At 43.4% G+C, this 288358-nt stretch overlaps 1 protein-coding gene and 2 long non-coding RNA genes across 3 annotated transcripts; all 3 read left to right on the forward strand.

The window, feature by feature from the left end:
• The first annotated feature begins 56 nt into the window (after positions 1-56).
• LOC140687907 (uncharacterized) lies at positions 57-125288 on the forward strand. Its single transcript, XM_072945832.1, has 14 exons — positions 57-327; positions 2029-2088; positions 2187-2344; positions 2623-2743; positions 7839-7948; positions 9294-9417; positions 33621-33794; positions 34247-34386; positions 38820-39038; positions 63418-63538; positions 99200-99771; positions 122515-122655; positions 123207-123350; positions 125134-125288. Exons 6-11 carry the CDS (start codon positions 9341-9343, stop codon positions 99522-99524), a joined length of 1056 nt encoding a protein of 351 aa, XP_072801933.1. The 5' UTR covers positions 57-327; positions 2029-2088; positions 2187-2344; positions 2623-2743; positions 7839-7948; positions 9294-9340; the 3' UTR covers positions 99525-99771; positions 122515-122655; positions 123207-123350; positions 125134-125288.
• Positions 69330-82318, forward strand: LOC140687910 (uncharacterized). The gene is made up of 4 exons (XR_012062539.1): positions 69330-69589; positions 69690-69889; positions 70193-70319; positions 82237-82318. It is a non-coding gene; the product is annotated as an uncharacterized lncRNA (long non-coding RNA).
• A 28898-nt stretch (positions 125289-154186) lies between the features above and the next one.
• LOC140687912 (uncharacterized) lies at positions 154187-177056 on the forward strand. Its single transcript, XR_012062541.1, has 3 exons — positions 154187-154458; positions 169933-170020; positions 176989-177056. It is a non-coding gene; the product is annotated as an uncharacterized lncRNA (long non-coding RNA).
• The last annotated feature ends 111302 nt before the right edge of the window (positions 177057-288358 follow it).

Consider the following 288358-nt stretch of genomic DNA (forward strand, 5'->3'; position numbering starts at 1 on the left):
TCAGTTTCTGCAGAGGAGCCCGCTGGGATTGTGATCGAGACCACGTTGAATATACGGATCGCTCTGGGGAGCACTGCCATTCCAAGAGCACTTTCTTTTGATAGGGGAATGTGTGTGGAGTGTCTGTCCTGGTATTTAGGTCTTCTTTAACTTTTTTTTCAACAATGCTTTGAGTTTACAGAGTATTATTTTACTTTAATTATCTTTGCCTTTATATTGAGGACAAGTGTGCAAGGTACCGGGATCAGAAGTGTATTTGAGCCCCACAACTTGCTGCCACCATGGACGCTGCGCTCTTGCTTCACCCGCTGTACAATCTTGCACAGAGTACGACCTCAGTAACTCTCTCTTGAATGAATGATTATATGATTGTTGGATGATGCTTGAGAGTCCTTGTGATGATTTTTTTCCCCAGCCTTTCCCCAGTTCTTAACTATGCCCTTTCTCTTCCTAAACTCCAGCCTGGGTTTCAGCCTGCCTGTGGCATTGATTTTCCTTGTCTGTGGACTCTTCCTTTCACTGGTTCCCGATAATGTTACATGTGGGCTGTGGAAACTTGCTAGATGTCAAGAAAGAGCTAATCCATTGTAGGCCAGTATTTTTAGAGTTTGTTATTGTTTTATTGATTGAAATTAAATGAGGCTGCCCCCTGAGCCCTCCCGTGAGCACTTTTGACCTTCCTACAGCTGATACTGCTCTAGTTGCTTCATGTGCCCTTTCCCCAGCCTTGATTTTGTAATTGAATAAGTCACCATCACTGGAGCCCTCTCTTTAAAAGATAAAGAGAACATTTGCTCCTTTTCCCTGTTTGGGGACTTCGATGAGATGAGATCCCAGATAAAGAATGGAGCCCCACCTCTTTCTGACCCCCGCTGTTTCCGTTCCTTTCTTCAGGGGAAAAGAGTACAATTCAACAGTATAAAGATTGATTGTGAGCTAATGAGATAGACAAGACAACCGATCATTTATTAAATAACCTTTCGTGATAGAAACAAATGTATTATACACACAAACAGCACATAAAGCACTGTAGTACCATGGTTACAATCGTGGGTCCGAGTTCGTGTCCTGCTCTGGAGAGACCAGTCCTGTGAGATGGAGAACTGGTAAGTCGGCTTAGCCTCTCCAGAACTGGTTTTCTGTCCTGCAGAGACGGGGCTCGCTAGGCGTCCCCCCCGTAGAGGTGCTGTGGGGTGTAAATGACGCGCGTGGGCAGCCTGAGCACAGCTGCTCATTCCTCGTAAGTGCAGGGTAGCATAGCTTTTGCGGTGATGGCTTTATGACCGCCCCATGTAGACTGTCAGTGCTCTGAAGGGATGCCTTGTGGTTTGGAGATGGGATTCTCACTTCTGTAAATACCCAAGTATAATGTTATTGGGTCCTGCTGATTTCAGTCTATTCTTTAGAAAGTACATATTGTAGATATATTTTTCAAGCATGCGTGCTTTTTTTCTTTTACTATTTAAAGTTCTACCCTCTCATCTCTTGGTGTTACTTTTCATGGAATCCAGGAAACAGTCCTAAGCTACCTGCCTCTTCACACTTTTCCGTGGTGGTTTCCTTCCCTGATTAGAAGAGGGTTTTGCATAGGAAATTTTATTTGTTCCCCTTTTCTTGGAGTCTCTCTCTCTGTCTGCCCATCTCTCACCTCTCAATCTGTCCATTCCTCAACCCACTGCTTCTTCTGACATGTTCCAAAACGCATTTCAGGTAGCTTACAGAAGAACAGATACCAAATAAACAGGTGAGAAAATGGGGCCCAGTTCAGACAGTGAGGCTAGGAGGCGAGCCTGTGTGAGGGTTGCAGGCGTGAGACACATGCCTCTGCCATGTGACTTATAAGATCGACAGCAGCAGTGTGCTTCAAGCTCCCAGCAGACACAGGGAAGCAGGATTTGAGGGAGATGCTTACTGGCTGTGAAATAAATAAGTGACTTAGGAGAAGCCCAGCCTTTCCAGCTACTAAGGCTTAGGAGAATATTTTGAGTGTCTTCCAAAATCAGAGTATGGCATCTTTTCTTTTTTCAGAGTTCTATGTATAGTTGGTTACATTCTATACCTGGAAATTTCTCCAAAACTGCTTCCCACGTGAGTCCCATGGCTCGGGGATTGGGTGGTTCTGCTCATTGATGGGGGTTGGCCAGAAACAGAAAATGAGAGCCTCAAAGGGGCCTGGGATTTGTCAGTTATGTTTTGTCAGTGCTGTAGGGTTCAAGAAATGCTTTCACCGTTTCTCTCCATCTGAGGCGGCAGCGTAATCTCTTACCAGCATCAGGAGCTCAGGGCCACGGGATGGTGGGGGCTGACTGCACTGCCGTCAAGACAGCTGAGCTAGTCACTGCAGGTGTGGTTCTTTTACATACTGCATTTCATGTTCTTTACTAGAATGTTTCAACAGGGAGTTAATTAACTGAGTTAATTAACATTTAATAAATATGATCTTTGTTGAAAAGACAGTTATAGGCAGAATATAAGCTGTGAAGTCTTTAAAAACGGTTTCATTACTGAAATTTCATTTGGGGAGATACACGGTTTATCTTATATATGGCTCTCTTTTAAAGTAACAAAGAAACAAGACAGAAAAGGCAGAGGATGATTTCTGTTCTTCCTCTCGGCTTGCAGGTGCCCTCACCCCCAGTAGCATCAATCAAGACACCAGCACTGACACTGGCCGTGCTCAGAACTGCCTCAGCCCTGAAGACACTGCTGACAAATAGAAGGGGGCCACGCCCTGTTACAGCAGGTGCTCTCACTTTGTGGGTCCTTATGTAACTGCGTGGTGTTAATCAGGATCGCCCGTCCTACATTGTGTGATGCTGCTGCTTTGTCTCCTAGTTACTTGTTTCTCTAAGTATTCTTGTATTATTCTCCAATGCATAGTACTACACACCTACAAATGCTTTTTTCAGATGAAAAAGAATGTGCATTTAAAATAATAACTCTGAAAAAGGGGGCAAAAGAGGCTATCCTTGTCCCGCTATTCAAAGATAATAATTAACACGTTAACGTATATTTTCATCAGTGTGGATCACCTCTGTCATAAAAAACCAGAGAGCACTCTGTGACTGTTTACTGTGTGGACACCTCCATTTTCCATTCGGCTTTTTATATGTTTTTCTACAATATTCTATCTCCTCTGGCATGATTTTTGATGACCAGTATAGTATTCTGTCTTGTGGAGGCATTGTCCATTTTACTTCGGACTTAAATAAACTTTTAAATTCCAAGTATACTTAACTGAAATACTGAAAAGAGAACTGTGGTGGTAGAGGAAGGCCCTACCTCCCTTCCCCTTATTTCCGAAGAGTAAAAACTGTTGAAACTTTGATATATATGTTTCATGAACTTTATGCCTATGACATACATATATACACACATATGAGAATTCCATGTATACGTGTGTGTATATATGCTTTATTTAAAAATGAGACCATACTATATGTTTTTCTGCAGCTCGCTTTAATCACTCAGGTGTATATCATAGACGTCCTCCCACTCCAGACTCACACGGCCCTTTCAGATAGAGTGGAGGGGTCTCCTGATTTGCGGGTGTGGTCTCTTTCCCACGCACACCTTTGGTGAGAGAATGCTGTGGACAAGGCCCTGGACCACGGTGAAACGCCGGCTCCCTCATTGCTCGCAGCTCGTCGTGATTTACCACATCATTGTCTTGATGGTGGACAGTTAAGTTTTCTCCATTTTCCACTGTCAGAAAGGATATTTGACTGGCATCCTTCTTGTACAGACATTCCTGTGATCTTTTATGAGTATTCCTTTAGTTAAGGCTTCTGGAAATTTAGTCCCTGGATGTGACATTTACATTCATCACAGACTCCATTCAAGTAACTCTAGAAATTCCTTCCATAGGGGAATGAAAAGATGCACAATTACTTATGTAACCAATTCTCTATTGCTGGATATGATTTCACTTCAGTTTTTCTTCCCACCATTGTAAACAGTGCTGTGTAAATGCCCTGATGGGTACATCTTTTTGGACTAAATTTGTTTTTTCCTAAAGGAAACGATTCGTAGAAGTGGTGTTGAGTCAGTGTGTACGTACGTTTTTCAGAGTTTACATATCCATTAACATGTCATCCTCTGAAAATGTCGCTCATGGTTTCTTCTCCCACAGATGGACACTAGATAGAATATCTTTTAAAAATATTTGCCAATATGATGAGCAAAAGTGCTTTTTCATTGTTTTAGTTTGCATTTGATGACCAGTGAGGTATTGAGCATTTTTCACTCATTAGCCATTTGACTTTTTTAAAATGAATGATTCCTTTTATCCTTTGCACACATTTAAGTGGGGGAGCTTCTTGTTGCTTTGTGACAGCTCTTTGTATGTTATGAACATTAACTTCTTGTCTTCAACAACATGTATCACAGAGCTTTTTCTTGTCATTTCTTGCCTTTCATTTTGTTTAGGAGGATTTTAATTTTGGTAGTGTCTCAAAATATTCTTATGATAATAAATGTATTCCTTATGTGTTTTATCTTTGAAATTATTCTTAAAAATAATTTCTTATACTGGAATAAATCTCCTCTGTAGGTTTTTTTAATCTCTAAGATGGAGATGATAATAGTACTTGTTAATGTAAGGGTAAGTTGAGTTAATAAGAGCAAAGTGTTGTATTTGCTGTTATTAGTACTTTTTTATATTTACATCACTGTCTGTAAATTATCTTGTGGTCCTTATGAGAGGAATAGTATTTATTCTTTCTAGGTGATTGTCTGATTGTCTCAGGACAATTACTGAAGTCATACTTTTCTCTTTGATTTGAAATCCCACCTTTACAAAATACTTATGTACACTAGAGTCTCTTTTTGAGCTCATGGTTCCCTTCTGTCAATCTGCCTTTCTTACTCCAGCACCATAACTTACATATTGTAAAAATTTATTTAATAATTGGCAGTCTGAATTTTTTTTCATTCTTTTCTTCCATCCCAAATTTTCTTGTCTAGTATTATGATTTTATTATTCCTGAAGAATTCCAAAATATTTTGTTCAAGTTAAAAAAAAATCAGATTGGAGTTGTCATGGGAGTTTTCAATAAGTTTTGAATTATTCTGATGAGAACTTACATCTTTACAAAACTGCTTTCCTCCATGCAATTTGTTGATGTCTCTACATTCTCACCTCTTACTTTACCCCTCAGTACAGCCCTGAAGTTTCTCCATTTAGAACATGGGCATTATTTTTTAACTTATTCCAGATTATTGTTTATGTTTTTGTCAATTTTGTAAGTGAAAATTTTTTGCTATTATATTTTTAAACGCTTAAAACTGAAATTTAGAAAGGAAGATTCGGTTTGTAAATACTCACTTTGTAATTTGTCATTTAAAATTGTAAGTATTAAGTAGTTGTTCCAGAATCCTTTCTTTTTTGTTTTTAAAAATTTGTGTCAAAGATTCTCAAAATGTTCATAGCTAAGTAGTATAGGTGGGGAGACAGATGGAGAGAGGTAGTGTGGCTCATGTACAAACTGTGAGCAGTTTCATGGCTGCCTTTAGGCTGGAGAAACCACAGAAGAGCCCAGGTTAGACAAGGAATGGCTTTGTATGCACTTGAAAGCCAGCTTTCCTGCCTGTATGGTGAAGCCTGGTGGGTGTGGCAGGTAGATGATCAAGGTCTGATCAAGGTCATTTGCTGCACAGAGCGCTGTGTCTGTGAGAAATGGTGACCATTGCCATGGCAAATGCTTGGTGCCAGGAACAATGCAGGGGAGCTGGGGAGCCTGTGTTAAGGATTTTCCAGTCCTGGGAGTGGGAAGATCAGACTCTGCATTCAGATCTGAGTTTGAATTAATCCTCTTTAGTTTACTGGACCTCTGACTTTTGTCAAGTTATGCATCCTGTTTGAACTCCTGCTTTGTTGTCTCTCAAAACAGAAGAATTACAGCCTGCTGCTAGAGTGTTTGATCAGGGTAAATGATTTGTGTCTATAAGATGCCACGTACAGTCACAAGCTCAGTGAGCAATGAGCTGTCCCCTCTTCTCCTGCAACTCAGTGCTCGATAAGTCATCAGCAGAAAGCGACTCCCTAATTTGTATGTGGTGCAAGGAAGAACAAAACTAACGTCTTGCCTTTCCCTGGCAGTATTCTTACTTCTTTGCTTCATGTACCTCTTTCCTCCTTCACTCTCCCCTTTCACCTCCTCCACCAAGAGCCCGAGACTCTCTCAGAACACTAGATTCAAATTATTTAAATGTTGGCTCATTCCCATGAAATGACAGTGACTTAAAAAAACTGTACACATCCCAGAATTCATTGTATTTGATTTACACACACACACACGTGCACACACACACACACATCAGGCTACCTCCCATTTGCTGAGGGAGAAGGGCCACTTTTTCTGAGTTTTCATTTACTCAGCGTGAGAGCAGTCTCTTAAGCAGAATTTCACCTGGCTTCGTGCATGGTTTTTTAAATTGGATTTCTGCTTTTTGTCCATAAAAATATTCTCCTATTAGAAGACAGGAAGTGGAGACATAGATATTCTGCTGAGATATTGGTGTTATCATATTTGAGTTTTAATGGACATAAGGCGGCATAGAGTCATACATTATTATGGATGAGAATCCATGATGATGTAACTTGGACAAGAATCTGGGTCTCCTGCCATCGTGTCCACGCGGGTGAAGAGGCAACTGGGTGGGGGATGGCAGGGAACCTTCTTGCTTGAGTTCCAGGTTCTTGTTAGTTTTCATTGCTCAGCTGCCTTTAGTTTATGTCCATGAGGCCTCTCATGGGAAGGTCACTATATCCTGAGAGACTGAGTTACTAATCAGCAGAAAGCTCTGGACCCACTCATATTTTCCAGAGTTTTTCTGCTGACCTGCTGACACTTTATATAAATGAGACCTAACAAACTGCTGGATATAAAATCCTTATTGTTATCATTTGCCCTCGAGTTCCATAGGAATGGGGTGCTGTCTCAGGCTGTCTAAGGCTAGATCTGAACAAAGATAGGGTGATAGGCTCTGCTGCTGGACCCTCCCCAGTCGAATGGGATTTCCACCTTAGTTTTTAGAATCAGGCAGATGAGTTCAAATCTTGTCTTTACCAGTTATTAGCTTTGTGACCTTGGGGAAATAACTACTTTTTTGGTTCCAATTTTCTTTATCTGTAAATAAGTTCAGTATTTATTTTAGGGTTTTTGTTTTAGAATTGAATGTGCTAATTCCCTAATTTATTCCTAAAATACTGATCACATGGTTCTATGCTGGTGCCTTAGTAGTTGATTGCTAAGGGACTCAACAGTGAGAATGGGGGTGGGGCCCCCTGGATCATACAGCTTATATTCCAGGATATGCTTGTAAAAGACAAGATTGCAGTGGATTTTTAGTAAATGTCCATTCCTTTCCTAATCCCCATTGATTGTGTATATATCTTTATACTATTATATGAACGATTATTTTTGCAGTTTAAATCTCTTTGTAGTATTTAAAGAATGTAGCTATAACAAAAATACGTGAAATAAAATGACTTGACTTTTATTTTCCTTTCAATAAGCAAAACAAAATAAAATAGAAAAGAAAAGAAAAAGTATTGAAGGAGTAGAAATAATTTTATTTCCGTGGAATCAACTCCCTATGTTAGGTTTTTCCATTGTGTTGTTCAACATCATATAAAATTGACAGGTTGTGACTTCAGTGTTGATAGCTAGGTGAGTATAGTTTCTTTTTGTGGTTGTCTTTGATGAATTATTTGCACTAGATCATAAATGATGTGCATGTTACATATTGGAAACGAGGAAACATTGGAGACATACTACCTCCAATGCAGTCATTTTGTTACCGAGTCCAAACTCGTTCTGCTCGCCGCATGACAGGCCAATAAACCGGGAGATGAGGTGTTGGAGCAAGGAATAGTGACTTCACTTGCAATGCTGGCAGACCCAGAAGACGGCAGACTGATGTCCTGGAGAACTATCTTCCCCAAGTAAGAATTCAGTCTCCTTTTATACTAAAAAGGGGGGGGGGGTTGTGGTTGGTTGTTGCATACTTCTTGCTTTATGAATTGTTTGTCCTTTGAATCCGCTGTTCTTGCAGCTGTCCATGTGGATCAAATTATGGTACCCCTGTAAAACCTCCAAAAAAACAAAGGCTATTCTCTATTATGCAACTTGCCATCTCTACAGAAGTGCAGATGAGCTAACATTTTTAAAGATCAGGGCCAGGAGAATAGGCTTTCCTGCAGATTTCAGGCTAAAGGCAACTTTCTTTTTCAAATGGTGCAGAGCTACCAAGTCTGAGCCTAGGAAACAGGGCACAGGTTTAAACTCAAAGGAACAGATTTAACATAGGGTAAAAACTGTTACATTTTATTACAATTCCGTTTCCAGCTTCATAGATAATATTAGTAAGAAATATGAGCAATTTTGTATTTTTGCTTCTTAATAACCGATAAGTGTACCAACTATATTTTGTGAGCAGGGATGCTGTGCAGGCATTGGGGTGACAGCAAACTCTTGTAGGGGGTGGCCGACCCTGCAACATCTCTGATGCCCCGTGAGTGTTGGTGAGGGTCCCCGTAGCCAGGGGGCTCTCTTCAGGAACCAGCATATGGGCATTGACCTCTGGAGACCTCTTTTTCGGCTGCAGGAATTTTTTTCAGATATTGAGATTGAAAAATCACTCCAGCTGGGAATAATTAGGGAAAAAAAAGAAAAGGAAAAGGGTTTGGAGTAGAGTAGAAGAGTAGGACTTAAGATCACGGAGCCTGAGTGCTTGGCAGTGGGGCCTCGGGAGAGAGGGGAGCAGAGGTGGGGAGGGGCCTGGCTCCGGAACCAGCTCCTGTAATTGTCCCTGCACGCAAGCCACATAGCTTTAAATTGGCCTGGGCCACCTCTCTGGGCTGGATATCACCCTGGGCAGAACCGTGGTATCTGTAAAGTAAAATGACTTCACAACAATTGCACAGAGCTGCAGGTGTAAGAGAGCCTAAGCCTGTCTCAGAGTGCAGGGGACAAGCGGAAAGGAATGGCAAAATTTCCACTGACAATTGAAATTTTGTTAAATAGCCTGCTACAGTTGTTTGCATCACTTGAATGAATGCAGGCATATTTCTGTGGGCATTTATAGGTTCACTGAACCCCACCAGCCCCTCTTGCCCCCATCGGAGATGGGCTTTCTCAAGCACAGTGCCCCTCCTGCTTGGGTGGAAAACGCTGCTGGTCCTTGCCTGGGGCCGGGCTGCTGCAGGGCACTGAATCCCCGAGGCACGGCCTGTGAGACACGACAGGAACATCTCTGCTCTTGACTGGGTGCCTCCGTTTCCCCTGCAGTGTAAAAATGCCGGTGACTGAGTTAGAAGCATGCTTCCAAGCTGTCCATGTCCTTGGCATCCAGAAGCGGAGCCTGGAAGCTTTCGAATTTATCCAGAATGCGGTTTACATTCACCTTCAGCAGGTGAGTGTATGTCCTTACACAAGTGGAGGAATTACTGCAGTTTTCCTGGAACTTTCTCACTACAAGTCCATTTGATTTTTCTGTGCTAGGATTCAGTATGGCCTGCTAAAAACTCTGGAGTGAGATCTTGAAACCCTGATGAAGAGCATTATTTATTTCATTTCTCTATATGATACTCTTTTACTTTTAAAATTCAGAATTTTTGGTTGTTTCAAAAATTTTTTGGGGGGGTTGGAGAATCATGTTTACTCTTACCATCTTTGCAACCTGTTGCTTTGTGCCTCTCACCTGTCTTCTGTCACTTGTGAGGCGGTTCCATTTGTGACCCTGTCCGGGTTGTTCATGTTATAAAACATAAAGCCTGTAAAAGTACAGTCCCTTTTCCTCCGAAGACATTCCACAAATACTCCTTTAACCTGGGTGTGGTTTTAAGAAGACAGAATCTTTAGAACATGTCCTTGCAGGTTGCTAGTGCAAAATCCCAAAATCAATAGTCTAGCTCAACATCTAAAATCTTTCTAATTTACCTTGGAATTGTATGGATAAGTGAAGCAGTTTGCTAAGAACTCAGACCAGGTTTGGAATACAGGCTGGTGTAGCTCAGCAGGTCCTCCCAAGCTGATGCTCTGCCAGAGGGCGGGGCCGAGGGGAGAGGGCGGGTCCTGCCCTCCCTGAGGAGACAATTTCATGGCAAAGACTTTCACCTGGTGAAGAACTTGGAGTTTCTTCTAAGAAGAGTGGGTCTTAAAAGAGTCCAAAAAGCGCGGGAGTGGCACAGTCCCATTTGTCTCAAGTAGGGGAGAGCGGCTGTGGGGCCACTTAGGAGACTCGTGAGTCCAGGTGGGCAGTGTTGGTGGCTTCCACTTGAGCGGTGGGACGGTCAGTGTTTAAAAGCGAACATATTGAAGGCATGTTTAGATGGTAAAAAGGAAAGGATGAAGGCTGGCTGTGAATGCAGGATGGAGTAAGGCCCAGGTTTCTGGGTGGATTAATGAGGTAAATGATGGTCCTTCTGTGCTCTGAGGAGGGAAAGCTGCAGAGGGAGTTCTGGGGGAAAACTGATGAGTTCAGCTGTGGGTAAAGTGAAAGGTTGTTAGATGTGTGGTCTGGGAGCTCAGGTGAGAGCCACTAGTGAGTAGGGGGAGGTGAGAGGGACTTTCAAATAATTTTGTATTGTGAACATACAAATAAGTATGAGTAATGACACATTTAACACCTCTATATTCTGGATTTAAAGCCCAGTAACATTTTGCTATACTGACTGCAGAGGTTCTTAATATTTTTTAATAGAAATAAGTAGAAACAAAATAGTGGAGTTAGTGAGCATCTTAGAGTAGATGTGTGTCCTTGTATGTATTTTTATACCTCATCTGTTTATAACCATAATCTACAAAAAGTTATCTTGCTTAGCATAAGAGTTAAACACAGGGACGTGACACACATTGTTGGGGGTTGAAGCTGATCTTCTCGGGCAAATTATGGACCCTCTCTTTGCCTTAGTTGCATCGTCTGTGACTGCCCCAGGGCCCCTCATCACAGCTGATTTCCTAGAGTAGATGTTGGGAGGGAGGCTGCTGAAGGGAGTAAGAGGTGGCAACTGCTAGGGATATTGAAGAGAGACAAAAACAGATTAAAGCCGATAAACTGAGTACAAATACCCTCTAAATAGAAGGAATCCCGCAGTGTTTTGAGCCGCTTATAAGGGAAAGAAAATCACGTGGATCCAAAGCTCTTGAGCATATGAGTATTGTGGGTGGGAGGGTGTCATTATAAAAGTGTTGAGAAAAGGCCTCTTTGTTTTCCTTGACATTACCAGTAAGGATGGGGAGCAGAAGCGAAACCCTCTGCTTCAAAGTTGAAGGTGCAGTTTTGTGCGAAACTGACCAAAGTTTGGAAACCAGTCATCAGCGATGCTGGCAAATGAAGAGGCTTCTGGATTGGGTGGGGCACTTGCTGTGACTTCCAGGTGACCTGCTGGCTGGGGGCTGTGTGGCGGGCAGTAGTTTTGCAGGGTAGCCCGGGCATAATCCCTAGCTCTGATGCTGCTGGTCTGATAAACAGACCTGGGCGCACACTGTCCTAATGGGGCAGCTCGGGATGTGGCCCTGCCGTGCTGAGAGCGAGAAGAGGGCTCCCCTGAGGAGGTGTCCCTGCGGAGAGTGGAAACGTACTCCTGCAGGGGAGGAAGAGCCTCTGAGCAGCGGGCCGGATGCACAGGCAAGACCAGCATGAGCACTGATGTTTCCGGGAGCCGGAAGTCATACAGTGGCCCAAACGGCCTTGTTCCTGAGAGACTGGAGGGAATAGATGCTGAAAAGGTAGGCTAGGGTCAGACCCTGTGGTGGGTTATGAGTGACAGGAGAGGATTGTTCAGGCAGGCATGAGACAACTCTGTGGGCGTCCCAGCTGGGATGTCACGCCGAAGGGAAGAGCAGAGTTATAGACTTTGCCACTTATTAGCTGTGTGACTTTGAGCAATATCACCCCACCTCTCTCTCTATATATCTTCATCTGTAAAGTGACACAGTGACAAGGTCGTGTCATCAGAAGTATTAGCTTAGCTCTGATCCTCTTTGTCGACTCCTGTCAGTGCTTCCCTGCAAGGTTCTGCAACGGCTGCTTTTACCCTGAGACGGGAGGGCATAGAGGGACACTGTAATACCCGAGGGCAGGAAGGGGTTGCTTTAAAAGCAGACATGTAACAGCCTGCAGCTGCAGACCTGCAGGCAGTTTGGTTGACGGTCCTTGAGAGGACTTTGGAGGCCTTAGCGTCGTCTTAAGTCTTGTTTCCCCTTGGGGACCGGATTTGCCTTTGGGGATTGATGTTGAAGATTTGAGCTTCTGCAAAGCTGTTTTCAGAGATGTGTATATACGTAAAATATCATATAAAATAAAATGATTTATTTAACGTGTGCGAATTTGTAGCTGTTAGGAACAGCTCTGTTGGCCTGGTCTCCACGGAGGACACCAAGGGTCAGCAGAGCATGCAGGAGGGCAGGCAGCCTGCAGTGCTTCTGCGGGGTGTTCTCCCCATTAGGGCGCTCTGCTGAGTTGAGTCTTCTACGAGTTTTGTTGCCAGAGGAGCAGACAGCAAATTAATGAGTTCTAGAGGGATTGTATAATGACAGGAAGAAATAGGAACCCGGAGATTTTCCGGACTAAAACACGCTTTGGTTCCTGATTCAGTGTGTTCCATTACAGAATTGATGAGTTGTGTCTATTCTGGAACGTCGTTGAAATAAACGTTCAGCCTATATGTTAAGGGCTTTGTTTTATTTGGCTGGAGGACTCGAGCCGGGATGACAGCCTCTCAGATCACTCTGAGGGACTGCTCCCAAGAGGTAGGGGAGGAGCTAGGATATATAGAAGCTTACAACAAAGACCAGGTAATTGGAACAATAAAATATTGCTTGTTATCTAAAGAAAACCAGATATCTCAAGTTCAAGTATTTACTGCTTTTCTATGTATGGTGAGAAGCAAACATTTGGGTCATTGAATTCATTCCTTTGGCAAGCCCCTGGCTATCTAGGGCCAGTATCCTGTCCTTTCTTACTCTGAGTCTGCTCAGAGGGCACCAATGTGAGTGGCTGAGAGGCCGGGCTGTAGGCATGTACTCGCTGGGGGTTGGCAGCAGCCGCTGATGACTCGGATTCAGCATTCTTTGTTTACTGTCATGGTTGCAGTATTTTCATGCACATTGTAGTATTTTCATTCACAGTGCTCCCACTTGGTCCTAAATTTGACCAATATTTTGAGAGAAATTTCATGACCAATTTTGTCCCACGGTGCTAGGATGGCTCATTCCTAGTTCAGGTGAAGAATCTTCTAAGTTGCCATTCAAGGTGTAAGTTTTTTTTTTGTCAGGCCCTGTTGATACTAAAAGTTCTCTGGATCACCTGTCTTACTAGTCTATTATGATACAGAAAGTGTTTACCCATCTTTGCTCATTCCCATACCTAGAATCACACTATTATATTTATTTTATTCAGGGTTATAAATTTTATCTGTTTCTTCAAGATGTTTAGCCATCATCAATCTTGTGGGCCTAGTTACACATTGGGAAATGTAACAGACAACAATTTTATAAAATAGACAGGATATAAGTAATACAGCTAGTAACGTTAATAAAGTCACGAGTAAGAATTTAATAGTCGAGAAGTTGTATTTTTGGGTTAAAATTTTGCTTGTGTTTCTGAGTTTGATCCTATGAGAAAGTTCATATTTATGGTCAGGGTCAGAGCAGGTATTAATTGGCCAGTTGAAATCTCCCACCTTGTAAGATCAACAGTGGCCTAAACAGAACTATAAATTCTTTTTAGAATAACGTTTCTGAGGGCTATCTAATTAGAGCCTTGGAGTAGGGAAACCCACCAAGGTAACACAGAAGTACTAGACATAGGTAATTTATCATAAACTTGACAAGTGGAGTAGATCATAATCAAAGGTTGGAGAAATTATCAAAGTAATTGGTATACAGTCCTGGTCCGGTGTCTTGGGTCAGCTGTCTGGCTCAGATGTCGTCTTCTTCTCATCCTGGTCTGGTAGCTTTTTCTCCATTTGGGCATTGTTTTAAGGTGAGCAGCACTCGATAGGCCAGTGCACTGCAGGGGATGTTTCAGATAGGAAATGAATCCGAGACTCCGTTTCCTTCAGCTTTGGTGTGTATGGTCTGGTAAAGAGTACCTGAAAAAGGGTCCTTCCATTCAGGTTGGAGACAGTTCTTTAAGTCATGCCTGTTGCAGTATGTATAATCCCCTGGCTGCAGGTCATGGGGCATCGGAATTTTACCCAAGGATAGATTTCTGAGCTTCAGAAACAAACCTAGAGTATCCTTTTCATAATTCAATTAAACCGTACAGTAATGTGACATAACAGCAAGGAATGATCTGGGAAGTGTCTTAGTAAATATGGACCTCAATTAACAAAACTAGAATTTAATATCCACTAAAATATAATTTATTTTCTCTCTTAAGTTACCCTCAGTTTTCTCAAATATAGCCAAATCAAGATTAATTTTTTACAAGTTAAGTCTGATTATTTGATCATATAGGCTTTTTTAAATTGGCTGTGTTGGAAGTTTTAATACGGAGTCTCAGGGTAGAATGTTAAGGTTTGCTAAGGCCAAGAAAGACACGTCAAGGCTTTTCATGGGTTTCTGCCTTACAGATTTAGGTAAATTCTTTTCTCTTTAAAATCCTTAAAATATCTTTATACTCCTATATCTGTTAGGAGATGATCTCCCTAATTTGTTTGATAGAGCCACTGGGGACCTAAGTGTTTTTAGTCTCTTGAGGGATCAGATAGAGAGAAAAGATAAGTGTTCCAAGTGTGATTACATAGGTATAATTTATCAAATTGCTGTGAACCATAACTAGCTTAAGGAGAAGAGATTCTTTACGTCTGGGAAACAGGTTAAAAGCCAGTAGTATTTCAAACAATATCAAAAATTATAACCATATTCAGCAGGTTAATCAGTCCCATGTAACTAATTCTTTTAATGAGAGTTTTCATTAGAACTTTAAAATGTCTTACCCAGTTTAGTTCAGTGCTATAGTGTGAAATTTATTAGGAATCAGTAAATCTCCTTGAAGAGAAAGCATTTTGCAAAACCATCAGAAGAAAACAATTAACTGTCTATAAATGACAAAAGATTTAAAAGCATGGTTAAACACCGTTACACTATAATCAATAAAGAAATCTGTTCACTATACCCATAATTATCACTGGTAACATTTCAGATATACCAGAATTTTAGGGAGTCCATATAATTTCTACAATATCTATATTAATAATATTGTCTCATTCAATATAACCTTAGAAGTTTTATGATTCATTTGACAATTCCATGTTATTTAAAATGCCAAATGAAACTTTATAGTTAAAAATCTCTCTTTGGGATGTTTCAGGGGCCTTCTGTAGCATCCCAAACTTAACTGGAGATTAAAAGAATTTTAATTAATTAAATTAATTTTTATTTAATTAATTAGAATTTTATATTTGGGGAGCTTTTTGAAAGATTTCAGAACACTTGATCAGATAAACATATAGATCACTGTAAAGTAGTACTAATACATTAACAAGAAAATATGTCAAAAGTAAAGGCAGAACAGATCAGCTAAGTGGTATAAGAAGTTTTACAATCTGTTACTGAAGGAGGATTAACATTTTAAGAAAATTTTTTCCTCTTAACAGAGAGAAAAACAATTCTAATCTTGTACCAGCTTACTTCTAAGATTCATTTACGTTGCCCAATTTGTTTCTAAACTTAGCCAATTCTGACCATGTACAAAACTCTTCCCTCAGGGTTCCTTTTCCACAAGCCTTCCACAGCTTTCTATACTTATATTAGTGTGTCCCTTATTTTTCTTCTATTCAGAAGTAACCAGGTTCAGGAGAAAGTCACTATTTTTCATTAACAAAATATAATTCCATTCTTATATCTTCCTTTACGCATTTATATTACTTTCCTAGGATACTGAGATCATTCCCTTACTAATAGAGACTATTTCAGTGTGGCACCAACCATTTATTAATATTTCTATATACCTTTAGTTTCACTGTAAGAGGAAGTTAAATGTTAAGTAATTCGTATTTCAATGTTATTTTATCTGAAAATGGCATAGCAATTTAATAAAATCTTGTCATTTAACTTAATTTAGCACAACACTAGAATTTAAAGATACCAAACACTTAGAGATTATATTAAGCATACATTTTAAAAATATATTTTAAATATTTACCCAAAGCTCTCATCTCATTTGCATTTAATTTACTTAAAATTTTACCACAGCACATTACTTTTATTTTTTTTTTGACAAATCTGCAACAGATATAACAGGATCTTATTTGACTTTCATTAAACCTAGGTACAGTAAAGGTATTATACATAATATTGATGACTTTAAAGATGTCTATATTAATTAGAACATACTTAAACTAAACAATATCAAATATTATCTTAATATTGAATATTTTCCATTTCACATGACGCTGAAAGTCAATTTGTTCAGTTGTTATTTTAAAAATACTTAATGTTTAAGCTCTTATATTTTTACGTCAATTAAGCAGAGCTCTATGACTTTGAATTTTTTTTCTTTAGCAGTAGAAATATCTCACTTCTATAATGTGTACACAGGCTTATAATCAGAAAAAAGCTAGAGATCTCATAGCTTCACTTTAAAACTTACTTATAAGATAGGTATAATAATAGTTGGAGTAAGCTGAATTTGCTTGCTCAAATCATTAAGGCTTACTATTTATGAAACAGACAGTTAAAATTTCTTCACAATGTCTGAGGGACCCTTCAGAGTTCTGAGTTCTAATATGCCAAAAATTTCTTGGCCTTAAGGTTTATTTCGTTGAGCTAATTAGACTCAGTCCTAGGTCACTGTTTGTTGTATTTATATTTCTGATGTGCAAGACAAAGACACTGTCTTCCAGGTCCCCAGAGAACTGCTCTCTCACCCAGGCCGTATTTTATCTCCTTAAATGGCATTTTTGTATCAGTGAGAAGAGCTGTAAACAAAGAATTCCATGTTTTAAAACTTTAAGGCTTACTTAAATATGTCTTCCAAAACTTGCATAAGGCATTTAGTAAGATCTCTTTTCCTTGTGTTATAAGTTAAACCCAGGGTAAACCTGTATTTTTTTATTAGCCACTCAAATTAGTTTTTAGTTTTACATTATATTGGACGGCTTATGTAACTATATTGGTTTATTTTAATTTGTTCAATTAATATTTTCAGAGGGACAGATATGTGCCTAGCCTTATAATACCAAGAAGGGGAAGTGTTTTTCCTCTTAAACATATGTATCCCACAACACAAGCAAAAGTTTTGTATAAAGACCATTTAAATATACCAATTTCACAAACTTTTATCTCAATTTTATTAAATCTTATACCTTTAATTTTTATATTTATTAAGTTTAATCAATAATTCTTATTTCTAGAAGAAGTGCCAGAAACCTTTTTTTGTGTGTGTGTGCATTGTATATAATTTTATAGAAGTCTCTAGGATGCCCAAGATTCAGCCAAAGAGCTTAGGCACTTCTCAGTTTTTAATTTCATTAATTGGTCTGTTATCCCAATAATTGATCAAGTATTTCAGTCTATATATACATATATTTCAAACTGTGGTAAGTAAAATGGGCTTGTTTGAACTTTAATCTTGGGGGGGAGTAGGTGAACTCTTTGGCCCTTTTTTTTTTAACTTTACGTTGTGTAGTATCAAAACCCTGTATGTAAATCCAAAAATGTCCATTTTATTTATTTGATTCAAAATAACCATATAAAAATATTTATCCTTTTGGGATAAGCCACTTATTTTTTTTTCGACATTTTTACAATCATTTTTCCAGTTATTCAACCTAATTAACATTAATTATTCTAAGTTTTTATTAGCATATCTAGAAACATTTATCAGAAAGGAAAACACAAACGTAGCTTTTCAAACCAGTTTTATTTTTTTAACTAAGTTCTTAGGTTAACCATTAGATATATTTTTCTACATTTAAACTTGATTTTAATAGAAACCATAAAACAACTGTTTATAATGAGATCTCTTTAAACTTTCACCAATTAAAAAGTTTTTCCAAATTAAAAAATCCATCATATGGCCGTCAATTTATATACAAATATAATATATATATAGTGATTTTAAACCAATAAGATGAAGAGGCCCTTCCACATGAGAGTCGGGGTGTTGCCTAAATAAAATTCAAAGGTTTACTCTCCAAAAGCTAAAAGCCTTTGTGGTCCAGGCTGATGCAGCAAAGTTTAAGATGGCAAAATATCTGAAAATTGGTACAATCAAAGAATTGCTTAGAATCCCAATTTATTTGCGTGGCCACCATATGTACACAATACTTGAAACTTTTGTATGGTGGAGTCCAAGGTTTCCTTTAAAAAATAAACTAAACATACATATACATACATACACACACTTAAAACACCCAGAGAAAGATAAAACATTTACATTTCAAGGACACAGGAAGAGAAATCCAAGTTACCCCTAAAGGGGATTTTGTTTTTATAAGTTCAGAATTCCAAAAAATGTTTTTATCAGGCCTGGTTAGTTATTTTCAGAGTGAGTTTTTTTTTTTTTCTTATTCCCAATTAATGTTGTAAATTTTGTATGTACATAAACCTGGCTGGGGTAATAGTTGGAGACTGGCAATCTGTCATTTCTTTTTCTTTTCTTTTCTGTTCTTTATTTTTTTTTTGAAAGTTCTATTCCCCATTGTAAGGTCGGGTTCTCAGAATAAATTTGCTAGTAAGATTTCCCACAGGGACAACTCTGTGTCATGAAGTCTTTGTGTCTACCACACCTGGAAGATTATCTGTCACCCGAGAAAGCTGTTACCAGCCAGGAGGATGGTCCGAATTTTGGAGTTGAAAGTTTCCTCATAAGAGTTTTACTTTTATCCTGAAAAATTCAATGGAGGTAACCAAATTGAGGAAAATATTAGACCAGACTCTTACCTAACCACTCAGTCCTGAACCCAGTGTCTTTCAACTTGGACTCACTCAGGATGTCTCCACTGGGTGAGTATTTTCCTCATATGTTTCCACCAGCCCCACTTTGGACATATCCTCAAGGTGGATATTTCCTGTTATCTTTCAACCAGGCCCCACCCAATATGTCTCCACTGGGTGGGTAATTCACCTCAGTTTCTTTCAACTGGAGGGCCACGTACCTGGATACACCGCCAGATAAAACTTAGGATCATCAACCAATATGTGAGATCCGAGAACCAAGAGAGACTCACCCAAATTCATCTGGACTCCCCGAGGAGGTGGATGGGCACAAAGGGCCACTGCTGGTACCAAGGCTCCGGTTACTTGGAGAGTTCAGGTGGAGAGAAATCTGCTGTGGTGCTTCATGGTGTCCAAAACTGTTGACTGAAATACATGTGCAGCCTAAAAGTTAAGAGTTATGTTTCATTTGGCGGGAGGACTCGAGCCGGGATGACAGCCTGTCAGAACTCTCTGAGGGACTGCTCCCAAGAGGTTGAGGCAGAGCTAGGATATATAGGAGCTTTACAACAAAGACCAGGTTGTTGGAACAATAAAAGATTGCTTGTTATCTAAAGAAAGCCAGGTATCTCAAGTTCAAGAATTTAGTACTTTTGTATGTGTGAGAGGAAGCAAATATTTGGACTCACTGAATTCATTTTTTAGACAAGCACCTAGCTATCTCGGGCCAGTAGCCTGTCCTTTCTTATTCTGAGTCTGCTCAGATGACACCATTGTGAGTTGCTGTAGCAGCTGGGCTGCAGGCCTGTCCTAGCTGGGGGGTGGCGGCAGCCTTTAATGACTTGGTTTCAGTATTCTTTGTTTATTGTCATGGTTGCAGTATTCTCATTCACATTGTAGTATTTTCGTTCACAGACTGATTATGGATAATCTGCAAACTTGGAAAGCAACCGAGATGGAATTACTGCAGGTACCTTCTGCTTTAATAAGCCGTGTACAAACATAAACAGGGAGGAAGCATACACTTGGATTTGGAGGTGTAGGAAAGGGATCCTGCACATTGCAGGAGAACGCAATGCAGAATTCCTTAAGTCCACCTTTCTTTACTGTAGTGGTTTCTGAGAACAGTTTATGGTAATTAACCAACATTGACAAACTACACAAATTGCATTTAAGAGCTGGCCGGCTGAAACTTGTGTATTGGAGAGGTGGAATTCAAAGGCAAGTGGTCAGGTGGATTGGAGAGAGATGGAGCCAAGGCCTGGGCCCAGATTCCGGTTTAAATTGCCATTTCTTCACCATAGGGCCTTGGAATAGAATTCAAAATCTCTTAACCTGTTGGTGAATCTGTGAAATGGGCATAATATTCGTTTCACCCTGGGATTGTTGTAAGATCTAAAGAGTATTATAGCACACATGAAGCACTTAACCCACTGGCACTTAGCAGTGTTCACTGTGTGGGGCCGCCCCGCTTAGCATGTGTCAGAGCCGTAAAGGCAGCATTTGTCTGTTGAGGATGCACTTGCAGCCCCTTGGCTAGGTTATGAATTTGGTGATTTCCTATAATCCTTGTAATTCTATGTGCCATGGACTGTTATTTTCATGGACAGATGAGGAATCTCATGGTAAAAAGACTGTATAATTTGCCCAAAATCAGACCATAATTTTGGGTGCAGAGGCCTCGGTTCAGCATGGGCCCCTGGGCCTTCTGCCCTCTCTGTTCAGCACCAGAGCCAGATATGGAGTCGGCTGTTTCCCTGCCCAGAATATCCGGCAGGCCGCAAGACACATCTGGCCCTGTGCTGCTTGAGCAACAACTCCGAAGGAGAGACAGTTACAAAAGGGATAAACATAAAAACAGATGACAGCAAATTGTGATCAGCTCTGAGAAGGAAAGGAACATGTCTCGCCGTGCAGAGCTGGGAGCTTTCCCGTCTGGGCTGCTCTGGGGGTGTTCATCTCAGCTAAACAAGTTCTGCTGCTGCACCAAGGCAGGAAGGCAGGGCGCGTGTGGCCAGGTAGACAGGGCCTCGTTGATCTTACTCATTCCCCATTAAGCGACAGTTGTCTCGGGCACTTAACTAATAAACAGATGTTGGCCATAATCATCACGCACTTTGCTTGGTAGTTTTATTGGCCCCAGCATTGAGATGAGGTCATTGAAGCTGGGGAGTTTGCTACATGCCCGTGATTACCTTGCAAATACCCCGACTGTTCTTTCAATCTAGACTGGTGTGGCTGTCATGTCCCAGCCCTGTGAATGGCATCGTGTAGCTTCTCCCAAGTGGCCCAAATGACTGACATTGATATGCTTAATTCGTTGGAAATAGTATGTGACAATAATAGAAAAAGGTAGTAAGAAATTGTTTGGAAAACTGGAAAAAACCTTTTCTTCCCCAGCTGGGGGAGCGTAACCTGTATCACTCACCCTACTCACTGCCTGTCACCTCCTCCCCGCCGACTCCGTGTTCATAAGCCACACTGAGTCTTGGGAGAACATTTTGCCTCATGACACTTTTGACTAGGACCTGCAACTTCTTTGTCCCTGGTTAACTCTCTCTTCAAAGCCATTCAACTTTTTTGCAGGCTCCTCCACTCAGATGTAAGAATAGCCTCTTTAAACTTCTTGATGCAGCTCCTTAATGAAGATCTTGTGATGGAAACCTAGCCAAAACTGGGATGTATGCATATAGTGACTGCAAACTCAGCACTTTGTTAGTTCAGAATCAGAGGGGTGAGTGACTCAGGAAATGCTTTTTTAAGGTAACAAGGGGAAAGTGAAAGGACGCTTGCTGTGTGAGAAAGAAACATCTCAATCACAGCCAGTAAGGCACCTGTGTTCAGGATGGGGTGTGGCGAGTGCAGAGTTCTCACAAAGAAAATAGTGGTGTGATGGGAGCGAGGACAGTTGGGTACTTTATTGGGGAGGAAAAAAAGTGGGCTGAACATTTCCTTGTTGAACAAGAGGATTGTGACATGATGTGCTTGTATTTTGGAGAGAAGGGTTTTGTGGGGACAAGCCTAGGAGTACGCTGTATGTCTGGGGAGTCAGCACAACAGAGAAACACAGAGAACCGGGCAGACCCCAAGACCCATGCTGGGGGAGAGACTGCCCACCAATTGGAGCCCTGGAGGCTGCTTCTGTCCCTTAGCTGGGGCCTCAGACCTCCCTTCACAGCCCAGTCCTGTTGATACAAGAATAAAAAACGTTGGGCATGAGAAGGGCTGTGTCCCAGGCTTTCATTGAGCCCCTGGGATGTGCCCCACCAGATTTTGTTCCTTAACTTCATGCAGTAAAGAATTCAAGAGCAAGCCAGTGTTGAGTAAAGGTAGATTTATTCAGAGATACATTGATAGGCAAGAGAAACTTCACGAGGTGTGGGGGTTTGATGCTCATATTAGAAGTAGGTACACACTCCACACATTGTGGGCCTTCCCCAAAGAGGGAGAGAGAGTGGTGACCGCGAGGTGGCGCTGTGTTGCTTGTTTTCTTGGGCTTGGTGGTTTCATATGCTAATAAGTAGAAGGACCAGCCTTAGGGCAAGCGGCTAGGATTCCCAGGGAGTTGGCCATTTCCCACCCTTTGACCTTTTGTGGCTAGCATTGGGACTGCCATGTTGCCTGGGGCATGTTATTCACCAAGTTACTATTACAATGGATGTTTATTGAAGCTCAAGATCTGCTAGAAGTTAAATCTCTTCATCCTGAGCCTCAAGGCCTATTGGGGGTTGAATCCTTTAACATTTTGATGTTAATTGCTGTGGCCTTCCTTGAATGGCTGTGCTCTTCCCCCTTCCATCCTGTCTCACTGTGATGACACAGAGACAGCAAAGGTCGGGCCCTACCTGTGCTCCTGCATTTAAAGGTGGGAGGTGTGAGGTGGGCTTATGATGACCCTGAATGGTAAGAAAAATGTTTCAGATTTTCCTACGTGAGACATGGGGACCTGACAGCAACCTCCGCAGATTTATCTCACGGGCATTATCGCTTGTGTTGTTATAGAAACAACAGGCAAGCCAAGAAACAAGTATAACTCACAAGGTTGTAGTACTGAGATTTATTACACTGGCACGCTCAGAGGGGCTTCATTTCCAAAGCTCTGAGCACCTCCAAGACGTGCACATGAGGTTTTATAGGGTTAATTACAAGTATGGGGCTATTAGCCAATAAGGCTCAAACAACAAAAAGCAAGGAATCAGTACACTGAAGCTTATCAATTTGGAACAGATCCCGTTACTGACAATTGTTGTCCTTGGATTTACGTGTTAGCTTATTAGCCCATTAAACTGACACTAAACTTCAGGTTTACCAGGGAGCTCAGCAAAACTTAGATCAGTAAACCGACACTTATCACACTTAGATTTGTGACTTAGCTTGTTAGCCCAGCTGGGGTTTTCCTTCACAGTGTCACTTATATTTTTTATTTTTCTTTTAATCTTTTTTTAAGTATTTAACCCAAATTTAATATCAGGGTTGTTTGGGAAAGAAAATTCTTTTTATCTTTTCTTTGGGGTTCTTTTGTGGGGGAGGTAATTAGATGTATTTATCTGTTAGTGGAGGCCCTGGGGCTTGAACCCAGGACCCCGTGCACGCTAAGCACATGCTCTACCACCCGCCAATTCATCATTTTCTTTTTGCTTTAGCTGCCAAGAATCTTACAGCTGAATTTGTAGTCGGCCTTTAACACTTGCCCTGACTTCATGGAATCCATTTTTATGAGTTTATCTCCCCCTAGTTTCATTTAAGTATTGAATCTCCATTTTCTCTTCACTCTCAGTTTTGCCTTTTTGTTGTTATGGTTGTTAAGCTGTGTTTAACAGAATTGTTTAAATTCTCTTTTAGCAAGAGGCTGAATGTAAATAAATATGTAAGCAAACAGCACAATTAAATGCTTTTATACATTCTGAGCTGTTTAGTAGTAACTTAAAAACCGAATTGAATATTAAAGTGATAGCATTTTAAAAATATTTTTTAATTTTTCATAAAAATATAGCTGATTTAAAATATGATATTAGTTTCAGGTGTACAATAGATGCTCCATTTATAGTTACTGTAAAACATTGTCTGTATTCCCTGTGTTGTAAGATACATCCCTCTAGCGTGTTTACATTACATGTTGCAGTTTGTATAAGAAAGTTGGGTAACGCAGAGTCTGGAACGTGGCTGTGTATGACTCAGGTTCATGCTCACCCTGCCTGTCAGAGCTCAGGCCTTCACTCCTTTCTGCAGGGGAGCGAGTGGAGGCAGCTCTCATCAGCGCTGTCACCACCCTCTGAGTGGCAGTGACAGCAGTGACTGTGTGTGGACGTGCAAATTGTTTTTCCAAGAGCTTTATATGCGTTTCTGCATTTAATAATTAAAGCCCTCCTGTGAGGAAGCGTTTTTAATGCATAATACATTTTATTTTGATATTGATAGATTTCAAACCTCTGGAAAATTTACAGTAGTACAATAAACGCTTAGATACTGTTCACCTTATAGGGCACTATTTGGCTTTCTGTGTCTGGCTTATTTTAGCATAAAATTTCAAGGTTCATCCATATTGTAGCCTGAATCAGTACTTTATTCTTTTTGTTTGATAATATCCTTTTCCATTTTTTTTGGTTTTAGTCTATTTAAAAATATTTTCATTGAAGTCTAGTCAGTTTATAATGTTGTGTCAGTTTCTTGTCTACAGCACAAGACTTCAGTTAAAAAGGGACATACCTGCATTCATTTTCATACTGTTTTTAAACATAAGTTACTATAAGATATTAAATATATTCTCCTGTGCTATACAGTATCAACTTGCTGTTTATTCTTTACATACTCAGTAACTGCAAATCTTGAACTCCCAATTTATTCCTTCCCACACCCTCCCCCCTCTGGTAACCACAGTTTGTTTTCTGTGACTCTGTGTCTGTTTCTGTTCTGTAGATAAGTTTATTTTTTTGTTTCTTTCTTTTTTTTTTTTAGATTCCACATGTCAGCAATCTCATGTGGTATTTTCCTTTCTCTTTCTGGCTTACTTCACTTAGAATGACATTCTCCATGTCCATTGATGTTGCTGCAAATGGCATTATTTTATTATTATTTTATGGCTGAATAGTAGTCTATTGGACAAATATGCTACAACCTCTTTATCCAGCCATCTGTCAGTGGACATTTCGGTTGTTTCCATGTCTTGCTATTGTAAATAGTGCTGCTGTGAACATTGGGGTGTAGGTGTCTTTTTTAATTAGGGTTCCTTCTGGATATATGCCCAGGAGTGGGATTGCTGTGTCATCTGGGAGGTCAAGGTTTTGTCTTTTGATGAACCTCTATACATTTTTCCACAATGGCTCCACCAAACTGCATTCCCACCACAGTGTAGGAGGGTTCCCAATTCTCCGCAGCCTCTCCAGTATTTATTGTCTGTGAACTTCTCAATGATGGCTATTCTGACTGGTGAGAGGTGATATTTGATTGCAGTTTTGATTTGCATTTCTCTGAGAATGATATTGAACATTTTTTCATGTGCCTACTGGCCATTTGTGCGTCTTCATTGGAGAAATGTTTCTTTAGGACTTCTGCCATTTTTTGAATTGAATTGTTTGTTTTTCTTTCTTATTAAGTGTAAAAGCTGTTTACATATTCTGGGAATTAAGCCCCTAGCAGTTTCATTTATTGCAAATATTTTCTCCCATTCCATAGGTTGGTTGTCTTTTTGTTTTGCTTACTGTTTCCTTAGCTGTGCAAAAGTTTGTAAGTTTAATTAGATCCCTCTTGTATATTTTTGGTTGTTTTTCTATTGCTTGAGTAGACTGCTCTAGGAAAACATTGCTGAGATGTATGTCACATGTTTTGCCTATGGTTGCTTCTAAGAGGTTTATAGTGCCTTGTCTATATGTTTAATTCTTTAACACATTTTGAATTCATTTTTGTGTATGCTGTGAGGGAGTAGTCTAACTTCATTGATTTACATGCAGCTGTGCAGTTTTCCCTGCACCATTTGCTGAAGAGGCTGTCTTTACTCCATTGTATGTTCTCACCTCCTTTGTCAAAGTTTCAATGACCAAATGTTTGTGGGCCTATTCTTGGTAAATTTGTTTATCCGTTCATTGATGGATGGATATTGTTAGTAACTTTTGGCTACTCTGAATGATACTGCTATGAATATTGATGTGAAATTTTTATGAGAATATGTTTTCATTCTGTTGGCTGTACAGTTGGCCCTCCATATCTGTAGTTTCCACTACATGGATCCAGATGGCTGATTGTAAAGGGACTCGAACGTCCTTGGATTATGGTATCCAGGGTGTGGGGTTCCTGAAACCAACCCCCCAAGGGTATTGAGGGATGACTCTACATATAGGAGTGGAATTGCTGAGCCATATAACTCTAAGCTTTTGAGGAAATACCAGGCTTCTCCAAAGAAGTTGCACAATTGTCCCTTTCCCCTGGCCGCATATGAGGTTTCTCTGCCTCCTGAACGACATTTGTTATTGTCCGTGATTTGGTAATAACCATCCTAGTGGGTGTAAAATGAGATCTCATTTTGATTTTGATTTGTCTAGTGATGTTGAGCATCTTTTCATATGCTTATTGGCCATTTGTATATGTGTCTAAATTCGTGGTAAATTTAAAAATTGGGTCTGTTTTATTGTATTGTTCAGTTGTAAGAATTCGTTATATATCCTGGATGCTACTCTCTTATTAGATACATGTTTTGCAAAATTGTTCTTCTATTCTGCACATTGTCTTTCACTATATTTTTTTAAAAATTAAAACAATTTCTTTACAGGGGAGGTAGTTAGATGTAATGATTTATTTTATTTTTCTTGCTAAGCAAGCACTCTCTGACTTGAGATACCCATTTCCCCTGTCATTTCACTTTCTTGATGATGTCCTTTGTAAGAAAAGGGTTTTAATTTTGATGAAGTCCAGTTTATCTGCTTTTTTCTTCTATCACTTGTGCTCTTGGTATTGTATCCAGGAAACCAAAGCCTATCCTAGGACCACAAAGATTTATACTGTGTCTTCTTTTAGAAAGTTTATAGGTTTAATTTTTACATTTCTGTCTGTGATCTACTTTGTTTTAATTTTTATTTGTTATATAAAATATGGGTGTTCAGATTCCAGATTGATTCTTTTGCCTGCAGACACCCAGCTGTCCCTGCACAATTTGTTGAATAGACTATTCTTTCAATGGGGTGTTTTTGGCCCCCTAGTGGAAAACTGTCTGTAAATGTAAGTTTTTCCCCCTGGGTTTTTATTGTGTCTCATAGATTTATTTATCCAAACTTATGCCAGCATCATACTGACTTATTACTATAGCATTTTAGTACCTTTTAAAGTGAGTCCTCCAACTTTACTCTTCTTTTGCAAGGTTGTTTTGGCTATCCTGGGCCCCTTGCACGTCCATATTAATTTTGGGATCAGTTTTTCAATTTTTGCAAAGAAGTCAGCTGGAATTTTGATAGGGATTCCACTGTATATGTGGATCATTTTGAGGAGTCTTAATATTTTTAATAATACTGTCTATCATTCCATGGAAATGGGATGTCTTCCATATATGTAGATCTTTTAAAATTTATTTTGGTGATACTTCAAAAAGTTCAATGTACAAATCTTGTAAATTTTTGTTAAATGTATCTCTCATTTTATTTTTAATGCTGCTGTAATTGGAAATGCTGAGTTTCTTATGGGTGGGACTATATATCAATCTTCTTATTTCTAGAATTCCTTAACAGCAATTACCCTAGTTATATATTTGCTACTTAAATCTATCCACAACAATTCCCCACCCCGTGTTATAAGAAACCAAGACCCAAGTTAAGCTACCTGAACACCTATGTGGAAATGTGAAATGAGACCCTTGGGTGGGGCTTTGTGCAGATGATACTGGAGCTTATTCAGGATGGCTTCATCGTAATTTCTTTTAAACAACCCTTTCGGTGTATTTAGTCAGATACATTAAGAACATGCCCTTTTGATGTGCGGAGTAGCCAAGACTATGATTTTCAAATAATTTCTAATGAGAGTGTTGTTCTTGAAACCTAATTTGCATCAATCTTTGAAGATTTATGTTTCAGGGGCTTTGACTAAAGAACACCTGTCTTTAATCAATAACGACAACTAAATGCTCAAGCAACATGTAAGAGCTTGAGCAAACTGCCCCCACCCCATAGTGCTGGGTGGCTGCAGCTGCAACTGGAGTCAGCGCTTACCTATCCCAGTACGCTTGTGCTGATCTGCTCAAAGTGGTTCGTCCAACAGTTTGTCAGTAGTCTGTTGGACAAAGTCATTAAAAATTGATTGAAGGTTGCTGGAATGCAATATAATCTTATTAATATTAATTAAGCACATATTGAGTGCTTATTGTATGATGGAATTGTCCCTCAGCCTCACATGAATATTATTTCTCATAAAACCTCACATATTTCCTTGTTAATCTCACTTTACAGATAAGGAGACAGACAATTAGGTCTTCTCTCTTTTGGGGGAGCTCATTATCAATGATGGGAAGTTATAAGGAAAAAGATATTGATTCATCATGAGAAAACATTTTTCTGAGGGTCAGCAAAGAAGAAGATGAACACTGAAGAAGGTGATCATTGTTCAAGTGAGACAAGCCCTGGGTTGTGCGGAGTCAGCATCCCTGTCCTAGAGAAGGCACGTGTAGAGCTGCGTGGTGGGTGAGGCGGTGCAGCCGCGCAGGGAACGCGGATGCTGGGCCGTTGGGCTGTGCTCAGGCCCGGTGGGGCTTTCTCCTAAGGGCAGTGGACCATCATTGACAGATTTTATGTTGGAGAGTGGGGTGCTCTCGTAGTTCACTTTTGTCTTGTAGAATGCTTGGAAACATTTAGAAGGCTTGGCAGGAGGTGATGTGATGAGTCAGAGTAGGGTGGCTGCGAGGTGTAGCAGTGTTCAATTTTCAAGTTGTTTTCAGGCCCAGTCTTGTGGCTCAGTAGCCGTGTCAGTTTGAATGACGCACTCAAGGAAGTGAAACAATTTATCTAATCAATTGAAGCAGTGATGTACCCAATTCCCAGGACTGTTGTGGAGATCCAGTGAGATAACGTTTGCAGTGTGCAGCATGGTCCCAGCACAGAGTCAGTGCTGAGTGAGTGACAGTGAGTATCTGGTAGGTCAGGTGTGGGTGGTGGGACTCGGTGTCTGAGGATATCTGGGCCCTGAAGGAGGGGTCCATTCACATCTGTGAGTGATGGGTCTGAGTTGGGAGAGGCACGGAGAACTTAGCCCCGGACCAGAGGCCCTGGGCAGGACGGCTATTGGAGGAGCACCGTGAAGTCAGCTCTTTGCAGGTGGAGTTGGAGGTGCCCTTGTGACATCTAAGTGCAGTGTCACGAGCTGAAAGAGGAAGTCTGGGCCCAGGCTGTGCATTTTCCCATAATGTCAACTCCTGAGGACACCGAAGTATTGATCACTGAACGGAAGTCATACTTTACAGGACAAATGAATAGTAGTATCACCTCTGTCATCAAAGCTCACGTCTATTTATTCATCACTCAGTTTGCTAATTGGGTACTTACAGAGCTCACTTCACCGTCCTCCCGTGGGCTCAGGCTCCACAGAAAAGAGCTGGTGTGTCTTCCTCTTTTCCAGAAGAAGACACATTTAGCTTGTAGCCTTCTGTACCTCGCCAGACTTAGGATATTAGTTTGTTGGTTTAATTGTATTTTCTGTTGGCCATGTCCTGACAGGAGAGAAATTTTACCTCATGGTCATGTTTCAATTAGCTGTTACTGAGAATTGCTGATCTGATACATAGTGTATGTATTATATTAACTTTGTAGAGTAGTTATCATTTTTCTGTCTTTGCCCTTTAATTTTGATTGCCCCTTCAGTGTTCTATCCTTTTTGGGGCCTTATTTTTTTTTAATTAAAAAATGTCTGTTAACAGTTAAGAAAACAAAAACAAAGAAAAAATGCACATGGGAGCTAAATTTAGAAAATGTCTAGTGTGTTTTCTATCTCGGCAATGGAGGGTTCTAGAAACTCGTGAAAACTTTCATTACACAAGTTCCTTAAAATGCTGATTAAGAAATATAACCTTCCTTCCTCATCTTTCAAGCTGCACAACTAATTGTCAAGAAAGTGAGGGGAAATTCTCAGAAGCCAAGACAAATGAGAAAGCAGGGTTTCTGGGAGATATGCGAGCCTTAGAATCCCTGGGGTGCTGGTTTGATCCTGAACTGATTTTCAGTTGCCTTGACAGGAGGGCAGGATGTGAGCCCCAGGCCTCTGACACTAGGAGTTGGATGGGGGATCATATTATGGGCCAAGCCCATCCTGAGGATCTTGGTTTACTAAAGGGTGAAATAGGAAAAAAAAAATTCCTCAAGGCAAGAAAATAAGGAAAGTCAATTTTGTTGGAAGAGGGGAAAAATAACAAATCCAAAGTAAGGATATAGTTTAAAGTTGTTCTGGCATTAGAGTTACCACAAACACCTGGCAGAAAAGCACAGCTACTCCTTGATTGATAAGTTGTGTTTTGAATGAATCAGTGAACAGCCATTCTGAAAAAGGCCTCCAGAGTCTTGTGGATCAAGATACTGGACAGCAAACACCTCCCTTCCAAGGTCTCATTCAAATAACCAGAAAGGTTTTAAAGGAAAGAAGCCATGATCATAGTTCTATTTATTAACATTTCTATATGCTACGAATTCAGAGGTGACTATGTAGTTGTCTCCTCTATTATGGACCTTACTTTCTCTTTGGGGAGACAAAATGACATAGTTGGTAATCTTGGTGGAGGGAGGTGTTAGTCTGTTGCAATTAGCCAGGAGAGGAGATTAAGAAAACAGTGAAGGGTGGGTGAAATTTTTAGCTGAGGACAGTCTTGTTCACTTGGCTTTTAATTGCAGGCTCAATGAGCTGTCACTGGAGGGAATAGATCTTACAGAGGATGGACTTAGCTCAGGCCTCATTGGAATGGACAAATGAACCTGGAGAAAGACAGTCAAATCTGTGCAGACATTAAAGTTCACTTGAACGTGCTGCATCCCTGAGCCAAAGATAGGACAAATATGCAGCAATTCTTGAGGACAGAAGAGTGGTTTTTAAGGTTCTCCAAGAATGAATCCCATGGAACCGAGATGGCCAGTTGTCAAACTGAGACTTTGTTCTTTGGACGGTGTACCCAGCAAGGGTATTGATTGGCCTTTTATATGTTTCCATTTGTCTTTAATACATGTCTGTTGATGAGGACATGGGCACAAATGTTTGACACCTTGTCGAGGCGATTTTGGATACCTGCCTAGAAGCACGGGCACAGTTGCGGCTGCTTCATACATCTTGCAGCCCGTCCCTTTCCCCGGCTCCGTGATCACGGCAGAGTGGTTCCTTGTTGACCTGTCCGTTTCCTCTGTGACATCATAACCCATGAAAAGACCGGAGCATATTAACTTGGCTTTGTTAAACTCAAAGAAACAGATCAAATATGGAGTCACATTTGTTCTTTCCTATTTCAGTAGTACCATGGAGATGGCAGTTTGGGCAGCTTTTTGTAGTGTCCTGGAGGCTTTCTCTCTCAGCTTCTGGGCGCCTCTATTGAAAACCCTTCATTGCTGTCTGGCCTGCTGGTAATGCACACTGCCTGTTTTGCCCTGAAGATGTGTTCTGTTTATAAACTCATCTCTACTCCTTGGAAAACAACTCAAGAAAAACTCAGTTGGTTTTCCACCAGCCATGGGCAGGGGTGAGGTATACCATGTTATTATTTCATAAAATAATAGTAATAATAGTAATAGTAATAGTACTAGAAATAATAATAGTATAATAATAATAATAATAATAATTATTATTATTATTATAATAAAAGAAGTCTTAAAACAGGACTGAGCACATTGGAGAGAGTCAATAAATGCTTTCTGGCTTAAATCAAAAGTGATGACTTAGTGATTCCATGGCTGCTGTATTTGCTAAGGTAGTTACTCCTTTGCTCCATTACACATTATTTTAACTGAAAAAGAAATGCAAGCAAATGGTTAAAAAAAAACTCAAACAGAGCACAAAAATACACAAGTGAAAGTAGTTTTCCCTCATCCTCTGTTCTTTCAGCCCTGTCTGGAGATGCCACTGTTTACTATCTTTTGGGTGCTTTTCCAGATATGCTTTGCACATTCCCACCTATGTATGTAAATTCCTTTAAAATTTTAGTTATTTTTAACTTATAGAGGTTTAAATCCTCAAGTGGCTTCTGCCCGGGTAATAGAACAGAACAAATCTGACTCCATATTAGATTTGTTCCTTTGAATTTAACCCTATGCTCTGTCTCCTAGGCTTCATCTTGCTTGTAAAAAATTGTTGCCTAGAGCCTGAAATACACAGGAGAGCTTATTCTGAAGCTCTGACCTTTAAGGATATTTAACACTTTTTCATTCATTAAAAGATAGCAAATTGCAGAATAGAAAATAACGTTTGTTTTGTTGGAGATTTACAGGGATCTGACCCACGCAGATAGCTGTAAGAACAAAGGATTCTAACAAGAAGGAATTCCTACACTAAGAAGTTTGCAACAACCAAGCACGTAGGAACGGAGCCTGAATTGTGACTTGGGGAGATGGTTTTCCAGAACATTAGTTTGCCAACTAGGTCTACAGAAACTTGCTATTCCAAGCCTCAACATCTGGTTTCCAAACTTATTGGCCTGTCCTGCACTGAGGAGAAGGAATTTGGACTTGGTAACACTCCTATCTACCTAGAAAGCTGGGCACTGGAGCTGAGTGTTATGGAAACAGGCCAGCCAAGAAACAAGCACCAATCGGAGTGCTGAAGTACTCAGAATTATTATGCCGGCGGGCTCAGAGGGGTTTCTCCTCCGAAGTTCTGAGCACCTCCAAGACGTGCACATGAGGTTTTAAATACTTCAATACAAGTAAGGGGATATTAGCCAATAAGACTTAAAGAACCAAAAGCAAGGAATCAGTACACTGGAGCTTATCAATTTGTAATAGATCACGTTACTGACACTTGTTGAGCTTGGAATTACGAGTTAGGTTGTTAGCCCAATAAACTGACACTAAACTTCAGATTTACGAGATAGCCCAGCAGAACTTTGATCAGTAAACCGACATTTATCACACTTAGATTTGTGACTTAGCTTGTTAGCCCAGCTGGACTTTTCCTTCACATGAGGACAGCTCTCCCACCCCCAGGAAACCACTGTGAGCCCTTGATGTTTCCACTAGGGTGGGGTATGGTTTACCCAGGAGGGATGGGGACTATGCACCAACACTCAGGCAGTCTGCTCTGTCTGGGGCTCTGATCTTGTACCACACCACTCCCCCCAGCCCAACACCTGGGACAGTGGAGCTAAGGCAGTGATCCTTCCTGCCTGTTTCCCAGCGTGTAAAAGGGGAATATGTGCTCTTCCCAAGGTAGTTCTGAGCGACAACACCTGCGGGTGCTTGGTTCTCAGAGCAACAGAAAACCCAGCTCCGCATGGGGGCAACGGGTGTGATCCCCGTAGTGTTTCTGCAGAAGCATCTGATGGAGGGCTGGATCAGGGAGGTAAAACATGAGCTGCGGGACTTGAACGGTTACAGAAGGGTACAGAGGTAGGTCTGCCATCTCAGGGTGCCCTAGAGGTAAAGCTTTTTCTCTCCAACTCCGCTACGACACTCCCCTATCCAGACCCATCCCTTCTCTGCTCTTCCTGTCCATCTGTATCCCTCCACTTTTCCCCTCTTCTCCACCCGCTCCCATCTTCTCCCTCCCTCGCTGTCCCACCTTCTCTCGCAGAATCCAGAGAGGATCCATGTCCCTCCTGCGCATGCGCTGTCGGTGCCTGGTGGTCCGCTGGTTCGAAGCTCCATGTCCGAGCCGGGGATTGGCCCCAAATGCTTCTCAACTCTGTCGCCAGTTAGGCCTTTGGTTCCTGCCTGGGGCCGGGGCTTCTGGCTGTGGAAGTGCAAGGTGGGGGGCTCCCGGGAAAGGGTTCAGGCGGCTTCGGGAGGGTGATCCGCCTTTCACAGCCCCCAAGGGCGCCAGTCAGCCCGTGTTCAGCTGAATTTCTCTGGCCAGACCCTTCTGACAGCACCACCTGCCCCGGCGCCCTGGCCACAGCTGTCCAGGTCCAGGTGTGCGCCTGCCACCTCTCACGCAGCCGGGATCCCCTCAGTCCACGGCTGGCGTCCCCTTCCCCTCTCCCGCCCGCGAGTCCTCTCCTCCCGGGCTTCCTCTCCTCGGCCGCCTGCCCGTCCCCACCAATGGGCGGGCTGTTTCCCGGGCGGGCGTGGTCTGCGGACCTGGACGGGAGCGGGCGGCTTATGCTGGTGCTGGGGCTGCCCTCCGAGCGGGGCTGCAGCCCGCACCCCCCTTTCCCTCCCCCCTAGGGCTGCCCTCCTTTCCCTTTCACCCTCCCTCAGGACCAGCTCAGTGGCGTGTGTGCTGCTCCCCGGGCTGAGAGCCTCTGGCTGTAGCGCCCAGCTTCACCTGGTGGAGTCGGGAAAAGGGAGCATCAGTGCTGAGCAAGCTTCTGTCTCCTCCCTCAGTGTTTCTGCCGCAGGTAAGTACCTTGAACACTTTCAGGTGTTATGATGGCGGTGCTTGTTGATGTCACGTGTTTTTATAGTGAGAGGGATTAACAGTGGTGAAAGCAGGGCTTGGTTCTGTTAAAAATGAGCTGAAGGCATGAAGCTGTGATATCCTCCTTCCTTCCCTCTCCAAGGGTGAAACATGTGACCGTCGATTTTAAAAAGACAGTTACAGTCCCTAACTAGCCCAGCCCAGCTAGTGTGTGTTAACAGGAACAGCATCACCAGAGGCCTTGGAGACCCAGGGATATTGCAGTCCTAAAGAACTCCTGGCACAGTTTGGTTTGTATTGGTTTTTTGTTTTTCTTAAATTGTGGGACAGACTAGTGGTATAAAAAGAAAAATATTTGTCAAGAAATATTTTTTCATATAACAGCGTTATTGTGATATAGTTCACACACCATGAATTCCATCCATTTAAATGGTACAATTCAGCAGCTTTTAGCATATTCACAGTTGTGCAACCATTATTATTCCAGAACGTTTTTATCACTTCAGAAAGAGCAGTGGAAATTAATGACCTATCCACCCCTCCAAAGTGGTGGTTCTAAAGAAATTTCTTGGCTAATCTTGACCATAAATTCACTTGTTACATTCCAAGAAAAATCTGGTAGGAATTCTAATCAGAATTGCAATGAATCTGTCTATCAAAACAGGAAGAATTAACGTCTTTATGGCACAAACTTCTTCTACCCATGAATATATTTCGGACCCTATATTTTCCTCTGTCCAGAGCCTGGCCCATGGGAAGTCCTCACTACTTGTTGGGCTTGTGAATGATGAGATTCTATACATCGTTAGTTGCAGCTGTAGCCTTTCACAGAAGAGAAAAGAAACCTCAGTGAAACAAGTGACTCTCTGATGGTCAGAAAGAGTGACAGCCATTGCTGGAGTGATCCAGTGGACTTGGTGTTTGCAACCAGAATTCTCCACCACCTACAGCTAAGGGGATTAGAGTGTTCTTTTATTTTTTCTTAATGGCGTTGCTTTTATTTTTACTTATTTTTTAAATTATTTTTTATTTAAGTGTAGTCAATTTACAATGTTAGTTTCAGGTGTACAGCAGAGATTCAGTTATAAACATATGCATATGTATATATATGTTTTAGATTGTTTTTAGTATAACTCATTACAAGAAATTGAATATAGTTCCCTGTGTTATATAGCAGGTCCTTGTCATTTATTTTATATTTACTAATTTGTATCTGTTAATCCCTCCTTTCCTGCCTGCTAAATACAGTTTGCTTTCTATGTCCATGAGTCCATTTATAGGAGCACCATTTTTCCTAGTAATATATGCTCTTTGGCTGCTTTCAGTTTCAGTAATTCCATCTTATCTGTGGGCGCTTTTCTTCTGGTGGCCTTTATGTGGTTTGCACACGTGGTAATAGAGATCTTTATTTGGGAGAACTCCAGGTCTCGTGTAGTCCCTGGTACAGAGTGCCCACTGAATTGATGATTGAACTGGGAAAAAAGCACAGTAAATGCTGGAATTTCTACTATGGTTGAGAATTCCAGGTTTCAATAACCTGTTTAGACAACCTTAATATTGGCTGCACCCATTCTGGGTAATTTGGTGGAAATTCATGGTATGGTGGTGTAGAGACGGGGCCTTATATTCTTCTTCTCTTTCTATTTTCTAACACTCATTCTCCTGGGCCTTCCAGATCCTCCCCCAGAAGTGCCCAGGGCTGGCTTGGTGCTGCACTGAGGCAATATTTGTTAATAACGCCCTTTCCTCTTCTCCTCTGAGCCTCCGTTTCTTTCTGTGCACAATGAGCGCTTAGACTAGATAAATACTTTTCAGTTTCTTTTAAAGCCATGTTTCCTTTGAGAAACAGAAAATGCAAATATCTCCTCTCAACCCAACCCTTTAGATTTTGGTATGTCCTCCAAGGAGTGACATAGCTCTTTGTGAAAAATTGATGTGATTTTGATTGCAGGTGACACAGAAAAGTCTCTTCAGAGATTTATTGCAGGGAGAGGGCAGGAAAGGGGCAGTATGTCACACTTTCTAGTGTGAGCAACGGAGCAGGGACTTGGATTTAAATACGGTGTCTGACGTGGCCTCTCTCTAATCTTGTAGAATGTGATAAACTTCTCTACCTCAGTTTCTTGATGTGTCAAGTTGGGGTGATAATATTTTAAGGCTTCTGTGAAACATTATACAAATAAGACATTTGTGTCTCGGTAGAAACAAGATCTGCTAGGGATTCAGGGATTTGTTTAAAAAAAATTCTTGTCCATAGCACTCTGTCTGTGTGTATTTAGACGTTCCTGGAGGGTGAGGGTGAGTCTAAAGTCCATTGTGTGACAGGTGGCCCATATTTCTCCGTGTCCCAGTTTACCCCCTACTCCCCAGTCCTCTTCCTCAGTCCAGGATGAAGTTCCCTAGTAGATTTACACAGAGTTCTTGTGGAAATGGCTTTTCATTTTATTGTTTCACCAAGAAGGGCTGCCATCATGATCTCTGTGGTCAGGTTTTGAAGGGCTGCCATCATGATATCTGGTAAGAATTCTATGCAATTTGGAGTTCCAATTTAATGAAAAGAAAAAAATTACAAATAGAAAATTAGAACAAGGGTGGTGACAGGGGCTCTTTTAAGTGGACACCATTAGCTTTGTTAGCTTCAGGTGCTGTGGCCTGTTGCCACGAGGACCCATCCTCTTGCTCTGAAGTTGGAGGGACTAGTGGGCTCAGTGGGAATGTTAACTGAGTGTATCTCATGAGCTGGGCATTGTCCTATTTGTACTGTGTGTTCCTTATTTGAGACAGTGAGCTCACCTAACCTCGATAACCTCTTTAAAATATTAGACTTTTAATTTTGAGATGTAATGTAGATTCCCATGTGGTAGTAAGAGATTATATGGAGAGGGCCTATGGACTCTTTGCCCAGTTTTCTTAATGGTTCCATCTTGCAGTGTTGGGGTACAATTCATTACTGACTCACTAACAATTTGAGGTTTGTTATTGCCCTTATTTCTATTCACGATTAAACTGGGGCTTCGAGAAGCACACAGGCCTGTCCAGGTCACCCACATTGTTAATGCAGAGTCGGGTGAACGTGGGCTTGGGATTTCCAGGCAGTACCATTATGATGGTTTGTGGCAGGGAGCAGCATTCACTTTGCTTGTTTATTCATTCGTTCAACAAACATTTATTGAGAAAACTCTGTGGGTCAGATGCTTTCATAGAGTTATCTGATTCTTCAGCAGTACTGAGAATCAGGTAATGTTTATATATTTTAATCTGAGAAAATTAGCTCTGAGAGGTTATAACCCCCCCAAAGGAAGTATAACTCATAAAGGAGGGATAGAACATGTGTACAGTCACCTCCTTTTATGCAGGTGGTACCCTATGCATTTTAAATTTTCAAACATCCGTAATCCAGATATATTCTTGTAAGGCAAGGCTTTTTTTTTTAATTGAAGTATAGTCAAGTTTACAATGTTGTGTCAATTGCAAGGTGTTTTTTGACTTTTGAATTAAAAAATACTTTTTCAGTTGGGTAATTAGGTGTATTTACTTGTTTCATTTTTAAAATGAGGTACTGGGGTTTGAACCCAGGACCTCGTACATGCTAAGCATATGCTCTACCAATGAACAGTACCCTCTACCCCAAGGCAAGTTTTCTTATCCATTATTATGAAGCTTAGGGGTTCAAATAAATTGAATAGGAATCCAGATCTTTTGATCCTACTGTGGTCCTTTTCTTTATATTCTGCTGAAGGGGGTTGGGGAAGCATTTCCTTTGTTCATTTCTTTATTCAGCATTTTTGAGCAGTGACTTTGCATCAGGGCCTTGCTAGGTGCTTGGAAATAGAAAATAAGAAATGACCTTTCTCTGCAGAGGCAGGAAGCCTAGACCAAAAGCTGGGTAATGTGATCGAGCTACAGTAGCCATATGCAGACTCTGAGGACAAACTGTACCCTTGGATTTGCTTTGGTTTCCTTTGTCTTCTGGCTGGTACACACCAGGTCACCGCAACCCAGATGGGCCTGTAGCACACAGCAGAGAATGTACCTCGATCTCCTCTCCCCTCTCGGCAGGGCCTGCAACATGAGCATCCCTGACTACGTGCAGTGTGCTGAGGACCACCAGACTCGTCCCGTTGTGGTCCAATCCATAGAGATCATCTCAGAGGAGAATTTCTTTTGCATCTATCAGCTACTCACCTCGGTGAGCCATATCAGCCCTTGTGGCTCCCAGTGGACACTCTGTATCCACTACAGGCACCGCTATGTGCCCGAGAATCGGTGGAGCGTCTTCCAGAAACACCCCAAGGTCGTGGGCCTTGTCACCATTACCGAATGTCTCTCTGCCAAGGCCTTCGAGAAGCTCCACATGCAGAGGAGCTGTATGGCACATCGCTTAATGACTCTCAGCTATTTGTCTTTGTGCAGCATGGGGAGGTAGCCGAGCAGAGGCGCACCGACGTTGCCTTCAATCTAAGAGTACTGCAGGGTGGTGGAGAAGAGGATCGAGGACTTCACTGAGTCACTCTTCATCTTGCTCAAGTCCAAGTGGCTGGATGGTGGCCCCAAGAATTCTGGGGACAAGATCCCCCTCCCCTGCATCCCGTTTGAGAAGGAGGACTTCATGGGACTGGACACAGACAGCAGGTAAGTTTACCTGGAAGCCAGTCCACCTTGGCTGTGTGCTGGATTGCTTCCCTACATCCAGAAAGGGATCAGCAAGGAAGAAGTCAATCTTGTAGCCAAGGGGGGAGGGAGGTGCAGCCCGCCGGTTTCCAGACATTTCAAAGTGAATCCGCCTTTATTTCAGAGAGATCCTTTTAGGGTTAGTGTGGACACTTACTCCCGCTTTACAGCCAGGACCATGGTGGGACCCCTGGAGTTGCTGTCCAATAAAGTAGCCAAAGCCACTGATGCTAGGAGCACTGGGGAGGAGGCTGGACTCAGCTGAGATGTGCTGTAGGTCAAATGCACATCAGACGCTGAGGCTTCTCTAGTAAAAGTACATAAACTATCTCTTTACTTCCTATATTGATTACATGTCAAAATAATAGTATTTTACATACAGTAGATTAAGTAAGATCTGTTCTTAAAATCACATTCTAGTATTTGTTTTTTGTTTGTTGGTTTGTTTCTTTGTTTCAAATTTTAAACGTGGCAACTGGGAAACTTTCTTTACATGGCTCTCATTTCATTTCTGTTGGGCAGCCTGTCCTGGGACAGTCTCATCCCTTTGCTTATAGATGAGATGCTGAGCCCCGAGAGGCAGAACGAGGCGCTGGTTGAGCTGCGGCTAGAGCCGCTGTCACCTGCCTCCCAGGCCCAGCACCTTTTCAGCTCAGGCCGTCTCTTCCTGCCCGACAGCCACCATGCCAAGTTAGGACATCAGAAACACCGCCAGGAACTTCCTAATGAACTCCTTATGCAGGGAAAGGCGTATCACGGTGTATGGGACAGAGCAGGGAAATGTTCATTCCCACTTTGTCCCTGTGATTAAGTCAATGGCCCCACTTTGCCTCGGAAGTACAGATGAGCTCTTCTGGGCTGCCTACCCCCCACCTTCTGCTCTGTTTCCCCATATATCTATCGTGTTGTCCCTCGGGCTGAAGAGGGTGAGATGCCTTTGCCGAGACGTGGTCCCCCTTTGCTGGGGTGAGTGAGGGAAGCTGTGTCCCCCCGGCCTACGGCCTCGGTCCTTGAGTCTGGAGAGGGCTCATGGTGGTCCCAAAGGTGGCGGTCAGAAGACCTGGCATGTGCTACCGGGCCCGCTTTGGAGGTGGTGCTCTGTGATTCTTGAACTTACCTAAGATCAGATCCTACTTTCTGGTTGTTGGTAAGTTGGAGGAGAAGATTCTAGAGAATTAATAAAAAGAATGTCTAGACCAGCCCTGTGAGTGAGAAGCACAGGGGACACTAGTCCCACCTGCGAGAGCCCACCTAGCAGGCTCTGGATGAAATTTCTGTTCCTCCCCGGAAATACCTCTATGGCTTAAGGAAGAGGAGAGGCATGTCGTGGCCATGATCTGTACTTGTCCTCACAGGGCCCTGTGATCTACATGCCCGCACTCCCCATCTGCTTCTTGGAGATGAGTTGACATGTTTAGGAGCCTGGGCACTGCTGAGGGCATAGCTCCCAGCACCGTGCTACACAGAGTCTGGCTCTGTTCACCTCACCTGTCAACTCCTGCTGAGGCCCCAGACATTAGTCAAGGTAGGTGCATCAGCGAAACCTAAGCAGGGACCACCTTCTCCCCCTGGACAGAGTGGTGAGTGAGCAGTGGAAGCCTAGAGCCCTGCCCCAGCCCCCACGCCAGTGCCACTTCTTTTGTCATAGGAGGCACTGGTGACATTTTTGCTCAACAAATGCTTGTCTCTGAGTCTGCAGACCCACCAGAGAATGCCAGCTTGTTTTTGCCTTTTGAAGTCTGCCCTTGGGACTTGGCGGAGTAGCCGGATGTGTACTTAGCCCACAGTGGTTCAGCGCATTAAACCTGCCTCCTTGTGGGTCTGTCTATTGTGGTACCATAAGGGCTCAGCCAGCATCTGAACGTCATTGAGATAACGCGGCCAGTGAGCTAGGGTCAAGCACATTCTCCTCCAGTCACTTTTACTCCATTGTTTCTTTTACTATTCCACAGCCATTAATTTTTTAAACAATGCTTTGGTGCAGGAGCAGAGCCTCATTCTCTCCTGCTACTCTTGGTGGAAGTGAGTAAAACGGTCCAGACTGAAATGCAACAACAATTTGTAGCTCAAAAGCTGCCTAGACGCTTGTAGGTCGAATTTTGGTTAGGGGAGCTGAACACGTTGTGGTCCCCCGGCAGCGCCGCTCCCCTCAGGCCCCTGCTTTCCCTTGAGCAGGAGGTGAGGTTGGGCCTCACCATCCCCGTGTCCCTGGCCTCACACACTCACATAAATTCTTGTACATGCAGTCAAAATCATTTTTGTTCTTGTGTGATTCTAATTTTCTCTTGTTCCTCTTTTCCTTTTTCTTTACTCCTTTTTCACTTGTACTGCCCAGTGAGCATGTTGTTGCATCTGAAAATGTGGGCTGTGCACACCCTGCATTGGAAATAGCCAGATTGCCCTCCGTACAGTCTCCATCACTTTAAAAAGCAACAACTTAACAGCTGTTTTGATCCATCTATTATCTTAGTCATTTTTTATTTTCTAATTTTTTGGAATATTTGCTTTGTTAGCCCATCACCCACTGGTGTTTGATACCTGTTGAAATCCTTGCTTTTGAGGAACATGTTTGGTCCTCCTTTTATTTGGTGACAAATGTGCCCTTATTAAATTTGTTTGATTGTTTTGAAGAAGTAAGATGCGAATTGAATTTGTCGGCTGCTCAGGGATTCTTTTCATGGAGTATTTAAACTTGTAAGGTCAAACTCTGCAGCATTTTGCTCGATTCCTGCTTTTACACAAACGTGCTCGGCACGCGGTTCCTGGCTGTCGCTGTGTGACGTGTGTGACGGCGCTTCCTGGCCGGCGGTCACTGGTGAGGAAGTGGCCGCCATGGAGGTGACAGCTGCAGGGGACGCTGTTGGAGGAAGCGGTCACCGTTTGGTTCTTTAATTTTTTTTTTGCATTCAACTTCCCCGTGCCATTTACTTTACTTTGCCTTCATAAAGGGGCAGAATTGGGTCTAAAATCCATGACACTATTTGTTCCCTTTACGAGGCTGGTTTTTCTGGGTATCAGGACAACATGACCTTCTCCTAAGTAGCTGGCTCACCTGGATCTGTTGGACACAGGGACAGCTAAAAGGGCCATAGCTTCCTCTCTGCTCCAGCCAGTGGGCATTCAGAGCTGGGTCTGTGGTTTGCCTCAGAAGCCGTGCAGACCTCCCTGCCCCGGCCTTTACTTTTAACCCATGTTGGCAGTAAAGAGTTGAATCCGTTTCTGTTGCAGCTGACATCCACCACTGACAGCCGTGTCGTTAGTTTGTGGTAGTCAGTCTCCAACACCCCAGACAACCATGAAGGAAGATGATTTGGCCGACCTAGGACCCTGGATTCTCACCCTCACCATGGTTCATCTCACCCGGTGGAAGGGTTTGGCCACCACCATCATGCTGACCATGAGGCCTTGTTTCTCCTTTCATGCTCTGGTCCAAATGTGGACACTTCATTTTTCACTGAATTTGTCTCGCTTGAGACAGGCCAGAATATCTGAATGAGTCCATCACATTCTGGGTGGGGAACAGAACAGAAGCAAGTGTCGCAAGTAGATGGAGTCTAGGCTGTCCGGGTTGGCAAATGCAGGCTGGGATCTGTGATGGCTGGGCTGTACACTGGACACAGGCCTTTCCCGTGGCTCCTGAGAGCCCATGAGTTGGAGTGATAACAGCCTTGCGTGGGTTCCCCCATCCTCATCTGCTCATTGGCAAGTGTGTCTGCTAATTAGGAGCTCCCCCAGACCTCGGGCCCTTCAAAGCTCAGACCATGGGAGAACCTTGAGTCCCTTCTCCTGGACATCCTGTGTGAGAATCCACTGCCTTCTGAGGTGAACAGCGGCAGGAGATGCCTCCCCCTCCAGGGAGCACCCTACGGAGGACTGTTAGTGCACCATGCTGTGAGCTTGTGTGTTTCCGGCCATGGTCCCTACAGAACTACAGTTGAGATGGGCTTATTGATGGAAATAACAGGACTGATTCCAGGGCAGGGCCTGGGGGAGGGAACAGTGGAAATTGAATGTGACCTCAGACACCTCGGTGGGTGCTGGGGCTGTTACTAAAATGGGGAGTCTGGGAGATACCTGCCAGGAATGGAATTCTAGAGTAAATGGTGGACATGAGGCATTTTTAAGATGCCATTTGTCATCCAAATTAGGACTTCAAAGAGGCACTCGGGTCGATGAGCCTGGGGCTCATGTGAAGGAGCCGGACTAGAGATACACGTTGGGAGTCGTCATTCTTAGCTGGTGTTCACAGCCTTGCATGTGAATTAGATCATCTCAAGAGCTGCAGACTGAGGCTGAGGGGGGGCAGGGCTGTGTCTTGGTTGGAGGAAAGCCCAGACCATACAGCTTTGGTGTGTCAGTAAGTGGCGTTTCCCATTTTCAAAGCAATGCCAGTTATCCTTAAGGGGCCAGGGGCTGGGCAGGGCCAGCCAGGAAGAAATCTGAAGGGAGGGTCGTGGCCATGTGTGCGTCTTGGGAAGGTGCAGAGTCTGCAGGGTACGGGAGGGTAGACTCCTCAGATGCTAGAGTTGCAGTGAGGAATGGGGAGAAGTTAGTCACAATCACCTGTGAGGGAGGGAGGGAGGTCTAGGGAGCCCCACCTTACCGGACTCGCTTTCCCATGAACAGAAGGCAGTCAGACAGAGGATCTGAGGTGAGAAGGGATGGGCACTGGGAGGGGAGCCAACCTGGAGAATGGTGCTTGCAAAATTCTGGAATAGTCTCCCTGAAAAATAGAGTTAAAAATACCCAGACTCTTAAGAACATTGTTAGTGACTTGGGAGGAGGCAGTTGTTTTTCTGGCCTCCTAAGGGTAAGGCATGTATCCAGGGATACACAGAAGATACGGGCAGTCTGTTCCGGGGGCTTGATCGTTACCGGGGGAACAGTGCAAGTTTAAAGGGGGAAAAGGGCAGCGGAGGGAAACTAGCCAGGCCCTGTGTCAGGTACCAGTCGGCCGCCCTACTTGCGTGTTGCATTCACATCCATGCCTCCCAGGTGGGCGCTGACAGCCCCCTTTTGGGGATTGGGAAGCCTTCTCAGAGGGGTTAAAATTGGTCCATTTAGCGACTAGTAAATGCTGTAGCAGGATTCAAGCAGGGCCTTGTCAGAATTCAAGGGCATGTTCTCTCTACTGTTTCCAGTACTTCCCTTTTATACCTGGAATGGTGAAGTGGGTCAGATTTGGAGCCTTTCAGAAAAAGTATGATTTAAGCGCCTCTGGACTGTTTCACAAAGCTCAGCATTCTTTGATGGTTCTGAAGCACGCAGTGATTTTCGCCCCAGAGAGGTAACGTCTAACTCCTTTGATGATGACGTGGTTGCAAATGGTGTACAGGTGCAAAACCAGACTTTGCAGCTTCTGAAGGGAAACTCTCCATTTCTCCCTTGGTCGGCTTTCTTCCTCGGGATGTAACTGTGCTGCAGCATAGGCCTGAGCTTTCCATATGGAGTGAGAGTTTAATATCTGATGTTAGCATAAAACGGTCAGATGAAGAAAATCGACGTTGACAATTTATTTTTGGGTTTCATTAGTCAAAATATACTATCAGTTAATGGCCCATATAGCAAATGAAATTGAGTACAGGACATTGCATTTCTTACTTTCTATTTATAGTTCTCTTACCGAATAAGGTTGCCTGCTTTGGAACATCAGCTCCACCACTCACGGCACCTATCAGTGTGTTGGTGTGATTGCATTTACAGAGTGAATGTAATCTGGACTTCCTAAGCCCCAAACACTTCAGTGCAGAATCACGGGCTGTAGACGTCTGTTAGTCACGCAAATACTTCTAAAATTATATGATTCCAGAAAAGAAAGAAGAGAGAGAGAGAGATTGCCTTTATCAAATTTCCTTTCAGTTCTAACTGAAAACTGTTTTTGAGCAGCTCTGGTTTCCTTTGGATAAGAATATATACATTTCTTTGCATGTAACCTGGGTTTTGGGCTAGAACACCAAGTTCTTGCTGTCCACAAGCCACAAAAATAGTAGCCAAATTGCACACGTGTGAAATAGTTTATACTTTTTTCTGAGAAAGTATCCTTGAATTTGGGACTTGGGCTGTGATTTCTGCTTTTTGCTTCCCGCACCTGTCTTGTAATCTCTCACACCTTCCCACGTGGTTCCCAAGTGTTCGTGGTCTCAAAGGAGCAGGCAAACACCCAGTTGGTCACCATGTACTGCTGCTATAGATAGAGCCCAGTCAAGACCTAAAGGACATTATCAGAGAGGACTTCCTGGAAGAAATGGGCTGTACATTCAGTTGTGAGGACAGAGTAAGAGTCAGCCAAGAGAAGGAGTCAAGAATGTGGCTCAGGTCGCAGGTGCAGCCCGGGCAGAGGCCTGGAGGCTTTTGGCGTGGGGACCCGGGGAGAGTGCCCTGTGCGGTCCAGGGTGGAGGGAGCCCCTGCTGGGGAGGACACTGGAGAGAGTCCGGGGTGTAGGGCTTTGGAAGAAGTTGAGTTTTACTAGAACTGACACAGTAGGCAGTGAAGGGTGTCAACAGATGTGACCCTCAGGAAAGGTACTTCTGGTTTTGCTTCTGATATACTACAGACAAAAGGGTCGGGACGGGCGAGAGCAGGTATGTCTGTCCCTTTGAGATCCAACCCGTCATTCATTTATTCATAACACGTGCACTTCAGTGAGTCTAGGGGAGAGAGAGTGTAGCCACATAAATAAGCAAAATGTATTTGCTTCTTGAGAGCTTAGCATTGTCAGAAGTTGACTTAGCCTAGAATGTTCTAGGAAGAGAGGAACAAATTGTGGAGGTTGGAGGGAGGGAAGGCTTCCTTGGGAAACAGTCAAAATGAACCTGGAGGCAAGTGGGAAGTAGGAGCAGGTCAGGGGGCTCCTGAGGTCACTGGGGACCTATGTACTGAGATGAGGCTGGGCAAGCAGGGTCTGGGGTGGGGCTAGAACTCTACCAGGGAGCCTCTGAACTGTTTGAAGTGGGGTTGATGTAATCAAATTTGTGCTTTGGGAAGGCTGTCGTGGCTTTGTGTGTGTGTGTAGCGGGAAAGAGGTGGAGGATGCCACCAAATGGGGGATCATTTGAAGACAATTCACAGGCTGGGATATGGGCTTCAGGGCTACTTGGGGACGGCAGGGGCAGTGTGGATGCCGGCTTTCCTTATGGGGGACTTGTTAGCGGGGCTGCCCTAGAGGCACCTTGTTGCTGGAAGAAAACTGATGGAGGCTGCCAGGTGGACATTCCTCTTCTCTCCTTCCCTGCCTAGTGTGATGATCTTAGCTCAGCCAACATTTGGAACAAAAGAGCTAATCTCCAGGGTTGCCCAGGCCTTTGTAGAGCTCCTTCGAGTGAGATCTGATAGGATTTAGGTTTGTGTTCAGATCTGGATGTTCACTTAGTTAGAAACGTCCTGTCATTTCGATTTCCATAGGGGTTTTTATTCCTGATAAAGATTGCTTTCTTGGTGAGAGGAAAATTATTACAGCTGTTGTCTTTTTCAAAAAAAAATCATATGTTTTAAGAGCTTTAATATTCAAAAGAATAGGAATATATAAAATATTTAAGGAAGTCTTTGGTGTGGTTTCTTTGCTTTCTGAGCTAATGTGGAGTTAGAGCCTTTGCATTACTTAATAGCACATCCTTGTCAGTATTTAAAGAGCTGTTAGTGAGCGCCCCAGGCCCCACCTCTCAAAGAATCGTTAAAGTTTGCTCTGAAATAGTGAGGTCATAAAGGTCTTGTTTTCAGAAATCAAAAGGTTTTAAATACGCACCATAGCTCCATTTATAAAATAATAATAAGTTCAAAATTAAGAAAATGGAGGATAATTGATTTTTTTAAAGCCTAAACATAAACTTTCTTGTGCTAATGTTGCAACTGGAAATTTTGAAAAGAAAAATCCTACTGCAGTATCATCTATGTGGTATATATATATAAGTTTCACGTTTGAAAAGTAACTGCGCAGTGGTTTTCAAAGTCAGGAGCATTCCAGCTCAGATACTGGCAGTGATGGTTGCTGGTTTTCAATGGAAGAGCCTAAATTTGCCTTCTTAGCTTTTTTTTTTTTTTGTACTGAGAAGGTTGAGTAGTGCTTTGCCAGGATGATTTTCGGGCAATTTGAGGGCAGATGTCGTGTTCCAGCAGTGAGATATTTCCATGCATTTTATTTTCTGGACATCACCAGGGCACATGTGGGGTTTGTGCCTGCAGGCTGGAATGCTGCAGGACTCCCTAATCCATCACCATTATGTCCTGGTGCTGCTCCGGTCAGTGAATGATTTTCTGTGACTTGGAGGTAATGTGGTCTGATGGTGATGATCAGACGTGCAGTTAAATGCTATTAATTGAAATAAGAGTAAGCTAGAAACATTGCTCTAACAATACAGGATGAGGGAGGAGGATTGCCTGAGCTGCTTGCAGTCGGGTGTCTTCTCAGGTGACTCCCTCACCGTGATTCCTGCCAATATCCGCCCCAGCCCTGCACGGTAGTCCTGCCGAAGCAAGCAAGCACTTTGCTCAGAAACGCACTGAATTTCCTTGTGCCTCTGTTTGTTGGCTTTTTTTTGAAAGCACATTTTGCCCTTTGCTTAAATGCCATCCATGCTAGTCATCCCTTACACTCATTCTTCTGGACCTCGTCCATACATAGCTGCTGAATGGATGAACAGAATGTAGTATCTCCATGTAGTGGAACATTATTCACACGTAAGAGTGAATAAAAAAGAAAAAAAAAAGAGGAAAATGAAAAAGGCCACCTGTTTTGGGAAGTCCACCCTGACTGTTCAACCCACACTTTTCCCTTTGAAACCCAATCACTTATGCTCCATTCTACTCTTTTTGATAGTACTTACCACCTTCTAATAATCTTTAACGTTTCCAAAAAAAAAATAAATAAAGAGATGCTGATGCCACTTCAAAATATACAAGCCTTGCTAACAGCATGTTAATTGAAAGGAAGCAGACACAAACGGCCACATATTGTTGATTTCAGTGATCTGAAATGCCCAGAAAAGGCACATGCAGAGGCAGAGAGCAGGTGATGGTTGGAAGGGGCTGGGTGGAGGGGGATTACGGGGTGAATGCTAGTGATAGGGGGATTCTTTTGGGCTGATGAAGTGTTCTGGAAATAGAAGGTGTTGAGGGCTGCACAACCGTGAGTGTGCAGAAGACTGCTGAGCGCTGTGTCTGGGAGTGCCTGTTGTTGGGTCATCTTTATTTTGTTCACATCCTGCAATGTGAAGGGCCATCTTCTGCTGTGGTCATTCTACTCCTGTGAGTGGTGAGGGTCAGAGACTTTGTAGAGTCCTGTTTCTTTTCTCCCTCTGGCTGAGTGTAGGCAAAAAAATTTAAGCCTGAGAAATTGCTCCATCTGCAGAAATGTCTTTCAGTTTTGCCTGGTGTAAAAATCTTGAGAGCTTTTAACCGTTGAGGCTAGTCTGTGGGGGTAAATAGCCTATGAAGCCTGGGTGAGCCCGGGAAGAGCCGCGCTTCCCTCCCAGACACGGGTGGGGATTTCACCCCCTTTCAGGCAGTGAAGGGCCCAGACCCGTGGGCAGACTTGACAATCGTGAATATTTACGTGTATCCGCTGCTTCATCTTGGATATTAATTTCAAGCTGAGTCAGTTTGTGGCGGCAGCCTCATCCTACAACAGGAATTTATAGTATCTGCTCTTTGAGGTGAAGACCTGACAGACTTGATTATTTAACAGTCTGCTTTGAATTGATATCTCAGATTCCTTTGTCAAAAGCAAAACAGCAGAAATACAGACGTCCTTTAATTCCAATGTGGCCTGGAACGGGTTTAGTGTCTGTGCCTCAGTGGCCTTATCTGCGGGTGGGGAAGATGATAACAGTGCTTCCCTCAGAGGAGCTGGTGAGGGGAGAGTGAGAAGCACAAATGGAGGACTTACACGAGATGCTCATAAATGACCGAATTTAGTGCTCTCCGCCTGGTGAGGCCTTAGGGGCAGAGATGTCAGAACAGAGCAGTCCTAGCCGGAGCTCGATACGTGATGGTAGCTGTTATGATCAGTATCACCACTGTGGGTTATCAGGTAGTTTTAAGACTTGGTAATATGATTTCATGAATAATGTTAAAAGACTAGACATCTCAGATCCAGTTTACATAGTCCTCAAGATTTCTTCTGAGAATTGGATGGTTTCTTCCCCATCTTAAATCTGAGATGAGTCTCTAAAAATTTCCGTATTCCTCCATCCTTTTGCTTTAATTCTCTATTTCTTAAAAAACAAAGTTTTTAGATGGAGTTACTGGGGACTGAACTGAGGGCCTCATGCATGCTAAGTACATACTCTCCCAAATGAGGTATAATCTCTTCCCTGATTTTTTTAAAATTTACATCTTAATTTTCAGAGGTTAGAGGACTCTAATTATTTTTCTGGAGACTTGTCCATGAACCTGTAAATCTACAATTAATGGACAAAATTTGGTTTATTAAAAAAAATCTATAGAATATTCTGCAGTCCATCCAAAAGGAAATGCTCATGGACTTAGAATGTTTCTCCTTTAAGGTGATTTCTCCTGTTTGGTCGAGCTTAATTTGTTAACAGCCATCCTCATCACCATAATGACCAAACTCGCTGTGAGTGGACTCCTAACTGAGGCTAAAATGCTTTGCTCATGTTTTACTTCATAGCAAGTGTTTGATTGTAGGTATCAGTGTCTCCTTTTTTGTAGCTGAGGGATTGAGAGATGGGTCAGCTTGCCCCAAATCACACGCAGCTGGCGGTGGCTAGCTCGATGCTGGAATCCAGGCTGCACAGGATGAATTCTCAATTGCTCCTCTAATCAGCTTCCCGTTGAGTGTTTTCCCGAACTCCTGTGAGCCCATAAATGACCGATTTTAGCTATCTCAGCCTGATGAGGTCTTCAAAGGAGAGACACCAGTGAGAATGAGAGGCAGAGTGGCATAAATTAAAATTGTACATTTTCACAAATGTTTTATTCTCAGGTAATGACTTTAAAGGTAATATTTTTTTAATTTAGTGCTTTGTGAGAACTAAAAACAAAACATTTAAAATAATTATTGTGCAAGAGAGAAGTGGTCTTTGAAAGTCCAACTGTTGCTAATGATGTTACTTGTTTTTTCTAGTGGTGCTTATTTACTGAAAAATTTCCAAACACTGAATTTGTTTTATGTAGTCTTAGTATGAAAGAAAACTTTGTCAGTGAGTATTGTAAGTAAAATCCTTACTCTTTTCTTTCCTGATGATGAATATCTTAGTTGTTTACATGGCTTAAGTATATTTCGTCATTTGTGAAATTTGAGTAATATGGTTTACCTTGTCTGACTGTGAGAGCTGGACGCCTTGTATACAAAGCACCGTAGAGGTGCTTAATAAAAATGTGCTGTCACAGTGACTGATAGTTTAGAAGTATCAACTCTGAATACTAAAAAGGGTAGCTTATTTCTGATGCATATTCAATATGTATATATATGATATACATTAATATGGCTTAAAGTAACTAGGATTTTTTTTTTAAGTGCAGTATGAAGCTTTAATGAAATCTGTGTCATTCTAGTGAGACAGGGACTACTTAAATTGCCTTAAGCAGACGACCTTGAAGATTATTTACACAGAATGTGTATTGTTACAGCTCAGAATTCATGTTGCCGTGTAACCATCCATCAGACATTTAATTTCTCGGGATTCTGACCAGAACCATTAAGTTTAGAAAAATCCACATTGATTATTATCAGGGAATAAGCTCCTCTCTTTTGTGACTAAAGAAAATTTTGATTTTTTTCTGCACTCTTTTCAGGTTTTAAAATTTCAAAATTTTGATTTGACATGTCACTTTTTTAATAGAGAGAATAAAGCTCATGCTGTTTTAATATGTAAATAAATGTTTTTGTATTTCAATACCCTTCTATGATTTCCTGGCTCTTTGAGAAGTATTTTGCAAGATACTTAGATTACCTACTGTTGGAAAAATACAGACGTGACTTTTATGAATATAGGCGTAGTACAGTTCTGTTGGTTTTTACTACAGTGCAAGACATGAGACCTAGGAGAGCTTTGCTGCTGATTGCCAGGAGGACAGATCTCAGGTCTCAGTCTCCCCTGGTGTAAAATGAAGTGGCTGGACTGGATTCTTTCCTCTTCTAAGATGAGCTTCCATGAGCCTATGTCTTTTGTTTATATTTAGGAGTATTAGCAATATCAGATTAAATACTGAATACCCCTCCATCCCCCCGAAGCAAAGTGCAGTATATGCTACATAAGCTTCTAGTTATCTGATTCTCGTTTCTCATCTTACAGTCAATTTTTGTGTTGCATGTTTCCCGGCAACCTGGAAGGTCTTTTTAGCCATAGGTGGCGCTGTTGCAACTTTTTACAGTCTTAATTTTTCTGTTTGTAAAATAAGGCTTAAACAATGTGATTTTATTTTGATTCCTTTGCTTAATGCTTCAGAATAGCACAACGTCCATTATGTCTTTCTACCTGGAAAATTTTTTCTGCTTATATCATAGTTTTATTCTTTTATCTCGCTGTGAACATTTCAGACTTGCTGTGCAAACAATGGCAAAATCGGGCTTTTCTTCTAGTGTTAGAAACCAGTGAGACGGGATATTTTAAAACAGCTAGAAGCTGCCTCTGGAGCACCATAAAGCTGAAACGTGTGTTGAGTTCCCTGAGTATTGACCCCGCCGCTGTGTGTTAATTGGTGGGAGTTGATTTGGTACATATATGATGGGGTGTAGTTTCTTGACTTGGGTTTGCCTGCACGTTCTGACACTGAACCATGTGATCCTGAGTCAGCTCGTTCTGAGTTTTCCCCTCGTCTGTGAGAAGGGGACACTCATATCTGCTTTGTAGAATTGTGAGAATTAGTAATTATGTAACGTGTTTACCACAGTGGGTATGTCAAGAGAGCTCATAAACTTTAGCTGCTGTTTTGTGTGCAGCCATCATTTTATAGTCTTTGGTAATTACAAAGAAACAAGAAAATAAGAAAAGCTGATTTTATGATGAAAGATATTTGAGGAGGTTCCATAATTCCTACACCCATAATTTAGCATCAGCAGAGTCAGAACTGTTACACAGTCGCCCTGGACCAACGTTAAGCCACAGAAATTTTTGTTACTTCATATATGTTGGGGCCTAAGGGGAACCAATACTTATACACATGTTGTCTCCAGCAGCCAACTGAGAGATGACACAAAAGAGTAGGCAGGTGATAAATGTCTTCTTTGTTACTGATGAAGCCACGTTCTCCATGAACTTCAGGGCTGTGGATAAATGAGTGTCATGATACTGTGTCCCAGAAGTAGAGACTCACCCTGTCCCAGGTATCTCTGGGCCACAGCAAGCCTTCCCTTGAGAGAATGTGCCCCATCATGCACAGGGCTGTTCTGCAATGCAGCTGAGCATCCAGGGTGCTTCCCTAGAGTAGTCAACACTGGAGGGAAAGGAAGGGTTTCACATGCCCTGCTTGTCTCCCTGGAATCACAACTCAATCTGTTAATGTGAGGAGGGCTAGCTGTGGGCCAGGCGTCAGGGCTGTGAAGGGAGTAGCACTCTGCATGGCCCAGAGGAGTGGGGAGGAGGTATCCCTTCCATCAGTTTAAACAGGTGGTGGGATGGAACAGAAGGGTGCATCCCATGAGTTTATAAAAGGAGAAATAAGAATATCCTTTGGGTATTAGTCTAGCCAGGAAACACAGAAGATGATTAGGAAGGAGACTTGTAAACCACTGTAATATTAATTTGACATTTGTTGAGCACCCAAAATGTGCTACATTCTTTTCTGAGCGTTTTACAGAAATGAATCCTTCAATCTTCTCAACAAGCGAGTAAGGAAGGTTTGATTGTTATCCCAGTTTTACAGTGTGGAAATTGAGGCACACAGAGGGTAAGTTGACCAAGGTCACAGAACTAGTAAGTGGCAGAGCAAGTATTTTAACCCTGGCTGTATGGTATTGTGGCTCCCAGAATGGGCTTTGGGTGTTTAGATGTATCTGCATCCCTCGATTTCTGTACGTCTGTGCATCAATTAGCCCAGAAAGGACAGGGAAAGGAGAGTTACACAGGTGCTCACAGTCGTGTCTCTGCAACTGTCCACGAAGAGTGCACCGTGATTAGAATTAATTGTTTTCCAGGCAGCAGATCTGTTGGTATAACAGAAATTTAGTCCATTGAATTCATCTAGAAATCCTTCCTGCTCTGCTTCTGTCCACACTTGCCATGTGACTGCCTGCCCGTGTTTGGGCCGTGGAGGAGAACATATACTCATGGTTGAACTCTGATATTGCAGTCTGGTTCATAGCTGGTTCTGTTACATTAATAAGTTAAATTTCTGGTTTTCTTGCATCAGTGTCTCATGAGTTTGGTTAATGTGAAACCAGTCCATGGGAGCCCAGGGGTTATGATGGTATAAATTTTTAGCACGTTGTGGCACTTCTAGCCATGCAGACATGACTGGGGGATGTACGCCTTTCTCACTGATTTCTCCCAACAGCAGGGTCCTCTCACGGATGTGAGGCTGGGAGCTGTCTGAGTAGCTCAGTCAGAGGCCAAGTCCACCAATCAGAAAATGATGAAGTACCTGGAAGTGGGTTTAATAAAAGTAAAGGGCTTCCAGGTAGTCCGATGGGCTGTTCAAGAAATTTGGTGAAAAGCTGTCCACTGTCTGTGGTTTAGCTGCTTCTTTGCTGTTGAAAAGTCTGGAGTAGATGAAGGGATTTTAAAAAGCAGAAAGGAGTGATTTCAGGTGGTACGTCCACACTGGTGAGAAGTGATGGATGACCGCCAGTGTGAGGCACAGACAGAGTCTTACAAACTTCATAAACCAGCTTCAAATGCTCTGCCATCTGAGTGCGCTTCATATGGGGTCCAGTTCATCACTGGTCACGCTGTGAGAGCAAGTAACTGACGATGGCAAAAAGGACACGGAGGCATCAAAAAGGTCTCACTCATGTTCCCTGTTTAAAGAATGTGGCACAGTGTATTATATTTGAGCTGGTTTTTCACTGAACAGTTTTTAGTGTTTTCTGGGACTCCCCAGTGCCCCAAGGTTCCATGCAGCTGGGTGTCCCCTCATTGCAGCTCCGTCAGCGCTTGCCCTGGGCTGATGTGGTGTCACGGGAAGCAGGACGGTCAGCGTCCCCGGCTCCTCTGAGCTCCGTCTCCTCATCTGCAGAGCCTGGTTTCTCATCCGTGTCTACTTAGTAGGGTTGCTGAGAATCACACGTGATGGTTATCAGGTGTGATTTCTGGTTGTCTCTGCGATTGGCAAATAGCCAACAATTGACAGAAACTCTTGTTTTTTTTTTTATTGTAATTGTGTCTCCTAGATTGCAGTGGTTTTTAGTCTGCATTTTTTTTATAACTTTACTCATTTTTAAATATGCCCTTATTTTATTTATTTTTTTTTGAGGTACTGGGGACTGAAGCCAGGACATTGTGCATGCTATGCAGGTGCTCTACAACTGAGTAATACCCACCCTCCTTTTCTGCACTTAAAAATAAATATTGCAATACACAAAATAGCTCTTAAACTCCATGATGGGACCTGGTCTCTGTATAGGCAAATGAACACGTATACTATTTCAATAAGAATAAATGCTGTTGAGACATACGTTTCTGAATCTGTTAATGTGCTTAAAAACGATCATAGCTAGTGATAAACACGAGACTTAGATCCAGGACTTTTTAGGGTATGTTTTGCCATCATGGGAAATTACATTCTACCGAGAAGGCTAATTGGGTCTCTTTGATATTTGGATGGTTTAGCAGGTGATCAAGGCTTTCCAAAGCTGACAGTTTTGTATTTTAAACTAACTACAAAGTTATCTTCTAGAAGATGGAAATCCTAAGTTTGTGAATTTCCCAGTAATCCAGGGGGTATGTGTCTGTGTCTGTGTCTGTGTGAACGTTTGTGTGTGTGATTTCAGGAATGTAGAAATAAGTTCCATATAGACTTCTGATATCTTTCTCTTCCAGTTCAAGGTTTAAGCATATACTTACACAAATAAATTGATTTTCTTTTGTCATTTGGCATATTGGCGGGAATAAGAGGTTCTCATACTTGTTTCAGAAGGGTTGGGAAGCATGAGCTTAGAAAACAGGAGGAGAAAGAGGCAGGGAGACACTTCACACTTTGTGCAGTATATGAGAAACTGTAGCTTTTCTTTTCTCTTTTCTTCTAAAGCAAACTGGCTCTGAATTGTAACACACTATTACTCAGAATTGCTTTTCTAATCAGATACAAGTGCCTCAGATTTTTCAAGGCAACATGATTGATGAAATGTGTTTTAGCATTTATCTTTAAAAGTAGTTTTATTTCTCAAGTAAAAGACTATAGCCTGTTTCTTCCAGCGTCTCAAGAAATTCTCATTGATCTATGTACATGTTCTATGTGCTTATTTTCTTTTTTTTTTTTAAGTGCTTGTTTCATTGTGGTGTGAATGAATGTTTAAAATTTCTGGATTTTGATCTTTAGAAAATGCTGATTTATCATAACTGTTAAAAACCTGATTGTTCTTTGGCCCTTGTTTGGTGGGGCACCCTATTGATTACTCTTGTCTGTTAAAGAGAGAAATTCTTCCTCTAGCCTGCAGATCATTAAGTGTATGGTTTGCAGTATGCCTTTAAATTTCATTGAATGCATTGAACATGATTGTCCAGTGAATTTTGAGTTGACTCATAGTAATGACTTTGCTTTGATTCTGTGGCTTTTGCTCCTCTCCACAAGAGCTTGAATTCTCTGTTGCATTTTGTATACGTGTTCTTCACAGTGGAAGAAATTTTGCATTTTTTACAGAGGTGGTTTTTCCTAACACCTCTGAATGCCTTCTGTAATTGATACAACAAAAATCTGTTATTTCAATGCTTAATTATTTCATACACTAGTTTTTGGCTTAATCAGAAACAATGACAGAGTGATAATAAAAAATAGGAAGACTTTCCTTCCTTTGAAGAATAGAAATCAGGTGGTCAGGCTCACCCATGCTTTGGGCCTGACACACTTAATCTCATGTCATTGTGTATCATGATTCTGAGATGGAGTTGCTTCAGGTTTATTGATTTTTGTTTTAACATTTGTGTTGAATTCTTTCTCCAGGCTTATGTATCCTGTTGGGTTTGTTGAAACTGTAGAAGGGAAACAAAAGCTTTTTTTGGTTTCCGGAGTCCTGAGTTGCTGATGATAAAGAGTTGAGGTTGGGCTGAGGAACAGAGTGACACTCCCTCTGCTCCCAGCTGAAATTGATGAACAATGAAATCAATTAAGTGTATCGGTATTTGACCAATAGAAGTTAGCGAGCCCAAACTGGCTAGTTATGCCCAAAGAAAGTACTGAATTCACCTGCAGAATTAGGTGCTTTACCAAGAAGAAGCAGCTTAGAGCAATCAGAAAAATCAGTCCTATGATGAGATATAAAGTAAATATAATATCTTTTATTTCTGAAACTTTTCTACGTTAAGTTGTGTAGAGCTAAAATTAAGTTTCAAGCACCAGGAGTTAACAGTGTGGGTGGTTCTGTATGATCATTATTCAGGAATGTGCCTAGACTCTGCTAGAGTGGCTGAAGCTGGCAGGAAAAGACCTAGAGCCAGGATTTGTCACCTTAGGGTGTCCTCCATAATGGTTCCATGTGGGAGCCCATGATTGGGTTAACAAATTGTAACAGACCCCAGCCGCCTGTCAAATTTAAGAAGAAAATGTATGCTTAGTAACTGCTTTGCAAGCAAGTGCCTGTGCATCCTCACTCCTGTCTCCTTGCCTTAAAAAGCAGAGATAATGCTTTGCTTGCGTAGATGATGTTTTAGATAGCACTCTGCTCATCGCAAAGCAATGACCCAGGCCCACAGCTATAAAGGCTGGGCTTGTGTGCAGTTAGATACTCTATTATCCCCCAAGCAAGGACCTAGCTGGTCTGGTGGTCTGCTTTGTAATTCACATGTCTAAAGAATGTATCTTATTCCCCTCACCCATGACTTACCTAAAGATACACTAAGCCTTTGTACTCATGGTGGATTCTACAATCTCTGTCTCATCCTTCTTTCCCCAAGTTCCTGCTTACTATCACACAACTGTTAATGACGTTTTCCTTTGATTATACACAATAAATATGGGAGCATTTGAGAGGCTCGTGGAGTTGGGTCCCTACGCCCTCTCTCTTTCGTGACTTTTTCCACAGAGTCTTGAGTATTCATTCCCTGTACGTAAGACTTCTGCCAGCCAGAACCCACAGTTCCAGGTGAGAAGGATGCAGGCTTTATCTCTCCTACCCGAGGGAGAGAGAGTAGAAAATTGAGATCTGCTCTTCCGTGGTCCCTTCCTGCCCCAGGTCTGCTCCAGTTCACCTGCAGCCTTCTGGCCTCTGCTCACACTGCCTCTGTCCCAGGACTGACAGCAGCCTTTTCTTCCCTGGTAAACATTTCCTGTGCCTTTTAGAAGTTGGTCTCTTCTCTGCAATACAACCCTGGCAGATGTGATGGTGGTAAACGTGCTGGTGGGCAGTCACTTGGGGACTGCCAGGAGCCATGCTGATTCTCCTGAGTCTCTCATTCGGGGTTACAGAACTGTCGAGCAGCAGAGGAAGCCCTTTAACGTGAGGCCAGCTCAGCATTGCATCACTTTCATTTTATTTTTGAATTTTCAGTGGAGAAATTATTTGTAGCAAACTGTTCCAGATTTTTGGCTGCCTGCTTTCCTCACCACCATTTCCTTGTTGGCTCTGGTGCTTGTTGTAAGAACCAGGTTTCTTCTCTGGTTATTTCTAGCAGCTGGGCTTGCCGAATCCTTGATCTGCATTTGAAGCAGAATGCTTCTTCGTGATGTCAAGCTGATTTTCCTATTTCTGAATATTTCGTGTACACTCAGCAACTCTTTCAAGTGAAATGCTCTTGTCCAATTCTGTTAACCCATATTTGCCGATCTCCTGCTTTCATGCTGAGGGCAGTTTCTTCTTCCTGTAATAAAAGTTAGCAATTTGCATTTACTATTTGAAGGTTCTGGCCCTAGGTGCTTTTGTCCTTAACAGTTTTAATACAATTCACCCAGTAAAATGTGCAGCGGCTTTTACTCAAAGCCCAGAATTGTGCATCGCAGTCAATCTTAGAATATTTTCATCCCCCAACAGGAAGCCCTGTATGCACAAGCAGTCATTCCCATCTTCCTCATCCTCCCCCAGCCCCAGGCAGCCATTGTTCTCTCTCTATGGATTTGCCTGTGCTGGACATTTCATGTAAAACAAGTTATTTCATGTAAATGGAACTGTCTATTGTGACTGACTTCTTTCACACTGAGTAACTTTTTCAATGTTTTTCCAGGTTGTGGCCTGGGTCAGTACTCTATGCTTTGCTATTGCTGAATTATATTCTACTGTATATCTGGGCCCTACTGTTTACCCATTCATCAGGTGATAGTCGTTTGTGTTGTTTCTGCTTTTTGTTTGTGAAGAGTAATGGCGCCGTGAATACTCCTGTAGGAATTTTTATGTGGACATTTGTTTTCAGTTCTCTTACTTGTGTGACCAGAGAGCAGAAATGCTGGGTCATTCATAAACCAAATGTTCAACTCTCTGAGGACCTGCCAGGCTGTTTTCTAAAGTGGCCACACTGTGTTACATCCTCACCAGCAAGGGCTGCGCGCTCCGCTTCCTCTGTGTCTTCATTAGTGCTTGTTACACATTTTTTTTATTATAACCTATTGTAGTAAGTGTGAAGTGGTTTCTCCTAGTGGTTTTGACTTGATTTCTTTTACAGCTAATGATATTGAACATCGTTTGATTGTGCTTATTGGCCATTTGTATATTTTCTTTGAAAAATACATTTTCAGATACTTTATACACATTTTAATTGAGTTCTCTTTTTCTTGTTGAGTTGTAGGAGTTTTTTCTTTTATTTGAAGATACAAATACTTAATCAGATAAATAATTTGAAAAAATTTTCTCCTCTCTGTTGTTTTTTCACCTTCTGGATGGTGTCCTTTGAAGCAAATTTTTAACATTTGATGAACTCCAATTTATCACTGTTTTCTTTGTTCCTTGAGCTTTTGGGGTAATATTTAAAATCTGAGGTATTTTATTTAAACTTTTATATAAAAAATAACTTAATTCTTAAGACCGTTCTAGGAGATGGGTGCGGTTGTTGTCCCCAGTCTATGGATAGGAGACTGAGGTGCAGAAAATTTCACTGAAATATCAGTGTCACAGCTACCCAGTGCTGTGGGATTTCAGACCCTCATGTTTGTCCCCAGCATTTGTGATCTTCACCACCATGCTCCACTACTGCCTGGAATCATTAATGAAAAAGTTTTCCTTTTTTGATTTCTTGATTGTTTGTTTTCTCATTGGGGAACTCACCTCTTCATTTTCCTTGCAGAGATCTGTGTAGGTTTATTTTAGATCTCATGTACTTATTTATTACACAGGCTCCAGTGATGATTGTGCCTAGTTGTTCTAATCAATTCATACTCAAGTCTTTCCTGCTCATGACACTAAAAAGAGAGTCATGATTTACATAATGCTCAAAGAAAAATGTACTTGAGTGATTTTATTTTTCTAACCAATCAAACAAATCAAATAAAAACCCGGTGTTGGAACAGATTATAAGCCCTGCAGAATAGGGTCACTGTCTTCCTTGTGTTTCATTTGATTTGTCACAGTGTCTGGATAGTGCCTTGCTGTCCAGCAGTTTTGTGAGTATACGGTGCTCGTGAATCATTGTAAGGAAAGAATTTTGACAACAGACTGTGTTGTTCATTTCACAAGGGAAAAGATCATATAGAAATACTGCTCAGATCTATTTTAAAATTAAGCTTGGTGTTTTGAGAAGGGTTCAAGAAACCATACAAAAATCTTTTTCACTAATTTTAAATCTATCTTAGACACATTATGCATACATAGCAGAGTAACTTATCAACTAGTTTTGACAAGAGGAGTGTATTATTGATTATCTATTTTAGTTGAAATATTCTACCTGGGATAAAGTAATCAGTGCCCATAAATGAACAAATATGTTTGTATTTCTATGCAACATGGGAGCAGACTTCATATGTTTCTATATAATATATATGACTGTGTGTTTTAATCTGTCTGTCAGTGTATTTATAGTTTTTCAGCAATGTTGTAACTTTAGAATTCTTCTATGGAAATCACCCCCAATTCTAGTGCAGTTTGTACTGTGTATCCTGTCTTATGCATGGGATTCCACTGTCCCCTCTGTGAGGAATTTCCTCTCCTATTGAGTTAGTAGCAGAGTTAAAGGAACTGTGATTTCTAGGCCTTTGCTCTCCATGTGTTTGCAGTTGGCTGTCAATCAAGATTTTCTCTTTCTTGAGTTTTCATTGTTCAATTAGAATTTTGGAAATAACAATTAATATGTTGCAACACTCTCCCTAGAAACTTGATGTGTTTGTGCTTTTCAGTTTCCAATTTACAAAAAATGTAAATGCACTCCTGTTTTTAAATAGTCCTTTTTCACTAGATATTTGTTAACTTCTTTATAGTCAAAATATTTTTTTCCCAATGAATGAATCGGTTTGCATGTTTTAAAAGATACTTTACTTTTTAAATTTCTTATTCTAACAGGTATATTCGTTGTACAGAATTTAGAAAATAAGGATAAACACAATTATAACTTAAAAATGGCCTCTAATCTCACCTGGAGATACAGTTGTAAGGTTTGAAATTGAGAATTACAAGTCCTCTCAAACTCTTCTTCTATTTCAAGTACGGTTTGGTTACTGAGATCTTCGAATTCTCATATGAATTGTAGCAGCAGATAGTCAGTTTCTGCAGAGGAACCCACTGGGATTGTGATCGAGTCCACGTTGAATATATGGATCGCTCTGGGGAGCACTGCCATCCCAAGAATGCTGTCATTTGATTCAGGAATGTGCGTGGTGTGTCTGTCCAGGTATTTAGGTATTCTTTAATTTTTTTCAGCATTGCATAGAGTTTACATTGGATTATTTTACTATATATTTTGCCTTTATACTGAGGACAAGTGTGCAAGGTACCGGGATCAGAAGTGTATTGGAGCTCCGCAACTTGCTGCCACCATGGACGCTGTGCTCTTGCTTCGCCCACTGTACAATGTTGCACAAAATAGGACCTAAGTAACTCTCCCTTGAAAGAATGATTATATGATTGCTGGATGATGCTTGAGAGTCCTTGTGATGATGTCTTTTTCCCAGAATTTCGCCTCTTCTTAACTATGCCCTTTCCCTTCCTTTCCTCCAGCCTGTGTTTCAGCCTGCCTGTGGCATTGATTTTCCTTGTCTGTGGACTCTTCCTTTCACTAGTTCGTGATAATGTTACATGTGAGATGTGGAAACTTGCTAGATGTCAAGAAAGAGCAAATCCATTGCATGCTAGATTTTTTAGAGTGTGTTATTGTATTATCGATTGAAATGAAATCAGGCTGACCCATTGAGCCATCCCCTGAGCTCTTTTCGCCTTCCTACAAGTGATACTGCTCTCCTTGCTGCATGTGTCCTTCCCCCAGACTTGGTTTTGGAGTTGAGTAAGTCACCATCACTGGAGCCCTCTCTTTAAATGATGACGAGAACATTTGCTCTATCTCCTTGTTTGGGGACTTCGATGAGATGAGGCAACAGATAAAGAATGGAGCCCCACCTCATTCTGATCCCCGCTCTTTCCGTTCCTTTCTCCATGGGAAGAGTACAATTCAAAAATATAAAGATTGTGAGCTAATGAGATAGACAAGACAACCGATCATTTATTAAATACCCTTTCATGCCAGAAACAAATGTATTATACACACAAAAAGCACATAAAATACGGTAGTACTGTGGTTACAAACGTGGGTCCGAGTTCGAGTCCTGGTCTGGAGTGACAAGTCCTGTGAGATGGAGAATTGATAGGTCAGCTTAGCCTCTCTTGGACTTGTTTTCTGTCCTGCAGAGATGGGGCTCACTAGGCGTCCCTCCCCCGTAGAGGTGCTGAGGGGTGTAAAAGACACGTGTAGGCAGACCGAGCACAGCGGCTCTTTCCTCGTAAGTGCAGGATAGCATCGCTTTTGCGGTGATGGCTTTATGACCGCACCGTGTAGACTCTCAGTGCTCCAAAGGGATGCCTTGCAGATTGGAGATGGGATTCTCACTTCTGTAAATACCCAAGGATTGTGTTATTGGGCCTTGCTGATTTGACTCTATTCTTTAGAAAGTACATAATGTAGATATATTTTTCAAACATGCATGAATTTTTTCTTTTATTATTTATAGTTCTACCCTCTCATCTCTTGGTGTGACTTTTCATGGAATCCAGGAAACAGTCCTAAGCAACCTGCCTCTTCACACTTCTCCGTGGTGGTTTCCTTCCCTGACTAGAAGAGGGTTTTGCATAGGTAATTTTGATTGCTCCCCTTCTCTTGGAGACTCTCTGTTTTTCTGCCCATCTCTCACCTGTCCATCTGTCCATTTCTCTACCCACTCATTCTTCTGACTTGTTTCAATAAGCATTTCAGGCAGCTTACAGAAGAACAGATACCAAATAAACAGGTGAGAAAATGGGGCCAAGTTCATACAGTGAGGCTACGAGTTGAGCCTGTGTGAGAGTTGCAAGCGTGAGACACACGCCTCTGCCTTGTGACTTATAAGATAGACAACATCAATGTGCCTGAAGCTCCCAGCAGACACAGGGAAACAGGGTTTGTGGGAGATGCTCATTGGCTGTGAAATAAATAAGTGGCTTAGTAGAAGCCCAGCCTTTCCAAGTATTAAGGCTTAGGAGAATATTTTAGTGTCTTCCAAAATCAGATTATTGCATCTTTTCTTTTTCAGAGTTTTATGTATATTTGGTTTACATTCTATACCTGGAAATTTCTCCAAAACTTCTGCCCACGTGAGTCCCATGACTCGGGAATGGGGTGGTTCTGCTCATTGACGGGTGTTGGCCAGAAACGGAAAATGACAGCCTCAAAGGAGCCTGGGATTTATCAGTTATGCTTTGTCAGTGCTGTAGATTTCAGAAAATGCTTTCACCTTTTCTTTCCATCTGAGGCAGCAGCGCGCTCTCTTACCAGCATCAGGAGCTCAGGGCCACGGGATGGTGGGGGCTGACTGCACTGCCGTCAAGACAGCTGAGCTAGTCACTGCAGGTGTGGTTCTTTTACATACTGCAGTTCATGCTCTTTACTAGAATGTTTCAACAGGGAGTTAATTAACTGAGTTAATTAACATTTTATAAATATGATGCTTTGTTGAAAAGACAGTCATAGGCAGAATATAAGTTGTGATCACTTTAAAAATGGTTTCATTACTGAAATTTCAGTAGGAAAGATCCAGTTTATCTTATTTCCGCCTCTCTTAAAAAGTAACAAAGAAACAAGACAGAAAAAGCAGAGGATGATTTCTGTTCTTCCTCTCGGCTTGCAGGTGCCCTCACCTCCAGTGGCATCCATCCAGACACCAGCACTGACACTGGCCGTGCTCAGAACTGCCTCAGCCCTGAAGACACATCTGACAAATGGAAGGGGGCCGCGCCCTGTTACAGCAGGTGCTCTCACTTTGTGGGTCCTTATGTAACTGCGTGGTGTTATTCAGGATCGCCCTTTCTACACTTTGTGACGCTGCTGCGGTGTCTCCTAGTTATTTGTTTCTGTAAGTACTCGTGTAATTTTCCAATGTGTGGTACTAGACATCTAAAAATGCATTTTTCAGATGAAAAATAGTGTGTATTTAATATAAATGTCTGAAAAAAGGGTCAAAAGGATCTATCCTGGTGCCAGTACTCAGAGATAATAATTAACACATTAACATCTATTTTCTGTTCTTTTCATCAGTGTGTATTACCTCTGTCATGAAAACCAGCGAGCAATGTGTGCCTGTATACTGTGTGGAGACCTCCATTTTCCATTCGGCTTATTACACATTTTTCTACAATATTCTATCTCCCCTGGCATGATTTTTAATGACTAGTATAGCATTCTGTCTTGTGGAGTCCTCGTCCATTTTACTTTGGACTTAAATAAACTTTTAAATTCCAAGTATACTTAACTGAAATTCTGAAAAGAGATCTGTTGTGGTACCGAAAGTCCCCTACTTCCCTTCCCCTTTTTTCCTGAGAGTAAAAACTGCTGACAATGTGGAGTATATATTTCATGACCTTTATGCCTATGTCATATAAATAAACACATACATACACGTATATGAGAAATCTATGTCTATGTGTGTGTATATATGCTTTATTGAAAAATAAGGCCATACTATATGTTTTCTGCAGCTCAGTTTATTCACTTAGGTATATATCTCAGACGTCCTCTCCCTCTAGACTCACCCGGTCCTTTCAGATAGAGTAGAGGGTTTTCCTGATATGCAGGTTTGGTCTCTTGTGTAAGGACACCTTTCGTGGGAGCGTACTGTGGACAAGGCCTTGGACCACGCCGAAACACCGGAACTTTAGTGCCCAGAGCTCACCGTGATTTACCGCATCATTGTCTTGATGGTGGACACTTAAGTTTTCTCCATTTTCCACTGTCAGAAAGGGTGTTTGACTGGCATACTTCTTATACAAACATTCCTGTGATCTTGTATGAGTATTATTTTCATTAAGTTTTCTGGAAATTTAGTCCTTGGATGTGACAACTACATAAATCACAGGCTCCTTTCAAGTGAATCTAGAAATTCCTTCTCCTGTGGGGCATGAAAAGATGTAGAATAACTTATGTAACCAATTCTCTATCGCTGGATATGATTTCACTTCAGCTTTTCTTCTCACCATTGTAAACAGTGCTGTGTAAGTGCTCTGATAAGTACATCTTTTTGAACTGAATTTTTCTAAATGAAACGATTCCAAAATGTGGAGTTCAGCCTGTGTGTACACACGTTTTTCAGAGTTTACATATCCATTGACATGTCATCCTCCAAAAGATCTCTCACAGTTTGTTCTCTCAAAGATGGACACTAGCTAGAATATCTTTTAAAAATATGTGCCAATATGATGAGCAAAAGTACTTTTTCATTGTTTTAATTTGCACTTGATGACCAGTGAGGTATTGAGCATTTTTCACTCATTAGCCATCTGACTTTTAAAAAGTGAATGATCTCTTTTGTCCTTTGCACACATTTAAGTGAGGCAGCTTCTTGTTGCTTTGTGACAGCTCTATGTATATTATGAACATTAACCCCTTGTCTTCATCAACATGTATCAGAGAGCTTTCCCTTGTCATTTTTTGCCTTTCATTTTGTTCAGTAGGTTCATTTTTGTTGTGGCCCAAAATAATCTTAAGATTGTAAATGTCTTCTTTTTGGGTTTTATTCCTGATATTATTCTTAGAAATACTTTCTTATAATGGTATAAATTTCTTCTGTAGGTTTTTTTAATCTCTAAGTTGGAGATGATGATGGTACTTGTTATAGTGAAGAGAAGTTGAATTAATATGAGCAAAGAATTATATTCGCTGTTATTAGTACTTTCTAATATTCACATCACATTCTGTAATTTTTCTTGCGGTCATTATGACTGGAATAGAATTTGTTTTTTCCAGGGGATTCTCTGATTGTCCTAAGACAATTATTGAATTCCTTCTTTGCTTTTTAACTTGAAATCCCACCTGTAAAGAATACTTATGTACACTAGAGTCTCTTTTTGAGCTCATGGTTTATTTTTATCAATCTTACTTTCTTACACTAGCACTATATCTTACATATTGTAAACATTTATTTAATATCTGACAGTGCGATTTTTTGATTCTCTTTTCGATCCCAAATTTTCTTGGTTAGTATTATGACTTTATTATTCCTGAAGAATTCTAATATAATTTTTCAAGTTAAAAAAAAAAAGAAGTGCTGTCGTGGGATTTTTTAGTACTTTTGAATTATCTATAGGAAAACGTACATTTTTACAAAACTGCTTTCCTCCATACAAAATGTTGATGTCTCTACTTTCACACCTCTTACTTTACCCCACAGTACAGTCCTGTACTTCCTCCATGTACAACATGGGCATTGTTTTTGAGTTTATTCCAGATTATTGTTGATGTTTTTGTTAATTATTTAAGTCAGAATTTTTTGCTATTGTATATTTTAACTGTTAAAACTGACACCTAGGAAGGCAGAATCGGTTTGTAAATACTCACTTTGTAACTTCTCATTTAAAATTGTAAGTATTAAGTACTTGTTACAGAATCCTTTCTTTTCTGTTTTTAAAAATTTGTTTCCAAGATTCTCAAAATGGTCATAGCAAAGTAGTATAGGTGGGGACAGAGATGGAGAGAGGTAGTGTGGCTCATGTACAAACTGTGAGCACTTTCATGGCTGTGTTTATGCTGGAAAAGCCGCTGAAGAGTCCAGGATAAAACAGGGGTGGCTTTGTATGCAGTTGAAAGCCAGCTTTCTTGCCTGGTGAAGCCTGGTGGGCGTGACAGGTAGATGATCAAGGTCGAATGGAGGTTATTGGCTGCACAGAGTGCTGTGTCTGAGAATTGGAGAATATCGCCATGGGAAATGCTTGGTGCCAGGAACAAAGCAGAGGAGCTGGGGACCCTGTGTGTTAAGGAATTTCCAGCCCTCGGAGTGGGAAGATCAGACTCTGCATTCAGATCTGAGTTTGAATTCATCCTCTTTAGTTTACTTGTCCTCTGACTTTTGTCAAGCTATATACCCTCTTTCACTTCCTGTTTTCTTATCTCTCAAAATAGGAGAATTACAGCCTGCTGCTAGATTGTTTGATCAGGTTAAATAATTAGTGTCTATAAGATGCCACGTACAGTCACAAGCTCAGTGAGAAATGGGCTGTCACCTGTTCTTCTGCAACTCAGTGTTTGACAAGACATGTGGGAAAGCCAGTCCCTAATTTGTGTGTGATGCAAGTAGGAACAAAATTAATGTCTTGCTTTTCCCTAGCAGTATACTTACAGCTTTGCTTCATTTACTTCTTTCCTCCTTTCCTTTCCCCTTTCCCATCCTCCACCAAAAGATCCTGAGACTCTCTCAGAATAGTAGATTCAAATTACTTTAAAGGTTGGCTCATCCTCATGAAATGATAGTAACATAAAAAAAATCTGTGCACATCCCAGAATACATTGTATTTGATTTACACACACACGTGTGCACACATACACACACACACAGTCAGGCTACCTTCCACTTGCAGAGGGATTAGGACCACTTTTTCTGAGTTTTCACTCACTGAGCTTGAGAACAATGTCTCTTACACAGACTTTCACCAGGCTTCGTGCATGGTGTTTTTAATTGAATTTCGGCTTTGTGGCCATAGATATAGTCTCCTAATAGAAGAGAAAAAGTGGAGACATAGATATTCCGCTGAGATATTGGTGTCATCATATTTTAGTTGGAAATGACTTAAGACAGCATAGAGTAGTAATATTATATGGGTGAGAATCCATGATGTTGTAACTTGGACAAGAACATGGACCTTCTGCCGTCTTGTCCACAAAGGTGAAGAGGCAACTGGGCAGGGGATGGTAAGGATCCTTCTTGCTTGAGTTCCATGTTCTTGCTAGTTTTCATTGCTCAGTTGCCTTTAGTTTATGTCCATGAGGCCTCTCATGGGAAGGTCACTCTGTCCTGATAGATTGAGTTTCTTATCAGCAAAAAGCTCTGGACCCACTCATATTTCCCAGAGTTTTCTGCTGACCTGCTGACACTTTATATAATTGAGACCTAAGAAACTACTGAATATAAAATCCTTATTGTTATTGTTTGCCCTCGAGTTCCATAGGAAGGGGTGCTGTCTCAGGCTGTCTAAAGCCAGATCTGAACAAAGATAGGGTGACAGGCTGTGCTGCTGGTCCTCCACAGTTGAAGGGGATTTCCAACTTAGCTTTATATTCAAGGCAGATGAGTTCAAATCTTGCCTTTACCAGTTATTATCTTTGTGAATTTGGGGAGAAACTGTACTTTTTTGTGTCCAAATTTGTTTATCTGTAAGTAAGTTCAGTATTTATTTTAAGGTTTCTGTTTTAGAATTGAATGAGCTAATACTCTCATTTATACCTAAAATAGTGTTCTCATGGTTCTATGCTGGTGCCTTGGTAGTTGATTACTAAGGGACTCCGCAGTGAGATTGGGGGTGGGGGACCCTGGATAATAGAGCTTATATTCCAGGATATGCTTGTAAAAGACTGGATGTGCAGTGGATTTTTAGTAAATATCTACTCCTTTCCTAATCTGCATTGATTGTGTATATATCTTTATACTAATATATGAACAATTTTTATTGCAATTTAAATATCTTTGTAGTATTTACAATATCTAGTTATAAAAATACGTGAAATAAAAAGATTTGAATTTATTTTCTTTTCAATAAGCAAAACAAAATAAAATAGAAAAGAAAAAAGTTTTGAAGGAGTAGAAATAATTTTATTTCTGTGGAATCAATTCCTTGTAATAGGTTTTTTGTTCATGTTGTTAAAAAGCATATAAAATTGATAGGTTGTGAAATATTGGAAATGAGGAAACAGTGGAGACATACTACCTCTAAGGCAGTCAATTTGTTACCAAGTCCAAACTCGTTCTGCTTGCTGCATGACAGGCCAATTAATCGGGAGATGAGATGTTGGAGTAAGGAAAAGAGACTTTATTTGTAAAGCTGGCAGACCCAGAAAATGGCATATTGTTATCCAGTAGAACTCTCTTCCCCAGGGCAGAATTCAGTCTCCTTTTATACTAAAAAGTGGCGGGGATGTGGCTGGTTGTTGCAAACTTCTTGCTGTATGAATTGTTTGTCCTTGAAATCCTTTGTTCCTGCAGCTGTCCATGTGGGTCAAATTATGGTGCCCCTATAAAACCTCCAAAAAAAAGAAAGGTTATTCACTATTTTACAACTTGCCATCTATACATAAGTGTAGAAGAGCAAATATCCTTAAAGATCAGAGCCCGGAGAATAGACCCTCCTGGATATTTCAGGCTAAAGGCAACTTTCTTTTACAAAAGGTGCAGAGATAGCAAGTCTGAGCCTAGAAAACAAGGTACAGAATTAAAGCCAAATGAACACATCTAACATGGAGTGAAATTTGTTCTTTCTATTACAATTTCTTTTTCTCCCTCATAAATAATTTTAGTAAGAAACATGAGCAATTTTTTTATTTTTGCTTCTTAATAAAGGACTACAACTACAATTTAGTGAGCAGGGATGCTGTGCGTGCCTTGGTGTCACAGTAAACTCTTGTTGGTGGTGGTCGACCCTGCAACATGCCTGATGCCCCATGAGTGTTGGTGAGGGTCCCCCTAACCAGGGGCTCTATTCAGGAACCACCATATGCGCGTTGACCTCTGGCACCTCTTTTTCAGCTGCAGGAAATTTTTTCAGATTCTATGATAGAAAAATCACTCCAGCTAGGGATAATCAGGGAATAAAGGAAGAGGAAAAGGGCTTGAAGTAGAGTAGAAGAGAAAGACAGAAGCTCAGGGAGCCTGGGGGCTTGGCAGCGCTGACTCGGGAGAGAGAGGAGCAGAGGTGTGGATGGGACCGGCTACGGAACCAGCTCCTGCAGCTTTCCCTGCACCCAAGCCACACAGCTTTTAATAGGGCCCAGGACTCTCTCCTGGCTGGATGTCACCCTGGGCAGAACCTTGAGAATCGAAGGTAAGGGGTGGGCAGCACTCACCTAGGGGGTCACTGAGGACTTTGGTCAAGTCCACATTGACTTTTCCAGTCATGTGCCTTCACCTGTTCTTTATCTCAGGATCTGAGAAGCAGGAGCAAGGAACTCAGGGAGAGATCCAGGAAGATATCTGACTGTGTTAAGAGACGACAGTCACAGTGACACTGGGAGCGAAGACACTTGCAGCAAAGTAAAATAACTTCACAACTATTGCATCAGAGCTGCATGTGTGAGAGAGCCTAAGCCTGTCTCAGAGTGCAGGGGACAAGCGGAATGGAATGGTAAAATTAACACTGACAATTGAAATTTTGTTAAATAGCCTGCTACTTTTAATTTTATCACTTCAATGTATGCAGGTGTATTTCTATGAGCATTTATAGGTTCACACAACACCACCAGCCCCTCTTGCCCCCATGGGGGATGGGATTTCTCAAGCACAGTGCCCCTCCTGCTTGCTTGGGCCACGCTGCGGGTCCTCACCTGGGGCCAGACTTCTACAGTACACTGAGTCCCCGAGGCACGGCCTGGGATACATGACAGGAACAACTGTGCTCTTGGCTGAGGGCCTCCATTTCCCCCTGCAGTGTAAGAATGCCGGTGACTCAGTTAGAAGCATGCATCCAAGCCGTCCTTCCGTGTCATCACCATCTAGAAGCGGTGCCTGAATCTTCTGAATTTCTGCAGAATGTGGTTTACAATCACCTTGAACAAGTGAGTGTGTGTCCTCTTTCAAGTGGAGGAGTTACTGCCGTTTTCCTGGAACTTACTCACCACTAGTCCATCTGATTTTTCTGTGCTAGGATTCAGTATGGCCTGCTAATAACTCTGCAGTCAGATCTAGAAACCCTGATGAAGAGGATTATTTATTTTCTTTCTTTATATGATAGTATTTTACTTTCAAATTTCTGAGTTTTCAGTTCTTGGAGGAATTTTTTCGGGGGTTGGAGAAACAACTTTGCTCTTACCATCTTTGTGACCTGTTGCTATATGCGTCTCACCTGTCTTCTGTCACATGTGAGGCGGTACTATTTTTGACCCTGTCCGGGTTGTTCCTATTTTAAAACATAAAATCTGTAAAAGTACAGTCCCTTTTACTCCGAAGACATTCCACAAATACTCCTTTAATCTGGGTATGGTTTTAAGAAGACACAATAATTAGAAAATATACTTGCAGGTTGCCAGTGCAAAATCCCCAAATTAATAGTCGAGCTCAACATCTAAAATCTTTCTAATCTACCATGGATTTGTACGGATAAGTGAAGTAGTTTGCTAAGAACTCAATCCTCCCAAGCTGATGCTCTGCCAGATGGTGGAGCCGAGGGACGAGGGTGTGTCCTGCCCTTCCTGAGCTGACAGTTTCATGGCAAAGACCTTCACCAGGTGAAGAAATTGAAGTTTCTTCTAAGAACAGTGGGTCTGAAATGAGTCCAAAAGCGTGGGAGAGACACAATCACATTTGTCTCAAGTAGGGGAGAGTGGCTGTGGGGCCACTTGGGAGACTCATGAGTCCAGGTGGGCAGTGTTGTTGGCTTCCACTTGAGCGGTGGGACGGTCAGTGGGTAAAAGCGAACAGATTGAAGGCATGTTTAGATGGTAAAGAGGAAAGGATCAATGATTTCTGTGAAGGTAGGATGGAGTAAGGCCCAGGTTTCTGGGTGGATTAATGAGTTAAATAATGGTCCTGCTGTGTTCTGAGGAGGGAAAGCAGCAGAGGAAGTTCTGGGGGAAAACTGATGAGTTCAGCTGTGGGTAAAGTGAAAGGCTGTTAGATGTGTGGTCTGGGAGCTCTGGTGAGAGCCAGTAGTGAGTAGGGGGCGGGGAGAGAGACTTTCAAATCATTTTGTCTTGTGAAAATACATACAAGAATGAGTAATGACACAACCCCTGTATATTCTGGATTTAAAACCCAGTAGCATTTTGCTATATTGACTGCAGGGGTTCTTAATTTTTTAATAGAAATAAAATAAATAGAAACAAAATAGTGGAGTTAATGAATATCTTAGAGTTGATGTGTGTCCTTGTATGTATTTTCATACCTCATCTGTTTATAAACATAATCTACAAAAAGTTAACTTGCTTAGCATTAGAGTTAAACAGAGGGACGTGACACACTCTGTTGGTGGTTCAAGGTGATTTCTTGGGCAAACTATGTAGCCTCTCTGTGCCTTAGTTGCATCTTCTGTGACTGCCCCCGTGCCCCTCATCACAGCTGATTTCCTAGACTAGATGTTCGGAGGGAGGCTGCTGAAGGGAGTAAGAGGTGGCAACTGCTAGGGTCACTGAAGAGAGAGACAAAAACAGATTAAAGCCAAGAAACTGAGTGCTAATACCCTCAAAGGAGAAAGAATCCCTTAGTTTTTTGAGCCACATAGCCTAAGAGAAAGAAAATCATGTGGATCCAAAGCTCTTGAGCATATGAGTATTGTGGGTGGGAGGGTGTCATCAGAAAAGGGTTGAGAAAAGGCCTTTTGGTTTCCCTTTACGTTTCCAGTAAGGATGAGGTGCAGAAGAAAAACCACCCGTTTCACTGTAGAAGGTGCTGTTTTGTGCGAAACTGACCGAAGGTTGGAAACCATTCATCAGTGGTGCTGGCAAAAGAAGAGACTTCTGGATTGGGTGGGGCACTTGCTGTGACTTCCAGGTGACCTGCTGGCTGGGGGCTGTGAGGCGGGCAGTAGGTTTGCAGTGTGACCTGGGTATAATCCCTGGCAGTGAGGCTGCTGATCTGACTAGCAGAGCTGGGCAGACACCGTCCTAACGGGGCTGCTCGGGATGAGGCCTGGGACACCTGCCATGCTGAGGGCGAGAGGAGAGCTCCCCTGAGGTTGTGTCCCTGTGAAGATTAGAAACGTCCTCCTGCAGGGGAGGAAGAGCCTCTGAGCAGCGGGCCGGATGCACAGGCAAGACCAGCCTGAGCACAGAGATTTCAGGAAGCCGGAATTCATACAGGCCCGAACAGCCTTGTTCCTGAGAAACTGGAGGGAAAAGATGCTGCAAATGCAGGCTAAGTTCAGACACTATTGTGTGTCATGAGTGATAGGAAAAGACTGTTCAGGTAGCCACGAGAGAACCCTGTGGTTGTCCCAGTTGGGCGTCACACAGGAGGGAGGAGCAGAGTTATATACTTTGCCACTTATTAGCTGTGTGACTTTGAGCAATATCACCCCACTTCTCTCTATATATATCTACATCTGTAAAGAGACACAGTGACAAGCTCGTGTCATCAGAATGCTTTGTTTAGCTCTGATCCCCTTTGTCCAGTCCTGTCAGTGCTGCCCTGCAAGGTTCTGCAGCGGCTGCTCTTGCCCTGTGATGGGAGGGCATAAAAGGGCATTGTAGCACCCGAGGGCAGAAAGGGGTTGCTTTAAAAGCAGACATGTAGCCTCCTGCACCTGCAGACCTGCAGGCAGTTTGGTTCATGGTCGTGGAGAGGACTTTGGAGGCCTTAGCATCGTCTTAAGACTTGTTTTCCCTTGGGGACCTGATTTGCCTTTGCAGATTAATGTTGAAGATTTGGGCTTCTGGCAAAGCTGTTTTCAGAGATGTGTATATATGTAAAATATCATATAAAATAAAATGATTTATTTAACGTGTGCGACTTTGCAGCTGTTGGGAAGAGCTGTGTTGGCCTGGTCTCCACGGAGGACACCAAGGGTCAGCAGAGCGTGCGGGAGGGAAGGCAGCCTGCAGTGCTTCTGCGGGGGGTTTTCCCCAGCATGGTGCTCTGCTGAGTTGACTCTTCTCTGAGTTTGGTTGCCAGAGGAGCAGACAGTAAAGTAATGAGTTCTGGAGGGATTGTATAATGACAGGAAGAAATAGGAACCTGGAGATTTTCTGGACTAAAACACGCTTTTGGTTCCTGATTCAGTGTGTTCCATTACAGAATTGATGAGTTGTGTCTATTCTGGGACTTCATTGAAATAAACGTTCAGCCTAAATGTTAAGGGATTTGGTTTATTTGGCTGGAGGACTCGAGCCGGGATGACAGCCTCTCAGAACACTCTGAGGGACTGCTCCCAAGAGGTAGGGGAGGAGCTAGGATAAATAGAATCTTTACAACAAAGATCAGGTAATTGGAACAATAAAATATTGCTTGTTATCTAAAGAAAACCAGATATCTCAAGTTCAAGTATTTAGTGGTTTTCTATGTATGGTGGGAAGCAAACATTTCGGTCATTGAATTCATTCCTTTGGCAAGCCCCTGGCTATCTAGGGCCAGTATCCTGTCCTTTCTTACTCTGAGTCTGCTCAGAGGGCACCACTGTGAGTGGCTGAGAGGCCGGGCTGTAGGCATGTACTCGCTGGGGGTTGGCAGCAGCCGCTGATGACTCGGATTCAGCATTCTTTGTTTACTGTCATGGTTGCAGTATTTTCATGCACATTGTAGTATTTTCATTCACAGTGTTCCCCCTTGGTCCTAAATTCGACCAATATTTTGAGAGACATTTCATGACCAATTTTGTCCCACGTTGCTAGGATGGCTCATTCCTAGTTCAGGTGAAGAATCTTCTGAGTTGCCATTCAAGGTGTTAGTTTTTTTTATCAGGCCCTGTTCATACTAAAAGTTCTCTGGATCACCTGTCTTACTACTCTATTATGATCTAGGAAGTGTTTAACCTTCTTTGCTCATTCCCATACCTAGAATCACACTATTATATTTATTTTATTCAGGGTTATAAATTTTATCTGTTTCTTCAAGATGTTTAGCCATCATGAATCTTGTGGGCCTAGTTACACATTGGGAAATGTAACAGACAACAATTTTATAAAATAGACAGGATATAAGTAATACAGCTAGTAACGTTAATAAAGTCACGAGTAAGAATTTAATAGTCGAGAAGTTGTATTTTTGGGTTAAAATTTTGCTTGTGTTTCTGAGTTTGATCCTATGAGAAAGTTCATATTTATGGTCAGGGTCAGAGCAGGTATTAATTGGCCAGTTGAAATCTCCCACCTTGTAAGATCAACAGTGGCCTAAACAGAACTATGATTTCTTTTTAGAATAATGTTTCTGAGGGCTACCTAGTTAGAGCCTTGTATTAGGGAAACCCACCAAGGTAACACAGAAGTACTAGACATAGTTAATTTATCATAAACTTAACAATTGGAGTAGTTCATAATCAAAGGTTGGAGAAATTATCAAAGTAAATGGTATACAGTCCTGGTCCGGTGTCTTGGGTCAGCAGTCTAGCTCAGATGTCGTCTTCTTCTCATCCTGGTATGGAAGCTTTTTCTCCATTTGGGCATTGTTTTAAGGTGAGCAGCGCTCTATAGGCCAGTGCACTGCAGGGGCTGTTTCAGATAGGAAATGAATCCGAGACTCCGTTTCCTTCAGCTTTGGTGTGTATGGTCTAGTTAAGAGTATCTGAAAAAGGGTCTTTCCATTCAGGTTGGGGACAGTTCTTTAAGTCATGCCTGTTGCAGTATGTATAATCCCCTGGCTGCAGGTCATGGGGCATTGGAATTTTACCCAAGGATAGATTACTGAGCTTCAGAATCAAACCTAGAGTATTCTTTTCATAATTCAATTAAACTGTACAGCAGTGTGACATAACAGCAAGGAATGATCTGGGAAGTGTCTTAGTAAATATGGACCTCAATTAACAAAACTAGAATTTAATATCGACTAAAATATAATTTTTTTCTCTCTAAAGTTACCCTCAGTTTTCTCAAATATAGCCAAATCAAGATTAATTTCTTTACAAATTAAATCTGATTATTTGATCATATAGGCTTTTTAAATTGACTGTGTTGGAAGTTTTAATACGGAGTCTCAGGGTAGAATGTTAATAAGGTTTTCTAAGGCCAAGAAAGCCACGTCAAGGCTTTTCATGGATTTTTGCCTTACAGATTTAGGTAAATTCTTTTCTCTTTAAAATCCTTAAAATACCTTTATACTCCTATATCTCTTAGGAGATGATCTCCCTAATTTGTCTGATAGAGCCACTGGGGACCTAAGTATTTTTAGTCTTTTGAGGGATCAGATAGAGAGAAAAGATAACTGTTCCAAGTCTGTATACATAGTTATAATTTATCAAATTGCTGTGAACCATAACTAGCTTAAGGAGAAGAGATTCTTTATGTCTGGGAAACAGGTTAAAAGGCAGTAGTATTTCAAACAATATCAAAAATTATAACCATATTCAGCTGGTTAATCAGTCCCATGTAACTAATTCTTTTAATGAGAGTTTTCATTAGAACTTTAAAATTTCTTACCCAGTTTAGTTCAGTGCTGTAGTTTGAAATTTATTAGAAATCAGTAAATCTCCTTGAAGAGAAAGCATTTTGCAAAACCATCAGAAGAAAACAATTAACTGTCTATAAATGACAAAAGATTTAAAAGCATGGTTAAACACCGTTACACTATAATCAATAAAGAAACCTGTTCACTATACCCATAATTATCACTGGTAACATTTCAGATAAACCAGAATTTTAGGGAGTCCATATAATTTCTACAATACCTATATTAATAATATTTCTCATTCAATATAACCTTAGAAGTTTTATGATTCATTTGACAATTCCATGTTATTTAAAATGCCAAATGAAACTTTATAGTTAAAAATCTCTCTTTGGGATGTTTCAGGGGCCTTCTGTAGCATCCCAAACTTAACTGGAGATTAAAAGAATTTTAATTAATTAAATTAATTTTTATTTAATTAATTAGAATTTTATATTTGGGGAGCTTTTTGAAAGATTTCAGAACACTTGATCAGATAAATATATAGATCACTGTAATGTAGTACTAATTCATTAACAAGAAAATATGTCAAATGTAAAGGCAGAACAGATCAGCTAAGTGGTATAAGAAGTTTTACAATCTGTTACTGAAGGTGGATTAATATTTTAAAAAAATTTTTTCCTCTTAACAGAGAGAAAACCAAATCTAATCTTGTTCCAGCTAACTTCTAAGATTCATTTACGTTGCCCAATTTGATTCTAAACTTAGCCAATTCTGACCACGTACAAAACTTTCCTCAGGGTTCCTTTTCCACAAGCCTTCCACAGCTTTCTATACTTATATTAGTGTGTCCCTTATTTTGTCTTCCATTCAGAGGTAACCAGCTTCAGGAGAAAGTCACTATTTTTCATTAACAAAGTATTATTCCATTCTTACATCTTCCTTTACGCATTTATATTACTTTCCTAGGATACTGAGATCATTCCCTTACTAATAGAGACTATTTCTGTGTGACACAAACCATTTATTAATATTTCTAAACACCTTTAGTTTCACTGTAAGAGAAAGTTAAATGTTAAGTAATTCATATTTCAATCATTTTATCTGAAAATGGCATAGATATTTAATAAAATCTTGTCATTTAACTTAATTTAGCACAACTCTAGAATTTAAAGATATCAAACATTTAGAGATTATTTTAAGCATACATTTTAAAAATATATTTTAAATATTTACCCAAAGCTCTCATCTCATTTGCATTTAATTTACTTAAAATTTTACCACAGCACATTATTGTTATTTTTTTTTTTGACAAATCTGCAACAGATATAACAGGATCTTGTTTGACTTTCATTAAACCTAGGTACAGTAAAGGTATTATAGTTAAGATGGATGATTTTAAAGATGTCTATATTTATTAGAACATACTTAAACTAAACAATATCAAATATTACCTTAATATTGAATATTTTCCAATTCACATGACACTGAAAGTCAATTTGTTAAGTTTTTATTTTAAAAATACTTAATTTTTAAGCTCTTATATTTTTACATCAATTAAGCAGAGCTCTTTGACTTCGAAATTTTTTTTTTTTAGCAGTAGAAATATCTCACTTCTATAATCTGTATGCAGGCTTATAAACAGACAAAAGCTAGAGATCTCATAGCTTCACTTTAAAACTTACTTATATTTATAATAATAGTTGGAGTAAGCTGAATTTGCTTTCTCAAATCACTAAGGCTTACTATTTATGAAACAGATAATTAAGATTTCCTCACAAAGTCTGAAGGACCCGTCAGAGTTCTGAGTTCTAAAATGCCAAAAATTTCATGGCCTCAAGTTTTATTTTGTTGAGCTAATTAGGCTCAGTCCTAGGTCACTGTTTGTTGTATTTATATTTCTGATCTGCAAGACAAAGACACTCTCTTCCAGGTCCCCAGATAACTGCTCTGTCACCCAGACCCAATTTTATCTCCTTAATTGGCATTTTTGTATCAGTGAGAAGAGCTGTAAACAAAGAATTCCATGTTTTAAAACTAAGGTTTTCTTTATTTTGTCTTCCAAAGCTTGCATAAGACATTTATTAAGGTCTCTTTTCCTTGAGTTATAAGTTAAACCCAGGGTAAACCTATTTTTTTTTTTTAGCTACTCAAATTACTTTTTAGATTTACGTTATATTGGACGTCTCACGTAACTATATTGGTTTCCTTTAATTTGTTCAATTAATATTTTCAGAGGGACAGACATGTGCCCAGCCTTATAATACCAAGAAGGGGAAGCGTTTTTCCACTGAAACATATCTATCCCACAACATAAGCAAAAGGTTTATATAAAGACCATCTAAATATACCAATTTCACAAACTTTTATCTCAATTTTATTAAATCTTATACCTTTAATTTTTATATTTATTAAGTTTAATCAATAATTCTTATTTCTAGAAGGAGTGACAGAAACCTTTTTTTTGTGGGTGTACATTGTATATAATTTTATAGAAGTCTCTAGGATGCCCAAGTTTCAGCCAAAGAGCTTAGGCCCTTCTCGATTTTTAATTTCATTAATTGGTCTGTTGTCCCAATCCTTGATCAAGTATTTCAGTCTACATATAAATATATTTTAAACTGTGGTAAATAAAACGGACTTGTTTGAACTTTAATGTTGGGGGGGAGTAGGTGAACTCTTTGGCCCTTTTTTTTTAACTTTACGTAGTGTAGTATCAAAACCCTGTATGTAAATCCAAAAATGTCCATTTTATTTATCTCATTCAAAATAACCATATAAAAATATTTATCCTTTTGGGATAAGCCACTTATCTGTTTTTTTGACATTTTTACAATCCTTTTTCCAGTTATTCAACCTAATTAACATTAATTATACTAAGTTTTTATTAGCATCTCTAGAAACATTTATCAGAAAGGAAAAACAAAAATGTAGCTTTTCAAACCAGTTATATTTTTATATCTGAGTTCTTAGGTTAACCATTAGATGTATTTTTCTGCATTTAAACTTTATTTTAATAGGTACCAATAAAACAGCCGTTTATAATGAGATCTCTTTAAACTTTCACCAATTAAAAAGTTTTTCCAAATTAAAAAATCCATCATATGGCCGTCAATTTATATACAAATATAATATATATATAGTGATTTTAAACCAATAAGATGAAGAGGCCCTTCCACATGAGAGTCGGGGTGTTGCCTAAATAAAATTCAAAGGTTTACTCTCCAAAAGCTTAAAGCCTTCGTGGTCCAGGCTGATGCAACAAAGTTTAAGATGGCAAAATATCTGAAAATTGGTACAATCAAAGAATTGCTTAGAATCCCAATTTATTTGCGTGGCCACCGTATGTACACAATACTTGAACCTTTTGTATGGCAGAGTCCAAGGTTTCCTTTAAAAACTAAACTAAACGTATATATACTTACATGCACACACTTAAAACATCCAGAGAAAGATAAAACGTTTACATTTCAAGGACACAGGAAGAGAAATCCAAGTTCCCACTAAAGGGGATTTTGTTTTTATAAGTTCAGAATGCCAAAAAATGTTTTTATCAGGCCTGGTTATTTCCAGAGTGAGTTTTTTTTTTTTCTTATTCCCAATTAATGTTGTAAGTTTTGTATGTACATAAATCTGGCTGGGGTTTTACTTGGAGACTGGCAATCTGTCATTTCTTTTTCTTTTCTTTTCTGTTCTTTATTTTTTTTTTTGAAAGTTCTATTCCCCATTGTAAGGTCGGGTTCTCAGAATAAATTTGCTAGTAAGATTTCCCACAGGGACAACTCTGTGGCATGAAGTCTTTGTGTCTACCACTCCTGGAAGATTCCCTGTCACCCGAGAATGCTGTTACCAGCCAGGAGGATGGTCCAAAATTTGGAGTTGAAAGTTTCCTCATAAGAGTTTTACTTTTATCCTGAAAAATTCAATGGAGGTAACCAAATTGAGGAAAACATTAGACCAGCCTCTTACCTAACCACTCAGTCCTGAACCCAGTGTCTTTCAACTTGGACCCACTCGGGATGTCTCCACTGGGTGGGTAATTCACCTCAGTTTCTTTCAACTGGAGGGCCACGTACCTGGATACACCGCCAGATAAAACTTAGGATCATCAACCAATATGTGAGATCTGAGAACCAGGAGAGACTCAGCCAAATTCATCTGGACCCCCCGAGGAGGCGGATGAGCACAAAGGGCCACTGCTGGTACCAAGGCTCCGGTTACTTGGAGAGTTCAGGTGGAGAGAAATCTGCTGTGGTGCTTCATGGTGTCCAAAACTGTTGACTGAAATAAACGTGCAGCCTAAAAGTTAAGAGTTATGTTTTATTTGGCGGGAGGACTCGAGCCAGGATGACCGTCTCTCAGAACTCTCTGAGGGACTGCTCCCAAGAGGTTGAGGAAGAGCTAGGATATATAGGAGCTTTACAACAAAGACCAGGTTGTTGGAACAATAAAAGATTACTTGTTATCTAAAGAAAGCCAGGTATCTCAAGTTCAAGAATTTAGTGATTTTGTATGAATGGGAGGAAGCAAATATTAGGACTCACTGAATTCATTTTTTAGACAAGCACCTAGCTATCTCGGGCCAGTAGCCCGTCCTTTCTTATTCTGAGTCTGCTCAGAGGGCACCATTGTGAGTTGCTGCAGTGGCTGGGCTGCAGGCCTGTCCTCGCCGGGGAGTGGCAGAAGCCTTTAATGACTTGGTATCAGTATTCTTTGTTTACTGACATGGTTGCAGTATTCTCATTCACATTGTAGTATTTTCATTCACAGACCGAATATGGATAATCTGCAAACTTGGAAAGCAACCGAGATGGAATTACTGCAGATACCTTCTGCTTTAATAAGCCGTGTGCAAACATAAACATGGAGGAAGCATACACTTGGATTTGGAGGTGTAGGAAAGGGATCCTGCACATTGCAGGAGAACGCAATGCAGAATTCCTTAAGTCCAACTTTCTTTACTGTAGTGGTTTCTGAGAACAGTTTATGGTAATTAAACAACATTGACAAACGGTGGCACACATTACTTTTAAGAGATGGCCGGCTGCAAACTTTTATATTGGACAGGTGGAATTCATAGGCAAGTGGTCAGGTGGATGGGAGAGAGATGGAGCCAAGGCCTGGGCCCAGATTCCGGTTTAAATTGCCATTTCTTCACCATAGGGCCTTGGAATAGAATGCATACTCTCAACCTGTTGGTGAATCTGTGAAATGGGCATGATAATATTCATTTCTTCCTGGGATTGTTGTAAGATCTAAAGAGTATTATAGCACACATGAAGCATTTAACACCCTGGCACTTAGCAGTGTTCACTGTGTGGGGCCGCCCCGCTTAGCGTGCGTCAGAGCCGTAAAGGCAGCATTTGTCTGTTGAGGATGCACTTGTAGCCCCTTGGCTAGGTTGTGAATTTGTTGATTTCCTTTAATACTTGTAACTCTGTGTGACATGGGCAGTTATTTTCATGGACAGATGAGGAATCTCAGGGTAAAGAAGACTGTGTAATTTGCCCAAAGTCAGACCATAATTTTGGGTGCAGGTGTCTCAGTTCAGCATGGGCCCCTGGGCCTTCTGCTCTCTCCGTTCAGCACCAGAGCCAGATATGGAGTTGGCTGTTTCCCTGCCCAGAATATCCGGCAGGACCCAAGACACACCTGGCCCTGTGCTGCTTGAGCAAAAACTCCGGAGGAGAGGGAGTTACAAAAGGGATAAACATAAAAACATACGACAGCAAACTGTGATCAGCTCTGAGAAGGAAAGGAACACGTCTCGCCGTGCAGAGCTGGGAGCTTTCCCGTCTGGGCTGCTCTGGGGGTGTTCATCTCAGCTAAACAAGTTCTGCTGTTGCAGCAAGGCAGGAAGGCAGGGCGCGTGTGGGCAGGTAGACAGGGCCTCATTGATCGTACTCATTCCCCATTAAGCGGCAGCTTTCACGGGCACTTACCTAGTAAACATTTTCCATAATCTTCATGCAATTTGCTTGGTAGTTTTATTGACCCCAGCTTTGAGATGAGGTCATTGAAGCTGGGGAGTTTGCTGCATGCCCGTGATTACCTTGCAAATACCCCCACTGGTCTTTCAACCTAGACTGGTGTGGCTGTCATGCCCCATCCCTGTGAATGGCATCGTGTAGCTTCTCCCAAGTGGCCCAAATGACTGACATTGATATGCTTAATTCGTAGGAAATGGTATGTGGCAATAAGAGAATAAGGTAGTAAGAAATTGTTTGGAAAACAAGAAAAAAACCTATTCTTCCCCAGCTGGGGGAGCGTAACCTGTATCACCCACCCTAATCACTGCCTGTCACCTCCTCCCAGAGGATTCTGTGTTCAGAAGCCACTCTGAGCCTTGGGAGAACATTTTTCCTCATGACACTTTTGACTAGGACCTGCGACATCTCTGTCCCTGGTTAACACTCTCTTCAAAGCCGTTTAAATTTTTCGCAGGTTCCTCCACTCTGATGTAAGAATAGCCTGTATAACTTCTTGATGCAGCTCCTTAATGAAGATCTTGTGATAGAAACCTAGCCAAAACTGGGATGTATGCACATAGTGACTGCAACTTCAGCACATTGTGAGTTCATAATCAGAGGGGTGGGTGACTCAGGAAAGGCTTTTTTAAGGTAACAAGGGGAAAGTGAAAGGACGTTTGCTGTGTGAGAAAGAAACATCTCGGTAACAGCCAGCAAGACACCTGTGTTCATGATGGGGTGTGGCGAGTGCAGAGTTCTCACAAAGAAAGAAGTGATGTGATGGGAGGGAGGACAGTTGGGTAATTTATTGGGGAGGAAAAAAGTGGGCTGAACATTTCCTGGTTGAACAAGAGGATTGTGACATGACGTGCTTGTATTTTGGAGAGAAGGGTTTTGTGGGGACAGGCCTAGGAGTACGCTGTATGGCTGGGGAGTCAGCACAACAGAGAAACACAGAGAACCGGGCAGACCCCAAGGCCCAAGCTGGGGGAGAGGCTGCCCGCAAATTGGAACCCTGGAAGCTGGTTCTGTCCCTTAGCTGGGGCCTCAGACCTCACTTCACAGCCCAGTCCTGTTGATACAAGAATAAAAAACGTTGGGCATGAGAAGGGCTGTGTCCCAGGCTTTCGTTGAGCCCCTGGGATGTGCCCCACCAGATTTTGTTCTTTGACTTCATGCAGTAAAGAATTCAAGAGCAAGCCAGTGTTGAGTAAAGGTATATATATTCAGACAGATACATTGAAATGCAAGAGAAACGTCACGAGGTGTGGGGGTTTCATGCACAGATTAGAAGTAGGTACACACCCCACAGACAGAAGGTCTGTCTTCTCCAAAGAGGGACAGAGAGTGGTGACCGCGAGGTGGCGCTGTGTTGCTTGTTTTCTTGGGCTTGGTGGTTTCATATGCTAATAAGTAGAAGGACCAGCCTTAGGGCAAGGGGCTAGGATTCCCAGGGAGTTGGCCATTTCCCACCCTTTGACCTTTTGTGGCTATCATTGGGACTGCCATGGTGCCTGGGGCATGTTATTCACAAGGTTACTATTACAATGGATGTTTACTGAATCTCAAGATCTGCTAGAAGTTAAATCTCTTCATCCTGAGCCTCAAGGCCTATTGGGGGTTGAATCCTTCACCATTTTGATGTCAATTGCTGCGGCCTTCCTTGAATGGCTGTGCTCTTCCCCCTTCCATCCTGTATCACTGTGATGACACAAAGACAGCAAAGGCCGGGCCCTAACCGTGCTCCTGCATTTAACGGCAGGAGGTGTGGTGTGGGCTTATGATGACTCTGAGTGGTGAGAAGGATGTTTCAGATTTTCCCACGTGAGACATGTGGACTTACCAGCAGCCTCCCCAGATTTATCTCACGGGCATTATCGCTTGTGTTGTTATGGAAACAAAAGGCCAGCCAAGAAATAAGAATCACACAGAGGGTTGGAGTACTGAGATTTATTACGCTGGCGGGCTCAGAGGGGTTTCTTTTCCAAAGCTCTGAGCACCTCCAAGACTTGCACATGAGGTTTTATAGGGTTAATTACAAGTATGGGGCTATTACACAATAAGGATCAAACAACAAAAAGCAAGGAATCAGTACACTGAAGCTTATCAATTTGGAACAGATCACGTTACTGACAACTGTTGACCTTGGATTTTCGGGTTAGCTTATTAGCCCAGTAAACTGACACTAAACTTCAGATTTACCAGGTAACCCAGCAAAACTTAGATCAGGAAACCGACACTTATCACACTTTGATTTGTGACTTAGCTTGTTAGCCCAGCTGTGGTTTTCCTTCAGTGTCACTTATCTTTTGAATTTTTCTTTTTTGTTTTTTTTTTTTAATATTTAATCCAAATTTAATATCAGGGTTCTTTGGGAAAGAAATTTCTCTTTTTCTTTTCTTTGGTGATCTTTTAGGGGCGCAGTTAATTAGATGTATTTACCTGTTAGTGGAAGCCCTGGGGCTTCAACCCAGGACCCCGTGCACGCTAAGCACACGCTCTACCACCCGCCCCATCATCATTTTCTTTTTGGTTTTGCTGCCAAGAATCCTACAGCTGAATTTCTAGTCAGCCTTAACACTTGCCCTGACTTCATGGAATCCATTTTTATGAGTTTACTTCCCCCTGGTTTCATTTAAGTATTGAATCTTCATTTTCTCTTCACTCTCAGTTTTGCCTTTTTGTTGTTATGGTTGTTAAGCTGTGTTTAACAGAATTGTTTAAATTCTCTTTTAGCAAGAGGCTGAATGTAAATAAATATGTAAGCAAACAGCACAATTAAATGCTTTTATACATTCTGAGCTGTTTAGTAGTAACTTAAAAACCGAATTGAATATTAAAGTGATAACATTTTAAAAATATTTTTTAATTTTTCATAAAAATATAGCTGATTTAAAATATGATATTAGTTTCAGGTGTACAATAGATGCTCCATTTATAGTTACAGTAAAACATTGTCTGTATTCCCTGTGTTGTAAGATACATCCCTCTAGCGTGTTTACATTACATGTTGCAGTTTGTATAAGAAAGTTGGGTAACGCAGAGTCTGGAACGTGGCTGTGTATGACTCAGGTTCACGCTCACCCTGCCTGTCAGAGCTCAGGCCTTCACTCCTTTCTGCAGGGGAGCGAGTGGAGGCAGCTCTCATCAGCGCTGTCACCACCCTCTGAGTGGCAGTGACAGCAGTGACTGTGTGTGGAAGTGCAAATTGTTTTTCCAAGAGCTTTATATGCGTTTCTGCATTTAATAATTAAAGCCCTTCTGTGAGGAAGCGTTTTAATGCATAATACATTTTATTTTGATATTGATAGATTTCAAACCTCTGGAAAATTTACAGTAGTACAATAAACGCTTAGATACAGTTCACCTTATAGGGCACTATTTGGCTTTCTGTGTCTGGCTTATTTTAGCATAAAATTTCAAGGTTCATCCATATTGTAGCCTGAATCAGTACTTTATTCTTTTTGTTTGATAATATCCTTTTCCATTTTTTTTGGTTTTAGTCTATTTAAAAATATTTTCATTGAAGTCTAGTCAGTTTATAATGTTGTGTCAGTTTCTTGTCTACAGCACAAGACTTCAGTTAAAAAGGGACATACCTGCATTCATTTTCATACTGTTTTTAAACATAAGTTACTATAAGATATTAAATATATTCTCCTGTGCTATACAGTATCAACTTGCTGTTTATTCTTTACATACTCAGTAACTGCAAATCTTGAACTCCCAATTTATTCCTTCCCACACCCTCCCCCCTCTGGTAACCACAGTTTGTTTTCTGTGACTCTGTGTCTGTTTCTGTTCTGTAGATAAGTTTATTTTTTTGTTTCTTTCTTTTTTTTTTTTAGATTCCACATGTCAGCAATCTCATGTGGTATTTTCCTTTCTCTTTCTGGCTTACTTCACTTAGAATGACATTCTCCATGTCCATTGATGTTGCTGCAAATGGCATTATTTTATTATTATTTTATGGCTGAATAGTAGTCTATTGGACAAATATGCTACAACCTCTTTATCCAGCCATCTGTCAGTGGACATTTCGGTTGTTTCCATGTCTTGCTATTGTAAATAGTGCTGCTGTGAACATTGGGGTGTAGGTGTCTTTTTTAATTAGGGTTCCTTCTGGATATATGCCCAGGAGTGGGATTGCTGTGTCATCTGGGAGGTCAAGGTTTTGTCTTTTGATGAACCTCTATACATTTTTCCACAATGGCTCCACCAAACTGCATTCCCACCACAGTGTAGGAGGGTTCCCAATTCTCCGCAGCCTCTCCAGTATTTATTGTCTGTGAACTTCTCAATGATGGCTATTCTGACTGGTGAGAGGTGATATTTGATTGCAGTTTTGATTTGCATTTCTCTGAGAATGATATTGAACATTTTTTCATGTGCCTACTGGCCATTTGTGCGTCTTCATTGGAGAAATGTTTCTTTAGGACTTCTGCCATTTTTTGAATTGAATTGTTTGTTTTTCTTTCTTATTAAGTGTAAAAGCTGTTTACATATTCTGGGAATTAAGCCCCTAGCAGTTTCATTTATTGCAAATATTTTCTCCCATTCCATAGGTTGGTTGTCTTTTTGTTTTGCTTACTGTTTCCTTAGCTGTGCAAAAGTTTGTAAGTTTAATTAGATCCCTCTTGTATATTTTTGGTTGTTTTTCTATTGCTTGAGTAGACTGCTCTAGGAAAACATTGCTGAGATGTATGTCACATGTTTTGCCTATGGTTGCTTCTAAGAGGTTTATAGTGTCTTGTCTACATGTTTAAGTCTTTAACACATTTTGTATTCATTTTTGTATATTCTGTGAGGGAGTAGTCTAACTTCAATGATTTACATGCAGCTGTTAAGTTTTCCCTACACCATTTGCTGAAGAGGCTGTCTTTACTCCATTGTATGTTCTCACCTCCTTTGTCAAAGTTTCAATGACCAAATGTTTGTGGGCCTATTCTTGGTAAATTTGTTTATCCGTTCATTGATGGATGGATATTGTTAGTAACTTTTGGCTACTCTGAATGATACTGCTATGAATATTGATGTGAAATTTTTTATGAGAATATGTTTTCATTCTGTTGGCTGTACATTTGCCCCGCCATATCTGTAGTTTCCGCTACATGAATCCAGATGGTTGATTGTAAAGGGACTCGAACATCCTTGGATTATGGTATCCAGGGTGTGGGGTTCCTGAAACCAACCCCCCAAGGATATTGAGAGATGACTCTATATGTAGGAGTGGAATTGCTGAGACATATAACTCTAAGCTTTTGAGGAAATACCAGACTTCTCCAAAGAAGCTGCAACATTGTTCCTTTCCCCTGGCCACATATGAGGTTTCTCTGCCTCCTGAACGACATTTGTTATTGTCCATGTTTTGGTTATAACCATCCTAGTGGGTGTAAAATGAGATCTCATTTTGTTTTTGACTTCCCTAGTGATGCTGAGCATCTTTTCATATGATTATTGGCCATTTGTATATCTATTTAAATTCGTGGTAAATTTAAAAATTGGGTGTATTTTTTTTGTATTGTTCAGTTGTAAGCAATCGTTATATATCCTGGATACTACTCTCTTATTAGATACATGCTTTGCAAAATTTTTCTTCTATTCTGCACATTGTCCTTTAACTATATTTTTTTAAACATTAAAACAATTTCTTTACAAGGGAGGTAGTAAGATGTAAAGATTTATTTTATTTTTTTGCAAAGCACGCACTCTCTGACTTGAGATACCCTTTTCCCCTGTCATTTCACTTTCTTGATGATGTCCTTTGTAAGAAAAAGGTTTTAGTTTTGATGAAGTCCAGTTTATCTGCTTTTTCCTTCTATCACTTGTGCTCTTGGTTTTGTATCTAGGAAACCAAAGCCTATCCTAGGCCCACAAAGATTTATACTGTGTCTTCTTTTAGAAAGTTTATAGGTTTAATTTTTACATTTCTGTCTGTGATCAATTTTGAATTAATTTTATTTGTTATATAAAATATGGGTGTTCAGATTCCAGATTGATTCTTTTGCCTACAGATACCCAGCTGTCCCTGAACCATTAGTTGAATAGACTATTCTTTCAATGGAGTGTTTTTGGCCCCCTAGTGGAAAAGTGTCTGTAAATGTAAGTTTTTCCCCGTGGGTTTTTATTGTGTCTTTTAGATTTATTTATCCAAACTTATGCCAGTATCATACTGACTTAGTACTATAGCATTTTAGTACACTTTAAAGTGAGTCCTCCAACTTTACTCTTCTTTTTCAAGGTTGTTTTTGCTGTCCTGGGCCCCTTGCACGTCCATGTGAATTTTGGGATCAGTTTTTCAATTTTGCATAGAAGTCAGCTGGAATTTTGATAGGGATTCCACTGAATATATAGTTCACTTTGAGGATTCTTAACATTTTTAATAATATTATCAATCATTCCATGAAAATGGGATGTCTTCCATATATGTAGATCTTTTAAAATTTATTCTGGTGATACTTCAAAAAGTTCAATGTACAAATCTTGTAAATTTTTGTTAAATGTATCTCTCACTTTATTTTTAATGCTGTTGTAAATGGAAAGGCTGAATTTCTTATGGGTGGGACTATGTATCAATCTTCTTATTTGTAGAATTCCTTCACAACAAATACCCTTGGAATATATTTGCTACATAAATCTATCCACAACTATTCCCCGCCCCGTGTTATAAGAAACCAAGACCCAAGGTAAGCTACTTGAAAACACCTATGTGGAAGTGAGAAATGAGACCCTTGGGTGGGTCTTTGTGCAGATGATACTGAGAGCTTATTCTGAATGGCTTCTTCTTAATTACTTTTAAACAACCCTTTCAGTGTATTTAGTCAGATACATTAAGATTATGCCCTTTTGATGTGCGGAGTAGCTAAGACTATAATTTTCAAATAAATTCTAGTGAGAGTGTTGTACTTGAAACCTAATTTGCATCAATCTTTGAAGATTTATGTTTCAGGAGCTTTGACTAAAGAACAACTGTCTTTATTCTATAATGAGAACTAAATGCTCAAGCAACATGTAAGAGTTTGAGCAAACTGCCCCTGCCCCGTAGTGCTGGGTGGCTGCAGCTGTAACTGGAGTCAGCACTTACCTATCCCAGTATGCTTGTGCTGATCTGCTCAAAGTGGTTCGTCCAACAGTTTGTCAGTAGTCTGTTGGACAAAGTCATAAAACATTGATTGAAGGTTGCTAGAATGCAATATATTCTTATTAATAGTAAGTAAGCACATATTGAATGCTTACTGTATGATGGAATTGTCCCTCAGCCTCACATGAATATTATTTCTCTTTAAACCTCACATATTTCCTTGTTATTCTCACTTTACAGATAAGGAGACTGAGAATTAGGTCTTCTCTCTTTTGGGGGGAGCTCATTATTAATGATGGGCAGTTGTAAGGAAAGATATTGATTCATCATGAGAAAACATTTTTGTGAGAGTCAGCAATGAATAAGATGAACACTGAAGAAGGTGATCATTGTTCGAGTGAGACAAGCCCTGGGTTGTGCGGAGTCAGCATCCCTGTCCTAGACACGGCACGTGTAGAGCTGCGTGGTGGGTGAGGCGGCGCGGCCGTGCAGGGAAAGCGGATGCTGGGGCCTTAGGCTGTGCTCAGGCCTGGTTGGGCTTTCTCCTAAGGGGAGTGAACCATCATTGACAGATTTTAAGTAGGAGAGTGGGGTGCTCTCATAGTTCATATTTGTCTTCTAGAATGTTTGGAAACATTTAGAAGGCTTGGCAGGAGATGATGTGATGAGTCAGAGTAGGGTGGCTGCGAGGTGTAGCAGTGTCCAATTTTCAAGTTGTTTTCAGGCCCAGGCTTGTGGCTTAGTAGCCGTGTCAGTTTGAATGACGCACGCAAGGAAGTGAAACAATTTATCTAATCAATTGAAGCAGTGATGTACCCAATTCCCAGGACTATTGTGGAGATCCAGTGAGATACACTGTGCAGTGTGCAGCGTGGTCTCCAGCAGAGAGTCAGTGCTGAGTGAGTGCCAGTGAGTATCTGGTAGGTCAGTTGAGGGTAGTGGGACTCGGTGTCTGAGGATATCTGGTCCCTGAAGGAGGGGTCCATTCACATCTGTGAGTGATGGGCCTGAGTTGGGAGACGCAGGGAGACCTTACCCTCCGACCAGGGGCCCTGGTAAGGACAGCTATGGGAGGAACACCGTGAAGTCAGCTCTTTGCATGTGGAGTTGGAGCTGCCTTTGAGACAACTAACTGCAGTGTCACGAGCTTAAAGAGGAGATCTGGGCCCAGGTTGTGCATTTTCCTAAAATCTCAACTCCTAAGGACGCCGAAGTATTGATCACTGAACGTGAAGTCATACTTTAAAGGACAAACGAATAGTAGTATTATCTCTGTCATCAAAGCTCACGTCTATTTATTCATCACTCAGTTTGCTAATTGGGTACTTACAGAGCTCACTTCACCGTCCTCCCGTGGGCTCAGGCTCCACAGAAAAGAGCTGGTGAGACTCCATCTTTTCTAGAATAAGACACATTTAGCTTGTAGACTTCTGTACCTCGCCAGACTTAGGAAATTAGTTTGTTGGTTTAATTGTATTTTCTGTTGGCCATGTCCTGACAGGAGAGAAATTTTACCTCATGGTCATGTTTCGATTAACTGTTACTGAGAATTGCTGATCTGATACATAGTGTATGTATTATATTAACTTTGTAGAGTAGTTATCATTTTTCTGTCTTTGCCCTTTAATTTTGATTGCCCCTTCAGTGTTCTATTCTTTTTGGGGCCTTATTTCTTTTTAATTAAAAAATGTCTGTTAGCAGTTAAGAAAAAAAAAGCAAAGAAAAAATGCACATGAGAACTAAATTTAGAAAATGTCTAGTGTGTTTTCTGTCTCGGCAATGGAGGGTTCTAGAAACTCCTGAAAATCTTCATTACACAAGTTCCTTAAAATGCTGATTGAGAAATAAAACCTTCCTTCCTCATCTTTCAAGCTGCACAACTCATTGTCAAGAAAGTGAGGGAAAATTCTCAGAAGCCAAGACAAACGAGAAAGCAGGGTTTCTGAGAGATACGTGAGCGTTAGAAGCCGTGGTGTGCTGGTTGGCTCCTGAACTGATTTTCAGTTGCCTTGACAGGAGGGAAGGATGTGAGCCCCAGACCTCTCACACTAGGAGTTGGATGGGTGATCATATAATGGGCCAAGCCCATACTGAGAATCTTGCTTTAATAAAGGGTGAAATAGGAAAAAAAATATTCCTCAAGACAAGAAAGTAAGAAAAGTCAATTTTGTTGGAAGAGGGGAAAAATAACAAATCCAAAGTAAGGATATAGTTTAAAGCTGTTCTGGCATGAGAGTGACCACAAACTCCTGGCAGAAAAGCACAGCTACTCCTTGATTGATAAGTTGTGTTTTGAATGAATCAGTGAACAGCTATTCCGAAAAAGGCCTCCAGAGTCTTGTGGATCAAGATATTGGACAGCAAACACCTCTCTTCCAAGGCCTCATTCAAATAACCAGAAAGGTTTTAAAGGAAACTAACAATAATCTGAGTTGTATTTATTGACATTACTATATGCTAAGAATTCAGAGGTGACTATGGAGTTGTCTCCTCTTTTATGGACCTTATTTTCTCTTTGGGGAGAAAAATGACATAGTTGGGTATCTTGGTGGAGGGAGGTGTTAGTCTGTTGCAATTAGCCAGGAGAGGAGATTAAGAAAACAGTGAAGGGTGGGTGAAATTTTTAGCTGAGGACAGTCTTGTTCACTTGGCTTTTAATTGCAGGCTCAATGAGCTGTCACTGGAGGGACTAGATCTTACGGAGGATGGACTTAGCTCAGGCCTCTTTTGAATGGACAAGTGAACCTGGAAAAAGACAGTCAAATCTGTGCAGACATTAAAGTTCACTTGAACGTGCTGCATCCCTGAGCCAAAGATAGGACAAATATGCAGCAATTCTTGAGGACAGAAGAGTGGTTTTTAAGGTTCTCCAAGAATGAATCCCATGGAACCGAGATGGCCAGTTGTCAAACTGAGACTTTGTTCTTTGGACGGTGTACCCAGCAAGGGTATTGGCCTTTTATATGTTTCCATTTGTCTTTAATACATGTCTGTTGATGAGGACATGGGCACAAATGTTTGACACCTTGTCGAGGCGATTTTGGATACCTGCCTAGAAGCACGGGCACAGTTGTGGCTGCGTCATACATCTTGCAGCCCATCCCTTTCCCCGGCTCCGTGATCACGGCAGAGTGGTTCCTTGTTGACCTGTCCGTTTCCTCTGTGACATCATAACCCATGAAAAGACCGGAGCATATTAACTTGGCTTTGTTAAACTCAAAGAAACAGATCAAATATGGAGTCAGATTTGTTCTTTCCTATTTCAGTAGTACCATGGAGATGGCAGTTTGGGCAGCTTTTTGTAGTGTCCTGGAGGCTTTCTCTCTCAGCTTCTGGGTGCCTCTATTGAAAACCCTTCATTGCTGTCTGGCCTGCTGGTAATGCACACTGCCTGTTTTGCCCTGAAGATGTGTTCTGTTTATAAACTCATCTCTACTCCTTGGAAAACAACTCAAGAAAAACTCAGTTGGTTTTCCACCAGCCATGGGCAGGGGTGAGGTAAACCGTGTTATTATTTCATAAAATAATAGTAATAATAGTAATAGTCATAGTAGTAGTACTTGTAGTAATAGTAATAATAATAATAATAATAATAATAATAATAATAATAATAATAATAATAATAATAATATTAATAGAAGTCTTAAAACAGGACAGAGCACATTGGAGAGAGTCAAAAAATGCTTTCTGGCTTAAATCAAAATTGATGACTAGTGATTCCATGGCTGCTGTATTTGCTAAGCTAATTACTCCTTTGCTCCATTACACATTTCTTTTATCTGAAAAAGAAATACAAGGAAATGGTTTAAAAAAAACTCAAACAGAGCACAAAAATACACAAGTGAAAGAAGTTTTCCCTCATCCTCTGTTTTTTCAGCCCTCTCTGGAGATGCCTCTGTTTACTATCCTTTGGGTTCTTTTCCAGATATGCTTTGCACATTCCCACCTATGTATGTAAATTCCTTTAAAATTTTAGTTATTTTTAACTTAAAGGTATTTAAATCCTCAAGTGGCTTCTGGCCGGGTAATATAACAGAACAAATCTGACTCCATATTAGTTCTGTTCCTTTGAATTTAACCCTGTGCTCTGTCACCTAGGCTTCATCTTGCTTGTAAAACAATGTTGCCTAGAGCCTGAAATAAACAGGAGACCCTATTCTGAAGGCTCTGACCTTTAAGGATATTTAACACTTTTTCATTCATTAAAAGATAGCAAATTGCAGAATAGAAATTAACGTTTCTTTTGTTGGAGGTTTACAGGGATCTGACCCACGCAGATAGCTGCAAGAACAAAGGATTCTAACAAGAAGGAATTCCTACACTAAGAAGTTTGCAACAACCAAGCACATAGGAAAGGAGCCTGAATTGTGACTTGGGGAGATGGTTTTCCAGGACATTAGTTTGCCATCTAGGTCTACAGAAACTTGCTATTCCATGCCCCAACATCTGGTCTCCCAACTTATTGGCCTGTCCTGCACTGAGGAGAATGAATTTGGACTTGGTAACACTCCTATCTACCTAGAAAGCTGGGCACTGGAGCTGAGTGTTATGGAAACAGGCCAGCCAAGAAAAAAGCACCAATCGGAGTGTTGGAGTACTCAGAATTATTATGCCGGTGGGCTCAGAGGGGCTTCGGCTCCGAAGTTTTGAGTACCTCCAAGACGTGCACATGAGGTTTTAAAGGCTTAATTACAAGTAAGGGGGGATTAGCCAATAAGGCTCAAAGAACAAAAAGCAAGGAATAAGTACACTGGAGCTTATCAATTTGTAACAGATTACATTACTGACACTTGTTGAGCTTGGAATTACGAGTTAGGTTGTTAGGCCAATAAACTGACACTAAACTTCAGATTTACGAGATAGCCCAGCAGAATTTAGATCAGTAAACTGACACTTATCACACTTAGATTTGTGACTTAGCTTGTTAGCCCAGCTGGACTTTTCCTTCACATGAGGACAGCTCTCCCACACCCAGGGAACTACTGTGAGCCCTTGATGTTTCCACTAGGGTGGGTATGGTTTACCCAGGAGGGATGGGGACTATGCACCAACACTCAGGCAGTCTGCTCTGTCTGGGTCTCTGATCTTGTACCATCCCGCTCCCCGCCAGCCCAACACCTGGGACAGTGGAGCTAAGGCAGAGATCCTGCCTGCCTGTTTCCCAGCGTGTAAAAGGGGAATATGTGCTCTTCCCAAGGTAGTTCTGAGCGACAACACCTGCGGGTGCTTGGTTCTCAGAGCAACAGAAAACCCAGCTCCGCATGGGGGCAACGGGTGTGATCTCCCTAGGGTTTCTGCAGAAGCATCAGACGGAGGGTTGGATCACGGTGGTAAAATTGAGCTGCGGGGCTTGAAGGGTAACAGAAGGGTACAGAGGCAGGTCTGCCGCCTAGGGGTGCCCCAGAGGTAAAGCTTTTTTTCTCCAACTCCGCTAAGACCCTCCCTTCTCCAGAGCCCTTCCTTCTCTCTGCTCATCCTGTCCATCTGTATCCCTCCAACTTTCCCGTCCTCTCCACCCGCTCCCATCTTCTCCCTCCCTCGCTGTCCCACCTTCTCTCACAGAACCCAGAGAGGATCGCTGGCCCTCCTGCGCATGCGCAGTCAGTGCCAAGTGGTCCGCTGGTTGGGAGCTCCATATCCGAGCCGGGGATCGGGCCCAAAGGCTTCTCAACTACGTCGCCCGGTAGGCCTTTTTTCCTGCCTGGGGCCGGGGCCTCTGACTGTGGAAGTGCAAGGTGGGGGGCTCCCAGGAAAGGGGTCAGGCGGCTGCGGGAGGGCGGTCCGCCTGTTACAGACCCCAAGGGCGCTAGTCAGCCCGTGTTCAGATGAATTGCTCAGGCCAGACCCCTCTGCCAGCGCCACCTGCCCCGGCGCCCCGGCCACAGTGTCCAGGGCCTGGTGTGCACCTGCCACCTCTCACCCAGCCGGGATCCCCTCAGTCCGCGGCTGGCGTCCCCTTCCCCTCTCCCTCCCGCTAGTCCTCTCCTCCCGGGCTACCTCTCCTCGTCCGCCGGCCCGTCCCCGCCCCTGGGCGGGCTGTGTCCCGGGCGGGCGGGGTCTGCGGACCCGGACGGGGGCGGGCGCCTGGGGCTGGGGCTGGGGCTGTCCTCCGAGCGAGGCTGCAGCCCGCGTCCCCCTCCCCGCTTTCCCTGCCCCGCGACCCCGGGGCTGCCCTGCTCTCCCTTTCCTGCTCCCTGAGGACCAGCTCTGTGGCGTGGGCGCTGCTACCTGGGCTGAAAGCCACTGGCTCTAAAGCCCAGCTTCTCCTGGTGGAGTTGGGAAAAGGGAGCGTCACTGCTAAGCGAGGTTCTGTCTCCCCCCTCCATGTTTCTGCCGCAGGTAAGTACCTTGAACACTTTCAGGTGTTATGATGGAGGTGCTTGTTGATGTCACGTGTTTTTATAGTGAGAGGGATTGCAGTGGTGAAAGCAGGGCTTGGTTCTGTTAAAAATGTGCTGAAGGCATGAGGTTGTGACATCCTCCTTCCTTCCCTCTCCCAGGGTGAAAGGAGTGATCCTCGATTTTCAAAAGATAGTTACAGTCCCTAACTAGCCCAGCCCAGCTAATGTGTGTTAACAGGAACAGCACCACCAGAGGCCTTGGAGACCCAGGGATATTGCAGTCCTAAAGTGCTCCTGGCATATTTTGGCTTGTTTAGGTTTTTTGTTTTTCTTAAATTGTGGGACAGACTAGTGTATAAACTGAAAAATAATTGTCAAGAAATAATTTTCATAGGACAGTTTTATTGTGATATAGTTCACACACCATGAATTCCATCCATTTAAATGGTACAATTCAGCAGCTTTTTGCATATTCACAGTGGTGCATGCATTATTATTCCAGAACGTTTTCATCACTTCAGAAAGAGCAGTGGAAATGAATGACCTATCCACCCCTCCCAAGTGGTGGTTCTAAAGAAATTTCTTGGCTATTCCTGACCATAAATTAACTTGTTATATTCCAAGAAAAATCTGGTAGGAATTCTAACCAGAATTGAAATGAATCTGTCTATCAAAACAGGAAGAATTTATACCTTTATGGCATAAACTTCTTCTACCCATGAATATATCTGGGACCCTATCTTTTCATCTGACCAGAGCCTGGCCCATGTGAAGTCCTCACTACATTTTGGGCTTGTGAATGATGAGATTCTATACATCGTTAGTTGCAACTGTAGCCTTTCACAGAAGAGAAAAGTAACCTCAGTGAAGCAAGTGACTCTCTGATGGTCAGAAAGAGTGACAGCCAGTGCTGGAGTGATCCAGTGGACTTGGTGTTTGCAGCTAGATTTCTCGACCACCTACAGTTAAGGGGATTAGAGAGTTCTTTTATTTTTTCTTAATGGCATTGCATTTATTTTTACTTATTTTTTAAAATTATTTTTTATTTAAGTGTAGTCAATTTACAATGTTAGTTTCAAGTGTACAGCAGAGATTCAGTTATAAACATATGCATATGTATATATATATATGTTTTAGATTGTTTTTAGTATAAATCACTACAAGAAATTGAATATAGTTCCCTGTGTTATATAGCAGGTCCTTGTCATTTATTTTATATTTACTAATTTGTATCTGTTAATCCCCCCTTTCCTGCCTGCTAAACACAGTTTGCTTTCTATGTCCATGAGTCCATTATTAGGAGCACCGTTTTTCCTAGTAATATATGCTCTTTTGCTGCTTTCAGTTTCAGTAATTCCATCTTATCTGTGGGCGCTTTTCTTCTGGTGGCCTTAATATGGTTTGCACACGTGGTAATAGAGATCTGTATTTGGGAGAACCCCAGGCCTCATGTAGTCCCTGGTACAGAGTGCCCACTGAATTGATGCTTGAACTGGGAAAAAAGCACAGTAAATGTTGGAATTTCCACTATGGTTGAGAATTCTATAACCTCTTTTGACAAACAATATTGGCTGCACCCATTCTGGGTAATTTGGTGGAAATTCATGTTATGGTGGTGAAGAGACGGGGCCTTGTATGCTTCTTCTCTTTCTGTTTTCTAACACTCATTCTCCTGGGCCTTCCAGATCCTCCCCTAGAAGTGCCAGGTCTGGCTTGGTGCTGCGCTGAGGCAATATTTGTTAATAAGGCCCTTTCCTCATCTCTTCTGAGCCTCCGGTTCTTTCTCTGCACAATGAGGGCTTAGACTAGATAAATACTTTTCAGTTTCTTTTAAAGCCATGTTTCCTTTGAGAAACAGAAAATGCAAATCTCTCCTCTCAAACCAACCCTTTAGATTTTGAAAAGTCCTCCAAGGAGTCACATAGCTCTTTGTGGAAAATGAATGTGATTGTGATTCCAGGTGACACAGAAAAGACTATTCAGAGATTGATTGCAGGGAGAGGGCAGGAAAGGGGCAGTATGTCACACTTTCTAGTGTGAGCACTGGAGCAGGGGCTTGGATTTAAATATGGTGTCTGACGTGGCCTCTCTCTAATCTTGTAGAATGTGATAAACTTCTCTACCTCAGTTTCTTGATGTGTCAAGTTGGGGTGATAATATTTTAAGGCTTTTGTGAAACATTATGCACATAAGCCATTTGTGTATGGGTAGAAACAAGACCTGCTAGGGATTCAGGGATTTGTTTAAAAAGAAAAATCTTGTCCATAGCACTCTGTCTGTGTGTATTTAGTAGTTCCTGAAGGGTGAGGGTGAGTCTAAAGTCCATCGTGGGACAGGTGGCCCATGATTCTCTGTGCCCCTGAATGCCCCCTCCTCCCCAGTCCTCTTCCTCAGTCCAGGATGAAGTTCCCTAGTAGATTTACTCAGAGGTCTTGTGAAAATGGCTATTCATTTTATTGTTTCACCAAGAAGGGCTGCCATCATGATCTCTGTGGTCAGGTTTTGAAGGGCTGCCATCATGATATCTGGTAAGAATTCTATGGAATTGGGTGTTTCTATTTAATGAAAAGAAAAAAATTACAAATAGAAAATTAGAACAAGGATGGTCACATGGGCTCTTGGAAGTGGACACCATTAGAATTTGGAGGGACTAGTGGGCTCAGTGGGAATGTTAACTGAGTGTATCTCATGGGCTGGGCATTGTCCTATTTGTACTGTGTGTTCCTTATTTGAGACAGTGAGCTCACCTAACCTCGAAAACCTCTTTAAAAAATTAGACTTTTTATTTTGAGATGTAATGTAGATTCCCATGTGGTAGTAAGAGATTATATGGAGAGGGCCTATGGACTCTTTGCCCAGTTTTCCTTAATGGTTCCATCTTGCAATATTGGGGTACAATTCATTACTGACTCACTAACAATTTGAGGTTTGTGTTATTGCCCTCATTTCTATCCACGATTAAATTGGGGCTTAGAGAAGCACACAGGCCTGCCCAGGTCACCCACATTGTTAGTGCAGAGTCGGGTGAACGTGGGCTTGGGATTTCCAGGAAGTATCAATATGATGGTCTTTGGCAGGGAGCAGCATTCACTTTGCTTGTTTATTCATTCATTCAAAAAACATTTATTGAGTAAATTCTGTGGGTCAGATGCTTTCTTAGGGTTATCTGATTCTTCAGCAGTACTGAGAAACAGGTAATGTTTATATTTTTTAAACTGAGAAAATTAGCTCTGAGAGGTTATAACTCCCCCAAAGGAAGAATAGCTCATAAAGGGGGGATAGTACATTTGTACAGTCACCACTTTCTATGCAGGTGGTACCCTAGGCATTTTACATTTGCAAACATCCGTAATCCAGATATATTCTTGAAAGGCAAGGAATTTTTTAATTGATGTATAGTCAAGTTTACAATGTTGTGTCAATTGCAAGGTGTTTTTTGACTTTTGAATTAAAAAATACTTTTTCAGGAGGGAAATTAGGTGTATTTATTTGTTTGATTTTTTAAAATGAGGTACTGGGGTTTGAACCCAGGACCTCGTACATGCTAAGCATGTGCTCCACCAATGAACAGTACCCTCTACCCCAAGGCAAGTTTTCTTATCCATTACTATGAAGCTAAGGGGTTCAAATAAATTGAATAGAATTCCAGATCTTTTGATCCTACTGTGGTCCTTTTCTTTATATTCTGCTGAAGGGGTTTGGGGAAAGCATATCCTTTGTTCATTTCTTTATTCAGCATTTTTGAGCAGTGACTTTATATCAGAGCCTTGCTAGGTGCTTGGAAATATAAAATAAGAAATGACACTTCTCTGCAGGGGCAGGAATCCTAGACCAAAAACTGGGTAATGTGATCCGAGCTACAGTAGCCATGTGCAGACTCTTAGGACAAACTGTACCCCTGGATTTGCTTTGGCTTCCCTTGCCTTCTGTCTGGTACACACCAGGTCACCGCAACCCAGATGGGCCCATAGCACACAGCAGAGTATGTACCTCGATCTCCTCTCCTGTCTCGGCAGGGCCTGCAACATGAGCATCCCTGACTACGTGCAGTGTGCTGAGGACCACCAGACTCTTCCCGTTGTAGTCCAAACCATGGAGATCATCTCAGAGGAGAATTTCTTTTGCATCTATCAGCTACTCACCTCGGTGAGCCATATCAGCCCATGTGGCTCCCAGTGGACACTCTGTATCCACTACAGGCACCGCTATGTGCCCGAGAATCGGTGGAGCGTCTTCCAGAAACACTGCAAGGTCGTGGGCCTTGTCACCATTACCGACTGTATCTCTGCCAAGGCCTTGGAGAAGCTCCACGTGCAGAGGAGCTGTATGGCACCTCGATAATGACTCTCAGCTCTTTGTCTTTGTACTGCATGTGGAGGAAGTCGAGCAGCCGCGCACCGACGTTGCCTTCAAATTTAGAGGACTGCAGGGTGGTGGAGAAGAGGATCGAGGACTTCACTGAGTCACTCTTCATCTTGCTCAAGTCCAAGTGGCTGGATGGTGGCCCCAAGAATTCTGGGGACAAGATCCCCCTCCCCTGCATCCCGTTTGAGAAGGAGGACTTCATGGGACTGGACACAGACAGCAGGTAAGTTTACCTGGAGGCCAGTCCACCCTGGCTTTGTGCCGGATTGCTTCCCTACATCCAGAAAGGGATCAGCAAGGAAGAAGTCTGTCTTGTAGCCAAGGGGGGATGGAGATGCAGCCCGCTGGTTTACAGACATTTCAAAGTGAATCCGCCTTTGTTTCAGAGAGATCCTTTTAGGGTTAGTGTGGACACTTACTCCCGCTTTACAGCCATGACCATGGTGGGACCCCTGGGGTTGCTGTCCAATAAAGTAGCCAAAGCCACTGATGCTAGGAGCACTGGGGAGGAGGCTGGACTCAGCTGAGGTGTGCTGTAGGTCAAATGCACATCAGACACTGAGGCTTGTCTAGTAAAACTATATAAACTATCTCTTTACTTCCTATATTGATTACATGTCAAAATGATAGTATTTTACATACAGTTGATTAAGTATGATCTGTTCTTAAAATTAGTTTCTAGTATTTTTTTTGTTTGTTGGTTTGTTTCTTTGTTTACCATTTTAAACGTGGCAAATGGGAAACGTTATTTACATGGCTCTCATTTCATTTCTTTTGGGCAGCCTGTCCTGGGACAGTCTCATCCCTTTGCTTATAGATGAGATGCTGAACCCCGAGAGGCGGAACGAGGAGCTGGTTGAGCTGGGGCTGGAGCCGGTGTCTCCTGCCTCCCAGGCCCAGCACCTATTCTGCTCAGGCCCTCTCTTCTTGCCCGACAGCCTCCATGCCAAGTTAGGACATCAGAAACACCGCCAGGGACTTCCGAATGAACTCCTTATGCAGGGAAAGGTGTATCACGGTGTATGGGACAGAGCAGGGAAATGTTCATTCTCACTTTTTCCCTGTGATGAAGTCAACGGCCCCACATTGCCTCGGAAGTACAGACGAGCTCTTCTGGGCTGCCTACCCCCCCAACTTCAGCTCTGTTTCCCGGTGTATCTGTTGTGCTGTCCCTCAGGCAGAAGAGGGTGAGATGCCTTTTCCGAGACGTGGAAACCTTTGCTGGGGAGAGTGAGGGAAGCTGTGTTCCCCCGGCCTACGGCCTCTGTCCTTGAGTCTGGAGAGGGCTCATGGTGGTCCCACAGGTGACGGTCGGAGAACCTGGCACATGTTTCTGGGCCCGCTGTGAAGGAAGTGCTCTGTGACTCTTGAACTTAGCTAAGATCAGATCCTACTCTCTGGTTGTTGGTAAGTTGGAGGAGAAGATGCTAGAGAATTGATAAAAAGAATGTCTAGACCAGCCCTGTGAGTGAGAAGCACAGGGGACATGAGTCCCACCTGCGAGAGACAATGTAGCGGGCTCTGGATGAATTTTCTGTTCCTCCCAGACATACCTCTATGACTTAAGGAAGGGGAGAGGCATGCTGTAGCCATGATCTGTACTTGTCCTCTCAGGGCCCTGTGATCTACATGCCCGCACTCCCCATCTGCTTCTTAAGATGAGCTGGCATGTATAGGAGTCTGGGCACTGCTGAGGGCATAGCTGCCAGCACCGTGCTACACCAAGACTGGCTCCATTCACCTCTCCTGTCAACACCTGCTGAGGCCCCAGGCATTAGTCAAGGTAGGTGCATCAGTGCAACATAAGCAGGGACCACTTCTCCCCCTGGACAGACTGGTGAGTGAGCAGTGGAAGCCTGGAGCCCTGCCCCAGCCCCCACGCCAGTGCCTCCTCTTTTGTCATAGGAGGCACTGGTGATATTTTTGCTCAACAAATGCTTGTCTCTGAGTCTGCAGCCCCACCAGAGAATGCCAGATTGTTTTTGTATTTTGAAGTCTGCCCTTGGGACTTGGCGGAGTATCCGGATGTGTAATTGGCCCACAGTGGTTGACACTGTCCCCATTGTTTACCCAGAACCTCGTGTACCAGGCATGGCTCCCAGTATCGAAATACAGCAGCGCATTAAACCTCCCTCCTTTTGGGTCTGTCTGTTCTGGTACCATAAGGGCTCAGCCAGCTTCTGAACGTCAGTGAGATAACGCGGCCAGTGAGCTCGGGTCAAGCATATTCTCCTCCAGTCACTTTTACCCCATTGTTGCTTTTAGTATTCCACAGTCATTAATTATTTAAACAATTCTTTGGTACAGGAGCAGAGCCTAATTCTCTCCTGCTACTCTTGGTGGAAGTGAGTAAAATGATCCAGACTGAAATGCGACCACAATTTGTAGCTCAAAAGCTGCCTTGAAGCTTGTAGGTGGAATTTTGGTTAGGGGCGCTGACCACGTTGGGGTCCCCCGGCAGCGCCGCTCCCCTCAGTTCCCTGCTTTCCCTGGAGCAGGGGGTGAGGGTGGGTCTCACCATCCCCTTGTCCCTGGCCTCACACACTCACGTAAATTCTTGTACATGCTGTCAAAATCATTTTTGTTCTTGTGTGTTTCTAATTTTCTCTTGTTCCTCTTTTCCTTTTTCTTTATTCCTTTTTCAATTGTACTGCCCAGTGAGCATGTTGTTGCATCTGAAAATGTGGGCTGTGCACACCCTGCATTGGAAATAGCCAGATTGCCCTCCATACTGTCTTCATTGCTTTAAAAAGCAAAATCTTTATATCTGTCTTGATCCATGTATTATCCTAGTCATTTTGTATTTTCTAATATTTTGGAATATTTGCTTTGTTAGCACATTACCCACTGGTGTTAGATACCTGTTAAAATCCTTGCTTTGAGGGACCTGTTTGGTCCTCCTTTTATTTGGTGACAAATGCGCCCTTATTAAATTTGTTTGATTGTTTTGAAGAAGTAAGATGCGAATTGATTTAGTCGGCTGCTCAGGGATTCTTTTCATGGAGTATTTAAATTTGTAAGGTCAAACTCTGCAGCATTTTGCTCGATTCCTGCTTTTACACAAACGTGCTCGGCACGCGGTTCCTGGCTGTCGCTGTGTGACGTGCGTGACGGCGCTTCCTGGCCGGCGGTCACTGGTGAGGAAGTGGCCGCCACGGAGGTGACAGCTGCAGGGGACGCTGTTGGAGAAAGCGGTCACCGTTTGGTTCTTTAAATTTTTTTTTTTTTTGCATTCAACTTCCCCGTGTCATTTACTTTACTTTGCCTTCATAAAGGGGCAGAATTGGGTCTAAAATCCATGACACTATTTGTTCCCTTTACGAGGCTGGTTTTTCTGGGTATCAGGACAACATGACCTTCTCCTAAGTAGCTGGCTCACCTGGATCTGTTGGACACAGGGACAGCTAAAAGGGCCGTAGCTTCCTCTCTGCTCCAGCCAGTGGGCATTCAGAGCTGGGTCTGTGGTTTGCCTCAGCAGCCGTGCAGACCTCCCTGCCCCGGCCTTTACTTTTAACCCATGTTGGCAGTAAAGAGTTGAATCCGTTTCTGTTGCAGCTGACATCCACCACTGACAGCCGTGTCGTTAGTTTGTGGTAGTCAGTCTCCAACACCCCAGACAACCGTGAAGGAAGATGATTTGGCCGACCTAGGACCCTGGATTCTCACCCTCACCATGGTTCATCTCACCCGGTGGAAGGGTTTGGCCACCACCATCATGCTGACCATGAGGCCTTGTTTCTCCTTTCATGCTCTGGTCCAAATGTGGACACTTCATTTTTCACTGAATTTGTCTCGCTTGAGACAGGCCAGAATATCTGAATGAGTCCATCACATTCTGGGTGGGGAACAGAACAGAAGCAAGTGTCGCAAGTAGATGGAGTCTAGGCTGTCCGGGTTGGCAAATGCAGGCTGGGATCTGTGATGGCTGGGCTGTACACTGGACACAGGTCTTTCCCGTGGCTCCCGAGAGCCCAGGAGTTGGAGTGATAACAGCCTTGCGTGGGTTCCCCCATCCTCATCTGCTCACTGGCAAGTGTGTCTGCTAATTAGGAGCTCCCCCAGACCTCGGGCCCATCAAAGCTCAGACCACGGGAAAATCTTGAGTCCCTTCTCCTGGGCCTCCTGTGTGAGAATCCAGTGCCTTCTGAGGTGACCAGCGGCAGGAGATGCCTTCCCCTCCAGGGAGCACCCTACGGCGGACTGTTAGTGAACCATGCTGTGAGCTTGTGTGTTTCCGGCCATGGTCCCTGCAAAACCACACTTGAGATCAGCTTATTGGCGAAAATAACAGGACTGATTCCAGGGCAGGGCCGGGGGGAGGGAACAGTGGAAATTGAATGTGACCTGAGACAACTAGGTGGGTGCTGAGGCTGTTACTAAAATGGGGAGTCTGGGAGGTACCTGCCAGGAATCGAATTCCAGAGTAAATGGTGGACATGAGGCATTTTTAAGATGCCATTTTTCATCCAAGTTAGGACTTCAAAGAGGCACTCGGCTCTATGAGACTGGGGCTCAGGTGAAGGAGCTGGACTAGAGATACAAGTTGGGAGTCGTCATTCTTAGCTGGTGTTCACAGCCTTGCATGTGAATTAGATCATCTCGAGAGCTGCAGACTGAGGCTGAGGGAGGGGAGGGCTGTTCCTCGGTTGGAGGAAAGCCCAGACCATGCAGCTTTGGTGTGTCAGCCAGCGGCGTTTGTCATTTTCAGAGCAATCCCATTTATCCCTAAGGGGCCTGGGGGTCAGCAGGGCCAGCCAGAAAGAAATCCAAAGGGAGAGTCTTGGCCACGTGTGCGTCTTAGGAAGGTGCAGAGGCTGCAGGATACGGAAGGTTAGAATCCTCAGAAGCTGGAGTTGGAGTGGGGAGAAGGTATTCACAGTCACCTGTGAGGGAGGGAGGGAGGCCTAGGGAGTCCCCACCCTACCAGACTCGCTTTCCCATGAACAGGAGGCAGTCAGACAGAGGATCTGAGGTAAGAAGGATGGGCACTGGGAGGGGAGCCAACCTGGAGAATGGTGCTTGGAAAGTTCTGGAATAGTCTCCCTGAAAAATAGAGTTAAAAATACCCAGACTCTTAAGAATATTGTTAGTGACTTGGGAGGAGGCAGTTGTTTTTCTGGCTTCCTAAGTGTAAGTCATGTATCCAGGGATACACAGAAGATACGGGCAGTCTGTTCCGGGGGCTTGATCCTTACCAGGGGGATCAGTGCAAGTTTAAAGGGGCAGAAGGGCAGCGGAGGGAAATTAGCCAGGCCCCGTGTCAGGTAGCAGTCGGCCGCCCTACTTGCGTGTTTCATTCACATCCATGACTCCCAGGTGGGCGCTGACAGCCCCCTTTTGGGGATTGGGAAGCCTTCTCAGAGGGGTTAAGGAATTGGTTTGTTTAGCGGTTGATAAATGCTGTAGCAGGATTCAAGCAGAGCCTTGTCAGACTTCAAGGGCATGTTCTCTCTACTGTTTCCAGTACTTCCCTGTTATACCTGGAATGGTGAAGTGGGTCAGATTTGGAGCCTTTCAGAAAAAGTATCATTTAAGTGCCTCAGGACTGTTTCACAAAGCTCAGCGTTCTTTGATGGTTCTGAAGCATGCAGTGCTTTTCGCCCCACAGAGGTAACGTCTAACTCCATTGTCGATGATGTGGTTGCAAATGATATACAGGTGTAAAACCACACTTCGCAGCTTCTAAAGGGAAACTCTCCAATTCTCCCTTGGTCGGCTTTCTTCCACGGGGTGTAACTGTGCTGCAGCATAGGCCTGAGCTTCCGTATGGAGTGAGGATTTAATATACGATGTTAGCATAAAATGGTCAGATGAAGAAAACCGACATTGACAATTTATTTTTGGGTTTCATTAGTCAAGATATACTATCAGTTAATGGCCCATATAGCAAATGAAATTCAGTATAGGACATTGCATTTCTTCCTTTCTATTTAGAGTTCTCTTACCGAATAAGGTTGCCTGCTTTGGAACATCAGTTTCACCACCACGGCACCTATCAGTGTGTTGGTGTGATTGCATTTACAGAGTGAATCTAATCTGGTCTTCCTCAGCCCCAAACACTCCAGTGCAGAATCACGGGCTGTAGCCATCTGTTAGTCACGCAAATACTTCTAAAATTATATGATGCCAGAAAAGAAAGAAGAGAGAGAGAGAGAGATTGCCTTTATCAAAGTTCCTTTCAGTTCTAACTGCAAACTGTTGTTGAGCAGCTCTTGTTTCCTTTGGATATGAATATATACATTTCTTTGCATGTAACCTAGGTTTTGGACTAGAACACCAAGTTCTTGCTGTCCCCAAGCCACAAAAATAGTAGCCAAATTGGACCCGTGTGAAATAGTTTATACTTTTTTCTGAGAAAGTATCCTTGAATTTGGGACTTGGACTGTGATTTCTGCTTTTTGCTTCCCTCAACCGTCTTGTAATCTCTCACTCCTTCCCACGTGGTTCCCAAGTGTTCGTGGTCTCAAAGGAGCGGGCAAACACCCAGTTGGTCACCATGTACTGCTGCTATAAATAGAGACCAGACAAGACCTAAAGGACATTATCGGAGAGGAATTCCTGGAAGAAATGGGCTCTACATTCAGTTGTGAGGACAGAGTAAGAGTCAGCCAGGAGAAGGAGTCAAGAATGTGTCTCAGATCGCAGGTGCAGCCCGGGCAGAGGCCTGGAGGCTTTTGGCGTGGGCACCCGTGGAGAGTGCCCTGTGCGGTCCAGGGTGGAGGGAGCCCCTGCTGGGGAGGACACTGGAGAGAGTCCGGGATGTAGGGCTTTGGAAGAAGTTGAGTTTTACTAGAACTGACACAGTAGGCAGTGAAGGGTGTCAACAGAAGTGACCCTCAGGAAAGGTACTTCTGGTTTTGCTTCTGATATTCTACAGACCGAAGGATCGGGACGGGCGAGAGCAGGTATGTCTGTCCCTTTGAGACCCAACCGGTCATTCATTTATACATTACACGTGCACTTCTGTGAGTCTAGGGGAGAGAGCGTGTAGCCACATTAGTAAGCAAAATGTATTTGCTTCTTGAGAGCTTAGCATTGTCAGAAGTTGACTTAGCCTAGAATGTTCTAGGAAGAGAGGAACAAATTGTGGAGGTTGGAGGGAGGGAAGGCTTCCTTGGGAAACAGTCAAAATGAGACTGGAGCAAGTGGGAAGTAGGAGCAGGTCAGGGGCCCCTGTGGTCACTGGGGACCTGTGTACTTAGGTGAGGATGGGCGAGCAGGGTCTGGGGTGGGGCTAGAACTCTAACAGGGAGCCTCTAAAGGGTTTGAAGTGGGGGTTGATGTAATCAAATTTGTGATTTGGGAAGGCTGCTGTGGCTCTCTGTGTTTGTATAGCGGGGAAGAGGGGGTGGGTGCCACCAACTGGGGGATCATTAGAAGACCATTCACAGGCTGGGATATGGGCATCGGGGCTACTTGGGGATGGCAGGGGCAGTGTGGATGCCGGCTTTCCTTATTGGGGGACTTGTTAGCGGGCCGACCTAGAGGCATTTTGTGGCTGGAAGAAAACTGATGGAGGCCGCCAGGTGGATTTTCCTCTTCTCTCCTTCCCTGCCTAGTGTGATGATCTTAGCTCAGCCAACATTTGGAACAAAAGAGCTAATTTCCAGGGTTGCCCAGGACTTTGTAGAGCTCGTTCGAGTGAGATCTGATCGGATTTAGGTTTGTGTTCAGATCTGGATGTTCACTTAGCTAGAAACGTCCTGTCATTTCGATTTCCATAGGGGTTTTTTACTTCATAAAGATTGCTTTCTTGGTGAGCGGAAATTTAATACAGCTGTTGTCTTTTTCAAAAAAATCATATCATTTACGAACTTTAATATTCAAAAGAATAGGAATATATAAAATATTAAAGGAAGTCTTTGGTGTAGTTTCTTTGCTTTCTGAGCTAATGTGGAGTTAGAGCCTTTGCATTACTTAATAGCACATCCTTGTCAGTATTTAAAGAGCTGATAGTGGGCGCCCCAGGCCCCACCTCTCAAAGAATCGTTAAAGTTTGCTCTGAAATAGTGAGGTCATAAAGGTCTTGTTTTCAGAAATCAAACGGTTTATAATACGCAGCATAGCCACATTTATAAAATAATAATTAGTTCAAAATTAAGAAAGTGGAGGATAATTGATTTTTTAAAGCCTATACATAAACTTTCTTGTGCTAATGTTGCAACTGGAAATTTTGAAAAGAAAAATCCTACTGCAATATCATCTACGTGGAATACATATATGAGTTTTACGCTTGAAAAGTAACTGCGCAGTGGTTTTCAAAGTCAGGAGCATTCCAGCTCAGATACTGGCAGTGATGGTTGCTGGTTTTGAATGAAAGAGCCTAAATTTGCCTTCTTAGCTTTTTTATTTTTGTATTGAGAGGGTTGATTAGTGCTTTGCGAGCATGATTTTGGGGCAAATTGAGGGCAGATGTCATGTAAAAACAGTGAGATATTTCCATGCATTTTATTTTCTGGACATCACCAGGGCACATGTGGGGTTTGTGCCTGCAGGCTGGAATGCTGCAGGACTCCCTAATCCATCACCATTATGTCCTGGAGCTGCTCAGGTCATTGAATGCTTTTCTGTTGCTTGGAGGAAAGGTGGTCTGATGGAGATGATAAGATGTGCAGTTAAAGTGCTATTACTTGAAATAAGAGTAACCTAGAAACATTGCTCTAACAATACAGGATGAGGGAGGAGAATTGTCTGAGCTACTTGCAGTGGGGAGTCTTCTCATGTTTCTCCCACACCGTGACTCCTGCCAATATCCGCCACAGTCCTGCACGGTAGTCCTGCCGAAGCAAGCAAGCACTTTGCTCAGAAACGCACTGAATTTCCTTGTGCCTCTGTTTGTTGGCTTTTTTTTGAAAGCACATTTTGCCCTTTGCTTAAATGCCATCCATGCTAGTCAACTCTTACACTCATTTTTCTGGAACTCGTCCATAAATAGCTGCTGAATGGATGAACAGAATGTAGTATCTCCATGTAGTGGAAGATTATTCACACGTAAGAGTGAATAAAAAAGAAAAAAAAAAGAGGAAAATGAAAAAGGCCACCTGTTTTTGGAAGTCCACCCTGACTGTTCAACCCACACTTTTCCCTTTGAAACCCAATCACTTATGCTCCACTCTACTCTTTTTGATAGTGCTTACCACCTTCTAATAATCTTTAACGTTTTCAAAAAAAAAAAAAAGAAAGAGATGCTGATACCACTTCAAAATATACAAGCCTTGATTACAGCTTGTTAATTGAAAGGAAGCAGACACAAACGGTCAAATATTGTTGATTTCAGTGATCTGAAATGCCCAGAAAAGGCACATGCAGAGGCAGAGAGCAGGTGATGGCTGGAAGGGGCTGGTTGGAGGGGGATTAGGGAGTGACTGCTAGTGATAGGCGGATTCTTTAGGGGTGATGAAGTGTTCTGGAAATAGAAGGTGATGAGTGCTACACAACCGTGAGTTTGCAGAAGACTGCTGAGCGCTGTGTCTGGGAGTGCCTGTTGTTGGGGCATCTTTATTTTGTTCTCATCCTGCAATGTGAAGAGCCATCTTCTGCTGTGGCTGTTCTACTCCTGTGAGTGGTGAGGGTCAGAGACTTTGCAGAGTCATGTTTCTTTTTTCCCCCTGGGTGAGTGTAGGCAAAAAAAGATTTAAGCCTAAGAAAGTGCTCCATCTGCAGAAATGTCTTTTTGTTTTGCATGGTGTAAAAACCTTGAGAGCTTTTAATCGTTGAGGCCAGTCTGTGGGAGGAAATAGCCCGTGAAGCCTGTTTGAGCCCGGGAAGCACCGTGCATCTCTCCCAGACACGGGTGGGGATTTCACCCCCGTTCAGGCAGTGAAGGGCCCAGACCCGTGAGTAGACTTGACAATCGTGAATATTTACGTGTATCCGCTGCTTCATCTTGGATATTAATTTCAAGCTGAGTCAGTTTGTGGCGGCAGCCTCATCCTACATCAGGAATTTATAGTATCTGCTCTTTGAGGTGAAGACCTGACAGACTTGATTATTTAACAGTCTGCCTTGAATTGATATCTCAGATTACTTTGTCAAAAGCAAAACAGCAGAAATACAGAGGTCCTTTAATGCCAATGTGACCTGGAACGGGATTAGCCTCTGTGCCTCAGTCGCCTTATCTGTGAGTGGGTAAGATGATAACAGTGCTTCCCTCAGAGGAGCTGGTGAGGGGAGAGTCAGAAGCACAAATGGAGGACTTACATGAGGTGCTCATGAATGACCTAGTTTAGTGCTGTCAGTCTGGTGAGGCCTCAGGGGCAGAGATGTCAGAACAGAGCAGTCCTAGCCGGAGCTCGATCCGTGATGGCAGCTGTTATGATCAGTATCACCACTGTTAATTATCAGGTAGTTTATGACTTGGTAATATGAATTCATGAATAATGTTAAAGAACTAGAAATCTCAGATCCAGTTTACATAGTCCTCAAAATTTCCTCTGAGAAATAGATGGTTTCTTCCCCATCTTAAATCTGAGATGAGTCTCTAAAAAAGTCTGTATTCCTCCATCTTTTTGCTTTAATTTTCCATTTCCTAAAAAACCATGTTTTTAAATGGAGTTACTGGGGACTGAACTGAGTGCCTCATGCATGCTAAGCACATACTCTCCCACATGAGGTATAACCTCCTCCCTGATTTTTTTTAATTTACTTTCTTAATTTACGGAGTTTAGAGGCCTCTAATTCTTTTTCTGGAGACTTGTCCATGAACCTGTAAATCTATAATTAATGGACAAAATTTGGTTTATTAAAAAAATCAATAGAATATTGTGCAGTCCATCCAAAAAGAAATGCTCATTGACTTAAAATGTTTCTCCTTTAAGGTGATTTCTCCTTTGTGGTCTAGCTTAATTTATTAACAGGCATCCTCATCATCATAATGACCAAACTCACTGTGAGTGGACACCTACCTAAGGCTAAAATGCTTTCCTCATGTTTTAGTTCATAGCAGGTGTTTGATTGTAGGTATCAGTGTCTCCTTTTTTGCAGCTGAGGGATTGAGAGATGGAGCAGCTTGTCCCAAATTACACGCAGCAGGCTGTGGCTAGCTCGGTGCTGGAACCCAGGCTGCACAGGATGCTTTCTTAATTGCTCCTCTAATCAGCCTCCCGTTAAGTGGTTACCCAAACACCTGTGACTCCATAAATGGCCGAGTTTAGTGATCTCAGCTTGATGATGCCTTCAAAGGAGAGACACCATTGAGAAGGTGAGACAGAGTGGCAGAAATTACAATTGTTTATTTTCACAAATTTATAATTCTCAGGTAATTACTTAAAAAGTTAATTTTATATTTTAGTGCTCTGTAAGCACTAAAAACATAACATTAAAAATAATTATAATGCAAAAGAGAAGTGGGCTCTGAAAGTCCAACCACTGCTATTGATGTTACTTGTTTTTCTCTAGTGGCCCTTATTGACAGAAATACTTACAAAGACTGAATTGGTTTTATGTAGTCTTAATATGGAAGAAAAGATTGTCAGTGAATATTGTAAGTAAAGTCTTTACTATTTTCTTTCCTGTTGATGAATATGTAAGTTGTTTTCATGGCTTAAGTACATTTCCTCATTTGTGAAATTTTAGTAATATTGTTTAATTTGTCTGACTGTGAGAGTTAGACGCCTTGTATACAAAGAACACAAGAGGTGCTTAATAAAAGTGCTGTCACAATGACAGATATTTTAGATTGATCAACACTGAATACTAAAGAGTGTCGCTTATTTCTGATGCATATTTAATATGTATATGTATGATATATTTGAATATGGTTTAAAGTAACAAGGATTCATTTTTTTTTTTGGTGTAGTATGAAGTTTTAATGAAATCTGTATCATTCTAGTGAGACAGGGACTAGTTAAATTGCCTTAATCAGATGACCTTGAAGATTATTTACACAGAATATGTATTGTTACAAATCAGAATTTATGTTGCCGTGTAACCATCCACTCAGATATTTAAATTCGTGGGATTCTGACCAGATCAATTAAGTTTAGTAAAATCCACATTGATCATTTTCAGGAAATAAGCTCCTCTCTTTTGTGATTAAAGAAAATTTTGATTTTTTTCTACACTCTTAACAGGTTTAAAATATCAAAACATTGATTTGACACATTACTTTTTTAATAGAGAGAATAAAGCTCATGCTGTTTTATTATGTAAATAAATATTTTTGTATGTCGACAAACTTGTATGATATCCTGGATCTTTGAGAAGTATTTTGCAAAATATTAGATAACCTACTGTTGGAAAAATACAAACGTGACTTTTATGAACATAGGCGTAGTACAGATCTGTTGGTTTTTGCTACAGTGCAAGACATGAGGCCTAGGATGCCTTTGCTGCCGATTGCCAGGAGGACACATTCCATGTCTCAGTTTCCCCTCCTGTAAAATGAAGTGGCTGAACTGGATTCTTTCCTCTTCTAAGATGAGTTTCCATGAGCCTATGTCTTCTGTTTATATTCAGGAGTATTAGCAGTATCAAATTAAATACTGAATATCCCTCCCTTCCCCCGAATCAAAGTGCAGTATATGCTACATAAGCTTTTAGTTATCTGTTTCTCCTTTCTGATCCTACAGGCAATTTTTGTGTTGCATCTTTCCCGGCAACCTGGAAGGTCATTTTAGCCATAGGTGGCACTGTTGCACCTTCTTACAGTCTTAACATTCCTGTTTGTAAAAGAAGGCTTAAATAACTTTATTTTATTTTGATTCCTTTACTTAATGCTTCAGAAGAGCCCAATGTCTTTTATGTGTGTCTACCTGGAAAAGTTATTCTGCTTATATCTTAGATTTATTCTGTCATCTCACTGTGAACATTTCAGACTTGCTGTGCAAGCAATGGGAAAATCGGGCTTTTCTTCTAGTGTTAGAAACCAATGAGCCGGGATTTTATAAAACAGCTAGAAGCGGCATCTGGACGACCTTAAAGGTGAAAAGTGTATTGAGTTCCCTGAGTTTTGACCCCGCCGCTGTGTGTTAATTGGTGGTAGGAGATTTGGTACATATACGAAGGGGTGTAGTTTTTTGACTTGGGTTTGGTTGCACGTGCTGCCACTGAGCCACGTGAGCCTGAGACAGTTCGTTTTGAGTTTTTCCCTCGTCTGTGAGATGGGGACATTCATATATGAATTGTAGAATTGTGAGAATTAGAAATTATGTGCAGTGTTTACCACAGTGAGTATGTCAAGAGGGCTCTTAAACTTTAGCTGCTGTTTTGTGTGAAGCCATCATTTGGGAGTCTTTGGCAATTACTAAGAAACAGGAAAATAAGAAGAGCTGTTTTTATGATGAAAGATATTTGAGGAGGTTCCATAGTTCCTATACCCATAATTTAGCATCAGCAGAGTCAGGACAGTTACACAGTCGCCCTGAACCAATGTTAAGCCACAGAATTATTTGTTGCTTCATATATTTTGGGGCTTAAGGAGATCCAATACTTATACACATGTTGTCTCCAGCAGCCAACTGAGAGATGACACAAAAGAGTAGACAGGTGATAAATGTCTTCTTTGTTACTGATGAAGCCACGTTCTTCATGAACTTCAAGGCTGTGGGAAAATGCGTGTCATGATACTGTGTCCCAGAAATACAGACTCACCCTGTCCCATGTAGCTCTGGGCCACAGCGAGCCTTCCCTTGAGAGGACCTGCCCCTTCATGCACAGGGCTTTCCTGCCATGGAGCTGAGCATCCCAGGTGCTTCCCAATGGTGACCAACACTGGAGTGAAAGGAAGGGTTTCACATGTCCCGCTTGTCTCCCCGGACTCACACCTCACTCTGTTAGTGTGATGAGTGCTAGCTGTGGGCCAGGGGCCAAGGGTGTGAAGGGAGAAGCACTCTCCATGGCCCAAAAGAGTGGTTAGGAGGCATCCCCTCCCTCAGTTTAAACAGGTGGTGGGATGGAACATAAGGGTACTCCCCAATTGTTTATAAAAGGAGAAATAAGGATGTTCTTTGGGACTTAGGCTAGCCAGGAAACACATAAGATGATTAGAGGGGAGACTTGTAAATAACTTTGATATTAAGTTGACATTTGTTGAACACCCAAAATGTGCTACATTCTTTTCTGAGCATTTTACAGAAATGAATCCTTCAATCTTCTCAACAAGTGAGTAAGGAAGGTTTGATTGTTATCCCAGTTTTACAGTGTGGAAATTGAGGCACACAGAGGGTAATTAAGTTGGCAAAATCACAGAACTAGTAATTGGCAGAGCTGGTATTTAAACCCTGGCTGTCTGGTTTTGAGGCTCCCAGAGATGGGCTTTTTGTGTTTAGCGTTATCAGCATCCCTGAATCTTTGTACCTCTGTGCATCAGTTAGCCTATAAAGGACAGGGAAAGGAGAGTTACATGGGTGCTCATAGTCATGTCTTGCCGCTGTCCACGGAGAGTGCACCGTGATTGTCGTTAATTGTCTTCTGGGCAGTAGATCTGTTCGTATAATAGAAATTTAGTTCATTGAGTTAATCTAGAAACCCTTCCTGCTCCGTTTCTGTCCATGCTTGCCATGTGACTGCCTGCCCGATATTGGGCAGTGGAGGAGAAAATATACTCATGGTTGAACTCTGATATTTCAGTCTGGTTCATAGATTCACGTCTTCTGTTACATTAATAAGCTAAGTTTCTGGTTTTCTTGCATCAGTGTCTCATGACTTTGGTTAATGTGAAACCAGTCCATGGGAGCCTAGGGGTGATGACGGTATAATTTCTGAGCACGCTGTGTCACTTCTACCCATGCAGACGTGGCTGAAGGATGTCCACCTTCCTCACTGATTTCCCCCAACAGCAGGGTCCTCTCCCACCCCTGGATGTGAGGTTGGGAGCTCTCTGAGTAGGCCAGTCAGAGGCCCAGTTAACCAATCAGAAAATGATGAAGTACCTGGAAGTGGGTTTAATAGAAGAAAAGAGCTTCCAGGTAGTCAGATGGGCTGTTCGAGTCCATTTGGTGAAAAGCTGTCCACTGTCTGTGGTTTAGCTGCTTCTTTGCTATTGAAAAGTCTGGAGTAGATGAAGGGATTTTAAAAAGCAGAAAGGAATGATTTCAGGTGGTACGTCCACACTGGTGAGAAGTGATGGATGACCACCAGTGTGAGGCATAGACAGAGTCTTACAAACTTCATAAAACAGCATTAAAAGCTCTGCCATCTGAGTGCACTTCATATGGGGTCCAGATCATCACTGGTGATGCAGTGAGGGCAAGTAACTGATGATGGCAGAAAGAACATGGACGCATCAAAAAGGTCTCGTTCACGTTCCCTGTTTAAGGGATGCGGCACAGTGTAATATATTTGAGCTGATTTTTCACTGAAAAATTTTTAGTGTTTTCTGGGACTCCCCAGTACCCCAAGGGTCCATGCAGCTGGGTGTCCCCTCAGTGCAGCACTGTCAGCGCTTGCCCTGGGCTGACGCGGTGTCACACGGAATAGGACGGTCAGCGTCCCCGGCTCCTCTGAGCTCCGTCACCTCATCCGCAGAGCCGGGTTTCTCATCCGTGTCTACTTAGTAGGGTTGTTGAGAATCACACGTGAAGCTTCAGGGGTGACTTGTGGTTGTCTCTGTGATTGGCATATAGTGAATATTTGATAGAAACACTTGTTTTTTTAGTATAATTGTAGTACCTAGGTTGCAGTGGTTTTTAGTCTGCGTTTTTTTATAACTTTATTCTTATTTTTTTTGTTTTGCATCTTTGTTTATTTATTTTTATTTTTATTTTTTAACATTTTTTATTGATTTATAATCATTTTACAGTGTTGTGTCAAATTCCAGTGTTCAGCACAATTTTTCAGTCATTCATGGAAATATACACACTCATTGTCACATTTTTTTCTCTGTGATTTATCATAACATTTTGTGTATATTTCCCTGTGTTTATTCTTTTTTTTTACATTTTTTACTGATTCATAATCATTTTACAGTGCTGTGTCAAATTCCAGTGTTCAGCACAATTTTTCAGTCATTCATGGACATATACACACTCATTGTCACATTTTTTTCTCTGTGATTTATCATAACATTTTGTGTATATTTCCCAGTGCTATACAGTGTAATCTTGTTTATTTATTCTACAATTTTGAAATCCCAGTCTATCCCTTCCCACCCTCTACCCCCCCCCCGTAACCACAAGTCTGTATTCTCGGTCCATGAGTCTATTTTTGTCCTGTATTTATGCTTTGTTTTTGTTTGTTTTTGTTTTTTAGATTCCGCATATGAGCGATCTCATATGGTATTTTTATTTCTCTTTCTGGCTTACTTCACTTAGAATGACATTCTCTAGGAGCATCCATGTTGCTGCAAATGGCATTATGTTGTCGGTTTTTGTGGCTGAGAAGTATTCCATTGTATATATATACCACATCTTCTTTATCCAGTCACCTGTTGATGGACATTTAGGTAGTTTCCATGTTTTGGCTATTGTAAATAGTTCTGCTATGAACATTGGGGTGCAGGTGTCAATCTGAAGTAGTTTTCCTTCTGGGTACAAGCCCAGGAGTGGGATTCCTGGGTCATATGGTAAGTCTATTCCTAGTCTTTTGAGGAATCTCCACACTGTCTTCCGTAGTGGCTGCACTATTCTTATTTTTAAATATGCACATAGTTTATTTATTTTTTTGGAGGTACTGGGGACTGAAGCCAGGACATTGTGCATGCTAATCAGGTGCTCTACAACTGAGTAAAACACACCCTCCTTTTCTGCACTTGAATATAAATATTGCTATACACAAAATAGCTCTTAAACACCATCATGGGACCTAGTCACTGTATAGACAATTGAACACGTATGCTATTTCAATAGGAATAAATGTTGATGAGACATACATTTCTGAATCTGTTAATGTGCTTAAAAACGATCATAGGTAGTGATAAACACGAATCTTTGATCCAGTACTTCTTAGGGTCTTTTTTGCAATCAAGGGAAATTACATTCTACAGAGAAGGCTAATTGGGTCTCTTTGATATTTGGATGGTTTAGCAGATGATGAAGACTTTCAAAAGCTGAAAGTTTTGTATTTTGAATTAACTACAAAGTTATCTTCTACAAGTTGTAAGTACTAAGCTTGTGAAGTGCTCAGTAATCCAGGGGGTATGTGTCTGTGTCTGTGTGAACGTTTGTGTGTGTGATATCAGGAAGATAGAAAGAAGTTCCATATAGGACTTCTGATAACTTTCTCCTCCATTTCAAGGTGTAGGCATATATTTACATAAATAAATTGATATTCTTTTGTCATTTGGCATGTTGGGAATAAGACTTTCTCATACTTGTTTCAGAAGGGTTAGGGAGGTTGAGCTTAGGAAATGGGAGGAGATAGAGACAGGGAGGTTCTTTAAACTGTGCAGAATGAGAAATAGTAACTTTTCTCTTTTCTTCTAGAGCAAACTGGCACTGAATTGTAACATAATATTACTCAGAATTGCTTTTCTGATCAGATACAAGTACCTCAGATTTTTTAAGGCAACATGAAAGATGAAATATGTTTTAGCATTTATCTTTAAAAGAAGTTTTATTTTTCAAGTAAAAGGTTATAGCCTGTTCTTTCTTCCAGCGGTACAAGAAATTCTCATTGATCTATCTAAATGACCTCTGTGCTTAGATTCTTTGTGTTTTTTTTTCTTTAAGTGCTTGTTTCATTGTGGTTTGAATGAATGTTTAAAATTTCTGGATTTTGATCTTTAGAACATGCTGATTTATCAAAACTGTTAAAAACCTGATTGTTCTCTGCTCCTGGTTTGGTGGGACAACCTACTGATTTCTGTTGTCTGTTCAAGAGGGAAATTCTTCCTCTAGCCTGCAGATCATTAAGTGAATGGTTTGCAGTGTGCCTTTAAAATTATTTGTATGCATTGAGCATGTTTGTCCAGTGAAATTTAAATTGACTCATTGTAATGACTTTGCTTTGATTCTGTGGTTTTGATCCTCTCCACAAGAATTTGAATTCTCTGTTGCATTTTGTATACGTGTTCTTAACAGGGGAAGAAATTTTACATTTTTTACAGAGGTGGGTTTTCCTATCCCCTCTGAATGCCTTCTAAAATTGATACATTAAAAATCTGTTATTGCAGTGCATAATTATTTCATAAACTATTTTTTGGCATAATCAGAAACAATGACCAAGAATGATAATAAAAAATACGAAAATCTTCCTTCCTTTGAAGAATAGAAATCAGGTAGTCAGGCTCCCTCATGCTTTGTGCCTGACACAATTACTCTCATGTCATTGTGTATCATGATTCGGAGATGGAGTTGCTTCAGGTTTATAGATTTTTGTTTTAAAATTTGTGTTGAATACTTTCTCCAGACTGATGTTTCCTGTTGTGTTTGTGGAAAGAGTAGAAGGGAAAAAAATAATTTGTTTTGTTTTCAGGAGGCCTGAGTTGATGAGAAAAGTGTTGAGGGTGGGCTGAGGAAAAGAGTGACACTCCCTCTCCTCCTGGCTGAAATTGATGAACAAAGAAATCAATTAAGTATATCGATATTTGACCAATAGAATTTAGCGAGCCCAAACTGGCTAGAAATGCACAACGGAAATTACTGAATTCAGCTGCAGAATGAGGTGCTTTACCAAGTAGAAGCAGCAGAGAGCAATCAGAAAAATCAGTAATATGATGAGATATAAAAGGAATATTATATCTTTTATTGCTGAAACTTTTCTACGGAAAGTTGTGTAGAGCTAAAATTAAGTTTCAAGCATCAGGAGTTAAGAGAGTGGGTGGTTCCGTAGGATCGTTATTCTCGGATGTGCGTAGACCCTGCTAGAGTGGCTGAAGATGGCAGGAAGAGACCCACATCCAGGATTAGTCATCCTAGGGTGTCCTCCATAATGGTTCCATGTGGGAGCCCATGATTGGGTTAACAAATTATAACACAGCACAGTCGCCTCTGAACTTTAAGAAGAAAAAATATGCTTTGGTACTGCTTTGCAAGCAAGTTCCTGTGCATCTTCACTCCAGTCTCCTTTCCTTAAAAAGCAGAGACAATGCTTTGCTTGTGTAGTTGAGGTTTTAGGTAGCACTCTGCTGGTTGCAAAGCAAGGACCGAGACCCTCAGCTATAAACGCTGGGCTTGTGTGTTGTTAGTCTATTATCCCCAAAACAAAGACCTGGCTGGTCTGGTGGTGTGCTTTGTAATGAACATATCTAAAAGTGTATCTTGTTCCCCTCACCCCATGACTTCCCTAAACATACACTAATCCTTTGTACTCATTGTGTATTCTACAATCTCTGCCTCATCCTGTCTTTCCCGAATTTCCTCCTTACTATCTCACAACTGTTAACGAAGTTTTCCTTTGATTATACACAATAAATATGGGAACATTTGAGAGGCTCATGGAGATGGCTCCCTACTCCCTCTCGATTTCTTGACTTTTTCCACAGAGTCTTGAATAATCATTCCGTGTCGGTAAGACTTCTTCCAGCCAGAACCCACAGTTCCAGGTGAGAAGGATGCAGGCTTTATCTCTCCTACAGGAGGGAGAGACAGAAGAGAATTGAGATATGCTCCCCCGTGATCCCTTCCTGCCCCAGGTCTACTGCAGTTCACCTGCAGCCTTCTGGCCTCTGCTCAGCGGGCCTCTGTCCCAGGACTAAACTCATCCTTTTCTTCCCTTGTCAACATTTCCGGTACCTTTCAGAACTTGGTCTCTTCCCTGCAATTCAACCCTGGCAGATGTGATGGTGGTCAGCGTGCTGGTGGGCAGTCCTTTGGGGACCCCCAGGAGCCATGCTGATTCTCCTGAGTCTATCAATCTGGGTTACAGAACAGTCGAGCACCGAAGGAAGCCCATTCACGTGATGTCAAGACAGCATTTCATCACTTTCATTTTATTTTTAAATTTTCGGTGGAGAAAATATTTGTAGCAAACTCTTCCAGATATTCGCCGCCTGCTTTCCTCACCACCATTTCCTTGTTGGCTCTGGTGCTAGTTTTATGAATCAGGATTCTTCTCTGGTCATTTCTGGCAGCAGGGCTTGCCGAATCCTTGATCTGCATTTGAAGCAGAATGCTTCTTCGTGATGTCAAGGTGATTCTCCTATTTCTGAATATTTTGTGTACACTCAGCAACTGTTTCAAGTGAAATGCTCTTGTCCAATTTCGGTTAACTCACATTTGCTGATCTCCTGCTTTCATGCTGAGGGCAGTTTCTTTTTCCTCTAATAAAAGTTAGCAATTTGCATTTACTCTGGAAGGTACTGCCCCGAGATGCTTTTGTTCTTAACAGTTTTAATACAATTCACCCATTAAAATGTACATCGGTTTTTACTCTATGCCCAGAATTGTGCATCCCATTCAATCTTAGAACATTTTCATCCCCCCAACAGGATACCCCGTATGCATAAGCAGACATTCCCATCTTCCCCATCCTCCCCCAGCCCCAAGGAGCCACTTTTCTCTCTGTGGATTTGCCTGTGCTGGACATTTAATGTAATTCGAGTCACTTCATGTAAGTGGAACCGTCTATTGTGACCGACTAGTTTCACACTGAGTAACGTTTTCAATGTTTGTCCATGTTGTGGCCTGAGTCACTATTCTATGCTTTGCTATTGCTGAATAACATTCCACTGTATGGCTGGGCCCCTCCGTTTACCCATTCACCAGGTGATAGGCATATGGGTTGTTTCTGCTTTTTGGCTGTGATGAGTAATGTCGCCGTGGACACTCATGTGGGATTTTTTATGTGGATATCTGTTTTCAGTTCTCTTTCGTGTGTGCCCAGAGAGCAGAATTGCTGGGTAAGTCAGAAACGAAATGTTCAACTCTCTGAGGCCCTGCCAGGCTGTTTTCCAAAGTGGCCACGCTGTGTTACGTCCTCACCAGCAAGGGCTGTGCGCTCCACTTCCTCTGTGTCCTCATTAGTGCTTGTTACCATTTTTTTTATTATAACCTATTGTTGTGAGTGTGAAGCGGCTTCTCCTAGTGGTTTTGACTTGATTTTCCTTACAGCTAATGCTATTGAACATCATTTCATTGTGCTTATTGGACATTTCTATGTTTTTCTTGAAAAATACCTTTTCAGAACATTTATTAATTTTTTAATTGAGTTGCCTTTTTATTGTTGAGTTGTAGGGGTTTTTTTCTTCATTTGGAGATACAAATTCCTTATGAGATAAATGATTTGAAAAAATTTTCTCTAGTGTGTTGTTTTTTCACTTTCTGAATGGTGCCCTTTGAAGCAAAGTTTTAAATTTTGATGAACTCCAATTTATCTCTGTTTTCATTGTTCCATGTGTTTTGGGGTATTATTTTAAATCTGAAGTATTTTATTTAAGCTTTTATGTATAAAATATCTAAATTTGTAGAAACAGTCTAGGAGATGGGTGTGGTTGTTTTCTCCCGTCTTTGGATAAGAGACTGAGGTGCAGAAAATTTCACTGAAATATCAGTGTCACAGCTACCCAGTGCTGTGGGAGTTCAGACCCCTCATGTTTTTCCCCAGAATATGTGATCTTCACCACCATGCTCCACTACTGCCTGGAATCATTAATGAAAACATCTTTCCTTTTTTGATTTCTTGTTAGTTTGTTTTCTCATTGGGGACCTCATCTCCTTATTTTCCTTTCGGATGTCAGTGTAGATTTATTATAGGGCTCATGTAGGCAGGAGCATTGCTATCAGTTAACTTCTATATTACTCACTCTCCAGTGATGATTGTTGCTAGTTGACCTAATCAAGTCATGCTTAAGTCTTTCCTGCTCATGACACTAAAAACAGTCATGACATACAGAACGCTCAAAGAAGAAAGTACTTGATTGATTTTATTTTGCTACCCAATCAAACCAATCAAGTAAAAACCCCAGTGTTGACACAGACTATAAGCCCTCCAGAATAGGGTCACTGTCTTCCTTGTGTTTCATTTATTTGGTCACAGTGTCTGGATAGTGCTTTGCTGTCCAGCAGTTTTGTGAGGATACTGTGCTCGTGAATATTTGTAAGCACAGAATTTTGACAACAGACTGTGTTGTTCATTTCACAAGGGAAAAGATAATATAGAAATACTGCTCAGATCTATTTTAAAATTAAGCTTGGAAATTTGAGAAGAATTCAAGAAGCCATACAAAGCTCTTTTTCACTAATTTTAGATCTATCTTAGACACTTTATGGTTACATAGCAGAGTAACTTATCAAGTAGATTTGACAAGAGGAGTGTTATATTGATTATTTGATCTAGTTGAAATATTCTACCAGGGATAAAGTCATAAGTGCCCATAAATGAACAAATATGTTTGTATTTCTATGCAACATGGGAGCAGACTACATATGTTTCTATATAATATATATGACTGTGTGTTTTAATCTGCCTGTCAGTGTTTTTTATAGTTTTTCAGCAATGTTATAACTTCAGAATTCTTCTAAGTTATTCACTCCCGATATTACTGCAGTTTGTACTGTGTATCCTGTCTTATGCATGGGATTCCACTGTCCCCTCAGTGAGGAATTTCCTCTCCTATTCCGTTAGTAGCAGAGTTAAAGGAACTGTGATTTCTAGGCCTTTGCTTTCCATGTGTTTGCAGTTGGCTGTAAATCACGAATTTCCCTTTCTTGAGTTTTCATTTTTCAATAAGAATTTTTAAAATAATTGTTAATATGTTTCACCAGTCTCCCTAGAAACTTGATGTGTTTGTGCTTTTCAGTTTTCAATTTATGAAAATTGTAAATGCACACTTGTTTTTAAGTAGTCCTTTTTCACTAGATATTTGTTTACTTCTTTAGAGTTAAAATAATTTTTTTCCCAATGAATGAATCGGTGTTCATGTTTTAAAAGATAACTTACTTTATATTTTTCTTATTCTAACAGGTATATTTGTTGTACAGAATTTAGAAAATAAGGATAAACAAAATAATAACTTAAAAATGGCCTCTAATCTCACTTGGAGATACAGATGTAAGGTTTGAAATTGAGAATTACAAGTCCTCTCACGTTGTACTTCTCTTTCAAGTACGTTTTGTTTACTGAGACCCTCGAATTCCCATATGAATTGTAGCAGCAGCTAGTCAGTTACTGCAGAGGAGCCCGCTGGGATTGTGATCGAGACCACGTTATATGTATGCATCGCTCTGGAGAGCACTGCCATCCCAAGAATGCTGTCATCTGATCCAGGAATCTGCGTGGTGTGTCTTTCCAGGTATTTAGGTCTTCTTTAATTTATTTCAGCAATGTGTATGGTTTACATAGTATTATTTTATTTATTTTTTGCCTTTATACTGAGGACAAGTGAGCAAGGTACCAGGATTAGAATTGTATTATAGCCCCGCAACTTGCTGCCACCATGGACGCTGCGGTCTCTCTTTGCCCTTTGTAAAATCTCGCAGAAAATAGGACCTAAGTAACTCTCTCTTGAAAGAATGATTATATGATTGCTGGATGATGCTTGAGAGTCCTTGTGATGATGTCTTTTTCCCAGACGTTCCTCTCTTCTTAACTATGCCCTTTCCCTTCCTTTCTTCCAGCCTGGGTTTCAGCGTGCCTGTGGCATTGATTTTTCTTGTCTGTGGACTCATCCTTTCACTAGTTCATGATAATGTTACATGTGGGCTGTGGAAACTTGCTAGATGTCAAGAAAGAGCAAATCCATTGCATGCTAGATTTTTTAGAGTGTGTTATTGTATTATCGATTGAAATGAAATCAGGCTGACCCATTGAGCCATCCCCTGAGCTCTTTTTGCCTTCCTACAGGTGATACTGCTCTCGTTGCTGCATGTGCCCTTCCCCCAGACTCGGTTTTGGAGTTGAGTAAGTCACCATCACTGGAGCCCTCTCATTAAAAGATGAAGAAAACCTTTGCTCCTTCTCCCTGTTTGGGGACTTGGATGAGATGAGGTAACAGATAAAGAATGGAGCCCCACCTCATTCTGACCACCGCTCTTTCCGTTCATTTCTCCAGGGGAAGGGTACAATTCAAAAATATAAAGATTGTGAGCTAATGAGATAGACAAGACAACCGATCATTTATTAAATACACTTTCATGCCAGAAACAAATGTATTATACACACAAAAAGCACATAAATTACGGTAGTACTGTGGTTACAAACGTGGGTCCGAGTTCGATTCCTGCTCTGGAGTGACAAGTCCTGTGAGATGGAGAAATGGTAGATCGGCTTAGCCTCTCTTGGACTTGTTTTCTGTCCTGCAGAGATGGGGTTCGCTAGGCATCCCTACCCCGTAGAGTTGCTGTGGGGTGTAAATGACGTGAGTGGGCAGCCCGAGCACACCTGCTCGTTCCTCGTAAGTGCAGGATAGCACAGCTTTTGCGGTGATGCCTTTATGACCACACCGTGTAGACTCTCAGTGCTCCGAAGGGATGCCTTGTGGATTGGAGTTGGGATTCTCACTTCTGTAAATACCCAAGAATTGGGTTATTGGGCCTTGCCGATTTGAATCTATTCTTTAGAAAGTACATAATGTAGATATATTTTTCAAACATGCATGCTTTTTATCTTTTATTATTTATACTTCTACCCTCTCATCTCTTGGTGTGACATTTCATGGAATCCAGGAAACAGTCCTAAGCCACCTGCCTCTTCACACTTCTTTGTGGTGGTTTTCTTCCCTGACTAGAAGAGGGTTTTGCACAGGAAATTTTGTTTGCTCCCCTTCTCTTGGAGTCTCCCTGTTTGTCTGCCCATCTCTCACCTGTCCATCTGTCCATTTCTCTACCCACTCATTCTTCTGACTTGTTCCAAGAAGCATTTCAGGCAGCTTACAGAAGAACAGATACCAAATAAACAGGTGAGAAAATGGGGCCAATTTCAGACAGTGAGGCTTGCAGTTGAGCCTGTGTGAGATTTGCAGGCGTGAGACACACGCCTCTGCCTTGTGACTTATAAGATAGACAACATCAATATGCCTGAGGCTCCCAGCAGACACAGGGAAACAGGGTTTGTGGGAGATGCTTACTGGCTGTGAAACAAATAAGTGGCTTAGGAGAAGCCCAGACTTTCCAACTACTAAGGCTTAGGAGAATATATTGAGTGTCTTCCAAAATCAGATTATTGCATCTTTTCTTTTTCAGACTTTTATGTATAGTTGGTTTACATTCTATACCTGGAAATTTCTCCAAAACTGCTGCCCACGTGTGTCCCATGACTCGGGAATGGGGTGGTTCTGCTCATTGACGGGTGTTGGCCAGAAACGGAAAATGACAGCCTCAAAGGAGCCTGGGATTAAGCAGTTATGTTTTGTCAGTGCTGTAGATTTCAGAAAATACTTTTACCATTTCTCTCCGCCTGAGGAAGCAGCGTGCTCTCTTCCCAGCATCAGGAGCTCAGGGCCACGTGATGGTGGGGGCTGACTGCACTGCCGTCAAAACAGCTGTGCTAGTCACTGCAGGTGTGGTGCTTTCACGTAGTGCATTTCATGTTCTTTAATAGGTTTCAACAGGTAGTTAATTAACTGAGTTAATTAACATTTAATAAATATAATGCTTTGTTGAAAAGACAGTTATAGGCAGAATATAAGTTGTGAACAATATAAAAACTGTTTCAATACTGAAATTTCAGTAGGGAAGATTCAGTTTATCTTATTTCCGCCTCTCTTTAAAAGAGAAAAGAAACAAGACAGAAAAAGCAGAGGATGATTTCTGCTCTTCCTCTCGGCTTGCAGGTGCCTTCACCTCCAGTGGCATCCATCCAGACACCAGCACTGACACTGGCCGTGCTCAGAACTGCCTCAGCCCTGAAGACACAACTGACAAATGGAAGGGGGACGCGCCCTGTTACAGCGGGTGCTTTCAATTTTTGGGTCCTTATGTAACTGCGCGGTGTTATTCAGGATCACCCATTCTGCACTGTGTGACGGTGCTTCGGTGTCTCCTAGTTATTTGTTTCTGTAAGTACTCATGTATTTTTTCCAATGTGTGTTACTAGACATCTAAAAATGCATTTTTCAGATGAAAAATAATGTGTATTTAATATAAAATTCTGAAAAAAGGGTCAAAAGGGTCTATCCTGTTCCCAGTATTCAGAGATAATAATTAACACTTTAAAATCTATTTTCTGTTCTTTTCATCAGTGTGTATTACCTCTGTCATAAAAACCAGCAAGCACTGTGTGCCTGTTTGCTGTGTGGAGACCTCCATTTTCCATTCAGCTTATGACAATTTTTTTACAGTATTCTATCTCGGCTGGCATGATTTTTAATGACCATTATAGCATTCTGTCTTGTGGAGTCCTCATCCATTTTACTTTGGACTTAAGTAAACTTTTAAATTCCAAGTAAACTTAACTGGAATACTGAAAAGAGAACTGTGGTGGTACCGAAAGTCCCCTACTTCCTTCCCCTTTTTTCCTGAGAGTAAAAACTGCTGACAATGTGGAGTATATATTTCATGACCTTTATGCCTATGTCATATAAATAAACACATACATACACGTATATGAGAAATCTATGTCTATGTGTGTGTATATATGCTTTATTGAAAAATAAGGCCATACTATATGTTTTCTGCAGCTCGGTTTATTCACTAAGGTATATATCACAGACGTCCTCTCCCTCCAGACTCACCTGGTCCTTTCAGATAGAGTAGAGTGGTCTCCTGATGTGCAGGTTTGGTCTCTTGTGAAAGGACACCTTTCGTGGGAGAGAACTGTGGACAAGGCCTTGGACCACGCCGAAACACCGGAACTTTAGTGGCCACAGCTCACCGTGATTTACCGCATCATTGTCTTGATGGTGGACACTTAAGTTTTCTCCATTTTCCACTGTCAGAAAGGGTGTCTGACTGGCATCCTTCTTGTACAAACATTCCTGTGATCTTGTATAAGTATTCCTTTAGTTAAGGTTTCTGGAAATTTAGTCCTTGGATGTGACAACTACATAAATCACAGGCTCCTTTCAAGTGAATCTAGAAATTCCTTCTCCTGTGGGGAATGAAAAGATGTAGAATAACTTATGTAACCAATTCTCTATCCCTGGGTATGATTCCACTTCAGCTTTTCTTCCCACCAATGTAAACAGTGCTGTGTAAATTCTCTGATGAGTACATCTATTTGAACTGATTCTTTTTGTAAATGAAACGATTCCTAAAATTGAAGTTCAGCCTGTGTGTACACACGTTTTCCAGGGTTTACATATCCATTGACATGTCGTCCTCCAAAAGATCGCTCACAGTTTGTTGTCTCAATGATGGACACTAGCTAGAATATCTTTTAAAAATATTTGCCAATATGATGAGCAAAATGATTTTCATTGTTTTAGTTTGCACTCTATGACCAGTGTGGTATTGAGCATTTTACACTCATTAGCCATCTGACTTTTAAAAAGTGAATGATCCCTTTTGTCCTTTGCAAATATTTAAGTGAGGGAGCTTCTTGTTGCTTTGTGACAGCTCTATGTATATTATGAACATTAGCCCCTTGTCTTCATCAACATGTATCACAGAGCTTTCCCTTGTCATTTTTTGCCTTTCATTTTGTTCTGTAGGTTCATTTTTGTTATGGCCCAAAATAAACTTTAGATAGTAAATGTCTTCTTTTTCGGTTTTATTCTTGATATTATTCTTAGAAATGCTTTCTTATAATGGTATAAATTTCTTCTGTAGGTTTTCTTAATCTCTAAGATGGAGATGATAATAGTGCTTGTCATAGTGAGGAGAAGCTGAATTGATATGAGCAAAGAGTTGTATTTGCTCTTATTAGTACTTTCTATTATTTACATCACTTTCTGTAATTTTTCTTGCGGTCATTTTGACCGGAATAGAATTTGTTTTTTCAAGGGGATTCTGTGATTGTCCCAAGACAATTATTGAATTCCTACTTTGCTCTTTAATTTGAAATCCCACCTGTAAAAATACTTATGTACACTAGAGTCTTTTTTGAGCTCATGATTTATTTCTGTCAATCTTACTTTCCTACACTAGCACTATATCTTACATATTGTAAAAATTTATTTAATATCTGACAGTGCAAATTTTTTGATTTGCTTTTCGATCCCTATTTTTCTTTGCTAGTATTATGACTTCATTTTTCCTGAAGAATTCTAATATAATTTTTTCAAGTTAAAAAAAAGGATAAGTGTTGTCATGGGATTTTTTAGTAATTTTGAATTATCTTTAGAAGAACGTACATCTTTACAAAACTGTTTTCCTCCATACAAAGGTTGATGTCTCTACTTTCACACTTCTTACTTTACCCCTCAGTACAGTCCTGTACTTCCTCCATATACAACATGGGCATTGTTTTTGAGTTTATTCCAGATTATTGTTGATGTTTTTGTTAATTTTTTAAGTGAGAAATTTTTGCTATTATATTTTTTAACTGTTAAAACTGACACCTAGGAAGGCAGATTCGGTTTGTAAATACTCACTTAGTAACTTCTCATTTAAAATTGTAAGTATTAAGTACTCGATACAGAATCCTTTCTTTTCTGTTTTTAAAAATTTGTTTCCAAGATTCTCAAAATGGTCATAGCAAAGTAGTATAGGTGGGGAGAGAGATGGAGAGAGGTAGTGTGGCTCATGTACAAACTGTGAGCACTTTCATGGCTGCCTTTATGCTGGAAAAGCTGCTGAAGAGTCCAGGTTAGACCAGGGGTGGCTTTGTATGCACTTGAAAGCCAGCTTTCCTGCCTGTATGGTGAAGCCTGGTGGGCGTGGCATGTAGATGATCAAGGTCGAATGGAGGTTATTGGCTGCACAGAGCTCTGTGTCTGAGAACTGGAGACCATCGCCATGGGAAATGCTTGGTGCCAGGAACAATGCAGAGGAGCTGGGGACCCTGTGTGTTAAGGATTTTCCAGCCGTCGGAGTGAGAAGTTCAGACTCTGCATTCAGATCTGAGTTTGAATTCATCCTCTTTAGTTTACTTGTCCTCTGACTTTGGTCAAGCTATATACCCTCTTTCACTTCCTGTTACCTTGTCTCTCAAAGTAGGAGAATTACAGCCTGCTGCTAGAGTGTTTGATCAGGTTAAATAATTTGTGTCTATAAGATGTCACGTACAGTCACAAGCTCAGTGAGAAAAGGGCTGTTGCCTGTTCTTCTGCAACTCAGTGCTTGACAAGACATGGGGGAAAGCCAGTCCGTAATTTGTGTGTGATGCAAGTAGGAACAAAAATAATGTCTTGCCTTTCCCTAGCAGTACTCTTACAGCTTTGCTTCATTTACTTCTTTCCTCCTTTCCTTTCCCCTTTCCCATCCTCCACCAAAAGAGCCTGAGACTCTCTCAGAATAATAGATTCAAATTAATTTAAAGGTAGGCTCATTCTCACGAAATAATAGTAACATAAAAAAAAATCTGTGCACATCCCAGAATACGTTGTATTTGATTTACACACACACACGTGTGCGCACACACACACACACACACACACACACAATCAGGCTACCTCCCACTTGCAGAGGGAGAAGGACCACTTTTTCTGAGTTTTCACTCACTGAGCATGAGAACAATGTCTCTTACACAGACTTTCACCAGGCTTCGTGCATGGTGTTTTTAATTGAATTTCGGCTTTGTAGCCATAGATATAGTCTCCTAATAGAAGAGAGAAAGTGGAGACATAGACATTCTGCTGAGATATTGGTGTTATCATATTTTAGTTGGAACGGACTTAAGACAGCATAGAGTCATAACATTTCATGGGTGAGAATCCATTATGTTGTCACTTGGACAAGAACCTGGATCTTCTGCCATCTTGTCCACGTGGGTGAAGAGGCAACTGGGCAGGGGATGGCAGGCATCCTTCTTGCTTGAGTTCCATGTTCTTGCTAGTTTTCATTGCTCAGCTGCCTTTAGTTTATGTACATGAGGCCTCACATGGGAAGGTCACTCTGTCCTGATAGAATGAGTTTCTTATCAGCAAAAAGCTCTGGACCCACTCATATTTCCCAGAGTTTTCTGCTGATCTGCTGACACTTTATATAATTGAGACTTAAGAAAATACTGAATATAAAATCCTTATTGTTATTGTTTGCCCTCGAGTTCCATAGGAATGAGGTGCTGTCTCAGGCTGTCTAAAGTTAGATCTGAACAATGATAGGGTGATAGGTTGTGCTGCTTTACCTCCAAAGTCAAAGGGGATTTCCACCTTAGCTTTTAGAATCAGGCAGATTAGTTCAAATCTTGCCTTTACCAATTATTATCTTTGTGTCTTGGGGGAGAAACTGTACTTTTTTGTGTCCAAATTTGTTTATCTGTAAATAAGTTCAGTATTTATTTTAAGGTTTCTGTTTCAGAATTGAATGAGCTAATACTCTCATTTATACCTAAAATAGTGATTGCATGGTTCTATGCTGGTGCCTTGGTAGTTGATTACTAAGGGACTCCGCAGTGAGAATGGGGGTAGGGGACTCCGGGGTAATAGAGCTTATATTCCAGGATATGCTTGTAAAAGACTGGATGTGCAGTGGATTTTTAGTAAATATCTACTCCTTTCCTAATCTGCATTGATTGTGTATATATCTTTATACTAATATATGAAAAATTTTTATTGCAATTTAAATATCTTTGTAGTACTTACAATATGTAGCTTTAAAAAATACGTGAAATAAAATGATTTGACTTTTATTTTCTTTTCAATAAGCATAACAAAACAAAATAAAAAGAAGAAAATGTTTGAAGGAGTAGAAATAATTTTATTTTTTGGAATCAGTTTCGTATAATAGGTTTTTTGTTCGTGTTGTTAAACAGCATATAAAACTGATAAGTTGTGACATTCTGGAAATGAGGAAACAGTGGAGACATACTACCTCTAATGCAGTCACTTTGTTACCAAGTCCAAACTCGTTCTGCTTGCTGCATGACAGGCCAATAAATCGGGAGATGATATGTTGGATTAAGGAATAGTGACTTTATTTGAAAAGACGGCAGACCCAGAAAATGGCATATTGTTATCCAGTAGAACTCTCTTCCCCAGGGCAGAATTCAGTCTCCTTTTATACTAAAAAGCGGCGGGGATGTGGCTGGTTGTTGCAAACTTCTTGCTGTACGAATTGTTTCTATTTGAAACCCTTTGTTCCTGCAGCTGTTCATGTGGGTCAAATTATGGTACCCCCGTATAACCTCCAAAAAAAAGAATTTTTTTGCAACTTGCCATCTGTACATAAGTGTAGAAGAGCTAATATCCTTAAAGATCAGAGCCCGGAGAATAGGCCCTCCTGGGTATTTCAGGCTAAAGGCAACATTCTTTTACAAAAGGTGCAGAAACAGCAAGTCTGAGCCTAGAAAACAAGGTACAGGTTTAAATTCAGACGAACACATCTAACATGGAGTGAAATTTGTTCTTTTCTATTAGAATTACTTTTTCTACCTCATAAATAATTTTAGTAAGAAACATGAGCAATTTTTTAATTTTTGCTTCTTAATAAAGGACTAAAACTACACTTTAGTGAGCAGGGATGCTGTGCGTGCTTTGGGGTCACAGCAAACTCTTGTTGGGGGTGCTCGACCCTGCAACATGTCTGATGCCCCGTGAGTGTTGGTGAGGGTCCCCCTAACCAGGGGCTCTCTTCAGGAACCACCATATGGGCATTGACCTCTGGAGACCTGTTTTTCAGCTGCAGGAAAATTTTTCAGAATCTGTGATGGGAAAATCACTCCAGCTGGGGATAATCAGGGAATAAAGGAAGAGGAAAAGGGCTTGAATTAGAGTAGAAGAGAAAGACAGAAGATCAGGGAGCCTGGGGGCTTGGCAGCGGGGCCTCGGGAGAGAGAGTAGCAGAGAAATGGAAGTGACCGTCTACGGAACCAGCTCCTGCACCTTTCCCCGCACCCAAGCCACACAGCTCTTAATTGGACCCAGGAATCTCTCCTGTCTGGATGTCACCCTGGGCAGAACCTTGAGAATCGAAGGTAAGGGGTGGGCAGCACTCACCTAGCGGGTCACTGAGGACTTTGATCAAGTCCACATTGACATTCCCAGTCATATGCCTTCACCTGTTCTTTATCTCAGGATCTGAGAAGCAGGAGCAAGGAACTCAGGGAGAGATCCAGGAAGACATCTGACTGTGTTAAGAGACGACAGTCACAGCGACACTGGGAGTGAAAACACTTGTAGCAAAATAAAATAAATTCAAAACTATTGCATCAGAGCTGCATGTGTGAGAGAGCCTAAGCCTGTCTCAGAGTGCAGGGGACAAGAGGAAAGGAATGGTAAAATTAACACTGATAATTGAAATTTTGTTAAATAGCCTGCTACAGTTAATTTTATCACGTGAATGTATGCAGGTTTATTTCTATGAGCATTTATAGGTTCACACAACCCCACCAGCCCGTCTTGCCCCCATCGGGGATGGGGTTTCTCAAGCACAGTGCCCCTCCTGCTTGCGTGGACCACGCTGCGGGTCCTCGCCTGGGGCTGCACTGCTACAGGACACTGAGTCCCCGAGGCACGATCTGGGATACATGACAGGAACATCTGTGCTCTTGGCTGAGGGCCTCCGTTTCACCCTGCTGTGTAAGAATGCCGGTGACTCAGTTAGAAGCATGCATCCAAGCCGTCCTTCCGTGTCATCACCATGTAGAAGTAGTGTCTGAATCTTCTGAATTTCTGCAGAATGTGGTTTACAGTCACCTTCAACAAGTGAGTGTGTGTCCTCTTTCAAGTGGAGGAATTACTGCCGTTTTCCTGGAACTTACTCACCACTAGTCCATCTGATTTTTCTGTGCTAGGATTCAGTATGGCCTGCTAATAACTCTGCAGTCAGATCTAGAAACCCTGATGAAGAGGATTATTTATTTTCTTTCTTTAGATGATAGAATTTTATTTTCAAAATTGTGAGTTTTCTGTTCTTGGAGGAATTTTTTCGGGGGTTGGATAAACAACTTTGCTCTTACCATCTTTGTGACCTGTTGCTATATGCGTCTCACCTGTCTTCTGTCACTTGTGAGGCGGTTCCATTTGTGACCCTGTCCTGGTTGTTCATGTAATAAAACATAAAATCTGTAAAAGTACAGTCCCTTTTACTCCGAAGACATTCCACAAATACTCCTTTAATCTGTGTGTGGTTTTAACAAGACACAATCATTAGAACATATACTTGCAGGTTGCCAGTGCAAAATCCCCAAATCAATTGTCTAGCTCAACATCTAAAATCTTTCTAATCTACGTTGGATTTGTATGGATAAGTGAAGTTGTTTGCTAAGAACTCAAGACCAGGTTTATAATACAGGCTGATTTAGCTCAGCAGGTCCTCCCAAGCTGAAGCTCTGCCAGAGGGCGGGGCCAAGGGGAGAGGGCGGGTCCTGCCCTCCCTGAGCTGACAGTTTCATGGCAAAGACCTTCACCAGGTGAAGAAATTGAAGTTTCTTCTAAGAAAAATGGGTCTGAAGAGTCCAAAAAGCGCGGGAGTGACACAATCCCATTTGTCTAAAGTAGGGAAGAGTGGCTGTGGGGCCACTTGGGAGACTCATGAGTCCAGGTGCGCAGTGTTGGTGGCTTCCACTTGAGTGGTAGGACAGTCAGTGGGTAAAAGCGAACAGATTGAAGGCATGTTTTGATGGTTAAAATGAAAGGATCAATGCTGTCTGTGAAGGTAGGATGGAGTAAGGCCCAGGTTTCTGGGTGGATTAATGAGTTAAATAATGGTCCTGCTGTGTTCTGAGGACGGAAAGCTGCAGAGGGAGTTCTGGGGGAAAACTGATGAGTTCAGCTGTGGGTAAAGTGAAAAGGTATTAGATGTGTGATCTGGGAGCTCTGGTGAGAGCCAGTAGTGAGTAGGGGGCGGGGAGAGAGACTTTCAAATCATTTTGTCTTCTGAACATACATATAAGAATGAGTAATGACATAACCCCTCTATATTCTGGATTTAAAACCCAGTAACATTTTGCTATATAGGCTGCAGGGGTTCTCAATTTTTTAATAGAAATAAAATAAATTGAAACAAAACAGTGGAGTTAATGAACATCTTAGAGTTGATGTGTGTCCTTGTATGTATTTTGATTTCTCATCTGTTTATAAACATAATCTACAAAAAGTTAACTTGCTTAGCATAACTGTTAAATAGAGGGACGTGACACACTCTGTTGGTGGCTCAAGGTGATTTCTTGGGCAAATTATGTAGCCTCTCTGTGCCTTAGTTGCATCTTCTGTGACTGCCCCCGGGCCCCTCATCACAGCTGATTCCCTAGAATAGATGTTGGGAGGGAGGCTGCTGAAGGGAGTAAGAGGTGGCAACTGCTAGGGACACTGAAGAGAGAGACAAAAACAGATTAAAGCCAAGAAACTGAGTGCTAATACACTCAAAGGAGAAAGAATCCCGCAGTGCTTTGAGCCCCTTAGCATAAGGGAAACAAAATCACGTGGATCCAAACTCTTGAGCATATGAGTATTGTGGGTGGGAGGGTGTTATCAGAAAAGGGTTGAAAGAGGCCTTTTGGTTTCCCTTAACGTTTCCAGTAAGGATGGGGCACAGAAGCGAAAACCACCCGCTTCACAGTAGAAGGTGCTGTTTTGTGCAAAACTGACGAAGGTTGGAGACCAGTGATCAGTTGTGCTGGCAAATGAAGAGACTTCTGGATTGGGGCACTTGCTGTGACTTCCAGGTGACCTGCTGGCTGGGGGCTGTGAGGCGGGCAGTAGGTTTGCAGTGTGACCTGGGCATAATCCCTGGCTCTGAGGCCCCTGCAAGTTTCTGCAGCAGCTGCTCTTGCCCTGCGATGGGAGGGCATAAAAGGGCATTGTAGCACACGAGGGCAGGAAGGGGCTGCTTTAAAAGCAGACATGTAGCCTCCTGCAGCTGCAGACCTGCAGGCAGTTTGGTTCATTGTCGTGGAGTGGACTTTGGAGGACTTAGTGTCGTCTTAAGACTTGTTTTCCCTTGGGGACCGGGTTTGCCTTTGCATATTAATATTGAAGGTTTGGGCTTCTGGCAAAGCTGTTTTCACAGATGGGTATATACGTAACATATTGTATAAAATAAAATGTTTTTATTTAATATGTGGGACTTTGCAGTTTTTGGGAACAGCTCTTTTGACCTGGTCTCCACGGAGGACACTAGCGGTCGGCAGAGCGTGCGGGAGGGCAGGCAGCCTGCAGTGCTGCTGCGGGGGTTCTCCCCAGCAGGACGCTCTGCTGAGTTGACTCTTCTCTGAGTTTGGTTGCCAGAGGAGCAGACAGCATAGTAATGAGTTCTGGTGGGATTGTATAATGACAGGAAGAAAGAGGGAGCCGTAGTTCTTCGGGACTACTACACTCTTTTGGTTCCTGATCCAGTGTGTCCCATTACAGAATTGATGAGTTGTGTCTATTTTGGGACTTGATTGAAATAAACGTGCAGCCTGAATGTTAAGAGTTATGTTTTATTTGTCAGGAGGACTCGAGCCAGGATGACCGCCTCTCGGAACACTCTGAGGGACTGCTCCCAAGAGTAAGGGAGAAGCTAGGATTATATAGGAGCTTTACGACAAAGACCAGGTAGTTAGAACAATAAAACATTGCTTGTTATCTAAAGAAAGCCAGGTATCTCACGTTCAAGAATTTAGTGCTTTTCAATATATGGGAGGAAGCCAACATTTGGGCTCACTGAATATATTCTTTAGACAAGCACCTAGCTATCTAGGGCCAGTAATCTGTCCTTTCTTATTCTGAGTCTGCTCAGAGGGCACCGTTGTGAGTGGCTGCAGGCCTGTTTTCACTGGGGTGCGGCAGCAGTCGCTGATGACTTGTTTTCAGCATTCTTTGTTTAGTGACATGGTTGCAGTATTTTCATTCACATTGTAGTATTTTCGTTCACAGAAAATTATGATATTACCCTGATTATGGATAATCTGGAACCTTGGAAAGGAACCAAGATGGAATTACTGCAGGTAACTTCTACTTTAATAAGCCGTGTGCAAACATGAACACGGAGGAAGCATACAAAAGGATTCGGTGGTGAATGGGAAGGGTTTCTGCACGTTACAGGAGAAGGCAAGGCAGAATTCCTCTTCTTTGTGGGCAGGGACGTGAGTCCAACTTTCCTTTCTGAAGTGCTTTCTGAGAACAGTTTATGGTAATTAAGGAACATAGACAAACGGTGGCACACATTGCATTTAAGAGCTGGCCGGTTTCAAACTTGGGTATTGGACAGGTGGATTTCATAGGCAAGTGGTCAGGTGGATGGGACAGAGATGGAGCCCAGGCCTGGGGCCATATTCACGTTGAAATCGCCATTACCTCACCATAGCACCTTGGACTAGAATGTAACCACTCTTAACCTGTTGGTGAATCTGTGAAATGGGCATGATAATATTCGTTATTTCTGGGATTGTTGTAAGTTCTAAAGGGTATTATAGCACACATGAAACACTTAACACACTGGCACTTAGCAGTTTACACTTTGTGCGGCCACCAAGCTTGGCGTGTGTCAGAGCCATAAAGGCAGTATTTATCTGTTGAGGATGCACTGGTAGCCCCTTGGCTAGGTTGTGAATTTGGTGATTTCCTTTAATACTTGTAACTCTGTGTTCCATGGGCAGTTATTTTCATAGACAGATGAGGAATCTCAGGGTAAAAAAGACTGTAATTTGCCCAAAGTCAGACCATAATTTTGGGTGCAGAAGCCTCGGTTCAGCATGGGCCCCTGGGACTTGTGCCTTCTCCGTTCAGCACCAGAGCCAGATGTGGGCTCGGCTGTTTCCCTGCCCAAAATATCCGGCAGGCCGCAAGACACAACTGGCCCCGTGCTGCTTGAGCAAAATCTCCGGAGGAGAGGCAGTTACAAAAGGGATAAACATAAAAACAGACGACAGCAAACTGTGATCAGCTCTGAGAAGGAAAGGAACACGTCTCGCCGTGCAGAGCTGGGAGCTTTCCCGTCGGGCTGCTCTGGGGGCGTTCATCTCAGCTTAACAAACTCTGCTGCTGCACCAAGGCAGGAAGGCAGGGCGCGTGTGGCCAGGTAGACAGGGCCTCATTGATCGTACTCATTCCCCATTAAGCGACAGCTCTCACGGGCACTTAACTAATAAACAGATGTTGGCCATAATCATCACGCATTTTGACTGGTAGCTTTATTGGCGCCAACTTTGAGAGGAGGTCATTGAAGCTGGGGAGTTTGCTGCATGCCCGTGATTACCATGGAAATATTCCCACTGGTCTTTCAACCTAGACTGGTGTGGCTGTCATGTCCCGGCCCTGTGAATGGCATCGTGTAGCTTCTCCCACTTGCCCCAAATGACTTACATTGATATGCTTAATTCGTAGGAAATGGTATGTGGTAATAAGGGAAAAAAGGCAGTAAGAAATTGTTTGGAAAACTAGAAAAATAACTATTCTTTCCCGGCTGGGGGAGCGTACCCTGTATCACCCACCCTAATCACTGCCTGTCACCTCCTTCCTGCCGACTCCATGTTCAGAAGCCACTCTGAGCCTTGGGAGAACATTTTGCCTCATGAAACTTTTGACTAGGACCCGTGACTTCTCTGTCCCTGGTTAACTCTCTCTTCAAAGCCATGTAAATTTTTTGCAGGCTCCTCCACTCAGATGTAAGAATAGCCTCTTTAAACTTCTTGATGCAGCTCCTTAATGAAGATCTTGCGATGGAAACCTAGCCAAAACCTGGGAGGTATGCACATAGTGACTGCAACCACAGCACTTTGTGAGTTCAGAATCAGTGGGGTGGGTGACTCAGGAAAGGCTTTTTTAAGGTAATAAGGGGAAAGAGAAAGGACGCAGGCTATGTGAGAAAGAAACATCTCGGTCACAGCCAGCAAGACACCTGTGTTCAGGATGGGGTGTGGCGAGTGCAGAGTTCTCACAAAAAAAGAACTGATGTGATGGGAGGGAGGACAGTTGGGTACTTTATTGGGGAGGAAAAAAGTGGGCTGAACATTTCCTGGTTGAACAAGAGGATTGTGACATGATGTGCTTGTATTTTGGAGAGAAGGGTTTTGTGGGGACAGGCCTAGGAGTACGCTGTCTGGCTGGGGAGTCAGCACAACAGAGAAACACAGAGAACCGGGCAGACCCCAAGACCCATGCTGGGGGAGAGGCTGCCTGCAAGCTGGAGCCCTGGAGGCTGCTTCTGTCCCTTAGCTGGGGTCTCAGACCTCCCTTCACAGAACAGTCCTGTTGATAGAACAATAAAAAAACGTTGGGTATGAGAAGGGCTGTGTCCCAGGCTTCTGTTGAGTCCCTGGGATGTGCCCCACCAGATTTTGTTCCTTGACTTCATGCAGTAAAGAATTCAAGAGCAAGCCAGTGTTGAGTAAAGGTATATTTATTCAGAGAGATACATTGATAGGCAAGAGAAACTTCACGAGGTGTGGGGGTTTGATGCTCAGATTAGAAGTAGGTACACACTTCACAGACAGAGTGTGGGCCTTCACCAAAGAGGGAAAGAGTGGTGACCGCGAGGTGGCGCTGTGTTGCTTGTTTTCTTGGGCTTGGTGGTTTCATATGCTAATAAGTAGAAGGACCAGCCTTAGGGCAAGGGGCTGGGATTTCCAAGGAGTTGGCCATTTCCCACCCTTTGACCTTTTGTGGCTATCATTGGGACTGCCATGGTGCCTGGGGCATGTTATTCACCAGGTTACTATTACAATGGGTGTTTACTGAATCTCAAGATCTGCTAGAAGTTAAATCTCTTCATCCTGAGCCTCAAGACCTATTGGGGTTTGAATCCTTCACCATTTCTATGTTAATTGCGGTGGCCTTCCTTGAATGGCTGTGCTCTTCCCCCTTCCATCCTGTCTCACTGTGATGACACAGAGACAGCAAAGGCCAGGCCCTACCTGTGCTCCTGCATTTAAAGGCTGAAGGTTTGGGGTGGGCTTATGATGACTCTGAGTGTTGAGAAGGATGTTTCAGATTTTCCCACGTGAGACATGGGGACCTGCCAGCAGCCACTGCAGATTTATCCCACGGGCGTTATCCCTTGTGTTGTTGTGGAAACAACAGGCCAGCCAAGAAACAAGAATCACTCAGAGGGTTGGAGTATTGAGATTTATTACGTTGGCGGGCTCTGAGGGGCTTCTTTTCCAAAGCTCTGAGCCCCTCCAAGATGTGCACATGATGTTTTATACGGTTAATTACAAGTATGGGACTATTAGCCAATAAGGCTCAAACAACAAAAAGCAAGGAATCAGTACACTGAAGCTTATCAATTTGGAACAGATCCCGTTACTGACAATTGTTCACCTTGGATTTTCGGGTTAGCTTATTAGCCCAGTAAACTGACACTAAACTTCAGATTTACCAGGTATCCCAGCAAAACTTAGATCAGGAAACCGACACTTATCACACTTAGATTTGTGACTTAGCTTGTTAGACCAGCTGTGGTTTTCCTTCACAGTGTCACTTATCTTTTCTATTTTTCTTTTTTGCTTTTTTTAAGTATTTAATCCAAATTTAATATCAGGGTTTTTTGGGAAAGAAATTTCTCTTTTTCTTTTCTTTGGTGATCTTTTATGGGGGCAGGTAATTAGACGTATTTATCTGTTAGTGGAAGCCCTGGGGCTTGAACCCAGGACCCTGTGCACGCTAAGCACACGCTCTACCACCCGCCCCATCATCTTTACTTTTTGGTTTAGCTGCCAAGAATCCTACAGCTGAATTTCTAGTCAGCCTTTAACACTTGCTCTGACTTCAGGGAATCCATTTTTATGAGTTTATCTCCCCCTGGTTTCATTTAAGTATTGAATCTCCATTTTCTCTTCATTCTCAGGTTTGCCTTTTTGTTGTTAAGGTTGTTAAGCTGTTTTTAAAAGAATTGTTTAAATTCTCTTTAGCAAGAGGCTGAATGTGAATAAATATGTAAACAAACAGCACAAATAAATGCTTTTATACATTCTAAACTATTTAGTAGTTACTTAAAAACCGAATTGAATATTAAAGTGATAACATTTTAGAAATATTTTTTAATTTTTTAGAAAGATATAGCTGATTTAAAATATGATATTAGTTTCAGGTGTACAATAGATGCTCCATTTATAGTTACTGTAAAACATTGTCTGTATTCCCTGTGTTGTAAGATACATCCCTCTAGCGTGTTTACATTACATGTTGCAGTTTGTGTAAGAAAGTTGGGTAATGCAGAGTCTGGGACGTGGCTCTGTCTGACCCAGGTTCACGCTCACCCTGCCTGTCAGAGCTCAGGCCTTCACTCCTTTCTGCAGGGGAGCGAGTGGAGGCAGCTCTCATCAGTGCTGGCACCACCCTCTGAGTGGCAGTGACAGCAGTCACTGTGTGTGGACGTGCAAAGTGTTTTTCCAAGAGCTTTATATGCGTTTCTGAATTTAATAATAAAAGCCCTCCTGTGAGGAAGCGTTTTAAGCTTTTAATGTATAATACATCTTATTTTGATATTGATAGATTTCAAACCACCAGAAAATTTAAAGGAGTAGTAAAATAAAACCTTAAATACAGTTCACCTTAAAGGGCACTATTTGACTTTTTGTGTCTGGCTTTTTAGCATAAAGTTTCAAGGTTCATCCATATTGTAGCCTGAATTAGTACTTTATTCTTTTTGTTTGATAATATCATTTTCCTTTTTTTCGTTTTTGGTCTATTTAAAAATATTTTCATTGAAGTCTAGTCAGTTTATAATTTTGTGTCAGTTTCTTGTGTGCAGCACAACATTTCAGTTAATTAGGAACATACCTGTATTCATTTTCATACTCTTTTTAAACACAAGATACTATGAGATATTAAATATATTCTCCTGTGCTATACAGTATAAACTTGCTGTTTATTTGTTACATACTCAGTATCTGCAAATCTTGAACTCCCAATTTATTCGTTCCCACACCCTCTCCCCTCTGGTAACCATAGTTTGGTTTCTATGACTCTGTGTCTGTTTCTGTTCTGTAGATAAGTTTATCTTTTTGTTTCTTTCTTTTTTTTTAGATTCCACCTGTGAGCAATCTCATATGGTATTTTCCTTTCTCTTTATAGCTTACTTCACTTAGAATGACATTCTCCACGTCCATTGATGTTGCTACAAATTGCATTATTTTATTATTATTTTATGGCTGAATAGTAGTCTATTGGACAAATATGCTACAACCTTTTTATCCAGTCATCTCTCAGTGGACATTTCGGTTGTTTCCATGTCTTGCTATTGTAAATAGTGCTGCTGTGAACATTGGGGTGTAGGTGTCTTTTTGAATTAGGGTTCCTTCTGGATATATGCCCAGGAGTGGCATTGCTAGTTCATATGGGAGGTCAATTTTTTGTCTTTAGAGGAACATCTGTACACTTTTCCACAATGGCTCCACCAAACTGAATTCCCTCCACAGTGTAGGAGTGTTCCCAATTCTCCGCAGCCTCTCCAGTATTTATTGTCAGTGAACTTCTGAATGATGCCTATTCTGACTGGTGAGAGGTGATACTTGATTGCAGTTTTGATTTGCATTTCTCTGATAATGATATTGAACATTTTTTCATGTGGCTACTGGCCATTTGTACGTCTTCATTGGAGAAATGTTTCTTTAGGACTTCTGCCAATTTTTGAATTGATTGTTTGCTTTTTTTCATATTAACTGTAAAAGCAGCTTACATATTCTGGGAATTAAGCCCCTAGCAGTTTCATTTATTGCAAATATTTTCTCCCATTCCATAGGTTGGTTGTCTTTTTGTTTTGCTTACTGTTTCCATAGCTGTGCAAAAGCTTGTAAGTTTAATTAGATCCCTCTTGTATATTTTTGGTTGTTTTTCTATTGCTTGAGTAGACTGATCTAGGAGAACATTGCTGAGATGTATGTCAGATGTTTTGCCTATGGTTGCTTCTAAGAGGTTTATAGAGTCTTGTTTACATGTTTAAGTCTTTAACAGATTTTAATTCTTTTTTGTGTATGCTGTGTGGCAGTAGTCTAGCTTCAATGATTAACATGCAGCTGTTCAGTTTTCCCTACACCATTTGCTGAAGAGGCTGTCTTTACTCCATTGTATGTTGTCACCTCCTTTGTCAAAGTTTCAATGACCAAAAGTTTGTGGGCCTATTCTTGGTAATTTTGTTTATCCGTTCATTGGTGGATGGATATTGTTAGTAACTTTTGGCTACTCTGAATGATACTGCTATGAATATTGATGTGAAATTTTTTATGAGAATATGTTTTCATTCTTTTGGCTGTACATTTGGCCCGCCATATCTGTAGTTTCCACTACATGGATCTAGATGGCTGATTGTAAAGGGACTCGAACATCCTTGGATTATGGTATCCAGGGTGTGGGGTTCCTGAAACCAACCACCCAAGGGTATTGAGGGATGACTCTACATATAGGAGTGGAATTGCTGAGCCATACAACTCTAAGCTTTTGAGGAAATACCAGACTTCTCCAAAGAAGCTGCAGCATTGTCCCTTTCCCCTGGCCACATATGAGGTTTCTCTGCCTCCTGAATGACATTTGTTATTGTCCATGTTTTGGTTATAACCATCCTAGTGGGTGTAAAATGAGATCTCATTTTGTTCTTGATTTCGCTAGTGATGCTGAGCATCGTTTCATATGCTTATTGGCCATTTGTATATCTATTTAAATTCATGGTAAATTTAAAAATTGTGTCTATTTTCTTGTATTGCTCAGTTGAAAGCATTCGATATATATATCCTGGATACTACTCTCTTATTAGATACATGCTTTGCAAAATTTTTCTTCTATTCTGCAAACTGTCTTTTCACTATATTTTTTTAAACATTAAAACAATTTCTTTACAGGGGAGGTAGATAGATGAAATGATTTATTTTATTTTTCTTACTAAGCACGCCCTCTCTGACTTGAGATAACCATTTCCCCTGTCATTTCACTTTCTTGATGATGTCCTTTGTAATAAAAAGATTTTAATTTTGGTGAAGTCCAGTTTATCTGCTTTTTTCTTCTATCACTTGCGCTCTTGATTTTGTATCTAGGAAACCAAAGCCTATCCTAGGCCCACAAAGATTTATACTGTGTCTTCTTTTAGAAATTTTATAAGTTTAATTTTTACATTTCTGTCTGTGATCTATTTTGAATTAATTTTATTTGTTATATAAAATATGGGTGTTCAGATTCCAGATTGATTCTTTTGCCTGCAGATACCCAGCTGTCCCTGCACCATTTGTTGAATAGGCTATTCTTTCAATGGAGTGTTTTTTGCCCCCAGGTGGAAAACTGTCTGTAAATGAAAGTTTTCCCCGTGGGTTTTTATTGTGTCTCTTAAATTTATTTATCCAAACTTATGCCAGTTTCATACTGACTTAGGGCTATAGCATTTTAGTACACTTTAAAGTGAGTCCTCCAACTTTACTCTTCTTTTTCAAGGTTGTTTTTGCTGTCCTGGGCCCCTTGCATGTCCATATGAATTTTGGGTTCAGTTTTTCAGTTTTTGCAATGAAGTTGGCTGGAATTTTGATAGGGATTCCACTGAATATATAGATCACTTTGAGGAGTCTTAACATTTTTAATAATATTGTCAATCATTCCATGAAAATGGAATGTCTTCCATATATGTAGATCTTTTAAAATTTATTTTGTTGATACTTCAAAAAGTTCAATGTACAAATCTTGTAAATTTTTGTTAAATGTATCTCTCACTTTATTCTTAATGCTGTTGTAAAAGGAAAGGCTGAGTTTCTTATGGGTGGTACTATATATCAATCTTCTTATTTCTAGAATTCCTTCACAGCAAATACCCTAGGTATATATTTGCTACATAAATCTATCCACAACTATTCCCCGCCCCGTGTTATAAGAAACCAAGACCCAAGGTAAGCTACTTGAAAACACCTATGTGGAAGTGAGAAATGAGACCCATGGTTGGGGCTTTGTGCAGATGATACTGAGAGCTTATTCAGAATGGCTTTTTCTTAATTACTTTTAAACAACCCTTTCAGTGTATTTAGTCAGATACATTAAGATTATGCCCTTTTGATGTGCGGAGTAGCTAAGACTATAATTTTCAAATAAATTCTAGTGAGAGTGTTGTACTTGAAACCTAATTTGCATCAATCTTTGAAGAATTATGTTTCAGGAGATTTGACTAAAGAACACCTATCTTTATTCTATAACGAGGACTAAATGCTCAAGCAACATGTAAGAGTTTGAGCAAACTGCCCCCGCCCCGTAGTGCTGGGTGGCTGCAGCTGTAACTGGAGTCAGTGCTTACCTCTCCCAGTACGCTAGTGCTGAACTGCTCAAAGTGGTTCATCCAACAGTTTGTCAGTAGCCTGTTGGACAAAGTCATAAAACATTGATTGAAGATTGCTAGAATGCAATATATTCTTACTAATATTAAGTAAGCACACATTGAGTGCTTACTGTATGATGGAATTGTCCCTCAGCCTCACATGAATATTATTTCTCTTAAAACCTCATATATTTCCTTGTTATTCTCACTTTACAGATAAGGAGACTGAGAATTAGGTCTTCTCTCTTTTGGGGGGAGCTCATTATCAATGATGGGCAGTTGTAAGGAAAAAGATATTGATTCATCATGAGAAAACATTTTTGTGAGAGTCAGCAATGAAGATGAACACTGAAGAATGTGATCATTGTTCGAGTGAGACAAGCCCTGGGTTGTGCGGAGTCAGCATCCCTGTCCTGGACACGGCACGTGTGAGGCAGCGCGGCCACGCAGGGAACGCGGATGCTGGGGTCTTAGGCTGTGCTCAAGCCCGGTGGGGCTTTCTCCTAAGGGCAGTGCACCATCATTGACAGATTTTAAGTAGGAGAATAGGCTGCTCTCGTAGTTCACATTTGTCTTGTAGAATGCTTGGAAAAGTTTAGAAGGCTTGGCAGGAGGTGATGTGCTGAGTCAGAGTAGGGTGGCTGCGAGGTGTAGCAGTGTTCAATTTTCAAGTGGTTTTCAGGCCCAGGCTTGTGGCTTAGTAGCCGTGTCATTTTGAATGACACACACAAGGAATTGAAACAATTTATCTAATCAATTGAAGCAGTGATGTACCCAATTCCCAGGACTGTTGTGGAGATCCAGTGAGATACACTGTGCAGTGTGCAGCGTGGTCTCCAGCACAGAGTCAGTGCTGTGTGAGTGCCAGTGAGTATCTGGTAGGTCAGTTGAGGGTGGTGGTACTCTGTGACTGAGGATATCTGGTCCCTGAAGGAGGGGTCCATTCACATCTGTGAGTAATGGGCCTGAGTTGGGAGACACAGGGAGACCTTACCCTCCGACCAGGAGCCCTGGGCATGACGGCTATGGGAGGAGCACCGTGAAGTCAGCTCTTTGCAGGTTGAGTTGGGAGTGCCCTTGAGATATCTACGCAGAGTCACGAGCTTAAAGAGGAGGTCTGGGCCCAGGCTGTGCATTTTCCTAAAATCTCAACTCCTGAGGACACCGATGTATTGATCACTGAAAGTGAAGTCATACTTTAAAGGACAAATGAATAGTAGTATCATCACTGTCAACAAAGCTCACGTCTATTTATTCATCACTCACTTTGCTAATTGGGTACTTACAGAGCTCACTTCACCGTCCTCCCGTGGGCTCCGGCTCCACAGAGAAGAGCTTGTGTGTCTCCTTCTTTTCCAGAAGAAGACACATTTAGCTTGTAGCCTTCTGTACCTTGCCAGACTTAGGATATTAGTTTGTTGGTTTAATTGTATTTTCTGTTGGCCATGTCCTGACAGGAGAGAAATTTTACCTCATGGTCATGTTTCAATTAGCTGTTACTGAGAATTGCTGATCTGATACATAGTGTATGTATTGTATTAACTTTGTAGAGTAGTTATCATTTTTCTGTCTTTGCCCTTTAATTTTGTTTGCCCCTTCAGTGTTCTATTCTTTTTGGGGCCTTATTTTTTTTTTAATTAAATAATGTCTGTTAGCAGTTAAGAAAACAAAAGCAAAGAAAAAATGCACATGAGAGCTAAATTTAGAAAATGTCTAGTGTGTTTTCTGTCTCGGCAATGGAGGGTTGTATAACCTCTTGGAAACCTTCATTAGACAAGTTTCTTAAAATGCTGATTGAGAAATAAAACCTTCCTTCCTCATCTTTCAAGCTGCACAACTCATTGTCAAGAAAGGGGAAATTCTCAGAAGCCAAAACAAACGAGAAAACAGGGATTCTGGGAGATAAGTGAGCGTTAGAATCCGTGGTGTGCTGGTTGGCTCCTGAACTGATTTTCAGTTGCCTTGACAGGAGGGCAGGAGTTTAGCCCCAGGCCTCTCACACTAGGAGTTGGATGGGTGATCATATAATGGGCCTTGCCCATCCTGAGAATCTTGGTTTACTAAAGGGTGAAAGAGGAAAAAGAAAATTCCTCAAGACAAGAAAGTAAGGAAAGTCAATTTTTTGGAAGAGGGGGAAAATAACAAATCCAAAATAAGGATATAATTTAAAGCTGTTCTGGCATGAGAGTGACCACAAACTCCTGGCAGAAAAGCACAGCTACTCCTTGATTGATAAGTTGTGTTTTGAATGAATCAGTGAACAGCTATTCCGAAAAAGGCCTCCAGAGTCTTGTGGATCAATATACTGGACAGCAAACACCTCTCTTCCAAGGTCTCATTCAAATAACCAGAAAGGTTTTAAAGGAAAGTAGCAATAATCTGAGTTCTATTTATTGACATTACTATATGCTAAGAATTCAGAGGTGACTATGGAGTTGTCTCCTCTTTTATGGACCTTACTTTCTCTTTGGGGAGACAAAATGACATAGTTGGGTATCTTGGTGGAGGGAGGTGTTAGTCTGTTGCAATTAGCCAGGAGAGGAGATTAAGAAAACAGTGAAGGGTGGGTGAAATTTTTAGCTGAGGACAGTCTTGTTCACTTGGCTTTTAATTGCAGGCTCAATGAGCTGTCACTGGAGGGACTAGATCTTACGGAGGATGGACTTAGCTCAGGCCTCTTTTGAATGGACAAGTGAACCTGGAAAAAGACAGTCAAATCTGTGCAGACATTAAAGTTCACTTGAACGTGTTCCATCCCTGAGCCAAAGATAGGACAAATATGGAGCACTTCTTGAGGGCAGAGGAGTGGTTTTTAAGGTTCTTCAAGAATGAATCCCAGGGAACCGAGATGGCCAGTTGTCAAATTGAGACTTTGTTCTTTGGACGGTGTACCCAGCAAGGGTATTGGCCTTTTATATGGTTCCATTTGTCTTTAATACATGTCTTTTGATGAGGACGTGAGCACAAGTGTTTGACACCTTGTCGAGGCGATTTTGGATACCTGCCTAGAAGCACGGGCACAGTTGCGGCTGCGTCATACATCTTGCAGCCCATCCCTTTCTCCGGCTCTGTAATCACGGCAGAGTGGTTCCTTGTTGACCTGTCCATCTCCTCTGTCACATCATAACCCATGAAAAGACCGGAGCATATTAACTTGGCTTTGTTAAAGTCAAAGGTACAGATCAAATATGGAGTCAGATTTGTTCTTTCCTATTTCAGTAGTGCCATGGAGAAGGCAGTTTGGGCAGCTTTTTGTAGTGTCCTGGAGGCTTTCTCTCTCAGCTTCTGGGCGCCTCTGTTGAAAACCCTTCATAGCTGTCTGGCCTGCTGGAAAAGCACTCCTGCCTGTTTTACCCTGAAGATGTGTTCTGTTTATAAACTCATCTCTACTCCTTGGAAAACAACTCAAGAAAAACTCAGTTGGTTTTTCACCAGCCATGGGCAGGGGTGAGATAAACCATGTTATTATTTCATAAAATAATAGTAATAATAGTAATATTAATAGTAGTAGCAGTAGTAGTAGTAGTAATAATAATAATAGTAATAATTATATTAAAAGAATTCTTAAAACACGACTGCACATTGGAGAGAGTCAATAAATGCTTTCTGGCTTAAATCAAATGTGATGACTCAGTGATTCCATGGCTGCTGTATTTGCTATGCTAGTTACTCCTTTGTTCCATTACACAGTTTTTTTAACTGAAAAAGAAATACAAGCAAATGGTTAAAAAAAAAAAACTCAAACAGAGCACAAAAATACACAAGTGAAAGAAGTTTTCCCTCATCTTGTGTTCTTTCAGCCCTCTCTGGAGATGCCACTGTTTGCTATCCTTTGGGTGCTGTTCCAGATATGCTTTGCACATTCCCACTTATGTATGTAAATTCATTTAAAGTTTTAGTTATTTTTAACTTAAACGGATTTAAATCCTCAAGTGGCTTCTGGCCGGGTAATAGAACAGAACAAATCTGACTCCATATTAGTTCTGTTCCTTTGAATTTAACCCTATGCTCTGTCTCCTAGGCTTCATCTTGCTTGTAATCAATGTCGCCTGAAGCCTGAAATATACAGGAGAGCCTATTCTGAAGCCTCTGACCTTTAAGGATATTTAACACTTTTTCATTCATTTAAAGATAGCAAATTACAGAATAGAAAATAACGTTTGTTTTGTTGGAGGTTTGCAGGGATCTGACCCACGCAGATAGCTGCAAGAAGAAAGGATTCTAACAAGAAGGAATTCCTACACTAAGAAGTTTGCAACAACCAAGCACATAGGAAAGGATCCTGAATTGTGACTTGGGGAGATGGTTTTCCAGGACATTAGTTTGCCATCTAGGTCTACAGAAACTTGCTATTCCATGCCCCAACATCTGGTCTCCCAACTTATTGGCCTGTCCTGCACTGAGGAGAAAGAATTTCGACTTGGTAACACTCCTATCTACCTAGAAAGCTGGGCACTGGAGCTGAGTGTTATGGAAACAGGCCAGCCAAGAAAAGCACCAATCGGGGTGTTGGTGTACTCAGAAGTATTATGCCGATGGGCTCAGTGGGGCTCCTGCTCCGAAGTTCTGAGCACCTCCAAGACGTGCACATGAGGTTTTAAAGGCTTAATTACAAGTAAGGGGGAATTAGCCAATAAGGCTCAAAGAACAAAAAGCAAGGAATCAGTACACTGGAGCTTATCAATTTGTAGCAGATCACATTACTGACACTTGTTGAGCTTGGAATTACGAGTTAGGTTGTTAGCCCAATAAACTGACACTAAACTTCAGATATATGAGATAGCCCAGCAGAATTTAGATCATTAAACCGACACTTATCACACTTAGATTTGTGACTTAGCTTGTTAGCCCAGCTGGACTTTTCCTTCACATGAGGACAGCTCTCCCACACCCAGGGAACTACTGTGAGCCCTTGATGTTTCCACTAGGGTTGGGTATGGTTTACTCAGGAGGGATGGGGACTATGCACCAACACTCAGGCAGTCTGCTCTGTCTGGGGCTCTGATCTTGTACCATCCCGCTCCCCGCCAGCCCAACACCTGGGACAGTGGAGCTAAGGCAGTGATCCTGCCTGCCTGTTTCCCAGCGTGTAAAAGGGGATTATGTACCTTTCCAAGGTAGTTCTGAGCGACAACACCTGCGGGTGCTTGGTTCTCAGAGCAAGAGAAAACCCAGGTCCGCGTGGGGGCAATGGGTGTGATCCCCATAGAGTTTCTGCAGAAGCATCCCATGGAGGGCTGGATCAGGGAGGTAAAACTTGAGCTGCGGAACTTGAAGGGTTACAGAAGGGTACAGAGGCAGGTCTGCCGCCTAGGGGTGCCCCAGAGGTAAAGCTTTTTCTCTCCAACTCCGCTAAGACCCTTCCCTCTCCAGATCGCTCCCTACTCTCTGCTCATCGTGTCCATCTGTATCTCTCCAATTTTCCCGTCCTCTCCACCCGCTCCCATCTTCTCCCTCCCTCCCTCCCTCCCTGTCCCACCTTCTCTCACAGAACCCAGAGAGGATCGCTGGTCCTCCTGCGCATGCGCAGTCAGTGCCAAGTGGTCCGCTGGTTGGGAGCTCCATATCCTAGCCGGGGATCGGGCCCAAAGGTTTCTCAACTCTGTCGCCCGGTAGGACTTTGGTTCCTGTCTGGGGCCGGGGCCTCTGGCTGTGGAAGTGCAAGGTGGGGGGCTCCCAGGAAAGGGGTCAGGCGGCTGCGGGAGGGCGGTCCGCCTGTCACAGTCCCCAAGGGCACCAGGCAGCCCGTGTTCAGATGAATTGCTCAGGCCAGACCCCTCTACCCGCGCCACCTGCCCCGGCGCCCCGGCCACAGCTGCCAAGGGCCAGGTGTGCCCCTACCACCTCTCACCCAGCCGGGATCCCCTCAGTCCGCGGCTGGCGTCCCCTTCCCCTCTCCCGCCCGCGAGTCCTCTCCTCCCTGGCTTCCTCTCCTTGGCCGCCGGCCCGTTCACGCCCCTGGGAGGGCTGTGTCCGGGCGGGCGGGGACTGCGGACCCGGACGGGGCGGGGGGCTGGGGCTGGGGCTGGGGCTGACCTCCGAGCAGGGCTGCAGCCCGCGTCCCTCCCCTTTCCCTCCCCCCCGGGGCAGCCCTCCTCTCCCTTTCCCGCTCCCGGAGGACCAGCTCAGTGGCCTGGGCACTGCTCCCTGGGCTGAGAACCTCCGGCTGTAACGCCCTGCTTCTCCAGTTGGAGTCGGAAAAAGGGAGCCTCAGTGCTGAGCGAGCTTCTGTCTCCTCCCTCAGTTTTTCTGCTGCAGGTAAGTACTTTTAACACTTTCAGGTGTTATCATGGCTGTGCTTGTTGATGTCACGTGTTTTTATAGTGAGAGTGATTACAGTGGTGAAAGCAGGGCTTGGTTCTGTTAAAAATGAGCTGAAGGCATGAGGCTGTCACATCCTCCTTCCTTCCCTCTCCCAGGGTGAAAGGAGTGATCCTCGATTTTCAAAAGATAGTTACAGTCCCTAACTAGCACAGCCCAGCTAGTGTGTGTTAAGAGGAACAGCACCACCAGAGGCCTTGGAGACCCAGGGATATTGCAGTCCTAAAGAGCTCCTGGCACAGGTTGGTTTGTTTTGGTTTTTTGTTTTTCTTAAATTGTGTGATAGACTAGTGGTATAAACAGAAAAATAATTGTCAAGAAATATTTCTTCATGTAACAGTGTTATTGTGATATAGTTCACACACCATGAATTCCATCCATTTAAATGGTACAATTCAGCAGCTTTTAGCATATTCACAGTTGTGCAACCATTATTATTCCAGAGCGTTTTCATCACTTCAGAAAGACCAGTGGAAATGAATGACCTATCCACCCCTCCAAAGTGGTGGTTCTAAAGAAATTTCTTGGCTATTCCTGATCATAAATTAACTTGTTACATTCCAAGAAAAATCTGGTAGGAATTCTAATCAGAATTGCAATGAATCTGTCTATCAAAACTGGAAGAATTAATGTCTTTATGGCATAAACTTCTTCTACCCATGAATATATCTGGGACCCTATCTTTTCATCTGTCCAGTGACTGGCCCATGGGAAGTCCTCACTACTTGTTGTACTTGTGAATGATGAGATTCTATACATCGTTAGTTGCAACTGTAGCCTTTCACAGAAGAGAAAAGTAACCTCAGTGAAGCAAGTGACTCTCTGATGGTCAGAAAGAGTGACAGCCAGTGCTGGAGTGATCCAGTGGACTTGGTGCTTGCAACCAGAATTCTCCACCACATACAGTTAAGGGGATTAGAGTGTTCTTTTATTTTTTCTTAATGGCGTTGCTTTTATTTTTACTTATTTTTTTAAATTCTTTTTTATTTAAGTGTAGTCAATTTACAATGTTAGTTTCAGGTGTACAGAAGAGATTCAGTTATAAACATATGCATATGTATATATATGTTTTAGATTGTTTTTAGTATAACTCATTACAAGAAATTGAATATAGTTCCCTGTGTTATATAGCAGGTCCTTGTCATTTATTTTATATTTACTAATTTGTATCTGTTAATCCCCCTTTCCTGCCTGCTAAACACAGTTTACTTTCTATGTTCATGAGTCCATTTATAGGAGCACCGTTTTTCCTAGTAATATATGCTCTTTGGCTGCTTTCAGTTTCAGTAATTTCATCTTATCTGTGGGTGCTTTTATTCTGGTGGCCTTTATGTGGTTTGCACACGTGGTAATAGAGATCTGTATTTGGGACAAATTCAGGCCTCTGTAGTGCCTGGTACAGAGTGCCCACTGAATTGATGCTTGAACTGGGAAAAAGGCACAGTAAATTTTGGAATTTCAACTATGGTTGAGAATTCCAGGGTTCTATAACCTGTTTAGACAACCTTAATATTGGCTGCACCCATACTGGGTAATTTGGTGGAAATTCATGGTATGGTGGTGTAGAGACAGGGAATTGTATGCTTCTTCTCTTTCTGTTTTATTACACTCATTCTCCTGGGCCTCCCAGATCCTACCCTAGAAGGGCCCAGGGCTGGCTTGGTGCTGCGCTGAGGCAATATTTGTTAATAAGGCCCTTTCCTCTACTCATCTGAGCCTCCGGTTCTTTCTCTGCACAATGAGGGCTTAGACTTGATAAGTACTTTTCAGTTTCTTTTAAAGCCATGTTTCCTTTGAGAAACAGAAAATGCAAATCTCTCCTCTCAGCCCAACCCTTTAGATTTTGATAAGTCCTCCAAGGAGTGACATAGCTCTTTGTGGAATATGAATGTGATTGTGATCCCAGGTGAAACAGAAAAGACTCTTCAGAGATTGATTGCAGGGAGAGGGCAGGAAAGGGGCAGTATGTCACACTTTCTAGTGTGAGCACTGGAGCAGGGGCTTGGATTTAAATATGGTGACTGACGTGGCCTCTCTCTAATCTTGTAGAATGTGATAAACTTCTCTACCTCAGTTTCTTGATGTGTCAAGTTGGGGTGATAATATTTTAAGGCTTTTGTGAAACATTATACACATAAGCCATTTGTGTCTCGGTAGAAACAAGACCTGCTAGGGATTCAGGGATTTGTTTAAAAAAAAATCTTGTCCATAGCAGACTGTCTGTGTGTATTTTAAGTTCCTGGAGGGTGAGGGTGAGTCTGAAGCCCATTGTGGGACAGGTGGGCCATAGTTCTCTGTGCCCCAGATTACCCCCTCCTCCCCAGTCCTCTTCCTCAGTCCAGGATGAAGTTCCCTTGTAGATTTTCTCAGAGGTCTTGTGGAAATAGCTTTTCATTTTATTGTTTCACCAAGAAGTTCTGCCATCATGATCTCTTTGGTCAGGCTTTGAAGGGCTGCCATCATGATATCTGGTAAGAATTCTATGGAATTGGGAGTTTCTATTTAATGAAAAGGAATAAAAATTACAAATAGAAAATTAGAACAAGGGTGGTTTCAGGGGCTCTTTGAAATGGACACCATTAGCTTTGTTAGCTTCAGGTGCTGTGGCCTGTTGCCACGAGGACCCATTCTCTTGCTCTGAAGTTGGAGGTACCAGTGGGTCCAGTGGGAATGTTAACTGAGTGTATCTCATGGGCTGGGCATTGACCTATTTGTACTGTGTGTTCCTAATTTGAGACAGTGAGCTCACCTAACCTCAATAACCTCTTTAAAAAATTAGACTTTTTATTTTGAGATGTAATGTAGATTCCCATGTGGTAGTAAGAGATTATATGGAGAGGGCTTATGGATCCTTTTGCCCAGTTTTCCTTCATGGTTCCATCTTGCAATGGTGAGGTACAATTCATTACTGACTCACTAACAATATGAGGTTTGTGTTATTGCCCTCATTTCTATTCATGATTAAACTGGGGCTTAGAGAAGCACACAGGCCTACCCAGGTCACCCACTTTGTTAGTGCAGAGTCGGGTGAACGTGGGCTTGGGATTTCCAGGCAGTACCATTATGATGGTCTGTGGCAGGGAGCAGCATTCACTTGCTTGTTTATTCATTCATTCAACAAACATTTATTGAGTAAACTCTGTGGGTCATATGCTTTCTTTGGCTTATCTGATTATTCATCACTACTGAGAATCAGGCAATGTTTATATTTTTTAATCTGAGAAAATTAGCTCTGAGAGGTTATAACCCTCTGAAAGGAAGTATAGCTCATTAAGGAGGGATAGTACATTTGTACAGTCACCTCTTTTTATGCAGGTGGTACCCTAGACATTTTACATTTGCAAACATCCGTAATTCAGATATATTCTTGTAAGGCAAGGATTTTTTTTTTAATTGAAGTATAGTCAAGTTTACAATGTTGTGTCAATTGCAAGGTGTTTTTTGACTTTTGAATTAAAAAATACTTTTTCAGGAGGGTAATTACGTGTATTTATTTGTTTCATTTTTTAAAATGAGTTACTGGGTTTTGAACCCAGGACCTCGTACATGGTAAAAATGTGCTGTACCACTGAACTGTATCCTCTTCCCCTAGGCAAGTTTTCTTCTCCATTATTATGAAGCTTAGGGGATCAAATAATTTGGATACAAATCCAGATCTTTTAATCCTACTGTGGTCCTTTTCTTTATATTCTGCTGAAGGGGTTTGGGGAAAGCATTTTCTTTGTTCATTTTTTATTCAGCATTTTTGAGCAGTGACTTTGCATCAGGGCCTTGCTAGGTGCTTGGAAATAGAAAATAAGAAATGACCCTTCTCTGCAGAGGCAGGAAGCCTAGACCAAAAGCTGGGTAATATGATCCGAGATACATTAGCCATGTGCAGACTCTGAGGACAAACTGTACCCCCGGATTTGCTTTGGCTTCCCTTGCCTTCTGGCTGGTACACACCAGGTCACAGCAACCCAGATGGGCCCGTAGCACACAGCAGATTATGTACCTCGATCTCCTCACCCCTCTCGGCAGGGCCAGCAACATGAGCATCCCTGACTACGTGCAGTGTGCTGAGGACCACCAGACCCGTCCCGTTGTGGTCCAACCAATGGAGATCATCTCAGAGGAGAATTTCTTTTGCATCTATCAGCTACTCACCTCGGTGTGCCATATCAGCCCATGCGGCTCCCAGTGGACATTCTGTATCCACTACAGGCACCACTATGTGCCCGAGAATGGGTGGAGCGTCTTCCAGACACACCGCAAAGTCGTGGGCCTTGTCACCATTACCAACTGTCTCTCTGCCAAGGCCTTGGATAAGCTGCACGTGCAGAGGGGCTGTATGGCACCGCGCTTAATGACTCTCAGCTCTTTGTCTTTGTGCTGCATGGGGAGGTAGCCGAGCAGACGCGCACCGACGTGTCCTTCAATCTACGAGGACTGCAGGGTGGTGGAGAAGAGGATTGAGGAATTCACTGAGTCACTCTTCATCTTGCTCAAGTCCAAGTGGCTGGATGGTGGCCACAAGAATTTTGGGGCAAGATTCCCCTCCTCTGCATCCTGTTTGAGAAGGAGGACTTCATGGGACTGGACACAGACAGCAGGTAAGTTTACCTGGAGGCCAGCCCACCCTGGCTTTGTGCCGGATTGCTTCCCTACATCCAGAAAGGGATCAGCAAGGAAGAAGTCTGTCTTGTAGCCAAGGGGGGAGGGAGGTGCAGCCCGCTGGTTTACAGACATTTCAAAGTGAATCCGCCTTTATTTCAGAGAGATCCTTTTAGGGTTAGTGTGGACACTTACTCCCGCTTTACAGCCAGGACCATGGTGGGAACCCTGGAGTTGCTGTCCAATAAAGTAGCCAAAGCCACTGATGCTAGGAGCACTGGGGAGGAGGCTGGACTGAGCTGAGATATGCTGTAGGTCAAATGCACATCAGACGCTGAGGCTTGTCTAGCAAATGTATATAAACTATCTCTTTACTTCCTACATTGATTACATGTCAAAATGATAGTATTTTACATACAGTTGATTAAGTAAGATCTGTTCTTAAAATCAGTTTCTAGTATTTGTTTTTTGTTTGTTGGTTTGCTTTTTTGTTTACTATTTTATACGTGGCAACTGGGAAACTTTCTTTACATGGCTCTCATTTCATTTCTGTTGGGCAGCCTGTCCTGGGACAGTCTCATTCCTTTGCTTTTGGATGAGATGCTTAACCCCGAGAGGCGGAACGGGGCACTGGTTGAGCTGGGGCTGGAGCCGGTGTCTCCTGCCTCTCAGGCCCAGCACCTGTTCGGCTCAGGCCCTCTCTTCTTGCCCGACAGCCACCATGCCAAGTTAGGACATCAGAAACACCGCCAGGGACTCCCGAATGAACTCCTTATGCAGGGAAAGGCGTATCACGGTGTATGGGACAGAGCAGGGAAATGTTCATTCTCAGTTTGTCCCTGTGATTAAGTCAAAGTCCCCACTTTGCCTCGGAAGTACAGACGAGCTCTTTTGGGCTGCCTACCCCCCACCTTCTGCTCTGTTTCCCGGTGTATCTATCGTGCTGTACCTCGGGCAGAAGAGGGTGAGATGTCTTTGCCGAGAAATGGTCCCCCTTTGCTGGGGAGAGTAAGGGAAGCTGTGTCCCCCCGTCCTATGGCCTCTGTCCTTGTGTCTGGAGAGGGCTCATGGTGGTCCCACAGGTGATGGTCCGAGAACCTGGCACATGTTTCTGGGCCCGCCGTGAAGGCAGTGCTCTGTGATTCTTGAACTTACCTAAGATCAGATCCTACTTTCTGGTTGTTGGTAAGTTGGAGGAGAAGATACTAGAGAATTGATAAAAAGAATATCTAGACCAGCCCTGTGAGTGAGAAGAGAAGTGGACCCGAGTCCCACCTGCGAGAGCCCACCTAGCGGTCTCTGGATGAATTTTCTGTTCCTCCCAGAAATACCTGTATGGCTTAAGGAAGGGGAGAGGCTTGTCGTGGCCATGATCTGTGCTTGTCCTCACAGGGCCCTGTGATCTACATGCCCGCACTCCCCTTCTGCTTCTTGGGGATGTGCTGGTATGTTTAGGAGCCTGGGCACTGCTGAGGGCATAGCTCCCATCACCATGCTACACCGAGTCTGGCTCTGTTCACCTCACCTGTCAACACCTGCTGAGGCCCCAGGCATTAGTCAAGGTAGGTGCATCGGTGCAACGTAAGCAGGGACCACCTTCTCCCCCTGGACAGACTGGTGAGTGAGCAGTTGAAGCCTTGAGCCCTGCCCCAGCCCCCACGCCAGTGCCTCCTCTTTTGTCATAGGAGTCACTGGTGACATTTTTACTCAACAAATGCTTGTCTCTGAGTCTGCAGAGCCACCAAAAAATGCCAGCTTGTTTTTGCCTTTTGAATTCTGCCCTTGGGACTTGGCGGAGTAGCCGAATGTGTACTTAGCCCACAGTGTTTGACACTGTCACCATTGATTACCCAGAACCTCATGTACCAGGCATGGCTCCCGGCATCAAAATACAGCAGCGCATTAAATCTCCCTCCTTGTGGGTCTGTCTGTCCTGGTACCATAAGAGCTCAGCCAGCTTCTGAACGTCAGTGAGATAACGCGGCCAGTGAGCTCAGGTCAAGCACATTCTCCTCCAGTCACTTTTACCACATTGTTGCTTTTAGTATTCCACAGTCATTAGTTTTTTAAACAATGCTTTGGTGAAGGAGCAGAGCCTAATTCTTTCCTGCTACTCTTGGTGGAAGTGAGTAAAACGGTCCAGAATGAAATGCGACCACAATTTGTAGCTCAAAATCTGCCTAGACGCTTGTAGGTGGAATTTGGGTTAGGGGCGCTGACCACGTTGTGGTCGTCCAGCAGCACCGCTCCCCTCAGGCCCCTGCTTTCCCTGGAGCAAGAGGTGAGGGTGGGTTTCACCATCCCCACGTCCCTGGCCTCACACACTCACGTAAATTCTTGTACATGCTTTCAAAATCATTTTTGTTCTTGTGTGTTTCTAATTTTCTCGTCTTCATCTTTTCCTTTTTCTTTATTCCTTTTTCACTTGTACTGCCCAGTGAGCATGTTGTTGCATCTGAAAATGTGGGCTGTGCACATCCTGCGTTGGAAATAGCCAGATTGCCATCCATGCTGTCTCAATCATTTTAAAAAGCAAAAACTTAACAGCTGTCTTGATCCATGTATTATCCTCGTCATTTTGTATTTTCTTAATTTTTGGAATATTTACTTTGTTTGCACATTACCCACTGGTTTTTGATACCTGTTAAAATCCTTGCTTTGAGGAACCTGTTTGGTCCTCTTTTTATTTGGTGACAAATGCGCCCTTATTAAATTTGTTTCATTGTTTTGAAGAAGTGAGATGCGAATTGATTTAGGCGGCTGCTGAGGGATTCTTTTCATGGAGTATTTAAACTTGTAAAGTCAAATTCTGCGGCAACTTTCACGATTCCTGCTTTTATACAAACGTGCTCGGCACGAGGTTCCTGGCTGTCGCTGTGTGACGTGCGTGACGGCGCTTCCTGGCCGGTGGTCACTGGTGAGGAAGTGGCCGGCTCGGGGGTGAGCATCTGCAGGGGACGCTGTTGGAGGAAGCAGTCACCGTTTGGTTCTTTAATTTTTTTTTTTTTTGCATTCAACTTCCCCGTGCCATTTACTTTACTTTGCCTTCATAAAGGGGCCGAATTGGGTCTAAAATCCATGCCACTATTTTGTTCCCTTTATGAGGCTGGTTTTTCTGAGTATCAGGACAACATGGCCTTCTCCTAAGTAGCTGGCTCACCTGGATCTGTTGGACACAGGGACAGCTAAAAGGGCCATAGCTTTCTCTCTGCTTCAGCCGGTGGGCATTCAGAGCTGGGTCTGTGGTTTGCCTCAGCAGCCGTGCAGACCTTCCTACCCAGGGATTTACTTTTAACCCATGTTGGTAGTAAATAGCTGAATCCGTTTCTGTTGCAGCTGACGTTCACCACTGACGGCCGTGTCATTAGTTTGTGGTAGTCAGTCTCCAACACCCCAGACAACCATGAAGGAAGATGATTTGGCCGACCTAGGACCTTGGATTCTCACCCTCACTATGGTTCATCTCACCCGGTGGAAGGGTGTGGCCACCACCATCATGCTGACCATGAGGTCTTGTTTCTCCTTTCATGCTCTGGTCCAAATGTGGACACTTCATTTTTCACTGAATTTGTCTCACTTGAGACAGGCCAGAATATCTGAATGAGTCCATCACATTCTGGGTGGGGAACAGAACAGAAGTAAGTGTCGCAAGTAGATGGAGTCTAGGCTGTCCGGGTTGGCAATTGCAGGCTGGGATCTGTGATGGCCGGGCTGTACCCTGGACACAGGCCTTTCCCGTGGCTCCCATGAGCCCAGGAGTTGGAGTGAGAACAGCCTTGCTTGGGTTCCCACATCCTCATCTGCTCACTTTCAAGTGTGTCTGCTAATTAGGAGCTCCCCCAGACCTCGGGCCCTTCAAAGCTCAGACCACGGGAGAACCTTGAGTCCCTTCTCCTGGGCCTCCTGTGTGAGAATCCAGTGCCTTCTGAGGTGGCCAGTGGCAGGAGATGCCTCCCCCGCCGGGGAGCACCCTACGGAGGACTGTTATTCAGTGCACCATGCTGTGAGCTTGTGGGGTTCCGGCCATGGTCCCTGCAGAACCACACTTGAGATGGACTTATTGTCATAAATAACAGGACTGATTGCAGGGCAGGGCCAGGGGGAGGGAAGAGTGGAAATTGAATGTGACCTCAGACAACTAGGTGGGTGCAGGGGCTGTTACTAAAATGGGGAGTCTGGGAGATACCTGCCAGGAATCGAATTCCAGAGTAAATGGTGGACATGAGGCATTTTTAAGATGCCATTTTTCATCCAAGTTAGGACTTCAAAGAGGCACTCGGTTCGATGAGCCTGGGGCTCAAGTGAAGGAGCCGGACTAGAGATACACGTTGGGAGTCGTCATTATTAGCTCGTGTTCACAGCCTTGCATGTGAATTAGATCTTCTCGAGGGCTGCAGACTGAGGCTGAGGCGGGGCAGGGCTGTGCCTGGGTTGGAGGAAAGCCCAGACCATGCAGCTTTGGTGTGTCAGTTAGCTGCATTTGCCATTTTCAGAGCAATGCTATTTATCCTTAAGGGGCCAGGGGGTGGGCAGGGCCAACCAGGAAGAAATCTGCAGGGAGGGTCGTGGCCACATGTGCGTCTTGGGAAGGTGCAGAGGCTGCAGGGTCTGGGATGGTAGAGTCCTCAGAAGCTGAAGTTGGAGTGGGGAGTGGGGAGAATGTAGTCACAGTCACCTGTGAGGGAGGGAGGGAGGCCTAGGGAGTCCCCACCTTACCGGACTCTCTTTCCCATGAACAGAAGGCAGTCAGACAGAGGATCTGAGGTGAGAAGGGATGGGCAAAGGGAGGGGAGCCAACCTGGAGAATGGTGTTTGGAAAGTTCTGGAGTAGTCTCCCTGAAAAATAGAGTTAAATATACCCAGACTCTTAAGAACATTGTTAGTGACTTGGGAGGAGGCAGTTGTTTTTCTGGCCTCCTAAGGGTAAGGCATGTATCCAGGGATACACAGAAGATACGGGCAGTCTGTTCCGGGGGCTTGATCGTTACCAGGGGAACAGTGCAAGTTTAAAGGGGGAGAAGGGCAGCGGAGGGAAACTAGCCAGGCCCCGTGTCAGGTACCAGTCGGCCGCCCTACTTGCGTGTTGCAATCACATCCATGCCTCCCAGGTGGGCAGTGGCAGCCCCCTTTTGCAGATTGGGAAGCCTTCTCAGAGGGGTTAAGGAATTGGTCTGTTTAGCGGCTAGTAAATGCTGTAGCAGGATTCAAGCAGGGCCTTGTCAGACTTCAAGGTCATGTTCTCTCTACTGTTTCCAGTACTTCCCTTTTATACCTGGAATGGTGAAGTGGGTCAATTTTGGAGCCTTTCAGAAAAAGTATGATTTAAGTGCCTAAGGACTGTTTCACAAAGCTCAGCGTTCTTTGATGATTCTGAAGCACGCAGTGCTTTTCGCCCCACAGAGGTAACGTCTAACTCCTTTGAAGATGACGTGGTTGCAAATGATGTACAGGTGCAAAACCAGACTCTGCAGCTTCTGAACGGAAACTCTCCAGTTCTCCCTTGGTCAGCTTTCTTCCGCGGGATGTAACTGTGCTGCAGCGTAAACCTGAGCTTTCCGTATGGAGTGAGTGTTTAATAGCCAAAGTTAGCAAAAAACGGTCAGATGAAGAAAACCGACGTTGACAATTTATTTTTGGGTTCCATTAGTCAAGATATACTATCAATTAATGACCCATATAGCAAATGAAATTCAGTATAGGACATTGCATTTCTTGCTTTCTATTTAGAGTTCTCTTACAGAATAAGGTTGCCTGCTTTGGAACATCAGCTTCACCACCACGGCACCTATCAGTGTGTTGGTGTGATTGCATTTACAGAGTGAATCTAATCTGGGCTTCCTAAGCCCCAAGCACTCCTGTGCAAAATCACGGGCTGTAGCCATCTGTTAGTCACGCAAATATTTCTAAAATTATATGATTCCAGAAAAGAAAGAAGAGAGAGAGAGAGAGATTGCCTTTATCAAATTTCCTTTCAGTTCTAACTGCAAACTGTTGTTGAGCAGCTCTTGTTTCCTTTGGATATGAATATATACATTTCTTTGCATGTAACCTAGGTTTTGGACTAGAACACCAAGTTCTTGCTGTCCCCAAGCCACAAAAATAGTAGCCAAATTGGACCCGTGTGAAATAGTTTATACTTTTTTCTGAGAAAGTATCCTTGAATTTGGGACTTGGGCTGTGATTTTTGCTTTTTGATTCCCCCACCCGTCTTGTAATCTCTCACTCCTTCCCACGTGGCCCCCAAGGGTTCGTGGTCTTATTAGGAGCAGGCACCCAGTTGGTCTCCATATATTGCCGCTATAGATAGAGCCCAGACAAGACTTAAGGACATTATCAGAGAGGACTTCCTGGAAGAAATGGGCTCTAAATTCAGTTGTGAGGACAGAGTAAGAGTCAGCCAGGAGAAGGAGTCAAGAATGTGGCTCAGGTCGCAGGTGCAGCCTGGGCAGAGGCCTGGAGGCTTTTGGCGTGGGGACCCGGGGAGAGTGCCCTGTGCAGTCCAGGGTGGAGGGAGCCCCTGCTCGGGAGGACACTGGAGACAGTCCGTGGTGTAGGGCTTTGGAAGAAGTTGAGTTTTACTAGAACTGACACAGTAGGCAGTGAAGGGTGTCAACAGAAAGTGACCCTCAGGAAATGTACTTCAGGTTTTGCTTCTGATATTCTACAGACAGAAGGATCGGGATGGGCGAGAGCAGGTATGTCTGTCCCTTTGAGATCCAACCCGTCATTCATTTATTCATAACACGTGCACTTCTGTGAGTATAGGGGAGAGAGGGTGTAGCCACGATAATAAGCAAAATGTATTTGCTTCTTGAGAGCTTAGCATTGTCAGAAGTTGACTTAGCCTAGAAAGCTCTAGGAAGAGAGGAACAAATTGTGGAGGTTGGAGGGAGGGAAGGCTTCCTTGGGAAACAGTCAAAATGAGCCTGGAGGCAAGTGAGAGGTAGGAGCATGTCGGGGACCGCTGAGGTCACTGGGAACCTATGTACTGAGGTGAGGCTGGGCAAGCAGGGTCTGGGGTGGGGCTAGAACTCTAACAGGGAGCCTCTGAAGCATTCGAAGTGGGGTTGATGTAATCAAATTTGTGATTTGGGAAGGCTGCCGTGGCTCTGTGTGTGTAGCGGGGATGAGGGGGTGGGTGCCACCAACTGGGGGATCATAAGAATACCATTCACAGGCTGGAATATGGGCATCAGGGCTACTTGGGGACGGCAGGGGCAGTGTGGATGCCGGCTTTCTTTATGGGGGGCTTGTTAGCGGGGCCGCCCTTGAGGCACCTTGTGGCTGTAAGAAAACTGATGGAGGCTGCCAGGTGGACTTTCGTCTTCTCTCTTTCCCTTCCTTGTTTGATGATCTTAGCTCAGCCAACATTTGGAACAAAAGGGCTAATTTCCAGGGTTGCCCAGGACTTTGTTGAGCTCGTTCGAGTGAGATCTGATTGGATTTAGGTTTGTGTTCAGATCTGGATGTTCACTTAGCTAGAAACGTCCTGTCATTTCGATTTCCATAGGGGTTTTTATTCTTGATAAAGATTGCTTTCTTGGTGAGAGGAAATTTAAAACAGCTGTTGTCTTTTTCAAAAAATCCTCTTTTAAGAATTTTAATATTCAAAAGAATACGAATATATAAAATATTTAAGGAAGTCTTTGGTGTGGTTTCTTTGCTTTCTGAGCTAATGTGAAGTTAGAGCCTTTGCATTACTTAATAGCACATCCTTGTCAGTATTTAAAGAGCTGTTAGTGAGCGCCCCAGGTCCCACCTCTCAAAGAATCGTTAAAGTTTGCTCTGAAATAGTGAGGTCATAAAGGTCTTGTTTTCAGAAATCAAACGGTTTATAATACACAGCATAACTCCATTTATAAAATAATAATAAGTTCAAAACTAAGAAAGTGGAGGATAAATGATTTTTTTAAAGCCTAAACATAAATTTTCTTGTGCTAATGTTGCAAGTGGAAATTTTGAAAAGAAAAATCCTACTGCAATATCATATATTTGGAATACATATATGAGTTTCACGTTTGAAAAGAATCTGCGCAGTGGTTTTCGAAGTCAGGAGCATTCCTGCTCAGATACTGGCAGTGATGGTTGCTGGTTTTCAATGGAAGAGCCTAAATTTGCCTTCTTAGCTTTTTGGTTTTTTTATAGTGAGAGGGTTGAGTAGTGCTTTGCCAGCATGGTTTTGGGGCAATTTGAGGGCAGATGTCGTGTGCCAGCAGTGAGAAATTTCCATGCATTTTATTTTCTGGACATCACCAGGGCACATGTGGGGTTTGTGCCTGCAGGCTGGAATGCTGCAGGACTCCCTGATCATTCACCTTTATGTCCTGGAGCTGCTCCGGTCAGTGAATGATTTTCTGTGGCTTGGAGATAATGTGGTCTGATGGAGATGATCAGATGTGCAGTTAAAATGCTATTACTTGAAATAAGAGTAACCTAGAAACATTTCTCTAACAATACAGGATGAGGGAGGAGGATTGGCTGAGCTGCTTGCAGTGGGGAGTCTTAGTTGACTCCCTCACCGTGACTCCTGCCAATATCCACCCCAGCCCTGCATGGTAGTCCTGCCGAAGCAAGCAAGCACTTTGCTCAGAAAGGCACTGAATTTCCTTGTGCCTCTCTTTGTTGGATTTTTTTGAAAGCACATTTTGCCCTTTGCTTCAATGCCATCCATGCTAGTCACCTCTTACACTCATTTTTCTGGCCTCGTCCATAAATAGCTGCTGAATGGATAAACAGAATGTAGTATCTCCATATAGTGGAACATTATTCACACGTAAGAGTGAATAAAAAAGACAAAAAAGAAGAGGAAAATGAAAAATGCCACCTGTTTTGGGAAGTCCACTTTGACTGTTCAACCCACACTTTTCCCTTTGAAACCCAATCACTTATGCTCCACTCTACTCTTTTTGATAGTACTTACCACCTTCTAATAATCTTTAAAGTTTTCAAAAAAAAAAAGAAAGAGATGCTGATACCACTTCAAAATGTACAAGACTTGATAACAGCATGTTAATTGAAAGGAAGCAGACACAAATGGCCACATATTGTTGATTTCAGTGATATGAAAAGCCCAGAATAGGCACATGCAGAGGCAGAGAGCAGGTGATGGTTGGAAGGAGCTGGTTGGAGGGGGATTAGGGAGTGACTGCTAGTGACAGGGGGATTCTTTTGGGGTGATGAAGTGTTCTGGAAATAGAAGGTGATCAGGGCTGCACAACCATGAGTGTGCAGAAGACTGCTGAGCACTGTTTCTGGGAGTGCCTGTTGTCGGGGCATCTTTATTTTTTCTCATCCTGCAATGTGAAGAACCATCTTCTGCTCTGGCCATTCTACTCCTGTGAGTGGTGCGGGTCAGAGACTCTGTAGAGTCATGTTTCTTTTTTCCCCCTGGCTGAGTGTAGTCAAAAAAGATTTAAGCCTGAGAAAGTGCTCCATCTGCAGAAATGTCTTTTAGATTTGCATGGTGTAAAAATCTTGAGATCTTTTAATCATTGAGGCCAGTCTGTGGGGGGAAATACCCCGTGAAGCCTGGGTGAGCCGGGGAAGAGCCGCACTTCTCTCCCAGACACGGGTGGGGATTGCACCCCCGTTCAGGCAGTGAAGGGCCCAGACCCGTGAGCAGACTTGACAATCGTGAATATTTACGTGTATCCGCTGCTTCATCTTGGATATTAATTTCAAGCTGAGTCAGTTTGTGGCGGCAGCCTCATCCTACATCAGGAATTTATAGTATCTGCTCTTTGAGGTGAAGACCTGACAGACTTGATTATTTAACAGTCTGCCTTGAATTGATATCTCAGATTCCTTTGTCAAAAGCAAACAGCAGAAATACAGAATTCCTTTAATGCCAATGTGACCTGGAACGAGTTTAGTCTCTGTGCCTCAGTGGCCTTATCTGTGAGTGGGAAAGATGATAACAGTGCTTCCCTCAGAGGAGCTGGTGAGGGGAGAGTCAGAAGCACAAATGGAGGACTTACAAAAGATGCTCTTGAATGACCGAATTTAGTGCTCTCAGCCTGGTGAGGCCTGAGGGGCAGAGATGTCAGAACAGAGCAGTCCTAGCCGGAGCTCGATCCGTGATGGAAGCTGTTATGATCAGTATCACCACTGTGCGTTAATAGGTAATTTTAAGACTTGGTAATATGAATTCTTGAATAATGTTAAAGGACTAGACATCTCAGATCCAGTTTACATAGTCCTCAAGATTTCTTCTGAGAAATGGATGGTTTCTTCCCCATCTTAAATCTGAGATGAGTCTCTAAAAAATTCTGTATTCCTCCATCTTTTTGCTTTAATTTTCCATTTCCTAAAAAACCATGTTTTTAAATGGAGTTACTGGGGACTGAACTGAGTGCCTCATGCATGTTAAGCACTTACTCTCCCAAATGAGGTATAATCTCCTCCGTGATTTTTGTTAAAATTTACTTTCTTAGTTTACAGAGGTAAGAGGCCTCTAATTCTTTTTCTGGAGACTTGTCCATGAACCTGTAAATCTATAATTAATGGACAAAATTTGGTTTATTAAAAAATCATTAGAATATTCTGCAATTCATCCAAAAAGAAATGCTCATTGACTTAAAATGTTTCTCCTTTAAGGGGATTTCTCCTGTTTGGTCTAGCTTAATTTGTTAACAGCCATCCTCATCATCATAATGACCAAACTCACTGTGAGTGGACACCTAACTAAGGCTAAAATGTTTTCCTCATGTTTTAATTCATAGCAGGTGTTTGATTGTAGGTATCAGTGTCTCCTTTTTTGCAGCTGAGGGATTGAGAGATGGAGCAGCTTGTCCCAAATTACATGCAGCAGGCTGTGGCTAGCTCGGTGCTGGAACCCAGGCTGCACAGAATGCATTCTTAATTGCTCCTCTTATCAGCCTCCCGTTAAGTGGTTACCCGAACACCTGTGACTCCAAAAACGGCCGAGTTTAGTGATCTCAGACTGATGAGGACTTGAAAGGAGAGACACCATTGAGAAGTTGAGACAGAGTGGCAGAAATTAAAATTGTTCATTTTCACAAATTTTTAATTCTCAGGTAATTACATAAAAAGTTATTTTTTTTATTTTAGTGCTCTGTAAGCACTAAAAACAAAACATTAAAAATAATTATAGTGCAAAAGAGAAGTGAGCTCTTAAAGTCCAACCACTGCTAATGATGTTGCTTGTTTTTCTCTTGTGGCCCTTTTTGACAGAAATACTTACAAAGACTGAATTTGTTTTATGTAGTTTTAATATGGAAGAAAAGATTGTCAGTGAATATTGTAAGAAAAGTCTTTACTCTTTTCTTTCCTGTTGATGAATATGTACGTTATTTTCATGGCTTAAGTACATTTCCTCATTTGTGAAATTTGAGTAATATCGTTTAATTTGTCTGACTGTGAGAGGTAGATGCCTTGTATACAAAGAACCCAAGAGGTGCTTAATAAAAGTGTGCTGTCACAATGACAGATATTTTAGAAGGATCAACTCTGAATACTAAAGAGTGTCGCTTATTTCTGATACATATTCAATATGTATTTGTATGATATATTTGAATATGGTTTAAAGTAACAAGGATTCATTTTTTTTTGGTGTAGTATGAAGTTTTAATGAAATCTGTATCATTCTAGTGAGACAGGGACTAGTTAAATTGCCTTAATCAGATGACCTTGAAGATTATTTACACAGAATATGTATTGTTACAAATCAGAATTTATGTTGCCGTGTAACCATCCACTCAGACATTTAAATTCGTGGGATTCTGACCAGATCCGTTACGTTTAGTAAAATCCATATTGATCATTTTCAGGGAATAAGCTCCTCTATTTTGTGATTAAAGAAAATTTTGATTTTTTTCTACATTCTTAACAGGTTTAAAATATCAAAACATTGATTTGACATGTCACTTTTTTAATAGAGAGAATAAAGCTCATGCTGTTTTATTATGTAAATAAATGTTTTTGTATGGCAACAAAATTGTATGATATCCTGGCTCTTTTAGTATTTTGCAAGATACTTAGATAACCTACTGTTGGAAAAATACAAACGTGAATTTTATGAATATAGGCCTAGTACAGATCTGTTGGTTTTTGCTACAGTGCAAGACATGAGGCATAGGAGAGCTTTGCTGCTGATTGCCAGGAGGACAGATCCCATGTCTCAGTTTCCCCTCCTGTAAAATGAAGTGGCTGAACTGGATTCTTTCCTCTTCTAAGATGAGTTTCCATGAGCCTATATCTTCTGTTTATATTCAGGAGTATTAGCAATATCAGATTAAATACTGAATATCCCTCATTTCCCCCGAATCAAAGTGCAGCATGTGCTACATAAGTTTTATTTATCTGATTCTCGTTACTGATCCTACAGGCAATTTTTGTGTTGCATCTTTCCTGGTAACCTGGAAGGTCATTTTACCCATAGGTGGCACTGTTGCACCTACTTAAAGTCTTAACTTTCCTGTTTGTAAAAGGAGGCTTAAACAACGTTATTTTATTTTGATTACTTTACTTAATGCTTCAGAATAGCCCAATGTCCATTATGTCTGTCTAACTGGAAAAGTTATTCTGCTTATATCTTAGATTTATTCTGTCATCTCACTGTGAACATTTCAGACTTGCTCTGCAAACAATAGCAAAATCGGGCTTTTCTTCTAGTGTTAGAAACCAGTGAGCCGGGATTTTATAAAACAGCTAGAAGCGGCATCTGGAGGACCTTAAAGGTGAAAAGTGTATTGAGTTCCCTGAGTTTTGACCCCGCCGCTGTGTGTTAATTGGTGGTAGGAGATTTGGTACATATACGAAGGGGTGTAGTTTTTGATATGGTTTGCCTGCACGCGCTGCCACTGAGCCACTTGAGCCTGAGACAGTTCGTTTTGAGTTTTTCCCTCGTCTGTGAGATGGGGACATTCGTATCTGATTTGTAGAATTGTGAGAATTAGAAATTATGTGCAGTGTTTACCACAGTGTGTATGTCAAGAGGGCTCTTAAACTTTAGCTGCTGTTTTGTGTGAAGCCATCATTTGAGAGTCTTTGGCAATTAATAAGAAACAGGAAAATAAGAAGAGATGGTTTTATGATGAAAGATATTTGAGGAGGTTCCATAGTTCCTATACCCATAATTTAGCATCAGCAGAGTCAGAACTGTTACACAGTCGCCCTAAACCAACGTTAAGCCACAGAATTATTTGTTACTTCATATATTTTGGGGTTTAAGGATATCCAATACTTATACATATGTTGTCTCCAGCAGCCTACTGAGAGATGACACAAAAGAGTATACAGGCAATAAATGTCTTCTTTGTTACTGATGAAGCCACGTTCTCCATGAACTTCAAGGCTGTGGGAAAATGCGTGTCATGATACTGTGTCCCAGAAATACAGACTCACCCTGTCCCATGTAGCTCTGGGCCACAGCGAGCCTTCCCTTGAGAAGACCTGCCCTTTCATGCACAGGGCTTTCCTGACATGGAGCTGAGCATCCCGAGGGCTTCCCAATGGTGACCAACACTGGAGTGAAAGGAAGGGTTTCACATGCCCTGCTTGTCTCCCCGGACTCACACCTCACTCTGTTAGTGTAATGAGTGCTAGCTGTGGGCCAGGGGCCAGGGGTGTGAAGGGAGAAGCACCCTCCATGGCCCAGAGGAGTGGTTAGGAGACATCCACTCCCTCAGTTTAAACAGGTGGTTGGATGGAACATAAGGGTGCTCCCCAAGAGTGTGTAAAAGGAGAAATAAGGATTTTATTTGGGACTTAGGCTAGCCAGGAAACAGATAAGATGATTAGAGGGGAGACTTGTAAAACAATTTGTTATTAAGTTGACATTTGTTGAACACCCAAAATGTGCTACATTCTTTTCTGAGCATTTTACAGAAATGAATCCTTCAATCTTCTCAACAAGCGAGTAAGGAAGGTTTGATTGTTATCCCAGTTTTACAGTGTGGAAATTGAGGTACACAGAGGGTAATTAAGTTGGCAAAATCACAGAACTAGTAATTGGCAGAGCTGGTATTTAAACCCTGGCTGTCTGGTTTTGAGGTTCCCAGAGATGGGCTTTGGGTGTTTAGCATTATCGACATCCCTGAATCTTTATACCTCTGTGCATCAGTTAGCCTAGAAAGGACAGGGAAAGGAGTGTTACACAGGAGCTCATAGTCATTTCTTGGCTGCTGTCCACGGAGAGTGCACCGTGATTGGCGTTAATTGACTTCTGGGCAGTAGATCTGTTCGTATAATAGAAATATAGTCCATTGAATTAATCTAGAAACCCTTCCTGCTCCGTTTCTGTCCATGCTTGCCATGTGACTGCCTGCCCGTGATTGGGCCGTGGAGGAGAAAATGTACTCATGGTTGAACTCTGATATTTCAGTCTGGTTCATAGATTCACGTCTTCTGTTACATTAAAAATTTAAGTTTCTGGTTTTCTTGCATCAGTGTCTCATGAGCTTGGTTAATGTGAAACCAGTCCATGGGAGCCCAGGGATGATGACGGTATAATTTCTGAGCACGTTGAGGCACTTCTACCCGTGCAGACGTGGCTGGAGGATGTCCAGCTTCCTCACTGATTTCCCCCAACAGCATGGTCCTCTCCCACCCCTGGATGTGAGGTTGGGAGCTCTCTGAGTAGGCCAGTCAGAGGCCGAGTCCACCAATCAGAAAATGATGAAGTACCTGGAAGTGGGTTTAATAGAAGACAAGGGCTTCCAGGTTGTCAGATGGGCTGTTCGAGTCCATTTGGTGAAAAGCTGTCCACTGTCTGTGGTTGAGCTACTTCTTTGCTGTTGAAAAGTCTGGAGTAGATGAAGGGATTTTAAAAAGCAGAAAGGAGTGATTTCAGGTGGTACGTCCACACCGGTGAGAAGTGATGAATGACCGCCTTTGTGAGTCATAGACAGTCTTACAAACTTCATAAACCAGCTTTAAAAGCTCTTCCATCTGAGTGCACTTCATATGGGGTCCAGATCATCACTGGTCGCACTGTGAGGGCAAGTAACTGATAATGGCAGAAAGGACACGGAGGCATCAAAAAGGTCTCAGTCACTGCCCCTGTTTAAAGGATGCAGCACAGTGTAATATATTTTAGCTGGTTTTTCACTGAAAAGTTTTTAGTGTTTTCTGGGACTCCCCAGTGCCCCAAGGTTCCATGCAGCTGGGTGTCCCCTCAGTGCAGCTCTGTCAGCGCTTGCCCTGGGCTGACGCGGTGTCACGGGGAGCAGGACAGTCAGCGTCCCCGGCTCCTCCGAGCTCCGTCTCCTCATCCGCAGAGCCGGGTTTCTCATCCGTGTCTACTTAGTAGGGTTGCTGAGAATCACACGTGATGCTTCAGGTGTGACTTTTGGTTGTCTCTGTGATTGGCATATAGTTAATATTTGATAGAAACACTTGTTTTTTTTTAGTATAATTGTAGCACCTAGATTGCAGTGGTTTTTAGTCTGCATTTTTTATAACTTTATTCTTATTTTTAAATATGCACTTATTTTTATTTATTTTTTTTGGAGGTACTGGGGACTGAAGCCAGGACATTGTGCATGCTAAGCAGGTGCTCTACAACTGAGTAATACACACCCTCCTTTTCTGCACTTGAAGGTAAATATTGCTATACACAAAATAGCTCTTAAACACCATCATGGGACCTAGTCACTGTATAGACAATTGAACACGTATACTATTTCAATAGGAATAAATGTTTTTGAGACATACATTTCTGAATCTGTTAATGTGCTTAAAAACGATCATAGGTAGTGATAAACACGAATCTTTGATCCAGTACTTCTTAGAGACTGTTTTGCCATCAAGGGAAATTACATTCTACAGAGAAGGCTAATTGGGTCTCTTTGATATTTAGATGGTTTAGCAGATGATGAAGGCTTTCAAAAGCTGACAGTTTTGTATTTTAAAGTAACTACAAAGTTACCTTCTACAAGTTGTAAGTACTAAGCTTGTGAAGTGCCCAGTAATCCAGGGGGTATGTGTCTGTGTCTTTGTCTGTGTCTGTGTGAACGTTGGTGTGTGTGATTTCAGGAAGGTAGAAAGAAATTCCATATAGACTTCTGATACCTTTCTCCTCCATTTCAAGGTGTTGGCATATATTTACACTAATAAATTGATATTCAGTTGTCATTTGGCATATTGGGAATAAGACTTTCTCATACTTGTTTCAGAAGGATTAGGGAGCATGAGCTTAGGAAATGGGAGGAGATAGAGGCAGGGAGGTTCTTTAAACTTTGTGCAGAATTAGAAACAGTAACTTTTCTCTTTTCTTCTAAAGCAAACTGGCACTGAATTGTAACATACTATTACTCAGAATTGCTTTTCTGATCAGATACAGGTACCTCAGATTTTTAAATGCAACATGAATGATGAAATGTGTTTTAGCAGTTATTTTTAAAAGTAGTCTCTTTTCAAGTAAAAGGCTATAGCCTGTTCTTTCTTCTAGCGGTACAAGAAATTCTCATTGTTCTGTTGCAATGATCTATGTGCTTACTTTCTTTTTTTTTTTTCTTTAAGTGCTTTTTTCATTGTGGTTTGAATGAATGTTTAAAATTTCTGGATTTTGATCTTTAGAACATGCTGATTTCTCAGAACTGTTAAAAACCTGATTGTTCACTGCTCCTTGTTTGGTGGGGCACCCTATTGATTTCTGTTGTCTGTTAAAGAGTGAAATTCTTCCTCTAGCCTGCAGATCATTAAGTGAATGGTTTGCAGTGTGCCTTTAAAATTATTTGTATGCATTGAGCATGTTTGTCCAGTGAATTTTAAATTGACTCATTGTAATGACTTTGATTTGATTCTGTGTCTTTTGCTCCTCTCCACAAGAATTTGAATTCTCTGTTGCATTTTGTATACGTGTTCTTAACAGGGGAAGAAATTTTGCATTTTTTACAGAGGTGGGTTTTCCTATCCCCTCTGAATGCCTTCTAAAATTGATACAATAAAAATCAGTTATTGCAGTGCATAATTATTTCATAAATTATTTTTTGGCATAATCAGAAACAATGACCAAGAATGATAATAAAAAATACGAAAACCTTCCTTCCTTTGAAGAATAGAAATCAGGTAGTCAGGCTCCCTCATGCTTTGTGCCTGACACAATTACTCTCATGTCATTGTGTATCATGATTCGGAGATGGTATTGTTTCAGGTTTATAGATTTTTGTTTTAACATTTGTGTTGAATTCTTTCTCCAGGCTGATGTTTCCTGTTGGGTTTGTGGAAAGAGTAGAAGGGAAAAAAATACTTTGTTTTGTTTTCAGGAGGACTGAGTTGATGGGAAAAGAGTTGAGGGTGGGCTGAGGAAAAGAGTGACACTCCCTCTCCTCCTGGTTGAAATTGATAAACAAAGAAATCAATTAAGTATATCGATATTTGACCAAAAGAAGTTATCGAGCCCAAACTGGCTAGAAATGCACAATGGAAATTACTGAATTCAGCTTCAGAATGAGGTGCTTTACCAAGTAGAAGCAGCTTAGAGCAATCAGAAAATCAGTAATATGATGAGATATAAATGGAATATTATATCTTTTATTGCTGAAACTTTTCTACGTTAAGTTGTGTAGAGCTAAAATTAAGTTTCAATCACCAGGAGTTAAGAGAGTGAGTGGTACTGTAGGATCGTTATTCACGTATGTGCCTAGACCCTGATAGAGTGGCTGAAGATGGCAGGAAAAGACCCACATCCAGGATTTTCATCCTAGGGTGTCCTCCATAATGGTTCCATGTGGAAGCAGATGATTGGGTTAACAAATTGTAACACACCCCAGTCGCCTCTGAATTTTAAGAAGAAAAAATATGCTTTGATACTGCTTTACAAGCAAGTTCCTGTGCATCCTCACTCCAGACTCCTTGCCTTAAAAAGCAGAGACAATGCTTTGCTTGTGTAGTTGAGGTTTTAGATAGCACTCTGCTGGTTGCAAAGCAAGGACCGAGACCCTCAGCTATAAACGCTGGGCTTGTGTGTTGTTAGATAATGTATTATCCCCAAAACAAGGACCTGGCTGGTCTGGTGGTCTGCTTTTTAATGAACATATCTAAAAATGTATCTTGTTCCCCTCACCCCATGACTTCCCTAAAGATACACTAATCCTTTGTACTCATTGTGTATTCTACAATCTCTGCCTCATCCTGTCTTTCCCGAATTTCCTCCTTACTATCTCACAACTGTTAACGAAGTTTTCCTTTGATTATACCCTATAAATATGGGAGCATTTGAGAGGCTCATGGAGATGGCTCCCTAATCCCTCTCGATTTCTTGACTTTTTCCACAGAGTCTTGACTAATCATTCCTTGTCAGTAAGACTTCTTCCAGCCAGAACCCACAGTTCCAGGTGAGAAGGATGCAGGCTTTATCTCTCCTACCGGAGGCAGAGACAGAAGAGAATTGAGATATGCTCCCCCGTGATCCCTTCCTGCCCCAGGTCTACTGCAGTTCACCTGCAGCCTTCTGGCCTCTGCTCAGAGGGCCTCTGTCCCAGGACTGACCTCAGCGTTTTCTTCCCTTGTCAATATTTCCTGTGCCTTTCAGAACTTGGTCTCTTCTCTGCAATTCAACCCTGGCAGATGTGATGGTGGTCAGCGTGCTGGTGGGCAGTCCTTTGGGGACCCCCAGGAGCCATGCTGATTCTCCTTAGTCTCTCAATCGGGGTTACAGAACAGTCGAGCACCGAAGGAAGCCCATTCTCGAGATGTCAACAGAGCATTTCATCACTTTCATTTTATTTTTCAATTTTTGGTGGAGAAATTATTTGTAGTGAACTGTTCCAGATATTTGCCGCCTGCTTTCCTCATCACCATTCCTTGTTGTCTCTGGTGCTAGTTTTATAAACCAGGTTTCTTCTCTGGTCATTTCTGGCAGCTGGGCTTGCCGAATCCTTGATCTGTATTTGAAACAGAATGCTTCCTCGTGATGTCAAGGTGATTTTCCTATTTCTGAATATTTCGTGTACACTCAGCAACTGTTTCAAGTGAAATGCTCTTGTCCAATTTCGGTTAACTCACATTTGCTGATCTCCTGCTTTCATGCTGAGAGCAGTTTCTTTTTCCTCTAATAAAAGTTAGCAATTTGCATTTACTATGGAAGATACTGGCCCAAGGTCCTTTTGTTCTTAAGAGTTTTAATACAATTCACCCATTAAAGTGTACATCGGTTTTTACTCTATGCCCAGAATTGTGCATCCCATTCAATCTTAGAATATTTTCATCCCCCCAACAGGAAGCCCTGTACGCATAAACAGACATTCCCATCTTCCCCATCCTCCCCCAGCCCCAAGGAGCCACTTTTCTCTCTGTGGATTTGCCTGTGCTGGACATTTCATGTAAATCGAGTCACTTCATATAAGTGGAAACGTCTATTGTGACTGACTTCTTTCACACTGAGTAACGTTTTCAATATTTGCTCATGTTGTGGCCTTAGTCACTATTCTATGCTATGCTATTGCTGAATAACATTCCACTCTATGGCCTGGCCCCACTGTTTACCCATTCATCAGGTGATACGCATTTGGGTTGTTTGTTTTTGACTGTGATGAGTAATGTCACCGTGAACACTCATGTGGTATTATTTATGTGGATATTTGTTTTCAGTTCTCTTACGTGTGTGCCCAGAGAGCAGAATTGCTGGGTAAGTCAGAAACGAAATGTTCAATTCTCTGAGGCCCTGCCAGGCTGTTTTCCAAAGTGGCCACGCTGTGTTACATCCTCACCAGCAAGGGCTGCGTGCTCCGCTTCCTCTGTGTCCTCTTTAGTGCTTGTTACGCTTTTTTTTTATTATACCCTATTGTAGTGAGTGTGAAGCGGTTTCTCCTAGTGGTTTTGACTTGATTTCCCTTACAGCTAATGCTATTGAACATCATTACATTGTGCTTTATGGACATTTGTATATTTTCCTTGAAAAATACCTTTTCAGATACTTTATTAACCTTTTAATTGAGTTGCCTTTTTATTGTTGAGTTGTAGGGTTTTTTTTTTCTTCATTTTGAGATACAAATTCCTTACCAGATAAGTGATTTGAAAAAATTTTCTCTTCTGTGTTGTTGTTTCACTTTCTGGATGGTGCCCTTTGAAGCAAAGTTTTAAATTTTGATGAACTGCAATTTGTCTCTATTTTCTTTGTTTCTTGTGCTTTTGGGGTATTATTTAAACTCTGAGGTATTTTATTTAAGCTTTTATATATAAAATAACTTAATTCTTAGGACTGTTATAGGAGATGGGTGTAGTTGTTGTCCCCAGTCTATGGATAGGAGACTGAGATGCAGAAAATTTCACTGAAATATCAGTGTCACATCTACCTAGTGCTGTGGGATTTCAGACCCTCATGTTTGTCCCCAGCATTTGTGATCTTCACCACCATGCTCCACTACTGCCTGGAATCGTTAATGAAAATGACTTTCATTTTTTGATTTCTTGTTAGTTTGTTTTCTCATTGGGGACCTCATCTCCTTATTTTCCTTTCGGATATCAGTGTAGATTTATTTTAGGTCTCATGTAGGCAGAAGCATTGCTATCAGTTAACTTCTTTATTACTCACTCTCCAGTGATGATTGTTGCTAGTTGACCTAACCAAGTCATGCTTAAGTCTTTCCTGCTAATGACACTAAAAACAGTCATGACTTATAGAATGCTCAAAGAAAGTACTTGATTGATTTTATTTTGCTACCCAATCAAACCAATCAAGTAAAAACCCCAGTGTTGACAAAGACTATAAGCCCTCCAGAATAGGATCACTGTCTTCCTTGTGTTTCATTTATTTGGTCACAGTGTCTGGATAGTGACTTGCTGTCCAGCAGTTTTGTGAGGATATGGTGCTCGTGAATCATTGTAAGGACAGAATTTTGACAACAGACTGTGTTGTTCATTTCACAAGGGAAAAGATAATATAGAAATACTGCTCAGATCTATTTTAAAATTAAGCTTGGAATTTTGAGAAGAATTCAAGAAACCATACAAAGCTCTTTTTCACTAATTTTAGATCTATCTTAGACACATATGGTTACATAGCAGAGTAAGTTATCAAGTACATTTGACAATAGGAGTGTAATATTGATTATTTGTTTTAGTTGAAATATTCTACCTGGGATAAAGTAATCAGTGCCCATAAATGAACAAATATGTTTGTATTTCTATGCAACATGGGAGCAGAGTTCATGTTTCTATATAATATGTATGACTGTGTGTTTTAATCTGTCTGTCAGTGTTTTTATAGTTTTTCAGCAATGTTGTAACTTCAGAATTCTTCTAACATATTCACTCCCGATACTACTGCAGTTTGTACTGTGTATCCTATCTTATGCATGGAATTCCACTGTCCCCTCAGTGAGGAATTTCCTCTCCTATTGAGCTAGTAGCAGAGTTAAAGGAACAGTGATTTCAAGGCCTTTGCTCTCCACGTGTTCGCAGTTTCCTGTCAATCACGATTTTCTCTTTCTTGTGTTTTCATTGTGCAATTAGAATTTTTGAAAATAATTATTAATATGTTTCACCAGTCTCCCTAGAAATTTGATGTGTTTGTGCTTTTCAGTTTTCAATTTATGAAAATTGTAAATGCAGACTTGTTTTTAAGTAGTCCTTTTTCACTAGATATTTGTTTACCTCTTTATAGTTAAAATAATTTTCCCCAATGAATGAATCGGTGTGCATGTTTTAAAAGATACTTTAGTTTTTATTTTTCTTATTCTAACAGGTATATTCGTTGTACAGAATTTAGAAAATAAGGATAAACACAATAATACCTTAAAAATGGCCTCTAATCTCACTTGTAGATACAGTTGTAATGTTTGAAATTGAGAATTACAAGTCCTCTCACTTTGTTCTACTCTTTCAGGTACGTTTTGGTTACTGAGACCCTCGAATTCCCATATGAATTGTAGCAGAAGCTAGTCAGTTATTGCTGAGGAGCCCGCTGGGATTGTGATCAAGACCACGTTGTATGTGTGCTTCACTCTGGAGAGCACTGCCATCCCAAGAATATTGTCATGTGATCCAGGAATTTGCGTGGTTTGTCTTTCCAGGTATTTAGGTCTTCTTTAATTTATTTCAGCAATGTGTATGGTTTACATAGTATTATTTTACTTTAATTTTTGCCTTTATACTGAGGACAATTGTGCAAGGTACCAAGATTAGAATTGTACTATAGCCCCGCAACTTGCTGCCACCGTGGACGCTGTGGTCTCTCTTTGCCCTTTGTAAAATCTCACACAAAATAGGACCTAAGTAACTCTCTCTTGAAAGAATGATTATATGATTGCTGGATGATGCTTGAGAGTCCTTGTGATGATGTCTTTTTCCCAGACTTTCCCCTCTTCTTAAATATGCCCTTTCTCTTCCTTTCCTCCAGCCTGGGTTTCAGCCTGCCTGTGGCATTGATTTTCCTTGTCTGTGGACTCTTCTTTTCACTAGTTCATGATAATGTTACATGTCGGCTGTGGAAACTTGCTAGATGTCAAGAAAGAGCAAATCCATTGCATGCTAGTATTTTTAGAGTGTGTTATTGAATTATCAATTGAAATTAAATCAGGCTGACCCATTGAGCCATCCCCTGAGCTCTTTTTGCCTTCCTACAGGTGATACTGCTCTCGTTGCTGCATGTGCCCTTCCCCCAGACTTAGTTTTGGAGTTGAGTAAATCACCATCCCTGGAGCCCTCTCTTTAAAAGATGAAGAGAACATTTGCTCCTTCTCCCTGGTTGGGGACTTGGATGAGATGAGGTAACAGATAAAGAATGAAGCCCCACCTCATTCTGACCACTGCTCTTTCCGTTCATTTCTCCAGGGGAAGAGTACAATTCAAAAATATAAAGATTGTGAGCTAATGAAATATACAAGACAACCGATCATTTATTAAATACACTTTCATGCCAGAAACAAATGTATTATACACACAAAAAGCACATAAATTACGGTAGTACTGTGGTTACAATCGTGGGCCGAGTTCGAGTCCTGCTCTGGAGTGACAAGTCCTGTGAAATGGAGAACTTGTAGGTCGGCTTAGCCTCTCCCGGACTTTTTTCTTTCCTGCAGAGACAGGGCTCGCTAGTCATCCCTCCCCCGTAGAGGTGCTGTGGGTTGTAAACGACGCGCGTGGGCAGGCCAAGCACAGCTGCTCGTTCCTCGTAAGTGCAGGATAGCACAGCTTTTGTGGTTACGGCTTTATGATCGCACCGTGTAGACCCTCAGTGCTCCGAAGGGATGTCTTGCGGATTGGAGATGGGATTCTCACTTCTGTAAATACCCAAAGATTGTGTTATTGAGCCTTGCTGATATAAATCTATTCTTTAGAAAGTACATAATGTAGATATATTTTTCAAACATGCATGCTTTTTTTCTTTTATTATTTATACTTCTACCCTCTCATCACGTGGTGTGACTTTTGATGGAATCCAGGAAACAGTCCTAAGCCACCTGCCTCTACACACTTCTTCGTGATGGTTTTCTTCCTTGACTAGAAGAGGGTTTTGCATAGGAAATTTTGTTTGCTCCCCTTCTCTTGGAGTCTCCCTGTTTGTCTGCCCATCTCTCACCTGTCCATCTGTCCATTTCTCTACCCACTCATTCTTCTGACTTGTTCCAAGAAGCACTTCAGGCAGCTTACAGAAGAACAGATACCAAATAAACAGGTGAGAAAATGGGGCCAAGTTCACAAATTGAGGCTCGGAGTTGAGCCTGTGTGAGAGTTGCAGGCGTGAGACACACGCCTCTGCCTTGTGACTTATAAGATAGACAGCATCAATGTGCCTGAGGCTCCCAGCATACACAGGGAAGCAGGGTTTGTGGGAGATGCTCACTGGCTGTGAAATAAATAAGTGGCTTAGGAGAAGCCCAGCCTTTCCAAATACTAAGACTTAGGAGAATTGACACTCAAAATTGAGTGTCTTCCAAAATCTGAGTATTGCATCTTTTCTTTTTCAGAGTTTTATGTATAGTTGGTTAACATTCTATAACTGGAAATTTCTCCAAAACTGCTGCCCACGTGAGTCCCATGACTCGGGAATGGGGTGGTTCTGCTCATTGACGGGTGTTGGCCAGAAACGGAAAATGACAGCCTCAAAGGAGCCTGGGATTAAGCAGTTATGTTTTGTCAGTGCTGTAAATTTCAGAAAACGCTTTTACCGTTTCTCTCCATCTGAGGAAGCAGCGTGCTCTCTTCCCAGCATCAGGAGTTCAGGGTCTCGGGATGGTGGGGGCTGACTGCACTGCCGTAAAGACAGCTGAGCTAGTCACTGCATGTGTGGTGCTTTCACGTAGTGCATTTCATGTTTTTTAAAAGGTTTCAACAGGTAGTTAATTAACTGAGTTAATTAACATTTAATAAATATGAGGCTTTTTTGAAAAGACAGTTATAGGCAGAATATAAGTTGTGAACACTTTAAAAATGGCTTCATTACTGAAATTTCAGTAAGGAAGATTCAATTTATCTTATTTACGCCTCTCTTTAAAAGTAACAAAGAAACAAGACAGAAAAAGCAGAGGATTACTTCTGTTCTTCCTCTCGGCTTGCAGGTGCCCTCACCTCCAGTGGCATCCATCCAGACACCAGCACTGACACTGGCCGTGCTCAGAAATGCCTCAGCCTGAAGACACAACTGACAAATGGAAGGGAGCCGCGTCCTGTTACAGCGGGTGCTCTCACTTTGTGGGTCCTTATGTAACTGCGTGGTGTTATTCAGGATCGCCCTTTCTACACTGTGTGATGGTGCTGCGGTGTCTCTTAGTTATTTGTTTCTGTAACTACTCATGTATTTTTTCCAATGTGTGGTACTAGACATCTAAAAATGCATTTTTCAGATGAAAAATAATGTGTATTTAATATAAAAGTCTGAAAAAAGAGTCAAAAGGGTCTATCCTGGTCCCAGTACTCAAAGATAATAATTAACACTTTAACATCTATTTTCTGTTCTTTTCATCAGTGTGTATCAGCTCTGTCATAAAAACCAGCGAGCACTGTGTGCCTGTTTACTGTGTGGAGACCTCCATTTTCCATTCGGCTTATTACACATTTTTCTACAATATTCTATCTCCCCTGACATGATTTTTAATGACCAGTATAGCATTCTGTTTTGTGGAGGCATCGTCCATTTTACTTTGTACTTAAGTAAACTTTTAAATTCCAAGTATACTTAATTGAAATTCTGAAAAGAGAACTGTGGTGGTACCGAAAGTCCCCTACTTCCCTTCCCCTTTTTTCCTGAGAGTAAAAGCTGCTGACAATGTGGAGTATATATTTCATAACGTTTATGCCTTTGTCATATATATATACACACATACATACACGTATATGAGAAATCTATGTATATGTGTGTGTATATATGCTTTATTGAAAAATAAGGCCATACTATATGTTTTCTGTAGCTCGGTTTATTCACTAACGTATATATCATAGACCTCCTCCCACTCCAGACTCACCCGGTCCTTTCAGATAGAGTAAAGGGGTCTCCTGATGTGCAGGTTTGGTCTCTTGTGTAACGACACCTTTCGTGGGAGAGTACTGTGGACAAGGCCTTGGACCACGCTGAAACGCTGCAACTTTAGTGCCCACAGCTCTCCGTGATTTACCGCATCATTGTCTTGATGGTGAACACTTACGTTTTCTCCATTTTCCACTGTCAGAAAGGGTGTTTGACTGGCATCCTTCTTGTACAAACATTCCTGTGATCTTGTATGAGTATTCCTTTAGCTAAGGTTTCTGGAAATTTAGTCCTTGGATGTGACAACTTCATACATCACAGGATGCTTTCAAGTGAATCTTGAAATTCCTTCTCCTGTGGGGAATGAAAAGATGTAGAATAAATTATGTAACCAATTCTCTATCGCTGGATATGATTTCACTTCAGCATTTCTTCCCACCATTGTAAACAGTGCTGTGCAAATGTTCTGATGAGTACATCTTTTTGAACTGATTTTTTCTAAATGTAACGATTCCTAAAAGTGGAGTTCAGCCTGTGTGCACACACGTTTTTCAGAGTTTACATATCCATTGACATGTCATCCTCCAAAAGATCGCTCACAGTTTGTTGTCTCAAAGATGGACACTAGCTATAATATCTTTTAAACATATTTGCCAATATGACGAGCAAAATGATTTTCATTATTTTAGTTTGCACTTGATGACCAGTGAGGTTTTGAGCATTTTTCACTCATTAGCCATCTGACTTTTAAAAAGTGAATGATCCCTTTTGTCCTTTGCAAACATTTAAGTAGGGGAGCTTCTTGCTGCTTTGTGACAGCTCAATGTGTATTATGAACATTAACCCCTTGTCTTCATCAACATGTATCAGAGAGCTTTTACTTGTCATTTCTTGCCTTTCATTTTGTTCAGTAGGTTCATTATTGTTGTGGCCCAAAATAATCTTAAGATAGTAAATGTCTTCTTTTTGGGTTTTATTCTTAGAAATGCTTTCTTATAATGGTATAAATTTCTTCTGTAGGTTTTTTTAATCTCTAAGATGGAGATGATAATGGTACTTGTTACAGTGAGGAGAAGCTGAATTGATATGAGCAAAGAGTTGTATTTGCTCTTATTAGTACTTTCTAATATTTACATCATTTTCTGTAATTTTTCTTGTGGTCATTTTGACGGGAATAGAATTTGTTTTTTCCAGGTATTCTCTGATTGTAACAAGACAATTATTAAATTCATACTTTGCTTTTATTTTGAGATCCCACCTGTAAAAAATACTTATGTATACTAGAGTCTCTTTTTGAGCTCATGATTTATTTCTGTCAATCTTACTTTCTTACTCTAGCACTATATCTTACATATTGTAAAAATTTATTTAATATATTACAGTGCGAATTTTTTGATTCTTTTTTCGATCCCTAAATTTCTTGGCTTGTATTATGATTTTATTATTCCTGAAGAATTCTAATATAATTTTTTCAAGTTAAAAAAAAAACAGATAAGTGTTGTCATGGGATTTTTTAGTAATTTTGAATTATCTTTAGGAGAACGTACATCTTTAAAACTGCTTTCCTCCATACAAAAGGTTGATGTCTCTACTTTCACACTTTTACTTTACCCCTCAGTACAGTCCTGTACTTTCTCCATGTACAACATGGGCATTGATTTTGAGTTTATTCCAGATTATTGTTGATGTTTTTGTTAATTTTTTAAGTGAGAAATTTTTGCTTTTATATTTTTTAACTGTTTAAACTGACACCTAGGAAGGCAGATTCGGTTTGTAAATACTCACTTTGTAACTTCTCATTTAAAATTGTAAGTATTAAGTACTTGTTACAGAATCCTTTCTTTTCTGTTTTTTAAAATTTGTTTCCAAGATTCTCAAAATGGTCATAGCTAAGTAGTATAGGTGGGGAGACAGATGGAGAGAGGTAGTGTGGCTCATGTACAAACTGTGAGCACTTTCATGGCTGCCTTTATGCTGGAAAAGCTGATAAACAGTCCAGCTTAAACCAGGGTGGCTTTGTATGCACTTGAAATCCAGCTTTCCTGCCTGTATAGTGAAGCCTGGTAGGCGTGGCAGGTAGATGATCAAGGTCGAATGGAGGTTATTGGCTGCACAGAGCACTGTGTCTGAGAATTGGAGACCATCGCCATGGGAAATGCTTGGTGCCAGGAACAATGCAGAGGAGCTGGGGAACCTTGTGTTAAGGATTTTCCAGCCCTGGGAGTGGGAATATCAGACTCTGCATTCAGATCTGAGTTTGAATTCATCCTCTTTAGTTTACTTGTCCTCTGACTTTTGTCAAGCTATATACCGTCTTTCACTTCCTGTTTTCTTGTCTCTCAAATTAGGAGAATTACATCCTGCTGCTAGAGTGTTTGATCAGGTTAAATAATTTGTGTCTATAAGATGTCACATACAGTCACAAGCTCAGTGAGAAATGGGCTGTCGCCTGTTCTTCTGCAGCTCAGTGCTTGACAAGACATGGGGGAAAGCCAGTCCCTAATTTGTGTGTGATGCAAGTAGGAACAAAATTAATGTCTTGCCTTTCCCTAGCAGTATTCTTACAGCTTTGCTTCATTTACTTCTTTCCTCCTTTCCTTTCCCCTTTCCCATCCTCCACCAAAAGAGCCTCTCAGAAACATAGATTCAAATTACTTTAAAGGTTGGCTCATCCTCATGAAATGATAGTATCATAAAAAAAACTGTGCAAATCCCAGAATATATTTTATATGATTTACACACACACATGTGCGTGCAAACACACACACACACAAAATCAGTCTACCTCCCACTTGCAGAGGGAGAAGGTCCACTTTTTCTGAGTTTTCATTCACAGAGAGTGAGAACAATGTCTCTTACACAGACTTTCACCAGGCTTCGTGCATGGTGTTTTTAATTGAATTTCTGTTTGTGGCCATAGGTATAGTCTCCTAATAGAAGAGAGAAAGTGGAGACATAGACATTCCGCTGAGATATTGGTGTCATCATATTTTAGTTGTAAAGGACTTAAGACAGCATAGAGTCGCAACATTTTATGGGTGAGAATCCATGATGTTGTAACTTAGACAAGAACCTGGGTCTTCTGCCATTTTGTCCACGCGGGTGAAGAGGCAACTGGGCAGGGGATAGTAGGGATCCTTCCTGCTTCACTTCCATGTTCTTGCTAGTTTTCACTTCAGCTGCCTTTAGTTTATGTTCATGAGGCCACTCATGGGAAGGTCACTCTGTCCTGATAGATTGAGTTTCTTATCAGCGAAAAGCTCTGGACCCACTCATATTTCCCAGAGTTTTCTGCTGACCTGCTGACACTTTATATAATTGAGACCTAAGAAACTACTGAATATAAAATCCTTATTGTTATCGTTTCCCCTCGAGTTCCATAGGAATGGGGTGCTGTCTCAGGCTGTCTAAAGCCAGATCTGAACAAAGATAGGGTGATGGGCTGTGCTGCTGGACCTACACAGTCGAAGGGGATTTCCACCTTAGCTTTATAATCAGGCAGATTAGTTCAAATCTTGCCTTTACCAATTATTATCTTTGTGTCTTGGGGGAGAAACTGTACTTTTTTGTGTCCAAATTTGTTTATCTGTAAATAAGTTCAGTATTTATTTTAAGGTTTCTGTTTTAGAATTGAATGAGCTAATTCATTCATTTATACCTAAAATAGCGATCGCATGGTTCTATGCTGGTGCCTTGGTAGTTGATTACTAAGGGAATCGGCAGTGAGAATGGGGGTGGGGGACCCCTGGATAATAGAGCTTATATTCCAGGATATGCTTGTAAAAGACTGGATGTGCAGTAGATTTTTAGTAAATATCTACTCCTTTCCTAATCTGCATTGATTGTTTATATATCTTTATACAAATATATTAACAATTTTTATTGCAATTTAAATATTTTTGTAGTATTTACATTATGTAGCTATAAAAATACATGAAATAAAATGATTTGACTTTTATTTTCTTTTCAATAAGCAAAACAAAATAAAATAGAAAAGAAAAAAGTCTTGAGGGAGTAGAAATAATTTTATTTCTGTGGAATCAATTCCGTATAATAGGTCTTTGTCATGTTGTTAAACAGCATATAAAATTGATAGGTTGTGACATACTGGAAATGAGGAAACAGTGGAGACATACTACCTCTAATGCAGTCATTTTGTTACCAAGTCCAAACTCGTTCTGCTTGCTGCATGACAGGCCAATAAATGGGGAGATGAGATGTTGGAGTAAGGAATAGTGACTTCATTTGAAAATCTGGCAGACCCAGAAAATGGCATATTGATATCCAGTAGAACTCTCTTCCCCAAAGCAGAATTCAGTCTCCTTTTATACTAAAAAGCGGCGGGGATGTGGTTGGTTGTTGCAAACTTCTCGCTGTACGAATTGTTTGTCCTTGGAATCCTTTGTTCCTGCAGCTGTCCATGGTGGGTCAAATTAAGGTGCCCCCGTAAAACCTCCAAATAAAAGAAAGGTTATTATCTATTTTGCAACTTGCCATCTGTACATAAGTGTAGAAGAGCTAATATCCTTAAAGATCAGAGCCCGGAGAATAGGCTGTCCTGGATATTTCAGGCTAAAGGCAACTTTTTTTACAAAAGGTGCAGAGATAGCAAGTCGGAGCCTAGAAAACAAGGTACAGGTTTAAAGCCAAACGAACACATCTAACATGGAGTCAAATTTGTTCTTTTCTTTTACAATTTCTTTTTCTAACTCATAAATAATTTTAGTAAGAAACATGAGAAATTTTTTTTATTTTTGCTTCTTAATAACGGATTACAACTACACTTTAGTGAGCAGGGATGCTGTGCATGCCTTGGGGTCACAGCAAACTCTTGTTGGGGGTGGTCGACCCTGTAACATACCTGATGTCCTGTGAGTGTTGGTGAGGGTCCCCCTAACCAGGGGCTCTCTTCAGGAACCACCATATGGGCATTGACCTCTGGAGACCTCTTTTTCAGCTGCAGGAAATTTTTTCAGATTTTGTGATGGAAAAATCTCTCCAGCTGCAGATAATCAGGGAATAAAGGAAGAGGAAAAGGGCTTGAAGTAGAGTAGAAGAGAAGGACAGAATATCAGGGAACGTGGGGGCTTGGCAGCGGGGCCTCGGGAGAGAGAGGAGCAGAGGTGTGGAGGGTCCCGGCTACGGAACTAGCTCCTGCACCTTTCCCCGCACCCAAGCCACACAGCTTTTAATTGGGCCCAGGACTCCCTCCTGTCTGGATGTCACCCTGGGCAGAACTTTGAGAATCGAAGCTAAGGGGTGGTCAACACTCACCTAGGGGGTCACTGAGGACTTTGCTCAAGTCCACATTGACTTTTCCAGTCATGTGCCTTCACCTGTTCTTTATCTCAGGATCTGAGAAGCAGGAGCAAGGAACTCATGGAGAGATCCAGGAAGATATCTGACTGTGTTAAGAGACGACAGTCACAGTGACACGTGGAGCGAAGACACTTGCAGTAAAGTAAAATAACTTCACAACTATTGCATCAGAGCTGCAAGTGTGAGAGAGCCTAAGCCTGTCTCAGAGTGCAGGGGACAAGAGAAAAGGAATGGTAAAATTACCACTGACATTTGAAATTTTGTTAAAAAGAATGCTACTGTTAATTGTATCACTTGAATGTATGCAGGTGTTTTTCTATGAGCATTCATAGGTTCACAAAACCCCACCAGCCACTCTTGCTCCTATCTGGTGTGGGCTTTCTCAAGCACAGTGCCCTTCCTGCTTGGGTGGGCCACGCTGCGGGTCCTCGCCTGGGGCCGGACTGCTACAGGACACTGAGTCCCCGAGGCACGACCTGGGATACATGACAGGAAAATCTCTGCTCTTGGCTGAGGGCCTCCGTTTCCCCCTGCAGTGTAAGAATGCCGGTGACTCAGTTAGAAGCATGCATCCAAGCCATCCTTCCGTGTCATCACCATCTAGAAGCGGTGCCTGAATATTCTGAATTTCTGCAGAATGTTGTTTACAATCACCTTGAACAAGTGAGTGTGTGTCCTCTTTCAAGTGGAGGAATTACTGCCGTTTTCCTGGAACTTACTCACCAGTAGTCCATCTGATTTTTCTGTGCTAGGATTCAGTATGGCCTGCTAATAACTCTGCAGTCAGATCTTGAAACCCTGATGAAGAGGATTATTTATTTTCTTTCCTTATATGATAGTATTTTACTTTCAAAATTCTGAGTTTTCTGTTCTTGGAGGAATTTTTTTGGGGTTTGGAGAAACAACTTTGCTCTTACCATCTTTGTGACCTGTTGCTATATGCGTCTCACCCGTCTTCTGTCACTTGTGAGGCAGTTCCATTTGTGACCCTGTCCGGGTTATTCATATTATAAAACATAAAATCTGTAAAAGTACAGAACCCTTTTACTCCGAAGACATTCCACAAATACTCCTTTAATCTGGGTGTGGTTTTAACAAGACACAAACATTAGAACATATACTTGCAGGTTGCCAGTGCAAAATCCCCAAATGAATAGTCTAGCTCAACATCTAAAATCTTTCTTATCTACCTTGGATATGTATGGATAAGTGAAGCAGTTTGCTAAGAACCCAAGACCAGGTTTAGGATACAGGCTGATGTAGCTCAGCGGGTCCTCCCAAGCTGATGCTCTGCCAGAGAGTGGGGTTGAGGGGAGAGGGCGTGCCCTGCCCTCCATGAGCTGACAGTTTCATGGCAAACACCTTCACAAGGTGAAGAAATTGGAGTTTCTTCTATGAACAGTGGGTCTGAAAAGAGCCCAAAAAGCATGGGAGTGACACAATCCCATTTGTCTCAAGTAGGGGAGAGTGGCTGTGGGGCCACTTGGGAGACTCGTGAGTCCAGGTGGGCAGTGTTGGTGGCTTCCACTTGAGCGGTAGGATAGTGGGTAAAAGCGAACAGATTGAAGGCATGTTTAGATGGCAAAAAGAAAGATTTAAAGCTGTCTGTGAAGGTAGGATGGAGTAAGGCCCAGGTTTCTGGGTGGATTAATGAGTTAAATGATGGTCCTGCTGTGTTCTGAGGAGGGAAAGCTGCAGAGGGATTTCTGGGGGAAAACTGATGAGTTCAGCTGTGGGTAAAGTGAAAGGTTGTTAGATGTGTGGTCTGGGATCTCAGGTGAGAGCCAGTAGTGAGTAGGGAGAGGGGAGAGAGACTTTCAAATAATTTTATCTTGTGAACATACATATAAGGATGAGTAATGACACACTTAACCCCTCTATATTCTGTATTTAAAACCCAGTAACATTTTGCTATATTGGTTGCAGGGGTTCTTAATTTTTTAATACAAATAAAATAAATAGAAACAAAATAGTGGAGTTAATGAATATCTTAGAGTTGATGTGTGTCCTTGTATGTATTTTGATTTCTCATCTTTATAAACATAATCTACAAAAAGTTAACTTGCTTAGAATAAGAGTTAAACACAGGGACATGACACACTCTGTTGGGGGTTGAAGGTGATATCTTTGGCAAATTATATAGCCTCTCTTTGCCTTTGTTGCATCTTCTGTGAATGCCCCCGTGCCCCTCATCACAGCTGATTTCCTAGACTAGAAGTTGGGAGGGAGGCTGCTGAAGGGAGTAAGAGGTGGCAACTGCTAGGAACAAAGAAGACAAAGACAAAAACAGATTAAAGCCAAGAAACTGAGTCCTAATACCCTCAAAGGATAAATAATCCCGCAGTGTTTTGAGCCACTTATCGTAAGGGAAACAAAATCACGTGGATCCAAATCTCTTGAGCATATGTATATTGTGGGTGGGAGGGTATCATCAGAAAAGGGTTGAGAAGAGGCTTTTTGGTTTCCCTTAACGTTTTCAGTAAGAATGGGGTGCAGAAGCAAAAACCACCCGCTACACAGTAGAAGGTGTTGTTTTGTGCGAAACTGACCAAAGTTTGGAAACCAGTCATCAGTGGTGCTGGGATTTGAAGAGGCTTCTGGATTGGGTGGGGCACTTGCTGTGACTTCCAGGTGACCTGCTGGCTGGGGGCTGTGAGGCGGGCAGTAGGTTTGCAGTGTGACCTGGGCATAATCCCTGGCTCTGAGGCTGCTGGTCTGACTAGCAGACCTGGGCAGATGCAGTCCTATTGGGGCATCTCGCGATGTGGCCTGGGACACCTGCCATGCTGAGGGCGAGAGGAGGGATCCCCTAAGGGGGTGTCCCTGTGAAGAGTAGAAACGTCCTCCTGCAGGGGAGGAAGAGCCTCTGAGCAGCGGGCCGGATGCACAGGCAAGAGCAGCCTGAGCACGGAGATTTCAGGGACCTGGAAGTCATAAAGTGGCCCGAACAGCCTTGTTCCTGAGAAACTGGAGGGAAAAGATGCTGCAAATGCAGGCTAATTTCAGACCCTGTGGTGGGTCATGAGTGATAGGAAAGAACTGGTCAGGCAGGCACGAAAGAACCCTGTGGTTGTCCCAGTTGGGGCGTCACACCAGAGGGAGGAGCAGAGTTATAGACTTTGTCACTTTTTATCTGTGTGACTTTGAACAATAACACCCCACCTCTCTCTATATATATCTTCATCTGTAAAGTGACAGAGTGACAACTCGTGTCATCAGAAGGCTTAGTTTAGCTCTGATCCTCATTGTCCAGTCCTGTCAGTGCTGCCCTGCAAGGTTCTGCAGTGGGTGCTCTTACCCTGAGATGGGAGGGCGTAGAAGGGCATTGTAGCACCCGAGGGCAGGAAGGGGTTGCTTTAAAAGCAGACATGTAGCCTCCTGCAGCTGCAGACCTACAGGCAGTTTGGTTTATGGTCGTGGAGAGGACTTTGGAGGTCTTAGCATCGTCTTAAGACTTGTTTTCCCTTGGGGACCTGATTTGCCTTTGCAGATTAATGTTGAAGATTTGGGCTTCTGGCAAAGCTGTTTTCAGAGATGGGTATATATGTAACATATAGTATAAAATGAAAGGTTTTATTTAATATTTGGGACTTTGTAGCTGTAGGGAACAGCTCTGTTGGCCTGGTTTCCACGGAGGACACTAGCAGTCGTCAGAGCGTGCGGGAGGGCAGGCAGCCTGCAGTGCTGCTGCGGGGGTTCTCCCCAGCAGGACGCTTTGCTGAGTTGACTCTTCTCTGAGTTTGGTTGCCAGAGGAGCAGACAGCAAAGTAATGAGTTCTGGTGGGATTGTATAATGACAGGAAGAAAGAGGGAGCCGTAGTTCTTAGGGACTACTACACTCTTTTGGTTCCTGATCCAGTGTGTCCCATTACACAATTGATGAGTTGTGTCTATTCTGGGACTTGATTGAAATAAACGTGCAGCCTGAATATTAAGAGTTATGTTTTATTTGTCAGAAGGACTCGAGCCAGGATGACCGCCTCTCAGAACACTCTGAGGGACTGCTCGCAAGAGTAGGGGAGAAGCTAGGATTATATAGGAGCTTTACAACAAAGACCAGGTAGTCAGAACAATAAAACATTGCTTGTTATCTAAAGAAAGCCAGGTATCTCAAGTTCATGAATTTAATGCTTTTCAATATATGGGAGGAAGCCAACATTTGGGCTGACTGAATATATACTTTAGACAAGCACCTAGCTATCTAGGGCCAGTAATCTGTCCTTTCTTATTCTGAGTCTGCTCAGAGGGCACCGTTGTGAATGGCTGCAGGCCCGTCTTCACTGGGGGGTGGCGGCAGCCGCTGATGACTTGTTTTCAGCATTCTTTGTTTAGTGACATGGTTGCAATATTTTCATTCAATTTGTAGTGTTTTCATTCACAGAAAATTATGGTATTACCCTGATTATGGATAATCTGGAAGCTTGGAATGGAACCGAGATGGAATTACTGCAGGTAACTTCTACTTTAATAAGCCATGTGTAAACATGAACACGGAGGAAGCATACAAAAGGATTCGGTGGTGAATGGGAAGGGTTTCTGTACGTTACAGGAGAAGGCAAGGCAGAATTCTTCTTCTTTGTGGGCAGGTATGTGAGTCCAACTTTCCTTTCTGAAGTGCTTTCTGAGAACTGTTTATGGTAATGAACCAACATTGACAAACGGTGACACACATTGCATTTAAGAGCTGGCTGGCTTCAACTTGGGTATTGGACAGGTGGAATTCATAGGCAGTGGTCAGGTGGATGGGACAGAGATGGAGCCCAGGCCTGGGGCCATATTCAGTTTGAAATCGCCATTTACTCACCATAGCGCCTTGGACTTGAATGTAACCTCTCTTAAACTGATGGTGAGTCTGTGAAATGGGCATGATAATATTCGTTACTTCCTGGGCTTGTTGTAAGTTCTGAAGATTATTATAGCACACATGAAGCACTTAACACACTGACACTTAGCAGTGTACACTTTGTTCGACCACCACGCTTGGTGTGTGTCAGAGCCTTAAAGGCAGCATGTGTCTGTTTAGGATGCACTGGTAGCCCCTTGGCTAGTTTGTGAATTTGGTGATTTCCTTTAATACTTGTAACTCTGTGTGCCATGGGCAGTTATTTTTATGGACAGATGAGGAATCTCAGGGTAAAAAAGACTGTGTAATTTGCCCAAAGTCAGACCATAATTTTGTGTGCAGGGGCCTCGGTTCAGCATGGGCTCCTGGGCCTTCTGCTCTCTCCGTTCAGCACCAGAGCCAGATGTGGGCTCGGCTGTTTCCCAGCCCAGAATATCCGGCAGGCCACAAGACACACCTGGTCCTGTGCTGCTTGAGCAAAATCTCCGGAGGAGAGGCAGTTACAAAAGGGATAAACATAAAAACAGACGACAGCAAATTGTGATCAGCTCTGAGAAGGAAAGGAACACGTCTGGCCGTGCAGAGCTGGGAGCTTTCCCGTCGGGGCTGCTCTGGGGGCGCTCATCTCAGCTAAACAAGCTGTGCTGCTGCACCAAGGCAGGAAGGCAGGGCGCGTGTGGCCAGGTAGACAGGGCCTCGTTGATCGTACTCATTCCCTACTAAGTGGCAGGTGTCACAGGCACTTAACTAATAAACAGATGTTGGCCAGAATCATCACGCATTTTGCTTGGTAGTTTTATTGGCGCCAACTTTGAGAGGAGGTCATTGAAGCTGGGGAGTTTGCTGCATGCCCGTGATTACCATGGAAATACCCCCACTGGTCTTTCAACCTAGACTGGTGTGGCTGTCATGTCCCAGCCCTGTGAATGGCATCGTGCAGCTTCTCCCAAGTGGCCCAAATGACTGACATTGATATGCTTAATTCGTAGGAAATGGTATGTGGCAATAAGAGAAAAAGGTAGTAAGAAATTGGAAAACTAGAAAATAACCAATTCTTCCCCTGCTGGGGGACCGTACCCTGTGTCTCTCACCCCACTCACTGCCTGTCACCTCCTCCCTGCCGACTCCGTGTTCAGAAGCCACTCTGAGCCTTTGAAGAACATTTTGCCTCATGACACTGTTGACTAGGACCTGCGACCTCTCTGTCCCTGGTTAACTCTCTCTTCAAAGCCATTTAAATTTCTTGCAGGCTCCTCCACTCAAATGTAAGAATAGCCCCATTTAAACTTCTTGATGCAGCTCCTTAATGAAGATCTTGGGAAGGAAACCTAGCCAAAACCTGGGAGGTATTCACAGAGTGAATGTAACCTGAGCATTTTTTGACGTTCAGAATCAGAGCGGTGGGAGACACAGGAAGGCCTTTTTAAGTTAGAAAGTGGAAAGAGAAAGGACTCAGGATGTTTGAGACTGAAACATCTCGGTCCCAGCCAGCAAGGCACCTGCGTTCAGGATGGTGTGTGGGGAGTGCAGAGTTCTCAAAAAGAAAGAAGTGGTGGGATGGCAGGGAGGACATTTAGGTACTTAACTGGGGAAGGAAAAAGTTGGCTGAACATTTCCTTGTTGAACAAGAGGATTGTGACATGATGTGCTTGTATTTTGGAGAGAAGGGTTTTGTGGAGCCAGGCCTAAGGAGAAATCTCTCTGACTGGGGAGTCAGCACAACAAAAAAACACAGAGAACCAGGCAGACCCCATGGCCCCTGATGGGGGAGAGGCTGCCCACCAATTGGAGACCTGGAGGCTGCTTCTGTCCCTTAGCTGGGGCCTCAGACCTCACTTCACATCCCAGTCCTGTTGATACAAGAAAAAATATGTGGGGCATGAGAAGGGCTGTGTCCCAGGCTTCCGTTGAGCCCCTGGGTTGTGCCCCACCAGATTTTGTTCCTTGGCTTCATGCAGTAAAGAATTCAAGAACAAGCCAGTGTTGAGTAAAGGTAGATTTATTCAGAGAGATACATTGACAGGCATGAGAAACGTCACGAAGTATGGGGGTTTGATGCTCAGATTAAAAGTAGGCACACACTCCACAGAAATAGTGTGGGCCTTCTCCGAAGAGGTAGAGAGAGGGGTTCCTGGGAGGTGGCTCTGTGTTGCTCCTTTTCTTGGGCTTCGTGGTTTCATATGCTAATAAGTAGAAGGACCAGCCTTAGGGCAAGGGGCTGGGATTCCAGGGAGTTGGCCATTTTCCACACTTTGACCTTTTGTGGCTAGCCTTGTGACTGCCATGGTGCCTGGGGCCGTGTTATTCACCACGTTACTATTACAATGGGTGTATAATGAAGCTCAAGATCTACTAGAAGTTAAATCTCTTCATCCTGAGCCTCAAGACCTATTGGGGGTTGAATTCTTCACCATTTTGATGTTAATTGCTGTGGTCTTTCTTGAATGGCTTGCTCTGCCCCCTTCCATCCTGTCTCACTGTGATGACACAGAGAGAGCAAAGGCCGGGCCCTGCGTGTGTTCCTGCATTTAACAGCGGGAGATGTGGGGTGGGCTGAGGATGACTCTGAGTGGTGAGAAATATGTTTCAGATTTTCCCACATGAGACATGGGGACCTGCCAGCAGCCATCGCAGATTTATCTCACGGGCATTATCGCTTGTGTTGTTACGGAAACAACAGGCCAGCCAAGAAATAAGCAGCACTCAGAGGGTGGGAGTACTGAGATTTATTATGCCAGCGGGCTCAGAGGGGCTTCTGTTCCCAAGCCCTGAGCACATCCAAGACGTGCACATGAGGTTTTATAGGGTTAATTACAAGTATGGGGCTTTTAGCCAATAAGGCTCAAACAACAAAAAGCAAGGAATCAGTACACTGAAGCTTATCAATTTGGAACAGATCACGTTACTGACAATTGTTGACCTTGGATTTACGAGTTAGCTTGTTAGCCCAGTAAACTGACACTGAACTTCAGATTTACGAGTTAGCCCAGCAAAACTTAGATCAGTAAACCGACACTTATCACACTTAGATTTGTGACTTAGCTTGTTAGCCCAGCTGGGGTTTTTCTTCACAGTGTCACTCATCTTTTCTATTTTCCTTTTATTTTTAAAGTATTTAATCCAAATTTAATATCAGGATTTTTTTGGAAAGAAATTTCTCTTTCTTTTCTTTGGGGCTCTTTTGGGGGGTAGGTAATTAGGTATATTTATCTGTTAGTGGAGGCCCTGGGGCTTGAACCCAGGACCCTGTGCACACTAAGCACACGCTCTACCACCTGCCCCATCATCTTTTTCTTTTTGCTTTAGCTGCCAAGAATCTTACAGCTGAATTTCTAGTCGGCCTTTAACACTTGCCCTGACTTCATGGAATCCATTTTTATGAGTTTACCTCCCCCTGGTTTCATTTAAGTATTGAATCTCCATTTTCTCTTCACTCTCAGTTTTGCCTTTTTGTTGTTATGGTTGTTAAGCTGTGTTTAAAAAATTGTTTAATTTCTCTTTTAGCAGGAGGCTGAAGTAAATAAATATGTAAACAAACATCACACTTAAATGCTTTTATATATTCTAAGCTGTTTAGTAGTTAATTAAAAACCAAATTGAATATTAAAGGGATAACATTTTTAAATTATTTTTTAATTTTTTATAAAGACATAGCTGATTTAAAATATATGTTTCAGGTGTACAATAGATGCTCCATTTATAGTTACTGTAAAACATTGTCTGTATTCCCTGTGTTGTAAGATACATCCCTCTAGAGTGTTTACATTACATGTTGCAGTTTGTATAAGAAATTTGGGTAACGCAGAGTCTGGGACGTGGCTGTGGCTGACCCAGGTTCACGCAAACCCTGCCTGTCAAAGCTCAGGCCTTCACTCCTGTCTGCAGGGGAGCGAGTGGAGGCAGCTCTCATCAGCGCTGGCACCACACTCTGAGTGGCAGTGACAGCAGTGACTGTGTGTGGACGTGAAAATTGTTGTTCCAAGAGTTTTACATGCTTTTCTGCATTTAATAATTAAAGCCCTCCTGTGAGGAAGGGTTTTAAGTTTTTAATGAATAATACATTTTATTTTGATATTGATAGACTTCAAAACTCCGGAAAATTTACAGGAGTAGTACAATAAATGCTTAGATACAGTTCACCCTAAAGGGCACTATTTGCCCTTTTGTGACGGGCTTATTTTAGCATAAATTTTCAAAGTTCATTCATATTGTTGCCTGAATCAGTACATTATTCTTTTTGTTTGATAATATCCTTTTCCTTTTTTTTTCGTTTTTGGTCTATTTAAAAATATTTTCATTGAAGTCTAGTCAGTTTATAGTGTTGCGTCAGTTTCTTGTGTACAGCACAAAACTTCAGTTAAATAGGAACATACCTGCATTCATTTTCATATTCTTTTTAAACATAAGTTACTATAAGTTATTAAATATATTCTCCTGTGCTATACAGTATATACTTGCTGTTTATTGTATACATACTCAGCATCTGCAAATCTTGAACTCCCAATTTATTCATTCCACACCCTCTCCCCTCTGGTAACCATAGTTTGGTTTCTATGTCTCTGTGTCTGTTTCTGTTCTGTAGATAAGTTTATCTTTTTGTTCCTTTGTTTTTGTTTTTTTTTTGTTTGTTTTAGATTCCACATGTGAGCGATCTCATATGGTATTTTTCTTTCTCTTTCTGGCTTATTTCACTTAGAATGTCATTCTCCTGGTCCATTCATATTGCTGCAAATGGCATTATTTTATTATTATTTTATTGCTGAACAGTAGTCTATTGGACATATATACTACAACCTCTTTATCCAGTCGTCTGTCAGTGGACATTTAGGTTGTTTCCATGTCTTGATATTGTAAATAATGCTGCTGTGAACATTGGGGTGAAAGTGTCTTTTTGAATTACGTTTCCTTACGGATATATGCCCTGGAGTGGGATTGCTGTGTCATCTGGGCCCCCAAGGTTTTGTCTTTTGAGGAACCTCTATACAGTTTTCCACAATGGCTCCACCAAACTGCATTCCCACCACAGTGTAGGAGTGTTCCCAATTCTCCACAGCCTCTCCAGCATTTAGTGTCTATGAACTTCTGAATGATGGCTATTCTGACTGGTGAAAGGTGATACTTGTTTGTAGTTTTGATTTGCATTTCTCTGATAATGATATTGAGCATTTTTTCATGTGCCTATTGGCCATTTGTATGTCTTCATTGGAGAAATGTTTCTTTAGGTCTTCTGCCCATTTTTGGATTGAATTGTTTGTTTTTCTTTTTTATCAAGTGTAAAAGCTGTTTACATATTCTGGGAATTAAGCCCTTGTCACTTTCATTTAATGCAACTATTTTCTCCCACTCCATAGGTTTGTCTTTTTGCTTTAATTTTTGTTTTCTTTTCTGTGCAAAAGCTTGTAAGTTTAATTAGAACCCACTTGTATATTTTTGCTTGTATTTCTATTGCTTGAGTAGACTGCTCTTGGAAAATATTGTTGAGATATATGTCAGATGTTTTGCCTATGTCTTCTTCTAAGAGGTTTATAGTGTCTTGTCTACAATTTTAAGTCTTTAAGCCATTTTGAATTCATTTTTTTGTATGTTGTGAGGGGGTAGTCTAACTTCATTGATTTACATGCAGCTGTGCAGTTTTCTCTGCACCATTTGCTGAAGAGGCTGTCTTTGCTCAATTGTATGTTCTCACCTCCTTTGTCAAAGATTCAATTACCAAAAGTTTGTGGGACTATTCTTGGTAATTTTGTTTATCCATTCATTGATGGATGGATATTTTTAGTGACTTTTAGCTACTCTGAATGATACTGCTATGAATATTGATGTGCAAGTTTTTGTGAGAATACATTTCCATTCTGTTGGCTGTACAGTTGGCCCACCATATCTGTAGTTTCCACTTCATGGATCCAGATGGCTGATTGCAAAGGGACTCGAACGTCCTTGGATTATGGTATCCAGGGTGGGGGGTTCCTGAAACCAACCCCCCGAGGACACTGAAGGATGACTCTACATGTAGGAGTGGAATTGCTCAGCCACATAACTCTAACCTTTTGAGGAAACATCGGGCTCTTCCAAAGAAGCTGCACCATTACCCCTTTCCAACGGCTGCATATTGAGGGTATCCATTTCTCTGCCTCCTGACTGACACTTGTTATTGTCCATGTTTTTATTATAACCATCCTAGTGAGTTTAAAATGAGATCTCATTTTGATTTTGATTTCGCTAGTGATGCTGACCATCTTTTCAGATGCTTATTGGCCAATTGTGTATCTATTTAAATCCTTGGCAAATTAAAAAATTGGGTCGATTTTCTTTGTATTGTTCAGTTGTAAGCATTTGTTTTATATCCTGGATACTAGTCTCTTATTAGATATATGCTTTGCAAGATTTTTCTCCTATTCTGCAGATTGTCATTTCACTTTAATTTTTTTAAACATTAAAACAATTTCTTTCTAGGGGAGGTAATTAGATTTATTCATTTTGTTTTTCTTCCTTAGCACGCACTCTATCATTTGAGCTACCCCTTTCCCCTTTCATTTCACACTCTTGATGTTGTCCTTTGTAACAAATGATTTTAATTTGATGAAGTCCATTTTATCTATTTTGTTTTATCACTTGTGCTCTTGGTATTGTATCTAGGAAGCCATAGCCTATCCTATGACCACAAAGATTCATACTATGTCTTCTTTTAGAAAGTTCATATATTTAGTTTTTACGTTTCTGTCTGTGATCCATTTTGAATTAATATTTGTTATATAAAATACGGGGTCCAGATTCCAGATTCATTCTTTTGCCTTCAGATACCCAGGTGTCTCTGCTCCATTTGTTGGATAGACTATACTTTCAATGGAGTGCTGTTGGCACATTTCTGGAAAACTGACTGTAAATGTAAGTTTCCCCCCAGGATTTTTTATTGTGTCTCATAGATTTCTGCATCCAAACTTATGACAGAAGCATAATGACTTGAGTGCTATAGATTTGCTGTAACCTTTGAGTGAGTCCTCCAAATTTGCTCTTCTTTTTCAAGATTGTTTTGGCTGACCTGGGTCCCTTGCTTTCAATATGAATTTTGGGATCAGTTTTTCAATTTTTGCAAAGAAGTCAGCTGGAATTTTGATAGGGATTCCATTAAATATGTAGATTACTTTGGGAAGTCTTAACATTTTTAACAATATTTTCTACCATTGCATGATCATGGGATGCCTTCCATATATGAAGATATTTTAAATTTTTTTTGGTGATACTTCAAAATATTCAATGTACAAATCTTGTAAACTTTTGTTAAATGTATCTCTCATTTTATTTTTTATGCAGTTGTAAATGGAACGGCTTAGCTTCATAAGGGTGGGACTATATATATCAATTTATTTATTTCTAGGATTCCTACATAGCAAATACACTAGGTTTATATTTGCTACATTGATCTATCCACAATTCTTCCCACCCCCGTGTCATAAGAAACCAAGACCCAGCTTAAGCCATCTGAACACCTATGTGGAAGTGAGAAATGAGACCTTTGGGTGGGGTTTGTGTAGATGATACTGAGATCTTATTCAGGATGGCTTCATCTTAATTTCTTTTAAACAATCCTTTCAGAGTATATAGTCAGATACATTAGGAAAATGCTGTTTTGATGTGCGGAGGAGCTAAGACTATAATTTTCAAGTAATTTCTAGTGAGAGTGTTGTACTTGAAACATAATTTGCATCAATCTTTGAAGATTTATGTTTCAGGAGCTTTGAGTAAATAATACCTGTCTTTATTCAATAACTACAACTAAATGCTCAAGCAACATGTAAGAGTTTGAGCAAACTGCTCCCGCCCCGTAGTGCTGGTTGGTTGCAGCTGTAACTGGAGTCAGCGCTTACCTCGCCCAGTACACTTGTGCTGATCTGCTCAAAACAGTTCGTCCAACAGTTTGTCGGTAGTCTTTTAGACAAAGCCATAAAGCATTGATTTAAGGTTGCTGGAATGTAATCTATTCTTATTAATATTAAGTAAGCACATATTGAGTACTTACTGTATGTTGGGAATTGTCCCTCAGCCTCACATGAATATTACTTCTAATAAAACCTCTCATATTTCCCTGATATTTGCACTTTACAGATAAGGAGACTGAGGATTAGGTCTTCTCTCTTTTGGGGGGAGCTCATTATCAATGATGGGAAGTTGTAAGGAAAAAGATATTGATTCATCCAGAGAAAATATTTTTCTGAGATTCAGTATTGAAGAAGGTAACCACTGAAGAGGGTGATCATTGTTTGAGTGAGACGAGCCCCGGGTTGTACGGAGTCAGCATCCCTGTCTTGGATGCTGCACGTGTAGAGCTGCGTGGTGGGTGAGGCGGCGCGGCCGCGCAGGGAAAGCGGATGCCGGGCCGTTGGGCTGTGCTCAGGCCCGGTGGGGCTTTCTCCTAAGAGCAGTGGACCGTCATTGACAGATTTTAAGTAGGCTAGTGCGATGCTCTCGTAGATCACTTTTGTCTTGTAGAATGCTTAGAAACATTTAGAAGGCTCGGCAGGAGGTGATGTGATGAGTCAGAGTAGGGTGGCTGCGAGGTGTAGCAGTGTTCAATTTTCAAGTGATTTTCAGTCCCAGGTTTGTGGCTCAGTAGCCGTGTCACTTTGGATGACACACCCAAGGAAGTGAAACAATTTATCTAATCAATAGAAGCAGTGATGTACCGAACTCCCAGGACTGCTGTGTAGATCCAGTGAGATAACGTGTGCACAGTGTGCAGCATGGTCCCCAGCACAGAGTCAGTGCTGAGGGAGTGCCAGTGAGTACCTGGTAGGACAGGTGTGGGTGGTGGATCTCATTGACTGAGGAAATTTGTCCCTGAAGGAGGGGTCTTGTCACATCTGTGAGTGATTGGCCTGAGCTGGGAGAGGCAGGGAGACCTTGCCCCCGACCAAGGGCCCTGGGCAGGATGGCTATGGGAGGAACACCGTGAAGTTAGCTCTTTGCAGGTGGAGTTGGAGGTGCCCTTGAGACATCTAAGTGCAGTGTCACAATCACAGAAGTGGTCTGGTCCCGGGCTGTGCATTTTCCTGCTGGGATATTGATCTCTGAATGCGAAGACATACTTTACAGGACAAGTGAATAGTAGTATCATCTCTCATCAAAGCTCACATCTCTTTATTCATCACTCACTTTGCTAATTGGGTACTTACAGAACACACTTCACTGTCCTCCCCTGGGCTCAGGCTCCACAGAAAAGAGCTGGTGAGTCTCCCTCTTTTCCAGAAGAAGACACACTTAGCTGGTAGACTTCTATACCTCGCCAGACTTAGAATTTTAGGTTGTTGATTTAATTCTATTTTCTGTTGGTCATCTCCTGACAGGAGAGACGTTTTACCTCATGGTCAGGTTTCAATTAGCTGTTACTGAGAATTGCTGGTCTGATCCATAGTGTATTTATTCTATTAACTTTGTAGAGTACTTATCATTTTTCTGTCTTTGCTCTTTAATTTTGTTTGCCCCTTCAATTTTCTATCTTATTTGGGACCTTATTTTATTTTTTAATTAAAAAATGTCTATTAGCAGTTAACAAAACAAAAGCAAAGAAAAAATGCACATGATAGCTAAATTTAGAAAATATCTTGTGTGTTTTCTGTCTCAGCAATGGAGGGTTCTAGAAACTCGTGAAAAGCTTCATTACATAAGTTCCTTTAAATTCTGATTAAGAAATAAAACCTTCCTTCCTCATCTTTCAAGCTGCACAGCTAATTGTCAAGAAAGTGAGGGGAAATTCTCAGAAGCCAAGACAAACCAGAAAGCAGGGATTCTGGGAGATACGTGAGCCTTAGAAGCCCTGGGGTGCCGGTTGGCTCCTGAACTGAGTTTCAGTTGCCCTGGCAGGAGGGCAGGAGGTGAGCCTGTGGCCTCTCACACTGGGAGTTGGATGGCTGTTCTTATATAAGGCCAAGCACATCCTGAGAATCCTGCTTTATAAAAGGTTGAATTAGAAAGAAAAGAATAAAAGCATTCCTCAAGGCAAGGAAGTAAGGAAAGTAAAATTTTTTGGAAGCGGGAAAAAATAACATATCCAAAGTAAGGATTTAGTTTAAAGCTGTTCTGGCATGAGAGTGACCACAAACCCATGGCAGAAAATCACAGCTCCTCCCGGAAAGAGAAGGTGTGTTTTGAATGAATCAGTGGACAGCCATTCTGAAAAAGGCCTCCAGAGTCTTCTGGATCAAGATACTGGACTCAAACACCTCCCTTCCATGGTCTCATTTAAATAACCAGAAAGGTTTTAAAGGAAAGAAGCCATAATCATAGTTCTATTTATTGACATTACTTTATGCTAGGAATTCAAAGGTGACTATGGAGTTGTCTCCTCTTTTATGGACCTTACTTTCTATTTGACATAGTTGGGGAACTTGGTGGAGGGTGGTGTTAGTATGTTGCAATTAACCAGGAGAGGAGTTTAAGAAAGCAGTGAAGGGTTGGTGACATTTTTCGCTGAGGACAGTCCTGTTCAGTTGGCTTGTAATTACAGGCTCGTTGAGTTGTCACTGGAGGGAATTAATCTTAAGGAATTTGGTCTTAACTCAGGCCTCTTCAGAATGGACAAGTGAACCTGGAGAAAGACAGTCAAATCTGTGCAGACATTGAAGTTCACTTCAACATGTGGTATCCATGAGCCAAAGATAGGACTAGTAGGCAGCACTTCTTGAGGACAGAGGAGTGGTTTTTAAGGTTCTTCAAGAATGAATCCCAAGGTACCGGGATGGCCAGTTGTCAAACTGTGTCTTTGCTCTTTGGACGGTGTATCCACCAAGGGTATTGGCCGTTTATAAGTTTCCATTTCTCCTTAATACATGTCAGGTTATGAGGACGTGGGCATAAACGTTTCACACCTTGTCAAGGTGACTTTGGGTACCTGCCTAGAATCATGGGCACAGTTGCGGCTGCGTCATACATCTTGCCGCACATCCCGCTCCCCGGCTCCGTGATCACGGCAGAGTGGTTCCTTATTGAGCTGTCCATCTCCTCTGTGACATCGTAACCAAACAAAAGATTGGAGAGTATTAGCTTGGCTTTTTTCTTTTCTAACATTCCCTTCAAATTATGATGACTGATAGTGGACCCAGTTACGTTTGCAGATGATTTACAAGTAGGGCTGTCAGTACAAACCTTGTAATCCCCGCTGTGTGATCTAGAGAAGAAAGTTACACTCTTTCCAAATTGTTTTGATGCACTTATGTGGGAAAATGATGTATGTTTGAATATGTATTTCCTCTCTTACTCATCATGGCTAGAGATGAATATTTGTAGACATGGAATGAGTACTCTGTATTTGAACTGTATGGTCCCCTAAATTCTCCCCAGCTTTTTAAAGTCATCACTGGAGTGCTACCTCCAGAGTGCTGCAAAGCATCCAACACTGCCTGCTCTTCGGACACTGTAAGTTTCCAAGTTGGAGAAGGCTGCTGGCTGGTGAGGCATTCTCTCGCACATCTCTGGTTGGGTGATGTGAGCTGAGAACACAAGAATTGGCAGACAGTAACTAACCACGATCACGTCCATTTCTGGAACACTCATGGAGGATTTTACACCTATGCTAGTGGAATACGTTATTTCATTTAGTTTTCCCAAAAATCATAATTAGATTTTATCACCTGTATTAAAAAGGAAACTGTCAAAGCGAGTGACGTGCAGACTTTGGACTGGAACACGGGTCTTTCTGATCCCTGTCTCTGTTCCCTCCCCGGCCTATCCTTGCAAATGACCAGGAGACTCTTCCTCAGTCTTGAGTTTCCCTCTGATGTTACCACTCTCTTTGTTTCTAAGAGAGGAAAACAAGTCTAAACTTACTTTCCAGTTGGAAATGGAATGGAGAGTTAACGTTGGAAGCCGGGAGAATCTGTCCTGTGATGAAGTGGTCTCCGAGCCACTTCCACTGGGATGTCACATCACTGTCTGGGCCCCTTGCTCAGCCTGTGCACAGGTGACAGCGCAGTTGTGCCGAGCAGTCCTCCCGGACAGGGCAGTGGGTTGGAAATGAGTTTGGGGATTTGGTTTCATTACACAAGTTCCTGAGGGTCTTGACCTGGCACTTCGAGTGGGAGCATTCCCTGTCCCACAGACTGTGCTCTGGGCCCGTGCAGACCTGACGTGGCCTCAGCCTGAGTCTCAGGGCCCGTGGTGATGAGGAGCATTTTAGCCCAGGGTCTGCCGGAGGCTCTGAGACTACTGGGCTGTGGGACTTTGTCCAGGATGATAATAATTCCTCCCCGAGTTTCAGATTTCCTTGCCTGTGAGCCGGGGTAGTAGTTGTTTCTGAGATGATTGTAATGATTCAGTAACGGGCGCAGCGTGTGCTGACAGGTAGCTGGGTGCTTTAGGAGCAGAAGTCGCAGTCACTCTGTCAACCTCTCCCTGTGCGCTCTGTGCTTTGAGAAGTTGTGTGTTTGGTGAAAGTCCCGCCCAGACCCTAGGGTCTAGATGAACTGTTGTTCCTTTACTTTCCCTTCCTTTTCCTCTTTCCCTTCTCTGTGTCCCATGTTTAGGTAGCAGATTCCTCTATTTCAGGGAATACGGGCTTTTCTAGTAAAGGGACAGGTGGAATGCGGAGAGGTGGGGCCAGAGGGGGTCTGGAGTGTCTGCACAGTGCTGCTTCCCTGCGTTTCTGCATCCGGTCCCATCAGTGCACTAAGTCAGCCTTCCTCTTCCTTCCTGTGTCATCGGGTCTCTGTTTTAAGGGAAAACCATTTTTATGGGTCTTTTTTCACTTACGTGTTTCATTCAGATGCTTGTTGCTTTTCTCCCTGTGCTTCAGCGTTCCGAGGAGAAAATTCAGCCGTGCAGCATCCTCTCCGAGCTCTACGAGTTGATCGGCTTCCACTGCAAGTCCACCTACTTCAAGCGGGTGGCCCCCGTGTGGCACGCGGCCCCCGGCATCCCGGAGCCTGGTGGGAAGGCCTGCTCCCGACTCCTCCTGCAGATGCTTCCTGGCTACAGTCTGTCACTGGACTTGCAGGACTTCAGCAAATGTGTTGGAACTAAAACATTGCTTCAGCCCCATTAACCATGCCTGGTTTGGGCCCTGCTGTCCTGCCTCATCAGGGTGAATCTTGATTCATTTAGAACAGGGCTCAGCAGACTTTTCCTTTCAAGGGCTTGGGGGTAAATATTTCAGGGTCTGAAAACCTCCTGATCTCTGGTGCAGCTGCTCAGCTCTACTGTTTAGATGCCAGAACAGCCAGATAGTCCACACACCCATAGAGCTTTATTAACAGCGGTGGCTGGGGCTGGATTGGGTGTATGAACTGCAGTTTGCCCCCACAGCCTCCTCAATATTGACACCTGCACCAGAGTGTACATTTGTGACAATGGGTGAACCTACACTGACATGTCATCATCACCCATAGCCCATAGTTGACACTAGGATTTACACATTGTGTTGTGCACTCTGTGGGTTTGGACAGATGTACAATGACATGTATCCACCATCACAACATCATACAGAGTCATCTGTCTTAGTGACCTTAAAATGCTCCGTGCTGCACCTCATTCATTGCTCTTTCCCCTCTAGCCTCTGGCAGCCACTGATCTTTCAGTCTCTGTGTTTTTCCCTTTCCCAGAACACCATACAGTTGGAATCAGACAGTTGCTGAAACTTCCCAGATTGGCTTCTTTCACTTGGTAATATGCATTTAAGGTTCCTCCATGTCTTTCCATTCCTTGATAACTCATTTCATTTTAGCACCAAATAATAGTCCATTTTCTGGTGGGACCACAGTTTATTTATCCATTCACCTACTGAAGAAGAGCTTAGTTGCTTCTGAATCCTGTTGAGTATGAATAAAGCTGCTATTAACATCTGTATGCAGATTTGTGTGTGAACATAAGTTTCCATTTCATTGAGTAAACACCAAGGAGCACAGTTGCCTGATCATATGTTAGAATTACGTCTAGCTCTGTAAAAAATTGCCAGACCGTCTTCCAAAGTACCTGGGCCATTTTTCATTCCCACCAACAATGCATTATAATTTCTGGTGCTCCACATCCTCACCAGCATTCGGTGCTGTCAGTGTTCTGCATTTTGGCAGTTCTGACAGGTGTGCAGTGGTATCTCGCTGTTTCAGTCTGCATCCCCTTGATGACAGGTGCTGTGGAGCATCTTTCCAAAGGCTTCTTTGGCATCCAGATTTCTTCTTTGATGAGGTGTGTGTTCAGGCATTTTGCTCATTTTTTAATCAGGTTATTCATCCTTCTTGTTGAGTGTAAAGAAATTTTGGTATATTCTGGATTTCAGCCCTTTATCAGTGTGTCCCTGCCCTTCACCTTCAGTGCCAGAGTTGTCCTTTGTGTCTCAGTGGAGTGTCAGATCTTCAAAGAGATTCCCTGTCTTCCCTCAGCCTAAATACTGTCCTTGTATTTTTCACTTTCATTGACTCATTTTGTTCTTTTTAAATACCATTTCCCATAATTTGTAAGTATATTAAAGAGAAAAGGGCAATGATTGAACACCGCCTGCCCCACCAGGCTGTGTGCCCTGTGAGAGCAGAGGCCCTGTCCCCACTCACCGTTTCCCATGACAGCACATGTCACATGTCCACGTAAAAGTGTGTAACGTGGGGCCAAACCTGATGAGCAGCTATGACGACATGTGTTGTCTACCATTTATTGAGTAGACTTTGTTTCTGATCTTAATTATTAAATCATATGAATGAAACTTGGTTGTTTTGAAAAATAAAACAACAAAGCACACCTCAATGTGATTGGTAATTTCTACTTAGATTTCTGACCCAGGAGGGGATGTTCACCATCATTTTGTTGAGGAGGTTGGGAAGGTAAAGTAAGAGAGTGAGATCAAATAAAGTAAAAATGATAACAGTCAGTTGGCTTTATATTCACTGAAATAAAAGTTATTTTAAACCCTATCTCAGCTGTTGTTCTGTTGTTTTAAACATTTCTCATAGAATTAAATGGAAGCCCACTAAACCCTGAAAGGGAAACTGTGTGCTCAGGTCCTGAAAATTGTTTATGTCTGTTTCTTGAGATATAAATATCCCTGCTGGTTACAGAAATTCGAGGCGGGAACACAACAGTGCACTGCATGTGTCTGCCAGATTCATGGGCTGCTCAGTGTCAATTTCATTTTCTTGGATTGCAGGTTAGGACGGATTTCCATGAGAAATATTGCTCAGACATTTCCTGAATGAAGGATTGAATTTTCCACAGGAAATATTATGAAAGAGAGTGACAAGGCACAAGGGTTTCCCATAAAAGAATAGTTGATGTAATAAACTCTCACTATGGTGAATATTTTTAATAAAAGCCAGTTGAAAATTTTCTCACTAGGTCAAATGGCACAAATCCGTCTGAAGAAAAAAGATTCAAATTTTGTAGAAGAAGCGGTTTGAATTAAGTAGAAATTATGATTTCTACAATATTTGTTGAAAGAAGTTATACTCAGTCTTATCATAATTGCCGGTGGAAGGAAGAGGATCATTATTTATTTATTAAAAAAAAATCCACAAGGTGCTATTTGCCCCATTATTGATGCGGCAGTCCTGTGATTAGTTAAGTTGGGACATTTAGGAAAATTAGCTAGGTTTTCAGGACATTGATTTCAGCCACTTTATCTTAACTACAATCTATTCATATGTGTCGGCATATGGTCCATACATATTTATGGGGAGGAACAACATCCAACACGGTTTTACAGTGCAAAACGCAGGCACTTCAAACCGGCACAAGGAAACAGACTGAGAAACCAGAGTAAGGGTTTCTCCTGCAACCCGTTCCCTTTGTGCTGGATGAACGAACGTCTCTCCACATGCTCAGTTCTGAGAGATAAGTGTGTGTGAAAGCCGTCCTTCACCTAGCTTGAAGGGAACACAAAGTTTCTTTTCAGTTGCCAACTCCACTCCATACATATATATGGGGAGGTACAAGCTCCAACTCGGTTTTACAGTGAAAACGGCAGGCACTTCCAACCGGCACTAGGAAACAGACTGAGAAACCAGAGTAAGGGTTTCTCCTGCAACCCGTTCCCTTTGTGCTGGATGAACGAACGTCTCTCCACATGCTCAGTTCTGAGAGATAAGTGTGTGTGAAAGCCGTCCTTCACCTAGCTTGAAGGGAACAGAAAGTTTCTTTTCAGTTGCCAACCCCACTCCATACATATATATGGGGAGGTACAAGCTCCATCTCGGTTTTACAGTGAAAACGGCAGGCACTTCCAACCGGCACTAGGAAACAGACTGAGAAACCAGAGTAAGGGTTTCTCCTGCAACCCGATCCCTTTGTGCTGGATGAACGAACGTCTCTCCACATGCTCAGTTCTGAGGGATAAGTGTGTGTGAAAGCCGTCCTTCACCTAGCTTGAAGGGAACACAAAGTTTCTTTTCAGTTGCCAACTCCACTCCATACATATATATGGGGAGGTACAAGCTCCAACTCGGGTTTACAGTGAAAACGGCAGGCACTTCAAACCGGCACTAGGAAACAGACTGAGAAACCAGAGTAAGGGTTTCTCCTGCAACCCGTTCCCTTTGTGCTGGATGAACGAACGTCTCTCCACATGCTCAGTTCTGAGAGATAAGTGTGTGTGAAAGCCGTCCTTCACCTAGCATGAAGGGAACACAAAGTTTCTTTTCAGTTGCCAACTCCACTCCATACATATATATGGGGAGGTACAAGCTCCAAATCGGTTTTACAGTGAAAACGGCAGGCACTTCCAACCGGCACTAGGAAACAGACTGAGAAACCAGAGTAAGGGTTTCTCCTGCAACCCGTTCCCTTTGTGCTGGATGAACGAACGTCTCTCCACATGCTCAGTTCTGAGAGATAAGTGTGTGTGAAAGCCATCCTTCACCTAGCTTGAAGGGAACACAAAGTTTCTTTTCAGTTGCCAACTCCACTCCATACATATATATGGGGAGGTACAAGCTCCAACTCGGTTTTACAGTGAAAACGGCAGACACTTCAAACCGGCACTAGGAAACAGACTGAGAAACCAGAGTAAGGGTTTCTCCTGCAACCCGTTCCCTTTGTGCTGGATGAACAAACGTCTCTCCACATGCTCAGTTCTGACAGATAAGTGTGTGTGAAAGCCGTCCTTCACCTTGCTTGAAGGGAACACAAAGTTTCTTTTCAGTTGCCAACTCCACTCCATACATATATATGGGGAGGTACAAGCTCCAACTCGGTTTTACAGTGAAAACGGCAGGCACTTCAAACCGGCACTAGGAAACAGACTGAGAAACCAGAGTAAGGGTTTCTCCTGCAACCCGTTCCCTTTGTGCTGGATGAACGAACGTCTCTCCACATGCTCAGTTCTGAGAGATAAGTGTGTGTGAAAGCCGACCTTCACCTAGCTTGAAGGGAACACAAAGTTTCTTTTCAGTTGCCAACTCCACTCCATACATATATATGGGGAGGTACAAGCTCCAAATCGGTTTTACAGTGAAAACGGCCGGCACTACAAACCGGCACTAGGAAACAGACTGAGAAACCAGAGTAAGGGTTTCTCCTGCAACCCGTTCCCTTTGTGCTGGATGAACGAACGTCTCTCCACATGCTCAGTTCTGAGAGATAAGTGTGTATGAAAGCCGTACTTCACCTAGCTTGAATGGAACACAGAGTTTCTTTTCAGTTGCAAACTCCATTCCATACATATATATGGGGAGGTACAAGCTCCAACTCGGTTTTACAGTGAAAACGGCAGGCACTTCAAACCGGCACTAGGAAACAGACTGTGAGACCAGAGTAAGGGATTCTCCTGCAACCCGTTCCCTTTTTGCTGGATGAACGAACGTCTCTCCACATGCTCAGTTCTGAGAGATAAGTGTGTGTGAAAGCCGTCCTTCACCTAGCTTGAAGGGAACACAAAGTTTCTTTTCAGTTGCCAACTCCACTCCATACATATATATGGGGAGGTACAAGCTCCAACTCGGGTTTACAGTGAAAACGGCAGGCACTTCAAACCGGCACTAGGAAACAGACTGAGAAACCAGAGTAAGGGTTTCTCCTGCAACCCGTTCCCTTTGTGCTGGATGAACGAACGTCTCTCCACATGCTCAGTTCTGAGAGATAAGTGTGTGTGAAAGCCGTCCTTCACCTAGCTTGAAGGGAACACAAAGTTTCTTTTCAGTTGCCAACTCCACTCCATACATATATATGGGGAGGTACAAGCTCCAACTCGGTTTTACAGTGAAAACGGCAGGCACTTCCAACCGGCACTAGGAAACAGACTGAGAAACCAGAGTAAGGGTTTCTCCTGCAACCCGTTCCCTTTGTGCTGGATGAACGAACGTCTCTCCACATGCTCAGTTCTGAGAGATAAGTGTGTGTGAAAGCCGTCCTTCACCTAGCTTGAAGGGAACAGAAAGTTTCTTTTCAGTTGCCAACTCCACTCCATACATATATATGGGGAGGTACAAGCTCCAACTCGGTTTTACAGTGAAAACGGCAGACACTTCAAAACGGCACTAGGAAACAGACTGAGAAACCAGAGTAAGGGTTTCTCCTGCAACCCGTTCCCTTTGTGCTGGATGAACAAACGTCTCTCCACATGCTCAGTTCTGACAGATAAGTGTGTGTGAAAGCCGTCCTTCACCTTGCTTGAAGGGAACACAAAGTTTCTTTTCAGTTGCCAACTCCACTCCATACATATATATGGGGAGGTACAAGCTCCAACTCGGTTTTACAGTGAAAACGGCAGGCACTTCAAACCGGCACTAGGAAACAGACTGAGAAACCAGAGTAAGGGTTTCTCCTGCAACCCGTTCCCTTTGTGCTGGATGAACGAACGTCTCTCCACATGCTCAGTTCTGAGAGATAAGTGTGTGTGAAAGCCGACCTTCACCTAGCTTGAAGGGAACACAAAGTTTCTTTTCAGTTGCCAACTCCACTCCATACATATATATGGGGAGGTACAAGCTCCAACTCGGTTTTACAGTGAAAACGGCAGGCACCTCAAACCGGCACTAGGAAACAGACTGAGAAACCAGAGTAAGGGTTTCTCCTGCAACCCGTTCCCTTTGTGCTGGATGAACGAAAGTCTCTCCACATGCTCAGTTCTGAGAGATAAGTGTGTGTGAAAGCCGTCCTTCACCTAGCTTGAAGGGAACACAAAGTTTCTTTTCAGTTGCCAACTCCACTCCATACATATATATGGGGAGGTACAAGCTCCAACTCGGTTTTACAGTGAAAACGGCAGGCACTTCAAACCGGCACTAGGAAACAGACTGAGAAACCAGAGTAAGGGTTTCTCCTGCAACCCGTTCCCTTTGTGCTGGATGAACGAACGTCTCTCCACATGCTCAGTTCTGAGAGATAAGTGTGTGTGAAAGCCGTCCTTCACCTAGCTTGAAGGGAACACAAAGTTTCTTTTCAGTTGCCAACTCCACTCCATACATATATATGGGGAGGTACAAGCTCCAACTCGGTTTTACAGTGAAAACGGCAGGCACTTCAAACCGGCACTAGGAAACAGACTGAGAAACCAGAGTAAGGGTTTCTCCTGCAACCCGTTCCCTTTGTGCTGGATGAACGAACGTCTCTCCACATGCTCAGTTCTGAGAGATAAGTGTGTGTGAAAGCCGACCTTCACCTAGCTTGAAGGGAACACAAAGTTTCTTTTCAGTTGCCAACTCCACTCCATACATATATATGGGGAGGTACAAGCTCCAACTCGGTTTTACAGTGAAAACGGCAGGCACCTCAAACCGACACTAGGAAACAGACTGAGAAACCAGAGTAAGGGTTTCTCCTGCAACCCGTTCCCTTTGTGCTGGATGAACGAACGTCTCTCCACATGCTCAGTTCTGAGAGATAAGTGTGTGTGAAAGCCGTCCTTCACCTAGCTTGAAGGGAACACAAAGTTTCTTTTCAGTTGCCAACTCCACTCCATACATATATATGGGGAGGTACAAGCTCCAACTCGGTTTTACAGTGAAAACGGCAGGCACTTCAAACCGGCACTAGGAAACAGACTGAGAAACCAGAGTAAGGGTTTCTCCTGCAACCCGTTCCCTTTGTGCTGGATGAACGAACGTCTCTCCACATGCTCAGTTCTGAGAGATAAGTGTGTGTGAAAGCCGTCCTTCACCTAGCTTGAAGGGAACAGAAAGTTTCTTTTCAGTTGCCAACTCCACTCCATACATATATATGGGGAGGTACAAGCTCCAAATCGGTTTTACAGTGAAAACGGCCGGCACTACAAACCGGCACTAGGAAACAGACTGAGAAACCAGAGTAAGGGTTTCTCCTGCAACCCGTTCCCTTTGTGCTGGATGAACGAACGTCTCTCCACATGCTCAGTTCTGAGAGATAAGTGTGTATGAAAGCCATCCTTCACCTAGCTTGAAGGGAACACAGAGTTTCTTTTCAGTTACAAACTCCATTCCATACATATATATGGGGAGGTACAAGCTCCAACTCGGTTTTACAGTGAAAACGGCAGACACTTCAAACCGGCACTAGGAAACAGACTGAGAAACCAGAGTAAGGGTTTCTCCTGCAACCCGTTCCCTTTGTGCTGGATGAACAAACGTCTCTCCACATGCTCAGTTCTGACAGATAAGTGTGTGTGAAAGCCGTCCTTCACCTTGCTTGAAGGGAACACAAAGTTTCTTTTCAGTTGCCAACTCCACTCCATACATATATATGGGGAGGTACAAGCTCCAACTCGGTTTTACAGTGAAAACGGCAGGCACTTCAAACCGGCACTAGGAAACAGACTGAGAAACCAGAGTAAGGGTTTCTCCTGCAACCCGTTCCCTTTGTGCTGGATGAACGAACGTCTCTCCACATGCTCAGTTCTGAGAGATAAGTGTGTGTGAAAGCCGACCTTCACCTAGCTTGAAGGGAACACAAAGTTTCTTTTTAGTTGCCAACTCCTCTCCATACATATATATGGGGAGGTACAAGCTCCAACTCGGGTTTACAGTGAAAACGGCAGGCTCTTCCAACCGGCACTAGGAAACAGACTGAGAAACCAGAGTAAGGGTTTCTCCTGCAACCCGATCCCTTTGTGCTGGATGAACGAACGTCTCTCCACATGCTCAGTTCTGAGAGATAAGTGTGTGTGAAAGCCGTCCTTCACCTAGCTTGAAGGGAACACAAAGTTTCTTTTCAGTTGCCAACTCCACTCCATACATATATATGGGGAGGTACAAGCTCCAACTCGGGTTTACAGTGAAAACGGCAGGCACTTCAAACCGGCACTAGGAAACAGACTGAGAAACCAGAGTAAGGGTTTCTCCTGCAACCCGTTCCCTTTGTGCTGGATGAACGAACGTCTCTCCACATGCTCAGTTCTGAGAGATAAGTGTGTGTGAAAGCCGTCCTTCACCTAGCTTGAAGGGAACACAGAGTTTCTTTTCAGTTGCCAACTCCACTCCATACATATATATGGGGAGGTACAAGCTCCAAATCGGTTTTACAGTGAAAACGGCCGGCACTACAAACCGGCACTAGGAAACAGACTGAGAAACCAGAGTAAGGGTTTCTCCTGCAACCCGTTCCCTTTGTGCTGGATGAACGAACGTCTCTCCACATGCTCAGTTCTGAGAGATAAGTGTGTGTGAAAGCCGTCCTTCACCTAGCTTGAAGGGAACACAGAGTTTCTTTTCAGTTGCAAACTCCATTCCATACATATATATGGGGAGGTACAAGCTCCAACTCGGTTTTACAGTGAAAACGGCAGGCACTTCAAACCGGCACTAGGAAACAGACTGTGAGACCAGAGTAAGGGATTCTCCTGCAACCCGTTCCCTTTTTGCTGGATGAACGAACGTCTCTCCACATGCTCAGTTCTGAGAGATAAGTGTGTGTGAAAGCCGTCCTTCACCTAGCTTGAAGGGAACACAAAGTTTCTTTTCAGTTGCCAACTCCACTCCATACATATATATGGGGAGGTACAAGCTCCAACTCGGGTTTACAGTGAAAACGGCAGGCACTTCCAACCGGCACTAGGAAACAGACTGAGAAACCAGAGTAAGGGTTTCTCCTGCAACCCGTTCCCTTTGTGCTGGATGAACGAACGTCTCTCCACATGCTCAGTTCTGAGAGATAAGTGTGTGTGAAAGCCGTCCTTCACCTAGCTTGAAGGGAACAGAAAGTTTCTTTTCAGTTGCCAACTCCACTCCATACATATATATGGGGAGGTACAAGCTCCAACTCGGTTTTACAGTGAAAACGGCAGACACTTCAAAACGGCACTAGGAAACAGACTGAGAAACCAGAGTAAGGGTTTCTCCTGCAACCCGTTCCCTTTGTGCTGGATGAACAAACGTCTCTCCACATGCTCAGTTCTGACAGATAAGTGTGTGTGAAAGCCGCCCTTCACCTTGCTTGAAGGGAACACAAAGTTTCTTTTCAGTTGCCAACTCCACTCCATACATATATATGGGGAGGTACAAGCTCCAACTCGGTTTTACAGTGAAAACGGCAGGCACTTCAAACCGGCACTAGGAAACAGACTGAGAAACCAGAGTAAGGGTTTCTCCTGCAACCCGTTCCCTTTGTGCTGGATGAACGAACGTCTCTCCACATGCTCAGTTCTGAGAGATAAGTGTGTGTGAAAGCCGACCTTCACCTAGCTTGAAGGGAACACAAAGTTTCTTTTCAGTTGCCAACTCCACTCCATACATATATATGGGGAGGTACAAGCTCCAACTCGGTTTTACAGTGAAAACGGCAGGCACCTCAAACCGGCACTAGGAAACAGACTGAGAAACCAGAGTAAGGGTTTCTCCTGCAACCCGTTCCCTTTGTGCTGGATGAACGAAAGTCTCTCCACATGCTCAGTTCTGAGAGATAAGTGTGTGTGAAAGCCGTCCTTCACCTAGCTTGAAGGGAACACAAAGTTTCTTTTCAGTTGCCAACTCCACTCCATACATATATATGGGGAGGTACAAGCTCCAACTCGGTTTTACAGTGAAAAAGGCAGGCACTTCAAACCGGCACTAGGAAACAGACTGAGAAACCAGAGTAAGGGTTTCTCCTGCAACCCGTTCCCTTTGTGCTGGATGAACGAACGTCTCTCCACATGCTCAGTTCTGAGAGATAAGTGTGTGTGAAAGCCGTCCTTCACCTAGCTTGAAGGGAACACAAAGTTTCTTTTCAGTTGCCAACTCCACTCCATACATATATATGGGGAGGTACAAGCTCCAACTCGGTTTTACAGTGAAAACGGCAGGCACTTCAAACCGGCACTAGGAAACAGACTGAGAAACCAGAGTAAGGGTTTCTCCTGCAACCCGTTCCCTTTGTGCTGGATGAACGAACGTCTCTCCACATGCTCAGTTCTGAGAGATAAGTGTGTGTGAAAGCCGACCTTCACCTAGCTTGAAGGGAACACAAAGTTTCTTTTCAGTTGCCAACTCCACTCCATACATATATATGGGGAGGTACAAGCTCCAACTCGGTTTTACAGTGAAAACGGCAGGCACCTCAAACCGGCACTAGGAAACAGACTGAGAAACCAGAGTAAGGGTTTCTCCTGCAACCCGTTCCCTTTGTGCTGGATGAACGAAAGTCTCTCCACATGCTCAGTTCTGAGAGATAAGTGTGTGTGAAAGCCGTCCTTCACCTAGCTTGAAGGGAACACAAAGTTTCTTTTCAGTTGCCAACTCCACTCCATACATATATATGGGGAGGTACAAGCTCCAACTCGGTTTTACAGTGAAAACGGCAGGCACTTCAAACCGGCACTAGGAAACAGACTGAGAAACCAGAGTAAGGGTTTCTCCTGCAACCCGTTCCCTTTGTGCTGGATGAACGAACGTCTCTCCACATGCTCAGTTCTGAGAGATAAGTGTGTGTGAAAGCCGTCCTTCACCTAGCTTGAAGGGAACAGAAAGTTTCTTTTCAGTTGCCAACTCCACTCCATACATATATATGGGGAGATACAAGCTCCAAATCGGTTTTACAGTGAAAACGGCCGGCACTACAAACCGGCACTAGGAAACAGACTGAGAAACCAGAGTAAGGGTTTCTCCTGCAACCCGTTCCCTTTGTGCTGGATGAACGAACGTCTCTCCACATGCTCAGTTCTGAGAGATAAGTGTGTATGAAAGCCGTCCTTCACCTAGCTTGAAGGGAACACAGAGTTTCTTTTCAGTTACAAACTCCATTCCATACATATATATGGGGAGGTACAAGCTCCAACTCGGTTTTACAGTGAAAACGGCAGGCACTTCAAACCGGCACTAGGAAACAGACTGTGAGACCAGAGTAAGGGATTCTCCTGCAACCCGTTCCCTTTGTGCTGGATGAACGAACGTCTCTCCACATGCTCAGTTCTGAGAGATAAGTGTGTGTGAAAGCCGTCCTTCACCTAGCTTGAAGGGAACACAAAGTTTCTTTTCAGTTGCCAACTCCTCTCCATACATATATATGGGGAGGTACAAGCTCCAACTCGGTTTTACAGTGAAAACGGCAGGCACTTCAAACCGGCACTAGGAAACAGACTGAGAAACCAGAGTAAGTGTTTCCCCTGCAAACCGTTCCCTTTGTGCTGGATGAACGAACGTCTCTCCACATGCTCAGTTCTGAGAGATAAGTGTGTGTGAAAGCCGTCCTTCACCTAGCTTGAAGGGAACACAAAGTTTCTTTTCAGTTGCCAACTCCACTCCATACATATATATGGGGAGGTACAAGCTCCAACTCGGGTTTACAGTGAAAACGGCAGGCACTTCAAACCGGCACTAGGAAACAGACTGAGAAACCAGAGTAAGGGTTTCTCCTGCAACCCGTTCCCTTTGTGCTGGATGAACGAACGTCTCTCCACATGCTCAGTTCTGAGAGATAAGTGTGTGTGAAAGCCGTCCTTCACCTAGCTTGAAGGGAACACAAAGTTTCTTTTCAGTTGCCAACTCCACTCCATACATATATATGGGGAGGTACAAGCTCCAACTCGGTTTTACAGTGAAAACGGCAGGCACTTCAAACCGGCACTAGGAAACAGACTGAGAAACCAGAGTAAGGGTTTCTCCTGCAACCCGTTCCCTTTGTGCTGGATGAACGAACGTCTCTCCACATGCTCAGTTCTGAGAGATAATTGTGTGTGAAAGCCGTCCTTCACCTAGCTTGAAGGGAACACAAAGTTTCTTTTCAGTTGCCAACTCCACTCCATACATATATATGGGGAGGTACAAGCTCAAACTCGGGTTTACAGTGAAAACGGCAGGCACTTCAAACCGGCACTAGGAAACAGACTGAGAAACCAGAGTAAGGGTTTCTCCTGCAACCCGTTCCCTTTGTGCTGGATGAACGAACGTCTCTCCACATGCTCAGTTCTGAGAGATAAGTGTGTGTGAAAGCCGTCCTTCACCTAGCTTGAAGGGAACACAAAGTTTCTTTTCAGTTGCCAACTCCACTCCATACATATATATGGGGAGGTACAAGCTCCAACTCGGTTTTACAGTGAAAACGGCAGGCACTTCAAACCGGCACTAGGAAACAGACTGTGAGACCAGAGTAAGGGATTCTCCTGCAACCCGTTCCCTTTTTGCTGGATGAACGAACGTCTCTCCACATGCTCAGTTCTGAGAGATAAGTGTGTGTGAAAGCCGTCCTTCACCTAGCTTGAAGGGAACACAAAGTTTCTTTTCAGTTGCCAACTCCACTCCATACATATATATGGGGAGGTACAAGCTCCAACTCGGGTTTACAGTGAAAACGGCAGGCACTTCAAACCGGCACTAGGAAACAGACTGAGAAACCAGAGTAAGGGTTTCTCCTGCAACCCGTTCCCTTTGTGCTGGATGAACGAACGTCTCTCCACATGCTCAGTTCTGAGAGATAAGTGTGTGTGAAAGCCGTCCTTCACCTAGCTTGAAGGGAACACAAAGTTTCTTTTCAGTTGCCAACTCCACTCCATACATATATATGGGGAGGTACAAGCTCCAACTCGGTTTTACAGTGAAAACGGCAGGCACTTCCAACCGGCACTAGGAAACAGACTGAGAAACCAGAGTAAGGGTTTCTCCTGCAACCCGTTCCCTTTGTGCTGGATGAACGAACGTCTCTCCACATGCTCAGTTCTGAGAGATAAGTGTGTGTGAAAGCCGACCTTCACCTAGCTTGAAGGGAACACAAAGTTTCTTTTCAGTTGCCAACTCCACTCCATACATATATATGGGGAGGTACAAGCTCCAACTCGGTTTTACAGTGAAAACGGCAGGCACCTCAAACCGGCACTAGGAAACAGACTGAGAAACCAGAGTAAGGGTTTCTCCTGCAACCCGTTCCCTTTGTGCTGGATGAACGAAAGTCTCTCCACATGCTCAGTTCTGAGAGATAAGTGTGTGTGAAAGCCATCCTTCACCTTGCTTGAAGGGAACACAAAGTTTCTTTTCAGTTGCCAACTCCACTCCATACATATATATGGGGAGGTACAAGCTCCAACTCGGTTTTACAGTGAAAACGGCAGGCACTTCAAACCGGCACTAGGAAACAGACTGAGAACCCAGAGTAAGGGTTTCTCCTGCAACCCGTTCCCTTTGTGCTGGATGAACGAACGTCTCTCCACATGCTCAGTTCTGAGAGATAAGTGTGTGTGAAAGCCGTCCTTCACCTAGCTTGAAGGGAACAGAAAGTTTCTTTTCAGTTGCCAACTCCACTCCATACATATATATGGGGAGGTACAAGCTCCAAATCGGTTTTACAGTGAAAACGGCCGGCACTACAAACCGGCACTAGGAAACAGACTGAGAAACCAGAGTAAGGGTTTCTCCTGCAACCCGTTCCCTTTGTGCTGGATGAACGAACGTCTCTCCACATGCTCAGTTCTGAGAGATAAGTGTGTATGAAAGCCGTCCTTCACCTAGCTTGAAGGGAACACTGAGTTTCTTTTCAGTTGCAAACTCCATTTCATACATATATATGGGGAGGTACAAGCTCCAACTCGGTTTTACAGTGAAAACGGCAGGCACTTCAAACCGGCACTAGGAAACAGACTGTGAGACCAGAGTAAGGGATTCTCCTGCAACCCGTTCCCTTTGTGCTGGATGAACGAACGTCTCTCCACATGCTCAGTTCTGAGAGATAAGTGTGTGTGAAAGCCGTCCTTCACCTAGCTTGAAGGGAACACAAAGTTTCTTTTCAGTTGCCAACTCCTCTCCATACATATATATGGGGAAGTACAAGCTCCAACTCGGTTTTACAGTGAAAACGGCAGGCACTTCAAACCGGCACTAGGAAACAGACTGAGAAACCAGAGTAAGGGTTTCTCCTGCAACCCGTTCCCTTTGTGCTGGATGAACGAACGTCTCTCCACATGCTCAGTTCTGAGAGATAAGTGTGTGTGAAAGCCGACCTTCACCTAGCTTGAAGGGAACACAAAGTTTCTTTTCAGTTGCCAACACCACTCCATACATATATATGGGGAGGTACAAGCTCCAACTCGGTTTTACAGTGAAAACGGCAGGCACCTCAAACCGGCACTAGGAAACAGACTGAGAAACCAGAGTAAGGGTTTCTCCTGCAACCCGTTCCCTTTGTGCTGGATGAACGAAAGTCTCTCCACATGCTCAGTTCTGAGAGATAAGTGTGTGTGAAAGCCGTCCTTCACCTAGCTTGAAGGGAACACAAAGTTTCTTTTCAGTTGCCAACTCCACTCCATACATATATATGGGGAGGTACAAGCTCCAACTCGGTTTTACAGTGAAAACGGCAGGCACTTCAAACCGGCACTAGGAAACAGACTGAGAAACCAGAGTAAGGGTTTCTCCTGCAACCCGTTCCCTTTGTGCTGGATGAACGAACGTCTCTCCACATGCTCAGTTCTGAGAGATAAGTGTGTGTGAAAGCCGTCCTTCACCTAGCTTGAAGGGAACAGAAAGTTTCTTTTCAGTTGCCAACTCCACTCCATACATATATATGGGGAGGTACAAGCTCCAAATCGGTTTTACAGTGAAAACGGCCGGCACTACAAACCGGCACTAGGAAACAGACTGAGAAACCAGAGTAAGGGTTTCTCCTGCAACCCGTTCCCTTTGTGCTGGATGAACGAACGTCTCTCCACATGCTCAGTTCTGAGAGATAAGTGTGTATGAAAGCCGTCCTTCACCTAGCTTGAAGGGAACACAGAGTTTCTTTTCAGTTGCAAACTCCATTCCATACATATATATGGGGAGGTACAAGCTCCAACTCGGTTTTACAGTGAAAACGGCAGGCACTTCAAACCGGCACTAGGAAACAGACTGTGAGACCAGAGTAAGGTTTTCTCCTGCAACCCGTTCCCTTTGTGCTGGATGAACGAACGTCTCTCCACATGCTCAGTTCCGAGAGATAAATCTGTGTGAAAGCCGTCCTTCACCTAGCTTGAAGGGAACACAAAGTTTCTTTTCAGTTGCCAACTCCGCTCCATACATATATATGGGGAGGTACAAGCTCCAACTCGGGTTTACAGTGAAAACGGCAGGCACTTCAAACCGGCACTAGGAAACAGACTGAGAAACCAGAGTAAGGGTTTCTCCTGCAACCCGTTCCCTTTGTGCTGGATGAACGAACGTCTCTCCACATGCTCAGTTCTGAGAGATAAGTGTGTGTGAAAGCCGTCCTTCACCTAGCTTGAAGGGAACACAAAGTTTCTTTTCAGTTGCCAACTCCACTCCATACATATATATGGGGAGGTACAAGCTCCAACTCGGTTTTACAGTGAAAACGGCAGGCACTTCAAACCGGCACTAGGAAACAGACTGAGAAACCAGAGTAAGGGTTTCTCCTGCAACCCGTTCCCTTTGTGCTGGATGAACGAAAGTCTCTCCACATGCTCAGTTCTGAGAGATAATTGTGTGTGAAAGCCGTCCTTCACCTAGCTTGAAGGTAACACAAAGTTTCTTTTCAGTTGCCAACTCCACTCCATACATATATATGGGGAAGTACAAGCTCCAACTCGGTTTTACAGTGAAAACGGCAGGCACTTCCAACCGGCACTAGGAAACAGACTGAGAATCCAGAGTAAGTGTTTCATCTGCAACCATTTCCCTTTGTGCTGGATGAACGAACGTCTCTCCACATGCTCACTTCTGAGAGATAAGTGTGTGTGAAAGCCGTCCTTCACATAGCTTGAAGGGAACACAAAGTTTCTTTTCAGTTGCCAACTCCACTCCATACATATATATGGGGAGGTACAAGCTCCAACTCGGTTTTACAGTGAAAACGGCAGGCACTTCAAACCGGCACTAGGAAACAGACTGAGAAACCAGAGTAAGGGTTTCTCCTGCAACCCGTTCCCTTTGTGCTGGATGAACGAACGTCTCTCCACATGCTCAGTTCTGAGAGATAAGTGTGTGTGAAAGCCGTCCTTCACATAGCTTGAAGGGAACACAAAGTTTCTTTTCAGTTGCCAACTCCACTCCATACATATATATGGGGAGGTACAAGCTCCAACTCGGTTTTACAGTGAAAACGGCAGGCACTTCAAACCGGCACTAGGAAACAGACTGAGAAACCAGAGTAAGGGTTTCTCCTGCAACCCGTTCCCTTTGTGCTGGATGAACGAACGTCTCTCCACATGCTCAGTTCTTAGAGATAAGTGTGTGTGAAAGCCGTCCTTCACCTAGCTTGAAGTGAACACAAAGTTTCTTTTCAGTAGCCAACTCCTCTCCATACATATATATGGGGAGGTACAAGCTCCAACTCGGTTTTACAGTGAAAAAGGCAGGCACTTCAAACCGGAACTAGGAAACAGACTGAGAAACCAGAGTAAGGGATTCTCCTGCAACCAGTTCCCTTTGTGCTGGATGAACGAACGTCTCTCCACATGCTCAGTTCTGAGAGATAAGTGTGTGTGAAAGCCGTCCTTCACCTAGCTTGAAGGGAACACAAAGTTTCTTTTCAGTTGCCAACTCCACTCCATACATATATATGGGGAGGTACAAGCTCCAACTCGGTTTTACAGTGAAAACGGCAGGCACTTCCAACCGGCACTAGGAAACAGACTGAGAAACCAGAGTAAGGGTTTCTCCTGCAACCCGTTCCCTTTGTGCTGGATGAACGAACGTCTCTCCACATGCTCAGTTCTGAGAGATAAGTGTGTGTGAAAGCCGTCCTTCACCTAGCTTGAAGGGAACACAAAGTTTCTTTTCAGTTGCCAACTCCACTCCATACATATATATGGGGAGGTACAAGCTCCAACTCGGTTTTACAGTGAAAACGGCAGGCACTTCAAACCGGCACTAGGAAACAGACTGAGAACCCAGAGTGAGGGTTTCTCCTGCAACCCGTTCCCTTTGTGCTGAATGAAAGAACGTCTCTCAACATGCTCAGTTCTGAGAGATAAGTGTGTGTGAAAGCCGTCCTTCACCTAGCTTGAAGGGAACACAAAGTTTCTTTTCAGTTGCCAACTCCACTCCATACATATATATGGGGAGGTACAAGCTCCAACTCGGGTTTACAGTGAAAACGGCAGGCACTTCAAACCGGCACTAGGAAACAGACTGAGAAACCAGAGTAAGGGTTTCGCCTGCAACCCGTTCCCTTTGTGCTGGATGAACGAACGTCTCTCCACATGCTCAGTTCTGAGAGATAAGTGTGTGTGAAAGCCGTCCTTCACCTAGCTTGAAGGGAACACATAGTTTCTTTTCAGTTGCCAACTCCACTCCATACATATATATGGGGAGGTACAAGCTCCAACTCGGTTTTACAGTGAAAACGGCAGGCACTTCAAACCGGCACTAGGAAACAGACTGAGAAACCAGAGTAAGGGTTTCTCCTGCAACCCGTTCCCTTTGTGCTGGATGAACGAACGTCTCTCCACATGCTCAGTTCTGAGAGATAAGTGTGTGTGAAAGCCGTCCTTCACCTAGCTTGAAGGGAACACAAAGTTTCTTTTCAGTAGCCAACCCCACTCCATACATATATATGGGGAGATACAAGCTCCAACTCGGTTTTACAGTGAAAACGGCAGGCACTTTAAACCGGCACTAGGAAACAGACTGAGAAACCAGAGTAAGGGTTTCTTCTGCAACACGTTCCCTTTGTGCTGGATGAACGAACGTCTCTCCACATGCTCAGTTCTGAGAGATTAGTGTGTGTGAAAGCCGTCCTTCACCTATCTTGAAGGGAACACAAAGTTTCTTTTCAGTTGCCAACTCCAATCCATACATATATATGGGGAGGTACAAGCTCCAACTCGGTTTTACAGTGAAAATGGCAGGCACTTCAAACCGGCACTAGGAAACAGACTGAGAAACCAGAGTAAGGGTTTCTCCTGCAACCCGTTCCCTTTGGGCTGGATGAAAGAACGTCTCTCCACATGCTCAGTTCTAACAGAGAAGTGTGTGTGAAAGCCATCCTTCACCTAGCTTGAAGGGAACACAAAGTTTCTTTTCAGTTGCCAACTCCACTCCATACATATATATGGGGAGGTACAAGCTCCAACTCGGTTTTACAGTGAAAACGGCAGGCACTTCAAACCGGCACTAGGAAACAGACTGAGAAACCAGAGTAAGGGTTTCTCCTGCAACCCGTTCCCTTTGTGCTGGATGAACGAACGTCTCTCCACATGCTCAGTTCTGAGAGATAAGTGTGTGTGAAAGCCGACATTCACCTAGCTTGAAGGGAACACAAAGTTTCTTTTTAGTTGCCAAATCCACTCCATACATATATATGGGGAGGTACAAGCTCCAACTCCGGTTTACAGTGAAAACGGTAGGCTCTTCCAACCGGCACTAGGAAACAGACTGAGAAACCAGAGTAAGGGTTTCTCCTGCAACCCGTTCCCTTTGTGCTGGATGAACGAACGTCTCTCCACATGCTGAGTTCTGAGAGATAAGTGTGTGTGAAAGCCGTCCTTCACCTAGCTTGAAGGGAACACAAAGTTTCTTTTAAGTTGCCAACTCCACTCCATACATATATATGGGGAGGTACAAGCTCCAACTCGGTTTTACAGTGAAAACGGCAGGCACTTCCAACCGGCACTAGGAAACAGACTGAGAAACCAGAGTAAGGGTTTCTCCTGCAACCCGTTTCCTTTGTGCTGCATGAACGAACGTCTCTCCACATGCTCAGTTCTGAGAGATAAGTGTGTGTGAAAGTCGACCTTCACCTAGCTTGAAGGGAACACAAAGTTTCTTTTCAGTTGCCAACTCCACTCCATACATATATATGGGGAGGTACAAGCTCCAACTCGGTTTTACAGTGAAAACGGCAGGCACTTCAAACCGGCACTAGGAAACAGACTGAGAACCCAGAGTGAGGGTTTCTCCTGCAACCCGTTCCCTTTGTGCTGAATGAAAGAACGTCTCTCCACATGCTCCGTTCTGAGAGGTAAGTGTGTGTGAAAGCCGTCCTTCAACTAGCTTGAAGGGAAAACAAGTTTCTTTTCAGTTGCCAAGTGCACTCCATACATATATATGGGGAGGTACAAGCTCCAACTCGGTTTTACAGTGAAAAAGGCAGGCACTTCAAACCGGCACTAGGAAACAGACTGAGAAACCAGAGTAAGGGTTTCTCCTGCAAACCGTTCCCTTTGTGCTGGATGAACAAACGTCTCTCCACATGCTCAGTTCTGAGAGATAAGTGTGTGTGAAAGCCGTCCTTCACCTAGCTTGAAGGGAACACAAAGTTTCTTTTCAGTTGCCAACTCCACTCCATACATATATATGGGGAGGTACAAGCTCCAACTCGGTTTTACAGTGAAAACGGCAGGCACTTCAAACCGGCACTAGGAAACAGACTGAGAAACCAGAGTAAGGGTTTCTCCTGCAACCCGTTCCCTTTGTGCTGGATGAACGAACGTCTCTACACATGCTCAGTTCTGAGAGATAAGTGTGTGTGAAAGCCGACCTTCACCTAGCTTGAAGGGAACACAAAGTTTCTTTTCAGTTGCCAACTCCACTCCATACATATATATGGGGAGGTACAAGCTCCAACTCGGTTTTACAGTGAAAACGGCAGGCACCTCAAACCGGCACTAGGAAACAGACTGAGAAACCAGAGTAAGGGTTTCTCCTGCAACCCGTTCCCTTTGTGCTGGATGAACGAACGTCTCTCCACATGCTCAGTTCTGAGAGATAAGTGTGTATGAAAGCCGTCCTTCACCTAGCTTGAAGGGAACACAGAGTTTCTTTTCAGTTGCAAACTCCATTCCATACATATATATGGGAAGGTACAAGCTCCAACTCGGTTTTACAGTGAAAACGGCAGGCACTTCAAACCGGCACTAGGAAACAGACTGTCAGACCAGATTAAGGGATTCTCCTGCAACCCGTTCCCTTTTTGCTGGATGAACGAACGTCTCTCCACATGCTCAGTTCTGAGAGATAAGTGTGTGTGAAAGCCGCCCTTCACCTAGCTTGAAGGGAACACAAAGTTTCTTTTCAGTTGCCAACTCCTCTCCATACATATATATGGGGAGGTACAAGCTCCAACTCGGTTTTACAGTGAAAACGGCAGGCACTTCAAACCGGCACTAGGAAACAGACTGAGAAACCAGAGTAAGTGTTTCCCCTGCAACCCGTTCCCTTTGTGCTTGATGAGCGAACGTCTCTCCACATGCTCAGTTCTGAGAGATAAGTGTGTGTGAAAGCCGTCCTTCACCTAGCTTGAAGGGAACACAAAGTTTCTTTTCAGTTGCCAACTCCACTCCATACATATATATGGGGAGGTACAAGCTCCAACTCGGGTTTACAGTGAAAACGGCAGGCACTTCCAACCGGCACTAGGAAACAGACTGAGAAACCAGAGTAAGGGTTTCTCCTGCAACCCGTTCCCTTTGTGCTGGATGAACGAACGTCTCTCCACATGCTCAGTTCTGAGAGATAAGTCTGTGTGAAAGCCGTCCTTCACCTAGCTTGAAGGGAACACAAAGTTTCTTTTCAGTTGCCAACTCCACTCCATACATATATATGGGGAGGTACAAGCTCCAACTCGGGTTTACAGTGAAAACGGCAGGCACTTCAAACCGGCACTAGGAAACAGACTGAGAAACCAGAGTAAGGGTTTCTCCTGCAACCCGTTCCCTTTGTGCTGGATGAACGAACGTCTCTCCACATGCTCAGTTCTGAGAGATAAGTGTGTGTGAAAGCCGTCCTTCACCTAGCTTGAAGGGAACACAAAGTTTCTTTTCAGTTGCCAACTCCACTCCATACATATATATGGGGAGGTACAAGCTCCAACTCGGTTTTACAGTGAAAACGGCAGGCACTTCAATCCGGCACTAGGAAACAGACTGAGAAACCAGAGTAAGGGTTTCTCCTGCAACCCGTTCCCTTTGTGCTGGATGAACGAACGTCTCTCCACATGCTCAGTTCTGAGAGATAAGTGTGTGTGAAAGCCGTCCTTCACCTAGCTTGAAGGGAACACAAAGTTTCTTTTCAGTTGCCAACTCCACTCCATACATATATATGGGGAAGTACAAGCTCCAACTCGGTTTTACAGTGAAAACGGCAGGCTCTTCCAACCGGCACTAGGAAACAGACTGAGAAACCAGAGTAAGTGTTTCATCTGCAACCATTTCCCTTTGTGCTGGATGAACGAACGTCTCTCCACATGCTCAGTTCTGAGAGATAAGTGTGTGTGAAAGCCGTCCTTCACCTAGCTTGAAGGGAACACAAAGTTTCTTTTCAGTTGCCAACTCCACTCCATACATATATATGGGGAGGTACAAGCTCCAACTCGGTTTTACAGTGAAAACGGCAGGCACTTCAAACCGGCACTAGGAAACAGACTGAGAAACCAGAGTACGGGTTTCTCCTGCAACCCGTTCCCTTTGTGCTGGATGAAAGAACGTCTCTCCACATGCTCAGTTCTGAGAGATAAGTGTGTGTGAAAGTCGTCCTTCACCTAGCTTGAAGGGAACACAAAGTTTCTTTTCAGTTGCCAACTCCACTCCATACATATATATGGGGAGGTACAAGCTCCAACTCGGTTTTACAGTGAAAACGGCAGGCACTTCAAACCGGCACTAGGAAACAGACTGAGAAACCAGAGTAAGGGTTTCTCCTGCAACCCGTTCCCTTTGTGCTGGATGAACGAACGTCTATCCACATGCTCAGTTCTGAGAGATAAGTGTGTGTGAAAGCCGTTCTTCACATAGCTTGAAGGGAACACAAAGTTTCTTTTCAGTTGCCAACTCCACTCCATACATATATATGGGGAGGTACAAGCTCCAACTCGGTTTTACAGTGAAAACGGCAGGCATTTCAAACCGGCACTAGGAAACAGACTGAGAAACTAGAGTAAGGGTTTCTCCTGCAACCCGTTCCCTTTTTGCTGGATGAACGAACGTCTCTCCACATGCTCAGTTCTTAGAGATAAGTGTGTGTGAAAGCCGTCCTTCACCTAGCTTGAAGTGAACACAAAGTTTCTTTTCAGTAGCCAACTCTTCTCCATACATATATATGGGGAGGTACAAGCTCCAACTCAGTTTTACAGTGAAAAAGGCAGGCACTTCAAACCGGCACTAGGAAACAGACTGAGAAACCAGAGTAAGGGATTCTCCTGCAACCCGTTCCCTTTGTGCTGGATGAACGAACGTCTCTCCACATGCTCAGTTCTGAGAGATAAGTGTGTGTGAAAGCCGTCCTTCACCTAGCTTGAAGGGAACACAAAGTTTCTTTTCAGTTGCCAACTCCACTCCATACATATATATGGGGATGTACAAGCTCCAACTCGGTTTTACAGTGAAAACGGCAGGCACTTCAAACCGGCACTAGGAAACAGACTGAGAAACCAGAGTAAGGGTTTCTCCTGCAACCCGTTCCCTTTGTGCTGGATGAACGAACGTCTCTCCACATGCTCAGTTCTGAGAGATAAGTGTGTGTGAAAGCCGTCCTTCACCTAGCTTGAAGGGAACACATAGTTTCTTTTCAGTTGCCAACTCCACTCCATACATATATATGGGGAGGTACAAGCTCCAACTCGGTTTTACAGTGAAAACGGCAGGCACTTCAAACCGGCACTAGGAAACAGACTGAGAAACCAGAGTAAGGGTTTCTCCTGCAACCCGATCCCTTTGTGCTGGATGAACGAACGTCTCTCCACATGCTCAGTTCTGAGAGATAAGTGTGTGTGAAAGCCGTCCTTCACCTAGCTTGAAGGGAACACAAAGTTTCTTTTCAGTTGCCAACTCCACTCCATACATATATATGGGGAGGTACAAGCTCCAACTCGGTTTTACAGTGAAAACGGCAGGCACTTCAAACCGGCACTAGGAAACAGACTGAGAAACCAGAGTAAGGGTTTCTCCTGCAACCCGTTCCCTTTGTGCTGGATGAACGAACGTCTCTCCACATGCTCAGTTCTGAGAGATAAGTGTGTGTGAAAGCCGTCCTTCACCTAGGTTGAAGGGAACACAAAGTTTCTTTTCAGTTGCCAACTCCACTCCATACATATATATGGGGAGGTAAAAGCTCCAACTCGGTTTTACAGTGAAAACGGCAGGCACTTCAAACCGGCACTAGGAAACAGACTGAGAAACCAGAGTAAGTGTTTCACCTGCATCCATTTCCCTTTGTGCTGGATGAGCGAAAGTCTCTCCACATTCTCAGTTCTGAGAGATAAGTGTGTGTGAAAGCCGTCCTTCACCTAGCTTGAAGGGAACACAAAGTTTCTTTTCAGTTGGCAACTCCACTCCATACATATATATGGGGAGGTACAAGCTCCAACTCGGTTTTACAGTGAAAACGGCAGGCACTTCAAACCGGCTCTAGGAAACAGACTGAGAAACCAGAGTAAGGGTTTCTCCTGCAAACCGTTCCCTTTGTGCTGGATGAACGAACGTCTCTCCACATGCTCAGTTCTGAGAGATAAGTGTGTGTGAAAGCCGTCCTTCACCTAGCTTGAAGGGAACACAAAGTTTCTTTTCAGTAGCCAACTCCACTCCATACATATATATGGGGAGGTACAAGCTCCAACTCGGTTTTACAGTGAAAACGGCAGGCACTTCAAACCGGCACTAGGAAACAGACTGAGAAACCAGAGTAAGGGTTCCTCCTGCAACACGTTCCCTTTGTGCTGGATGAACGAACGTCTCTCCACATGCTCAGTTCTGAGAGATAATTGTGTGTGAAAGCCGACCTTCACCTAGCTTGAAGGGAACACAAAGTTTCTTTTTAGTTGCCAAATCCACTCCATACATATATATGGGGAGGTACAAGCTCCAACTCGGGTTTACAGTGAAAACGGCAGGCTCTTCCAACCGGCACTAGGAAACAGACTGAGAAACCAGAGTAAGGGTTTTCCTGCAACCCGTTCTCGTTTTGCTGGATGAACGAACGTCTCTCCACATGCTCAGTTCTGAGAGATAAGTGTGTGTGAAAGCCGTCCTTCACCTAGCTTGAAGGGAACACAAAGTTTCTTTTCAGTTGCCAACTCCACTCCATACATATATATGGGGAGGTACAAGCTCCAACTCGGTTTTACAGTGAAAACGGCAGGCACTTCAAACCGGCACTAGGAAACAGACTGAGAACCCAGAGTGAGGGTTTCTCCTGCAACCCGTTCCCTTTGTGCTGAATGAAAGAACGTCTCTCCACATGCTCAGTTCTGAGAGATAAGTGTGTGTGAAAGCCGTCCTTCACCTAGCTTGAAGGGAACACAAAGTTTCTTTTCAGTTGCCAACTCCACTCCATACATATATATGGGGAGGTACAAGCTCCAACTCGGGTTTACAGTGAAAACGGCAGGCACTTCAAACCGGCACAAGGAAACAGACTGAGAAACCAGAGTAAGGGTTTCTCCTGCAACCCGTTCCCTTTGTGCTGGATGAACGAACGTCTCTCCACATGCTCAGTTCTGAGAGATAAGTGTGTGTGAAAGCCGTACTTCACCTAGCTTGAAGGGAACACAAAGTTTCTTTTCAGTTGCCAACTCCACTCCATACATATATATGGGGAGGTACAAGCTCCAACTCGGTTTTACAGTGAAAACGGCAGGCACTTCAAACCGGCACTAGGAAACAGACTGAGAAACCAGAGTAAGGGTTTCTCCTGCAACCATTTCCCTTTGTGCTGGATGAACGAACGTCTCTCCACATGCTCAGTTCTGAGAGATAAGTGTGTGTGAAAGCCGTCCTTCACCTAGCTTGAAGGGAACACAAAGTTTCTTTTCAGTAGCCAACCCCACTCCATACATATATATGGGGAGGTACAAGCTCCAACTCGGTTTTACAGTGAAAACGGCAGGCACTTCAAACCGGCACTAGGAAACAGACTGAGAAACCAGAGAAAGGGTTTCTCCTGCAACAGGTTCCCTTTGTGCTGGATGAACGAACGTCTCTCCACATGCTCAGTTCTGAGAGATAAGTGTGTGTGAAAGCCGTCCTTCACCTAGCTTGAAGGGAACACAAAGTTTCTTTTCAGTTGCCAACTCCACTCCATACATATATATGGGGAGGTACAAGCTCCAACTCGGTTTTACAGTGAAAACGGCAGGCACTTCAAACCGGCACTAGGAAACAGACTGAGAAACCAGAGTAAGGGTTTCTCCTGCAACCCGTTCCCTTTGTGCTGGATGAACGAACGTCTATCCACATGCTCAGTTCTGAGAGATAAGTGTGTGTGAAAGCCGTTCTTCACCTAGCTTGAAGGGAACACAAAGTTTCTTTTCAGTTGCCAACTCCACTCCATACATATATATGGGGAGGTACAAGCTCCAACTCGGTTTTACAGTGAAAACGGCAGGCACTTCAAACCGGCACTAGGAAACAGACTGAGAAACTAGAGTAAGGGTTTCTCCTGCAACCCGTTCCCTTTTTGCTGGATGAACGAACGTCTCTCCACATGCTCAGTTCTTAGAGATAAGTGTGTGTGAAAGCCGTCCTTCACCTAGCTTGAAGTGAACACAAAGTTTCTTTTCAGTAGCCAACTCTTCTCCATACATATATATGGGGAGGTACAAGCTCCAACTCAGTTTTACAGTGAAAAAGGCAGGCACTTCAAACCGGCACTAGGAAACAGACTGAGAAACCAGAGTAAGGGATTCTCCTGCAACCCGTTCCCTTTGTGCTGGATGAACGAACGTCTCTCCACATGCTCAGTTCTGAGAGATAAGTGTGTGTGAAAGCCGTCCTTCACCTAGCTTGAAGGGAACACAAAGTTTCTTTTCAGTTGCCAACTCCACTCCATAAATATATATGGGGAGGTACAAGCTCCAACTCGGTTTTACAGTGAAAACGGCAGGCACTTCAAACCGGCACTAGGAAACAGACTGAGAAACCAGAGTAAGGGTTTCTCCTGCAACCCGTTCCCTTTGTGCTGGATGAACGAACGTCTCTCCACATGCTCAGTTCTGAGAGATAAGTGTGTGTGAAAGCCGTCCTTCACCTAGCTTGAAGGGAACACAAAGTTTCTTTTCAGTTGCCAACTCCACTCCATACATATATATGGGGAGGTACAAGCTCCAACTCGGTTTTACAGTGAAAACGGCAGGCACTTCAAACCGGCACTAGGAAACAGACTGAGAAACCAGAGTAAGGGTTTCTCCTGCAACCCGATCCCTTTGTGCTGGATGAACGAACGTCTCTCCACATGCTCAGTTCTGAGAGATAAGTGTGTGTGAAAGCCGTCCTTCACCTAGCTTGAAGGGAACACAAAGTTTCTTTTCAGTTGCCAACTCCACTCCATACATATATATGGGGAGGTACAAGCTCCAACTCGGTTTTACAGTGAAAACGGCAGGCACTTCAAACCGGCACTAGGAAACAGACTGAGAAACCAGAGTAAGGGTTTCTCCTGCAACCCGTTCCCTTTGTGCTGGATGAACGAACGTCTCTCCACATGCTCAGTTCTGAGAGATAAGTGTGTGTGAAAGCCGTCCTTCACCTAGCTTGAAGGGAACACAAAGTTTCTTTTCAGTTGCCAACTCCACTCCATACATATATATGGGGAGGTAAAAGCTCCAACTCGGTTTTACAGTGAAAACGGCAGGCACTTCAAACCGGCACTAGGAAACAGACTGAGAAACCAGAGTAAGTGTTTCACCTGCATCCATTTCCCTTTGTGCTGGATGAGCGAAAGTCTCTCCACATTCTCAGTTCTGAGAGATAAGTGTGTGTGAAAGCCGTCCTTCACCTAGCTTGAAGGGAACACAAAGTTTCTTTTCAGTTGGCAACTCCACTCCATACATATATATGGGGAGGTACAAGCTCCAACTCGGTTTTACAGTGAAAACGGCAGGCACTTCAAACCGGCTCTAGGAAACAGACTGAGAAACCAGAGTAAGGGTTTCTCCTGCAAACCGTTCCCTTTGTGCTGGATGAACGAACGTCTCTCCACATGCTCAGTTCTGAGAGATAAGTGTGTGTGAAAGCCGTCCTTCACCTAGCTTGAAGGGAACACAAAGTTTCTTTTCAGTAGCCAACTCCACTCCATACATATATATGGGGAGGTACAAGCTCCAACTCGGTTTTACAGTGAAAACGGCAGGCACTTCAAACCGGCACTAGGAAACAGACTGAGAAACCAGAGTAAGGGTTCCTCCTGCAACACGTTCCCTTTGTGCTGGATGAACGAACGTCTCTCCACATGCTCAGTTCTGAGAGATAATTGTGTGTGAAAGCCGACCTTCACCTAGCTTGAAGGGAACACAAAGTTTCTTTTTAGTTGCCAAATCCACTCCATACATATATATGGGGAGGTACAAGCTCCAACTCGGGTTTACAGTGAAAACGGCAGGCTCTTCCAACCGGCACTAGGAAACAGACTGAGAAACCAGAGTAAGGGTTTTCCTGCAACCCGTTCTCGTTTTGCTGGATGAACGAACGTCTCTCCACATGCTCAGTTCTGAGAGATAAGTGTGTGTGAAAGCCGTCCTTCACCTAGCTTGAAGGGAACACAAAGTTTCTTTTCAGTTGCCAACTCCACTCCATACATATATATGGGGAGGTACAAGCTCCAACTCGGTTTTACAGTGAAAACGGCAGGCACTTCAAACCGGCACTAGGAAACAGACTGAGAACCCAGAGTGAGGGTTTCTCCTGCAACCCGTTCCCTTTGTGCTGAATGAAAGAACGTCTCTCCACATGCTCAGTTCTGAGAGATAAGTGTGTGTGAAAGCCGTCCTTCACCTAGCTTGAAGGGAACACAAAGTTTCTTTTCAGTTGCCAACTCCACTCCATACATATATATGGGGAGGTACAAGCTCCAACTCGGTTTTACAGTGAAAACGGCAGGCACTTCAAACCGGCACTAGGAAACAGACTGAGAAACCAGAGTAAGGGTTTCTCCTGCAACCATTTCCCTTTGTGCTGGATGAACGAACGTCTCTCCACATGCTCAGTTCTGAGAGATAAGTGTGTGTGAAAGCCGTCCTTCACCTAGCTTGAAGGGAACACAAAGTTTCTTTTCAGTAGCCAACCCCACTCCATACATATATATGGGGAGGTACAAGCTCCAACTCGGTTTTACAGTGAAAACGGCAGGCACTTCAAACCGGCACTAGGAAACAGACTGAGAAACCAGAGAAAGGGTTTCTCCTGCAACAGGTTCCCTTTGTGCTGGATGAACGAACGTCTCTCCACATGCTCAGTTCTGAGAGATAAGTGTGTGTGAAAGCCGTCCTTCACCTAGCTTGAAGGGAACACAAAGTTTCTTTTCAGTTGCCAACTCCACTCCATACATATATATGGGGAGGTACAAGCTCCAACTCGGTTTTACAGTGAAAACGGCAGGCACTTCAAACCGGCACTAGGAAACAGACTGAGAAACCAGAGTAAGGGTTTCTCCTGCAACCCGTTCCCTTTGTGCTGGATGAACGAACGTCTATCCACATGCTCAGTTCTGAGAGATAAGTGTGTGTGAAAGCCGTTCTTCACATAGCTTGAAGGGAACACAAAGTTTCTTTTCAGTTGCCAACTCCACTCCATACATATATATGGGGAGGTACAAGCTCCAACTCGGTTTTACAGTGAAAACGGCAGGCACTTCAAACCGGCACTAGGAAACAGACTGAGAAACTAGAGTAAGGGTTTCTCCTGCAACCCGTTCCCTTTTTGCTGGATGAACGAACGTCTCTCCACATGCTCAGTTCTTAGAGATAAGTGTGTGTGAAAGCCGTCCTTCACCTAGCTTGAAGTGAACACAAAGTTTCTTTTCAGTAGCCAACTCTTCTCCATACATATATATGGGGAGGTACAAGCTCCAACTCAGTTTTACAGTGAAAAAGGCAGGCACTTCAAACCAGCACTAGGAAACAGACTGAGAAACCAGAGTAAGGGATTCTCCTGCAACCCGTTCCCTTTGTGCTGGATGAACGAACGTCTCTCCACATGCTCAGTTCTGAGAGATAAGTGTGTGTGAAAGCCGTCCTTCACCTAGCTTGAAGGGAACACAAAGTTTCTTTTCAGTTGCCAACTCCACTCCATACATATATATGGGGAGGTACAAGCTCCAACTCGGTTTTACAGTGAAAACGGCAGGCACTTCAAACCGGCACTAGGAAACAGACTGAGAAACCAGAGTAAGGGTTTCTCCTGCAACCCGTTCCCTTTGTGCTGGATGAACGAACGTCTCTCCACATGCTCAGTTCTGAGAGATAAGTGTGTGTGAAAGCCGTCCTTCACCTAGCTTGAAGGGAACACAAAGTTTCTTTTCAGTTGCCAACTCCACTCCATACATATATATGGGGAGGTACAAGCTCCAACTCGGGTTTACAGTGAAAACGGCAGGCACTTCAAACCGGCACTAGGAAACAGACTGAGAAACCAGAGTAAGGGTTTCTCCTGCAACCCGATCCCTTTGTGCTGGATGAACGAACGTCTCTCCACATGCTCAGTTCTGAGAGATAAGTGTGTGTGAAAGCCGTCCTTCACCTAGCTTGAAGGGAACACAAAGTTTCTTTTCAGTTGCCAACTCCACTCCATACATATATATGGGGAGGTACAAGCTCCAACTCGGTTTTACAGTGAAAACGGCAGGCACTTCAAACCGGCACTAGGAAACAGACTGAGAAACCAGAGTAAGGGTTTCTCCTGCAACCCGTTCCCTTTGTGCTGGATGAACGAACGTCTCTCCACATGCTCAGTTCTGAGAGATAAGTGTGTGTGAAAGCCGTCCTTCACCTAGCTTGAAGGGAACACAAAGTTTCTTTTCAGTTGCCAACTCCACTCCATACATATATATGGGGAGGTAAAAGCTCCAACTCGGTTTTACAGTGAAAACGGCAGGCACTTCAAACCGGCACTAGGAAACAGACTGAGAAACCAGAGTAAGTGTTTCACCTGCATCCATTTCCCTTTGTGCTGGATGAGCGAAAGTCTCTCCACATTCTCAGTTCTGAGAGATAAGTGTGTGTGAAAGCCGTCCTTCACCTAGCTTGAAGGGAACACAAAGTTTCTTTTCAGTTGGCAACTCCACTCCATACATATATATGGGGAGGTACAAGCTCCAACTCGGTTTTACAGTGAAAACGGCAGGCACTTCAAACCGGCACTAGGAAACAGACTGAGAAACCAGAGTAAGGGTTTCTCCTGCAAACCGTTCCCTTTGTGCTGGATGAACGAACGTCTCTCCACATGCTCAGTTCTGAGAGATAAGTGTGTGTGAAAGCCGTCCTTCACCTAGCTTGAAGGGAACACAAAGTTTCTTTTCAGTAGCCAACTCCACTCCATACATATATATGGGGAGGTACAAGCTCCAACTCGGTTTTACAGTGAAAACGGCAGGCACTTCAAACCGGCACTAGGAAACAGACTGAGAAACCAGAGTAAGGGTTCCTCCTGCAACACGTTCCCTTTGTGCTGGATGAACGAACGTCTCTCCACATGCTCAGTTCTGAGAGATAATTGTGTGTGAAAGCCGACCTTCACCTAGCTTGAAGGGAACACAAAGTTTCTTTTTAGTTGCCAAATCCACTCCATACATATATATGGGGAGGTACAAGCTCCAACTCGGGTTTACAGTGAAAACGGCAGGCTCTTCCAACCGGCACTAGGAAACAGACTGAGAAACCAGAGTAAGGGTTTTCCTGCAACCCGTTCTCGTTTTGCTGGATGAACGAACGTCTCTCCACATGCTCAGTTCTGAGAGATAAGTGTGTGTGAAAGCCGTCCTTCACCTAGCTTGAAGGGAACACAAAGTTTCTTTTCAGTTGCCAACTCCACTCCATACATATATATGGGGAGGTACAAGCTCCAACTCGGTTTTACAGTGAAAACGGCAGGCACTTCAAACCGGCACTAGGAAACAGACTGAGAACCCAGAGTGAGGGTTTCTCCTGCAACCCGTTCCCTTTGTGCTGAATGAAAGAACGTCTCTCCACATGCTCAGTTCTGAGAGATAAGTGTGTGTGAAAGCCGTCCTTCACCTAGCTTGAAGGGAACACAAAGTTTCTTTTCAGTTGCCAACTCCACTCCATACATATATATGGGGAGGTACAAGCTCCAACTCGGGTTTACAGTGAAAACGGCAGGCACTTCAAACCGGCACAAGGAAACAGACTGAGAAACCAGAGTAAGGGTTTCTCCTGCAACCCGTTCCCTTTGTGCTGGATGAACGAACGTCTCTCCACATGCTCAGTTCTGAGAGATAAGTGTGTGTGAAAGCCGTCCTTCACCTAGCTTGAAGGGAACACAAAGTTTCTTTTCAGTTGCCAACTCCACTCCATACATATATATGGGGAGGTACAAGCTCCAACTCGATTTTACAGTGAAAACGGCAGGCACTTCAAACCGGCACTAGGAAACAGACTGAGAAACCAGAGTAAGGGTTTCTCCTGCAACCATTTCCCTTTGTGCTGGATGAACGAACGTCTCTCCACATGCTCAGTTCTGAGAGATAAGTGTGTGTGAAAGCCGTCCTTCACCTAGCTTGAAGGGAACACAAAGTTTCTTTTCAGTAGCCAACCCCACTCCATACATATATATGGGGAGGTACAAGCTCCAACTCGGTTTTACAGTGAAAACGGCAGGCACTTCAAACCGGCACTAGGAAACAGACTGAGAAACCAGAGAAAGGGTTTCTCCTGCAACAGGTTCCCTTTGTGCTGGATGAACGAACGTCTCTCCACATGCTCAGTTCTGAGAGATAAGTGTGTGTGAAAGCCGTCCTTCACCTAGCTTGAAGGGAACACAAAGTTTCTTTTCAGTTGCCAACACCAATCCATACATATATATGGGGAGGTACAAGCTCCAACTCGGTTTTACAGTGAAAACGGCAGGCACTTCAAACCGGCACTAGGAAACAGACTGAGAAACCAGAGTAAAGGTTTCTCCTGCAACCCGTTCCCTTTGTGCTGGATGAAAGAACGTCTCTCCACATGCTCAGTTCTGAGAGATAAGTGTGTGTGAAAGCCGTCCTTCACCTAGCTTGAAGGGAACACAAAGTTTCTTTTCAGTTGCCAACTCCACTCCATACATATATATGGGGAGGTACAAGCTCCAACTCGGTTTTACAGTGAAAACGGCAGGCACTTCAAACCGGCACTAGGAAACAGACTGAGAAACCAGAGTAAGGGTTTATCCAGCAACCCGTTCCCTTTGTGCTGGATGAACGAACGTCTATCCACATGCTCAGTTCTGAGAGATAAGTGTGTGTGAAAACCGTTCTTCACATAGCTTGAAGGGAACACAAAGTTTCTTTTCAGTTGCCAACTACACTCCATACATATATATGGGGAGGTACAAGCTCCAACTCGGTTTTACAGTGAAAACGGCAGGCACTTCAAACCGGCACTAGGAAACAGACTGAGAAACCAGAGTAAGGGTTTCTCCTGCAACCCGTTCCCTTTGTGCTGGATGAACGAACGTCTCTCCACATGCTCAGTTCTTAGAGATAAGTGTGTGTGAAAGCCGTCCTTCACCTAGCTTGAAGTGAACACAAAGTTTCTTTTCAGTAGCCAACTCCTCTCCATACATATATATGGGGAGGTACAAGCTCCAACTCGGTTTTACAGTGAAAAAGGCAGGCACTTCAAACCGGCACTAGGAAACAGACTGAGAAACCAGAGTAAGGGATTCTCCTGCAACCCGTTCCCTTTGTGCTGGATGAACGAACGTCTCTCCACATGCTCAGTTCTGAGAGATAAGTGTGTGTGAAAGCCGTCCTTCACCTAGCTTGAAGGGAACACAAAGTTTCTTTTCAGTTGCCAACTCCACTCCTTACATATATATGGGGAGGTACAAGCTCCAACTCGGTTTTACAGTGAAAACGGCAGGCACTTCAAACCGGCACTAGGAAACAGACTGAGAAACCAGAGTAAGGGTTTCTCCTGCAACCCGTTCCCTTTGTGCTGGATGAACGAACGTCTCTCCACATGCTCAGTTCTGAGAGATAAGTGTGTGTGAAAGCCGTCCTTCACCTAGCTTGAAGGGAACACAAAGTTTCTTTTCAGTTGCCAACTCCACTCCATACATATATATGGGGAGGTAAAAGCTCCAACTCGGTTTTACAGTGAAAACGGCAGGCACTTCAAACCGGCACTAGGAAACAGACTGAGAAACCAGAGTAAGGGTTTCTCCTGCAACCCGTTCCCTTTGTGCTGGATGAACGAACGTCTCTCCACATGCTCAGTTCTGAGAGATAAGTGTGTGTGAAAGCCGACCTTCACCTAGCTTGAAGGGAACACAAAGTTTCTTTTCAGTTGCCAACTCCACTCCATACATATATATGGGGAGGTACAAGCTCCAACTCGGTTTTACAGTGAAAACGGCAGGCACCTCAAACCGACACTAGGAAACAGACTGAGAAACCAGAGTAAGGGTTTCTCCTGCAACCCGTTCCCTTTGTGCTGGATGAACGAACGTCTCTCCACATGCTCAGTTCTGAGAGATAAGTGTGTGTGAAAGCCGTCCTTCACCTAGCTTGAAGGGAACACAAAGTTTCTTTTCAGTTGCCAACTCCACTCCATACATATATATGGGGAGGTACAAGCTCCAACTCGGTTTTACAGTGAAAACGGCAGGCACTTCAAACCGGCACTAGGAAACAGACTGAGAAACCAGAGTAAGGGTTTCTCCTGCAACCCGTTCCCTTTGTGCTGGATGAACGAACGTCTCTCCACATGCTCAGTTCTGAGAGATAAGTGTGTGTGAAAGCCGTCCTTCACCTAGCTTGAAGGGAACAGAAAGTTTCTTTTCAGTTGCCAACTCCACTCCATACATATATATGGGGAGGTACAAGCTCCAAATCGGTTTTACAGTGAAAACGGCCGGCACTACAAACCGGCACTAGGAAACAGACTGAGAAACCAGAGTAAGGGTTTCTCCTGCAACCCGTTCCCTTTGTGCTGGATGAACGAACGTCTCTCCACATGCTCAGTTCTGAGAGATAAGTGTGTATGAAAGCCATCCTTCACCTAGCTTGAAGGGAACACAGAGTTTCTTTTCAGTTACAAACTCCATTCCATACATATATATGGGGAGGTACAAGCTCCAACTCGGTTTTACAGTGAAAACGGCAGACACTTCAAACCGGCACTAGGAAACAGACTGAGAAACCAGAGTAAGGGTTTCTCCTGCAACCCGTTCCCTTTGTGCTGGATGAACAAACGTCTCTCCACATGCTCAGTTCTGACAGATAAGTGTGTGTGAAAGCCGTCCTTCACCTTGCTTGAAGGGAACACAAAGTTTCTTTTCAGTTGCCAACTCCACTCCATACATATATATGGGGAGGTACAAGCTCCAACTCGGTTTTACAGTGAAAACGGCAGGCACTTCAAACCGGCACTAGGAAACAGACTGAGAAACCAGAGTAAGGGTTTCTCCTGCAACCCGTTCCCTTTGTGCTGGATGAACGAACGTCTCTCCACATGCTCAGTTCTGAGAGATAAGTGTGTGTGAAAGCCGACCTTCACCTAGCTTGAAGGGAACACAAAGTTTCTTTTTAGTTGCCAACTCCTCTCCATACATATATATGGGGAGGTACAAGCTCCAACTCGGGTTTACAGTGAAAACGGCAGGCTCTTCCAACCGGCACTAGGAAACAGACTGAGAAACCAGAGTAAGGGTTTCTCCTGCAACCCGATCCCTTTGTGCTGGATGAACGAACGTCTCTCCACATGCTCAGTTCTGAGAGATAAGTGTGTGTGAAAGCCGTCCTTCACCTAGCTTGAAGGGAACACAAAGTTTCTTTTCAGTTGCCAACTCCACTCCATACATATATATGGGGAGGTACAAGCTCCAACTCGGGTTTACAGTGAAAACGGCAGGCACTTCAAACCGGCACTAGGAAACAGACTGAGAAACCAGAGTAAGGGTTTCTCCTGCAACCCGTTCCCTTTGTGCTGGATGAACGAACGTCTCTCCACATGCTCAGTTCTGAGAGATAAGTGTGTGTGAAAGCCGTCCTTCACCTAGCTTGAAGGGAACACAGAGTTTCTTTTCAGTTGCCAACTCCACTCCATACATATATATGGGGAGGTACAAGCTCCAAATCGGTTTTACAGTGAAAACGGCCGGCACTACAAACCGGCACTAGGAAACAGACTGAGAAACCAGAGTAAGGGTTTCTCCTGCAACCCGTTCCCTTTGTGCTGGATGAACGAACGTCTCTCCACATGCTCAGTTCTGAGAGATAAGTGTGTGTGAAAGCCGTCCTTCACCTAGCTTGAAGGGAACACAGAGTTTCTTTTCAGTTGCAAACTCCATTCCATACATATATATGGGGAGGTACAAGCTCCAACTCGGTTTTACAGTGAAAACGGCAGGCACTTCAAACCGGCACTAGGAAACAGACTGTGAGACCAGAGTAAGGGATTCTCCTGCAACCCGTTCCCTTTTTGCTGGATGAACGAACGTCTCTCCACATGCTCAGTTCTGAGAGATAAGTGTGTGTGAAAGCCGTCCTTCACCTAGCTTGAAGGGAACACAAAGTTTCTTTTCAGTTGCCAACTCCACTCCATACATATATATGGGGAGGTACAAGCTCCAACTCGGGTTTACAGTGAAAACGGCAGGCACTTCCAACCGGCACTAGGAAACAGACTGAGAAACCAGAGTAAGGGTTTCTCCTGCAACCCGTTCCCTTTGTGCTGGATGAACGAACGTCTCTCCACATGCTCAGTTCTGAGAGATAAGTGTGTGTGAAAGCCGTCCTTCACCTAGCTTGAAGGGAACAGAAAGTTTCTTTTCAGTTGCCAACTCCACTCCATACATATATATGGGGAGGTACAAGCTCCAACTCGGTTTTACAGTGAAAACGGCAGACACTTCAAAACGGCACTAGGAAACAGACTGAGAAACCAGAGTAAGGGTTTCTCCTGCAACCCGTTCCCTTTGTGCTGGATGAACAAACGTCTCTCCACATGCTCAGTTCTGACAGATAAGTGTGTGTGAAAGCCGCCCTTCACCTTGCTTGAAGGGAACACAAAGTTTCTTTTCAGTTGCCAACTCCACTCCATACATATATATGGGGAGGTACAAGCTCCAACTCGGTTTTACAGTGAAAACGGCAGGCACTTCAAACCGGCACTAGGAAACAGACTGAGAAACCAGAGTAAGGGTTTCTCCTGCAACCCGTTCCCTTTGTGCTGGATGAACGAACGTCTCTCCACATGCTCAGTTCTGAGAGATAAGTGTGTGTGAAAGCCGACCTTCACCTAGCTTGAAGGGAACACAAAGTTTCTTTTCAGTTGCCAACTCCACTCCATACATATATATGGGGAGGTACAAGCTCCAACTCGGTTTTACAGTGAAAACGGCAGGCACCTCAAACCGGCACTAGGAAACAGACTGAGAAACCAGAGTAAGGGTTTCTCCTGCAACCCGTTCCCTTTGTGCTGGATGAACGAAAGTCTCTCCACATGCTCAGTTCTGAGAGATAAGTGTGTGTGAAAGCCGTCCTTCACCTAGCTTGAAGGGAACACAAAGTTTCTTTTCAGTTGCCAACTCCACTCCATACATATATATGGGGAGGTACAAGCTCCAACTCGGTTTTACAGTGAAAAAGGCAGGCACTTCAAACCGGCACTAGGAAACAGACTGAGAAACCAGAGTAAGGGTTTCTCCTGCAACCCGTTCCCTTTGTGCTGGATGAACGAACGTCTCTCCACATGCTCAGTTCTGAGAGATAAGTGTGTGTGAAAGCCGTCCTTCACCTAGCTTGAAGGGAACACAAAGTTTCTTTTCAGTTGCCAACTCCACTCCATACATATATATGGGGAGGTACAAGCTCCAACTCGGTTTTACAGTGAAAACGGCAGGCACTTCAAACCGGCACTAGGAAACAGACTGAGAAACCAGAGTAAGGGTTTCTCCTGCAACCCGTTCCCTTTGTGCTGGATGAACGAACGTCTCTCCACATGCTCAGTTCTGAGAGATAAGTGTGTGTGAAAGCCGACCTTCACCTAGCTTGAAGGGAACACAAAGTTTCTTTTCAGTTGCCAACTCCACTCCATACATATATATGGGGAGGTACAAGCTCCAACTCGGTTTTACAGTGAAAACGGCAGGCACCTCAAACCGGCACTAGGAAACAGACTGAGAAACCAGAGTAAGGGTTTCTCCTGCAACCCGTTCCCTTTGTGCTGGATGAACGAAAGTCTCTCCACATGCTCAGTTCTGAGAGATAAGTGTGTGTGAAAGCCGTCCTTCACCTAGCTTGAAGGGAACACAAAGTTTCTTTTCAGTTGCCAACTCCACTCCATACATATATATGGGGAGGTACAAGCTCCAACTCGGTTTTACAGTGAAAACGGCAGGCACTTCAAACCGGCACTAGGAAACAGACTGAGAAACCAGAGTAAGGGTTTCTCCTGCAACCCGTTCCCTTTGTGCTGGATGAACGAACGTCTCTCCACATGCTCAGTTCTGAGAGATAAGTGTGTGTGAAAGCCGTCCTTCACCTAGCTTGAAGGGAACAGAAAGTTTCTTTTCAGTTGCCAACTCCACTCCATACATATATATGGGGAGATACAAGCTCCAAATCGGTTTTACAGTGAAAACGGCCGGCACTACAAACCGGCACTAGGAAACAGACTGAGAAACCAGAGTAAGGGTTTCTCCTGCAACCCGTTCCCTTTGTGCTGGATGAACGAACGTCTCTCCACATGCTCAGTTCTGAGAGATAAGTGTGTATGAAAGCCGTCCTTCACCTAGCTTGAAGGGAACACAGAGTTTCTTTTCAGTTACAAACTCCATTCCATACATATATATGGGGAGGTACAAGCTCCAACTCGGTTTTACAGTGAAAACGGCAGGCACTTCAAACCGGCACTAGGAAACAGACTGTGAGACCAGAGTAAGGGATTCTCCTGCAACCCGTTCCCTTTGTGCTTGATGAACGAACGTCTCTCCACATGCTCAGTTCTGAGAGATAAGTGTGTGTGAAAGCCGTCCTTCACCTAGCTTGAAGGGAACACAAAGTTTCTTTTCAGTTGCCAACTCCTCTCCATACATATATATGGGGAGGTACAAGCTCCAACTCGGTTTTACAGTGAAAACGGCAGGCACTTCAAACCGGCACTAGGAAACAGACTGAGAAACCAGAGTAAGTGTTTCCCCTGCAAACCGTTCCCTTTGTGCTGGATGAACGAACGTCTCTCCACATGCTCAGTTCTGAGAGATAAGTGTGTGTGAAAGCCGTCCTTCACCTAGCTTGAAGGGAACACAAAGTTTCTTTTCAGTTGCCAACTCCACTCCATACATATATATGGGGAGGTACAAGCTCCAACTCGGGTTTACAGTGAAAACGGCAGGCACTTCAAACCGGCACTAGGAAACAGACTGAGAAACCAGAGTAAGGGTTTCTCCTGCAACCCGTTCCCTTTGTGCTGGATGAACGAACGTCTCTCCACATGCTCAGTTCTGAGAGATAAGTGTGTGTGAAAGCCGTCCTTCACCTAGCTTGAAGGGAACACAAAGTTTCTTTTCAGTTGCCAACTCCACTCCATACATATATATGGGGAGGTACAAGCTCCAACTCGGTTTTACAGTGAAAACGGCAGGCACTTCAAACCGGCACTAGGAAACAGACTGAGAAACCAGAGTAAGGGTTTCTCCTGCAACCCGTTCCCTTTGTGCTGGATGAACGAACGTCTCTCCACATGCTCAGTTCTGAGAGATAATTGTGTGTGAAAGCCGTCCTTCACCTAGCTTGAAAGGAACACAAAGTTTCTTTTCAGTTGCCAACTCCACTCCATACATATATATGGGGAGGTACAAGCTCAAACTCGGGTTTACAGTGAAAACGGCAGGCACTTCAAACCGGCACTAGGAAACAGACTGAGAAACCAGAGTAAGGGTTTCTCCTGCAACCCGTTCCCTTTGTGCTGGATGAACGAACGTCTCTCCACATGCTCAGTTCTGAGAGATAAGTGTGTGTGAAAGCCGTCCTTCACCTAGCTTGAAGGGAACACAAAGTTTCTTTTCAGTTGCCAACTCCACTCCATACATATATATGGGGAGGTACAAGCTCCAACTCGGTTTTACAGTGAAAACGGCAGGCACTTCAAACCGGCACTAGGAAACAGACTGTGAGACCAGAGTAAGGGATTCTCCTGCAACCCGTTCCCTTTTTGCTGGATGAACGAACGTCTCTCCACATGCTCAGTTCTGAGAGATAAGTGTGTGTGAAAGCCGTCCTTCACCTAGCTTGAAGGGAACACAAAGTTTCTTTTCAGTTGCCAACTCCACTCCATACATATATATGGGGAGGTACAAGCTCCAACTCGGGTTTACAGTGAAAACGGCAGGCACTTCAAACCGGCACTAGGAAACAGACTGAGAAACCAGAGTAAGGGTTTCTCCTGCAACCCGTTCCCTTTGTGCTGGATGAACGAACGTCTCTCCACATGCTCAGTTCTGAGAGATAAGTGTGTGTGAAAGCCGTCCTTCACCTAGCTTGAAGGGAACACAAAGTTTCTTTTCAGTTGCCAACTCCACTCCATACATATATATGGGGAGGTACAAGCTCCAACTCGGTTTTACAGTGAAAACGGCAGGCACTTCCAACCGGCACTAGGAAACAGACTGAGAAACCAGAGTAAGGGTTTCTCCTGCAACCCGTTCCCTTTGTGCTGGATGAACGAACGTCTCTCCACATGCTCAGTTCTGAGAGATAAGTGTGTGTGAAAGCCGACCTTCACCTAGCTTGAAGGGAACACAAAGTTTCTTTTCAGTTGCCAACTCCACTCCATACATATATATGGGGAGGTACAAGCTCCAACTCGGTTTTACAGTGAAAACGGCAGGCACCTCAAACCGGCACTAGGAAACAGACTGAGAAACCAGAGTAAGGGTTTCTCCTGCAACCCGTTCCCTTTGTACTGGATGAACGAAAGTCTCTCCACATGCTCAGTTCTGAGAGATAAGTGTGTGTGAAAGCCATCCTTCACCTTGCTTGAAGGGAACACAAAGTTTCTTTTCAGTTGCCAACTCCACTCCATACATATATATGGGGAGGTACAAGCTCCAACTCGGTTTTACAGTGAAAACGGCAGGCACTTCAAACCGGCACTAGGAAACAGACTGAGAACCCAGAGTAAGGGTTTCTCCTGCAACCCGTTCCCTTTGTGCTGGATGAACGAACGTCTCTCCACATGCTCAGTTCTGAGAGATAAGTGTGTGTGAAAGCCGTCCTTCACCTAGCTTGAAGGGAACAGAAAGTTTCTTTTCAGTTGCCAACTCCACTCCATACATATATATGGGGAGGTACAAGCTCCAAATCGGTTTTACAGTGAAAACGGCCGGCACTACAAACCGGCACTAGGAAACAGACTGAGAAACCAGAGTAAGGGTTTCTCCTGCAACCCGTTCCCTTTGTGCTGGATGAACGAACGTCTCTCCACATGCTCAGTTCTGAGAGATAAGTGTGTATGAAAGCCGTCCTTCACCTAGCTTGAAGGGAACACTGAGTTTCTTTTCAGTTGCAAACTCCATTTCATACATATATATGGGGAGGTACAAGCTCCAACTCGGTTTTACAGTGAAAACGGCAGGCACTTCAAACCGGCACTAGGAAACAGACTGTGAGACCAGAGTAAGGGATTCTCCTGCAACCCGTTCCCTTTGTGCTGGATGAACGAACGTCTCTCCACATGCTCAGTTCTGAGAGATAAGTGTGTGTGAAAGCCGTCCTTCACCTAGCTTGAAGGGAACACAAAGTTTCTTTTCAGTTGCCAACTCCTCTCCATACATATATATGGGGAAGTACAAGCTCCAACTCGGTTTTACAGTGAAAACGGCAGGCACTTCAAACCGGCACTAGGAAACAGACTGAGAAACCAGAGTAAGGGTTTCTCCTGCAACCCGTTCCCTTTGTGCTGGATGAACGAACGTCTCTCCACATGCTCAGTTCTGAGAGATAAGTGTGTGTGAAAGCCGACCTTCACCTAGCTTGAAGGGAACACAAAGTTTCTTTTCAGTTGCCAACACCACTCCATACATATATATGGGGAGGTACAAGCTCCAACTCGGTTTTACAGTGAAAACGGCAGGCACCTCAAACCGGCACTAGGAAACAGACTGAGAAACCAGAGTAAGGGTTTCTCCTGCAACCCGTTCCCTTTTTGCTGGATGAACGAAAGTCTCTCCACATGCTCAGTTCTGAGAGATAAGTGTGTGTGAAAGCCGTCCTTCACCTAGCTTGAAGGGAACACAAAGTTTCTTTTCAGTTGCCAACTCCACTCCATACATATATATGGGGAGGTACAAGCTCCAACTCGGTTTTACAGTGAAAACGGCAGGCACTTCAAACCGGCACTAGGAAACAGACTGAGAAACCAGAGTAAGGGTTTCTCCTGCAACCCGTTCCCTTTGTGCTGGATGAACGAACGTCTCTCCACATGCTCAGTTCTGAGAGATAAGTGTGTGTGAAAGCCGTCCTTCACCTAGCTTGAAGGGAACAGAAAGTTTCTTTTCAGTTGCCAACTCCACTCCATACATATATATGGGGAGGTACAAGCTCCAAATCGGTTTTACAGTGAAAACGGCCGGCACTACAAACCGGCACTAGGAAACAGACTGAGAAACCAGAGTAAGGGTTTCTCCTGCAACCCGTTCCCTTTGTGCTGGATGAACGAACGTCTCTCCACATGCTCAGTTCTGAGAGATAAGTGTGTATGAAAGCCGTCCTTCACCTAGCTTGAAGGGAACACAGAGTTTCTTTTCAGTTGCAAACTCCATTCCATACATATATATGGGGAGGTACAAGCTCCAACTCGGTTTTACAGTGAAAACGGCAGGCACTTCAAACCGGCACTAGGAAACAGACTGTGAGACCAGAGTAAGGTTTTCTCCTGCAACCCGTTCCCTTTGTGCTGGATGAACGAACGTCTCTCCACATGCTCAGTTCCGAGAGATAAATCTGTGTGAAAGCCGTCCTTCACCTAGCTTGAAGGGAACACAAAGTTTCTTTTCAGTTGCCAACTCCGCTCCATACATATATATGGGGAGGTACAAGCTCCAACTCGGGTTTACAGTGAAAACGGCAGGCACTTCAAACCGGCACTAGGAAACAGACTGAGAAACCAGAGTAAGGGTTTCTCCTGCAACCCGTTCCCTTTGTGCTGGATGAACGAACGTCTCTCCACATGCTCAGTTCTGAGAGATAAGTGTGTGTGAAAGCCGTCCTTCACCTAGCTTGAAGGGAACACAAAGTTTCTTTTCAGTTGCCAACTCCACTCCATACATATATATGGGGAGGTACAAGCTCCAACTCGGTTTTACAGTGAAAACGGCAGGCACTTCAAACCGGCACTAGGAAACAGACTGAGAAACCAGAGTAAGGGTTTCTCCTGCAACCCGTTCCCTTTGTGCTGGATGAACGAAAGTCTCTCCACATGCTCAGTTCTGAGAGATAATTGTGTGTGAAAGCCGTCCTTCACCTAGCTTGAAGGTAACACAAAGTTTCTTTTCAGTTGCCAACTCCACTCCATACATATATATGGGGAAGTACAAGCTCCAACTCGGTTTTACAGTGAAAACGGCAGGCACTTCCAACCGGCACTAGGAAACAGACTGAGAATCCAGAGTAAGTGTTTCATCTGCAACCATTTCCCTTTGTGCTGGATGAACGAACGTCTCTCCACATGCTCACTTCTGAGAGATAAGTGTGTGTGAAAGCCGTCCTTCACATAGCTTGAAGGGAACACAAAGTTTCTTTTCAGTTGCCAACTCCACTCCATACATATATATGGGGAGGTACAAGCTCCAACTCGGTTTTACAGTGAAAACGGCAGGCACTTCAAACCGGCACTAGGAAACAGACTGAGAAACCAGAGTAAGGGTTTCTCCTGCAACCCGTTCCCTTTGTGCTGGATGAACGAACGTCTCTCCACATGCTCAGTTCTGAGAGATAAGTGTGTGTGAAAGCCGTCCTTCACATAGCTTGAAGGGAACACAAAGTTTCTTTTCAGTTGCCAACTCCACTCCATACATATATATGGGGAGGTACAAGCTCCAACTCGGTTTTACAGTGAAAACGGCAGGCACTTCAAACCGGCACTAGGAAACAGACTGAGAAACCAGAGTAAGGGTTTCTCCTGCAACCCGTTCCCTTTGTGCTGGATGAACGAACGTCTCTCCACATGCTCAGTTCTTAGAGATAAGTGTGTGTGAAAGCCGTCCTTCACCTAGCTTGAAGTGAACACAAAGTTTCTTTTCAGTAGCCAACTCCTCTCCATACATATATATGGGGAGGTACAAGCTCCAACTCGGTTTTACAGTGAAAAAGGCAGGCACTTCAAACCGGAACTAGGAAACAGACTGAGAAACCAGAGTAAGGGATTCTCCTGCAACCAGTTCCCTTTGTGCTGGATGAACGAACGTCTCTCCACATGCTCAGTTCTGAGAGATAAGTGTGTGTGAAAGCCGTCCTTCACCTAGCTTGAAGGGAACACAAAGTTTCTTTTCAGTTGCCAACTCCACTCCATACATATATATGGGGAGGTACAAGCTCCAACTCGGTTTTACAGTGAAAACGGCAGGCACTTCCAACCGGCACTAGGAAACAGACTGAGAAACCAGAGTAAGGGTTTCTCCTGCAACCCGTTCCCTTTGTGCTGGATGAACGAACGTCTCTCCACATGCTCAGTTCTGAGAGATAAGTGTGTGTGAAAGCCGTCCTTCACCTAGCTTGAAGGGAACACAAAGTTTCTTTTCAGTTGCCAACTCCACTCCATACATATATATGGGGAGGTACAAGCTCCAACTCGGTTTTACAGTGAAAACGGCAGGCACTTCAAACCGGCACTAGGAAACAGACTGAGAACCCAGAGTGAGGGTTTCTCCTGCAACCCGTTCCCTTTGTGCTGAATGAAAGAACGTCTCTCAACATGCTCAGTTCTGAGAGATAAGTGTGTGTGAAAGCCGTCCTTCACCTAGCTTGAAGGGAACACAAAGTTTCTTTTCAGTTGCCAACTCCACTCCATACATATATATGGGGAGGTACAAGCTCCAACTCGGGTTTACAGTGAAAACGGCAGGCACTTCAAACCGGCACTAGGAAACAGACTGAGAAACCAGAGTAAGGGTTTCGCCTGCAACCCGTTCCCTTTGTGCTGGATGAACGAACGTCTCTCCACATGCTCAGTTCTGAGAGATAAGTGTGTGTGAAAGCCGTCCTTCACCTAGCTTGAAGGGAACACATAGTTTCTTTTCAGTTGCCAACTCCACTCCATACATATATATGGGGAGGTACAAGCTCCAACTCGGTTTTACAGTGAAAACGGCAGGCACTTCAAACCGGCACTAGGAAACAGACTGAGAAACCAGAGTAAGGGTTTCTCCTGCAACCCGTTCCCTTTGTGCTGGATGAACGAACGTCTCTCCACATGCTCAGTTCTGAGAGATAAGTGTGTGTGAAAGCCGTCCTTCACCTAGCTTGAAGGGAACACAAAGTTTCTTTTCAGTAGCCAACCCCACTCCATACATATATATGGGGAGATACAAGCTCCAACTCGGTTTTACAGTGAAAACGGCAGGCACTTTAAACCGGCACTAGGAAACAGACTGAGAAACCAGAGTAAGGGTTTCTTCTGCAACACGTTCCCTTTGTGCTGGATGAACGAACGTCTCTCCACATGCTCAGTTCTGAGAGATTAGTGTGTGTGAAAGCCGTCCTTCACCTATCTTGAAGGGAACACAAAGTTTCTTTTCAGTTGCCAACTCCAATCCATACATATATATGGGGAGGTACAAGCTCCAACTCGGTTTTACAGTGAAAATGGCAGGCACTTCAAACCGGCACTAGGAAACAGACTGAGAAACCAGAGTAAGGGTTTCTCCTGCAACCCGTTCCCTTTGGGCTGGATGAAAGAACGTCTCTCCACATGCTCAGTTCTAACAGAGAAGTGTGTGTGAAAGCCATCCTTCACCTAGCTTGAAGGGAACACAAAGTTTCTTTTCAGTTGCCAACTCCACTCCATACATATATATGGGGAGGTACAAGCTCCAACTCGGTTTTACAGTGAAAACGGCAGGCACTTCAAACCGGCACTAGGAAACAGACTGAGAAACCAGAGTAAGGGTTTCTCCTGCAACCCGTTCCCTTTGTGCTGGATGAACGAACGTCTCTCCACATGCTCAGTTCTGAGAGATAAGTGTGTGTGAAAGCCGACATTCACCTAGCTTGAAGGGAACACAAAGTTTCTTTTTAGTTGCCAAATCCACTCCATACATATATATGGGGAGGTACAAGCTCCAACTCCGGTTTACAGTGAAAACGGTAGGCTCTTCCAACCGGCACTAGGAAACAGACTGAGAAACCAGAGTAAGGGTTTCTCCTGCAACCCGTTCCCTTTGTGCTGGATGAACGAACGTCTCTCCACATGCTGAGTTCTGAGAGATAAGTGTGTGTGAAAGCCGTCCTTCACCTAGCTTGAAGGGAACACAAAGTTTCTTTTAAGTTGCCAACTCCACTCCATACATATATATGGGGAGGTACAAGCTCCAACTCGGTTTTACAGTGAAAACGGCAGGCACTTCCAACCGGCACTAGGAAACAGACTGAGAAACCAGAGTAAGGGTTTCTCCTGCAACCCGTTTCCTTTGTGCTGCATGAACGAACGTCTCTCCACATGCTCAGTTCTGAGAGATAAGTGTGTGTGAAAGTCGACCTTCACCTAGCTTGAAGGGAACACAAAGTTTCTTTTCAGTTGCCAACTCCACTCCATACATATATATGGGGAGGTACAAGCTCCAACTCGGTTTTACAGTGAAAACGGCAGGCACTTCAAACCGGCACTAGGAAACAGACTGAGAACCCAGAGTGAGGGTTTCTCCTGCAACCCGTTCCCTTTGTGCTGAATGAAAGAACGTCTCTCCACATGCTCCGTTCTGAGAGGTAAGTGTGTGTGAAAGCCGTCCTTCAACTAGCTTGAAGGGAAAACAAGTTTCTTTTCAGTTGCCAAGTGCACTCCATACATATATATGGGGAGGTACAAGCTCCAACTCGGTTTTACAGTGAAAAAGGCAGGCACTTCAAACCGGCACTAGGAAACAGACTGAGAAACCAGAGTAAGGGTTTCTCCTGCAAACCGTTCCCTTTGTGCTGGATGAACAAACGTCTCTCCACATGCTCAGTTCTGAGAGATAAGTGTGTGTGAAAGCCGTCCTTCACCTAGCTTGAAGGGAACACAAAGTTTCTTTTCAGTTGCCAACTCCACTCCATACATATATATGGGGAGGTACAAGCTCCAACTCGGTTTTACAGTGAAAACGGCAGGCACTTCAAACCGGCACTAGGAAACAGACTGAGAAACCAGAGTAAGGGTTTCTCCTGCAACCCGTTCCCTTTGTGCTGGATGAACGAACGTCTCTACACATGCTCAGTTCTGAGAGATAAGTGTGTGTGAAAGCCGACCTTCACCTAGCTTGAAGGGAACACAAAGTTTCTTTTCAGTTGCCAACTCCACTCCATACATATATATGGGGAGGTACAAGCTCCAACTCGGTTTTACAGTGAAAACGGCAGGCACCTCAAACCGGCACTAGGAAACAGACTGAGAAACCAGAGTAAGGGTTTCTCCTGCAACCCGTTCCCTTTGTGCTGGATGAACGAACGTCTCTCCACATGCTCAGTTCTGAGAGATAAGTGTGTATGAAAGCCGTCCTTCACCTAGCTTGAAGGGAACACAGAGTTTCTTTTCAGTTGCAAACTCCATTCCATACATATATATGGGAAGGTACAAGCTCCAACTCGGTTTTACAGTGAAAACGGCAGGCACTTCAAACCGGCACTAGGAAACAGACTGTCAGACCAGATTAAGGGATTCTCCTGCAACCCGTTCCCTTTTTGCTGGATGAACGAACGTCTCTCCACATGCTCAGTTCTGAGAGATAAGTGTGTGTGAAAGCCGTCCTTCACCTAGCTTGAAGGGAACACAAAGTTTCTTTTCAGTTGCCAACTCCTCTCCATACATATATATGGGGAGGTACAAGCTCCAACTCGGTTTTACAGTGAAAACGGCAGGCACTTCAAACCGGCACTAGGAAACAGACTGAGAAACCAGAGTAAGTGTTTCCCCTGCAACCCGTTCCCTTTGTGCTTGATGAGCGAACGTCTCTCCACATGCTCAGTTCTGAGAGATAAGTGTGTGTGAAAGCCGTCCTTCACCTAGCTTGAAGGGAACACAAAGTTTCTTTTCAGTTGCCAACTCCACTCCATACATATATATGGGGAGGTACAAGCTCCAACTCGGGTTTACAGTGAAAACGGCAGGCACTTCCAACCGGCACTAGGAAACAGACTGAGAAACCAGAGTAAGGGTTTCTCCTGCAACCCGTTCCCTTTGTGCTGGATGAACGAACGTCTCTCCACATGCTCAGTTCTGAGAGATAAGTCTGTGTGAAAGCCGTCCTTCACCTAGCTTGAAGGGAACACAAAGTTTCTTTTCAGTTGCCAACTCCACTCCATACATATATATGGGGAGGTACAAGCTCCAACTCGGGTTTACAGTGAAAACGGCAGGCACTTCAAACCGGCACTAGGAAACAGACTGAGAAACCAGAGTAAGGGTTTCTCCTGCAACCCGTTCCCTTTGTGCTGGATGAACGAACGTCTCTCCACATGCTCAGTTCTGAGAGATAAGTGTGTGTGAAAGCCGTCCTTCACCTAGCTTGAAGGGAACACAAAGTTTCTTTTCAGTTGCCAACTCCACTCCATACATATATATGGGGAGGTACAAGCTCCAACTCGGTTTTACAGTGAAAACGGCAGGCACTTCAATCCGGCACTAGGAAACAGACTGAGAAACCAGAGTAAGGGTTTCTCCTGCAACCCGTTCCCTTTGTGCTGGATGAACGAACGTCTCTCCACATGCTCAGTTCTGAGAGATAAGTGTGTGTGAAAGCCGTCCTTCACCTAGCTTGAAGGGAACACAAAGTTTCTTTTCAGTTGCCAACTCCACTCCATACATATATATGGGGAAGTACAAGCTCCAACTCGGTTTTACAGTGAAAACGGCAGGCTCTTCCAACCGGCACTAGGAAACAGACTGAGAAACCAGAGTAAGTGTTTCATCTGCAACCATTTCCCTTTGTGCTGGATGAACGAACGTCTCTCCACATGCTCAGTTCTGAGAGATAAGTGTGTGTGAAAGCCGTCCTTCACCTAGCTTGAAGGGAACACAAAGTTTCTTTTCAGTTGCCAACTCCACTCCATACATATATATGGGGAGGTACAAGCTCCAACTCGGTTTTACAGTGAAAACGGCAGGCACTTCAAACCGGCACTAGGAAACAGACTGAGAAACCAGAGTACGGGTTTCTCCTGCAACCCGTTCCCTTTGTGCTGGATGAAAGAACGTCTCTCCACATGCTCAGTTCTGAGAGATAAGTGTGTGTGAAAGTCGTCCTTCACCTAGCTTGAAGGGAACACAAAGTTTCTTTTCAGTTGCCAACTCCACTCCATACATATATATGGGGAGGTACAAGCTCCAACTCGGTTTTACAGTGAAAACGGCAGGCACTTCAAACCGGCACTAGGAAACAGACTGAGAAACCAGAGTAAGGGTTTCTCCTGCAACCCGTTCCCTTTGTGCTGGATGAACGAACGTCTATCCACATGCTCAGTTCTGAGAGATAAGTGTGTGTGAAAGCCGTTCTTCACATAGCTTGAAGGGAACACAAAGTTTCTTTTCAGTTGCCAACTCCACTCCATACATATATATGGGGAGGTACAAGCTCCAACTCGGTTTTACAGTGAAAACGGCAGGCATTTCAAACCGGCACTAGGAAACAGACTGAGAAACTAGAGTAAGGGTTTCTCCTGCAACCCGTTCCCTTTTTGCTGGATGAACGAACGTCTCTCCACATGCTCAGTTCTTAGAGATAAGTGTGTGTGAAAGCCGTCCTTCACCTAGCTTGAAGTGAACACAAAGTTTCTTTTCAGTAGCCAACTCTTCTCCATACATATATATGGGGAGGTACAAGCTCCAACTCAGTTTTACAGTGAAAAAGGCAGGCACTTCAAACCGGCACTAGGAAACAGACTGAGAAACCAGAGTAAGGGATTCTCCTGCAACCCGTTCCCTTTGTGCTGGATGAACGAACGTCTCTCCACATGCTCAGTTCTGAGAGATAAGTGTGTGTGAAAGCCGTCCTTCACCTAGCTTGAAGGGAACACAAAGTTTCTTTTCAGTTGCCAACTCCACTCCATACATATATATGGGGAGGTACAAGCTCCAACTCGGTTTTACAGTGAAAACGGCAGGCACTTCAAACCGGCACTAGGAAACAGACTGAGAAACCAGAGTAAGGGTTTCTCCTGCAACCCGTTCCCTTTGTGCTGGATGAACGAACGTCTCTCCACATGCTCAGTTCTGAGAGATAAGTGTGTGTGAAAGCCGTCCTTCACCTAGCTTGAAGGGAACACAAAGTTTCTTTTCAGTTGCCAACTCCACTCCATACATATATATGGGGAGGTACAAGCTCCAACTCGGTTTTACAGTGAAAACGGCAGGCACTTCAAACCGGCACTAGGAAACAGACTGAGAAACCAGAGTAAGGGTTTCTCCTGCAACCCGATCCCTTTGTGCTGGATGAACGAACGTCTCTCCACATGCTCAGTTCTGAGAGATAAGTGTGTGTGAAAGCCGTCCTTCACCTAGCTTGAAGGGAACACAAAGTTTCTTTTCAGTTGCCAACTCCACTCCATACATATATATGGGGAGGTACAAGCTCCAACTCGGTTTTACAGTGAAAACGGCAGGCACTTCAAACCGGCACTAGGAAACAGACTGAGAAACCAGAGTAAGGGTTTCTCCTGCAACCCGTTCCCTTTGTGCTGGATGAACGAACGTCTCTCCACATGCTCAGTTCTGAGAGATAAGTGTGTGTGAAAGCCGTCCTTCACCTAGGTTGAAGGGAACACAAAGTTTCTTTTCAGTTGCCAACTCCACTCCATACATATATATGGGGAGGTAAAAGCTCCAACTCGGTTTTACAGTGAAAACGGCAGGCACTTCAAACCGGCACTAGGAAACAGACTGAGAAACCAGAGTAAGTGTTTCACCTGCATCCATTTCCCTTTGTGCTGGATGAGCGAAAGTCTCTCCACATTCTCAGTTCTGAGAGATAAGTGTGTGTGAAAGCCGTCCTTCACCTAGCTTGAAGGGAACACAAAGTTTCTTTTCAGTTGGCAACTCCACTCCATACATATATATGGGGAGGTACAAGCTCCAACTCGGTTTTACAGTGAAAACGGCAGGCACTTCAAACCGGCACTAGGAAACAGACTGAGAAACCAGAGTAAGGGTTTCTCCTGCAAACCGTTCCCTTTGTGCTGGATGAACGAACGTCTCTCCACATGCTCAGTTCTGAGAGATAAGTGTGTGTGAAAGCCGTCCTTCACCTAGCTTGAAGGGAACACAAAGTTTCTTTTCAGTAGCCAACTCCACTCCATACATATATATGGGGAGGTACAAGCTCCAACTCGGTTTTACAGTGAAAACGGCAGGCACTTCAAACCGGCACTAGGAAACAGACTGAGAAACCAGAGTAAGGGTTCCTCCTGCAACACGTTCCCTTTGTGCTGGATGAACGAACGTCTCTCCACATGCTCAGTTCTGAGAGATAATTGTGTGTGAAAGCCGACCTTCACCTAGCTTGAAGGGAACACAAAGTTTCTTTTTAGTTGCCAAATCCACTCCATACATATATATGGGGAGGTACAAGCTCCAACTCGGGTTTACAGTGAAAACGGCAGGCTCTTCCAACCGGCACTAGGAAACAGACTGAGAAACCAGAGTAAGGGTTTTCCTGCAACCCGTTCTCGTTTTGCTGGATGAACGAACGTCTCTCCACATGCTCAGTTCTGAGAGATAAGTGTGTGTGAAAGCCGTCCTTCACCTAGCTTGAAGGGAACACAAAGTTTCTTTTCAGTTGCCAACTCCACTCCATACATATATATGGGGAGGTACAAGCTCCAACTCGGTTTTACAGTGAAAACGGCAGGCACTTCAAACCGGCACTAGGAAACAGACTGAGAACCCAGAGTGAGGGTTTCTCCTGCAACCCGTTCCCTTTGTGCTGAATGAAAGAACGTCTCTCCACATGCTCAGTTCTGAGAGATAAGTGTGTGTGAAAGCCGTCCTTCACCTAGCTTGAAGGGAACACAAAGTTTCTTTTCAGTTGCCAACTCCACTCCATACATATATATGGGGAGGTACAAGCTCCAACTCGGGTTTACAGTGAAAACGGCAGGCACTTCAAACCGGCACAAGGAAACAGACTGAGAAACCAGAGTAAGGGTTTCTCCTGCAACCCGTTCCCTTTGTGCTGGATGAACGAACGTCTCTCCACATGCTCAGTTCTGAGAGATAAGTGTGTGTGAAAGCCGTCCTTCACCTAGCTTGAAGGGAACACAAAGTTTCTTTTCAGTTGCCAACTCCACTCCATACATATATATGGGGAGGTACAAGCTCCAACTCGGTTTTACAGTGAAAACGGCAGGCACTTCAAACCGGCACTAGGAAACAGACTGAGAAACCAGAGTAAGGGTTTCTCCTGCAACCATTTCCCTTTGTGCTGGATGAACGAACGTCTCTCCACATGCTCAGTTCTGAGAGATAAGTGTGTGTGAAAGCCGTCCTTCACCTAGCTTGAAGGGAACACAAAGTTTCTTTTCAGTAGCCAACCCCACTCCATACATATATATGGGGAGGTACAAGCTCCAACTCGGTTTTACAGTGAAAACGGCAGGCACTTCAAACCGGCACTAGGAAACAGACTGAGAAACCAGAGAAAGGGTTTCTCCTGCAACAGGTTCCCTTTGTGCTGGATGAACGAACGTCTCTCCACATGCTCAGTTCTGAGAGATAAGTGTGTGTGAAAGCCGTCCTTCACCTAGCTTGAAGGGAACACAAAGTTTCTTTTCAGTTGCCAACTCCACTCCATACATATATATGGGGAGGTACAAGCTCCAACTCGGTTTTACAGTGAAAACGGCAGGCACTTCAAACCGGCACTAGGAAACAGACTGAGAAACCAGAGTAAGGGTTTCTCCTGCAACCCGTTCCCTTTTTGCTGGATGAACGAACGTCTCTCCACATGCTCAGTTCTTAGAGATAAGTGTGTGTGAAAGCCGTCCTTCACCTAGCTTGAAGTGAACACAAAGTTTCTTTTCAGTAGCCAACTCTTCTCCATACATATATATGGGGAGGTACAAGCTCCAACTCAGTTTTACAGTGAAAAAGGCAGGCACTTCAAACCGGCACTAGGAAACAGACTGAGAAACCAGAGTAAGGGATTCTCCTGCAACCCGTTCCCTTTGTGCTGGATGAACGAACGTCTCTCCACATGCTCAGTTCTGAGAGATAAGTGTGTGTGAAAGCCGTCCTTCACCTAGCTTGAAGGGAACACAAAGTTTCTTTTCAGTTGCCAACTCCACTCCATACATATATATGGGGAGGTACAAGCTCCAACTCGGTTTTACAGTGAAAACGGCAGGCACTTCAAACCGGCACTAGGAAACAGACTGAGAAACCAGAGTAAGGGTTTCTCCTGCAACCCGTTCCCTTTGTGCTGGATGAACGAACGTCTCTCCACATGCTCAGTTCTGAGAGATAAGTGTGTGTGAAAGCCGTCCTTCACCTAGCTTGAAGGGAACACAAAGTTTCTTTTCAGTTGCCAACTCCACTCCATACATATATATGGGGAGGTACAAGCTCCAACTCGGTTTTACAGTGAAAACGGCAGGCACTTCAAACCGGCACTAGGAAACAGACTGAGAAACCAGAGTAAGGGTTTCTCCTGCAACCCGATCCCTTTGTGCTGGATGAACGAACGTCTCTCCACATGCTCAGTTCTGAGAGATAAGTGTGTGTGAAAGCCGTCCTTCACCTAGCTTGAAGGGAACACAAAGTTTCTTTTCAGTTGCCAACTCCACTCCATACATATATATGGGGAGGTACAAGCTCCAACTCGGTTTTACAGTGAAAACGGCAGGCACTTCAAACCGGCACTAGGAAACAGACTGAGAAACCAGAGTAAGGGTTTCTCCTGCAACCCGTTCCCTTTGTGCTGGATGAACGAACGTCTCTCCACATGCTCAGTTCTGAGAGATAAGTGTGTGTGAAAGCCGTCCTTCACCTAGCTTGAAGGGAACACAAAGTTTCTTTTCAGTTGCCAACTCCACTCCATACATATATATGGGGAGGTAAAAGCTCCAACTCGGTTTTACAGTGAAAACGGCAGGCACTTCAAACCGGCACTAGGAAACAGACTGAGAAACCAGAGTAAGTGTTTCACCTGCATCCATTTCCCTTTGTGCTGGATGAGCGAAAGTCTCTCCACATTCTCAGTTCTGAGAGATAAGTGTGTGTGAAAGCCGTCCTTCACCTAGCTTGAAGGGAACACAAAGTTTCTTTTCAGTTGGCAACTCCACTCCATACATATATATGGGGAGGTACAAGCTCCAACTCGGTTTTACAGTGAAAACGGCAGGCACTTCAAACCGGCTCTAGGAAACAGACTGAGAAACCAGAGTAAGGGTTTCTCCTGCAAACCGTTCCCTTTGTGCTGGATGAACGAACGTCTCTCCACATGCTCAGTTCTGAGAGATAAGTGTGTGTGAAAGCCGTCCTTCACCTAGCTTGAAGGGAACACAAAGTTTCTTTTCAGTAGCCAACTCCACTCCATACATATATATGGGGAGGTACAAGCTCCAACTCGGTTTTACAGTGAAAACGGCAGGCACTTCAAACCGGCACTAGGAAACAGACTGAGAAACCAGAGTAAGGGTTCCTCCTGCAACACGTTCCCTTTGTGCTGGATGAACGAACGTCTCTCCACATGCTCAGTTCTGAGAGATAATTGTGTGTGAAAGCCGACCTTCACCTAGCTTGAAGGGAACACAAAGTTTCTTTTTAGTTGCCAAATCCACTCCATACATATATATGGGGAGGTACAAGCTCCAACTCGGGTTTACAGTGAAAACGGCAGGCTCTTCCAACCGGCACTAGGAAACAGACTGAGAAACCAGAGTAAGGGTTTTCCTGCAACCCGTTCTCGTTTTGCTGGATGAACGAACGTCTCTCCACATGCTCAGTTCTGAGAGATAAGTGTGTGTGAAAGCCGTCCTTCACCTAGCTTGAAGGGAACACAAAGTTTCTTTTCAGTTGCCAACTCCACTCCATACATATATATGGGGAGGTACAAGCTCCAACTCGGTTTTACAGTGAAAACGGCAGGCACTTCAAACCGGCACTAGGAAACAGACTGAGAACCCAGAGTGAGGGTTTCTCCTGCAACCCGTTCCCTTTGTGCTGAATGAAAGAACGTCTCTCCACATGCTCAGTTCTGAGAGATAAGTGTGTGTGAAAGCCGTCCTTCACCTAGCTTGAAGGGAACACAAAGTTTCTTTTCAGTTGCCAACTCCACTCCATACATATATATGGGGAGGTACAAGCTCCAACTCGGGTTTACAGTGAAAACGGCAGGCACTTCAAACCGGCACAAGGAAACAGACTGAGAAACCAGAGTAAGGGTTTCTCCTGCAACCCGTTCCCTTTGTGCTGGATGAACGAACGTCTCTCCACATGCTCAGTTCTGAGAGATAAGTGTGTGTGAAAGCCGTACTTCACCTAGCTTGAAGGGAACACAAAGTTTCTTTTCAGTTGCCAACTCCACTCCATACATATATATGGGGAGGTACAAGCTCCAACTCGGTTTTACAGTGAAAACGGCAGGCACTTCAAACCGGCACTAGGAAACAGACTGAGAAACCAGAGTAAGGGTTTCTCCTGCAACCATTTCCCTTTGTGCTGGATGAACGAACGTCTCTCCACATGCTCAGTTCTGAGAGATAAGTGTGTGTGAAAGCCGTCCTTCACCTAGCTTGAAGGGAACACAAAGTTTCTTTTCAGTAGCCAACCCCACTCCATACATATATATGGGGAGGTACAAGCTCCAACTCGGTTTTACAGTGAAAACGGCAGGCACTTCAAACCGGCACTAGGAAACAGACTGAGAAACCAGAGAAAGGGTTTCTCCTGCAACAGGTTCCCTTTGTGCTGGATGAACGAACGTCTCTCCACATGCTCAGTTCTGAGAGATAAGTGTGTGTGAAAGCCGTCCTTCACCTAGCTTGAAGGGAACACAAAGTTTCTTTTCAGTTGCCAACTCCACTCCATACATATATATGGGGAGGTACAAGCTCCAACTCGGTTTTACAGTGAAAACGGCAGGCACTTCAAACCGGCACTAGGAAACAGACTGAGAAACCAGAGTAAGGGTTTCTCCTGCAACCCGTTCCCTTTGTGCTGGATGAACGAACGTCTATCCACATGCTCAGTTCTGAGAGATAAGTGTGTGTGAAAGCCGTTCTTCACATAGCTTGAAGGGAACACAAAGTTTCTTTTCAGTTGCCAACTCCACTCCATACATATATATGGGGAGGTACAAGCTCCAACTCGGTTTTACAGTGAAAACGGCAGGCACTTCAAACCGGCACTAGGAAACAGACTGAGAAACTAGAGTAAGGGTTTCTCCTGCAACCCGTTCCCTTTTTGCTGGATGAACGAACGTCTCTCCACATGCTCAGTTCTTAGAGATAAGTGTGTGTGAAAGCCGTCCTTCACCTAGCTTGAAGTGAACACAAAGTTTCTTTTCAGTAGCCAACTCTTCTCCATACATATATATGGGGAGGTACAAGCTCCAACTCAGTTTTACAGTGAAAAAGGCAGGCACTTCAAACCGGCACTAGGAAACAGACTGAGAAACCAGAGTAAGGGATTCTCCTGCAACCCGTTCCCTTTGTGCTGGATGAACGAACGTCTCTCCACATGCTCAGTTCTGAGAGATAAGTGTGTGTGAAAGCCGTCCTTCACCTAGCTTGAAGGGAACACAAAGTTTCTTTTCAGTTGCCAACTCCACTCCATACATATATATGGGGAGGTACAAGCTCCAACTCGGTTTTACAGTGAAAACGGCAGGCACTTCAAACCGGCACTAGGAAACAGACTGAGAAACCAGAGTAAGGGTTTCTCCTGCAACCCGTTCCCTTTGTGCTGGATGAACGAACGTCTCTCCACATGCTCAGTTCTGAGAGATAAGTGTGTGTGAAAGCCGTCCTTCACCTAGCTTGAAGGGAACACAAAGTTTCTTTTCAGTTGCCAACTCCACTCCATACATATATATGGGGAGGTACAAGCTCCAACTCGGTTTTACAGTGAAAACGGCAGGCACTTCAAACCGGCACTAGGAAACAGACTGAGAAACCAGAGTAAGGGTTTCTCCTGCAACCCGATCCCTTTGTGCTGGATGAACGAACGTCTCTCCACATGCTCAGTTCTGAGAGATAAGTGTGTGTGAAAGCCGTCCTTCACCTAGCTTGAAGGGAACACAAAGTTTCTTTTCAGTTGCCAACTCCACTCCATACATATATATGGGGAGGTACAAGCTCCAACTCGGTTTTACAGTGAAAACGGCAGGCACTTCAAACCGGCACTAGGAAACAGACTGAGAAACCAGAGTAAGGGTTTCTCCTGCAACCCGTTCCCTTTGTGCTGGATGAACGAACGTCTCTCCACATGCTCAGTTCTGAGAGATAAGTGTGTGTGAAAGCCGTCCTTCACCTAGCTTGAAGGGAACACAAAGTTTCTTTTCAGTTGCCAACTCCACTCCATACATATATATGGGGAGGTAAAAGCTCCAACTCGGTTTTACAGTGAAAACGGCAGGCACTTCAAACCGGCACTAGGAAACAGACTGAGAAACCAGAGTAAGTGTTTCACCTGCATCCATTTCCCTTTGTGCTGGATGAGCGAAAGTCTCTCCACATTCTCAGTTCTGAGAGATAAGTGTGTGTGAAAGCCGTCCTTCACCTAGCTTGAAGGGAACACAAAGTTTCTTTTCAGTTGGCAACTCCACTCCATACATATATATGGGGAGGTACAAGCTCCAACTCGGTTTTACAGTGAAAACGGCAGGCACTTCAAACCGGCACTAGGAAACAGACTGAGAAACCAGAGTAAGGGTTTCTCCTGCAAACCGTTCCCTTTGTGCTGGATGAACGAACGTCTCTCCACATGCTCAGTTCTGAGAGATAAGTGTGTGTGAAAGCCGTCCTTCACCTAGCTTGAAGGGAACACAAAGTTTCTTTTCAGTAGCCAACTCCACTCCATACATATATATGGGGAGGTACAAGCTCCAACTCGGTTTTACAGTGAAAACGGCAGGCACTTCAAACCGGCACTAGGAAACAGACTGAGAAACCAGAGTAAGGGTTCCTCCTGCAACACGTTCCCTTTGTGCTGGATGAACGAACGTCTCTCCACATGCTCAGTTCTGAGAGATAATTGTGTGTGAAAGCCGACCTTCACCTAGCTTGAAGGGAACACAAAGTTTCTTTTTAGTTGCCAAATCCACTCCATACATATATATGGGGAGGTACAAGCTCCAACTCGGGTTTACAGTGAAAACGGCAGGCTCTTCCAACCGGCACTAGGAAACAGACTGAGAAACCAGAGTAAGGGTTTTCCTGCAACCCGTTCTCGTTTTGCTGGATGAACGAACGTCTCTCCACATGCTCAGTTCTGAGAGATAAGTGTGTGTGAAAGCCGTCCTTCACCTAGCTTGAAGGGAACACAAAGTTTCTTTTCAGTTGCCAACTCCACTCCATACATATATATGGGGAGGTACAAGCTCCAACTCGGTTTTACAGTGAAAACGGCAGGCACTTCAAACCGGCACTAGGAAACAGACTGAGAACCCAGAGTGAGGGTTTCTCCTGCAACCCGTTCCCTTTGTGCTGAATGAAAGAACGTCTCTCCACATGCTCAGTTCTGAGAGATAAGTGTGTGTGAAAGCCGTCCTTCACCTAGCTTGAAGGGAACACAAAGTTTCTTTTCAGTTGCCAACTCCACTCCATACATATATATGGGGAGGTACAAGCTCCAACTCGGGTTTACAGTGAAAACGGCAGGCACTTCAAACCGGCACAAGGAAACAGACTGAGAAACCAGAGTAAGGGTTTCTCCTGCAACCCGTTCCCTTTGTGCTGGATGAACGAACGTCTCTCCACATGCTCAGTTCTGAGAGATAAGTGTGTGTGAAAGCCGTCCTTCACCTAGCTTGAAGGGAACACAAAGTTTCTTTTCAGTTGCCAACTCCACTCCATACATATATATGGGGAGGTACAAGCTCCAACTCGGTTTTACAGTGAAAACGGCAGGCACTTCAAACCGGCACTAGGAAACAGACTGAGAAACCAGAGTAAGGGTTTCTCCTGCAACCATTTCCCTTTGTGCTGGATGAACGAACGTCTCTCCACATGCTCAGTTCTGAGAGATAAGTGTGTGTGAAAGCCGTCCTTCACCTAGCTTGAAGGGAACACAAAGTTTCTTTTCAGTAGCCAACCCCACTCCATACATATATATGGGGAGGTACAAGCTCCAACTCGGTTTTACAGTGAAAACGGCAGGCACTTCAAACCGGCACTAGGAAACAGACTGAGAAACCAGAGAAAGGGTTTCTCCTGCAACAGGTTCCCTTTGTGCTGGATGAACGAACGTCTCTCCACATGCTCAGTTCTGAGAGATAAGTGTGTGTGAAAGCCGTCCTTCACCTAGCTTGAAGGGAACACAAAGTTTCTTTTCAGTTGCCAACACCAATCCATACATATATATGGGGAGGTACAAGCTCCAACTCGGTTTTACAGTGAAAACGGCAGGCACTTCAAACCGGCACTAGGAAACAGACTGAGAAACCAGAGTAAAGGTTTCTCCTGCAACCCGTTCCCTTTGTGCTGGATGAAAGAACGTCTCTCCACATGCTCAGTTCTGAGAGATAAGTGTGTGTGAAAGCCGTCCTTCACCTAGCTTGAAGGGAACACAAAGTTTCTTTTCAGTTGCCAACTCCACTCCATACATATATATGGGGAGGTACAAGCTCCAACTCGGTTTTACAGTGAAAACGGCAGGCACTTCAAACCGGCACTAGGAAACAGACTGAGAAACCAGAGTAAGGGTTTATCCAGCAACCCGTTCCCTTTGTGCTGGATGAACGAACGTCTATCCACATGCTCAGTTCTGAGAGATAAGTGTGTGTGAAAACCGTTCTTCACATAGCTTGAAGGGAACACAAAGTTTCTTTTCAGTTGCCAACTACACTCCATACATATATATGGGGAGGTACAAGCTCCAACTCGGTTTTACAGTGAAAACGGCAGGCACTTCAAACCGGCACTAGGAAACAGACTGAGAAACCAGAGTAAGGGTTTCTCCTGCAACCCGTTCCCTTTGTGCTGGATGAACGAACGTCTCTCCACATGCTCAGTTCTTAGAGATAAGTGTGTGTGAAAGCCGTCCTTCACCTAGCTTGAAGTGAACACAAAGTTTCTTTTCAGTAGCCAACTCCTCTCCATACATATATATGGGGAGGTACAAGCTCCAACTCGGTTTTACAGTGAAAAAGGCAGGCACTTCAAACCGGCACTAGGAAACAGACTGAGAAACCAGAGTAAGGGATTCTCCTGCAACCCGTTCCCTTTGTGCTGGATGAACGAACGTCTCTCCACATGCTCAGTTCTGAGAGATAAGTGTGTGTGAAAGCCGTCCTTCACCTAGCTTGAAGGGAACACAAAGTTTCTTTTCAGTTGCCAACTCCACTCCTTACATATATATGGGGAGGTACAAGCTCCAACTCGGTTTTACAGTGAAAACGGCAGGCACTTCAAACCGGCACTAGGAAACAGACTGAGAAACCAGAGTAAGGGTTTCTCCTGCAACCCGTTCCCTTTGTGCTGGATGAACGAACGTCTCTCCACATGCTCAGTTCTGAGAGATAAGTGTGTGTGAAAGCCGTCCTTCACCTAGCTTGAAGAGAACACAAAGTTTCTTTTCAGTTGCCAACTCCACTCCATACATATATATGGGGAGGTACAAGCTCCAACTCGGTTTTACAGTGAAAACGGCAGGCACTTCAAACCGGCACTAGGAAACAGACTGAGAAACCAGAGTAAGGGTTTCTCCTGCAACCCGTTCCCTTTGTGCTGGATGAACGAACGTCTCTCCACATGCTCAGTTCTGAGAGATAAGTGTGTGTGAAAGCCGTCCTTCACCTAGCTTGAAGGGAACACAAAGTTTCTTTTCAGTTGCCAACTCCACTCCATACATATATATGGGGAGGTACAAGCTCCAACTCGGTTTTACAGTGAAAACGGCAGGCACTTCAAACCGGCACTAGGAAACAGACTGAGAAACCAGAGTAAGGGTTTCTCCTGCAACCCGATCCCTTTGTGCTGGATGAACGAACGTCTCTCCACATGCTCAGTTCTGAGAGATAAGTGTGTGTGAAAGCCGTCCTTCACCTAGCTTGAAGGGAACACAAAGTTTCTTTTCAGTTGCCAACTCCACTCCATACATATATATGGGGAGGTACAAGCTCCAACTCGGTTTTACAGTGAAAACGGCAGGCACTTCAAACCGGCACTAGGAAACAGACTGAGAAACCAGAGTAAGGGTTTCTCCTGCAACCCGTTCCCTTTGTGCTGGATGAACGAACGTCTCTCCACATGCTCAGTTCTGAGAGATAAGTGTGTGTGAAAGCCGTCCTTCACCTAGCTTGAAGGGAACACAAAGTTTCTTTTCAGTTGCCAACTCCACTCCATACATATATATGGGGAGGTAAAAGCTCCAACTCGGTTTTACAGTGAAAACGGCAGGCACTTCAAACCGGCACTAGGAAACAGACTGAGAAACCAGAGTAAGTGTTTCACCTGCATCCATTTCCCTTTGTGCTGGATGAGCGAAAGTCTCTCCACATTCTCAGTTCTGAGAGATAAGTGTGTGTGAAAGCCGTCCTTCACCTAGCTTGAAGGGAACACAAAGTTTCTTTTAAGTTGCCAACTCCACTCCATACATATATATGGGGAGGTACAAGCTCCAACTCGGTTTTACAGTGAAAACGGCAGGCACTTCCAACCGGCACTAGGAAACAGACTGAGAAACCAGAGTAAGGGTTCCTCCTGCAACACGTTCCCTTTGTGCTGGATGAACGAACGTCTCTCCACATGCTCAGTTCTGAGAGATAATTGTGTGTGAAAGCCGACCTTCACCTAGCTTGAAGGGAACACAAAGTTTCTTTTTAGTTGCCAAATCCACTCCATACATATATATGGGGAGGTACAAGCTCCAACTCGGGTTTACAGTGAAAACGGCAGGCTCTTCCAACCGGCACTAGGAAACAGACTGAGAAACCAGAGTAAGGGTTTTCCTGCAACCCGTTCTCGTTTTGCTGGATGAACGAACGTCTCTCCACATGCTCAGTTCTGAGAGATAAGTGTGTGTGAAAGCCGTCCTTCACCTAGCTTGAAGGGAACACAAAGTTTCTTTTCAGTTGCCAACTCCACTCCATACATATATATGGGGAGGTACAAGCTCCAACTCGGTTTTACAGTGAAAACGGCAGGCACTTCAAACCGGCACTAGGAAACAGACTGAGAACCCAGAGTGAGGGTTTCTCCTGCAACCCGTTCCCTTTGTGCTGAATGAAAGAACGTCTCTCCACATGCTCAGTTCTGAGAGATAAGTGTGTGTGAAAGCCGTCCTTCACCTAGCTTGAAGGGAACACAAAGTTTCTTTTCAGTTGCCAACTCCACTCCATACATATATATGGGGAGGTACAAGCTCCAACTCGGGTTTACAGTGAAAACGGCAGGCACTTCAAACCGGCACAAGGAAACAGACTGAGAAACCAGAGTAAGGGTTTCTCCTGCAACCCGTTCCCTTTGTGCTGGATGAACGAACGTCTCTCCACATGCTCAGTTCTGAGAGATAAGTGTGTGTGAAAGCCGTCCTTCACCTAGCTTGAAGGGAACACAAAGTTTCTTTTCAGTTGCCAACTCCACTCCATACATATATATGGGGAGGTACAAGCTCCAACTCGGTTTTACAGTGAAAACGGCAGGCACTTCAAACCGGCACTAGGAAACAGACTGAGAAACCAGAGTAAGGGTTTCTCCTGCAACCATTTCCCTTTGTGCTGGATGAACGAACGTCTCTCCACATGCTCAGTTCTGAGAGATAAGTGTGTGTGAAAGCCGTCCTTCACCTAGCTTGAAGGGAACACAAAGTTTCTTTTCAGTAGCCAACCCCACTCCATACATATATATGGGGAGGTACAAGCTCCAACTCGGTTTTACAGTGAAAACGGCAGGCACTTCAAACCGGCACTAGGAAACAGACTGAGAAACCAGAGTAAGGGTTTCTCCTGCAACACGTTCCCTTTGTGCTGGATGAACGAACGTCTCTCCACATGCTCAGTTCTGAGAGATAAGTGTGTGTGAAAGCCGTCCTTCACCTAGCTTGAAGGGAACACAAAGTTTCTTTTCAGTTGCCAACTCCAATCCATACATATATATGGGGAGGTACAAGCTCCAACTCGGTTTTACAGTGAAAACGGCAGGCACTTCAAACCGGCACTAGGAAACAGACTGAGAAACCAGAGTAAAGGTTTCTCCTGCAACCCGTTCCCTTTGGGCTGGATGAACGAACGTCTCTCCACATGCTCAGTTCTGAGAGATAAGTGTGTGTGAAAGCCGTCCTTCACCTAGCTTGAAGGGAACACAAAGTTTCTTTTCAGTTGCCAACTCCACTCCATACATATATATGGGGAGGTACAAGCTCCAACTCGGTTTTTACAGTGAAAACGGCAGGCACTTCAAACCGGCACTAGGAAACAGACTGAGAAACCAGAGTAAGGGTTTCTCCTGCAACCCGTTCCCTTTGTGCTGGATGAAAGAACGTCTCTCCACATGCTCAGTTCTGAGAGATAAGTGTGTGTGAAAGCCGTCCTTCACCTAGCTTGAAGGGAACACAAAGTTTCTTTTCAGTTGCCAACTCCACTCCATACATATATATGGGGAGGTACAAGCTCCAACTCGGTTTTACAGTGAAAACGGCAGGCACTTCAAACCGGCACTAGGAAACAGACTGAGAAACCAGAGTAAGGGTTTATCCAGCAACCCGTTCCCTTTGTGCTGGATGAACGAACGTCTATCCACATGCTCAGTTCTGAGAGATAAGTGTGTGTGAAAACCGTTCTTCACATAGCTTGAAGGGAACACAAAGTTTCTTTTCAGTTGCCAACTACACTCCATACATATATATGGGGAGGTACAAGCTCCAACTCGGTTTTACAGTGAAAACGGCAGGCACTTCAAACCGGCACTAGGAAACAGACTGAGAAACCAGAGTAAGGGTTTCTCCTGCAACCCGTTCCCTTTGTGCTGGATGAACGAACGTCTCTCCACATGCTCAGTTCTTAGAGATAAGTGTGTGTGAAAGCCGTCCTTCACCTAGCTTGAAGTGAACACAAAGTTTCTTTTCAGTAGCCAACTCCTCTCCATACATATATATGGGGAGGTACAAGCTCCAACTCGGTTTTACAGTGAAAAAGGCAGGCACTTCAAACCGGCACTAGGAAACAGACTGAGAAACCAGAGTAAGGGATTCTCCTGCAACCCGTTCCCTTTGTGCTGGATGAACGAACGTCTCTCCACATGCTCAGTTCTGAGAGATAAGTGTGTGTGAAAGCCGTCCTTCACCTAGCTTGAAGGGAACACAAAGTTTCTTTTCAGTTGCCAACTCCACTCCTTACATATATATGGGGAGGTACAAGCTCCAACTCGGTTTTACAGTGAAAACGGCAGGCACTTCCAACCGGCACTAGGAAACAGACTGAGAAACCAGAGTAAGGGTTTCTCCTGCAACCCGTTCCATTTGTGCTGGATGAACGAACGTCTCTCCACATGCTCACTTCTGAGAGATAAGTGTGTGTGAAAGCCGTCCTTCACCTAGCTTGAAGGGAACACAAAGTTTCTTTTCAGTTGCCAACTCCACTCCATACATATATATGGGGAGGTACAAGCTCCAACTCGGTTTTACAGTGAAAACGGCAGGCACTTCAAACCGGCACTAGGAAACAGACTGAGAAACCAGAGTAAGGGTTTCTCCTGCAACCCGTTCCCTTTGTGCTGGATGAACGAACGTCTCTCCACATGCTCAGTTCTGAGAGATAAGTGTGTGTGAAAGCCGTCCTTCACCTAGCTTGAAGGGAACACAAAGTTTCTTTTCAGTAGCCAACCCCACTCCATACATATATATGGGGAGGTACAAGCTCCAACTCGGTTTTACAGTGAAAACGGCAGGCACTTCAAACCGGCACTAGGAAACAGACTGAGAAACCAGAGAAAGGGTTTCTCCTGCAACACGTTCCCTTTGTGCTGGATGAACGAACGTCTCTCCACATGCTCAGTTCTGAGAGATAAGTGTGTGTGAAAGCCGTCCTTCACCTAGCTTGAAGGGAACACAAAGTTTCTTTTCAGTTGCCAACTCCAATCCATACATATATATGGGGAGGTACAAGCTCCAACTCGGTTTTACAGTGAAAACGGCAGGCACTTCAAACCGGCACTAGGAAACAGACTGAGAAACCAGAGTAAAGGTTTCTCCTGCAACCCGTTCCCTTTGTGCTGGATGAACGAACGTCTCTCCACATGCTCAGTTCTGACAGATAAGTGTGTGTGAAAGCCGTCCTTCACCTAGCTTGAAGGGAACACAAAGTTTCTTTTCAGTTGCCAACTCCACTCCATACATATATATGGGGAGGTACAAGCTCCAACTCGGTTTTTACAGTGAAAACGGCAGGCACTTCAAACCGGCACTAGGAAACAGACTGAGAAACCAGAGTAAGGGTTTCTCCTGCAACCCGTTCCCTTTGTGCTGGATGAAAGAACGTCTCTCCACATGCTCAGTTCTGAGAGATAAGTGTGTGTGAAAGCCGTCCTTCACCTAGCTTGAAGGGAACACAAAGTTTCTTTTCAGTTGCCAACTCCACTCCATACATATATATGGGGAGGTACAAGCTCCAACTCGGTTTTACAGTGAAAACGGCAGGCACTTCAAACCGGCACTAGGAAACAGACTGAGAAACCAGAGTAAGGGTTTATCCAGCAACCCGTTCCCTTTGTGCTGGATGAACGAACGTCTATCCACATGCTCAGTTCTGAGAGATTAGTGTGTGTGAAAACCGTTCTTCACATAGCTTGAAGGGAACACAAAGTTTCTTTTCAGTTGCCAACTACACTCCATACATATATATGGGGAGGTACAAGCTCCAACTCGGTTTTACAGTGAAAACGGCAGGCACTTCAAACCGGCACTAGGAAACAGACTGAGAAACCAGAGTAAGGGTTTCTCCTGCAACCCGTTCCCTTTGTGCTGGATGAACGAACGTCTCTCCACATGCTCAGTTCTTAGAGATAAGTGTGTGTGAAAGCCGTCCTTCACCTAGCTTGAAGTGAACACAAAGTTTCTTTTCAGTAGCCAACTCCTCTCCATACATATATATGGGGAGGTACAAGCTCCAACTCGGTTTTACAGTGAAAAAGGCAGGCACTTCAAACCGGCACTAGGAAACAGACTGAGAAACCAGAGTAAGGGATTCTCCTGCAACCCGTTCCCTTTGTGCTGGATGAACGAACGTCTCTCCACATGCTCAGTTCTGAGAGATAAGTGTGTGTGAAAGCCGTCCTTCACCTAGCTTGAAGGGAACACAAAGTTTCTTTTCAGTTGCCAACTCCACTCCTTACATATATATGGGGAGGTACAAGCTCCAACTCGGTTTTACAGTGAAAACGGCAGGCACTTCAAACCGGCACTAGGAAACAGACTGAGAAACCAGAGTAAGGGTTTCTCCTGCAACCCGTTCCATTTGTGCTGGATGAACGAACGTCTCTCCACATGCTCACTTCTGAGAGATAAGTGTGTGTGAAAGCCGTCCTTCACCTAGCTTGAAGGGAACACAAAGTTTCTTTTCAGTTGCCAACTCCACTCCATACATATATATGGGGAGGTACAAGCTCCAACTCGGTTTTACAGTGAAAACGGCAGGCACTTCAAACCGGCACTAGGAAACAGACTGAGAAACCAGAGTAAGGGTTTCTCCTGCAACCCGTTCCCTTTGTGCTGGATGAACGAACGTCTCTCCACATGCTCAGTTCTGAGAGATAAGTGTGTGTGAAAGCCGTCCTTCACCTAGCTTGAAGGGAACACAAAGTTTCTTTTCAGTTGCCAACTCCACTCCATACATATATATGGGGAGGTACAAGCTCCAACTCGGTTTTACAGTGAAAACGGCAGGCACTTCAAACCGGCACTAGGAAACAGACTGAGAAACCAGAGTAAGGGTTTCTCCTGCAACCCGTTCCCTTTGTGCTGGATGAACGAACGTCTCTCCACATGCTCAGTTCTGAGAGATAAGTGTGTGTGAAAGCCGTCCTTCACCTAGCTTGAAGGGAACACAAAGTTTCTTTTCAGTTGCCAACTCCACTCCATACATATATATGGGGAGGTACAAGCTCCAACTCGGTTTTACAGTGAAAACGGCAGGCACTTCAAACCGGCACTAGGAAACAGACTGAGAAACCAGAGTAAGGGTTTCTCCTGCAACCCGATCCCTTTGTGCTGGATGAACGAACGTCTCTCCACATGCTCAGTTCTGAGAGATAAGTGTGTGTGAAAGCCGTCCTTCACCTAGCTTGAAGGGAACACAAAGTTTCTTTTCAGTTGCCAACTCCACTCCATACATATATATGGGGAGGTACAAGCTCCAACTCGGTTTTACAGTGAAAACGGCAGGCACTTCAAACCGGCACTAGGAAACAGACTGAGAAACCAGAGTAAGGGTTTCTCCTGCAACCCGTTCCCTTTGTGCTGGATGAACGAACGTCTCTCCACATGCTCAGTTCTGAGAGATAAGTGTGTGTGAAAGCCGTCCTTCACCTAGCTTGAAGGGAACACAAAGTTTCTTTTCAGTTGCCAACTCCACTCCATACATATATATGGGGAGGTAAAAGTTCCAACTCGGTTTTACAGTGAAAAAGGCAGGCACTTCAAACCGGCACTAGGAAACAGACTGAGAAACCAGAGTAAGTGTTTCACCTGCATCCATTTCCCTTTGTGCTGGATGAGCGAAAGTCTCTCCACATTCTCAGTTCTGAGAGATAAGTGTGTGTGAAAGCCGTCCTTCACCTAGCTTGAAGGGAACACAAAGTTTCTTTTCAGTTGGCAACTCCACTCCATACATATATATGGGGAGGTACAAGCTCCAACTCGGTTTTACAGTGAAAACGGCAGGCACTTCAAACCGGCACTAGGAAACAGACTGAGAAACCAGAGTAAGGGTTTCTCCTGCAAACCGTTCCCTTTGTGCTGGATGAACGAACGTCTCTCCACATGCTCAGTTCTGAGAGATAAGTGTGTGTGAAAGCCGTCCTTCACCTAGCTTGAAGGGAACACAAAGTTTCTTTTCAGTAGCCAACTCCACTCCATACATATATATGGGGAGGTACAAGCTCCAACTCGGTTTTACAGTGAAAACGGCAGGCACTTCAAACCGGCACTAGGAAACAGACTGAGAAACCAGAGTAAGGGTTCCTCCTGCAACACGTTCCCTTTGTGCTGGATGAACGAACGTCTCTCCACATGCTCACTTCTGAGAGATAATTGTGTGTGAAAGCCGACCTTCACCTAGCTTGAAGGGAACACAAAGTTTCTTTTTAGTTGCCAAATCCACTCCATACATATATATGGGGAGGTACAAGCTCCAACTCGGGTTTACAGTGAAAACGGCAGGCTCTTCCAACCGGCACTAGGAAACAGACTGAGAAACCAGAGTAAGGGTTTTCCTGCAACCCGTTCTCGTTTTGCTGGATGAACGAACGTCTCTCCACATGCTCAGTTCTGAGAGATAAGTGTGTGTGAAAGCCGTCCTTCACCTAGCTTGAAGGGAACACAAAGTTTCTTTTCAGTTGCCAACTCCACTCCATACATATATATGGGGAGGTACAAGCTCCAACTCGGTTTTACAGTGAAAACGGCAGGCACTTCAAACCGGCACTAGGAAACAGACTGAGAACCCAGAGTGAGGGTTTCTCCTGCAACCCGTTCCCTTTGTGCTGAATGAAAGAACGTCTCTCCACATGCTCAGTTCTGAGAGATAAGTGTGTGTGAAAGCCGTCCTTCACCTAGCTTGAAGGGAACACAAAGTTTCTTTTCAGTTGCCAACTCCACTCCATACATATATATGGGGAGGTACAAGCTCCAACTCGGGTTTACAGTGAAAACGGCAGGCACTTCAAACCGGCACAAGGAAACAGACTGAGAAACCAGAGTAAGGGTTTCTCCTGCAACCCGTTCCCTTTGTGCTGGATGAACGAACGTCTCTCCACATGCTCAGTTCTGAGAGATAAGTGTGTGTGAAAGCCGTCCTTCACCTAGCTTGAAGGGAACACAAAGTTTCTTTTCAGTTGCCAACTCCACTCCATACATATATATGGGGAGGTACAAGCTCCAACTCGGTTTTACAGTGAAAACGGCAGGCACTTCAAACCGGCACTAGGAAACAGACTGAGAAACCAGAGTAAGGGTTTCTCCTGCAACCATTTCCCTTTGTGCTGGATGAACGAACGTCTCTCCACATGCTCAGTTCTGAGAGATAAGTGTGTGTGAAAGCCGTCCTTCACCTAGCTTGAAGGGAACACAAAGTTTCTTTTCAGTAGCCAACCCCACTCCATACATATATATGGGGAGGTACAAGCTCCAACTCGGTTTTACAGTGAAAACGGCAGGCACTTCAAACCGGCACTAGGAAACAGACTGAGAAACCAGAGTAAGGGTTTCTCCTGCAACACGTTCCCTTTGTGCTGGATGAACGAACGTCTCTCCACATGCTCAGTTCTGAGAGATAAGTGTGTGTGAAAGCCGTCCTTCACCTAGCTTGAAGGGAACACAAAGTTTCTTTTCAGTTGCCAACTCCAATCCATACATATATATGGGGAGGTACAAGCTCCAACTCGGTTTTACAGTGAAAACGGCAGGCACTTCAAACCGGCACTAGGAAACAGACTGAGAAACCAGAGTAAAGGTTTCTCCTGCAACCCGTTCCCTTTGGGCTGGATGAACGAACGTCTCTCCACATGCTCAGTTCTGACAGATAAGTGTGTGTGAAAGCCGTCCTTCACCTAGCTTGAAGGGAACACAAAGTTTCTTTTCAGTTGCCAACTCCACTCCATACATATATATGGGGAGGTACAAGCTCTAACTCGGTTTTTACAGTGAAAACGGCAGGCACTTCAAACCGGCACTAGGAAACAGACTGAGAAACCAGAGTAAGGGTTTCTCCTGCAACCCGTTCCCTTTGTGCTGGATGAAAGAACGTCTCTCCACATGCTCAGTTCTGAGAGATAAGTGTGTGTGAAAGCCGTCCTTCACATAGCTTGAAGGGAACACAAAGTTTCTTTTCAGTTGCCAACTCCACTCCATACATATATATGGGGAGGTACAAGCTCCAACTCGGTTTTACAGTGAAAACGGCAGGCACTTCAAACCGGCACTAGGAAACAGACTGAGAAACCAGAGTAAGGGTTTATCCAGCAACCCGTTCCCTTTGTGCTGGATGAACGAACGTCTATCCACATGCTCAGTTCTGAGAGATAAGTGTGTGTGAAAACCGTTCTTCACATAGCTTGAAGGGAACACAAAGTTTCTTTTCAGTTGCCAACTACACTCCATACATATATATGGGGAGGTACAAGCTCCAACTCGGTTTTACAGTGAAAACGGCAGGCACTTCAAACCGGCACTAGGAAACAGACTGAGAAACCAGAGTAAGGGTTTCTCCTGCAACCCGTTCCCTTTGTGCTGGATGAACGAACGTCTCTCCACATGCTCAGTTCTTAGAGATAAGTGTGTGTGAAAGCCGTCCTTCACCTAGCTTGAAGTGAACACAAAGTTTCTTTTCAGTAGCCAACTCCTCTCCATACATATATATGGGGAGGTACAAGCTCCAACTCGGTTTTACAGTGAAAAAGGCAGGCACTTCAAACCGGCACTAGGAAACAGACTGAGAAACCAGAGTAAGGGATTCTCCTGCAACCCGTTCCCTTTGTGCTGGATGAACGAACGTCTCTCCACATGCTCAGTTCTGACAGATAAGTGTGTGTGAAAGCCGTCCTTCACCTAGCTTGAAGGGAACACAAAGTTTCTTTTCAGTTGCCAACTCCACTCCTTACATATATATGGGGAGGTACAAGCTCCAACTCGGTTTTACAGTGAAAACGGCAGGCACTTCAAACCGGCACTAGGAAACAGACTGAGAAACCAGAGTAAGGGTTTCTCCTGCAAACCGTTCCATTTGTGCTGGATGAACGAACGTCTCTCCAAATGCTCACTTCTGAGAGATAAGTGTGTGTGAAAGCCGTCCTTCACCTAGCTTGAAGGGAACACAAAGTTTCTTTTCAGTTGCCAACTCCACTCCATACATATATATGGGGAGGTACAAGCTCCAACTCGGTTTTACAGTGAAAACGGCAGGCACTTCAAACCGGCACTAGGAAACAGACTGAGAAACCAGAGTAAGGGTTTCTCCTGCAACCCGTTCCCTTTGTGCTGGATGAACGAACGTCTCTCCACATGCTCAGTTCTGAGAGATAAGTGTGTGTGAAAGCCGTCCTTCACCTAGCTTGAAGGGAACACAAAGTTTCTTTTCAGTTGCCAACTCCACTCCATACATATATATGGGGAGGTACAAGCTCCAACTCGGTTTTACAGTGAAAACGGCAGGCACTTCAAACCGGCACTAGGAAACAGACTGAGAAACCAGAGTAAGGGTTTCTCCTGCAACCCGTTCCCTTTGTGCTGGATGAACGAACGTCTCTCCACATGCTCAGTTCTGAGAGATAAGTGTGTGTGAAAGCCGTCCTTCACCTAGCTTGAAGGGAACACAAAGTTTCTTTTCAGTAGCCAACTCCACTCCATACATATATATGGGGAGGTACAAGCTCCAACTCGGTTTTACAGTGAAAACGGCAGGCACTTCAAACCGGCACTAGGAAACAGACTGAGAAACCAGAGTAAGGGTTTCTCCTGCAACCCGTTCCCTTTGTGCTGGATGAACGAACGTCTCTCCACATGCTCAGTTCTGAGAGATAAGTGTGTGTGAAAGCCGTCCTTCACCTAGCTTGAAGGGAACACAAAGTTTCTTTTCAGTAGCCAACTCCACTCCATACATATATATGGGGAGGTACAAGCTCCAACTCGGTTTTACAGTGAAAACGGCAGGCACTTCAAACCGGCACTAGGAAACAGACTGAGAAACCAGAGTAAGGGTTTCTCCTGCAACCCGTTCCCTTTGTGCTGGATGAACGAACGTCTCTCCACATGCTCAGTTCTGAGAGATAAGTGTGTGTGAAAGCCGTCCTTCACCTAGCTTGAAGGGAACACAAAGTTTCTTTTCAGTTGCCAACTCCACTCCATACATATATATGGGGAGGTACAAGCTCCAACTCGGTTTTACAGTGAAAACGGCAGGCACTTCAAACCGGCACTAGGAAACAGACTGAGAAACCAGAGTAAGGGTTTCTCCTGCAAACCGTTCCCTTTGTGCTGGATGAACAAACGTCTCTCCACATGCTCAGTTCTGAGAGATAAGTGTGTGTGAAAGCCGTCCTTCACCTAGCTTGAAGGGAACACAAAGTTTCTTTTCAGTTGCCAACTCCACTCCATACATATATATGGGGAGGTACAAGCTCCAACTCGGTTTTACAGTGAAAACGGCAGGCACTTCAAACCGGCACTAGGAAACAGACTGAGAAACCAGAGTAAGGGTTCCTCCTGCAACACGTTCCCTTTGTGCTGGATGAACGAACGTCTCTCCACATGCTCAGTTCTGAGAGATAAGTGTGTGTGAAAGCCGACCTTCACCTAGCTTGAAGGGAACACAAAGTTTCTTTTTAGTTGCCAAATCCACTCCATACATATATATGGGGAGGTACAAGCTCCAACTCGGGTTTACAGTGAAAACGGCAGGCTCTTCCAACCGGCACTAGGAAACAGACTGAGAACCCAGAGTGAGGGTTTCTCCTGCAACCCGTTCCCTTTGTGCTGAATGAAAGAACGTCTCTCCACATGCTCAGTTCTGAGAGATAAGTGTGTGTGAAAGCCGTCCTTCACCTAGCTTGAAGGGAACACAAAGTTTCTTTTCAGTTGCCAACTCCACTCCATACATATATATGGGGAGGTACAAGCTCCAACTCGGGTTTACAGTGAAAACGGCAGGCACTTCAAACCGGCACAAGGAAACAGACTGAGAAACCAGAGTAAGGGTTTCTCCTGCAACCCGTTCCCTTTGTGCTGGATGAACGAACGTCTCTCCACATGCTCAGTTCTGAGAGATAAGTGTGTGTGAAAGCCGTCCTTCACCTAGCTTGAAGGGAACACAAAGTTTCTTTTCAGTTGCCAACTCCACTCCATACATATATATGGGGAGGTACAAGCTCCAACTCGGTTTTACAGTGAAAACGGCAGGCACTTCAAACCGGCACTAGGAAACAGAATGAGAAACCAGAGTAAGGGTTTCTCCTGCAACCATTTCCCTTTGTGCTGGATGAACGAAAGTCTCTCCACATGCTCAGTTCTGAGAGATAAGTGTGTGTGAAAGCCGTCCTTCACCTAGCTTGAAGGGAACACAAAGTTTCTTTTCAGTAGCCAACCCCACTCCATACATATATATGGGGAGGTACAAGCTCCAACTCGGTTTTACAGTGAAAACGGCAGGCACTTCAAACCGGCACTAGGAAACAGACTGAGAAACCAGAGTAAGGGTTTCCCCTGCAACACGTTCCCTTTGTGCTGGATGAACGAACGTCTCTCCACATGCTCAGTTCTGAGAGATAAGTGTGTGTGAAAGCCGTCCTTCACCTAGCTTGAAGGGAACACAAAGTTTATTTTCAGTTTCCAACTCCAATCCATACATATATATGGGGAGGTACAAGCTCCAACTCGGTTTTACAGTGAAAACGGCAGGCACTTCAAACCGGCACTAGGAAACAGACTGAGAAACCAGAGTAAAGGTTTCTCCTGCAATCCGTTCCCTTTGGTCTGGATGAACGAACGTCTCTACACATGCTCAGTTCTGACAGATAAGTGTGTGTGAAAGCCGTCCTTCACCTAGCTTGAAGGGAACACAAAGTTTCTTTTCAGTAGCCAACTCCACTCCATACATATATATGGGGAGGTACAAGCTCCAACTCGGTTTTACAGTGAAAACGGCAGGCACTTCAAACCGGCACTAGGAAACAGACTGAGAAACCAGAGTAAGGGTTTCTCCTGCAACCCGTTCCCTTTGTGCTGGATGAACGAACGTCTCTCCACATGCTCAGTTCTGAGAGATATGTGTGTGTGAAATCCGACCTTCACCTTGCTTGAAGGGAACACAAAGTTTCTTTTCAGTTGCCAACTCCACTCCATACATATATATGGGGAGGTACAAGCTCCAACTCGGTTTTACAGTGAAAACGGCAGGCACTTCAAACCGGCACTAGGAAACAGACTGAGAAACCAGAGTAAGGGTTTCTCCTGCAACCCGTTCCCTTTGTGCTGGATGAACGAACGTCTCTCCACATGCTCAGTTCTGAGAGATAAGTGTGTGTGAAAGCCGTCCTTCACCTAGCTTGAAGGGAACACAAAATTTCTTTTCAGTTGCCAACTCCACTCCATACATATATATGGGGAGGTACAAGCTCCAAATCGGTTTTACAGTGAAAACGGCAGGCACTTCAAACCGACGCTATGAAACAGACTGAGAAACCAGAGTAAGGGTTTCCCTGCAACCCGTTCTCTTTGTGCTGGATAAACGATCGTTTCTCCACATGCTCAGTTCTGAGAGATAAGTGTGTGTGAAAGCCTTCCTTCACATAGCTTGAAGGGAACACAAAGTTTCTTTTCAGTTGCCAACTCCACTCCATACATATATATGGGGAGATACAAGCTCCAACTCGGTTTTACAGTGAAAACGGCAGGCACTTCAAACCGGCACTAGGAAACAGACTGAGAAACCAGAGTAAGGGTTTCCCTGCAACCCGTTCCCTTTGTGCTGGATGAACGAACGTCTCTCCACATGCTCACTTCTGAGAGATAAGTGTGTGTGAAAGCCGTCCTTCACCTAGCTTGAAGGGAACACAGAGTTTCTTTTCTGTTGCAAACTCCACTCCATACATATATATGGGGAGGTACAAGCTCCAACTCGGTTTTACAGTGAAAACGGCAGCCACTTCAAACCGGCACTAGGAAACAGACTGAGAAACCAGAGTAAGGGTTTCCCTGCAACCCGTTCCCTTTGTGCTGGATGAACGAACGTCTCTCCACATGTTCAGTTCTGAGAGATAAGTGTGTGTGAAAGCCGTCCTTCACCTAGCTTGAAGGGAACACAAAGTTTCTTTTCAGTTGCCAACTCCACTCCATACATATATATGGGGATGTACAAGTTCCAAATCAGTTTTACAGTGAAAACGGCAGGCACTTCAAACCGGCACTAGGAAACAGACTGAGAAACCAGAGTAAGGGTTTCTCCTGCAAACCGTTCCCTTTGTGCTGGATGAACGAACGTCTCTCCACATGCTCAGTTCTGAGAGATAAGTGTGTGTGAAAGCCGCCCTTCACCTAGCTTGAAGGGAACACAAAGTTTCTTTTCAGTTGCCAAGTCCACTCCATACATATATATGGGGAGGTACAAGCTCCAACTCGGTTTTACAGTGAAAACGGCAGGCACTTCAAACCGGCACTAGAAAACAGACTGAGAAACCAGAGAAAGGGTTTCTCCTGCAACCCGTTCCCTTTGTGCTGGATGAACGAACGTCTCTCCACATGCTCAGTTCTGAGAGATAATTGTGTGTGAAAGCCGTCCTTCACCTAGCTTGAAGGGAACACAAAGTTTCTTTTCAGTTGCCAACTCCACTCCATACATATAGATGGGGAGGTACAAGTTCCAACTCGATTTTACAGTGAAAACGGCAGGCACTTCAAACCGGCACTAGGAAACAGACTGAGAAACCAGAGTAAGGGTTTCTCCTGCAACCCGTTCCCTTTGTGGTGGATGAAAGAACGTCTCTCCACATGCTCAGTTCTGAGAAATAAGTGTGTGTGAAAGCCGTCCTTCACCTAGCTTGAAGGGAACACAAAGTTTCTTTTCAGTTGCCAACTCCACTCCATACATATATATGGGGAGGTACAAGCTCCAACTCGGTTTTACAGTGAAAACGGCAGGCACTTCAAACCGGCACTAGGAAACAGACTGAGAAACCAGAGTAAGGGTTTCTCCTGCAACCCGTTCCCTTTGTGCTGGATGAACGAACGTCTCTCCACATGCTCAGTTCTGAGAGATAAGTGTGTGTGAAAGCCGTCCTTCACCTAGCTTGAAGGGAACACAAAGTTTCTTTTCAGTAGCCAACTCCACTCCATACATATATATGGGGAGGTACAAGCTCCAACTCGGTTTTACAGTGAAAACGGCAGGCACTTCAAACCGGCACTAGGAAACAGACTGAGAAACCAGAGTAAGGGTTTCTCCTGCAACCCGTTCCCTTTGTGCTGGATGAACGAACGTCTCTCCACATGCTCAGTTCTGAGAGATAAGTGTGTGTGAAAGCCGTCCTTCACCTAGCTTGAAGGGAACACAAAGTTTCTTTTCAGTTGCCAACTCCACTCCATACATATATATGGGGAGGTACAAGCTCCAACTCGGTTTTACAGTGAAAACGGCAGGCACTTCAAACCGGCACTAGGAAACAGACTGAGAAACCAGAGTAAGGGTTTCTCCTGCAAACCGTTCCCTTTGTGCTGGATGAACAAACGTCTCTCCACATGCTCAGTTCTGAGAGATAAGTGTGTGTGAAAGCCGTCCTTCACCTAGCTTGAAGGGAACACAAAGTTTCTTTTCAGTTGCCAACTCCACTCCATACATATATATGGGGAGGTACAAGCTCCAACTCGGTTTTACAGTGAAAACGGCAGGCACTTCAAACCGGCACTAGGAAACAGACTGAGAAACCAGAGTAAGGGTTCCTCCTGCAACACGTTCCCTTTGTGCTGGATGAACGAACGTCTCTCCACATGCTCAGTTCTGAGAGATAAGTGTGTGTGAAAGCCGACCTTCACCTAGCTTGAAGGGAACACAAAGTTTCTTTTTAGTTGCCAAATCCACTCCATACATATATATGGGGAGGTACAAGCTCCAACTCGGGTTTACAGTGAAAACGGCAGGCTCTTCCAACCGGCACTAGGAAACAGACTGAGAAACCAGAGTAAGGGTTTTCCTGCAACCCGTTCTCGTTTTGCTGGATGAACGAACGTCTCTCCACATGCTCAGTTCTGAGAGATAAGTGTGTGTGAAAGCCGTCCTTCACCTAGCTTGAAGGGAACACAAAGTTTCTTTTCAGTTGCCAACTCCACTCCATACATATATATGGGGAGGTACAAGCTCCAACTCGGTTTTACAGTGAAAACGGCAGGCACTTCAAACCGGCACTAGGAAACAGACTGAGAACCCAGAGTGAGGGTTTCTCCTGCAACCCGTTCCCTTTGTGCTGAATGAAAGAACGTCTCTCCACATGCTCAGTTCTGAGAGATAAGTGTGTGTGAAAGCCGTCCTTCACCTAGCTTGAAGGGAACACAAAGTTTCTTTTCAGTTGCCAACTCCACTCCATACATATATATGGGGAGGTACAAGCTCCAACTCGGGTTTACAGTGAAAACGGCAGGCACTTCAAACCGGCACAAGGAAACAGACTGAGAAACCAGAGTAAGGGTTTCTCCTGCAACCCGTTCCCTTTGTGCTGGATGAACGAACGTCTCTCCACATGCTCAGTTCTGAGAGATAAGTGTGTGTGAAAGCCGTCCTTCACCTAGCTTGAAGGGAACACAAAGTTTCTTTTCAGTTGCCAACTCCACTCCATACATATATATGGGGAGGTACAAGCTCCAACTCGGTTTTACAGTGAAAACGGCAGGCACTTCAAACCGGCACTAGGAAACAGACTGAGAAACCAGAGTAAGGGTTTCTCCTGCAACCATTTCCCTTTGTGCTGGATGAACGAAAGTCTCTCCACATGCTCAGTTCTGAGAGATAAGTGTGTGTGAAAGCCGTCCTTCACCTAGCTTGAAGGGAACACAAAGTTTCTTTTCAGTAGCCAACCCCACTCCATACATATATATGGGGAGGTACAAGCTCCAACTCGGTTTTACAGTGAAAACGGCAGGCACTTCAAACCGGCACTAGGAAACAGACTGAGAAACCAGAGTAAGGGTTTCTCCTGCAACACGTTCCCTTTGTGCTGGATGAACGAACGTCTCTCCACATGCTCAGTTCTGAGAGATAAGTGTGTGTGAAAGCCGTCCTTCACCTAGCTTGAAGGGAACACAAAGTTTATTTTCAGTTTCCAACTCCAATCAATACATATATATGGGGAGGTACAAGCTCCAACTCGGTTTTACAGTGAAAACGGCAGGCACTTCAAACCGGCACTAGGAAACAGACTGAGAAACCAGAGTAAAGGTTTCTCCTGCAACCCGTTCCCTTTGGGCTGGATGAACGAACGTCTCTACACATGCTCAGTTCTGACAGATAAGTGTGTGTGAAAGCCGTCCTTCACCTAGCTTGAAGGGAACACAAAGTTTCTTTTCAGTAGCCAACTCCACTCCATACATATATATGGGGAGGTACAAGCTCCAACTCGGTTTTACAGTGAAAACGGCAGGCACTTCAAACCGGCACTAGGAAACAGACTGAGAAACCAGAGTAAGGGTTTCTCCTGCAACCCGTTCCCTTTGTGCTGGATGAACGAACGTCTCTCCACATGCTCAGTTCTGAGAGATATGTGTGTGTGAAATCCGACCTTCACCTAGCTTGAAGGGAACACAAAGTTTCTTTTCAGTTGCCAACTCCACTCCATACATATATATGGGGAGGTACAAGCTCCAACTCGGTTTTACAGTGAAAACGGCAGGCACTTCAAACCGGCACTAGGAAACAGACTGAGAAACCAGAGTAAGGGTTTCTCCTGCAACCCGTTCCCTTTGTGCTGGATGAACGAACGTCTCTCCACATGCTCAGTTCTGAGAGATAAGTGTGTGTGAAAGCCGTCCTTCACCTAGCTTGAAGGGAACACAAAATTTCTTTTCAGTTGCCAACTCCACTCCATACATATATATGGGGAGGTACAAGCTCCAACTCGGTTTTACAGTGAAAACGGCAGGCACTTCAAACCGGCACTAGGAAACAGACTGAGAAACCAGAGTAAGGGTTTCCCTGCAACCCGTTCCCTTTGTGCTGGATGAACGAACGTCTCTCCACATGCTCACTTCTGAGAGATAAGTGTGTGTGAAAGCCGTCCTTCACCTAGCTTGAAGGGAACACAGAGTTTCTTTTCAGTTGCAAACTCCACTCCATACATATATATGGGGAGGTACAAGCTCCAACTCGGTTTTACAGTGAAAACGGCAGGCACTTCAAACCGGCACTAGGAAACAGACTGAGAAACCAGAGTAAGGGTTTCCCTGCAACCCGTTCCCTTTGTGCTGGATGAACGAACGTCTCTCCACATGCTCACTTCTGAGAGATAAGTGTATGTGAAAGCCGTCCTTCACCTAGCTTGAAGGGAACACAAAGTTTCTTTTCAGTTGCCAACTCCACTCCATACATATATATGGGGATGTACAAGTTCCAAATCTGTTTTACAGTGAAAACGGCAGGCACTTCAAACCGGCACTAGGAAACAGACTGAGAAACCAGAGTAAGGGTTTCTCCTGCAAACCGTTCCCTTTGTGCTGGATGAACGAACGTCTCTCCACATGCTCAGTTCTGAGAGATAAGTGTGTGTGAAAGCCGCCCTTCACCTAGCTTGAAGGGAACACAAAGTTTCTTTTCAGTTGCCAAGTCCACTCCATACATATATATGGGGAGGTACAAGCTCCAACTCGGTTTTACAGTGAAAACGGCAGGCACTTCAAACCGGCACTAGAAAACAGACTGAGAAACCAGAGTAAGGGTTTCTCCTGCAACCCGTTCCCTTTGTGCTGGATGAACGAACGTCTCTCCACATGCTCAGTTCTGAGAGATAATTGTGTGTGAAAGCCGTCCTTCACCTAGCTTGAAGGGAACACAAAGTTTCTTTTCAGTTGCCAACTCCACTCCATACATATAGATGGGGAGGTACAAGTTCCAACTCGATTTTACATTGAAAACGGCAGGCACTTCAAACCGGCACTAGGAAACAGACTGAGAAACCAGAGTAAGGGTTTCTCCTGCAACCCGTTCCCTTTGTGGTGGATGAAAGAACGTCTCTCCACATGCTCAGTTCTGAGAAATAAGTGTGTGTGAAAGCCGTCCTTCACCTAGCTTGAAGTGAACACAAAGTTTCTTTTCAGTTGCCAACTCCACTCCATACATATATATGGGGAGGTACAAGCTCCAACTCGGTTTTACAGTGAAAACGGCAGGCACTTCAAACCGGCGCTAGGAAACAGACTGAGAAACCAGAGTAAGGGTTTCTCCTGCAACCCGTTCCCTTTGTGCTGGATGAACGAACGTCTCTCCACATGCTCAGTTCTGAGAGATAAGTGTGTGTGAAAGCCGTCCTTCACCTAGCTTGAAGGGAACACAAAGTTTCTTTTCAGTTGCAAACTCCACTCCATACATATATATGGGTAGGTACAAGCTCCAATTCGGTTATAGAGTGAAAACGGCAGGCACTTCAAACCGGCACTAGGAAACAGACTGAGAAACCAGAGTAAGGGTTTCTCCTGCAACCCGTTCCCTTTGTGCTGGATGAACGAACGTCTCTCCACATGCTCAGTTCTGAGAGATAAGTGTGTGTGAAAGCCGTCCTTCACCTAGCTTGAAGGGAACACAAAGTTTCTTTTCAGTTGCAAACCCCACTCCATACATATATATGGGGAGGTACAAGCTCCAACTCGGTTTTACAGTGAAAACGGCAGGCACTTTAAACCGGCACTTGGAAACAGACTGAGAAAACAGAGTAAGGGTTTCCCCTGCAACCCGTTCCCTTTGTGCTGGATGAACGAACATCTCCTCACATGCTCATTTCTGAGAGATAAGTGTGTGTTAAAGCCGTCATTCACTTAGCTTGAAGGGAACACAGAGTTCCTTTTTAGTTGCAAACTCCACTCCATACATATATATGGGGAGGTACAAGCTCCAAATCGGTTTTACAGTGAATACGGCAGGCACTTCAAACCGGCACTAGGAAACAGACTGAGAAACCAGAGTAAGGGTTTCTCCTGCAAACCGTTCCTTTGGGCTGGATGAACGAACGCCTCTCCACATGCTCAGTTCTGAGAGATAAGTGTGTGTGAAAGCCGTCCTTCACCTAGCTTGAAGGGAACACAAAGTTTCTTTTCAGTTGCCAACTCCACTCCATACATATAAATGGGGAGGTACAGGCTCCAACTCGATTTTACAGTGAAAACGGCAGGCACTTCAAACCGGCACTAAGATACAGACTGAGAAACCAGAGTAAGGGTTTCTCCTGCAACCCGTTCCCTTTGTGCTGGATGAACGAACGTCTCTCCACATGCTCACTTCTGAGAGATAAGTGTGTGTGAAAGCCGTCCTTCACCTAGCTTGAAGGGAACACAAAGTTTCTTTTCAGTTGCCAACTCCACTCCATACATATAGATGGGGAGGTACAAGCTCCAACTCGGTTTTACAGTGAAAACGGCAGGCACTTCCAACCGGCACTAGGAAACGGACTGAGAATCCAGAGTAATGGTTTCTCCTGCAACCCGTTCCCTTTGTGCTGGATGAACGAACGTCTCCCCACATGCACAGTTCTGAGGGATAAGTGTGTGTGAAAGCCGTCCTTCACCTAGCTTGAAGGGAACACATAGTTTCTTTTCAGTTGCCAACTCCATACCATACATATATATGGGGAAGTACAAGCTAGAACTCGGTTTTACAGTGAAAACGGCAGGCCCTTCAAACCGGCACTAGGAAACGGACTGAGAAACCAGAGTAAGAGTTTCTCCTGCAACCCGTTCCATTGGTGATGGATGAACGAACGTCTCTCCACATGCTCAGTTCTGAGAGATAAGTGTGTGTGAAAGCCGTCCTTCACCTAGCTTGAAGGGAACACAAAGTTTCTTTTCAGTAGCAAACTCCACTCCATACATATATATGGGGAGGTACAAGCTCCAACTAGGTTTTAGAGTGAAAAAGGCAGGCACTTCAAACCGGAACTGAGAAACAGACTGAGAAACCAGAGTAAGGGTTTCTCCTGCAACCCGTTTCCTTTGTGCTGGATGAACGAACGTCTCTCCACATGCTCAGTTCTGAGAGATAAGTGTGTGTGAAAGCCGTCCTTCACCTAGCTTGAAGGGAACACAAAGTTTCCTTTGAGTTGCAAACTCCACTCCATACATATATACGGGGAGGTATAAGCTCCAACTCGGTTTTAGAGTGAAAATGGCAGGCACTTCAAACCGGCACTAAGAAACACACTGAGAAACCAGAGTAAGGGTTTCTCCTGCAACCCGTTCCCTTTGTGCTGGATGAACGAACGTCTCTCCACATGCTCAGTTCTGAGAGATAAGTGTGTGTGAAAGCCGTCCTTCATCAGGCTTGAAGGGAACACAAAGTTTCTTTTCAGTAGCAAACTCCACTCCATACATATATATGGGGAGGTACAAGCTCCAACTCGGTTTTACAGTGAAAACGGCAGGCACTTCAAACCGGCACTAGGAAACACACTGAGAAACCAGAGTAAGGGTTTCTCCTGCAACCCGTTCCCTTTGTGCTGGATGAACGAACGTTTTTCCACATGCTCAGTTCTGAGAGATAAGTGTGTGTGAAAGACGTCCTTCACCTAGCTTGAAGGGAACACAAAGTTTCCTTTGAGTTGCCAACTCCACTCCATACATATATATGGGGAGGTACAAGCTCCAACTCGGTTTTACAGTGAAAACGGCAGGCACTTCAAACCGGCACTAGGAAACGGACTGAGAATCCAGAGTAATGGTTTCTCCTGCAACCCGTTCCCTTTGTGCTGGATGAACGAACGTCTCCCCACATGCACAGTTCTGAGGGATAAGTGTGTGTGAAAGCCGTCCTTCACCTAGCTTGAAGGGAACACATAGTTTCTTTTCAGTTGCCAACTCCATACCATACATATATATGGGGAAGTACAAGCTAGAACTCGGTTTTACAGTGAAAACGGCAGGCCCTTCAAACCGGCACTAGGAAACGGACTGAGAAACCAGAGTAAGGGTTTCTCCTGCAACCCGTTCCCTTGGTGATGGATGAACGAACGTCTCTCCACATGCTCAGTTCTGAGAGATAAGTGTGTGTGAAAGCCGTCCTTCACCTAGCTTGAAGGGAACACAAAGTTTCTTTTCAGTTGCCAACTCCACTCCATACATATATATGGGGAGGTACAAGCTCCAACTCGGTTTTACAGTGAAAACGGCAGGCACTTCAAACCGGCACTAGGAAACAGACTGAGAAACCAGAGTAAGGGTTTCTCCTGCAACCCGTTCCCTTTGTGCTGGATGAACGAACGTCTATCCACATGCTCAGTTCTGAGAGATAAGTGTGTGTGAAAGCCGTCCTTCACCTAGCTTGAAGTGAACACAAAGTTTCTTTTCAGTAGCCAACTACTCTCCATACATATATATGGGGAGGTACAAGCTCCAACTCGGTTTTACAGTGAAAAAGGCAGGCACTTCAAACCGGCACTAGGAAACAGACTGAGAAACCAGAGTAAGGGATTCTCCTGCAACCCGTTCCCTTTGTGCTGGATGAACGAACGTCTCTCCACATGCTCAGTTCTGAGAGATAAGTGTGTGTGAAAGCCGTCCTTCACCTAGCTTGAAGGGAACACAAAGTTTCTTTTCAGTTGCCAACTCCACTCCATACATATATATGGGGAGGTACAAGCTCCAACTCGGTTTTACAGTGAAAACGGCAGGCACTTCAAACCGGCACTAGGAAACAGACTGAGAAACCAGAGTAAGGGTTTCTCCTGCAACCCGTTCCCTTTGTGCTGGATGAACGAACGTCTCTCCACATGCTCAGTTCTGAGAGATAAGTGTGTGTGAAATCCGTCCTTCACCTAGCTTGAAGGGAACACAAAGTTTCTTTTCAGTTGCCAACTCCACTCCATACATATATATGGGGAGGTACAAGCTCCAACTCGGTTTTACAGTGAAAACGGCAGGCACTTCAAACCGGCACTAGGAAACAGACTGAGAAACCAGAGTAAGGGTTTCTCCTGCAACCCGTTCCCTTTGTGCTGGATGAACGAACGTCTCTCCACATGCTCAGTTCTGAGAGATAAGTGTGTGTGAAAGCCGTCCTTCACCTAGCTTGAAGGGAACACAAAGTTTCCTTTGAGTTGCAAACTCCACTCCATACATATATACGGGGAGGTATAAGCTCCAACTCGGTTTTAGAGTGAAAATGGCAGGCACTTCAAACCGGCACTAAGAAACACACTGAGAAACCAGAGTAAGGGTTTCTCCTGCAACCCGTTCCCTTTGTGCTGGATGAACGAACGTCTCTCCACATGCTCAGTTCTGAGAGATAAGTGTGTGTGAAAGCCGTCCTTCATCAGGCTTGAAGGGAACACAAAGTTTCTTTTCAGTAGCAAACTCCACTCCATACATATATATGGGGAGGTACAAGCTCCAACTCGGTTTTACAGTGAAAACGGCAGGCACTTCAAACCGGCACTAGGAAACACACTGAGAAACCAGAGTAAGGGTTTCTCCTGCAACCCGTTCCCTTTGTGCTGGATGAACGAACGTTTTTCCACATGCTCAGTTCTGAGAGATAAGTGTGTGTGAAAGCCGTCCTTCACCTAGCTTGAAGGGAACACAAAGTTTCTTTTCAGTTGCCAACTCCACTCCATACATATATATGGGGAGGTACAAGCTCCAACTCGGTTTTACAGTGAAAACGGCAGGCACTTCAAACCGGCACTAGGAAACAGACTGAGAAACCAGAGTAAGGGTTTCTCCTGCAACCCGTTCCCTTTGTGCTGGATGAACGAACCTCTATCCACATGCTCAGTTCTGAGAGATAAGTGTGTGTGAAAGCCGTTCTTCACATAGCTTGAAGGGAACACAAAGTTTCTTTTCAGTTGCCAACTCCACTCCATACATATATATGGGGAGGTACAAGCTCCAACTCGGTTTTACAGTGAAAACGGCAGGCACTTCAAACCGGCACTAGGAAACAGACTGAGAAACCAGAGTAAGGGTTTCTCCTGCAACCCGTTCCCTTTGTGCTGGATGAACGAACGTCTCTCCACATGCTCAGTTCTTAGAGATAAGTGTGTGTGAAAGCCGTCCTTCACCTAGCTTGAAGTGAACACAAAGTTTCTTTTCAGTAGCCAACTCCTCTCCATACATATATATGGGGAGGTACAAGCTCCAACTCGGTTTTACAGTGAAAAAGGCAGGCACTTCAAACCGGCACTAGGAAACAGACTGAGAAACCAGAGTAAGGGATTCTCCTGCAACCCGTTCCCTTTGTGCTGGATGAACGAACGTCTCTCCACATGCTCAGTTCTGAGAGATAAGTGTGTGTGAAAGCCGTCCTTCACCTAGCTTGAAGGGAACACAAAGTTTCTTTTCAGTTGCCAACTCCACTCCATACATATATATGGGGAGGTACAAGCTCCAACTCGGTTTTACAGTGAAAACGGCAGGCACTTCAAACCGGCACTAGGAAACAGACTGAGAAACCAGAGTAAGGGTTTCTCCTGCAACCCGTTCCCTTTGTGCTGGATGAACGAACGTCTCTCCACATGCTCAGTTCTGAGAGATAAGTGTGTGTGAAAGCCGTCCTTCACCTAGCTTGAAGGGAACACAAAGTTTCTTTTCAGTTGCCAACTCCAATCCATACATATATATGGGGAGGTACAAGCTCCAACTCGGTTTTACAGTGAAAACGGCAGGCACTTCAAACCGGCACTAGGAAACAGACTGAGAAACCAGAGTAAGGGTTTCTCCTGCAACCCGTTCCCTTTGTGCTGGATGAACGAACGTCTCTCCACATGCTCAGTTCTGAGAGATAAGTGTGTGTGAAAGCCGTCCTTCACCTAGCTTGAAGGAAACACAAAGTTTCTTTTCAGTTGCCAACTCCACTCCATACATATATATGGGGAGGTACAAGCTCCAACTCGGTTTTACAGTGAAAACGGCAGGCACTTCAAACCGGCACTAGGAAACA

Source organism: Vicugna pacos, chromosome 21 (genome assembly GCF_048564905.1).
Source record: "Vicugna pacos chromosome 21, VicPac4, whole genome shotgun sequence".
In the NCBI taxonomy this organism is placed as follows: Eukaryota; Metazoa; Chordata; class Mammalia; order Artiodactyla; family Camelidae; genus Vicugna; species Vicugna pacos.

Bases quoted from the DNA above. Each gene is read 5' to 3' on its own strand.
- LOC140687907 (XM_072945832.1), top strand. From the start codon at position 9,341: ATGTCCTTGGCATCCAGAAGCGGAGCCTGGAAGCTTTCGAATTTATCC. The intron at 39,039-63,417 runs GTAAGTTTACCT...CTCGGCTTGCAG, and splicing joins GGACTGGACACAGACAGCAG to GTGCCCTCACCTCCAGTGGC. The intron at 63,539-99,199 runs GTGCTCTCACTT...CTGTCTCGGCAG, and splicing joins GCCGCGCCCTGTTACAGCAG to GGCCTGCAACATGAGCATCC.